The sequence below is a fragment of the Tyto alba genome, unplaced genomic scaffold, assembly GCF_018691265.1.
Source record: "Tyto alba isolate M040663 unplaced genomic scaffold, T.alba_DEE_v4.0 Super-Scaffold_48, whole genome shotgun sequence".
NCBI lineage: Eukaryota > Metazoa > Chordata > Aves > Strigiformes > Tytonidae > Tyto > Tyto alba.
This window is the reverse complement of record NW_024881324.1, coordinates 12,249,316-12,536,431: the sequence shown is the minus strand read 5'-3', so window position 1 is coordinate 12,536,431 and position 287,116 is coordinate 12,249,316. Positions and strand designations below refer to the sequence as shown.

The window sequence follows — 287,116 nt, the reverse complement described above, 5'->3', positions numbered from 1 at the left end:
ACAGTCTTACACTTAAAAACCTGTCAAGTTGAATATGGAAAAAACATTGTGAAAGGACTGTGTGGAAAAGGAGTGTCATGAAAACCATTCACAGACGGTAAAATTATTCTAACAACAGAAGAGCTAACTAAGATGTGTGCTAGAAAGAGCAAATGATGGCCAGTCCCACATGCCTTTTGCAGCATCTCTGAGTGACTGCATTACTGTTCCCATGCGGTTGCTGTGCTTCTTTATCTTCCAGCATCCCTTTTGACACCCACCATGATCAATCCCAGTATTTCCATCTTTGATCCTTCCACACTCTGACTGGTGAAAGGACTCAGTTTTCTCTCGGTACGTGTAGGATCCTGAACATCCATTACTTAGAGCAACACCAGGGCTTCTCTGAACTTGTTTTCTGTGGTGACCGGCTATGGATCCGAGCCACAGCCCAAACATACCGTACTGGAGCTCGTATCACATCTGACCAGACAGCTCTGTTCCTTTCTGAGCCCCGCAAACACCAGATGCCTGAACTGATAAAGTAGGATGACCGCTCCATGTGCTTTCAGCTACTGTCTTTATACTGTCCTTTAGGGTGTTTCAAAGGGCTGGAAAAGTCATACAACACACTGACTGTTTTCCAGCGGAGCTGGGGAGGAGATGGTGCAAGGGAACTTCTGCCCAGCCTCCTTGGGACCTCCCTGCCCTAGGAAATGGTCTTAGTGCCACCAAATAGTTTAAGGGTGATAGTGCAAAGCCACAAATCTTCAGGCCCTTCAATTGCACCATCAACCCAAGCGGTTTTCTTCTCCCATTTGTTCTCTGCACTAGACGGGTCTTGTCTGTTTACAAAAGGTGACCCTGGGGGAGTGTGCGCTGACCTCCCGAGGGGACACCAGTGCCCTCCGTCCTGCCATGCGGCCGTCCATGCCCGGCCTGCTCTGCTGCTGGTCACTAGGGGCCACTCTCAGAGCTGCTAAGAGCAGCCAGCAGCTGTGACTTGTCACTGTCCTCCCCTCCCACCCCTGCCCGCTGCCCTGCTCGCTGGAGCTTAGCTGGGAACTGGAGGGGAGAGCTGGGAGAGAGGCAGAGACAACTGGCAGGGATGAGGAGCAGGGCTGGTACTGGCTGGGAACGGTGGGAGGAGGGAGAGGAGCTGAGGCTGGGAGAGGAAGAAGAAAAACATGCTGCTGCAAGTCCTTCCCCCATGGAGTCTGAAGAGAAGAAAGCTGACTGCTGACAAGGAAGATTAGGAGGCCCTCCCTCGCCTGTGCCAGCCCATCCCTGCAGAATATTGCTGCTTGGGTCCTGCCCTGGGACCCGTGGCGGAGCAAAGTGCTGGACTGGGGCGTGGGAACAGAGGGGCCTCTGCCGTGCTTGAACATAGATGGGGCACAGGCTTTATACACCCAGGTTTCATCTTCCCCCAAATCCCAGCCGGAGGTAGCACCCCTTTGGGCTGTGCATCACCCCCCCAGCTTCCTCGGTGAGGGAGGATCTATAAGGAAGAAAAGGAGCAAAAGAGGAGGAGGCACTGGGAAAGGCAGAGAGCAAGTGAGGCCAAGACGGGCCCTTGCCCCCGGAGAATCCCAGCAGACAATTCTGAGACGCTTTCCTTAATATAGCACCATCTGCCCAGCTATTTTCTCCCCTGGCTCGCTCACAGTGCTCTCCACATTACAATCAGCGTGGCTGGCATACTTGAGCTAGCTGCAGCCGAGCGAGGTCAGGCAGGGAGCAATCGCAGCAGAGGCACAGCGGCGAGGACTTCAGCCCCAGCTCACAAAGGCAGCCAGTTCTCCAGGTCCCTGAACTGTTTTTTGCTGAAGGCCATGCTGCTCCCTCTTCCCTGCTTTGACCTGTACTGACTAGATCAGCCAGCACGTGCTGCCTTGCACCCATTTCAGAGCAGTCTGGTCCCTGGGGAGCCTGGCTGCGTGCAGCCAGGACTGGTATGTCGGGTAGAGGGGGAGGACAGGTACGCTTGGGCACTGGGCTGAGAAACAGTTTGGCAGGTCTCATGGTTTTGTCACAAGTCACATTGTTCGATATTTTTTCATCACACCTCAGAGACAAGAGTTTCATTCTTCTCCACAAACATTACCTTGCAAAAGAAGCCAGTAAGAAGAATACCACGTCTGTGGTTTGCTGTTTATTTATTTCCCTGAGCCTTGCAGTTTTGAAGGTAAAGTCATTTTTCTCTGATTCAGGATGGTGGTAGAAGGAATATTAAAAGACAACACACGTCTGTTCTCAGAGGGTGTGGTTGCCTACATCTTTTTTATCTTTTTGGGATTTTTATCTATGCAGACTTTGTGCTCTCTGATGCAGAACCAGGGTTTCACCTGTTTCTGTGTTTACCCTGCATCTCACAAAGTTTGAGCTGCCATGCAAATAATAATTACAACCATTTATATGGCTGAGCAAAAGCCTTATTTTTCTTTTCCTTAAAATGGGTGTGACACAGGGACAGACTGGGCAAAGTTTGCGAAACATTTTGTACTGTGTGCTGATTGCTCCATCTTTTAGACCAAGTTAGGGCTCCCAAGAAGAGATGGAATTTGCCAGGGAAGTTCCAGCAAGGACCAGTGACTCGCCTGGCACAGCAGAGGCCTGTACTTTCCCTGCAAAGATAGAGTGATGTCCGTCTACATACACTGAAACTAAATCCCATAATAAATTTCCTCTCATATGAAGTAATCCTATAGCACAAATCAAGATTAATTGACATCCTCGTGCCTACCACAGCTGCACAAATGGTCGGTACAGCACAAGTGGGGCCTGTTCGCTAATCGTCAAGTAGCTAAGAGCAGACCTTGGATTACTGTGGTCTATAGTAATATATCACTTTCCATAAAAAGAAAAGAACATTGTGCTCTCTTTCCCAACACTGTTTCACCCCAGCTCATCAGTTGCCCAGAAGCACTCTCCTCTCCCAACACTTGCATGGCAGACGGGCACTTTTTAATCCTGGAGAAGTTCTGCTGTGCTGAACTAAAGCAAAAGGAGCAGGGGGAAACAGCTGGGTGCAAGGGGAAGAGTTTTTTGACAATAAGGGGAAAAAAAAAAAAAAAAAAAAAAAAAAAAGAAGTACTAGGAGAGTTTCCAGGTTAACAGAAGTCTTAAAGGCCATTCTGCCCTTTCTAATGGCTTCAAAGTGCTCAGCTGCAACAGGGACAGGGCAGAGGGAGTGGACTCCTCTCTCCTCAGACAAATTTCATCTCTCATTGAACACTCAAAGGTGCTGCTGAGTTGCTACTCCGTTTCAGTTACAGTAGCCTTTTAAGGCACATATGTTACGTTCCTGTATTGTGAAACCAGTCATTTCGCAAACTGGTTGAAGTTTTTAGTCATTTTACAAAATGACAGGAGATAATAGGTATGCATATGAAATCCTCACCCTCTGGCTATTACTGATTCCCTAACTCAAAGAGAGATGCAAAACTATTCTGATGTTCATTTCTACAACAAGGCAATCTTTTGTAATGACTTCTAAAGCTGGTCAGCAACACCCATCCCTTGACAGAGCTAACTAGTACTTTCACAACTGAGCATTGGAACATCAGCCACTACATTTCAGTCTTGCCTGTAACATCTGCCTTTGTTTGCTGGTGCTCTGGCCCACCACAACTCCATCACCCAACTTGGCCTCCCCCGAATGAACATTGATCAACTGCCTGAATCAATCATAGAAGTTTCTTTCCATTAACCACAGGAAAACTGAAGAAATGGTCACAGAGAAAGAGGGTGCATTTCAAGTGGCCCAAGCACAAGGAACTATATGCCTGGAGAAATACGTCAGTTCCCAGATCCAGGATGGAGACACCACTGTCTCAGCACACGTTCTGCAGGGGAGGATCAGGGTCATACACCGAATGTCAGTCAACAGAGCAACACTGCTAGGAAAAAGGCAAACAACATGCTGGATATATAAACAGGAGAAAAGCCCTCGCGACAAGTGAAGTAATTCTTCCACCCAGGACTAGCCAGGCTGGACTGCTCTCCGGTTTTGAACACAACACTTCAAAACCAACCAACTGGAAAGAGTCCACAAGAGAGGCGTGAGATAGAGTAGAAGTCTAGAAAACATGATCAGTGATGAAGGACCAGAAGAAATGTGTCTGAGAACATCCCAGTCAATACAAAGTTGGTGGAAGCACAGTCACCCACAGAATAATCTATTTTTGATAGCTGCAGTGCACCAGGATGCCCAGGGTGCCAGCATTTAAACAAGTAGTGCAACGACAATGTCAGGATACTTGCAAATGTCTCCAACTTTCTGTCACTTGGTGTAGTGATGGAGAAGAGAAATTAAGCAGTGAGGTAAAACGTCTGCAATTCGTGTTGCAAGGTCAAAGAAAACTCCAGTCATTCCATGAAATTATTTCACAGGGTGACTAACCCCCATATGAAAATACTTTAAAAATTATTCTAACCAGTTGGGCCACGCTGTTGTAATACCTGAGCAGCGTGCAATCTCAGGGTCCAGCAGAGACAACCAAGGGCAGCTCACTGCTTCTACAAAGGGCAGAAGGCTCCAAAAGCTCGCTTACACGATTTGACCACAGAAACCACAAGAGTCTTTGGCTGAATCAAGATCCAAAATGAAATCTTCTGAGTTCAGGCCCACTGCCCTCTCCACGCACTCCCCACCTTTAACGCTGTTCTTGTTCCTGTTCACCCATTAGTACAAGTAGTGCTGTAACTATACATTTCCCAGCACAGCAAACTACCTGAATCCTGTGGGAAGTAACACAACTTATCCCCCCAAAATAGGCCTAAACCTAGTCACTTCTGACCTTGCAGGGAATCTGAGACTCAGAATCCAGGATAGCAACTGAAGTCACCTCCCACCCCAGCCGCTGCAAGGCAGATGCACACCCATACAGTCTGCATCAGATTAGGGAAAGCCTTTCCTCATTGCTGACATGTAGGCAGAAACTGAGCATGAAAATATCAAGAAAAAATATCCCATTATCACAGTCCTCGTTGTACAGGGCAGAAAAGGCCTAGCTGCTTTCTGTTTAAATCCTTGTTTGGCTCGAGGCATGTGTGTACACAACTTTCATTTCCTCTCTTCCATCCCCACGTTCACCCTAGCACACATTTCCCTGGAAGGGGGCTGCCTGGCACTCCTCATGACTGTTTTCTGACTACAACAAGCAGCCTCTCTGATACCAAAAAAGAGATGACTGGATTCAGCCTTTGCCTAGCAGCTCTCCTCCGGTGCCAGCCAGACCCTCTGACCAGAACTGCTTCTACGCAGCTGCCGGCGCTGCCCGGCGGTGCAATGGTACCCAGGCCGGGTGCCTGAGGTGACAGGGATGTGTGTAGCTGCAGCAGTGCAGGGCAGCGAGGGCTGCAAAAACCCCACCAGGAAAATGAGGTGAATGCTTTGGCAGTGAGTTCTCACCCTGGCTGACAGGCGAGCCCGGGCTGGGGAGGATAAAGTTAACTCTGCTCCATCGGCACAGCCGGAGGGGTAGATTGATTGCAGTGCAGACACATCCCAAATTTCTAAGCTTGCTGGTCAGCCTCAGGACTCGGCACTGATGCATCCCCAGAGAAATCTGAAAAAATAACTGATTCCATAAAAGTAGCCTATCAGCGTTAACTTCCAAAAGGCTTTTTCCTCCAGTTTATGCTGACAAATGCAAAGGCTCTCCCCCTGCAGCTATCACAACCGTCTTGCCCCGTCAGGACCCGCGGCTGCCGAGGCGGAGGTGCGGATTTGCGGCACTGGCTTTTGCAGAGTATAATGCTGAGCCTCAGGGATCAAGGGTTATGACATTTTTATGGCCTCTCTTCTCCCCCCCCCCCATACGAATATGAAGCAACCGTAAGGAAAAACATCTGGTTTCACTTTTCTTTTCTCCACCACTGTTCCCATCTGACAAAACCTTAAAAACTTGCCAGTGCTCTAGAGAGCCACGTGTGCCAGCAGCCTGCAAGGAGCCAAGGCTTTTTTGGTGTCATTGCAAGCGAGAGTATGCTGCCCTGGAAGGACCAGCTCCATCATTGCTAGAAGGCAAGACTACCCGGACCTCGTCCCACTGACGGGTGCACTGGCAGCCCTCCTCCATTCCTCAAGCAAGCCGAAGGGTTGCTAAAAGGCTGCCCCTCCATCTTGATCTCATTACAGGCTGCATCTCCAGGGGGGAACACGGGCCACGGCAGTGAGCACCACGAGAGGAGGCAACCCCTGCTACAGGCAGGGAAAGCAGGCTGCGAGGAGAAGTCCTGCCTCACCTCAGAGTCCTCAGAGGGGTTCTTGCAGGGTAGCAAAACAGGCTCGATTTATTTCTGAACAGCGGTGTGCTGCGGAAGGCTTGTGCCCGCCTCTGTGCTCACAGCTAGTCTGCACCAGAAAAGAGAGATGAGCCCAAAAATCCAGGTGGAGGCCCCCAACCCACAGGAGCTTCCCTCACAGCTCCTGGGTCCAGGTGGGACCCACTGCCAGTCAGGAGAAGAAGCGTAAAGGACTACAAACTCCAGGGCCGGCCTGGCAAAGGTGGCCAAGTGCCTCTTTCCACAGCTAGACACCAAGAAACACAGTGTAATCAGTTCCCTCAGGTTGTCTTATTTACCCGAGGAAAGACAAAATTAAACTGTTTCCAGGATTCTGAAAGCATTTCTCCCTTATCTATAGCAGTGGAAGACATCTATGCAACCGGCAGTGTAGCAACTCTGGAGAACCTCTAGAAATAATCTCCAACCCATCTCAGGGTCCCCCATCTTCTAACCCCCAGAGGAAGCCAGGTGGACTGTTCAGACATGCCTCACAGGAGAGGGACAACTGCTGAGTGCTGGCCCCAGGGACAAGCTGTTGAGTACCACCGGGTGCCATGGAGGCCGTAAGATGTGAGGGTGCTTCACAGAGATGAGGTCCCAGGACTGCGTGGCGGTGAAGATCTGATGTTAGGCATTAGAAAAAAATCTTAACGGTGGGGCACCCAAATAATGAAGCTGGCCTCCACGGAAGGTTGCTGAGGGACAGGAACCTGAAGTGCTCATGGAGAAGGATACTGAACATCAAGGCGCACAAAGAAAATTACTGTTCTGTGCTGTGGGCTGCAAGAGAAGACCCAGGGTATTGTTTTCCAGTTTCTTTCTCTCTTTTTGACTGCCCTTCTTGACTATGCCAATAAAAAAACACCACTCCCTCCTCTTATTCTTTTTCTTTGTTTACTTAACTTTTTTTCCTCATAGCAACTGCATAAAGCTGAAGCCATCTGATATTTCCAAGTAACCAAGACCATTATTCACTGAAGGCACTGGCCTGGATCCTAATTGCTGCTGGTCTCATACTCAACACAAGCGTTGCAAACAGCTGTAAATATCTCTGTACAGTACTCCACTCATGTCAAGCCGACCCTAATTCTTACAAGTTCCCTGGGATACAAATAAAAGTTCATCAACACACTGCCAGATAAAATAGGTGTGCTAGGTACGCTTTGGGAGGACAAACAGCATTAAGAGAGGAGACAGGGCAGAAATACAGTTCTACACTCTTTTCCAAGGCATGCAAAGGGGAAGCAGGTGAAAGGAGTTGGTGGTCACCGGTATCTTCAGGCCACGTGATGGGATGAAGAGACCTTAGAGCTGAGTGACACTGGGACAAGGAGAACTTTTTGAATCACATCCCAGTGCCCAGAGAATATTTGAGGAAGAGGCTGGAGCATCACCCTTCCCACATTACCCTTCCATGCCTTTGTTCCAGGCATGCTGCTATTCTGGCATTACCCAATTTCTTCATCCTATTTCCCTCTATTCACACAAAGGGCCTGTGTTTCATACAGATCTTTGTTTAAGGCTAAAGACCATCATAACTGCCAGCTAACAACATTGCATTATGCAGGTGACAAGGTCGGTGTAAAAGCCCTGCTAAGAAGGAGAAGTCTGTGCTTTGCACCTCTCCTTGCCAGAGTCACAGAAAGGAAAAAAAAGGACAGGGCAGCAAAGCACATGACAAAATGCAAAATATGATGCTTTTGTATTTAACCTACTTCACTGCTATAGACAGAGGAATGCAAAGAAAAAAAAAATATAGTGCAAAAACCTGACTATTTCACAACAAAAAAAGATAGTCACTAAAATATCTTTTGGGTTTTTTTTCCTTTCAAAATACAGTCCAAGTCAGAGATGAGGGGGCAGGGATGTCCAATTTCTTACCAGCTCCCCAGAGAGTTAGGCACTTAAAACATTCCCTCATCTTTTATTGCCCTTATTCTTCAAATCCTGCCCATCCCCTGTGTGATTCTACACTGCCCTTCTGCTCTCCTTGCCATCTATCACACTGTATCTCCCTTTTCTGCTTGCTTCCTCCTTTTCCCTGATCCGTTCATGCATTCCAGCTTCCCTCACTCATCCCAAAGTTTGTTGGAACATCAACATTCCTCCGATGCCTTCAGCCCCTCATCCCACGTGGCTGCCTGCGCCTTGCCAAGGGGCTCCTGTCCTGACAGCGGGGCTGCAGGAGCCTAAGCCCACTACTTCCCGCAGCCGAGTCGATTCAGCCCCACAGAAGAGCAGAAACTGGGATTTCAGCCTAGCTGGGGGGAGGCAAAGAAAGCACAGTGTGAAAGTCCACTGCTACCAGGAGATGGAAATCAGTACAGCTGGTACTGTGTGTTCAGCTCTCAGCCAAAGTCCTTTCTCTCAAGGTTGTGCTGACAGACTACAAAAACAACGGCTGAAAGCACAGCATGAAAGCGAGCGATGGGGAGCTTGCCCCAGAAGAAAGAATCTGCGAAGAGGAAGGTTTAATGTGTTTTGTTTAGATGTCAAGCCCTTGGCAGGGACTTGTCAGGAGGGAGAATGAAAGGTGTTAATCCAATGCACACCTGATGCTTATTGATGCACATGTGTATTTCTCCCTGCCTTTCCAGATAAGTGCTCTCTTTAAGACTCAGTCCTTAATGAGGGACATTTCAGAAGGACACCCCAGATGCCCCCCACCTGCTCCAGGACAGGAGATATGCTGCAGATGAAGATATGTGGCAAGCAAATTTTTACCAGGAACAAATATTTGCTATCGTTCTGGATGGCTGCTATGCCACACTACATTCTTCCTGGCACACTAGAGTAGATAAATATTCTCAGAAAAGTAAGTAGATTTCCGCCATCGCAAACGGCTGACAAACACTTCAGGCCACTGAACCCTGGGTCTTCATTTCTTCTTGTCAAATTGGAGGCCCTACCCCAGGTAGGGCTATGCACACAGCTGGCTTCTCATGTGTGCTGGTAGGACGAAAGAGCTAGAGAGATAAATAATAGTTGTTAGAAAGCTACGGACACCCAGCAGGGTGAAACCTGTGTTAAGAGCTGCAGACACATGCCCCATGCTAACAAGCCACCTCTTCAGATCTCTCAAGATTTCCACTGCCATTTCATTTAACCTCTTGCTCAAGTGCCACGTCTACCAGGAAAACGAATTCCCTCTGTTCCCCCATGCCAAGTTTCACTCCAGCATGTCAAAACCACTGCCCTACACTGCAGCATTCCTTTCCAAGTGAACTATTCCCCCCCTCCCTCCCACGGGTCCCGCTGATGGCAGCCCGAGGTTGTATAACTGCGCGCTCCCTCCTTGATAATAGAGAGAACCAGGATTTCCTGGTATGCCAGAAATGGGTTTGCCGCTCCTGCCTGTGTGAAAGGGGTGGGACAGGAGGCAAAGCAGCCATCGGGTGTTACAGCTCTGGGTCGTGTCTCTGCACCTTGACATCCCGCCAGGCTATAATAAGAGAGACCTGCAGGGAGCAACATATGTCAAAGTTGGTAATTTTCCTTCCTGCCTCCACTCCTCAAAACCGCCTCAACTGGATCAACGCCCACCCAGTTCCTTCTTTGGATAGCCAATGAAGCATGCACACCGCAGGAGCAGCTGCCAGCTCCGCTGGAAAATGTACAGATCGAAAGATCACCTGTGAGCGCGCACCCTTGGCGTGAGCTGTTCTGCACGTCTGCAGCTTGACAATGCTGCCGCGGCTTTGGGAGGCAGCAGCAGCCGACCGCAGCGCCGGCCGGCCACTCGCAATCCACAGCTGGAGGCGCCTCTGAAAACACACTCCCTGCAGCAGGGAGACCTTGCAGAAGCCTCCCAAACCTTCCCTCATTTTTAAGCTGAACCATGCTAACAACGCCTCCTCACCCCTTATCCCCCACACACAATTTCCAGCTTCACAGGACAGCCATGGTGTCAGTCCACATGTGGAAAGGGCATCCCTGGGCTATTTGTGGCTGGATCTGAGCCAGATGCGGGAAAGCTCCCTCGCACTGCCTTCCTTCAGGCTTCCTTAGCATGCACCGTGCTCACACCGAGACCGCAGGTGGCTTTGGGTGGTACCCACTCGTGCCCCCCTGCCACGCTAGGCGTTCGGCTGGGGTGCAGCCCTGGCGCTGGGGAGCTGGGCTTGGAGAACTAACTAGTGCCATTTACTGTGGGGCCCCTAAATCTGGCCTCCCAAGCAGAATTACCCAAAATTGCACAAAAGAGCCCCAGTCTCTTGAGGTTTGCAGGAGTTTCAATAACTCGTAAAGCATCCAGGTTGATAACAGCTTCCGTGGACATAATTCAGACAACACATCGTTTGAGGTTGTCCCATCCCTCATCAGAACGAAGCTGGTTTAAGATTTCTGGTGAAGAAAACCAATAAACTCATCTGACCAGCAATCTTTTTGCTCCCAGAGCTGCCAAAGCAGATCTGCTTTGCCTGTCCTCCTTCCTCCTGCTTCCCTTCCCCCCAGCTACTCACAGACGCATGTGGCCCAGTTCACACTTTCTAAGCCTCTCCTGAATAAGGGATTTGTAGGCCGTTTATTTCTGTGACGTTAATTCCAGGGAAAAAGGGAGCATCGGTGTCGTTATCACCTTACCGGTTTCACCAGGTTTTCTTCACCGAGGACAGGCAGGCTCATAGCACTGCTTGGTGCTGGGACGCTCAGAGCCAGTGGTGGAGAATCCATCAGCTCCTTCGACAGGGGCAGGAAAGACCACGTACTTCGTGCCAACAAATTCAGCTGATGTATTTTTGAATGCCATATTGAGGCATGCACGGTGTGAACGGAGAAGCGCAAACCCACTGAGATCTAGAAGGTGCCCTGAGCTGTGTGCCGCTTTATGACTCTGCCTGCCTCTCAGTTGTCTCTGCGAGTGATTCAGAAAACCCTGTTTAATCAGACTCTGCTCCTGCCATCTGTTAAGTGAGACACTATAGGGACAGGGTATTGTAACATATTGCATAACAGAATTGCCTTTGATTTAGCGCACTTTGTGTATTATGTCCTGTTGCCATCATTCACAGCGATCAGAGTGAAGCCTTAAGGTTCCTTTTCTCTCTGGGCCGTAATGACTCACTGTGGTGGATGAGCGAGCCACACCAACCCTCTGCATGCCCCCCAGCTCTGAGTCACAGGCTGGGATTATAGGGACATGTTTAGGATGATAGACAAGCACTCTTCCAGAAACCTCCTTCTCTCCCGCCTCTGCCAGTATCTTTGCTAACAGAGGTTGTGTACGCTCATGGATGAGGCAAGAAGGATAGAAATTCAGGGAACCCCCAGACAGCCCATGACAGCACAGCCAGGTGTCTGATCAAAGGCACCCATCGATCAGCTTGGACAGTGACACCCAGGCACATAAAGATGGGGTGGCACAAGCCCGCCCATCCTCGTGCCAGCAAGTGTCTTAATAGTAAAACAAAAGTGTGTTTTGGCAGTTGGCGCGGGCGGGTGCTTCGCAGGATGACTGACCCCTCTGGACGGGCCCTCCTGAGGGCGCGGAGCATGGCCGTCGTTTTGCAGACCTTTGAGATGACGTTCTTGAAGCCGTCACATGTCTGTTGCGGTGGGACGGCAGCCTCAATTCTTGAAGACATCGCTGGCACCCCGCAGCCAGCGAGGCAGATCTCAGCGTGGCAGCTCGGGGCCGGGGCCCTTCTGGCTGCCCCACGTCAGGGCTGGCTGCAGGTGTGGGGAGACAGAGCGGGCTCCAGGCGTGCCGTGGGCGAGGGCAGGGCAGCACGCACCCCCGGGTGCTGGCGTGGGGACAGCGGGGAAGGCGAGGCCTCCTTAGCGAGACGGGGTTGATGACTGCGTTAGTCTGAAGGGCCGGTGGTGCTGGAAACCAGAGGTGGCAGGAGCAGAGCTGATTCCCTCCTCCTGGCAGGGTGGTCTGCCTCACTTCTGGCAAAATCCCTGGCTAAGCAGTACCTGCCATTTTGGCAGAACATCTGCAGTGGCCCTAGGGGATGCATACCCTGCTCTGCCGGGGAAACACCTTCCCCGGTGCTTCAGTGTGTCGCCCACTGCTGCTGAACTACCTGACTGGGTTTTACAGGGATGGATACAGTCACACACAAGCATTAGTGTTTGGAAAGTGACTCAGAGAGTCAGCTACAGACTTCAGTGAAATGCATTTTTTTTTTTTAAAAAAAAAAAAAAAAAAAAGGAAGAAGAAAATGGAAGAGGAAGGGCTGACATCAAAGTGAGCAACAGAGAGCCCAGAAGCTGATGGATTTCACACTTGGTTGATTGCTTCAATTAATTACACAGAGGGAGCTGTGAGAGTGTGTGTACCAAAGCGCTCCCCCCGCACAGCTGGAAGCTCAACAGTTAGCGAGGCCACGGGAATCAGATGTTGCGGAGGATCCAGTTGCACCATACATTTCCACATCTTGCTCAAGCTCCCCAGGTGAGTGTCTGGGTTTGGCTTCTGCGGCACCACACTGTGCACCCGAATTCGTCAGGGCCGGGCGTGTTCGTGCCTGCTACCAGGCTGCTGCATTTGCCTCCCCGCAGGGGAAGCGGGGAGGAAGCAGAGAAATTGTTGGGTTTGCATTTCACAACTGCCTGCATAATCCAGGTTGCTGCACACATCCCGTGGCCCGGCCTCTTGGGCGCAGTGTGATGGGAAGCGGGGAGGGAGTGTTTACACAGCTCGCTGGCTGCTCTGCAGTCACTATAGCAACCCCCCAGGGTCAGTTTATAGTAGGAAAGGAAGTTCACTTTTGGGGAGTTCAGCTTTCCTAACGCCAGCATCAAGCATGGCTGAAAAACAAAAGGCCAGACGGTGGGAGGAAACACATTTAAAGGAGCTTCCTCTGTGCAAAACCACCCAAGCTTTCTCAGTCACCAGGAGATGCTGCATTCCTTTCCCCTCAGTCAAAGGCACACCGCCGTCCTGCTGATGCCTGTGCCAGAGGGGTATCTCCCCTCTGCTGCAGATGCCGGTGTGTGTTTGAGAGCAGGGCAGCTGTAGACCAGTGCGATATGGAGCCATGTTTCCAGAACCACCAAGGTGCTGGCACCCCCGAGCTGAGACCCACAGGACCAGAGCGTACTCACTGCACGCTTCAGCTTGTGCAAAGGCTGCTTGCAGACCTTTGCAACATCTCCCCCGGTAGGAAGATATAACAGGTACTGCTCATTCTGGTCTGGAGGTAAACCAGCAGATGTCCAGGCATTCAAACTTGAGTGCCCTATGTGGAGACACATGGGTTTTTTGAATTTAGCGTGGTGAGACTTAGTCTGCATCGGTACTGCCAGTGATACCCTGATTAGATCTGAAATAAATGATATATGTCTCTGAGGTGGTGCCTAGGGAAATACCCTCTTTCCAAACACTGCCATCTTCCCCAGACAGCTCTCCTTGACCTGTATGATTCCTTGCGCTGTTGTATCTCACCACCAAAATGGCCTGAATATTGCCAAAGAGCTGAAGGAGCTTCTGTCAGCCGTTGTTATAACAGTGGGATAGTGTCAGAGTGCAGTCACCCTGGGGAATTGAGTTTTCTCAGGGAAAGAGGTAATAAACACAGCATCTCCTTAGCCACAAGGGAAAACAGCCTGTGGCCTGAAATCATTCTCTCCCCAGCAGTTCCCATCGCTGGGTCTGAAGCAGCAGAAGAGAAAGGGCTGGTTGGGGCACTGGGGGCTACTTTAAAAGAAGGTCCACCCTCAGCGGAACAAGTCCAACACTAGATGGGAGAACAGGCTGAGCTTCCCAGCTGAGCTCACCGCTGTGCATCCTGCTGCAGGGTTTCAGAGCAGGGCTTCAGTTTACCTACCTACTCTGCGTGCCACACCTGTGTGGTGGATGTAAGGTTATAAAGGGACCCCTGCACTCAGCAGCTGCTGGAGAAAGGGCCCTGAGGAGTCCTGTGCTTGGTCAAGGACATGGGGGGACATGTGGTGGGTACTTCTGTGCCTGGCCTTGGCCATGGTGGGGGACATACAGAGAAGGGGTCCTGGTGAAACCCAAGGAGGTGTATTGACAGCAGTGCCAGGACTGCACATCTCAAGGCCTCTTTTCCCCTCTAAAATGGCAAGTTACATCAGCTAAGGATCTTTCCAATAAAGCTGCTGCTTCTGCCCACGAAGATCTGTCCACCAGCGCTTGGTTGCTGGCTGGCTGGGAGCTAAACTGGGTAATGGCATGCTGTGCTGGACCCTGCTGTGCAGAACTAGCACTGGTGTTTCCCAAAGGACCGAGTTCAGCAAAGAGGCAGCAAGCCATTGCCCACGGGAAGGGAGAGAGATAAAGAGAGGATGTGGGGAGAAGAGACTATGAAGATCTGTGTGTAGGAAGATTGGGAATTGCAATACATTATGCCAGAGAAAAACAGGCAGAAAGACAGAGCGTTGTGGAGGAGCACAGACTCCAAGGAGGCGAGTGGGGAGAGTGACACCATGAGGCACTGTGCAGGAGAAAGAAAGACCACAGGGATGGGAAGGAGTGAGCCATAGCTGAGGCATCCAAAAACAAAATGATAAAAAGAGAGGAAAGGTTATGAAAGTGAGTGCGGGTGCTGCAGAGGAGGAATGGCAATGAAGGCTGCAAAGATGAGAAAGGTGGCTTTGTGAGGTGAAGGAATTCATCTGGCCATACAAAGATGTCAGATCCACTCAAGAAACAGATGTATTGAAGGTGCAATTCATCTCATCCCAAAGTGGATGTCAGATACATCGTACGTCTACTTCTCTGAAAAGGAGACCTACGGTAATGATGCCAGAAGACATCCACACCATGCAGGCCAAATTTAATTGAATTAATCCTTTATGCCTAATAATCCTCTGCTCTTGGGTGGCAAGCAGAAGGGCAGAGCTTTGGGATGAGGGCTCTGTGTGTGTGTGTGTGTATGTGTTTGAGGATGATCTCCTAGGAGATTTTCCCCAGGCCTGGGTGTTGCCCAAGGAAACATGAGTAGGTTTCAGTGATGCTTCACTCCTGAACTCGTCAGCAAGAAGGACTCTCCCAAGGAAACTCCACAGGTGGGTCTCACTTCTGCTGCCAACGCCCATCCCGCAGGCTTTGAGCAGGGGATGCATGTAGGGCCAGCAAACAAACACCGTGTCTGAGAGCCTTCAGGACAAACCGTAACAGCTGGTGGCACAGCCTGTGGGCTGGTGTGGACCCTAACCCTGCCAGTGGCCACGGCATGGCAAGGATGATTAGGCACTGCCCCTGTGCAGCCATGGCAAGTGGGCTTCGGCATCTCTCAAACAGGCTGAAGTTCAGGGGTTCAGGACCTGGCTTGGAGAGCCCTTCTGCCACTGCCTTCTCCCTCCTGCTCTGCATGTGGATGAGTCAAAGCAGCTCCTGGTGTCCTCAGCGTCACCTGAGTCCCACACAGCCTGCTGCTAGCCCTGGTTACAGGGCAGACCTGCCTGATCTCCTTATGGTGATTAACAGCGGCCCTTCAGATGGTTTAATGTCACGAGGAGTCTTTCCACGGGCTCGGCTCCCATCCTAGAGCAGCAAGATGTACTCCCCGCTCCTTTTCCCATGTCGGTGAGCAAAGGGGTCTGATCCCTCTGCCCTGGGCTCCATCCCCAGCTCCCTGCATCCACCTCGCTGTACAGCCCACACGCAGTGCATGGGGGTGCTGTGATATCAGCTGAACTGGGCCACCCAGTATGGAAAGAGCAGGAGGACACCCAGGTGACCCAGGCACCAGCAATGCTCAAAACCTCGTCATGGCTCTTTGGAAATATTACTGGGGGAAGACAGACAGGGAAGAGGAGGAAGTGTTCTCAACATTCCTTTATTAATACAGTATGAAGAAAAATACCCCAAAATAATGCAGTCAAGTTTGGCAGCAGTTGTGAGGCACTTGCCACAGAAGCAGAGGTCTGTGTGGAGCCCCGAGCCAGGCAGAAATTTAATCCAGCTTCCCAGGTGTTGCATAAAGGTGTAAAAATGTGAGCTTTGGTACTGGCTCACCATCTGCTTCAAGGTACATGTAACAACACAGTAAATACTGTTTGCATGTATTTGAAGATTTAATGGTCAGATAAGTGGTAAGGATGGTATAAAAAAGGCCTGCTTAGAAACAAGTAACATTAAAAACGTGTATCTTCATCTTTGTTGCTACCACTACTTTGTATGGAAACAATGCTTACATTAGTTAGACTATAAGTGGTCATCACAGAGGGTAAAAATAATTAGGGAGGAAATAATAGGAAGGATGTTATTTAACATTATAAATGTTTCTGTATTCTCACCTGTGCTTGGGTGTTGCCACTGCACCCACCTCAAAGGATCTTTATTGAAATAGAAAGAAGAGACTAGAGAGAGAGATAACAAAAATGTTATTGAAAGAGATGGAAAAGACAGGTGGAAAAATCTCTCACCCAATAGGCTCCTCTGGCTTGTTAGAAAAGGTTCCCCCTCAAGCCTAGAGGAATCCAAAGCAGCCAGTTGTACAGAAAAGGCTAGAAAAATATTTCTGTTTGCCCACTCACCTCATTTCTGCCCCAGGGACAACCTCACCATCTTAAACTGATTTTATTACCCCAAGACCTCCTGTCACCAGCTTAGGGCTCAGCACAGAGCCTGGCACGCAGGCCAGCCATAGCTTTGCCAGTTAGGTTTGAGAAAAGATATGAGACCTCAGGTTTCATAATACAATGCTAGTCACTGAATGATGGTTGGGAAGAAGGTCCCTCTCCAGGCAGCTTAGCCCTTAATTGTCTCATGTGAAGCATTTTACCTTGGCCCGAAAGCCCTGGGTGCTCAGCACTGCTACCTTGATCCAGCGCAGCACTTCTGCCCTCCCAAAAGCATCCTGTGGGAACAAAAACGCCACTTTGCTTTGCCCATGCCACTGTGGCACTTCACCCTGCGCTGAAGACAAAAGCCTGGGCGTTTCATTTCTGCTTTCTGTGAGATGCTGCTATGGGGCGGGGGGGGGGGAGTGGAAGCCAACTTTCCACAAACCTCTCAGGGCACCCAGTCTGAGCCAGCTTTCGGAAAGGGGGTCAGGCATCAGGAACGTACCTGAATGAGCAGTCAGACCTTCTGAAAGGCTGGGAGGCCGGCCAACAGCACACCAGTGGGAGCTGGCATAGGATGAATCTTTGTGCAAGTGCAGCATCCTCAGCTTGTTCAGCTTAGTGTAAAAGGCAGAGCCTCAAAATGAGTCATGTTTGAGACTCCAAGTGGGAGACAGGGAGAGTTATGTTTTAACATCTTTGATGCGGGAGCCCAGACAATGCTTCCCTGTGATGATGAGGACCAGTATTTTGTCTTCTGCTTAACACACTGTCAAGAGGAATGGAGTCATGAACCATCACAGAGGTTTATCTGTATTGCAGCGTCACCTACACTAATAACTGTAATAATTCCTCCTCAGTTAAGTCTTCTTTGGAAAAAAAGCCCTGCATACAGAAAGGTATTCTTATGCAATATGTGTGATAGATCCTATGCTTTCAGAATGCACTTCTCTGCATCTAGCCAAATCCTCAGGGAGAGGATTTTTTGTTCATCTTTTATACCACTCCAGGGGCTTTAACTGGTGCCTGGCTTATCCTGCCCCCTTGAAACAGCCACATTTCCACCGAGGCAGATGGCAGTCAGGCCCATCCCATGCATGTCCCTTACAGCCAAAGCACTCCAGAGGAGAGTGGATGCTTTAACTTTTGATTCTTTTTGCAGCTTTCTTATAACTGCTTCCCCTTACACTTGGCTTAGCCTGGCTCCCAAATACCTAGGATCACTTCCTTTTCTGTTTGGGGACAGTTCCACTTTCTCACTCTCATCTGCTGGCATGCTGTGGGTGTATTTTAGGTTTCCAGCTCTCTACAGAGAAGAGGTTTAAAGAGAATAAGATGTCCCTGTGGAAACTGCACCACTTTTCAAACACGAGAGAACGTCAGTATTCATACAAAGCAGGGAAACCCTTGCTGAAAAACAAAAAAACACTACATTTTTGTTCCTTTTTCTTGAAGGTGTCCCTTTAATAGCACTCAACAGCTGTTAAATGGGATAATCGCCTGTTATCCTCATGTCACTAATTCAAATGCTAATGGCTCTCAGGCTTGAGAGGTTATTCAGCCATCCAGCACCCCAGGTATGCTTTGGATGAGGAGGATGCTGAAGCAATTAATCTCCCTTCTGTGATTCTAGAAACATTGGAAAGAAATGCTTCCAGATGAACTTGGAGAGGAGATGATGTCCAAGACAGAAAGGAAAACCGGGCAGGGAGGAGGACAGCAGGAAGGATTTGCATGTTTTGATGCCTCAGAGGGGCTCCATCCCCAGTCTGAGAGACCCTGACTCTGCCAGCCGGTTCGGCCAGGGCCCAGTTTGATCCCAAATAACTACTACTTGTACAGTGGCAGTGCTCAGCGAGCCCAAAAAAGGGGCACTGCCCTAGCTAAACCACTATCCCAGCAGTGCAATACTTGCTATCTACACAGAACCAGAGGCACCTCTTCCTGAGGTCCAGGTCACTACCACAAGGTCACTAGCAGCAGAGGAGCAATTCTGCTTCTGGCCAGGTGACACCAGCCTCAGTGACCCTCCAGCTGTGCAATGCAAAGTGCCAAGCTGTTGGTACCTTGCAGGGCAAACCCTCTGGTGCTCCTTGCCTGGGGCAGCCACCACTTCTCTGGGCAACCTGTGCCAGCACCTCACCACCCTCACAGGGAAGAATTTCTTCCTTATATCTAACCTAAAACTTCTCTCTTTCAGTTTAAAGCAATTACCCTTCATCCTATCCCTACAGTCTCTGATAAAGAGTCCTTCCTCACCTTTCCTGTCGCCCCCTTTAAGCACTGGAAGGCTGCTATAAGGTCTCCCCGGAGCCTTCACTTCTCCAGGCTGAACACCCTCAACTCTCTCAGCCTGGCCTCACAGGGGAGGTGCTCCAGCCCCCCCGATCATCTTTGTGGCCTCCTCCAGATCCACCTGATCATGTCCATGTCCTTCTTATGCTGGGGGCCCCAGAGCTGGACCCAGGACTCCAGGTGGGGTGTCACAAGAGTGGAGCAGAGGGGCAGAATCCCCTCCCTCGATCTGCTGGCCACACTGCTCTTGATGCAGCCCAGGACACGGCTGGGTTTCTGGGATGCAAGTGCACATTGCTGAGTCGTGGTCAGTTTTCTACCCACTAATACCCCCAAGTCTTTCTCTGCAGGGCTGCTCTCCATACACTCATCACTTAGCCTGTATTTGTGCTTGGAGTTGCCTCAACCCATGTGCAGGACCTTGCACTTGGCCTTGTTGACCTTCATGATGTTTACACAGGCCCACCTCTCCAGACTGCCCGGGTCCCTCTGGATGGCATCCCTGCCCTCCAGCATGTTGACTGCACCACACAGCTCGGTGTCATCGGCTAACTTGCTGAGGGTGTGCTCAATCACCCTGTCCATGTCATCCACAAAGATGTTAAACAGCACAACACCAATCAAACAGTCCCAATACCAACTCCCGAGGATGCCAATCGTCTCTGCTCTCCACTTGGACACTGAGCCACTGACTGCAACTCTTTGACCATCCAGCCAATTGCTTATCGACCAAGTGGTCCATCCATGAAATCCATGTCTCTCCAATTTGGAGACAAAGATGTCATGTGGGACAGTGTCAAATGCTTTGCACAAACCCAGGTAGATGATGTCAGTTTTAAGCCTAAAACTCTTTCATTATGAAACTGCTGATAATACAGGACCCACGAGGAGGTAGGCCATCGGTGTCTGTCCTTCACCTGCACAGAAAGAGATGACAGCATTATGGGTGATGCTGAAGGCACTGGCACTGGTGGATGTGTCTCACCCATCCCTCTTGTTCTCCAAGGAACATATCCAGCTGTCAGACATTGGTGTCATCTGTCTAAAGAGTGGCAAGTACGAGGAGAAAAGGGAAATTAGAAGTCTGTATAATACTCTGGAGGGGAAGCCACAGAAGGTGAGGAGGGTAAATGGCTGCAAAAAAGAATAGCTCTTCCACAGCTCTCAGCCATGATCACCTGAAACGCTTGTGACCACATTGTCCAAAGGGGTCAATAATCAATGAACACCCAGTTTCGTCTTTTGAAAAACCTATTTTGACATCAAAACAATGGTGCATTTCTAAACCTGGTCTTAAGCCTATGGAGGCCACTATTATTTAAGGAAATTTACTGGCCAAAGCACCTTCTCAGACTCAGCATTCACCCCTAGCTTTCTTTTTAACTTTGAAATGATCCTATATTCAACTCTGCTGGCCTGGTATCTCCAGTCCCCTCAGTATTTCATTCCTAATTCTACTTTCTCAACATCTTCTCCTCTGAAGAGCTACTTATAAGCAAGAAAAGTTGTTCTCGTCGCACATTCAAATAAAAAAAAAAAAAATTATATCTGTTGCCATGGCAGGGCGTGGATTACAAGCAACCACTTTAGTCGCACTAAGTTTCAAATGGTAAGTGAGTTAACAACTCTTTTGTTTCCTCGTGGGAAATAAAGAACCAATCCAGTCAGCTCAATCAGGAGTGCTGGGATGTGTTTGCTCCCGTGGGCTTACGGGTGACCACCAGGCAGCCGTGGCTGGTCCCGTCCATGGGCTGCAGGGCTGACCCAGTTTCTCCTCAGAGCTGTCATGGCAACCTCCGCTTTGCATGGTGAAACCTCCGATTTCTGGCTACGGCAAAAGAACACAAAACCAGTGGCAGTGTGAGCAGGAGGGCAGCTCAGCCTTTCGCCCTGGGTCCTGTTCCTGAACAAAACCCGCGTCCGTGCAGTAGCACTGGAGTTGGACACAGGAGGGAGAGCAAGCTGTTACTTATTCTTTTCCATTCTGTTGCTGCTGTATTCTTCAGAAGGAAGCACGTTCAGCTTGGCTTGATAAAGAAATGAGGTGCATGTAGTCATTTCAGGTGTGTGCAGCGTGGGGCAGAGTCTGCCCTTCTTCCCTCCCAGTCACCACTGAACTTGAGGCCGTTTCCCACACAGACCAAACTCGGCAGAGAGTGAGTACCCTCAGATCTGTGAAATCCACAGGAAGAAGAACCAACAGGGAAGAGCAATAATGCCTCCACGCAGGGGAAGGTGGCAGTGGGAGCTCAGCCCATATTTGACATTGGAGAGATTGCCCAAAAGCAGCACCAGCTGAGGGGTGCCCACCAAGGCTGCTCCCAGGACCTCTGGCTCAAAAGCGGTTGTGCATTTACCCGTCCCCAGCCTCTTGTTAGCTGGAGAGCTGGCTGCCCACAGCGGCAAAGAAACATCAGCATTAAAAACCGTGTCAGCCTGAACAGAAGAGAAAAATATTCCACACCGTGGGGCAGACACCCAAAAATCACTCCTGTGTCATGGGGAGGAGGGGAAAGGAATAATAAAAAAATAAAATGGCTGAGAGGTGTGATTCATAAAGGGAAATGAGCTGTAAGATAGAGTACCTGGCTAAGCTGAGGTGGATACAAGAAAAGCAGGTGACATCCAGCAAGTACCAGAAGAGCCCAGGCAGTGGAGACGGAAAAGCGTCAGCCTGCTGAGAGACCGCGAGAAGCACAGAAAGAGCATGTGAAGTAGGAGTGCTGGGATGACATTCAAAGAGGGGAAAATTTAGGCCGAGCGGCAGGGAAAGCTTCCTGACATTGAGAAGCACGCACTGGAGCCATCCCGCGGGAGAAGCCCTGGAAGCCTCATCACTTGGCATGCAAGGACCGAGCTGGAGGAAAGCTGCAAGTCCTGGAAAGGCCTTATCCAAAGCTCACTGAAAGTCAACAGTGAGGCTTGCACTGATTACAGGAGGCTTGGCACAGAGGCGAACTCCATAGCCAGCAACAAGCCTGCAGGGAAGAGGGGAAGTCCCAGTAGGTGACTGGGTGGTGGCGGGTCCCCAGCACAACCATCCCCCTCCCCACGGCAGCTGGGAAACAAATGGGTGGGCACAGTGGGGAAATAGATTGGGAAATAAAGAATCCCTTCTCCTTTAAGGCAACGTTATCTGTCAGCAAGGAGCTGCTTCTCTCTGGCCAAGGCACAGGCAGAGTCAGGGCTCAGGCTTCTGTTAGTCTGGGCCCCTGGGAAGGCCAGCTGCCAAAAAGAAGGGCAATTTTGCTTTAGTCAGGGGGTAGGGCATGGGTATGTGGAGAAGGAAGTGAGAGAGTGAGGGAGCATGCACAGGAGAGTGAGGGAGAGAGAGGAGACATATGCATCATGTCTCTGGATGTGCAGCAAGAAGCCGAGCAGGACGGGGCTCGGGACTGGGGGGAGGAGGTGATGGCTGCAGGCAGAAGCCAAGGCAGAGGCAGAGGAACTCCAGGGATGATGCCGTTTTCCTCCTATCAAGAAGGAGCTGTGTCTGAAGAAACCCATGTTAAAAACAGACAGGGGATGCTGACTCCATCCTCAGAGCTCACAGAGTGACCAGCCCTCCCAGTCACAAGAGGCAGGATTGCCCCCACGGGGAGGCAAACAGAGTAATTTCCCTTGCAGGGAGCCTCTCTGTCGTGGCACATGGAGAGCTACAGCCTGCAGCCCCAGAGCTGCGGGCCGAGCTCGCAGGTGGCCCGCTGTGAGCTGAGCATCATCCCACCGATTCCAGTGGCCTTACTGGGAGCTGGTGTCACAACGTCGCCTCCACAGCATGAAACTGAACTTCAGCCTCTGATCCCATGTGGGTTCCTTCTATCCCCAACGAAAGCATCTGCACCAAGGGTCTCCACGCATTCACGCAAGAGCTAGCCAGGCGTGGGCAGTTAAAGCAATAACTGGGCTGTGCACACAGCAGCCCTGGAAGTGCTCGCTGCATGTGCCATCCACCTCCCATCCCCGCTTTTACTGCTATATTCCTTTATTCGGACACGCCGCCTTCTCCATTTAAACAGAGAACCTGGCAGGGCAGGAAATGACAGCCTATGCTCTTTCCGAGCCAACAGAAGAGGAGCTAATGTGGAAAGCCTAATTTAAGAGTAAAGTACAGTATAAAGAGGTTACACTTATTTCCAGCTCAGGCATTACAAACCCATGGAATTCAGAGTAAAAATTATGCTTAAAGTAAATTAAAATTTGTTAAAAGTGTGGCAATGTGAAACCAAGGCATGCAACTAGCCTTAATTCTTCCCTGCAGTGACACATAACCATATGACTGTGATTAAAATGTTTTAGTACTTGTGCTCCTAGACTAGATTACCTTGATAAAGACAATATTTTTTCATATTCCCTTGTGTTGCCCCTCCCCCAACAACCCTGTGCCCCGGATATTGCCAGCAGCACAGATTTTACTGCCTACCAGGAGAAAAAGATACATATCACAGGTCCTTCACATCTGTGATGGAAGCCCGAGGCTAAGCATTGTCTTGGAAATACCCTCCCTCTTACCATCAGATCCACAGCCACCCCCACCCAAGGCTGTGGAGAGCTCTATTAAGCTTGCACCGAGTGAGCATTTACTCCTGCTGAAGAGAAGGGCTTTCCTCACACCTTTTATACCACTGTAATCTGCATTCATGTATTTATTTTACAAGCCCATCAAAACCTTGGGTCTAAAGTGTGTAGAAAATAAGAGAGTCAAAGAAAAATCATCTGGATAAACAATTATATGACTTGGGAGCTAATCGAGTCCAGATCTGTTCCACATTCACATTTACATGCAAAATTGTACTTATTGAGCTACAAAAAGTCAGTCTAGCATCACGAGTCAGCTCTGTCCTCAGCTACATATTGCAAACTCTGTGGAATGAATTGGGGCTCCCAGGGTGTAACAGAGAGCAAGTTATGGCCCCAAATACTTGAAGACCATTTGGCCTAGATGCCCATGAAACTGGCTGCTCTGCACTTCAGTCCAGCCTGAAATGACTCTTCAGAAGTTGTATTTACTTAAGAGCGTGGGTGGCCTGAATTGTCACGATGTGTTTAAATATTTGGCACTAAATCACAGCTGTCCACTTATTTGCACTTTTGCTGCCGGGCAGCAGGAACACCCCTGGAATTAGTCAGCATCAGAGGCATTAATGAGCTAACAGATATATTATAGTTTACAGTTTAGACTTCTTTTGTTCACATAAATTCACACCTCATCTCCGTTTCTTTCCCAGAACAGCATATCTTTGCAAACATGTTGACTTTCTAAGCTTTATTTTATTTGGCCTTTATTAGTGAGCTTGCAAAGTTTTCTGTTATGCGGAAAAGCACCTTGCCCCTAGCAGGCTTTCTGAGCATTACACACAATCCTGAAGAGACTCGTTGTGCAAGGGGAAACGGTCCAGCCTCAGAGAAGTTCCTCTTCACAAGCCAAAAGCCATCCTCCGCATGTGAAGATCCCAAGTAAATATGGAACTAATAACAACTGCAAGCTAAGACCTTTGCATACGGAAAATATTTATAAAGTCCGTGTTACAAATCACATCGACTGGAGGAAAATACTTGCACCTTTGCTGTGCAGAAAGCAGGCAATCTGTTGCACAAAAGGAAAGAAAATCTTGTTCTCTGGGTTAACACTCCTATGTCTCATTCATCCCATTTCTCCACCACCAGTAACCTTCCATAAATCACAGGCATAGCATAGGTCATGATTTAATAACTTGCCAACAAACTGTATCCAGCATGGGAGTACCACATTGTCGGTATCAGTTCTTTGTGATTTGCATGCCTAATGGATGCTAATTTCAAATCATAATAATTTTTTATTAAACAAAACACTAGAGATTTTACCAAGGTAATGCTCTAGCACGGAATCAATGGGAGCAAGTTTTTTTGTGTGCGTGAATAAAACAGTTTTTCATCAAAAAAAAAAATGCTTCTTTGCTGACACTGGAGCTTCTTGTGGGAATACATCACTTTTGTAATTAAATTTTCATCTGGAAGATTTTTCAGGTCAAAAATGGAATTTCTGGTCAAAATCATAGCAGGGAGGAACACACAGGAAGCCGGGCTCTGAACCGAGCACAGCCGAGCCTCTTGCATCCCGAGCACTTGGCTTAACGACGAAGCCAACAGCTCGCCTGCCATATGGCCACTCCTTGCCTGATCTCGCTTGCTTTTGGCCGTACTCCTCCAGTGCCATTTCCCGGTTCTCCCTCTCCCAGGAGCAGAAGGTGCAAAGCCACTGGCTGAAATCATCTGCCCGCTTTGCAGCTGTATTTGCCCCGAGCCGGGGCGGGACAGGGGGGGGTTCCCTTCAGCCAGAGGAGCAAACCCCACCACCAGCAGCCACTCTCACCTGCACAACAGGATTGAGGAGAGGATGTCTGGCCCTATCTGCCTCCCCCTCATTGCGCTGGAACGCGCCGTATCAGCAGAAAGCACCTTTGGTCAGGGCGTAAATGCATCCCCCACCCCGGGCGGCTGCACGGCTTTATCTGCAGCGGTGCAAGGAACAGGGAGAGCCAAGCTGCTGGCAAGCCCTCCTGCCCTCGCAGCCTGATTCACCAGAGCAGCCCAGCTGCTTTTTGCCACCATCATGCCGACACACCAGAGCTGCAAACCTGGTTTAACCGGCCGCTTCGTGACAGCCTCGTGTCCACAGAGTGGTACAGGGTGGCTGGAAGGGGCCAGTGAGCCCTTCCCTGAGCCTCCGGGCATCGCCTGCCTCGGCCAGGCTGCTGGGAAGAGGCATGTCACCAGCCACAGCGCACAGCCTCATCCTCCATTCACCTAAAGGAGGGTAAGTCGGAAGAGGTTCAGCTCAGTCACAGCAGCCAAATGTGTCTGAGACACTGTTAGGAGGGATCAAAGTCACATGTGCGTGTGCGTGGTTTCACAACACCTCCCTCTCCCCACCACCAGCCACACCAGTTTCCTCAAAGAAAAGCAGAACAGTAGAGCACAGACCCAAAGCTACGCCGTGATGTATTAAAGCCTTGTTTTTCCCACTGCTTAAAGAACTGACCCAGCCCCCTCAAATGTTCCCAGCATATTTGAATTGTGAGTCAGAGACCACAATGGAGATACTTGCCTAGCTTGACAGAGTTTAAGTATCTCCTGCCAAATAGTAATCACAGATTTTTGCTCTGTCACTCATGAGTCCTGTTTCCGCTGCCCTAACCGTGCAAAACACGCTGCCTCATTGAGGAAGAGAGGATAACTTCTCAGGTGCTTACCTGCAGCATCTCCAATTCCTCATGGTCCCTTTTGTACAGAGCACTGCTAACAAACAGGATGGAAACTTGCAGGTATTGAAAGCTCATGTCTCTCTACCCACAGTGGAAGCAGTGAAGATAGAGGATGGAAAGAATAGCAGCAATACTGAAAAGTGAGGCCAGGAAAAACTTCAGCTTTGCAGGCAGGGTCTCACATTTAAAAGAAATAATAATTCAAGACCAAGATTTCCATAGATTGGAATAGCACCTCATTTAGCAAAACATCCTAAGGCTTAGGAGTTAATCTGTAATGGATCATCATACCTTCCATCAGGCCACCACTGCCACCACTGCAGTACACTTTGGCCAGGAGTAGGAAGCACCAACCATGTCATTCTCCACAGCTAAAGCCACTGCTTGTCACAAGTTAGCATCCAAAGTGGCAAAACAAGTTTTCCCTGCTCTTTCTTCTGCAGCAGCAACAGGGCTGCAGCAGAGCTGAGCTCCAGTTCCTCTTCCCCATCATCTGAACAATTCACACAGCCCCGCTTGGGGCAAAAAGGTAGAATACACTTTTGACTATTAACTTACTATAGGTCACACTCATTTCCCATTTTTAGATTTCCCCACACAATCATGAGTGCTAGAAATGTTTTTTATTAATTAGCTTCCCCCCCCTTCTTCCGTCTAAAGCCAAGATTCCCATGCAATCTCAGCACTCTGGCAGAGAGGCACGAGGGCTTCAAGGAAATCCCCGAGTATCACAGTGCAAGGCTTGATCTGCAGCGAGGAGAGCTGGCAGTGCCGCGGTGCACCCCGGCACTCCAGCTGTTGCTCCAGCGGTGGAGCCGTGTCAGGAGGAGTCTGAGGACCAGCAGCTGAGAAAAAACTCGGACACAGCCAAACCCTCCAACGTTACATGAAGCTGAAGTCATGTGTGTGCATATGTGTTTATGTGTGTGAGCTTGCTTTATTTTTCTTTTTTTTTTTTTCCCACCACAACTAGACTAATATTTCTTCAGAGGATTTGTGCTCGTACTTGTCCCAAGAAATCCTTCCAATTATCTTCTCCATCGTCCGGGCTGCAGTGCAGCGAGCAGCCTGCTGCTCTCCATCCCTGCTGTCTGGGGTTTGGGACATCTGGGCTGCAAGGCCGGTGGGATGGGGGTTTTCAGGCTCCGAGGTGCACGAGAAGGAGAGAGATCATTCTGTGCGCTGCTAATCTCGCTCTGCAGGAGCACTGGCTTGTGGCTCTTTAGCACCTGCCATGGGGAGTTGAGGGGTGGGACATGGGGTCAGCAAGAAAAAAAACTTCAACTAAGATTTATTCCCTTCCTTATTAGTTAATGCTTGCCCCAAAAAAACGGTGCAAAGGCAGGGGCATGAATAGGTCTGAGTGGACTTCACATAACAAATGCAAACATCACATTTCAACATCTCTCTGCTTTTAGGAAGGGGAAGTCTTTGACTGAAGCTGCGTCCAAAGCCCTAGACAGCGACCCAGGAGCAGGAGGGTGTTCTTCCCAGCTCTGCCCCAGGCTTGAAATTTCAGGGCTGTGGTGTCTTGCTGACAAACCTGAGCCATGCTAAACTGAAGATAAAATATCAGTGATCCTTTTAAACTTCCCATCCCCCGCTACCAAGCATGCATTGCTCCAAGCTGTGCACATGTACTGACCTCTCCCAGCTCGGTCCTGGCGACAGGGTGATACACAGCCCAGACCTGCACTCCCTGAATGCCCCATGGGCTTTCATCTAGCACGGAGCTAGGCACTGGAGGTGCGTAAGAGGGAGCAAGAAAGAAAAATAAGCTGTTGCAATGTTCCACAAATACAGATTCTAATATAGATCTTCGGATCCTAAAACAATATGGATCCTAAGACCATGCAAATCGATCAGTGAGGGGTTGCAATGCCTTTACTAGGCTTCAGCTGGAAAGAGTAAAGCCAGTAGTAAATATCAGGGCGGCAGGAACAGAGTTACAGTCCCAGCTGATGGATCAAAACCTGAACTGAACACTGAACTCATCCACAAAGGTGATCGCTCCAGGACTGCTGCACTGGCAAAGCCATGGGGGGTGGGAGAAGGGTGTTTGTTCTCCCACCCACTGCCAGTTGGTAGGTGACCAGGTTACATCACATGTCAAAGCTTGTTAATCTGACATCATCTGTGAGCAATAAAACGCATCCATTAAAAACCACCTACACCAGCTAGAGCTATTGATGGGAGACAGACCAAAACAGCAGGCAAACGGGGCTACCGCAAAGCTGGAGTGAGAGGCCTCAAAGCTCCTTGCCTCACACAGTTCAGATGATGCCAAGCTAACCAAGTCTGGACGGAGAGCTGCTCCTGCAAGGAGGTCTTCTTCAACCGGCTGCATGAGACCACTCATCTGAACTGAAAGAAAAACCCTGTTGTATAGCCACGGTAGGAGGTTGGACCAACTAGTGCATGGGGAATGCAGTGCATTTTTAGAGCACACTAGTCTGGACAACAAGCTTTGGAAAGTGTTTCTGGAGACTGAGCCAACCTCACAGTGCTGACCCCAAAAATATTTAACACATGTCCTTCTTAAAAAAGGCATTTTAAAGAGATCTGGATTGCAATCTAAATGCAAGCAGCTTCTTCCAGCTCTCCATCCTTAGAGGCAACGCAGAGTAGATCAAGCAATTCAAGGGGCATAAACCAGCCCTGGTAGAGCCTCAGCCCAATGCCTGGGCTTGCTTCTTAAGCCAAAAAGAAAGAAGGTGGCTGCAAAACCATTGCATCTTCACCTGGAAAGTTTCTAATGCTGTTTGTCGGAGTGGTGGGTGCCACCAGGAGCACACCAGAGTCCTCTCCCTGATAGCGTGCCGCCACCGAGCCACCGGCTGGGCTGTGAGATTGTCAGCTGTTTCTTAGCAGCCCGGGCTACTCGCATTACAAAATCTGGAAGAGAGATGGAAGCTGAAACCAGAGAAGCTGCAAACAAGGTCTAGCAGCCTCCTGCAACAGAGCAGGACAGGCTGCCCACCGGGAGTACCTCTAGCATTTGGGAGAGGACAGATTTGCAGTGCTGAGCACTCAGAAAACCTACATGAGCCCAGGCATTTGCATGATGCACAACGAACCACTGGCTCTGGACACATGCACCGGCCCCTCGCATCTGGCATTCAGGCAGGAGGACTTCAGGGGCCTAAAACAGGGGATGCACCTCTCTCCTGCCCCTGCTAATCCACAGCAGTCACAAGGGAGACAACAGCAAATGCCCCCCCACCTGCACCTCCCTGCTGGCACCTCCATCCCCAGCAATCTGCCAGGCTGCTACGCCCTTACGAAGGGGCTTGGCAGAGCAGCCTCCCCAGCCAAAGTAAGGTTCGTATCAGGGACTAAAGATCAAACCGCGTCTATCTCTGAACACACCTTTGTTAGTTTTGGCTGCACCCTTTCAGGTATCACCTGCCTCCCCAGGCAAACACGTTCCTATCCCGAGCACCACAAGCCTCCTGCGCTCCTCCGAGGACGGCTTTTGCCCGGCAGGTATCTGCACACCCATCACATCCACGACAGAGGCGAGCAGCCAAGGAGGGAGAGCCCCGGGACTGAGGCGGCTGCGGCCAGCCTGTCGCAGGGAGCGGAGGAAGGAGCTGGAAGCAGATTCACGGTCAGGCTGCTGTTTGGCTTTGCTGGAAACGAGAGTGGAAAGCTGGCACCAACATCCAGCCGCCCCAACAAACATTGCGTTCGTATGCAGAGCTATGGAGCAAATGATCTGTCAGTTGTTCATCTGGAGAACAGGTTTCACTAGCCTGGATTAAATGATTACGTTGCCGCAGCATGTGCTTCTTGCTGCTTTTGGAGATAAAGGAAGTAAGGCGAAAGCATCAGACAGAGAGGCCAGACCCTGCAACCCAGCTCCAAGCACCTTTACGTTTGGAGAAGGTTCAGATCAGCACAAAGTACGGGGGGACGTGGCGCAAGTGTGTTTAAAAGGCAGCATTGTGGTGCTGATGTGCTGAAATCGCTAATGCAAGAAAACACCTCGTTCGAGTACAGGAGGTGTATACTTCGCCTCACGTTACTGCCTCCAGATGTGCACCAGACTGGCTGTATTTCTGAGCCTTCTGCTCCTCGTTCCCACAAAGCTGAAGGCAGAGTGAGTGCACTTGGAGGTCTAACAGCACATGTGCAGCAGCGACAGGCTCCACCAAAGCCTGCGTCCTGCCTTCACAAAACCCCCGTTGAGTGACTCCCTTAGGATGTAATTGCAGTCGACTTCATTCCAGGCTGTGAGCATATGTCTGGCTACGGACATTAGTGCGAGCACACAAGGAAAAAAAAAAAGAAACATAAAGGAGAAAGTGCAAAACAACACTCTTGTAATTCAAGCCCAGTTAGGATAACGGGTGTTTTCCTCTATAGGAAAAGGTTACTGCGCTACCTTTGGCAGTCTGGTCAGCTTCCCGGCATTAGGCTTTTGCAAGGCAGAAAAGAAGGCTGACACCAGCTTAGCAAACTCAAAAACACAACATTGCACCAAACCCATGGCTCCCAGCAGCACCCCCCTGAAGCCCTCCAGAGCCCACGCAGGCAAAAAGCAGATGCCCAAAGAGCCGACACAGCAACTTTAAGACTCTCCCAGACCTCAGGGGCCCCAAACCTTTGCACCAGGGAGCCTAGTGCATCTTTCTCCACCCTGTGGCCTTCAGCAGGTCACCAGAGCTCACCCCATGGCCCCATCTCTCAGGTGAGGATGCATCCACAGCGGGGGCTGAGAAGGGCACAAGGATACAGCCACAGCACACCGTGGGCCATGGGAGCCGGAGCCACCACCCTCTGCCCCCGCTGTGTTTCACAAGACAAACGGTAGCAGCAGAGCTATCATTTCTGTATTTGCTTTTTCTATTTATTTATTTTTTTTTTTTTATCCTCCAGAATGAGCAAACCCATGCACTGGTCCATAGCACACGCTCAGGAACTGTACAAACATGGCTCTTGGGGAAGCTTCCTACAAATAGCCCGCAGCAAGCACCCGGCACTCAAGCAATTGCAGGCTGGCAGATCTCTAAGCCATCCAAAGTAAGGTCTTATCAATGGGAAGTGTCAGGCAGGCCTAAGCAACTCTGAGCTGCCATCCCCACATCAAGCGGCTGTGAAAACACGTAGGATTTGTCCAGCTGGGATGGCTCCCAGTCAGGCATTTACGTTTGTGATTCGTGGACGAGTCTTTGAAAATACATCCCAGTGCACGTACGGATGTACTCCAAGATACACTTACATCCACAAGCACATGACCCAGGAGGTGGGTTCGAGCTAAAGTGACTCAGCCTCCCAGTTACAGGAACAAAATTAGCAACCACTCATAAACGTCTTATGTCTTAGATGGGGCTAGATGGCACTGTAAGTTAGTTAATGTGCAAGCCCTTTGCCTCAGGAGATTTCACTTTGGCATTGTGATCAGTGGAAAACCAGGAAAGCTGGTGCTCCCTAGGGTATATTTTCCAGAGCTGGGCTAGTAATTCACACTGACAGCCTGATTCAACACATTTTCTAGGTACCTAGTTAGGAGCTGTGTCCAATAATTTAGTCATTCTCTGGAATTTACTTATTTGATTTTTTTGAGCAAATAATTCTTGGCTTGCAAGCATTTAAACATATGTTTTTCCCCAATACTTGGCCTACATTTTCCCTGCTTTAATTTATCCCATTTCTCCTCATTAACCCCTGCCCCCCACCCCCGTTGTTCCCATGCTGGATCCCTCTACCTCTCCCAGGAGAACAGTGATGAAATGACATTCGCCTCCCAGTCCTCCTGGCACATCACCCCTTCTCTTCAGGATCAGCTTGGCGAGGCAGAGAGCCCTCTGGCCCCAAGCCCCTGAATCGCTTAAGGATGCACAGCTGAAACCCAGCGAGACAAAGGGGCAGAGGGAGGCGAGGACCAGGCTGGCAGCGCAGGCGCCTGGCTGCGTTCAGGTCAGAGCATTCAGGTCCTGCAACCTCAGGCCTCTGCCTGAGCTGGGTAGGAGTCGAATGCGTAAGGATCTGCCCTAATCTCACACCCAGACTTTCCAGAGCCTCTGCACTCAAGCGAGCACGCGGCGGCTAATGGCACCATGCCACCGCAAAGGAACAGCATCCACATGTCTGGGGGGAAAAAGGGGGAACGTGCCGTCCTGGTGCAGCACATCTGCCTCCAGGGCTGGGAAGAAGATGGCCACCTCTTTAACAGAGGCCATATCCATCGCATCCAACACTCAGATGAGTATCTCTGTCTCATCATTTAACAAAGGGAGCAGCCTGCTGAAAAAAAAAAAAAAAAAACCAAACCCAAAACTTTTCCCAGCCGAGAATCCCATCAGCTTCCTGACAGCCTCGGTCATTCGTGCCTGTGAATCTGCCTCCCCGTTCCTCAAGTAACAGATTAGTCACGTACATTTGCAATGGCAGCGATTCTGCCAAATAGCTGAGAAGCAGGACAGGAGGAAGAGAACGGCAGCATGACAAGAACAGGCAGAGGAGGGGAGAGGAGAAACAAAATGTTTCTTCCTCTTCTCCCCTGTCCCTTCGTTTTTCAACAGCGTTTGCATGCACAAGCTGCAGAACAGCTGCATCATGTGCTGGAGGTGAAATCCAGTCGTTATCTAGCTGAGAGACTTGGACAACTCTGTCTCTCCTCTTTCACCCCCAGGCTGGCAGGAGCATCACCCAGCAGCCAAAACACCGACAGCTCCTCTGAGGTTGGGACCAAAAGCCTTTCTAAATACGGATGATATTTGGCAACTGGGAAAAACTCTCGCTTGAGCTGCCATCTTCTGAGTGACTGACAAATGCCAGACCCTGGCAGGGCTGACAAAGGCTCAAGGCTGCGAAGCATCCCACTTTAGGGACGAGTTGCTCGGAGAGGAAAACAAACTGATAGAAGGTCCCCAAAAATCCAGCTCCTGATTAATACGTGGCTTACTGCAGTTACTTCCTTCTTCCAATAACATGCATGAAAAATCACTGTCGTCCTTAGAGCGGCAGCGCAGGGAGGCTGTAAGCAGGTCAGACTGCTCCTCTGTGCTGTACACGCTTGTGTCAAACTGTCCCTGTCCTGACACACTTCCAGCTACATATGCCCCGGTAGGTAACAAAGAGGGAGATTCAAAGCAAAAGCACCTGAGTGATCCAGTAACAGGATAAAAAAAAGCAAGCTGTTTCGGGTCATCTGATGTGTGCACACATTCCCAGACGCTCAGTCTGTCCCCTGTAGCTCAGGGAAATGCTAAATGAGCAGCATGGCCTGGAGAAACTCTAAAGAGGGGGAAAGCAGAGGAGTGCCTGGAGGAAAGCAGATGAGCAGGTTTTCAAGACAAGCATTGCTACTGCAAGAAGAGATAGGGATGCATGTAGGCGGTCCCTGTCCTGGTAATAAATAACAGCTACAAAACTCTTATTAACCTCTGTAAAACATGTTGGTTCTGCCAGTACATCCATCATGAAGCTATCTGTCATGTGTTAGCATTGCAGTACTCACTTCAGCTCTCCCAGAGAAATACAGAAGACACAGGAGGCTGGTCACAGCATCCTGTATGCCAGCAGAGGGGAATCACAATCTCAAAGGATGCATCCTTGTTATCACAAAAATGATCCTCCCCTCCTGTATCCTCCACCTTAGGGGGCAGCACTGAAAAAGCATCACTTCCCAGACAGGACACCTCACTGTAACACGCAATACCAAAGGAAACCTTGGAAGTCTCCTAGCTTTCCTTCCTAGGAACAAGGCACCCGGTGTGATGCCTTCACCTACAGTCCAGCGCAGGCCTGGCCCCATCCACCAGTGGGGATGGGAAGGGCCAGGCCCCTTCTCTCGCCATCCCACTTCCCAAAGGGGCATTCAGGGCACAAGTGGCCTGATGCTGGCGAGAGAAGTCCTGTCCCATGTGCTGCCAGGCTTCCCTGCAGCCCCATCTAAACGCTATCCCATTTCAGAAACAGCATGGGGTGGAGAGGCAAGCACATAAACCAGAGCTCTGATATCTGGCACTACACCAGGGCATAGATTAGACTAGTCAATCATTTTAATCGCTATCCAACAGTAATAATCTATTTATGCAATTTATTCTAAAACACACAGAGCGCTCTGGTCTGTTTATAATGCTAATTGGGGCGGTCCTGAACCAAACAGCTACCCAGGGTAGCAAGGCTGTGCATTTGGGGGTTTTTTTTGGTTGGCAGTTTTTTAGAACTGCACTAGAATACTGTTTTGCTTAGGTTTTTGCTTTGGCAGATATATATTTTTGTCTGTTTACATAGTTGGCAGACCAAAAAAACTGCAGAGCAGTAACCTACACTACACATACTTACCATGCAACACAGGGCTATTCTTCCAGGGCACCCATGTCTTGTTCCTGTCCTGTGTAGTTATTTTTGTACTCCTGAAAGGAGTTGGATGTTCAGGAAGGATGCCATTTTTAGAATTACTGGACCTAAGCAGCTGGAGGTACATAAATGAGCAGTACACTGAGACCCAAGGGGAGCTGATGGCTTTACTAGGTCATCAGCTAACCCACACAGCCAGGAGCGCAGGGTGTCAGTGAAAGAGATAAGCTGGCTCCGAGACAGACCCCAGCGTGCTTCCACAGGAGTTTCGTGCTCCACAGAAGCACTTTGTTCTCCTTCAAGGAAAATGAGACATCGGAGAGAGTTCCTCTCCCCTCCATCTGCATCGTTAAGGCCTCTATTATTGCACACACTGGGAAGGATGTGTTGGGTACGCAGAAGCTATTACCTGCCACGTGCTAAGCAAAACCACAGGGAAAAAGATGGCACAGCCTCTGCTCCAGCTGTGTCCATCACACACGTCAATGAACAATAAAAACGGAGCACTGAAAAATAAAACCCACTGCTTCAAAAATCCCCCAGGAGAGTATCTTCAATGCTACCATTTTTTCTTTTCTGCTTCTTTCTGATCCTTTTTTTTACTGTTGAAGTTGACATCTTTTCCTCTTGCTGAACCAGCATTTCCTGACAGCAAACCATTGTCAGAAATTTTCCATCCAGCTCTCGAGTGGATTTCAACACTCAGTGCTTGTGTATGCTTATGAGAAGAGGTTAATGTCAATCTCAGAAAATTATCTGCAGGATGTGCAAAAGGGTACCCCCAGCGAGGAGCAGTGCCTTCATTTTGAGAAGTTCAGCACCAGCTGGTTTCTTTGCCTCAAAACTGGAGTCAGCTCTTCTCTGCTGGCTTACATCTGTAATGGCGATCCTCCTTCACGTGTTTACTGCCCAACTGACCTGTCACTTGGAAAAAATCCTTCCATGGGGAACACTGCTTTTCATGACACAGCACATCCCCTTTCAAATGCCCTGGAGACATTTTGATTGTTTTAAAACCAAACATCCCAGAGAAGAGCATTGCTCTCCCAATAAACAGCAGTACAGACAGGCCTTGGAAGCTAAACAAGCGAGGCAGGAGCTTGTGGGAGGAGATGATAATAAATGCAATAGCCAGCTTCTTAATCACCACCCCTAGTGCCTGATAACCATTACCTTGTCACAGCTGCCTTGTGCTTAGTGGTGACAAGACAGCTCTCCGTGTTTGAAGGACTTTACCCAGCTAAAAGTCTCCAAGGATGAACATGCACTGAAGTGCAAGCACACCCAAGTAACTTTAAGATGTTGGAAAAGAAAAGTCTTCTGTGCTATCAGAGAGCCATCAGGCACGAGGCGGCCCCGGAACAGCAGCCCCAAGTCTGCAGCAGTTGTACTTCAGCAACCCCAACAGCCAAGGCTTTTTTGAAAATGGGAAGGGACACAGTAAAAACCAGCCTGACCCCATTCAGAATTTCTGCCTGCAGGGCACTCAAGCCAGAGCTGCCTTAATATGTTTTTAAAGGCAGGCAAATGACAAGCAAGGCATCCTTCCCTTCAAAGCCCAGCACTCCTCCACTGAGACATCTATAACTGCTATCATCAGCTTAAGGGGCAGTAAGTTCACCAGCAAGTGAAGCTGGTTTATGGGGAGGGGGACAGGGAGGGGAAGAGTTAACCCAAATTCATCAGCCCACCCACTGTCATTGGTCAGCAGCTCTGAGCACACTCACGGGGGAGGGGGGGGGGGGGGGGGGGGGGGGGGAAACAGGGACACCCGGCATTGTAGCAGCACGTCTAAGAGAGGATGCCTTTTCTAAAGGACAGAGCTGATTCATCGCCCTGCTTAAGTATCACGGGCAGTTTCAGCTGCAGAGGCCTGACCTGTTTGGCAGCAGCCGACCAGCATCAGCTGCCTCCTGGAAAAGGGAAAGAAAAAATAAAAAGCTTTGAAATGACGGAGTGAGCAGAGGAATGGGGGCGGGGAGGGGGGGGTGGTGGGGCGGAAAGGAGGCGGGGGTGGGAAAGAAGTGGGCTTGCAGTCTTTGGTTGGGTAACAGGCTAATTCCCCCCCGCTCCCTGCCCGCAACTCCATCTAATTACCCTGTTTCCTTTGAGCTGATTGGAAAGTGGCCTTGTGTCTGGAAAAGGCCGTAAGCATCTTACATGCATCTGTTCCACCTAATCCCTAATAACTAGCGCCTGTGTGTTGGGGGAGAGGAGGAGGTGGGGGAGGACGAGCGGGGAAGGGCCGGGAAGGGTTTCCCATGTGCATTGCCATGTGGCGGTGAGCAGGGCTGCCCTGCCGCCGGGGCTGGGGGCTTTCGGGGAACTAACGCTGTTCCTCTTCTGCCCATTTCACAATCTGGAGGCCCTTTCCTCCTTCCCCTTGCAAGAAGGAAAAATTTGATTTAAAAAAAAAAAAAAAAAAAAAGAGAGACAGGGGTGGGAAGGAGGACGTGTTCTGCTGAGCCTCACTGCAGTTCGGATGTGTTTAAACCACTCGTTTTCCCCTTGCCCTAATCCTGCATTATCCTTTAGGAATGACGTTCAATTCCTGAAGGGGGGTGGGAAGTGCTCTCCAGGGCCCTGCATGGTTTGCCCAGGAATTTGGATTGCACTTTTTATGTGCAGCTCCGGGAAGGGGCAGAGGGACAATTATGCAGCCGTTTAGTAGCAAGGCAGGCACATTTTCAGCAAGCTCTTCCTAGCAGGAGCTAATTCTGTGCAAGGAGAGCGTGGGGATAAACAGCTCCGTTTGCCAGTAAAAGGATTGTCACATCTGGAATTTACACAAGTTACGAGGAGCTAGGAGCCACTATTTTGTTTCGCTCGCACCGGGTCGTAAAACATGTTAGCACTTTAAAAGCGTTGCGAGGCAGACGCACGCAGGACGACATCTCCCACAACCCCGCCGTGCCCTCGCCCTCCCTGGCCATCGGCAGGGGACACCGGGCTCGGCCCCGGGGTCTTGCTCAACACCCTCAACTTTGCTCCGGGCCCTGGGAAGGGAGGCTTTTGGCCTTCAGCACAAGGGGCTGGTGGTACCACGTCACATCTCCACGTGACAGTCCCGGGGGGGATCCTGGCCAGGAGAAGGACCTGCTGTGCCCCCCTGCACACGTCGCAGGGGCCACCAGCCTCCCCCCCAAGGCTCAACCCACACGGAGGAGCACTCAGCTGCCAATCGCTTTAAAATGATTTTGAAAAAGTTGGCTGCGCCTCCGTGGGTATTTATTTCCAAGCACTTTCTGCGCTTATCCAGCCAGTTTTCCGCTGTTTTGCTTTGGGATTTTTGCAGTTGCAAGCCGTGAGTGCTCCTCCTGCAAGAGCCTCCTCGCTTATCCCTCAGCATGCTAACGATGCCAGAGGAGGTAATGAGTCCCATGGGCTTAGCTGCACCTGGTTCCCATAGAAAGCCCTCATCCTCATCCCAGCAAAGACGCTGGGAATCATCCCGTGGAAGAGTGGTGGGATACAGGCGCCCAGAGGCTGGACCCATCCCATCCAGCAACAGTGGAAATAAAAACTTAAGGGGAAGAAAACTGAAGTCAGTGGCATTAGTTATTGCTAATGGCTAATAGCATTAGCTGAGATTTGGTGATTTTGGTGGCTAGCAGATTGAGGGAGGGGATTCTTCCCCTCTACTCCACTCTTGTGAGATCCCACCTGGAGTCCTGTGTCCATCTCTGGGGCCCCCAGCATAAGAATGACATGGACCTGCTCGAGCAGGTCCTAAAGAAGCCACAAAGATGACCAGGAGGCTGGATCACCCCCCCTGTGAGGCCAGGCTGAGGGAGTTGGGGGGGTTCAGCCTGGAGAAGAGAAGGCTCCGGGGAGACCTTAGAGCGGCCTCCCAGGGCTTAAAGGGGGGGACAGGAAAGGTGGGGAGGGAGTCTATCAGGGAGTGTAGTCACAGGACAAGGAGTAACAGTTTTAAACTGAAAGAGGGTAAATTTAGATTACATATAAGGAAGAAATTCTTCCCTGTGAGGGTGGTGAGACACTGGCCCTGGTTGCCCAGAGCAGCTGTGGCTGCCCCCTCCCTGGAAGGGTTCAAGGCCAGGTTGGACGGGGCTGGGAGCACCCTGGGCTGGGGGAAGGTGTCCCTGTGCATGGCAGGGGGGTTGGGACTAAATGATCTTTAAGGTGTCTTTCAACTCAAACCATTCTATGTTTCTATGAGTTTCACTTTTGGTGCTTCACACCTGCACAGCCCTTAAGGATGAGCAAGGCAAAACCCAACAGCCCATCTTTTCCAATTTGTTTTTTCTCTTATTTTGTGTCACCAAGCAGCAGTTAACCAAGAAACCTGCTGCCCACTGACTTTCACAAAGGACCGAGCCAGCCTGGGTGGGAAAACAAGTAGGAGCACAAAAGTCCTCTCTCGGCCCTCCGTGCCAGTTGCGAAACACTGTGCAGAGGTAAAGGCCTGCAGGTTACCGTGTGGAAACCCGGCCGTGATTTACACCTCCTCCTCATCCTCCCACCAATGGACGAAGGGCTGCCTCAGGGAGGCTCACCTCACCCTGCGGAGGATGGGCAGCAGCACTGCTCGCTTTGCTGTCCGCCGGCAGGGCAAAAACCCAACTTTTGTGAGTCATCCACCTAGCCCATCCGGCAGCAGATCCACTACCCGGGGTCCCACCAGCTCTCGCACGTGCCTGTCAGGGAGCAAAACTCAGGCCAGGGACTGGTCCCCTGCAAAGGGATGCACAGCATTGGCCCCGCGAGGGCGATGTGAGATGGGGACAGTTGGCCGCCTTCTGCTTCTTCAGCTCTCGTGACTGGCTGGAAAAGCGAAGTGAAAGAGCACGACGGGAAGCTGCAAGTCGCACTTCGCTTGTAACACACTGTCCACACAGCTTACAGGCTTTCCTTTTTTTTTTTTTTTTTTTTTTTTTTTTTTATCGTAAAATGCACCAGTTGAATTTCAGTTTTCCTAGCTTGATGCAGGAGGTGTTTCACATCACTGACTAAAATTCAAAGCCCATTGAGATAACTTGGTGCAACTTTCCCGTGAGCACAGGCTCCTGCCAATATAAAATTAACAACTGGGAAAAAAAAAAAAAAAAAAAAAGAAAAAAATTGTCTTCAAAACCTCCAATTTAAGTAACAGATAAGTGGCATAACCACTCAAAGTATTGTGCCCAGAACCACTGGCAGTTTTCTGTTAATTCAGCCTGAAGTGCTGTGAAAGCAGAGGCCACCTTCCTCCCAAGCTACAAAGATGGCTTCGGTGAAGAGTGCTCAAGGCTCCTGAATATCAGGCCGCGCACCCGAGGCCCTGCATAACCCTCTCAGAGCTGCTTGTACCCTTTCTTTTCCCCCGTTCTTAAAAGAGGGAAAATAAACCCCGACACCTGAGCCCCTGAGCTGCAGAAGCATGCCTGAAACAGGCAGGCCATTGAAAATGCACTGGTTTTGCCCACCTCTGCCTGCTTTGGTTTGTCAGTGCCTGGGAGCCACTTTGTGCCCACGGGGCTCCCGAGACTGACCGTGTTCTGGCTGTGACCACGGGTGTCCCAGCAGCATGGACCTGCCTGAATGTGCAAGGGTTGGCATGAAATAGAAACAGTGGCAAGCAGACAGTGTTTTAGGACAAGAAAACATCCAGCTGATCAAACTTATGGCCAGAGGTGGTGCTTACAATTACAACCACCGTCTCACTCCCTCCTCCTCAATATCCCACCAGCTCCAGGGAGGAAGAGACCTAGGTTTGCCCAGCTGGTCAAAACTTAGCTAGCATTTACTTGCAGAGATGAGAGGAGACCATGGAGCTATGGCCACCTACGCTTCCCACAGTTAGTGCCTGTAGCAAGAGCAAGTGACCATAGTTCAGGAGCCATGTTTCCTGGTCCCATGCTCTACACAGAGATCTGCAATTAGCCCCCCTATATCTTGCATTCTTTGAGATCTCTTTCAAACCCTTTATAAGGGTGTTTAAAAAAAACGAAGTTTTTGCATGACAAATTCCACACACTGGATACACAGACATGTGGTGGTTTTAAGAACTGCTAAAGGAAGAAATTCACAGTATCCTGATTCATGCTCTGCATATGGCACAATGCTCCCAGCCTAGACGTACAAAATAAAACAGTAGTTATACTGTATGGTAGTGCTTAGTATGAAGAGGACCTCTATTTTCTACGCTGCTTTCACTGAGGTCCTATCTTTCCAGGACAAAACGTTCACAAAGTTTCAGTTTGGGATACTGAGCAGATATATTCTGACACCCTTCTCTGAGGAAAGTCTGCAGCTTTCAAAAGACGGGCCATGGATGCAGCATCAGCACGGTCACAGCCCACTAAAGGACATTTGTAATCACCCATCCCAAGTGAGCTGATTAATCCTTGATAGCAATAGCTTATTTTATTTGTCTGAACTCTGTTAAGGCAGGACTGAATCCCCTTAACTCCTCTAACTCTAGGAACTGGATTTTTAGATCACTTCATGTTTGGTTTTTTTTTTTTTTCCTTTCAGCTTTGCATTCTTTTTGCACTAAGTCACGCACCGCAGACCATACCTTGGGAAAACCCATATCTGCAGGTCCATATCCTGGCCATGGAGAAAAGCTGATCTAACTTGGAAGATGGCCCTACTTTGAAGGTGTCCCTCCAACTGAAATGTGTCTGAGATGAAAGCATTATACTACTTGAACGGGGAGAAGCAGAGCCAAAGTTGCATGAAGCCAGGCTGAGCCAGAGAACAGCTGGGGCACGAGGCTCCCCTGGGAGCCCGGAGATGCCCTGATGGGGTGGCATTGCCTGGCCGGAGATGCAGTCTTCTCGGGGGACTGCCAATACTCACCAATGGGTTAAAAAAAATAATGCCACACCAACAGGCTTCAGGATTGAGTGACCACTTCTGAAAATCTCAGCTGAAAGAGCTCGCCCAGGGCTAGGCAGCAAGTGAACTGGCAGAAGCACAAATGGTGCCTCAATTCTCTCCATTCCCAGATCTCTTCTTTAGCCACAGGCTCTGTGGTGAAAACTTAACTGCTACAACTTTATATAACAATTATGTCACCATCAGATTTCAGAAAGCACCTGCAAAATCCAGTTAACTCACCACACACACACACAAAAAAAAAAGGTACTTCTTTGGATGAAAAGATAAAACATGTCATTAGTTTCAAGGGTGAAGCCTTTATGGTTTATATTTAAAGATAATCCCCTGTTTATACTATTAACCTAACTTTAATGCAGATCCTTGAGAACTTTACCTAATATTCAGTAACGGGAAAATGTAAATGAGAAATTTCCAAAGCAGATAACAAACTGCTTTTACAAACAGCAGAAGGTATTTCACCCACACCACAAACGTTATAGGCGATCCAACTGAGTGGCTGAGCAGACACAAAGCGTACACATTGCCATTTCCACACGAACTGGTGTAAATCAAGAAGAATTCAACTGGTCATTAAGTGTAACAGAGATCTAGGTTTTAGCTCTGGCTATAGCTTATTCAAGTGTGGCTTTATATTTAAACGTTTTTACAGTATCTTTCACACTGGGGCCTTGAGGCTCACAGGCAGCCAGTGATGCGATTAGATAAATGACCAATTTAAGGGCTATTTGACTTTTCATGCTTATTTCTTAGTGCCTTGCTTTTGTGGGTTTAAAGCATCATCTTTTGACTAATTAAATACACATGAATATTCTGTTGCCTGCACAATGAATATATAATTAGACTCAGGAGAAAGATTATGTGCTCTCTAGCTGATACTAACACTTCAGCATAAAGGTACCCCAGACACCGCTAAATGTAACCTATGAGCTTCTGCTAATAGCATGCTGCCTCTGATCTCCAGGGGATTATCTTACTCTGGAGCTCTTATAGGAGCTGTATATTGAAAGGGGCCTGAAACAGATACCCTGTAATTTATGTCCCTGCTTAGTACCTCAGTGAGGAAAGGCAGCTTTTGCTCCAAATTGTAATGGTTTCTTTCCTTCTCTTTTTTTTGGGGTCTGAAGTTAACGCATGTGATCTTCAGAGAGCAGGAGGCTGTAAGGAACCTCTGTGTGGTTTCAGGGAAGAATGCGTATTTTGTTGCCCAAGCTCCATCCTTTTATTTTTTCATGTCCAGGACCACTTTTTCCCCTTAGAAATAGAGAAACCTCTTAAATAAATTATGTTGGGCAGGGCCCTTTCTCTCCGCTCCAAAATTAAAGAAGTATGTCTGCTGCTTTCTCCTCACCAAGCACAAACTTTGTAAGCAGTGCTACCTCTCAGTGCTATTATTTGCTATACCTCATAAATACCGGAGTCCTTTTCCTTTCCTCTACTTGGCACTTTTCCCACCACTTTTAGGTTTCAGGGTTTTGTTTTTGTTGTTGTTTTTTAACAGAGGTTACTCTCCCAGCCACCACATGATAATGATTTTTTTTTTTTTTCCCTCTGTGGTTAGACCAGCTCAGACAACTAGATAAATATTGTAAGGAACTGACCCTTAAATATCAGGTTTGCCTGATACTTTTTCATGGAGGTCTTTATTTCTTTAAATTGTAGGTGGTCTCCTTAAGACAGCAAGGAGACAAGCCTGATGTAGCAAAATGGGGGAAAAAGAAGCAGCAGAAAATCCCCTCAGGATGTTTCCTGTGGTAAAACAGAGTAAGGAATATTTCAGGAACAGCAAGAAATATTTCAGGGCAGCTCCAGACAAATTCAAATCCAAATCTTCTGTGAGGCTCAGTGAACTCTGCAAATTGCGCGTTTCCTCCAAAACCTCAAACCAGGCAACTTGAACCTGATTTTGGAGTGAGTAATGGGGACGCTGGCATTTCTGTACCCCTTGGCAGCTGTAAAGAAGTCTGTTTTTTCAGAAAAAGGTTTGCTTAAAAAAAGAAAGTGGGCTAGCTACTGAAAATCAGCCTCTATCAACTAGTGTCAACCAAAGATTTAGACAAAGAAGAGGAAAAGCTCCCTTACTAGAAGTATGGTCTCTGTGTAAGCTATCTGCAATTTTCCTCTCATCCTAAAAAGGAAATGATACCTGGGCAGGCCAACAGAGCTGCAGCCTCAGTGTCGGCAATACCTGTGACATTGCCAGCATTACTCCCAAGTTAACACAGCAAATCATGGGGTAACGTTGCAGTTCAGTCACTTTTCCATAGGGCCTAACTCCTTATATAAGTTCCTTTAGCAGGAGACTGTCTTACATTTTTTTGTTGTTGCTTACATTGTCAGACGTGTCCTCTGCTGCCATTGAGAACTGTACCAGAAAAGATGTAGGACCTATGTCAGTGTACTTCATCTCTGGATTTCATCACACATAACATGTTTCACCACAACTGTTTTACTTTACCCCTTGCTCAATACAAAGAGGTACCTGAACTTCAGAGTTTCACATCCATGTGTAAACTTCAAGGTTGATATACCTGAACATCAAGAATGAAGTGCAGATCTCCTTTAGAGCCCCAAAAGCAGGCAACTTGGAAAGTTTGGGGATGGAGTGGGTATTGACTAGAGAACGCTGTGCATTGGTCCCAGCTTATGTTGATCAGCTCAAAGTAAAGCTGCTCTAGTCCCAGGGCCATGGTCAGGTCAGCTCCAGTGCTACCCCTCTGCAGCACACCCCCAGCCATGATGATGTTGCTCCGTGCCACTCACCACACTCTGCTTGCAAGGCTTTGATGGTTGCAGGTACCTGACATTAGCAGGCATCTGCTGGGACCCTTAATTCACTTTTCTCAAAGTCCTTTCCTTTTGGGAAGGAAAACCCAAAGTATCTGCCTACTCACATGGCAACATACCGCATACCTCAACCAGAGCTGCTGAGGCAGATTGCTAAACTTAATTACCAGTTCCAAGGGCCGAGACTGTGAATGACAGGTCAATTCATGCAGTGAGCTAGCAAAGATTGCTGATAAATGCTGTCTAATTGAAAGGATGATAAAACACCTATTAGTCACTGAGGAGCTTGAAGAATGAGTTTGTCCTGGGGTTTTTTTACACTATGAATATCAAGAAGTGCTAATCTCATCAGCACTGTGCTGTCATTTCCTACCAGCCTAGTCACTCAGAAGGTTCAGGAAGGATCATGACATTGCAGGGGGATGATCAGTCACTGCTCCCTCACTCCTATTAAGGAGATGAATAGAAATAAGCATTAGCAGCATGGATGAAGTCTATTGTATTCTGGAGAACATCGGACATTTTTGTGAGTTAGGAAAACAACAAAGAACAAAAATAACCTCTTGCACACAGCTCACTTGGAAAACTGGCTGTATTAACAACATGACGTATCCTTTGCACAGCACCTTTTAGCCTGAAGTACACGGTGGAGGTTAGTGGGCATTTGGAGTCCAGGTATTTAACGCCCATCTCCAGCAATACCAATGATCAGCCATATACAGGCAATTTGAAACTCAAAGGCTGATTTTGCCCTAGAAAAAACACTACATAGGCACGTGTACCTGTTTTTCACTAAGGCGTTAGGACAGTCACTCTGGCAGTAGCACACGGCAGTGTCCTACAGGACAAGAATACAGGATGAGATATAGGCTGAGAAATGCTCTTAAATTGTCACAGTGGGAAAAGCCACCAGAGCTGCCCTGCAAAATCCCTGTGCATAGATGTGACCCAAAAGTTACCTTCTGCAGCATTAAGTGACACAACATTTGCTGCTGGGAAGGCATGAAAACAGACAACACCCATCAGCAGGAACCTCTTCTGCCTTGTTTCCATAATGTGTGACCCTGCATGAATTTTTTTCAACACTCTGTTTCTCTTTCCCTTCCTGCTCTTTCGCTGGTCTTTTTAGACCATGAGATGGTCAGAGTGAGACTGCCTCTCACAGTATATTTGCCCTGTGCCTAATACAATGGGTTACAACCCTCACTTAAGCCTCTAGGTACTGCTGTCATATAAATAATAATTCACGACACTTACACACACCGCACTGCTGAAATGTAGCTACACTAGAGTTAAGATTGGGACGTGGCCAAGTGACACAAGCCACAGAGCATGTATGAAATGAAGTTTTGCCAAAGACAGAAGGTCAAGCCATTTTTACACCCTTAAGTATCCTTATGTGTTAGGATGTGTCTTACTTTCCCCTTTCTCCCCCACCAACATCCACACAGAGTTCTCACTACATGGTATTTAATATCTACATGTGAAGCACAAGGTTTTCCAGGAGGTTGCAGCACTCTTGAAACTGTGCTTTACATGTTTAACTAGTGACAGATTTATGGTCTCTACAACGAAAATTGTGTAAATCCTTTACACAAAGAAGTGCATTTCCCATAGAAACGAGTATGCCCAGCTGCCATATCTGACTAGAAACTGGCATGAGGGGAGAGAGAAAATAGTTGTACTAACCAGTGTGCGAAAGTAGTCCAACGATGGCATCATTCAAATAGCATAGAAGCCTGTAAAACTGTAAGACTCTGTTGTTTTAATTTCAGATCCCCAAACTCTTGAAAGTCCAGACCAGTCCTGGTCATCTTGTTCTTGTTGTACTCAGCATGGTTTGCTTCAATCCAAAAGCCTCAGGCTACGGACAGATACCCTTCTCCATAGTCAGATGTACAGGTAGATATTTTGACCAAAGTGCACGAGGCAAATCAGATCAGCAGCTCTGCCAGTAAACCTTAGAGATGTAACTTGCAGAGAAGGGAGAGTGATAAGCAACTGTGGGCAAAAACTTCTTCCAACAGCTGGGTCCAGAAGATATATTAACTAGTAGTGTAGTGCCTACAATATTACACTAACATTTAAAACAGTTTAATTTAGTGTCTGGCCACAAATGAAGGTCATCTCATGCCACTCACTTTACAGCACATGTCTCAGACCTGCTCTTCATACACTCTCCACACGTTATAATTATGCATCAAATATATGTGGGTGCTACCTGTTTGTTTTTTTTTTTAATTTATGTGGTCTCTAAGAGTACTATCCCTGCTGTGCAGATAGCTATGCTGGTATAAAACTGCTTTTTACTGACAAAGTGTATTATCTTTCTAACCTGGGGATAAGTCACGCCATTCTACATCCATATAACTACACCCCCATTCTCACTGAAAGATTTTCTTCTAGGTATTTGGAAAAGTACACCTGCTGAAGCAATCCAGTCCACAGTTGTGGAGGTTGCATAAAACTTCAATATACATCCCAATAAAGGCTCCCTATACATTTTCACACATACTCTGGAATAAAGGACAGAAGCTTTTCTCCCTCCCTCTACATTCTCATCATCAGTGAACATCCTTCAGATCAAAGACTGTTGTCTGATCCCAGGAAAAGGCTAACAGTGACCGCAGTGCTTAGGCAGTTGCTCCAACAGCTATTCGTAGGGCTGCACTGCAAATCAGATAATCAGATCAGGCAACTGATCTTTTTTTTTTTTTAATAAAAATATCTTCAGTTTTTCAGATTTGTTTTCTTTTTTTCTTAAAACACTTTCTTGAGCCAGCTGCAGCTGCAGCCTCCACCTCATCAAGCTGCAGCCTGAATTAGCATCCATTCAAATGAAAAAGACAGATATCCCAAGTTTTATGTTTCATGCTTATTGCAAAGCTGAGCAGATGTGAAGCATGTTTACAAATGCAGAGACATTTTGGGAGTTGCCCCATTTGATGTCTGGACTTGTTTTGTACACACTCCTTATATTGCTGCAAGTTCTTGGAGGAGGATCCTTCCATGGTGACTTTACTAAATGAAATAAAATGAAGCCTCCTTCTGTTTAAGCCAAAGGGAACTTGGCTTAAAGCTTTTTTTTTTTGCAGTTGCAAGATAGCTCTTTAGCTTATATCTTACTGTGTCATCAGTAATTAAGCATGTACAGGAAATTAATCTCAACAGGGATGTAAGATTCAAAACCTGCCAGTAAGCATTAGATAACAGTTCTTTTTAAACACAAGGCCTTCAAAACGATGGTTATTAGTGAAATATAGTGTCTGAGTCAAACTCTTAGATAACCTAACAATAATTAATTTTGTTCCAAAGAATAAGCCTGAAGTGTTTCGGTGACCATAAGAATACAGACCACTAAGATAAAGCCTGGCTGGAGTTCCTCTAGGTTGAGAAGTATGAATAGGCAGCACGACAATTGCTAGGAGGGAAGCCAATGTAAAAAAAAAAACAAACCAAAACAAAAAAACAACAACAAAAAAACAAACAACACCTCCTAACAGAAATTTAGGCCTGGAAAATGCATATCAGCCTATAAGGAACTTTGTTCTTGTTAGCCTGGAGATTCAGGATGTCCTTAACAGGTGCAAACCACAAGGACCACTTTCTACGCATTTGTTTCCTCCAGTGGTTGTTTCCATCAAAAAGTTTTCTCTGATAGTTACCATAGCTAAGATTTCCCACCTAAGCAGACAGGAAAACATGGTAAAGCATAGGTATTTTGTGTTCATATATGTATTTCCATATCTCTAGACTCACAAATGGATACAAGCACAGAAACCCAGAGAAGGTCAAATGTTGAGCTGAAGGAAGGCAGTGTCACTCCTCTGATTACATGTCTGCACACGTAACATCAGGTTCAAACACTGACTGAGGTGAGGTAAATTGGAAATGCTGTTTCAGTCAGTAGAGTTAGGCCATTTGATGCTGATCCAAAATATCTGCTTTAAGTATGTGGGCAGGGCATGCCCTCTTAAATCTGAGCAGATCCACTGCATCAGAGGTAGTTTGCAAAGAATCAAATCTACCTTTTTCTCCTTCCACCTGCAGCCTATTAATCCATAAAATCTGGAAAACAATGCAAACCCATTGCAGTTTATTATTAGATTTCAAAAAGTCCTGCAGACTGTTGGAGTTACTTGCAGGAGTTATGTTAGCAAAGTCGTTCTAGCAACACAATTCTTGAGATGCAGTCAGCAAACCAAGACTAAAAAAACAAAGAACCCACAAATCAAGCCCACAAGGACACACAGCTTGTTTCATTGCTTCTGACAGCAAGGTAGTTTAAGCCCTGCTTTAATTTGGGCATGTGTCCTTAGCGATTTTGTAACTGGAAAGGACCTACTAGATATTCTGAATTGGGGTACTGCCAGTAGCTATTGCTTTCAAGACCTTTACACACTGAGATGGGAAGAATGCGTCCATGAAATAAATACTGGACTGTGTGTGTTTGTGCATATGTGTGTCAGCTTCAGAAGCAAAAAGGCCTGAATGAGTTAGATCTGTAAACTTAGCTCCCTTTGGGAAAACTCCTCCTCCAGAAACCTTCTACTTTTTCGGAAAATACACATTCTTGTTATTCCAGCTCTCCTCATCTTATATACTTTGTAATTCCAAGATGCAGTGAGATCAGTGTTTACACTGGCATAAAGGATTCCTGCAATTATGGCATGAATGAGGAATAAAATATCAACACTGCCCCACAGATACACAAACCGATCTATAGGAAGGCTTAACATGCTGCTTAACATTCATGAATAACAGTGCACAGGTATCCGGATATATCTTCATCCTTGCTCATAATAGTTTTCACTTAATGACTTTATTTAGTCAGAATTGTTCTATAACGTAGAAAGAGGCACGCGAAGATGCTCTGAAATTGAACGGACATCACAACACTCTGACTTTCTGTTTCCATATCCTGTGGTTTCACTTCCACCTCCAAGTTGGAAAGAGAGAGGACTGAAGCGGAAGATAAACCAGCAGCCGCTCTGCAGAGTCACGCCGATGGGGAGAGAAAGACGTGGGTGGGATGGAGAGCGGCTCAGGGGATGCAGAGCTGGCCCTGAGCATTTCCTGCTGCACCCCTCGACTCTGTGCCACTTCCAGACTTTCACTTCAGCAGTGGTCCACGGACTCTTCCATCAGCCCAGGAACCGCCTGCCTGTATGATTTTAGAGCTACCTGCTCACTCCACGGCTAGGAAAGGAGGCAGCCAGCTGGCTGGAGAGATGGGCACGTCCCTCTTGCCCTCCCGTGGGGTGGGACGTGCCCTCCCACCCACTTGCAGAGCTCTCTGGACCAGGAGCATGAGAAGGGACGAGGTCCTGCCCTGTGTCCAGCCATGGCAGCTGAGCTCAGCTGGGAGGTGCCTGCAGCCAGCTCCGGGGTTCGGCCCCTCCACATCCAGCAACGGGGATTTCTCAGATGAATGCTGCTGCCCTGGAGCTCGCTCCCCTTGGCAGCCGCTCAGACCTTGAGTCTAATGACCTTCAGGGCACCGTACAAGCCTCATTCATTTTGTCTAACATTCGATTAACTGTTTCTGGGTTTCTTCTATAATTTACCCTGAGATTGAGGCTTCCATGGCAAACAGGAATGAGAAATAAGCTTAAATTTTTCTGCAAAACACATCATGGCAACAGAATAAATACAGTTACTTCATGCAATCTAAAACAAAAAACAAAACTGAGGTGTATAAAAGAAAGCAACCTTAAAATTGATAAACCTAAAAACACTGTCAGGGGTCTGCAAAGAGTTGACTGCCTCTACTTGTCTCCTTGGCAAAGAAAAGGCTTCAGACACAGAGTGGAGATATACCAAAGGGACAAATGAAAATGCACAATTACTTTTTGGGGTTCTCTTGCAAAAACACCTGTTATGCTAAGGATGCAATAAAAGTTTTTCTATTTCTTTTCTCTCTGAGAAATTGCTGGAGCTGCTGCAGAGATATTTTGCAATTGTGAGTACAAAAGGAGGTGGTTTATCTGGCAGTCAAGCTGTGGTTCCCATGATGAAAGACTCTGAGGGCTCTGGCGCTGGCGTGCACATACCAGCTACTCCCTCGTGTGATCTTCTGTGCTGCAGCTCACACATTCTCCCTTTTTTTCCATGTCAGGACTTTGTCCTAATGTTTCTGAATGCCTTGCCTGTGGATTCAGATCCTCTCTCATCACAATGAAAAGACTGCATCAGGGAAAGACAGCGTAGGTAAAGGCTCATGTCCTAGTTCCTAGGACAAAGGTGAGGGGAGAGATTTAAGGGATTTAAGGGATTTTAAAGTGTTCTCTGTAATTTGACAGTTATTAATCATGTTCCAGCTCTCTAAGTGCCTCCAGGTCCTTCATAACTTTGTATGTACCTGCAGAACTCCAAGGGTTTCTATGGAGCTACATAAGGTGAAAAGAAAAGAAAAAATACCGAATGCTTCCCAATGTACTTCAAAATTAATTGGGTAGATTATGTTGTTGATGTTTGTTGAGCTTTTTCAATAATCCTGACAATTTACATGAACCACAGCAGGGCAGAGCTGGCTTTCAGAGCCAGCAGGATTGGAGCACGTTGTATTTTCTCAAAGATAAGAGAGAGAATCATTTCATGCTTTACCTGGATTTGCAGTAACTCGGGAGGTATGTGAATCATGATGACAAATGTTGCAATGCACAGCGGATTCCTAATTCAAAGTCTTCTCTTTATGAAGTTTTCCTATCTCTAAGAGAGCATGCTGTAGCTCTTGGGTAGATCCCAGATGGTGGAAACCCGCTTCAGCACAAACCCCACTGAGACTTTTGTGGCTGAGATGAGCCCTCTCTTCCCAGGCAGGCAGTGCAAACACAGCTCAGACATGCTCATGCTCCATGGGTCAGACCTGGTGAGATCTGCAAAAAGACACAAGTACTACACTTTTTGTGCCTCAGCCATAGAAAAGGACAACCTGTTGCATGGATAACTCATATTAACCCAGTTGTTAACAGTGCATCCATTGGGCTTTCAGCTCTTCAGATTTGAAGTTTGATCCCTGGTAAGGCAAGATAGCATTCAGCACATGTAGAGGCTCACCATTTTGGGGGAAACAAGCAAAACCCTGCACCTTCAAAATCTAGATCTGGATCCATATTCTGTAGCTCTTGCCCAGCCCTGCTTTTCATTAGTAGATTTTGAAAATACCATTACAAGAAGAAGGGAAAACCAAAAGTTTCCTATTCTGCATGATGAAGGTCCCATTTGGGAAATCATCCACCTCGCTATCCCTGCAAACAAGATGCCAGGCATAAGCATTTCACCCAGCTGAAAGCAAATACAGATCCCTCTACTAAACCTGCAGTTCCAAACATAAAAAGGCTTAAACAAAGTAGAGAGGCTAACAACGAGCTTCAGCAGCATGAGTAGGCACACTGCTGGGGAGCACAGGGGAGCAAAGGTAGAAATCATTTAGCAAGAGTACGTGGTGGGAATTAGAGTGACTCACAGGAGTAGCAGCTTTCATTAGTTCCAACCACGGAAAATCGCCCTTGGTCCCCACACCACAGTGTGGCTGCACGTACCGGAGGTGTCTCGGGTTCCAAGCGGCAGAGGTGGCTCAGGGGTGCGCTGGCAAGGGCATTGGGGCCTGTGCGTTGCTGTGAAAGATGACTTTGATCTTATTCCATCAGAGAGGGAAGAGATCACAGAGCATGTCAGCACCCAGAGGTATTGCCCACCACCTGGGAATCCCCCGAACATGGGAGAGGGCTTCCTTTGCCAGAAAGCTCAGCCAGCTGTTTTCCCAAAGGGCTCTTTGGGGCTACAAGTATCTACGCATAACCAGGAGCATCTTTTAACCTGCTCTGCTTTTTATTAAGGACTTAGTAAGCACTTTCTTAATTCATTTAATGACATCTTTCCTTCATTTCCCAAACCTGGTCATGCTGAAATCAGACTGACCTTAGTAAATACCAAAAAAAAGAGTATCACTCTTTTCATGGAAAAGCTTGGCATTATTTCCCAGTAACAACTGCAGAATCCTTATGGAAGAAGCCAATTAAGCAATAAAGCACAATAAAGTACAGCCTATTACGCTAACATAATAATTCACACCTACAGTACTGCTACTAGAATCACACCTGCAGTGTTACATAAATCCAAAATCCAGGAACTATTAAAACAAGCTAGCCAGTTTATTATTACAATATAATTTGTGCCTGGGGATACACTGCAGAAATTATAAAATATTGATATGTATTTTTATTTGAGTGCGAACAAAAATATGAATCTTAAAAGGGAAATGATCAAGTGGTTTAAGAGTAAAATCAGATGGAGCTTGATTCATTCAAAACCAAGGCAAAATGCTGACAAGTAGCCAGTGGGGTGGGGGTCTGCAGAAGAAGGGGACAGGAGTGGATGAGGTGACACCATGTTATCTTGCACCTGCTCGGTGGCCTGCTCTCACAGGGCAGGTACTGAGCCGACCTTAGCTGGAGGACCTCATTGAAGCCAACAGAGCTATTATGTACGTAGCACTGGCTGCTGGGCTGGAAGTAATTTGATGGAAAAAAATTAAGTGCTTAGTCAGAGTATCTAGCATGCATTCCCTTTGAAACATCCCCCAGTGATAACTATCATAATTACACTTCCTTGCTCACAGTGGTCACAGAGGAATTAGGCTGCCATCACCCATTCTTGCTCTGTGAAGAGTTTCAGCAGAGTTGAAGGCATGGGACATGGCACTGCTCAGCTGTGTCAGCAGCAGGTTGCCCCATCCTAAAGCACTCCCAAACAAGAACTAAAAACGACAGGTCCAGAGACAGTGAAGACTTGCTCTCTTATGATACTCCCCAGGTCATTCAGAAAACAAAAATATCTGCTATTTTCTTATGCTTACAGCATGAATGGGGCTGGACATTCCCATTTCACTTGGTTATGACCCTAACTGAACCAGTTGCAGGATATAAATGGGGGAATTGAGTGGTGCCCTGGTACTTGGGGTCCACCTTTTCCAGTCAAAATTTTGGTAAGCCAGAGAGCAGATGTAGCCTGCTCCTGCTCTAACACCTGGTGGGTACTGGGAGGCCTGGGGGAGTTGCATGCCAGCGTTCATTGTTAGGGCACCTGTAACACAGTGCCTGAAGCCATCCCCGGTATTGCAGGCAAAATAAAGGCATTGCCCATGTACACGCAATGTCTAAGAAACCATACTCAGTACTGCTAGCTCCTTTGGCAGGCTGGGACCCCGACTAACAAGCCCCTCAGCTTCTCTGCCTCCTCATCGACCTGATGGGCTGAGGCCGGCCGCCTCAGCTCGGTTGTCGCATCCCCCTCCTGCCTCCTCTTTCCCTTCTTCAGTCTGCCTAAAGAGCTGCCACAAAAATAACCTTCCCCTCCCGCTGCTCTGACCTTGTCCCCTGGAGGCGATGGCACACCAGGTCCGCCGCATAAAGGCCGCAGCCGCCTCCCCTGGTAACACTTTAACTCCGAGCAGCTAGGCGGGCCGGCGAGAGGTCGAGGTGGTCCCTGCATCGCCTCCGCTGACCACGTCCCTTTCTCCAGCGCGGCTCATGGAGGTCCCTCATACATTCAGGCTTTTCACGCTGTTGGAAACCCGCCAGCGTCCCTCCTGGCCTGCACCCTGGATTCCCCCCGCCGAGTACCTTGGGGACAAGCGATGGGGCAGGCCCGCCAGCGCGGCAGAGGCCTGCGGGGGCACTCGGCCTCGGGCCATGTCCCTGCGCCCTGGGATCTCCAGACTCTGCCAGACGATCTCCAGGAGTCCACCTGCTAAAGTGTCCGGGGGCCCAGGCGCTCCGTGAGGAGCTGAACACAGAACCTGGTGGAAACCCCATAAATTACAGACCACAGAGTTGCTCGGGATTACCACTAATTAGTTAAACAAACCTCACCTGCTGTGATTTCTATGGAGACTCAGTGGCCCCAGCCTCCACCGCTTCAGCAAAGGTGCTGAGAAGCTATGAGGGGCACTTGGCTCAAAACCGGGTTGTCTTGCAACGTTTTTCTGAAGTACTGTTTGCTTTCGCCTGTGGATTTCTGTGTTCAAAACAAAAAACAAACCAAAACACAACACAACAAACAAGTAGATAATTTCTAGTAACAAACAAATGGCTTTAGGGATCAAGTAGAGGGAAGGGGGTGAGGAAAAAAAGCAGTGGGCACTGAGGGACTTAAGAAATGCCTGGAGCATGCCCAGAGCTTCTCCTAAAGTGAAACGGTGTGAAAATGGGTCAGATCTTTTGCTTTTAAATTTGTATTCTACCTGTTTAAGGGGCTCCTTGAAAAGTTTTAACAGCCAAAAGTGTGTTTCACAGCTCTGAACACTGAAGGGAAGTAAAAGTAATCTCGTCTTTCTGTGCTTTTTTTGTGAAATGACATCCCTTTGCAAAGGCACAGTCTTGTGCTCGATTCAGTACCCAAGCTGTACTATTAAATTACCACACATACATACAATTAATTCTAAAACATAGAAATATGGGGGGGGCACTCTATTTTTTTAAAAGAAGTCATTTCTAAAGATGTGGCAAGGGGGAAAAGAGAAAAAAAAAAAAAAGCTGAAAGACACATTTTATATTAGGACCAGATGTGGAAAGGGGGAAAATATTAGGTTTGTGCCAACCAGCATCGCGGAGAATTTTTTATGTTTCAACTTCGGAGCTGAATCTGCAGCACGCCGCGCCACATGCTGATATCCGTCAGTCTAATGACTACGGCGTATTAGCAGCATAACACTCCTGCCAGCAGAGAGAAGGGAGTTGGTAAACTAAAAGCAACCTCTTCTCTCCATCTATTATGGTATAACCTTTTGGACAGTTAGTGAAAACCGGTTCAAACTCTGCTGTCGTCCAAACTTCAGATCCACTGAAAAGCTTGCCTTGGCCCCAGGCCAAAGTCCAGTGTTTTATTACCAGTCTCTTGTCTTTCTGTCCCTTGCTTTCCATTATCCACTTATTTTCTTAGCTTTTTAGAAAAAAAAATAATAATAAAGCATCCTTATAGTACAACAACTGTCTTAACAAATTCTGGTACATGTCATGGACCTCGTTAATTGATTCCACATCCAAAACACAAGACTTTGGGCTATTTTTGTTGTTCAAAGCTGTACATTGGCCAACATCCTCTGCATATAATTAACCCCCTATTTCCATGGAATCTCTGCATTAACTTATTACAGACTCAGCTGGTAATGAACTCCTGGGAGAAGTCCACATACAAACACTGGCCATTGGCTTCACTGCCCACGTGGATTAAACAAAAATTAATCTCATCTATTTGGTTATTCATTTGGTGTCTTTAAATTGGAGGCGTTTTTCTGCTTCGTTTGATGCACACAAAGACAGAGGGATCTGGCTACTGAACTTTATCCAGAAACATCCATGTGTGGAGCAGATTAATGGGAACTTTTCATACCCATAATAGCTTTACAGCAGTGAAGTAGAACACGCAGTTCTCCCTGGGTGACTATAATGCTCTGGGAGACAGGGAAAACAAATGTGGCTAGAAGATAGTAATGTTTTGCTCATCAAGTACTGCATAGTTTAGACATCATTAGTGGCATGTTTAGAACCAAACCTGGGAGGAAACTCAGCTACCAGGGGTGGGTTTTTTTAATGCATTGTGTGTGTGTGTGTGTGTGTGTAGCATTGAAGCTTTTGGACACTGAAATAAAAAGAAGGATGTGGCAGACAGAGATGTCCCAAAGCAGCTGCTGGTATCAAGTGGCCATATGTAAAATGGTAAAAGAGAAATGACAGGCTGGCTAGTAAGGAAAACAAGCATCAGCAGGGCTTACTGATCCCTGCTCTACCTGCTTCCCACTGGAAAAGGGGATTTCTAAATAAAGAGACCAGAACAGCTATTTTTATGCCACATATAACTTAATTGGTAGTGAACACCTGGCTGGAATCCAAGAGAGCAAGGTCCTTCTCCAGGCTTTGCACTGACCACAGATCAGTCACAGTCACCTTACTGATGCATGCCTCAGTTTCCCCATGGCTTAAGCCAGTGTAAGAATAACAGTGTCCCCTGGAACATTCTCTGAATGCTACTAGGGGAGAAGACTAAGTGGATAACTATAAACAAACCCACTTCTCCCTTGCCTCTTCACAATGATGCCTGCCTCATCAAATTCCTCGTCAGAAAGAGGGTGGCTCTTGGGTTTTGGGGTTACAGTTTTCAGCAGCACTTTTCTTTATACCATGCGGGCATCTCTCTGGTCGGTTAGGCTCACATGGAGGTGTCCTGAAGAGGTGTCACAGGGCCTCATGGTCTCTTCCCCTTGACACAGAAGCTGCTTCTTGGCATGAACTTACTTCATCAGGTTAAAAACATCAAGGTCAATCCAGCTGTGCTACAGAGCTTTCTCAACTAGACCCTTCCAAATTCATGGTCTAACTTCAGTGGATAGTACTAGTCCAATTTCTTGCACAAGGTCCCCCAGCATAGCAGACTCTGCTTTCCCATAAACACCCCTCCCTGCCTCTTATGTTATTTTGGTCCTATTTAGAAAAAAACCCAATACTTGGAAAGTTATTTATGCAAATATTCTGTTGGGAGTGGGGGCCCGTGTCATGTGAAAGCCCACAACCCTGCCTAAGTCACCTCCTCGTACAATACGCCTGTTGTTGCAGGACCTTCTGGAAGAGGAGCAGACCTGGCCGCATGCCTCAAGGCCCTTGGCAATTCCCCTGGCCCAGACAAGTGTTCCTCTTCTTTCAAGTCAGGGATAGAGCCCCTCAGAGATCAGGACCTCTAGTCCATGTCGGAGGTGGTCTGAGCAGCCCAGAGGACCATCTGCAGCAGCACACAGGGGAGCTGCCACCCAGGATCAGTTGCCTTTTGCTGCAACACCATTTTCAGCCTGAGCTTTTCAGGCTCACATGTTACTCGTTCAGGTGATTAAAGGTTGGGGCAGCAATTTCCTGCCTACCAGTGCCCCAGCCAGCTGGATTAAACCTCACTGGCATCTGCCTACGTGCATCAAAGCCTTGGCCATGCAGAGATGGCCTTTGACAAGCAAGGGCAGATGGGCCCGGAGGAAGGAGAGTGTGGTGGCCCAGCTCCATCTTGGAGGCATTTCTCCCCTCCTACCCCTCGCCTTTCTGGCCAGCATCTCCCCTTGGGGCAGCAGCCAGTTGTTTCTTCCCCCATCCCCAGCAGCTGCTGTCTCCCTGACACCTCTACATCCCACTGGCATGGTGAGTTACATCAGTGGGAAAGCAGCTGGGGTTCACTGGTGTACAGCGAGAAGTAAAAATGGTCAACATGCCACCTCTGCAAACGGCCCAGCCCCCTACAATGCAGGGAGCACATGTAAGCAAAGTCCTTCAGGGAGGAGGGGGCTACCTGCCCCACAACTCCAGCCTTGCTGGAAGGAAGTGCCAGGAGCTGTATACCCCCTCTATAACACCTGTTTCAGATGTATCTGAACATAAAGTGTTAAAAAAAGGGGTTTAGAGAGAGTGTTCACATTCATGGGATTAAGTGCTCTTCACCTGAAAACCACCAGCTGACCCCTGGGTCACGCTGCCATGAGTATCACGGTGATGCCTCCAGGGTGGTGTGTCCTGGGGTGTCACTTTCAGTCGTCTCCTGAAGGCTAAAAGATGAGTGACAGAACCGTGGCCGGGCATCCCATGCATTCTGCAAGGTTTTCAAGCTGGGCAGAGAACGGGCAGGCTTTGTTCATCCAACGGAGGTCTCCATATACTTCTGACAGCCTGCCACAACCCACTGGCCAGCATGTCCCGCCAAACAAGCAGAAGAGCAAAAAGCAAAGGGTGTCTAGGAAATGGAAATCAGACTTGAGGGCACAGCACAAAAGCCAGCAGGGACGTGACTGAGACCCACTTCTTCAAGGCAGCTTTACAAGTTCTTTCGCCACTAATATTTAACCAGGAGACCAGTTAATCTAGTCAGCTATGTCAGCAAGCATCTCTGTTCCAGCCACGCCGCTCTGGCCCTCTGTGCAGTTGCTGCAGGGACACCAGCACTGCTCAGGCGTGCCCCGGCCAGCTGGGAACGCGCGGGCTCAGGTACTGAGACCCTGCAAATGGGCAGCAAGGCCCAGGGGTGGACTAACCGCTGGATGGCTGACTAAAGTTCTCCAAGAGAGCTGCCCCGCTCGCCTTTTTCCAGGTGGAGGGTGTCTCTGACTGGGTAACAGAAAGTAGAGCACACCTACGGCCAACCTAGGGCACAGCGAGAAGAGGAAGCAAAGCAGAAGTGGCACTTATGTTTACTGCATCAAAGCCAACATTGGAAGAACATTGCTGTCATTGACTGTAAATAGTGCAAGATGGTTTCCACGGGCAAACAAATCAGTTGGACGTGTCCAGGCCTGTTTTCATTGCCAGCTTGGAGACAAAGTTGTTGGGATTCTTGCGGTGCTGAATGACCTGTCTCATTACAAGCACACATTCTCACACATGGGTTTTTGCACCAAAATGCAATAAACAGTGTGTAAGAATTGTGACTTTCAGAACAGGATTGCATCTAATCTATCAGTCCTACCTTCTTTCACAGTTCCCATGAAAACAACAGTGTGATTGCCCTTTATTCAATATTTACTAATGCTTCTAAAATACGGGGAAGAATTTCGCTGATCATCCATTTCCTTACGCTTCACAAAGGAACTGAAAACCCCTTAAAAATTACAAGACACGCAACAACTAATGGAGGTCCATAAGCAGCACCAGTTAAATAACCAGCCAGCAGATTACAGCATAAAGACCTTTTAAAAGGGAACTTGATAGCAGACCATTGCCAAGGATGCGATGTATGAAGATTGCAGAGGAATCTCTGAGGAAGAATTTCACTGCTACCAAAGTCAGCGAGACCCTAGGGGAGAGATTTAAGGAATTAACTTCTCATTCAGCCTGAAGTCTTCTCAAGGCAACTTGGATATCTACACTGATATCCAAAGCCTCCAGATCAAGCACCCAAAATTCAGACCACCCACAGCTCTCACACGCTCTCCAGCCCCCTCAGCAGAGTCAAGGGGAGCCCAGTGGATCTGGAGTTTCCCATTTCTCTGCTTCTCATATTTCCTGACCCTGTAGAAACCACCCTCAGCAGAGGACAGAGCTGCCTGCATTAGCACACACCTCCAAATCAGACATCCCATGATCCTTATCCATTTTTATCTTTGCTCTCTCTCTGGTGCTCTGGATGAAAGATATCAATCCATCTATAATCACACACACACAAAAAAAATTTCTGTAAAAAGTCCTGATAAGCTGCTAGGACCCAGTAATTTCTATAAATCATATTTACTGTTTAAATTCAAGGAAGAAAAAAAAAATATTGATCCACAGTAAATGCAGACAATGCTGCATCAGGCATGACTAGAACTTCCTGATTTATCAGAGTAGTGTCAACTAGGGTTTTAAAACCCAACCCCTGCATGTCAAAAATGTAAAATATACAGCAGAATCAGGTTTCCAAAGGTTCATCCACACAGTTGCAAGCCTTATGCAGGCATGAAGAATTTCTACCAGCTCAACAAATAACATGATTTTTAAAGTAAGTTATTCAAGCCAGCTCTGTGTACATATATTTCATTTTCAGTTTATTTTGGTTTAGCTTAAAATTTACATCAATTATTCTGGTTTCAGAGTTGTCCACCCAGGGCTTTGTGACAATTTTAAACCTTGCTTTCAGTCATCAAAAGCAACTTTCAAGCCGAGCAGAAGAGAGGACAAGCTTTAATTCACACCTTTGTTTATTTGAGAATTCCTGTGTGCAGCTATTCTTATTTTAGAATAAATGCACTCATGCAGGGACTCAAGTAACAAGAGAGTTAGAGCCCATATAATTATTTCCAAACATTTTGTGTGTATGCCAGCTTTGTATCACAGCACCCACTCTGTATGCCAGTTCTGATGTAATGACATAACTCACTGTAATAGATTATTTGGGGATTAAAAACAAAACAAGCAGGTATTATAAGGAAAAAATATTGCCACATGAGGGCATGCTTCATCTCTTTCAAAAGCTTGCCTTTTCGTCTCATATTTAAGGCAAGTTACATTCTAAGACTTAGTTTTAGAAGAAGGAAAACTCAGGTTTTAATTATGATTTTCTAGGTTTCTTACATACCAATAAAGTGCAAAATTATCACAAACTCTGAAAAGCAATATTCTTTGCTCCCATCGATGGACATAATATTTCCTGTGCTGACAGCAGCATATGCTTTGGTCTTAGGGCAGAGAAGATGAGCTATCTGGAATCGCAATGCATAATACTTGGGTTTTGTACTGTTTGGTACAAAATAGCCACAGGACACAAAAATCAAACACAAAGGTAAGAAAGGTATAAATTTAACCTTTTGCCCAATAGGAATAGTTTCATGGTCAACCAGCCACACCAAGGCAAAGGGTGGCATCTCTTACGGTACTCTTGCAAAAGAAGGGCAGGGCTGTGGGGTTCTCCAGGGTTCCCCAGCTCTAGTGCACCGTTGGATTCATCTCTCCCCAGAAACGACTGTCCATGTATCCACGCACTCCCCTGCATCCTTGGATCACAACACTGCTTCCAAATCTGCCTTATACCTTTGTGGGGATTCCTCAAATCACATGGTAACCCCAACAAAGTCCAAGTGTCCCCCCACAAAGTCTACCTTTTAGGCAAAACTGCCAGTGTAAGGCTTTCAGAGCCTAACAGGTCATGTGTAGTAACAGCCCAGAAATTAATTAGGTCTGCAGAAGGTACTGATGGGCAGCAAGAGTTTAATCTCTCCACCTAGAGAGCTGCACCAGAGCAGGAAGGATCCTCAAGGCCACAAACTTTCTCTAGTTCTCAAAGGAGGATTTTGGACCCGCAGTGGAGCACAGTGACTAACTAGGAAGCAACAGCATCCAAGCCTTTGAGTCACTAGAAGTAATTTTTCTTATAGTGAGTCAGAGTATCTGCACATCCTTGCTTCCTGGAAACTTGAGTAAACACGCAATATCCCACTTGAGTATCATGTCTGTATCATGGAAATGATTGTCCAAAATGTTCAGTTTCTCCCAACTCTAGCCAATATCTACAGATGCTCAACATGCTACAGGACCTGGCCTCGGGGTGCTTTGTTAAAATCAAACAGTAGGGTGTTTTCCCAAATTCCAGAGGAGCAGGGTCACGTACCAAGGTTCAGACACCTGCCACTCAGCTGACCTGGGCTCATCAGTCTCTGCCAGAGGAGCACTGGCTCCCGGAGCCTTCCTCCTTGGCTGGTCCAGGAAACCAGGAGGCTGCAGGTGCTGTAGCCCTGACAGCACCCGGCTGCACAATTCTGTACGTCTGGGCTTGTGCTGACTAAGACGTTTGCGCTGATGACGAGAGCCAGCTCACGGGGGAATCTTTCTTCAGCTTCTCCCTTTATCCCAGAGATGTAAAGCCACTACGTGCATCTCTCACCACCGCACCCATGCTCCAAGATGACTTCATCTGGCCACGGAAAAGACAAACAAAACACAAATGCTCCAATGCTTGTGGAAACAGGTGCAGTAAAAGCCATAGGTGGAGGGGTAAATAAGTTGAGACAGGCTTTTAATCCAATGACCCGGACAATATTGAAATCCCACATATTTTTGTTGTTGTAAACATGTTTTGATTATAAAATTGAAAGATGCCAGACTTGATGTTCTCACTGTAAAATATCACAGGAAAATGCACTGTGGTATTAGATGGGATGTATCACCGGTATTCTGTGCTAACTGCGACTAAAATTTTGCTCTTTCTTCTGTGATTTTACCAGGAGTAGTTTTGAATTTATGCCTCAGTGCATAAGTAACTGAATATTTATAATCACGCATGGGGCCAGATACATTGTGCCCCTGGATGAGCAGGCCCAAAGAAACAAGAACCCTGAATACCCAGTTTAGGGAGAGACCAAGTTTCTCCCCAGCTCCCTTGCCAGGACATAAACTGCTTTTTTGTGCGTGGCCTGGCTTCCCCGCCGGTTTTTGCACTGCAGCCTGAACCCATCCATCCCCTCCAGGCCACCACGGCCCCTGCAGCTCCCACCCAGGCAGCCGCCGGTCACCGCTGCCCCTTCCCCCAGGTCCTCGCCCAGCCGCCGGGACCTGGAAGGGTCACGCTGCAGTTTGCTAACGGCAGCTGGATCCCTCTGTGCCCACCAGAAATAAAAGCAAGGGCAGGGAGATGACCAGTCAGTCATCTGCTGAGTGCTGGGGGAGAGGAGATGTCCCCGCTCGCCTGCCCAGCCCACATGGCGACAATGTTATCTGCACCTCCAAGCATCCCAGGCTCGCCTGGCACCGGGAGATAAAGGAATCATATTGTATCTTTAAAGAAGGATGGGGGTGCAGGAGAGGCAGCCTGTAGCCCCATCTCGGCGCTGGCAGGAAAAGGCCAGTGCACAGGAACAAGTGGCTGCAAGAGTGAGGGGTGGGGTGTGGAATTAAATAAGGAAGGGGTGTGGAATTCAATAAGGAAGAGCTGGGCAAAGTAAAATGAAAAAGAATAAAGTGAAAATAAATATATATAAAAAATAGAATAGGATGAAGTAGAATAAAATAAATACATTTTAAACACAAAACAAAATGTGGTGGGGAGGGAGGAAGGAGAAGTAGCGCTTTCTCACTGGCTCCTCCACAGCACAGCCCTGTGCCAGCTCATGGAAGGACACGGGTGGGTCTCACAGGGCTTTATCCCTTCGGGCCACACCACCCCACAGCCAGCCCCCACCGCTGTGGCAGGAGTGAAGGGGGCTCCCAGGTGCCATCTCACCCTGATTCACGCTGCCCTTTCAGAGGCGGCTCTGGCTGGGAGTCAAGAGGAACCTGACGCCCCGGTCAAAGGCTGGAGCAGGCCACAGCAAGCTTCCCGGCAGAGCCGGTGCCACGGGTGCTCCCAGGAAAACACAGGAGCTTGTTTCAGTGGCAGAGGAGGGGAAAGCACTTCCTTTTTCAGTTCACACCCTCCCGGATTAGGCAGGACAAGGATACCCAACATCAGCTACCAGGCCAGATGGCCTGGGCAGGTCCCTGGAGGGGTCTGCCATCCATCATGAAATCCCCGGGGAACACAACAGGGCACAGGAGTTGTCCTCTTTCCTGGGCTTAAAATGTCCAAGGCATTGGCTGGCTCACCCAAAAGGCACTGGTAGAGCACATGCAACAGGGCCAGGCTGCAAAATCTACAAACCCTTGTTTTCAGCTGGGTTTAGGTGGTACTTCTGACAAGCACTCTAGCCTGAGGGCCAGTACGTGCACTTGGAGATCTCTCTGCTGAAACTTGCTGTTATTTCACATCCCTGCAAGTATGGCCTCTCTGGGAGGACTCCTCCATGGCTGGGGGGGAAAGGAAATGACAACATCCCAAAAGCTTAAAAGGCAAAACCTCAGCAGGATTCAGGTACTGAAGTTCCTTTGGTATCAGTGAAAATCCCATCCAAATCCTCGGGCCCGGCACATGCAGGTTATACAAGCTCACCCGCCCAGACACAGGCACCGCTGTCACTAGGTCTTTTCCCCCCTTCACAACAATAAGTCTATTTATAAAGCACCAGTTTCCTATTCCAGCTCCACCACTGGTGCTCGCAGCATCGAGGAGCGAGCCCCTGCAGCTGCAAGGCTGCCCCTCGCTGCTCACCCCTGCTTCCCATCAGGACAAAGAGCCTTGCCCGTCCCAAAGCAGCCCCACCGACCGCCCACAGCCTCGGTGGCATCGGCCGCTCCCACGAAGCAGCCAGGCTCCACGTGGGCACAGCCGAGGTGCAAGCAGGTGTTTCGCTTGCCTGATGGCTGGTAACCTGCGGCAGAGAGGCAGTGAGCAGCGGGGTTGAGAAAGCTGCTGCTGCTTGCCAAGGCTACATGGTCACCAAAAAAAAAAAAAAAAAAAAAAAAATCAAAACACCAAAACAAACCCAAACAAACAAAAAAAATAAACCACAAGGCTTTCCATGGAGTAGGAGCTGAGCACGAGATCCCACTTCAGCCCAGAGACAACTGCGCCTGCTTCTCTCTCTACAGAGGAGAATTCCTCTTTGACCAGGGAAAAAAAACAGGGAACAGGCAGAAGGAAAAGAGCACATGGCAGCAATCATGGGAGAGTGGCAAACAGCCATCCTAACTGGTGGTCACAAAGCTGTCCAGCAGCTGCAGAGACAGAAGAGGGGGGAAATGAGCCAGAGGGAGATGAAGCAGAGGAGGAGGGGAGGAAGCTTTAAAGATGAGCAGATTGAGGGCAGCCACTCAAATGAGTCAAACCTCACTGAGACGTGGCCATGACTCCCTATTTAGCAGGAGGCATCCACGAATGAATAAAAAGGAATAAAACCTGGACAACTAGGAAGTCGAAGTCAATCGGATTCATACATATTTAACAGGGACATTCAGCTGAATAGAGGCCTGCCTGTAGCACGCAGGAAACAAGTCACACTGCCTGGGAGGCTCACACAGAAAGCCTCACTCCCGGCCAGCATGGGACAGAAAGGCAAAGGATTGCTCACTGTGCTCAGGGGAAAAAGCAACCCCGATGTGAACAGAGAAAAAGATGAAGGAGTGGGCAAGATGCAAGGGAAAGGGTATTTGCCATGCTGGTGAGGTGCCGAGGAAAGGGCAGGCTCTCTGGACCCTGACCCAGGGAGGGCAGGAGAGACTACTCTCCATTTTGCAGCTGAAACCCCACTCCTGGCACATGCTGCAGGGGACAAGCAGGGCTGCTGCCTGTGGAGCCAGAGCAGCTGAGCTGCGGCCCAGGAGACAGCATGTCTGCCCAGGTTGGGATAGCCCCAGGAAGAGGCTTTAGCTCTCATTTTCTGGTCCAGAGCTCTTGCTCTCAGTGCAGTAACACGGCTTGAACAAGAAGCCCCAGAAAGCTGGAGGAACGTGTGCCAGGATCGTGACTGATGTCAGGAGGACAAGGGATGGAGGGATCACATCTCCTTTAGTCTCTCTAGCAATGGTCTGCATCCAGGTATGGACCTGGGTTACACATCTATTGCCACACATCCCAGTGGGCCTCTTCAAACCCAGATTAGTGGGAATTCAAGCCTAAAAGAACCACCAACATTGTTGCTTCTGCTCCACCTCTGCCTGCAACATCAATTCCTGTATCAGAGTTGCCCCATGGGCAGCGCTCAGCATCCCCTTGGCACTTGAGGTGAACCCTATTAGTACAGAAATGGGAAACCCACATTAGGTACTACTGGCTTGGGAAGCATCATCACAGGATTCCCCCTGCCTACTGTCCTCCATCAGCATCCCTATGAAACACAAAAGCAATTCCTACCAAGACAAGTTTCCTCTCTGTCCAGGACTGCCTGTCATAGGAGTTCTGCAACCCAGGCTATGTCCTTGCTGACACCTGCTCAACCCCAGAGCCCTCCAGGGGTTTGCATAAGTACAACTGGATGAACTTTCCGACGAGGCGGATGAACACAGGCACTCTCATCCCACAGGAATTGCTGCGGCCCTGTTGACACAGAGGCTGCTAGATGGTGTTTCCAGAGCAGATTTCCCTCCCCCTTAGGTGTGGAGGCTCTCCCTTGGAGCAGAAGCAATGGCTTCAGTCCACCCTGTCACCTGTGGCAAACAAGCATCAGCCAGACAAGAAGAGGCTCTTATCTGGCAGATGGGAAGCAGGAGGCAGCTGAAGAAAAAAAGGGGAGCTCACCTACAGCACATGACAGTAGTACGTGATATGTTCCAGAGATATGTGAAAATGACGGTTATGAACGAGACAGGAGGGGAAAGAAAAAAAAAAAAAAAAAGTCTTTTGGCCCGTGACCAGGGGGAAAGGTTCATTTCTGTCTTCAGACTTAATGGTTCAGCCTAAGGAGAAATGCAAACAGCGTTGGGTCCTCCCTTCCCAGAGAAAGAGCGAGCAGGGTCAAAGGCAGCACTACCTTTCGTCTCCCCGTGCATGCCATCTGCCCCAGCCCGACCCGAGGCAGGAGGGTGTCCTGAACTGCCATTGTAGCCGGGTTTAAAGAGAACAGCAGTGGTCTGGTGATTGCTGCATCATGTAGGGAATCAGACGTACTTTAGCCTCAGGCACCACGGTAAGCTCAGTAGGAACCAGTTTTCACGCATCAGATATATTACATGGATGCCACACATCCCATTTGGCAACTCCCACAAGTATCGCAAGCTTCTGGACAAAGGGACTCCAAACTCTCTGGATCTGGCACAGCACTCGCTGGGCTTCAATTTAGACTTACATTCTTGGCCGGCAGCCCTGAGCTCTGGGAAGGAAGCATCCTTATCCCCCCTCTCCTCCCTCCTTCTCCCTCCTGCCCCGAGAAAGAAGGCATATTGGATCGCTCGTCTCCACGGGTGAGGGAGTGCTGCTCTTCTGGAATAACATCCTTTGCACAGGGAGTTCTGCTGGTCCTGCTCTTCTCTATCCACCAGGAAAAAGTCTCTGCTGGAATCAAGACATCACAAAATTCAGCTGATTTTGCCAAGATTTCCCTGAAGAAGAAAAATCAGGAAAACAAAGCATTCCAGCAGTGTTGAAACACTTTTCAGCATGCTTGAAATGCAACATAGCTGCTTTTTTTTAAATTTCAAAACTACTTTCATTTTAATTTTGTGTCTGTTTGTACCGAATTAGGTAAGCTGCAAAACTCAAAATCAAAGTTTCCAATTGATCCAAACAAACAAACAGTCAGGAGTAAAAAAACAGAATATTTTTTAAATTGCCAAAACAGATTCTGAAAAGTAAAAATCCTCTTCAAAAACAAACCTAAATCTCGATGTTCACTCTCTGTATAAATGTTAAACATTATTTGAATACAATTCTCAATCTGTGAAATCTCTTGGTGTAGATAAGCCTTTAGTACTAGGTAGGATGGGAAAAGTGCTGTATTGTATAAAAAGCTGTTAACAAAGTGTTATAACTCCAGTGAGGGGTTCTACCAATACAGCATCTAAAATTTCAAATACAGATGTATGTTTTTTATCACCAATAAAAGTATACATCCAGAGGAGAAGCTATCTGTACATTAGGATTTACAGATTTAGGAATCATATAATCCTAATCAACATTTCCCAGCATCAGACCACATGACTTTTCAAAACAGGGAAACAACTTCAGCATCCTATTAACTCTGTCCTCATATGCACATACACAGTTCCATCGGTCTTACAGGTATAAATTAAGGCAGGATTTGGTCCATGACATCCATAGCACAAAAGAACAATTGCAAATCCTTAAAGGAGAGGAGGGAAAAAATAGACAATAGACCTAAAACAATTAGTGAGATTAGAGACAAAAGAAAAATAATAATGTTGACAAAAGCAATGCTATATGCTAACTTGACCCGAAATAAAGCCTTAGATACCAGCCAGTAAGTACTCTGTCAAAATCACTGAACTGAACACTAAAATAAAGCAACTTTGGATGGGGTAGCAGCTTTAAACCTACAGAAAGCCGCTTTACATACCAACCGCAGGCAGCGAGTAAAGAACACTGTGTTTAAGCAGAAATTGCAGGAAGTGTGTGGGTGGCAAGATCCATCCTCCACATTAGAGTTTAGTGGAAGACACTGTGACCATTCCTGTGGTCCAGAGAAATCTCCGTGCCATGGCAAGATACACTGCCAAGGCGCACCCTGCTTTCCAAGGTGCACCCTGCTTTCCAAGGGCTCAGGACAAGCCTCCTGGAATCGCCAGGGACTGAAATGGAATTAAAAGAGCCAGAAATGAAAGGTGAGATCTTGGACCAAACACAAGTGATCTTGGATGCTGTACAAAAGTCACAGAGATCAGATGTCGCCCAGTGATTAGGGGAAGATGGGATAATATCAAAGAGAAGGTAGGCCAGCTATGTTAACAGGAAGAAAACTCCTTCGATTATAGCCCAGACCTATGAGTCAGAAGCTCTAGTTTATACTCTTGGCAAAGCTAAAAACTTCCTGTGACATCTTAAGCAAACCAGTTTGCTCCTCGATACAACAGGATAATAATTTACACAGTCTGGAGTTTTAAATTAACTGAAGTTGGTAGACTGCTTGAAGCTCCCAAGGTGAAAAGTGCTCATACCTTAAAACACAGCGACAAAACTCTCCTTCTGTCCGTCTGCTGAGCACAGTGGGAACGTTCCCAGTAGGATACCACACACAGCCAGCTCCCGCTGATGTAAAACACGCTGTAGCGCTTGCTACTTCGTGCTACTGACAATAAGGTCCCAGCATACTGTTTTCTCCTTTGCTTCCTATCCCTTATAACCATCTATATGCCACCACATTCTCCATGAACGGAAACCATTCATCTCCTTATACTAGGTATAGCCAAGTAAACAGGAAAAAGCAGAAGATTTGCTAGCAGGTGCTAGGAGAAAGGAGGAGGTGATGGTGATCAGCAGCTTTGGCAGCTACGTAAATGGTAGTGGGAACAGCAATTTCGTTAACCACTTCCCTGTAAAGAAACCCAGAATGGTGGGGATTCATATTTAGAGAAGGCTTTCCGTCATGCTGTTGGCTCTTATCTTGGCCCAGCATTGCATATGCTATTCATCACAGGCCATGACAGAAATTGTATCAGCATCAGCAGCAACCGGAGTAGCAGAATATTCTGTGTGGAAACAAAAAAAAACAACCAAAAAACCCCACTGGTGTTTACCATGAATAACATCAGTTGTTCTACAGTTTCCACCTTCCATTTGGGGTTATTTGGCTCCAAGCTGATGAAAGTGCTTTCAGAATATCAGCTGGAATGAGGACAGCATCCAGATGTATTTGACAGGAGTGAAAACCTATGTAAGCCCTACGTTTCTCATCTAAAAGTCACCACCCCCAAAATAGCTTGTGATCTAGTTATTTTTATTTAGAGAAGAGCCTGTGCCTTGAGTTTGGAGCCGAGTCCAAATTCCACTAGAGTTTCAGACTGTTGTTAAGGTAGGATGCTCCATTCTGGCCCAGTTCAAAAACAGGATGACCAGTAAGTTAGGGATCTCCTTTAGAGCCAGACTCAGACATCAGGGTGGCCCATTTTTACAGGTTTGTGTCATACAATAAATCGGCAGCTTTACACAAAAGGGCAGGTCTGTTTTGTGAGGAAGGGAGAATTTAAAAATTCGTGTTTCCATGTTTCAGAAAGGCTGTGAGCTGCTTCTGGAATGCTGGGAAGAGTCCTGCGTCTCACCAGTCCTCAGAGGGGACCATCTGATAATGGAGAGTGTGTTTCACTACCTGAAAATCATAGCAGTGGGTACTATCAGCTCTTCCTGTTAAAGCACAGCCAGCACACAGACACATTCACCACTAGGCTACACACTGTATTATGGCTTGCTCCATTTTGTCTGAGCGTGCATCAAGGATTCTTCAACAGTTCTTTATTCTTGGATTTGGAAACCTTGTAGGAAGTCCAGGATCTCTTAAAAACCACCTACACATTTTCTTCCTGCTTCCTCCCATTTCTGAATGATGCCTTAAGCACAGGAGCTTTCTTCTTTGCCCTGACTGGACATTCTTAAAGATTTTATTATAACTTGCTAGTTCAGTTTTAACCACAGTGGTACTAACATAATAATTAACACCAATTTCTTGTAAATGCTCTGTTAGTAAATTTGGAAAATAATGATCTCTTAGTTACCTGGGCTTCTACCACATTATGTACCTATCCTAGAGCTCTTGTTTACATAGAAGACTAACACAGCTCCAAACACTCCATTTTAGATGCTCATATAACAACAAGAACTTCACACATATTTTACACACATGCTTGGCAGAAAATATTCAAGCAGATATTCCAGAAAACAGGAGCAGCATAGTCTGTTTCAGTAGATGTATCCGGTCCCACACACATGCCTTACCCATCTTCAGACCTGTAGGAGGCAATGCAGAAACCATCTGAGGCTGTGAACATATTCTGTGGGAAAAGCTGCAGCCTTACCTTCTCTCCTCTCCCTCCTTTCTAAAACTCAGGGTAAGGTCATCCTAGTAAACAGCTCTCTCTTAAAGGTAAAGCAATGTCAGCTGGGTTAACTAACACCACCTTTGTCAGCACTTAAAACTATCTGAGAGACTTCACCTGACAGATTAGGAAGACCTTGGACCACCTTTTCTAATTGCAGAGCAAGGGGTACAGGCACCATCAGCAGAGGATTTGTAGCAAGCATCTGGAACGGCTGTAAGATCTCTAACCAGCTCAGCTGTTTGAAAATAAATGTCTGTCCGCAGCCTCATGGAACTGAGCTGGGACATCTTCAGACATCCTTTACATAAATCTCTTGTACACTCAAGAGATTTATGATAAACACTTGCTCTTTCCTTAACCTCCAAAACCTTTTCCACCTGCTGAATAACACAAGATTCCTTCCCCTCACCCAGCCTGTTCAATATCTATATAAAGCCTCTACAGAAGATTCAGTGGCACCATGGACTGACTTGTCAGCAGTACACATATGACACCCATCTCTACATCATCTTCACCTCCCATGCAAATAACACCATTACCCAGCTCTTCAAGGGCTTGGCTGAGATCAGCAAATGAATGAAAAGAAGTTGGCAGAAGCTGAATCGTTGCAAGAGGCTGGGCTGACGATGGTATAGGAAAGTATTTTACATTTACATAATGTCATCCATTCTCCATCACTGGCATTAAGACTAATTGAAGATTTAATGTTCATCTGAACTCATTCATTCTGGAAAGCCCAGTAACTGTTGCTGCAAAAAAGTCAATCCTTCAGCACTATTTCCGATCAGATGACTTGCTAAACTGAATTTGGCCCTTATGCTTGATCTCTACAACCTAGCGGGTTTAGAAATGACACCCATACAAGAATGCTTCAGTCCATTTACTCAGCAGCACAAGACCACCAAACATGCTTGGACTCTGTTCTTTGCTCTGCTGACCACTCAGTCTCAGCTTAAATTCAAGGCTTTGCTCTTATTTTCAAAGCCTTCATGACCTTAGCAAAAATTGGCTTAAGGACATCCACACTTCCAACATTATGTTGAAATCTGACAGTTATATTGCTCTGTAACAAAATAAATACCCAATTTGAAGGGTGTGTGCGCCAGGGACAGAGATTCCCTACTGCAGAGGACACAACTACGGTCTCTTCATCACCTGGGGGAGACAACCATAAATCTCAGAAGTGCAGAACAAAAGAGAAACTCCAGTTTTCCAACCCAGCCTTCCTGTCTCTATTCTAACTGTACCAAAACGACCAGTACGAACAAGCAGGCCATGACTGACAGGCAGGATGAAGTCTGATTTCCAAGGGCACACTCCAGTGGGGGTTCTCTGGTGCCTGATAAAGCTTCTAACACAAGTAGTCATGTACTCACCTGCCTCTCTCTTTCAACCTTATAGGAACTTCACTTACAGATGTACTGATGAACAGGCTTACATTTTCAGGGAGGTAGGGCACATGAACTCACACAGACAGACAGACACACACACAGCATGAATTCAGAGGCATTGTTTTACTAGGAAACAGCTATTGGCAAAAGTACCCTTTGTAAAAAAAATAGGAGAGGAAAAGAGAGAAATGTTGAAGATGCCTTGTGTTCATTTTCATGAGCTCATTAGAGTAATTGGAGGCAGATACATAAAGGCATCCAGGAAGATCTGGGGAGTCACTGCTTTCCAACACACCAGTGACAGTCAGAGACTCAGAACCTGTAGAGAATCACACAAATACCTTCAAATGACAAATGAGTCACTAAAGATAACCAGATTTGAAATAAATTTATTTCCTCCTAAAACAAACACAAAATCTGCTTTTCAATTATGTGAGATGCAGAACAAGTCAAAAAGTGTGGACGATACCATTGAAATACAACTGAATCTATGTCCATAACTCACTGCTTACACAGGGAGGGGGCCTTGTTTTAAGGTGGCGTTTCCATGTTACTTTTGAATTTCTTGACCACTGCTCCGTCACAATATATCTAACTATGTTTAAATTGCCTGCCAAGGAAAGTAAAACAGAGGTGCCCCCATAGGGGAACCAACGTGTATGTATACAATATTCAGAATAAATGCTCTGACAATGCATCTAGCATTGCATGAATGCCCCAGCTGGTTTTGCCTGGAAGGAAAAACATGTATGTATGAGCAGGGATACTAAAGAGTTCAGAGACACTAAAACAGGTTTATAATACTCCATCTTGTTTTCTTCAGCACAAAAATAAGCCCTGAAGAATACATGTCAGATATTTATTTCTGACAACTGGCAATAACTTTGTGAATTCCAAATGCCAGTCAGACAACTTTTCAAGTGGTTAAAAACTGCGTGAAGGTTGAAAAGCTTGGAAGTCTTGCCAAAGTTGATAAAACTTTGCTGATTTTGTTAAACTTAAGTTTCCATGAAATTGTCACCAGAACAACTGTTCAAGCTGACATCTGTCTAAATTTGTACAGACCTTTGGGCTAATCTGACAAGAAATAAGTGACAAAGCAAACCATCAGAAGAGAAACTTGAAATCACCAGAGGCCCACTCGAAGCCTATGCCATGATGGGGTTCTATCTCATCAGGCTCTTCCAGTGGTTAATTCCAGCAGCAACATTTGGATTGGCACACCATGCCAGTGAGTCAGCATTTTTAAGTTACAACTGAGAAAATAGGGGGGGTAGGGGAGGGGGAGAAACACTGGTTTAATTATTTGGTAAGGCAGCCAGCATCATCATAGAAGTGCCCAAATTTTAGTGCAAACCAACCTCCTCTCTATTCTCTCCCAAGGCTCTTATCTTCTTTTCTTAAACTGGTAACTCAGAAGACAGCCAGTGTGCTGCTTCTTTCTGCCTAATATCCCCTGTCCTGCTTGCACATGTGCTTATCCAGTAACAGGCATCAATAGTGAAATGGGATTACGTTCCACTGGTTTAGAGCATGAGCACAGCCCTGGGTGGGGCTGCTGGAGGATCAGTTTTTAATAAGGTGTCCAATTTATAATCTAGCAGGGCGAGGAGCAACTGGCTCTCAGAATGAATAGCTCTTCTGTGTTACCATCTCCTGAGGCTGGTTGCCTGGCCAGCCCGCCTCATCCCTTTCTCTCTCTCTCTCTCTCTCTCACAGATGTTACCCTTTTCACTAAATTTTTTGCTGTTTCCCAGACTGGAAATATAAAGAGGAAGGAAAACAAGAAGTATCCACCCGTATCTGGTCAGGCACTGCAAACTGTGACAAAATGAACAAACTATCTGCTAGCTTAATAGGAAATAAACCCTGGTATTTACTTATTCCAAGAAGGTTTCATTTCAACCATTTCAACCTAGGATCCTGCTCCCAGGGACCGTCTCTGTGCCAAGAGATGTCTTTATAAGGAATGTTCTGTGCAACAACCCCAGACCTGTGGGACAGCAGGCACTACAGGCAGCATGCAGCCGCCGGGGCAAGGAAGATCAGTCACACACCGTGGAGGAGAGGGGATAAGCAAAGGGATGTGATGCTCTCTCTGGTTTTGTCTTAAAACCTCTTATGTTAAATGATGTCCGGTGACTCTTCCGAGAAGCGCTAAATGAATGTACTGATCCTTCTGAACAGCCAGGTTGGCTCCCTGGGATGTTGTTTCTCACACAGACACACACACACACACCCCGGAGGTGCCACAACCGCCTCCTATCCGCCGCGTCGACGTTTCTCCCCCGGCAAGAGCAATCCGGCCGCCAACCGCTTTCCTCACGGGGAGCCGAGGCTGCGCCCCAGCCGTCCCTCCCTCCGGCCCCGCAAACCCCCGCCGGGGGCAGCTGAAGCGAAGGGCGAGGCAGGGGCCTGGCGGGGCGGGGAGGAGAGCGGCGCAGGCCGCGGCGCGCGGCGCACGGCGCAGCTCCCTCTGGTGGCGCCCGGCCGCCCTGAGGGCCCGCGGGCCGCGCCCCGCCTCACGGCGGCACCTGCCGCCCCGGTGGAAGGGAGAGGGACTCCTCGGGATCCCCCCCGAGCAGCGCTTTCAGGCAGCGGCGTGACTTTGCCGTGCCGGTCGGGAGCGGTCGGGCCCGCCGGTGCACCGGCACCCGTCCGCACAGCGGAAAGAGCCGCGGGAGGGCTCGGCGGGGCGGCAGCGCAAAGGCCGGCAGCGCAGCTGTGCGGCTCGCTCTCGCTTCTCCGAAGCGGTTCTCTGGCCAAAGAGTCTCCCCATCCCACCTCCAGCAGATATATTTACTAGATTTCCTCGCCGTGGGGATGATCTAATCCGGCCTCTCGCAAAGCATCAATCTGTGGCACGCTGCATTCAGGAATGACTGCTCCTCGGTACCTACAGTCCTCCTTTCTTTCTGTCTCTGTGCTGGCACTGCATTGTGTAGAGTGACTCGTTTGCAGCACTTTTTAAAAAAAAATACAACTCCACCTGAAAACTTTCCATCATTCTGTGCTAGCCGCCCCCCCTTGCCAAAGCGAAGTGAAAGGTGATCTACAACCAGCCACTTGATCAATCTTTGTCAGGGTCGGGGGCATCTGGCTCCCGTGGGATTTTTTATGGCAGGAGTCTGTTTCTAGGACCGTTGGCTCTTCCGCAGCAGGATGCTGTTTTCAGGCTCTGATTGAAGCTGAACTCTGAAAGACCACAGAGAAAGAAGAAGCAGGGAACGTGCACTCGACTTCCTGGAAAAGACACCCGAGCTGTTCTTATGGCCTCCTGCAACCGCAGTCCGTCCTCCCCGGGCTCTACGGCTCATCCCAGCGACTGCCAGCACTCTGGGCTCAGAGGGCACAGGCAGCTGGCCCGGGGAGCCTGCTTGGTTTGAGCAGTGAAGTGCACAGTGTTTTCAATTAATAGTCTGCTCAGCAGCCACACCATGGGCTGTGAGAAGTGCTAAGTGTCATTATCAGTCTCTTGGTTCAAAATGTTTGGGAGGGCCACTGTTCTGTCGCCATCCTCACAGGGTGTTTGCATCTGGGATGGAGAACACAAAAGGACAAACTGGGCCGGAGTACCCCTTATGCCATTGAAAAAACAAAACAAGATGTCAACAACTTCTGTGGGCCTAATTATTTCTTCTCAAGCAGATTGTTAGCTTATGCGAATCAGGGTAGCTCTACTGAGTAAACCAAAGAGTGGAAAAGAGGTGGCGGACAGCCTTGAGATCAGAAAGGCACAATATGAATCTTTATCCCCATCTCTTGCTGGCCACTGAGTAACATAAATTTATTGCCACCACCCCCTGCCACCAAGAGATAGTGGCACTAAAAGAGATGAAGAGGCACAGGGTGGCAAATAGTAAGACTGCGTTTCTGCAAACACCACCATGCAAAGCCACCTGAAGGATCAGGCCTTGACTCCTTCCCTGCAATACCTGCTCTTGTGCTGCTGCTCAGCTCTGTCGTGAAACTGAACCACACAAAACTAAGCTGATTAAAAAACAGAAACAGTTATCTTCTGAGCCAGATTGCTTCCCTGCGCTGGTCCACCTTACAGCCGCATGCACTCCGGACTAGATACAAGGGAATAAGGTATAAAGAAAGTACTTTTGAACTGCTTTTTTCAGCATCAGTGCCAGCTTGAAGGGTTCATCAGACTGCAGCTTGGTGAAATGCGGGGAAATCCCACAGAGAGCAAAAGAGAAGGAAGCTGTACTTTAATTTCAGCGAAACACTGAACACAGACAAAGAGCAGCCAGTGAGTGAGTGATGCAAACGCACCTAGTCAGATTTCTCCACTGGACCTTCAAGAGAAAAAGAGGTAAAACATCAAGCACAAAGGGCAGCCTGAGTTCTCCAAACACAAAATCAGGACAAGCCAAATCCTGTCCAATTGCACAACATTAAAGAGTGATTCTGTGCTCTCTTACCTTGTGCTAAGGGAACAGCAATGTTCTGACCTGCAGTGATTTATGTGTAGCAAATTGACGCTCATAAACAAGTGAGAGGAACCAAAATCCCATGCCCTAATCCTTCCAAGCAAAACCAAATTTTTTATGGGCAGCAAACTTGCTGCTGAAGGAGGTAATGTTTATCCTTATTTGAATCTAATAAAAACACCAAAACAAGAGAAACAATGCTCAAAGAGTTCTTCTCTGTCACACTTGCAAATAATGCTAAAAAAAAAAAAAAATTGCTTCACATGCTTTACAAACATTAATTAATTTAGCCTGATGTCTCCCCATCTGGACAGGTGTTATCATCTCCCCTGAACATATGAGCAAGCTGAGTGAGACAGAGCTGGTCCTGTTTTTCCTAAGTAGCATCTAATTTTCAGTGCATTTATGTGTACAGGCAGCTTCTGTTAATTTTGGCTAGAGATGTAAGTGATTAATATATGTGCAAGGCAGATTCTGGGTATCTCAAGCTACAGGGCTAAAATTAAAGCCCATGCTTGAAAATGCAAACCTAAAGGACTTGCCCATGGCTGGGCAAGACAGAAAATCTGTTGCAGGATCAGGAAAATAAGCCAAGTCTTCAGATTCCTTGGGGCTTGTCTCCACAAGAAACGTAGGGAAGCAACGTAAAATTGCAGCACGCCAGAAACATTCTCCCCAGGTGGACCCTTCGGTGTTTGCTGCTTTGAAAGAGCAAACTTTAACCCCTCCATAAATTCATCCCTTCCCCACAAACACAGAGAGACCCACTTGTCACTGCTGAATACTGTAGCTTGTTGCCACTTTCTAAACTGAAAGGTGATGGTGACAAGAGAAGGATGTGGTGACTCAGGAGACAGCAATAAGAAAGCCAAGGGTAAAGTTTCACTTTAGTTTCAGCAGAGAACTTCCCCATGAAGATGCTCTTGGTTTGCAATCAGTGATGAAGTAGCTTACCTGCATTTCAAAGAGGGGTGAGCCACCTCCCACTTAGCATACACAAAGATTATGTCTACCTGTTTTAAGCAGACAGAGATGATCTGAATAGCTGCCCCCATTAGCTGGAGCACAGTGCCAGCCCAAAGGAGATGCTGTGTGGTTTCACGCTAGAAATAAGCAGCAGGTCCCTCTGCAATAAACTCTCTAGAGATAATCTAACAACATCCACCCAGCGGGCTGGGCTACAGATGTACATCCTCTCAAGCTAAGGTGCTGGTGGAGAAGTCTATCCTCCCAGTCTGTGGTTACCACAGGTTACTTCAGATCCTCTTTGCTGAACTGTGCTTGAAAGCTTCTCACATTTGTCCAGCCTGAATGAGGTAGGTTAGCAGAAGCTTACTATTTCAGCTTTACAAGCCACCACCCAATGCAAGACGGGGGAAGTGATCATCCCACAGCCTACTACTCCCTGGATCTGAAGCAGCAGGAGACTCCAGCAGCAGAGAAGAGCTGGAGATGGTAACTTCTGCTACAGTCTATGTGAGCATCTACGGCCTAAGTGCTGGGTGACAGTGTCCAAGGAGTTCATGCTCTGGCTTGTTGCATGCCAGCTTTCACATGGAGATGAGCCTGGTACTAATGCATTAGGCTTGGCTAATGGTGGGGGCATAGGCATAGCTTTGCCATTATTTGAATTCTCAAATTGATATGATGTAACTTAACTGGCAAAAAATCAGCGTGGGCTAGGTCTGCCAAAACCGGTGGGTCCAAAGGGAGACATCGTGCTGCAGTGGGTGCCCTGCAGGGAGGATGGCAGCTGAGTGACCACCCAGTAGGTGCATACGCTGCGGAGGCAGGCGTAAGGTCGCTTGATGGTCCTGGCAGACTTGAGAAGAGTAGGAACACCGGAACAGACGTAACACTGGTTTTGCCACTTTACGTTACGGACATACAGCCATTCAGACTGAAGCAGAGCCCCTTGGTGTAGCTCCCCCTCATCTCTCACACACCCACAGAGACACTTACACCTGCTGTCCCATGACACCAAATCAAGTGTTTGTGTAGCTGAGCTCTAAAGATTTTTTTAAGGACCTTTGGGTTAAAAAAAAAAAAAAAAAAACACCATACATCCTCCCTGAAAAGCACTTCTTCTCTTTTAAGTGGATCATTTCACAGAACTGGCTTAAAGGGCAGCTAGACAAACAGCTCAATCAGCACAGCCGATGGAGCAGTAACCTGGGGCAGCAGAGAAGGAGCCGACCGGAGCAGCCGCCTCACTCTGCTGCAAGCTAGATCAGGATGCCTGACTGTGGCCCAGCTCTACCAAAACTTTCCAAAGGGTGTTTTGGTTTGGATTGGTTTGTTTTATTGTTTTGGGTTTTTTTCTTAGGTTTCCTAAGGAAATTAGGTTTGCTCTGTCCCTCAGTTTTCCTATAATCCCTTTCAAATCTGCTGTCCAACCTCAGTCATATCTGAAAATCTCTCAAACATAGCATGTCCCTCCTCTAAATCAGCCAGTGCCTGGGTAGAAGCACGAACTTGTGTCCTCTGCTAGGAGAAGGCAAGAAAAACTCAGCTGCCAGGCAACGCTGCTGGTTAGCCAACACACAACTCTGGCCCACGGGTTCCAGAGGGACAGGGAGGGAGCTGAGGTGACAAACCTGATGCTCATCAGAGGAGGACAGGCTTTATCACTTTGCTTGCTCATGCACAGCCTGCTTTAATCCAGATTTTGAAACTTATGGCATGTAGACTTCAGTGTGTACTTGTGTTTTAAAATACAGTATCCTGTCAGAAGTTCCTTCTGTAAGTCAGTAAGACGTAGTTAATACTTTTAACTCCATTTGGTGATTTCTGTATCAGTCTATTGTAAGATTAATTGTTTTAACAACACAAGAATTACAGTGTAAAAAGGGTGATGTTTACTTCTGTGCAGGGGCACAAGGTACCATTTGCGCAATATGATGCCTGATACTGTGTTTATATTGCTAAAATGCATTTTCTGGGGGAAGCCCAGCATAGAGATGAATTCCATCTAACAGGAGAGGAAAGAAATAACTTGTCAGCTGGATAGGTTATTCACCGATCTATAAATCAGAGCGAATAACAATGCATACTGTATTTCCGCCTGTTCCCACACACTCCTTCTTGTCATCGCAAGAGGTCTTTAGTACCCTGAAATATAGCTTGACAATAAAAATTAATTGAAAGTACGCTAGAATCATTAACTTTTGGAGCTTCACAGTTTGCCCATCCTTAAATAACACTGGTTATAAAATCCTGTTTGTGCTACAATTCCTTGGCTCTCCGCCATGTAGCATGTACAGAAATCAGCAATATGTGCAGCAGGGACTTAGCTGGCTATAATATGAGCGCACATAATGGACTTTCTTCTTTAGCTCAGCAGCAAAACACTGACTCAGATCTAGAGACCGGTTATAGTCCCAGCGGCGTTTATTCCGTGTAATTAGCAGTATCAAGTGTGTTGTCTTTTGGGTAGCCTGATTGTTTCCATATGCACGAGTACCTTCTGCAAACGTAGACAGGGCAAGAGGCAGACAGCATTCAAAGCGTGCGCAGCACTACAGGAAGCACACATGTTTTAAATACATTATCTCTACAATTAAGAAGACTTTATAAATTGGTCGTATAAATCTTCAAGAACGGGGCCAGCAGAGATAGAAGAAGACCTTCTTTCCAAGCACGAACTTTGCCAGGGTAACTGCTTGCACCCAGGTCCCCGAGATGGGGCAGGCCTCTCCCTGCTTGCTGATGAGAGAGCGGCATGAATCAGTAGTCGCTCACGCGGAGCCTTGCTCCAAAGCCGGCGCACGTTGCTCCAGGCGGGAGAAGGCTGTTGATGCTGTGTTGGGGCCCGGAGGAAGATCGGGCTGGCGTTCGAGGTGGGGCGTGCCTGGGAATGCCGCACAACATTCATCTTAGGGGCAGGTACTTGCTGAAATTCCGATTCAGCGAGAGAAGTGGCTGAGGCAGAGCGAGGCCTTGCCTTCGCTGCGTAAAGAGGTGTGGTTTTTTTACGTCGGGGTGATGTTTCTGACCTGTCCTAAGGTTAAAAAGAAGTGAAGCCGAGCAACTTCAGCCTCACTGCAAGGAAAACCAGGCAACGGCAACCCCAAAGGGGGGTGTGCTGCTGGCCTCACCTACTTTACCACATCAGCAGCAGTTACGGCAAGGTTTTAAATAAAAAGTTAAAAAAAAAAATCCTTGAGAGCAGGAAAGACAGGCCCTAATGTCTGTCTTGAAATAAAGGGTCTAAAAGGGGGCTTCTTTGAGGTTATTTGCCTCTTGTTCTCCCTCTCTCTTCCACGCCCCGCAGTGTTGCCACATCTGACGGGCTCTCTCACCTCCTAACCCCCAGGTCTCTGCCCCACGGCCGGCAGAGTGGCGGGAGGCGGCGGGGAAGCGGGGAGAGTCAGGGAGAGCCGTTCCCACTGCGGTCTGGCTCCTCCTGCTCCGCACCGTCCTCGGGATCCTCCACGCACCTTCTCGTTACAGCAGGGCCCCTCCGCACCTCGCCCTTGGCGGCGGCGCGCCTTGAGGCGCACCTTGCCATTTGGGAAAGGCTCTCCCAGGATATTCCCTCGCACGCCTGTTTTTATGGCAGCAGTTGGTGCCGGAATAAAGGCCATCTTAAGTAACTGTCTCAGGCTGCTTGCTGGCTCCTGCCCTCCCCACTCTCCCAGTGGCCCAGGACAGCCTGGGACAGCCTCCCCCCACCGCACTCCTCTGAGCTTTTTGAAACCTCCTACAACTGCATCTGCTTTATCACTTTGCTAATGCTATTTCAGTACCTGTTCTGCAGCAAACCACTCTTTATCCATAACGTGAACTTGCCAAAGGAGAGTGCTGGACCAGGGTACTACAACCATCATTTTTACTACGGCAGATACGGTAAATACTCCACCTAAATATTTGCCTTGCAATACAGAAAATACACCTGTGCAAAGCACCTTTAAACTTGAGCAGCTGCAGCTAGGCTCACTGTACCAACATGCATCATACAATTTCACCTCCCTTTTTCTGCTACCTCTAGGAACTAGCACCAAAAGCTCCCCAAACAAGCTGTTTAATTAATAAATGTTCACTATAAAGAACTGCAAAGCAATATTTTATGCAATAAACCCAGACAATACATTCTTCTCTAAGCTCTTCTTAGAAATATCTTGAATTTACTGATTTGGATAGGATTTTTGCAAGCCCAGAAAGAAATAAAAATCCTTTCTAGTAAAAGGCATATGCTGCTCATCGACAACCGTTCGTTAAACAGCCTAGCAGTTTGTTTCAGTTGTGTCTTCTGATGTTAGGAATCGGAATGCTACTCTTTTAATATTAAGCTATCAAACAGTATTGCAAATAGTCACTGATCTTTAATTTCTTGAAAAGCTTTGAAGAGGTGAAAAATGTATTTGCAGCACAGCTACTGCTGCCTATTCGGAGGTGTGTTTTATCTCAACCACAAGATTTGGTTATCTCAGTGAAAAATAATGCAGGCAAAATTAGTAGTTTTTACATCTATCGTTGTTGTTGTTCTGCATTTATTATTTTCTTGGTTGTTTCTCCTGTTTGTTTTCTAATTTTTCTTTGCTCATTTCCACTTAAACATCTGTCAATGACAAGCACGCTTCATTGCATGCAGTCTCTGTCATGGTCACAACAGATGCAGGGAAGCCCTAAAAAACATTACCAGGGAGTGAAATAACCTGTGTGTGATTTTGTGTCCTTACAAACACCACTGCAGGTGTGTAACTCTTCCTTAGTGCATAGCTAGCTAGAGCCATCCACTCACTGTTGTGCAGAAATACCTCAGGAAGGTTTAAAGATGCTTGAGCTACTGCTACCAGCTTAGTACTAGCAACACAGAGGACAGCGCATGCTAATTTAAAGCTTACGTGAATAATAAATACATTTTAGGGCCCTTTTTTGTGTAAAACACTAGGTTAAATGAGAAATATGAACATTTAGTTCATATTTAATAATTAAAGATACAGATGCACTACATAGTACCTAGAACTCTGCTACATGAACATTTATATACATCAAGAGAGTATCTGGAAAGCCACCTTTTCTGTGGTGATGGAAATAATATACTGCTTATATGCCGTGTTATTTTGAGTCATTATTAATCTGTTACTCAACTAGTTTTGTAAATGTGGTACAGCACTAAAGGGTGACATTGAAGATTCAGGCCCCCAACTCCACAGACGTAAGCAAGTGTGTAACATGTGCTGAAGTGCTTACAGGAGCGGAGCAGAAATATGTATCAAGCCCAAACTTGAAAACAGGTGGTTTAAAGTTATACAAGCACAAAGAACAGTGAACAATTTTTTAAGCAGCCGCTTTTTGCATTCAGAAATTAAACAGCTATTTTTATTCCTGTTTCTACCACCCAAAAAAAAGCCCCCAGCCGGCTGAGAAAGCAACATATGACATCTAAATCGTAATCTTAAAACTTAGAATTTAGGCTCCTTCCCACCAGGGCGGGAAGCTACTTTTTTTCCACTTTTTTCACCTTTTTTCTTTTTCCTGCCCCCCGCGTTCCTAGGCCTGTGGCTGTCTGACACTGCGGGACAGGAGCACTCCCTCAGCACAAACCAGGGCACCCCCGCAGGGTGGGCTCCAAAGCACGGCTGGAGAGCAGCCTGCTCATGGTCATAGCTGGTATTTTGCAATAACAGAACTGGAAAAAAAAAAAAAAATATATATATATTAAAAAAAAAAAAAAAAAAAAAAAAAAGTCTTGTCCGCATCCCCCCCTGCCCCCGTGGCCTGGCGAGGCCTGCCCGTGGCACAAGGCCGGGGGTATGTGGGCAGCCCCGGTGGAGAGGCGAGGTGGGGCTGGGCCGCGGGGGTTCGGTGCCTGCCCCCGGCACGGCACGGGGTGAAATCCCTCTCAGCTGCCGCAGGGGAAGGGAGCGGCCCTCGCAGGGTAACAGATGGGTGCTGTGAGCAGCCGCCGGGATGCAAAACCAGTCAGGAGCTCCCTCCTCTTACTCACCTACCTGCCCGCCACGGCGGGAAGAGGTTTTGCAATATCTGAGGAAAAGGGACAAGCCCCGGGGGGAGCGTGAGATTGGGAGGGGAATGGCGGGGGTACATCAAGGGTGTGGGCGAGGAGGGGAGCGTGACAGTCCGAGACGCGTGCACCCAGGCTGATCCGGAGGCAAGGGCACGGTGGAAGGGGTGCTGGGAGAGGAGGCTAAACGCTCGCCCAGGCGTGGCTGGCCGGCTGGGTAGCAGAGGGAAGGGGGACAGCCTCCCACTGCATTTGGTGCGGGTGCATGCTTCGATGCGGGTGCGCGAAAGGGCAGGACAAAAGACAGGAGCACCATCGCTGCGCAGGCAGGGTGGCAAGATGGAAGGCGTCCCTTCCAGGAGATGTGTGGTTCCGCCTCCTGTTCCCTGCACGCTGCTGGGGAAACCTGCGCGTCTGCTGCCTGCCAGGAGACAGCACACGGCTCGGTAGCCGCGGGTGTGTGAGGCTTGCTAAATGGAGGATCCGGCTGCCCTGCTGGCTGCTGCTGTGCTCGGGGAGGGAGGAGGAGATGGAGGAGGAGGAGGGAGGGATGTGAAAGTGGGTCAGGAATGTAACTAGACTCTGCCCCCCTTGTTGCAGGCACAGGCGGCGCTGCCTTAGCGATGGAAAGCAGGCATTTCCCTGTTGATGTCCCCCAGTCGTACGGGCTGACGGTTACCAGGGGATCCTGAAGGATGTGTTTCCCTGTGACCCTCTGAGAAGAAAAACTTAGTTGCCGCAGTAACCAAGTTTGGCTTGGATGCAATGATGCAGTAAATATCATAGGTGAGCCTTGCTAATGGAGGAGGAGGAGGAAGCTGAAACTGTATAGGCTGGATAACTCTTGCAGTCAGGTCAGGAAACATTTAAAAAACGTCCCAACAAACTGTATTAGTTAAGTACACGACTTTTACATTTCCTGATGCAGTAAAACTCTCAGAATTTATCCCCTATGTATTGTAAACTACTAAGAAAACAGAGATAGAAATAAACTGCCTTACTTATGTAGCATGAGGTACAGAGCTCACCCACAACTCTGCAGTATCCCCGTGCAGCCCTTTTGCAGGCAAGTAATTTTTGTTTGATGGCCTGAATTTTTGAAAATTGAGGGGTGTGAAGGAAGGAGAATGCTGACTCAAAACTTTATGTTTGCATCCATCTTCTTTTCAGTATTGTTACCTTAGATTAACAATTTTCAGTATTGTTACTTAGATTAAAAGAGAGAACTCCTGCTCCTACAGGAAATTCACAAACTAAATACTTTCAGAGTGGTAAACAAACTAAAAGAATAAGCAACAAATATTCAACTTGAGGCCCCGTCATGCATCATTTCACCCTATTCCCTCCAGTTTTTATAATCTGATTTCCATCTTCCTCTTACAGAGAAATACACCTTTATTCACAGGGGTGGGGAGTTGCTTTTCCGAGTTAGAATGAAGAACTAAAAAAACCCACAGGAGACAGATACCATGATACATCCATTTCTTCTTTAGTTTTCTTCCAGAGTCATGTTTTTTCTAAAGCATTGGTATTCTGAAAAAAAAATGGGTTGCTGTACATGGGACCGATTCTGCTCCCAGCCTGAGTTTGGACAGAGGAGGGCTGAGCTGTCAGGCTCACAGGTGAATCAGGAGTGAGGGGACACACCGAGTGTGTCAGATAAGTATGCATCCAGTTGATGGGTGAGGGTATGCCTGTACATTTCATTAAGGGAACAAAAGTCACTGGAGCAAACTGTGCAGTTATTCCTCTTACTCCTTGGAATTATTTGTCAAGGAGGTATTGCTATGAATAAACATCCCTTTAGCTTCTTTCGTCTCTGAAAGCTACTCAGTGTTTAAAAGCATCCGTGCCCTTTAATTCAAGGACATTCACGGATACACAATGAATGTTACTGTTTCTACTTTTTATGTGAGATAATTTGTCAGGTTGATTTCCCAAATCATTGGCTACTAAAAGCTGTATTTGATTATAAAAGTTACATGGACATAAGCAAATTGTGATGAACTTTAATCTATTGTACCATTACTCCTGTTTTAAGAAAAAGAGTAGAAACCAATAATGGTTTAAGTCCTGTGGGCCACAAAGCTTTTCTTAAAAAGAACTCGGCAGATGTCCTGGGTGATACCTCGTAGATGAGTGTAGCTCATTGCCTCCAGTCATGGAAAATATTTAGATAGTCTTTATCCACAGTTTTAAGATCAATAACTGCTTAGGTATGTCATGATTATTTTTTTGTGGAACAACATGACTTGGTTTTGTCGACTCTCCTGGCAATGCAGAACAGTCAGTGGCCAGTCTTTCATGCCGTCTGCTTGCACGGGCCCCTGCCGCTGTGCAATCTTGCAGATCTGGGCAGGGGGATGCCACAAGTCTCTCTCATTATCAGGTGAAAATGCTAGGTGAGAAAACTTCCTCTTCTGGGACTGTCACAGAAAGTCTTGATGGTCCCACCTACTACCAGCAAATTTCCATGTGTGTTGAGGCAACCCGGTGAGCTGGGAACACTAAACGTTACAGAGAAGAAGCACTTGTGTTAGCAACCACTCCTTCAGTTACTGGCAGGGGGGGTCTGATTTCGTTGTTAGGCTGGGCCTGTTTTATGCCACTCTGGACAAGCAAAGGGCATGTTAAGCCTTATGGAAACAGTCACCAGAAAATTCTGTGCTTGGTGTATGAACATGGTGTTTCCTACCTATTCCCCCCACCCCCTTATGCAGGGATGATGCGAGATAGGAGGTGTGGCCAGAAAGTTGCTGCTTTCTAGTTATTCTTGGCTCTGGCAAAGGCCTCTCTATTCAAGGGTAAATGGCAGGGACCTTGATGCCGCTCTAAATCTGTCTTAGAGGTCCCCAGAAGGACCAGATAACATGACAAGGCACGAAGCACAGCTTAGGTATAACAGAGAATTAAACCTACAACCTGTTGTTGCTTTGAACAGGAGTTGATCGTGGCATCCCAGACTAAGACTAGTCATTTTGTGCCAAGCTTTGGGCAAGGGCCTAGTCTGCAGTGAGAGGCTGGTTACTGCAAAAGTATGGAAAAGGAACCATGGAAAAGTTCCACGTCTGATACCTAAGTCCATCTGCAAAAGTATTTTTGCTTTATTTTTGCTTTAACTTGTACAGTGGAAAATTAGGAGGGAAAAAACCAAACCAAAACAAACAAACCCCAAAATTGTTTAAATAGGGCTTTTTCTAGCTGCGGTCAGCTGAGCCCCCTGTTTATTAGAGAGAAAAAAGGTGTATAAAAATTTACCAAATCATGTTAGGAGTCTAGTGTGCCTGGTTTAGTAAAATACATCTTTCCTGAGTAATTTTAGCATGTTTTGGCTTTTAAAAACATAATTTCCAACATAGATAATATTAATTTAGAAGAAGTTATTAGCTCATCTTGTTTCCACCTTGCAGGGGAACTATTTTGCATCCTACTAAAGTGGCTGACTGACTTCAGGGAGAGGATAGATTGGGCCCTGTTAAGATAGATTTAAAGATTTAGCCACATACTAGTTTGGAGATTTATTTCCTTAGTTAATATCTTGTTCTTACCAGGATGAATTGCAAAAGCTTCTCTGTAAACAGGACAAACAATAGCAGCAAAGGTATGATGCCATACCATGCTGAATAGGGACCTCAAAGTCCATTACCATTCTAATGATGGCATTGTTAAGCAAAGTAGTCTCAAGATTAAATCGTTTACTCCATTGAGAAAAAAACATGATATTTATTGTTTTACCTTTAGCAACCAAAATACAGTAGTGTCTGGCTTTCTTTTGAAACTCTCAAAAGTAGTTTCAAAGCTGTTTGCAGCTGGAGACTGTCAGCCACTCACTGCACTTACAAAACAGGTTTAAAAGCAGACACGGTTAACAGGATGTGACATAGACTCTCTTCAGCCCAGTATGTGACACATCTCTGTACTTTTCTAATAACTTTGAAAGAGGCTGCTTAAGCTTAGAATGCAACAGGTCTCCTTAAAGTTTTAACTCCGCAAGAAAGCCTTAGGAAAGGTATATTCTGCATGTATCTTATTGAGAATTATTTCAGTGAACTTTTGCTTATCAGTACTGAAAAGATGTGTTAAAACCAGTCTGACAACTTTTTTTTTTGTAACGCCATGTGCTGGAGGGCCTTGAGAAAACAGTTTTGAAACAATATCAGAGCCAAACTACTGAAATGCTTTGAACAAGAAGAATGTTCATTAAACACATTTCCCTGTTTTTTGTAGTGTCCCAAACAACAAAAGTCAGGTATTTCATGATTTATAGCCCCTTTTCCTGTGAGATGCTTCAGAAGGTGCTTGAAAGATTTGCATCTTGCAAGTAAGAACATGGTGGACATAAAATGCTTAACCTACCCTATTTTGTCAAAATTTTAGCTATGAATTTACTGGATCTTATTTGAAAACATGCATATAAAAGTCTTAATTACCCACCCAGCTAGCTCCCCTTATCTTAATTCACTGTAATTCAGCCAACACCCACGGCAGAGGCTATGCGGTGACTGGACCATGGGAGATGTAGGCTTTTTTTGTACTTCATTGGAAACAGTCACAGTGATATAATCCTGCTTTCTCTGAGTTCCCATTAAGTAGAACTCCTTGGAGTGAAATTAGGTTTCATTGCCCAAGGCTGTACTCTTCTCTCCTGCAAATGGGCTGTGCTTCAGGTCACAGGGCTGTGCATGGGTCCTCCCACCCAAGCCGAGGGCACAGCCAGAGTGCCTGACAGATCAGCTCCCCTGCAGCCACCTGGCAGTGCCTGCTCTGCACTGGAGGTCTGAGGTGGAAAGACATGGATAAGGACTTTGCAAAACACACCAGCTTCCTATTTCTTCCCCCTTTCCAGCTGCACATTGCTCAGTACTTCTCAGCACCCCTTGTTTTGATGTGTAGCAAAGCGTTTCGGGTCAAAACGGGTTATTCAGCACCTCTGAAAAACAGTCTCATTGTATACAGCTTGCTCTGAAAAATGAGAACTAAGTGGCACAAAAATGTAAAATGGGATTGAGAAGAAATCATAGGTGACATTTTTCAGGATATGCTTCCTAACAGAAACGGTGATGCAAACAAATAGTAGCATCATGTTAGAGCAAGGGGAACTGGGTTTGAAGCATACCAGCTCCAACTAAAAAGAAATTTTGCTAAAGGGGAAGGGCCTTCCAGTACAGCTGGTTGGCAGCATAGGAATTAAGAAAAATCATGATAATGAGAGAAAAGTGCATGTTGTGTTACAAAAATGTAGGGCCCAACACTAGAAGTGTGCGTGAGTCACTGGGGATGCCACCCAGCAGGGAATGGTAAAGGAAGAATCTTCTTTACATGTGGGGCTGTTTTGAAGATCTGCTGCTGATGGTGCTTCCTCCTAGGCATTCCCAGGAGCTGTGTCTGTGTCTGCTTTGGTAAGTAGAGAATAGATGGTGGATCCTGGTATTGGCAGGACCATTTACACATCCGTCTTGGTATTTTCTTTGAAGTCTTGGGTAATAGCAAACAAGAGTCTCTGTAGAGATGATTTTTGCAACACAGGAAACACCTGTACACCCTCCTCAAATTATTTCTCTGCGTGACAAACACACACCAGCTCTGCTGTGTCACAAGGCCATTTCACCCTAAAAGTTAGGGTCAGGAGCGACCTCACAGAAAAGCATTGGACAAGGCAAGATCCTTCCCCTACACCTTCCCTTCTCTCGCCTCCTACTCTATGTTCTGACTCTGCTTTTTCCCACTGTATTCTTCAACCCACAGCTTGCCTTCCTAAAAGCATCAATCCATCATACCCTATATTTATTTTTGTGTCTGTTCCCGAGTTGTCAAGGCCCGGCAGATTCTTTTTGATTACCAGTGTGCTTAGAGCAGAGGTCCAGCTACAGGCTGGTTTGCATTCAAAAGCTGTAAAAGTAGTATCAGTCGGTGATGTGATCTCTGCAAGTTCTAAAAGTTTTTCTTTAAACATGGTTATACAGCTGACACCTCTCTTCCTCGTTTAATGAGAGCCTATTCTGTTTCACACACTGAAGTGCACACTGTTGATATAAGCAGGCCTGGAGCTAGGAGAGGGGGTTCCTTTTCCTGGCCTTTCCACGTCTTATTAGTTTCCTGCTCACTGCCTCAGTTCCTTCAGCGGTGCAACGGGGCTCACAAAACTCTCCTTTTTATTATAAAGTGATTTAAGATTCTTGGTGAAGAACATGACATGAAATTAGACAGCAATAGCTGTTGCAGAAGTATTAAATACTACCGTCACTGCGTGGGGAGTTCTCCAACATCGTCTTAGTGTGCACAAAGCAGCAAAACATTTTTCAAGGTTAGCATCTTCTACTCTTCAGCCTGGCTAGGGTAGAATAGCATCTTAGATAAGAAAATGTTTCTGCAGTATGATATCATTACTGTGGTCCTCTTAAAATATTGTCAGGATCCTGGCAGAAGTTATTTGCATTAAGGGGAAAAAAAAAAATAATTTCTCTTTTAACCAGTTATTAACCTTGAGATAGTCTGTACTTACAAAGAGGTAGTAAATGCTGTATACACAGTCTCTCTTCCTTCATTCTCTTAAATCAGGATGGTTTCTAATCGTTTAAGTGGTGTTATTTTATTACTGTTACTGTATATCTCTTAATATTTTACAGAAAACTGATAGTAGGTGAATTACAGAGTTTTGGAATTCCTTATAGTTGGGTGTATCAGCATTTCTGTAACTTCACCTTATCCCAGAGCAGGCATCAGAAACTAGTCTTAGAGCATGTAGCAGACACTGGATAATTCAGAAAGAGGTTTATAGGCATTTAGATCTGTCAGTTACACTGCCCTGTTTTCTTGCTGATGAATACAACCAGCCTGACATTGAGTTTGTTTTATGAAAAACTCAGAGTAACTTGGAATGAAAATCCTTCTAATTTAAAAACAAAATAATAATCAGTTGCACTGAATCATGTACACAACTTTGATATCAGAGGTACCATTCCTTTATCTGCTATCTCAATTGACTAATGGATAGCGTTAATTTTGCTTTTAAAGTAATTGAAACAGCCATGCAGATTTAAGGTTCTAGAGAGGGGAGGAAAGTAATTGTATTGCATCTTCACCCTTCTCCTACTCATCCTCTAAAATAAGAAATTCTCCACCAAAGCAACAGACTATATCAACTGCACAATAGTTGTATACGACGTACATTTTCTTAATCTGCAGCTGAGCCTTTTCATCCTTAAACCATTTTGTGCCCAAGTTCTGCAACAGCCTTGCACTGGGGCAGACACCCGTTTTCCAAAGAATGCCCCAGAAAGCACTGTGTGGGTGATATTATAATTCTGTATATTCCTACAATGGAGCAGTGTGTCTGCGTAATAGGATCAGGAATTTTGCTTTGGAGACTTAATGTGAATGCCAAATGATAAATAAAATGCTGAAATGAAAAATAGGCCCTGAAGAATGGAAAGCATTGTAATAAGACAACATTTATCTTTCTAACTGTGGGCCCTCTGAAGTCTGCAGAAAGGGTTTATGGATGAGACATGACCAGCAGAGAAGAGAGCATGCAGGATCATCGCTAAGAGCAGATCACCAGAATTCTGTAGAGTCACAAAACACACAGCTATTTAATGTTCAAGTTAATAATTCATAGAACCTTGTGACATTCAGAAGCATTTGGCAAACATCTTCTAATATTACTGGATTGTTTAAAGATGTTTGCAGGTCAAATTTACAAGTGGATGTCTGTTATCTGGCATTTTTTATACACAATATTTTTACAGCTCTTTTTGCTGTTATCTGCACACTGACTCCTTCCCACTGTACCGGGAAACCGTATTCCATTCATAGATAGCTGACTCCATCTTCTCATTTTTCATGCATAAAGGTTATAGCAGAATATCTCTTTAGGAGATAATTTTGTTATCCTGTTTCCAAATCCTTATTACGGGTGCCTGATAATCAAAGAAAACCTTACTAATCATATACATTTTCAAATTATCTATATAAATAGTTGTTAACTTATGTCACTCTTCCTTAAAGTTCAAACTATTTCTTCATTATATTATTTGTATTTCTGAAAGCCTTTTCTTTTGTATTCATAGCAACCTTCCTATCTCTGTTTAATCATGGTGGTCTCCACCACTTTTCCCAACTGTTTAGAATTCATTGGGAAAAATTTAACTTGTTTTCTTAGTAATAGTTTTTCAAGTGTTTCAACATGCTGCAAGCATATTTTACAAACTCTAGAGGATTCTGAATTAGTATTTCTTACTAAATTTCACTTTTAAACTAACTTCCTGGTGTGATTCAGAGAACATATTATTGGTAAGTAGATTTGCTCTGGAATTTTTCCATACATTTCTGAAATGCAATTTTACATCCCAAATTTTTCACTTCAATGTTTGAGCGCCAATTAAGCTCTTCTTGGGAGGGTTTATTGAGTCAGAGGTGACTCATTCGATATCCCAGTAGTTTGGGCAGTTACCTGAAATGCAGAAAAGTGTTTCCATTCATTTTCATTCCATTTTCATCAGAGATCACACAACTAGTTATATGCATTGTGCTATTAATTTTTAAAATGGAATGACTGTAGTTCAGCATCTAATTCTTACTCACGTGCTTAAGTTTCAGGGTTGCTCAGCAGCCATAGAAGCAATGAACGTGCTCAACATCTCTGAAAATCAGGCTATGCAGGTACCTAGAAAATACGGAGTCAAATATCTAGCTATAGGCATCTTAACTGGAAAAAAAATAACCTGCCTTTTTTTTTTTTTTAAATTTATTGAATATGTATGAAGTATTGGTTCCTAGCAGAAGCAAAGCATATGATGTAATGGATCGCTTGCTCATTCAGATGTGGTAAATCTGATATGTACATTTATGATGTCTGGCAAATGTCATGATTTTTCTATTTAAAAACTAACATGTAATTACTAATTCTGTAGTCTGATTTTCAACATATTTGTTTCATTTCCTAAATTCTAAAAAAAGGTAGTGTTATGTTCTGTAGAATTTGGGGAGAAATAGCTGGCAGTGTGAATTGTGACATGATGTATTTTACCGATCCTGAAAGCTTAGTTTAGGCCCTCCTAATTACATGAAGGTCCCTCTTCTCACATAGCCCTGGGATAATTGGATGGTATGGCAGTCCAAAGCCTTTGGGATGCTAAAATAATCATGCATTAACCCTATAAACATACTTTTGCTTTGATGTTAACATTGCCACTAGCTGCTGGCTGAATAATTACAGTTCCCTTGTGATCAACTCTCATATGATAAGAGTGATAGCAATGATAAAGAGGATGAAAAAAGTTGCAAGACACTTAATATGTGTTTTTAGTTCATATGAAGAAAGGACATAAATTTTTAGAAATTGATGTGGAGCACGCCATGTAAAGTTTTTGGTCCCCATTTCATTACTGCAGACAAACGGGGCTTGCACTTGGTGGTGGGGAGCAGCCACAGGAACTGGTTGTGGCTCTCTGGCTGAGATAAGTTTATGCTGTTCCCTTTGGCAAATCATTGTCTTTTAAATTCCTCAACGCTTTGTTCAAAGTACAGCTGTGTTTCAATAAGAACTTATTTCTGTATAATTCCAGTTCAGTGGTTTTTATTACATATGCTGCTAACATTTTCACACGAGTACTCCAGCTGTACAGCAGCTCTCTGCAGTCAGCACTAGCCTAAAATCATGCCAGGAACTGTCTCTATTAGTTTCTGTGTTACCAAACTTTTGTATACTGAACTGTTATACACCACTCTCATCTTACTTTCTCTTCACTCCACTGTTGCCCCAACTCTCCAAAACTTTCCATTTTTATGGTCAGCCCCAATTTGCTGCCACAAGATTTTGCTGTAGTTCCTATTTACATGCAATATTATCCAAGAACCAGGTTTTACAAGAGTTGTTGGTTTCCAGATATGAAATCTGGGTGCACTCCTTCTTTTCCGGTGTGGTTGGGTAAAGTGGCATTCATCCTAGGATAGGACTACTGATATTAGCTCTACGGAATCACTGCATGCAAGTAGGCACAGGGAACATTTCCTCTCTTTTGGTATGTCAGTAACCTGTAGTCTAGACCAGAAGCATCATCTGCGGATCCATCTTTAAGATTATCCTAAGAAAAGTGTGCAGACTGTGGTGAATTGTGTCCATCGGCTGGCAGATCGGGGGTTTAACAGCCAACACAAAAACATCAGGTAGAATTTTTAGTGATTAAGTCTGTGCCCAGAGAATGACAAACTAGATCTTCTGAGGTAAATCATCTCTACTTACAGCAGAAACCACAGCTCAGAATTTCATGTAGCTTAGGAGACTATTTGCTACGCTGTTCTTTATTGCACATAACTATAGCCATGGCAAAGCTCCTACAAATTCCAGGTAAAAATGAACAGGAATCAAAAGCAAGCTTACTCTTCAGTTAGAGAGGCCTTTCATGCAACTTTCCACTCTTATTTAGCATTTGTGTATGTGTGTGTAGAGGGATAAGTAATCGTAGAGGACATTGGTGTCCTTTAACAGATGGTATTTTTACATGTGGACCACTCCTTGGAAGGCTCTAAGGTAAATTCATCACAGTCATTTTTATGTGTATTTTAAATCAGGTTTCCCATCCAGATCTCCAGCGTTAGAAAGCTAGTGCTCCAATCCACTGTGCTACTGAGCACCTTAGCAGTGTTCTCCTTAGCCCTTCTCTTGGATTGCCTTCTGTATAATTCTTATTCCAGTGACATTAGGCTCTACCCGTAGGCCTTTTCTTGTTTTTTTGGTTACTTTGCATTTGACCACTTTTAAAATAATTTTACTGAACTATTCAGACTGCTCATTTGCACTCTAAGAATTACCTTCAGCCACTTCTGAGAGGGAAAGGACATAGAGTAAAACTGCTTAATGAAACAAACTCAGAAGGTATATGTGAAATGAGTATGTAAGATTGTTCAGAAAATTATTAGAGAAAACCTTGTTTGCAGTTGCCACTTAATCAAAATTCCTACCTGAGAAGATGATTCCACCTGTGAGTTTAGGGAGCCACAGCAGTCTATTATAAGTTTACAAGAGGTTGCAGGAAACATTTTGCATGACTCTTAGGATTTCAGGATGTTTTCATAGATATCAATCCCAAACGATTTAATCCTTTGCTGTAAACACATGGGCCACTGAATGCAAGCAGAAACTTTGGAGTATAAATGTTTTCTGCCCTTTCTAGTTACTTGGAGTTCTTTTATGGAAGAGCCTGATATCTGTGCCTTGTTCTTAGACAACATTAGTTTCAAGAGTCGAGATTTCCAGTCACTGAATCATTTCAAGTAACAGCTCTCTTAGCTCATTTTAATAATGGTGGTTTGGGTTTTTTTTTCCTTTTCAAGTTTCATTTTAGATAGAGCACAGTCCCATCAGACCACCAAAGTAATTGAAAAGAAAAACGAAAAGAAGTTTAGAAGCACATCTACCCTATCTACCAAATCTCTCCTCTCTAGATGCTCATTAAGAGAGTTTTCACCTTCTTTGTATTGTACACGGGGAAACAAGATTATGGAACATGTTACCTATTATACAAGTTGAAGACAGGAATGTAGAAAAATGTATTGAGAATACTTTCAACAATCCTTTATTTAAAAATTAAAAAAAGTGAATGTTGAATAATAAACGAGGGTAAAAGTGTCAATATTAGGGATTAAATTCTACATTTTCCTAATGTTCAGACACTTTGCAAGTCTTGAGTTTTCTTTTTGTAGAAGCAAGTATTTCCTTATATGAAAGCTCCAGAAATGATCTAAAACATGTCCCTATTTTATGCCCCTCTGGTCCACAAAGCTATCTTCTTCTGCCAGGAGTATCCTCCTGCTGGCAGTTTTTGCTGTTGTTGTGGAAGTCATTTTATGATGTCAGTAGAAGAATTCCTTTTACCTGTCTTAATCGTGTCTCCGTTATGGACAATCATCTAATACAACAGAGCCGTTCTGACAAGCCAAGAGCTCTACTGGTGTAGTTACACCCCTGTACACTGCAGCAGAGGTGTATCTACCCCCAGTACAATTTACATCAGCAAAACTCTGCTTTTGCCAGCATGGCATAGCTTATCAGTGTCTGAATGACACAAGCTGCACTGGTGAAAGTATAGTTCTGACTCCATTACCGTCAACATTCGCTGCTTTTGGTAGCACAGCTTGGTTTTAACGTCAGTTGCAGATCATATCCCTTTGTACATCTGACTAGTGTAAGTAGGCCTGCACAACTTTATGGCATAGACCTGTCCCGAGCCAATTTTGCCTCTGGTTTAAGGAGGCACAAAGCACAATGTAACTGGGTACAAAAGCACAAGTGGCTCTTTTCATGCTCATTTACCTGAGCCCTACCATTGTCTTCTGCTTTCCCCCTTTTCTTTGTCTACTGCATCCACTGGACATTTTTTCCTGGTAGTTCGTTTCCTTCTGAATCTCTTCTCTTCCCCAAATCCTGTCACTGCAGCTTCCCCCAGGTTACATTAATCTCTGCCCTTGAAAGTTGTCCTGCTTTTTCCTTCCCTGCAGTGTAACGGCTCCCTTGCATACTTTCTTCATGATTGCTGCCTCACTTCCTATTTCTTCACTTCTCTGCTGCTTGCTGGCCCTCTCCACCTATTTTCTGGGGCGTTGTGGGTGCATCTCAAAGCACTGTCTGCTTTATTTTCCCTGGGCTGGTTGGGGTTTCCTTCTTCCCCACCCCCTTTTCTACTTGCACTCTTTGAGCTATAATTAGCTGTGGCATGAAGTTAAGAAAATAAAAATGTAGGCTGGAAAAATCAAGAGAGATAGCCTAACAGCAAAATCTGCAAGAGTGCAGACGAAGCTCCCGACAGAAGCTGTTGAATCCTCCATAACTGAGGATATTTAAAACCGAACCAAGACAGTACTGAAAAGTATATTGCACAGAGCGATACTGTGGCAGCCTCAGGGAATGAATAGCAGGTATTTTCCATCTCTAGCCTATAATACCAAAGGATAGTAAGTAATGCTTCAGCTGGATATTGCTGCCTTCCTTTTGCTGCTGCTGTCTCGGCTGGTGCTACAGCAGCCCTGTGAACAACTGAACATGAAGAAGCCGCTGTTAGTGTGAGCATTTATTTTGTTTGTGAGAGGTTTCAAAATCAGCTCTCTCCAGCAAATGGGACATGGGGAAACGCACAGCTGGCTTACTACTTGCCTTCAGGAGGGAAAATAATCACATTTAAACTAACAATCAATTAGGTGTGAGAGGCTGGGTGGTCAATAAGAATGAAACATGTCACGCTCAGTACCAAATCACAAGCTGGGCATTAAACACTAACTTCTTTTTGCACACCTGTGTTTTTTGCATTACCTGGCAACAAAAGCTTCTGGGTGTCAATGCAGAGTTTTAAAAGAAGTGTAAGCATTGCAGTAGGTGGTTTTGCTCATGGTTGTTCTTTTTCCCACTCCATCTCTACACAGACACGTTTGCGCATGGACTATACCAACCTCTTTCTGAGGCTGTACATTAGCGATCACCAAACTGTTTGAGAATGTAAATGTCAAACATCTGCTTGCTAGTTTTTTCATGCTACGTTTTTAAACAGTCTGAGGAATAAGTAGGCTGTGCTGTTCCAAAATTTGCTAAGTCATTAAGTATGCAGAGGGGACCTGACTTAGTTTTATCCATTTAAAACGTATTATTTTTTAAAATACTCCTCTTTTAAGAATTTTGGTTACTAGAATTGTAATAACACTCTTCCGTGCCCCTGTTGGTTGTTTTGGTTACAAGACTGAAAGACATGCCAGTTGCTTACATACCACTTTAGCCATTCAATTACCACTGTATATAGGATATCTAATGGTATGCCCTATATAGGATATAGAGAGAGGATCCTATATACAATGGTATATTCTATATACCTAAAAGAATAGGTTTCAGTTGTTGAGCTACCCCAGAAAGGATTTAGAAGCACTGGTCATTGCTGAAATAGTTTAGGGGAATAGTTTATGTTACTTTTTACACCCTGAAAATCAGGGCTGGGGAAGGGACTAGTTCATCAAGCTGGTCCAGTCCCAGCAGCAGGGCTGCTCTGCATTGCATCCATCTGCTGGAGACTCCCACAGTGAAAGGAGAGAAGGAGATGGGGCCAACAATTATTGCAGCCAGAGACTTCAAGCAGTCCTGCAATATGCCCTATGGGCTGTGATCTGTGGCAGAAAAGTGGTGTGGGTTTCAGAAATTTCTTCGTACTTCCAGATGAGTCCTTAGACAAGAGGTAGTCTTAGCTGGCTTGGTGAGTCAGCTCAAGGTCTGTTTTGCACTGTTGAAATGGCTCAGAGCAAACAGGAGCAAATACTTAGCACTTGATCTTTTATTTTTGCTGTGTGTTATCACTAAAATACCGTCTACTGAGAGCAGGTCATAAAGCAGAGTGGATGGCTTGGTACCTGAGGATCTACACCGGGAATCTGGGGGAAAGACAGGTTTTATTTCCAGCTTTGCACTGCTAGCCTGTTGAGATGTGAGGGAAATTGCTTAAGCACGCTGCGTTACCTCAGCTTTTCTTTCACTCACTGAAGGCTAATGTTAGGGTAAGTTTGGACTGAAGTTTCAGCCTTGACTTTCTGATCATCCAAAGCTGCCCTTGGAGATAGTGGGTGGGGTTGCTGCGGGAGCAAGTTCCACCGCTCCGCTCCCTCGCTCCCCAGATGCCCGATTTCCAGAGGCCAAGGTAGCTGAGCACGATGGTGCATCACATGTACCCACATTGGGAAAACGGGAATGCTGTATGATGCCGTGTCATCCAACAAGCACTCTGAGAGAGTCTGCGGCTGGCCTTACGCGATGTGCTTTTCTGTGTGGCTTTCCACGGCACAGATTCATTAAGTTTAGTTTTCCAACCATTTTTTAGGAAATACATTTAATTGAACTTTCCCTCTTTTATTTGGTATAACTACTCTGCCTGTATGGTGGTCACACTTGTCAGCTCTGTGTTTGTTTTTAAGGAGTTTTTGATCCAAGAAATCTGTATCTCAGTTGAAGAAAAAAAAAAAAAAAAACAAAAACAACAGGAGCAAATCAAAACTCCAACCTATGAGAAAACCCAGCAGTGGCATGTTTATTCATTTAAAGAAATACCTGGTTGAAATGTAAAGGAAATTCGAGCATTTCTTCTGGTCTTAGGTTTTATAAAGACGTATTTCTCAAAGCCCTGAGGGCAGTATTCTCTGATCCTCTAAGCAGGCTTTTCCCTGCTTTAGTATGTCAGCCGAGTTCTGCTTCTTGGCACGAGCGAGGACGTCGGGAAAAGGATGGCGGCGGGAGGACTGGCTGCTGCCCGGGTGTAAGCTGGGGCAGTGGCTGGAGCCTCCAGAGCCTCCAACATCCTCTGTGGCCGGACAGCCACACGCCAGGGCGAGGGAGCGGGCAGCCGAGAACATTGATAATATCTAATAAGACGGGGAGGGGGGAGAAGATTTTCTAGCTACCCTGTACCTCCTCTTTGAATGCCAATGTTAGCTTTAGTCTCTGTGCTTTAAGACACTGTTGCATCCTCAAGTTGTGGCCTTCATATAAGCTACGCATCCTGTTTTTCTTCTCTCCTTAATACCTTTAATCAGCATCTCTGATATTTGAATTGTGGGTGGGGGCAGAGTTGTCCTTTTCTTGGGACCGCAGCAGGTGGCTTTTATGTTGCCAACATGGGTATGTCACCCAGCGGTTTTAATGAAATTGTTGATACACAAAATACCTTCACAAAACTATTGTTTTTATTTATTACTATTGCTCATTGCATTTAAGATCACTGTGGAGGACCACAGAGTTGTCTGTGATGGTTATACAGAAGTTAGAGGAAGTCTTCTTGCTCCTTAGCATGTTTACCATCACGGTTGGGTACTGATGTCACGATATCCAGAAAGTATACAAACCATGTGCAGTCTTAGGAAAAAAAAGATTTAATACTTCAACTGTCACATACAGAGTGATCAGAGGAGATGGGATAAAACAGGGCAGTGTAGACAGTAGAAAATGTAGGGTGAAAAGGATAGCTGTATCATGTAAGCAATGTAGTAACATTTTTGGAGAGACATTAATAAAAGTGGTTTTTATTATACAAAAATGATCTTGACTTTCTCTTTCACTGGAATAAAAGAAAATGAAACCATTTGCTCAAAATTTCATATTCAGTCTTAGACTGCAGTGGGTTTTGACTTCTCTGATGTGTTAGAAAAGTTGGAATGATGGTAAGTTTGAAAATGGAGTTATTTTAATTCCTCTTGCCCTGCGATAGCCCAGAATTAGAATTCATTCCTAAGCTGTTAAAGACACATCACTTTTTACTATTTCATAAACCCTGGTAGTTATTTTTTTATTAGTTATTGAGTAATATTTTTGCCCTTTTTTTTTTTTAAAATTTACAGCATTAACATAGTATGTGCTGGTTTACCCTTCATTACATCTTTCTGAAAGAATAGAGATGTTTAAAACTTAAAAGCATAAATGCAATTAAATAAAATTACCTACATATTTTACCCAAGCACTAAAATCCTGATTTTTTTTTTTTTTCCAATGCGAGCTTTACAATACCTGTATTATTTGCATTTCCACGTTTCTAGGGCAGATTTCGGATGCCGAACTGAACGGCGCTTGTTTTCCTATTCTATCTGCTTGCTAAAGTTCCCGCACGGAAGGCTGCTTAAGCACCTCTGAGGTTAGAAAATACAGCGAGGGTGGATGGGAATCTTCACGCAGAGGTGGGCCAAAATGCCTCCAAGACTATTCTAGAGATACTAGCCACAGGTCAGTGAGACATGCGTTGCTGGCCTCTAAAGATGATTATCCATACAGGAATCTGCACCAGTTTCAATTACAGCAATTTATGTAAATGTCTGTGCAAACAAGGCCTCGGGTTGTAAACTCGTAGGCCTAATCTCCACAGAGTTTATGTGCCACGCAGGCTTCAATCACAGCAGGCTTCCAGTGTGAATAACGTGTTTTAGGGGCTGAGCTTCAGATGGACAACTGCTCAGTTTTTTGTTTAATCGGATGCCTGACCGCAAGAGATACTGAAATAAAGACGTAAGCTGGCTATAAAGCTATTGAATTTACCAGCAGTCCTGCCACTGCGGGTTGGCAGGTATAATAGGGACAGAGATGAAAAGGTTAAAGACACTTTACAATGAATTTATTTTTAATGACTTCCCTTGATTGTTTTTTTTTGGTAAAATAAGAACCTTGTAACAGAACAATCAGAATGTGCTTTCTAATGTTTGCTGCTAATATTGCGCGGTAAATATTACATAGCTGTTCTGTCAGTCAGCAACTCTGCTTTAACAGAGCTTAATGGTATTGAAATGTATACACAAAGCTCACGTGTAATACTGCACAAAATTCAGCTGACAAAAATTCAGGCTGCAGAAGCCACCACGACAAATGCATGTTAAGTTAAAGCTGCAGTTTCGTGTCCTGAATACACACATGAGCCTTTTGGTTTGGCAATTTTGGCATTTCCACGTTCCAGGTCACCAGACCTGCAGGTGTTTTACCTGGAGTCTGGAAGGGAAGAGGGTTATTCCTGACGTGAAGCACAGTTCATATCTTTGAGACAGGTCCCATGTATTCCTGACGTGTATGCCTTTATCCAGTATTTGAAAATAACAGTGTAAAGGAAGTTACTAATGACACCTCACAGCCAAAAGACTGTTTGTGAAAAGTTAGTGGAGGGCTTACTGCCGCATACCTGGAATTTAGCCTTCCTTTCCATGTGAATCCCTTTTCAGGCAGGAGATAGGATACCAGGTAAGCTGGTACAAGCCTTTTGCCTACAGGCCAGAACTTGATTTCTTTAAAAAAAAGCCTGTGACTTCAGGCCCCATCTCACCAAGAACAGCTTTAAAAGGCCTAGTTTTAGTAGCTTTAGAAAGAGTGTAAATAACCATTTCCTTAAAGTGTAAACAGGTTCCTCCTATACTCATTATGGCACTCCTCCCAAGCAGTTTTGCCTTTTTTTTTTTTTTTTTTTTTTTCCCCCATCGAGCTTTCAGGATGGAGGATTTCCAGATATTTTATGTACTGTTATTATTCGTCACACAACCCGAAGCCAGTACTAGCTTTAAAGTGAAATCCCGGAGACTCCGAACACCTCTCCATCACTTGTTGAGTCTTCTACAACTTTGAACTCCCACCGCCGTGGGAAGCGACAGGAAGGACCCTCCGTGCAGTGCCGCACGCAGCACTTTGTAACTGCCTCCAGTTGCAAACGGCCGAATCTCGCTCTTCGATTAGACGCGGTGCTCGGACCTCCTGCTCCTGCGAGCCTTGTTAAATAAACCTCACGCCCTTCAGGTGCTGGCTGTCGGCTGGCTGGATGAGTGACCCCGGGGGGAGCCACCCCACAGCACCCGAGTTTTCTGAGGAAACCACCAACCGCCACCAGCAGCTGCCTTTGGGCACCGCGGATTCCCTGCCTGCAGCCGCTGTACCTGGGGAGGCGCCGGCCTGGGCGGCGGCGGAGGAGGAGGAGGAGGAGGAGGAGGAGGATGCACAGACATTTCCACAGCCAGCGGAAAGCCCCGGTGAATCCCTACCGCCGGCTGGATGCGCTCCAGCCCCGAGCGCTCGCCGCGACGCGGGGGGGGGGGGGGGGGTGGGCAGGGGGGACGGGACACCGGGACCCCCCCCCCCCCCCCCATTCCCATCACACCCCCCCCCTCCCCCAAAACACCCCCCCACACACACCCGGGAGCGCGGCCGGGCCCGCCTGGAGATCCCCGGGCGCCGCGTGGCACCTGGCCCCCCCCCCCCCCTCCGCGGCTCGGGGCATCCCGGTGCGCGGCGGCCCGGGAGGAGGAGGAGGAGGAGGAGGAGGAGGAGGAGGAGGAAGGCGGGAGGAGGTGGTGGTGGTGGTGGGGGGGAAAGTCGTGCAGGCTGCTCCCCTGCGAGCCGCCCCTCCACCGCAGCCGAGCCGGAGATGCTGTTTGCAACAGGCGGCCGCGGTAGCGCGTCCCCGGGCGCGGAGCCGGCGCCACACGTGATGCGTCTCCTTATCAGGGTGCGCGGGGGCGGGCAGGGGGCGGGGGCGCCCGCGGAGCGCGGCGGGGTCCCTAACCGTGCCCATCTCTCCCCCCCTCCAGGGAGGCGCGGAGGACGGGAAGTTAGCGCGGAGTTGATGAACTTTGCACATCCACGGAAACGCCATTTTGATTCCTTTTGCCGGAACAAGTTTGCGGCTCCCTCCCGGCCGCGCTACACCCACTCCCCCCTCCACCCCCCCAAAAACACCACCCCCGGGCGCGCCCCCGCGCCCCCCCCGGCGGCCCATCCTCCCGGCATGTCGCGGCGCAAGCAGCCCAGCCCCAGCAAAGTCCGGCGTAAGTACCGCGGGGCTGCGCGGCCGCCGCGCTCCCTCACAAAGGGTAGGAGCGTGCCTTAACTCCGCAGGGATCTCTCTCTTTTTTTTTTCTCTTTTTTTTTTTTTTTTTTTTTTTAATTCTTTTTCTTTATGGGTGGGGGGAGAAAGAAAGAGAAGGGAAAATAAACTTCTGGGAGGGGGCAGGCGCGGGGGGTGAGGACGTTGCAGCGTGTCGGCTGGTCGTGCGACTTCTTTAAAAAATGAAATGCTTGTTGGGGGGGGAAAAGTTTCCTTTTTTTTTTTAAAAAAAAAAAGAGGAGGAAAAAAAGTTTGGCTGGCAGCGGTGGAGATGATGATGAGTTCGTGCAGCCTCCCTCTTCCCTTCCCCCGCTCCTCCCTCTCCTCCCTCCGCGGCTCCTGTTTTTTTTTTTTTTTTTTTTTTTTTTTCCCTTCCCTGTTGCAGACTTTCTACCAACCAGCGGCACCAGCCGCGGCGTTTTGCCTTCAGGACCTGATGCTCATCCATATTAAACCGTCTGAGCTCAGGAATCCGGCCAGATCATCCCCCCCCTCCTGCTGCAAAGTTTATTTTTAACCAGCCACCGCCACAATTTGGATGGGGCTGCGAGGAAGCAACATCTTCTAGCCCGGCTCGCCCCAAGTCTCCCGAGCCGGCAGCCGCTTGCCTTTTAACTTTTCCTTCGGGCTGGTACTGGTGGCGGGGGGTCCCGCGGCGGCCCCTGCCCGCTTTTCCCGGCCGGGGGGGCCGCGCCGGAGCTGGGAAGTTGGGATGAAGGCGCCCCTTCTCCGCAGGTAGAGCCGGCTTGCGCCGCGCATCTCTCCGCTGACTTTCCGCCCCCCCCCCGGCGGGGCCGCCCGGCCGTGCCTGGACACCCCGGTACCTCTCCCCTCTGCTTTCTCCCCCTCTGCTTTATTTTATTTTATTTTATTTTTCCCCCCTTTCCTCCTCTTTCTTCCCCCCCCCCCCCCCCCCCCCCCCTTCCCCTCCTTTCTCTTCGGTAGGGACGTGCGTGTCCTTTCCCCTCCCGGCCTGCGCGGCGGGGGGGAGCCAGGCCCGGAGCGATGGGGACACACACACACACACACACACACACACACACACGCTGCCCCCCCCCCCGTGGGTTCCCCCCCACCACCCCGTCCCGCTGTCTTTGTGCGGTGCCAGGGACACATCCCTGCGCGGCGGGGCCAGCGGCGGGCAGGGACACCCGGGCGGCGTCACCACTACAGGAAGGAGCCGGGCAGCATCCGAGCCGGGGGGGGGGGGGGGGGAGGGTCCGATCCGTCCCGTAGCCGCCCTCACCCCCTCGTCATGGCGGTGTAGGGGGGCGGCGATGGCGATACCCCCCCACACACACACACTTCTCCCTGTTGCGGCGGTGTTTCGGGTGAAAACAAAGTTTGGGGCGGTGCGGCTGCTTCCCCCCCCCCCCCCCCCCCCCCCGACATCCCCCCCCCCCCCGGGAACCAGCCGCCACCCGTCGTCTCTCAGGCGACCGCGCTCCCCATCGCCGTTGCTACGGGCCGGGACCCCCCCCCCCCGCCGCCTCCCCCCGGGGGCTCCGCGGTGAGGATGCGAGGCAGATCCTCCCGTCCAGTTAATAATGCACGGCCCTTGTGGGGCGACGGGGGAGGGTGTGGGGGGGGGCTTCTCTTTGCCCCCCCCCCCAAACATCGGCGGGGGTTGCGGGCCGGGCCGGGCCGGGCGCGGCTGTTGTTGGGCAGAGCCGGGCCGCGGGCAGCGCGGCGAGCCGAGATGCTGCAACTTTTTTTTCTTTTTCTTTTTTTTTTTTTTTTTCAGCAGAGGAGGGAGGGCGGTGGATTGAACTTTGTCATGTCGCAGATAAGTTTCCTCTGGCTTCTTCTCCCTGCACTTCTCCCCCGCCTCCCCTCTGCACGCACGCTTGCCTTTTTTTTTTTTTTTTTTTTTTTTTTCCTTCTTCTTCCCCCCCCTGCTTCTTTTTTTTTTTTTTTTTTTTAATTCTTTTCCTCGTTTCACCTCTCGGCTGCAATATCTTTGCCTGCTCGGCATCCTCGCCGGGTTACGCAGGAGGAGGAGAGCGCTTCTCCTGGCTCAGCACATTTCCCCGCCCGCCCCGCTCCGCTGCGCACCCCACGGGGGCCCGGGCGCCTCCGTGCCCAGCCACCCTCCCACGGCCACGCCGGGGTGCCTGGCCCGGAGCTGATGCTCTGGTCCTGCTCAGCATCCTGCCTGGGAGCCGCTGAACTGGTATCTGGAGGGAAGTCAAGGGGAGAGGGGGGAGAACCAACCGTCCAGTTTTAGTCCCTACTCCCTCTTTCACCTGTCTTCTGTTGGAGATAAGATCAAGCGTGGTTATGTGTTTGAGAAAGTAGTTAAAGGTCTAGTTCAGTGTGATTTGGGGGCATGGGTCTAGGAGAGACATTAAATGCAGTTGATGTTTCCTACCATTCCAACATCCAGCCCCATGCCTTGGTAGAAAAATGTGCTTATTAACAACAGGAGCAGTTGCTAAATAATGCCGTCTTGTCACCCCTGCAGTGCACAGCAGACAGCTGTGATGATGGCTGAAGTTTTTCGTTGAGGTCTGTCGTTTTGACACAAGCACCGAGTTTTGTTACCGCAGTTCCTGTTTTCCACAGGGTCAGCGTGCGTGAAAGGGATGCAGTGACTCAGGGTCAGACCAGCCATATTTGTTTTACGTTTTAATTTTCCCTTTGAAGACTTAAGGGTATATAGTCTTTTCTTGGTGTGCCTGCATAATGCCGATTAGCCTTAACGGGAGTTGGGTACATCCAGGGAAGAATAGGCCCTTTTGTTTGTTAGAAACCCAGAAACAGCATGAATCCATCATCCAATCAATCAGAGTACCAGGGCTCTCCCTCACCTGCCGGCGGGGACACATCCAGCCTCCTCTCTTGCTGCGGGGCAGTTGGGCTCGGCCCAGCGCGGCCTCTTCTGCTCCCTCACCTTCCTCCTCCCAGCAGCCCTATTTGGAACTGAATTGTATCGTGTAATTGGAAAAAACACCATCCTTTAAGCACAGTCGTGTAAACTTTTCTTCTGTTCTAATTTCACAGGCAGCTTCTAGTTGTCAAACTGTTGTTTGTCCATCGGTAGTGACTATGTAGCCACTCTTGCACATTTCTTTTCATGACTGACGGCCCTAAAGAATATATATGTATATATTTTTGGCTTGGTATTAAGACAAAATATGACAGGGCGTTTGCTGAATTTTTTCTGAGGTTTTTGTTTGGTGACTGGTGTTTTTTCTTTCACTCAGACCTGGGTGTTTGAAGCTTTATTTGCTTGCAGATTTTAGTGTAGTGAAACATCTTATTCTGACTCAGCTCACCCAGGTTGTGTGCCCAGTCTTAACAATATCCAGTGACCCTCTGACCAAATGGCTTTTCTTTTTGATTCTGAGGGTCAGGAGATTCTTGAAGTTTCAAAATTGGGAAGGCTGAATGTCTTAATTATCTGTTAGTAGTATCTATAATCTCCCTTGGTACCAAAGGCAAGTGCAATGTTTCCCAAGGCACACAAACATTGACTTCTGTAGTGCTTTTCTCAATCCTTAAGGATTTTATCACTTTGCCTACATTGAAGTCACGCTGCAGTCTTAACAGTAGTTTGACTTGAGCCTGTGAAAGTTTCTTCTTAAGCAGAAATAGTTTGGATTGCTCTCAGCTGGATTTCTCATGTAAATGAAAACTGTTCACGTACTTACATTGTATAGATTAAAAACATATAGATAAATCCCTTTGGTTATGTTCATTATCCCTTGTAAAAGTAGGTGGTGCTTAGAAGGTCATAGGATAAGTGTTGCTAAGCAGCTAAACAGAAGGATGCTAAAATTAACCTGAGTGTTTTTGTAAGGGATTCACTTTTTAAGTTGCAATAATTTTTTTTTATTGACTTAAAATAAATTTTTTGATAGTAAAACATCTGAAAAAAATACTTAGGGTGCATGAATAAAGCTTTCCAGGGGACTGTGTCAAGTGTTGAGATTATCTACATACGAGTGTAATTCCACCCTTCCCCCATATGCCTAAATTTTACCAGCATTGGGCCCTCGATTTCTGCCCTTTGCAAATGTCCTTCCAGAGTTATCTGTTGCTCCAAGAGCATCCGATGTATGTTGGATAGCAGCCTGTAGGGACAGTCTTGGGAAAAAAGAAACTGCAGAAGTTCCCCAGGAACAGGCAGAAAACAAGTAAATCCTGTTAGTCTGAAATCTATGCATGTGCAGAAAAACCCCCTTTTAACTTTTTGATGAATGATGCCTAAGTTTGGAAATCTGTGTTATAGGTGTACACTCTTAAAACATGTGAAATCATGTTTTCTTCTTTTAGCACAGTAAAGGCTGTTTTAAAATGAGTGTATAATGGACCATGTTACTGGACCAGTTTGTGAAGGCTGCCTCGATGATGTGGTAGCTTCTTTCTTGGGAGGTCACTGTCTGTAGGAGAGGATGGTGGTGCGGCTTTCGGTTCTCCTGGAGGTAGTGAGAATGCCTGTTGTTCTGCGTCGTTTTCTTCTACCTCCCTTCTGAATTCAAGCAAGACGGTTGGTCATGGGATTACAGCTTTAAAATACGCTTTTCCAAGAGCGTTCTGCAGCTTGGAAAGGGGCCACGAACTGCTTCATGTTCTTTGGAGTACAGCTTTGTTGTGGATGGAGTGCTCAGGTATCCTGCAGCTTTGCTGGGAAGCATCTCAAGGAGCAGATGTAAACTTTGGTGTTGAGAAGGAATTGCTCTCTGAGACCATGCAACAGCTTGTTTCTTATTTTTGGGTGGGAGATCTGACTTGCCAAGTTGTTGTTTATCAGTTAAAGCAGATTTTCTTTGAGGAGGCATATGAGGAATCCTTCCTCGTGTGTGTTTTTGCTTTTTTTGGGGGGGGGTGTTTCTGGTTGGTGGTGGTTGTTGTTGTTTGGTTTGTTGTTCTTTTTTTTTTTTTTTTTTTTTTTAATATCCTACATAAACCAGCAACTATGGGACCTGTGTCCCCCTTCCCCCCTGTTTAGAAGCATCTTTATAGGCAGTGATTTCAAAGGCAGAACTTGGGTATCTTTGGAAATGCCACTCTCTTGTGATACACTGAGAAGTTAGCCTATTTGTGTGGAGCCAGGAAGGGCTTGAAACTTGGAGAGCTTTGCCAGGCCAGGTTTGGTTATCAGCGTTTGATTACAAATGAAAATAGGTGAGGTTGGCTGAGGTGGGAAGTGCTGGCTCTGTTCTGGGGTACTTCTGAACAGGAATTTCAGGAGCACGGACTCTTTGTTCTTCTTTGGAGCAAGAAATCTGATGATGGCTTATCTTTGATGTCTGCCAGTCATGATGTTTTTCCCACCTGAAGGTGTTTCCTTCGCCCCACCCTACCGCTCTGTTTTGAATAGCAACATTTGACGGCCAGTGACTTAGAGGAGTGCAGGCTTCCAAGGCAGCAGTACCAGAGCATCTCACCCCCCTTTCCTCAGCATTTTCCTCAGAGCAGGGTGACAAAACTTACTTAGAGCTTGGGCTAATGCTTTATTATGAAACATTAAAAGTAGAGATAATTGCCAGCTGGGGCATATGCCGTGGACTCCCGTTGGATGGCTTGTTCTTGTTGTGCTGGAAAAGGGTCAGAACAAGGAGAAGGGCCTGGACAAAAGGGAGAAGAGTCAGTGGGATACTTGGCTTGTGGCTGTGCTGGTGTTAAACCTGTTAGAGCAGCCTCCTGCAATCAGAAAGGAATTGTCCTGATGTAACTGAGCAGCGCCTGGACCTGTGTTTCCTTTAGAAACAACACAGGCCCTCTGGTGTATCCTGCCTTTTTTTTTTTTTTTATAGTGGCATTTCAGCTTTCAGGTTGGCCAGCCTAGCAATCAATAAAGGTGGTTGCCTCTGAATAGGTGCTTTACACAAAAGAAGTAGTTGATGGGTGGAGACTGTTTATTCAGAGTGATTCAACTCAAAGGCTAAGAGAATCTGAATACTTTAAAGACATAGAGAAGGGCAGCTGTTTTAACAACAGGATTCACCTGCAGAGTCCCAGCCATCCACAGAGGTGCTGCAGCTAGGGGAAAGAAAAGCTATCAAAATCCCCCAGGGGTGTTGTTAGGCTCCTGAAATAAAATAGGTATTCCAAGGGCCATTAGAGAGGGAGGCCTTGATTACCTCCCCTGTCTCCTTTGCTGATCAGTACTCATAGCCATGCCACAGAAGCACGTGGAAGCAACTTGTATTCCACTGTTTTCCTGTACCTAACCTCCCTGAGCAAAAATGTTTTGTGTTTAATCTTATTTAGTTACTTACTTCATCTCGGGATTTTGAGAGATCCTTTTCCTTTTTGAAGGAGACGTCCCCTCATCCTGGTGTCTGAAGTTTCTTTGAAGATCCATTTGCACAAGGGACATTATTTGTGTAGAGCTCTCAAAAAGTATGGGAGAGCTGCTTGCACATAATGGCCAAGTGACTTGTCACTGTAATTTCTGTCAGCTTTGAAAAATTGAATTTTGACTTTTAAGTCACTCTGGGTAAAAAAAAAATATGTTAAGCATCTTGAACATTTTCTATTCTGATGTGCCTGAGTGACTTGCTAATTTGGTTCTCAAAGAGAAATATGTTTTGTTGTTAATAATGGAATTGCCAGTCTCTGATACATGTAAGACTTCTCCACTTGTCATCTCCTGGTGGATATTTTAACAGGTGTTAGCATGTGCTTTCTTGAAACAGCACAAACGTACTCATAGGTGTTTTAGGAATGGGTGGCCTCTGTCATCTGTCCTTTGAAAACAGAGGATGATCGGTTGTTAACAAACCTTTTTTGAGTTAATTTAAGTATGTGCTTCCTCTGTGAGGATGAGAGAAGCAAAATGTTCACGTGGAAGTGTAGCTGGCCTCTGCTTTTATCGTGTGTGATTAGCTGGCTTTAACTCGAGCCCTTGTTAGTCCCGTTTCGTACAGCAGGTGATGTCAGTGTTCAGGTGTATTGGTACCTGGGAGTGCTTTCCTCAGAGCACTTGCATCACAACAATAAATTCCATTCCCATGTTCAGGCCAAACTCCTTCGCACTGCTAGTGTTATGGCTTGGACAAGGGAGAACTGCTTTGGATTTTGCAGTACTTCCTTGTATTTCCTTTAGGGAGCAACATCACTTTTAATTTGGACCACTCACAGCTTTGGGTAGGGCAACGAGCTTAGTTTAAGTTCCTCTTTTTGTTACACAAAATGCATTTACTTCATTGAATTAAGTTCATTATGTCTCATTTCTCGTAGTGTTTTGAGAACATGAGAAGCAGCCAGGACAGGAATACCTGTGGGCTGTTCTTCATCCGTGTGTGCATTTTTTTCTGATGTTGATGCAGTTGCCTGTGTATGGGGGACAGCGGGTGCCCATGGTGTGTTGTGTGTGTGCTTGCCTGCTTCGTCCCCTCCTTCTTCACAAGAACATTAAGGTGTCCCGAATTGGTGTTCCCCTGGATAACTTGCAGCACAACTCACCTATTTTTCTGTCTGTGCATCCTGATGCCTTTGGATGGAAGGAAGGAGGGCTGCAGGAGGAGGCTTGTTTTCTAAGTGAGGCACTGAGGTCCAGGAAGCAGTAGCACGTGCCATAGCAGCTGGCTGTGGAAGAGATGTAGCCGGGTTACTAAGGGCTTCCATTTGTGATGTTTGACTGTATTTTCCAGGGGAAGAAGTATGAGTGCAATGACAAGTGCTTCTCTACAGAGATGTTACTTATTTAGTTGATTTGGAGGATATATTTCTTTCGGTCTGTTTTTCTGACAGCTGCAGGTATCATTTGTTCTTCCTTCTTATCAGGTGGCCTCGCCAGGTGTCGCTTAGTACATCTTACTACATTTCCAAGTAAGGTTCAAAACTGTGGTCCTTGGCAGCTTCTGGAAGACATCTTGGAGCAACTTCCAGCCTTTACAGCAGATAGGTGGCTTTTCTGCTTGGTAAGAAAGATCTCCTAGCAGTCTTAGAACTGTGAGAAGCCTGACTGTCCATCTTGTAAAAGGGTAAAGAGAGCTGTATGACAGTGCCCCTGTTTCCCCGGTGTAAACTCGTTTGTTGTTGGAAACTGTGCTTTTCTTTAAATAGTGAAGAATTTATTTCATATCAGTGCTGCTTACACTATGTGGGAGAAATCTCCATCCTCTGTCTCCGTTCCCCCTTTTTTGGGAAATGGCAGCGTCTTTTTGCTGAGTGTGAAGTGGCCACCACGTTCAACCTAACAAGAGGGTGAATTTCTAGGGGTGAGTGAAGTGATCCGTACCTCAGAGTCGGATGCTGGTTACCTTGGGAGGAAGCCATGCAGATTATAAATGCTGCAGAAAGGAACTGGTGGATTTTGTAAACTCTGCAGCCTCGCTAACTGCAGTTCAAGCAGTTTCCAATCTCTACTAGCAAAGCTTTTGGAACTTGTAAGCTCTTTAAATCTAGTGACTAAGAATTTTCCATGGTTCCCTTTTCCCTCGAGAAAGAAAAAAAAGATATAAATAAATGGTAAGGTTACTCATTTTAAATGCTCAAAAGTCAGCACACAAAAAAATTAAGGTGTTCACAGAACAGTTAAGTGGGCCAAGCTGAATACAGATCGTGCCACATTATGGTTGCTATTATGTGTTTAATAAATCAATAGGTGTGTAAATAGTATGTAGAAGTGGAAAACGTGGCTTCATTCGAATCAACAGCAAAATTCTTTCAGGCTTCACTGGACTAAGATTTTATGTGGGGTATATACAGCTGAAAGCTCTTGAGCATTCATAGTGTGAAAGATGCCAGGAAACTTTAAAAAACTGAAACACTAACAGTGTCTTTGTATTTTTCTGGTGCTTGAAATTCCTACAGGTGTAGTTACAAAGTCAATGCATCTGTTTTAGGAGCTTGTTTGATAAACAGCAAACTGAAATTGTGATATAATAGCCTATTCTGACTAAATTCTCTTTCGTCCTGGTTTTGGGCATCGCTGAAACCGTGTGGCCATTGCTGCATCCCTTTTCTAAATCCTAGAGGCTGTGCTGTAGCTTTCTTGAGTATATTTGCTCTGGTGAGTGGGAGGCAGACTTGTCCTTCCCAGGCCTGTCCTTCCCTGCAGGAAAAGGGGAATGTAGAGAATTCTCCCCGAGGATGGATCTGGGACAGAGATGGCCCCTGCATGTTTGGGGCCAGAGTTTTTATTTACACCATTGCGTAACTCTTAATCTCCATAGAAAAAGATGTGGGTTAGTAGATTTGCAACGCCACAGACTTGTATGTAGCGTGGTCTGCCTGATAGCCGACATGTGTTGGTATTGCACAGTAGATGTACTGATGCCTACCTGGGGTCGTCCTGGAGTATTGGGTGACCCTGTGCAGAAGGATCTGCTGTTGCCTGACTTTCGACCTCGTACATTGGCAGCCTCTCTAGTGCCTGCACTGCCTGAATCGTCTGAGTTGCCGCAAATGTTTCCGTTTGTGTGCTCACTGTCTGTTCAAAATGATTGCTAAAAAGTATTTGGGCCAAAAATAATTTACACTGGACAAGAAGATGCCAGCAGCATATGCAGATTGCACGCAGTAGTTACTGTCCCAGCTAGTGACTCAAACAGGGCTGCACAACCCAGTAGCACAGATGTGGATTAGGAAAGTCCAGACTGCTGATTTAAGAATTTCCACTATTTCTGGTAATGGATGTTTATAAGAGCTGCCTAGTCTGAAGACCCAAGAAATGAGCTGGTGGTGGTCTTTGTTTAATTCCAAGTATACAGATGCCAAGTGTTATGCTTTGATTTCCTACGCTGTAAACTCTTCGGGGCAGGGATCAGCATTCAATTACCGAGTTTTGAAAAGCCACCTAACACATTGTGGAACTGACCTGCTCGGCACTACCTCAGTATAAATGTTTAATTATAACTATCTCCTTACCCAATAGTGGAGCTTTTCCAGATATCAAGGTTGAGGCATGCTGGGAGCCTGCACTGCTGCTACTGATGTGTCTGTATATAAGCAGCTTTGGTTGCAAGGCAGAATTTGGGCAGCTCTCGTAAATGCCTAGTTTGCACATGAAGGACAATGATTCTTTTTTTTTCTTTTTTTGTTTTTTTTTCCTAGGCAGTATAAATGCAAGTATATACATGTGTTCAGGGGTCTGCGTCTGGTTGTTTGGTTTAGGAGCAAACACACTCCTAGCTTTAATACATGTTTTAAAGCATCATGGTCGGACCGTGTCCTTCTCTCTGCCTTTTGCTTTAGGTCTGTGTGTAAAAATGACAAATGTCAAGGTTCTGAAATTGAGAAATTAGAAGAAGAAGTTGGGAGTAGAAGGATGTCAGCCCTGAAATACGTCACCTTCCCAAGATTGAAATGGAATGCAATTCTGTCTCTTGCCACTCATGGAGTAATCTAATTCTCTTGCCTTGAGTGACTTGCGTTGTAGCTTTAAACTGAATTCTTAAATCATCCCAACAGTGATGTATGTATCATTTGTTATGTTTATGCAACATGAAAGCATATGGAGTAATGGAAACATCTAGAAATTAGACCTCCAGAGAAGACTCCCATTTTAATCAGGTTACTTACTTGGATTAAACCAACCCAAATTTAAAACATGTGGGCTCATGTACTAAACTAGTTGCATTTTCAGCACTCCAGGGGTCCGTCTGGGAGTTTATCGGTGCATTGTCGTAGTCTCTTCTCGGCAGCTTTGCAGGAGCAGTTTGGTATTACTAAGGTTGGAATAAGCTGATGTCAGATTTTTGTCCGCAGTGCATAGCAAGTAGAGGTCAAACACTTGTACAGCCGGTGATACTATGACTTGTTAAGAATGTACGCAGCAGGTCGCTTTTCAAAACATCTTTTGAAAAGCAGCCTGTGAGAGCAGTGCCATGTAGAAGAGGCATGCATCTTCCTCTGGCATCAGCAAATGGATGCATCCTATCACATTGGGCTGCTGAGCATGTTTAGTCATGTTACTGTAATAAGCTCTGGGAACAGGAATGGGTTCTGCCCTGTTGCTCTTCGGGAAGATTTGAATGAATTTGGCTGGTTTGTTCCAGGGAAACTTGTGTATCTGCTGCTTTTGTGCTCAGTACAGAGAAGGAAGGAGTCAAGTTTGTTTCTTGGCTGAAGGAGGATTTCTTTGCAGTTTGGGATTGCTAACATTACTGTACTTAAATTCTCGTCTTAGAAGAGGTAAAAATCCTAAGTGACTCCCGGAATTATCAGTGTTTCTGGTGCTGATAGTATGCAGACCTGCTTGGTTTTGAGACTCCTTTTTGCCCAGGTAAATGGAGTATTAGGGACCCTTCTCTTGCTTTCAGCTGTAGCCTTCAGGCATCCCTATTTCTCTTGCCCTGGTGAATCATCCTACGGCATAGGCAGATGTAAATTTTAAACATGCTGTGGTGGGGGTTTACTGTCTTTATCCTTTTCTTTTTGTCTTAACGCAGCTTGGCCTGACGGCTCTCAAGATATTTTTTAAATTTGCTGGGGGGGGGTGTGGTGTGTGTATGTCGGAGGCAAGTCTAGATCACGCCAAGCACTGATCCTGCAGACACTTTAAGCACAGATATAATTCTACTTAAGTAGGTTGTTCCATTTAAGTCAAAATACTGGCATGGGCGAAGTAAGGGGAAGTGTTTCAGGACTGGGGCCTGCGTTTAACTTTCAGAAAAAGTATTCCTGACACAAGCCAGAATCTTTAACCCGTGTGAGCTGCAGCTTGAAGCTCGTCTCACTGACTTCAGTTTCTGACCTACTTGAGAAGGCATCGCTCAGCCCGAGGAAGTGTCGCACGTCTTACGGCCTGAGAAGAGTTGGCTTTGAAGAGAGACAGCGAGAAACGTGGCCGTGAACCCAAATTCCTTCAATCCACGGTGTCTGCAAGAGTTAAACGAAAGCACTCCAGCAGCTCATGTGCTCTCTGTGTGTGCATACTTTCCTAATCTTGACATGGGGTCTGAGCTGCAGGCTCCCAGGGCGTACGTGAAGTTGGCTGGGCTGTCACCTTTTCGCTCCCCGGGTCTGGCTGCGGCTCAGCACGGGGACGCTCCCTGCTGCTGGGAGTACTGGCTGGGGATAGCCAGCTGCCCAAAACCTTCCCCCCGTGGGGCTGGCTGGGCCAAAAGTTGCCCTGGCACGCCTCGCCTGCCCTCGCACTGCTTCCTGCCCTGGCGGGGAGCGGGAGAGGGAAGAAAAAGTGCTGCGGTGTGGCCCCTTTTCCTGTGCCTGGAAGATGCCTTGCACCCGCCTCGCGCGCTCGGGTGGGTTGGGGTGAGATTGCTGCTGCTCTGCTATCATCATTTGGCTGGAGAACAGCTGCTGCCGAGGATGGGTCTGCTTTAAAACAGGGGAACAGCTGTGTGGAGCGGGGCCCACCGGCCTGTCTCGTCTCCGATGCTGGCAGGCTGTCCCTGCACATGGGGAGAGAGAGGACACAGCACGCGTTTTTTTCTTGGTGACAAAGTCCTAAGGGCAACTTGGGCCTTGGCTGGCTGGGAAGAAAAACTACAGTTCCTTCAACCCACAGCACCCCATCAAAAATTGCTGAGCATTTCTGACCAGAGGCTGGAAATGAAAGCTGCCTTTTTTTTTTTTTTTTTTTTTTTTTCCTTTTCTTTTTTCCCCTTCACTTAGGTTTCCTTGGAAAGGCTGCCAGTGGCCACCTCGCCCCACCCTGCAGACGTGTGGGTGGGAGTGGGGGTAGCCGGCAGGAGGGAACATCACCAAAAAGGCAGAGCGCCTTGGCTCTTGGCCACGCACAGGAGCAAGAACAGCTGCCTGGATGGCCCCCGGAGCCTCACTGATGTCAGCAGAACCAGTGCTCCTTAAAACGCGGCACCGTGTGTGGGGGGTGAGGGGGAGCAGGGCTGGGAGCAGGTTTAGGGGGGTAGGCAGTACATAGAACAACCTCCATGATTATTTCCCCCCTCCCCTTCAAAACAGACCTCTGCTTTCTGTAGGAATGGGAAGTTTTGGGGTGAGTGAGAGTTACAAGAAATTAGTAAAAGTAGAACAAGTTACTGAAAGCAAGGAGCAGAAAGAATACACGTTGTAAAATTTGTGCGTGGCTACGATGTGTCTGCTTGTTTGTTTTGTTGTTTTTTTGTTTTTTTTTTTCCTTTTAAGAGAAGTGCGGCTAGGAACAGTTCGGCACTGTTGGATAAATCAGTCAGTGCGGTTCCCTTCTCTCTCCCCTATGTTGTCTCTGAGAACCTGTCACACTGTGACAGATCATACTGTCAAACATCGTACTGTGTTTGAGAAGTATCTGGCTTGCCTTGGGATGCCGTATGAAATACAGCAGGATGTGGCATCCTGCAGGGAGCGTGTCGTGTGTGCTTGCTCGAGCAGAGGAAGGGAATGCACATCAGAACGCAGTTGTTCACAGCTCCCTTCCACTCCCCTGTGCTGTTTCAGAGGGATGGCACTCTGCGTACCCCACGAGCTTTACCGAAGCTGTCTTTCCTCACAGCTTGGTACCAAAGGTCCCCGATGGTGGGGGTCTCTGCGTGGTTAAGGGCGGTGGGGCTATCAGTCTGACCTCCGTCACATGGGATGCACAGTGCAAAATTACCTCTGTGATAGGTACTGGACTGAATGAATGCGAGTTCCTCTCGGGCCTGAGATGACTTCTTCCAATTTAATAGCTAATACAGTAGTTTGTGAAAGTCGCAAGAGAATCTGACGTGTAGCTGGAAGTGCTGAGGGAAGAGGATACCAGCTTTTCCAGAACTGTGCAGCTCAATCACAGAACGAGGTTGGACTGGACATGAAACTGGATTCCAGGGTGACGTGGTGATTGCAGCCTCTGCCGGCTTTGCTGCTTCCCACAGCTGGGGAGTTGATTTTCCCAGTAGGCCTGTGCCAGCATAGTCCTGCTGCTAGTCTTGTGGTGTTACCCCAACACAGAAGTTGTGTTTGAATTGCTTGCAAGTGGTATGCAGTGCACAAATCTAGGCGACAGGGGTAAGCCAGCCTATCAGGGCTCCTTGCAAAGCTGAATTTGCAAAATGCTGTCTCCATCAAGGCCAATGTAATAATAAGTTGCAGAGATTCTGTCTTGAAAAACAAACAGCGTAACACAGGCGTTTGGGGAGGAGGGTGTTGTGCTCTTTTATAAGGCTGTTGCTTTTTGTTTAGTTAACTTTACGAGTCAGATTACAATTTTCTATATTATTCCAGAATTCTTGTAGTAATTAGCAAAAACACACAGGGTCACAGCAGTTGTATGGGACCGAGTAGGCATCTATTCACATTCTTTTCAATTGGGACAGTGGCATGAAGAATTTACTTACTGAAGGTCACAGAGGGAGACAGTAACGGAGGCAGAAAAAGAACCCAAATGCTCTAAATCCAGGCCTGTGTCTTCCCCATTAGATCATGCTTCCTGTCTAGGCAGATGAACCCACATAAAAACCTTGATTCACAAACAGATGACATTCAAGTACTACCAGCATTGTAAAATACAGCTAGGGCTAATATATTTGCTCTGACTTTCATCTTGAGTGCCTGGTGGAACACCTGTAAGTATTTACATTTTAACATGAGCTTTTGTGCTTGTGAAAGCAGACAGTTTGACAGCAATGACCTCTCACACAAAAGCCTGAATAAGTGATGAACTTCCAACAAATCCATGACCTGAACTCTGCTGGATGCATATTGAAGGCGACAAGTTAATATGGCCTGTGGCAGTACCAACAAGAGGCCTGGCTCTGTGCTGGACTGTTCTGCTGGAGGTGGTCTGCAGCCGAGCCTCCAGCCACCGTCCCTGCCCAAAGGCCTGGAAGTAAACGTGCCTGTACTCACTGCCTAGGTGAGGGCCTCAGGCAAATGTTTGCTGCAGACAGGACTTCAGGTTTTTTTGGAGGTTTCTAGTCCTGCTGCTCTGTTCTGACCCTGGGTGAAGGGCTTGGCTTCGTGTTGCAGAGAAGGCAGAGGGGCGGTTGTGTCTTTTCCCTTCCAAGTGGTGCACTTCAGAGTTCGCTGGGCTTAAATTGAATTGAGTGGTAGTTAAAACTTCAATTATAGGCAGCTCTGGAGTTGGACGTGTCTCTGCTGCAAGCGTGGTAACTGCTGGCTGTCAGACAGGGAAGGCAGCCGTGGCTCAGTAACCTCTGAAATCACCGTGACCTGAATCACGCTGAACCTGTGGCTCTGGCGACGTTTCCTCAGGACTGCCCTGTCCTGGAATGAGCAGTTCCTGGTACCTGCTTCACCCAGTGAAACTTGGGTTCAGATCAGGTAATGCCTCTTCAAGCTGACAGAAATGCCTCTGGATCTGCAGCAGAAGGTTTTTTAGTCCTGTGGAGTAAGTCATGCTGCATTTTTTGCCTGCAAAACTGAAAACTAGAGGGAGTCCTACTTATGTCTAATACCAAGTCAGACCAAAAGCCCATCTAGCCCAGGATGCTGGTTGATATGGATTTATCAAAGCAGAGTATGGTGAAAGGGCACCTGTTAATGATGCTCTCCTAGTGTAGTCTACCAGCAATGTGCAGCTTCTGGAATCTCATGAGCCAAAGAGTTCTTTTTTTTTTTTTTTTTTTTTTTTTTTTTATTAAGCTTGTCCAGTGGCTTTGTGAACCTGTACTGACACTTGGCATGTTCTGGTAGTGAGTTTGGCAGTTTAACCACATGCTCTGTTGGAGGGGAGGTGAAAAACCAACTTTCTAAACCTGCCATTTGATGCTTCCATTTGATACCATTTAGGACATGTACTATGGGAAATCACAAGTAATCATTCACTACCGACCTCCGTGCCTTTCAGGATTGTGTGGACCTCTGCTGCACCGCCTCTGTGGCCTTCCTTCTAGGTTGAATTCCTGATCTGAGTATTGGTTATTATGCAGAAGTTGTTCTATGCTTTTGATTACGTTGTTCACTGACACTTGTTAAAGCTTCAGTTTGCCTTGTTAACATCTATCGCAGGCACATGCGAAAAGTAGTTTATTTGCCCACATATTTATTGCTGTAAGACATATCCTTGGACAGGCTTAAAGATTTCCAGGTGCTGCCAGGATTCTCCTCTTCATCAGCTTTTTTGGGAAACTCTCAACGTTGGCAGGTTACAGGCAGAAGATGCTGACTGGTGAGGGTGTTTGCAGGTCTGGCTCATGATCGCTTGAGTACTGCTTGTTTAAATGGTGCTTTGCTCTCTGCCTTCCTTCCCAAATATACTACTGGTTTCTAAGAGCAGTGTCTCTATATCCCTCCACTTAGTATTTTTCCCCCCCTACAGATGGCAGCCTGAAGCATGCCCTCGGTATCTAAAACCTTAGTGAATGCAATTCACCCAGAGACAAGGGACATTTGCCCTTGCCAGCTCGGGGGATATTTCTTTGAGTTCTACTCAAACCAAGTGGTACTAGCCTGTTCTCCAGTGCTAGCCTGCTTGTTTGGGATGATGACTAGGATTCACCCATCTGTTTGGTTTTGGCAGGTTTCGGAGGAATTGTTTTGAGCTCTGTGAAGTAAAATGTTTATTGATGTAACTCTGCTATGTTCCCATCCCTTTTTTTTTGGTAGTTTGCCAGCCCACTTGTCCACCTGTATGACTCCTCCATGTTGGTGGGCTTGGAGGTTTTAATTTTTGCAACCAAAATAATTTTGCTTCAGTACTAACCATACTACTAGTATTTACTTATGTTAGATCGGTCCCAGGGTGCTTTACAAATTGGTGCCTACAATGCTACTGAAATGCAGCCACTTCTGAAGTGGAGAGTGAGAAAGGAGAGGTTTAGATCAGGTCATGCTAACCCCTTTCTTTCTCTGTGTAAAGTGCTGTGCATTCTTCAGTACTGACATAGCCTAAAAAGGAACCTTGGCTTTTAAAGCCCTACCTTAACCTGCCTACCAAATGATGCATGCTGCTTGATTTGTGTTTAGCTGATGAAAAACTTTATTCCAGTTTGCCAGAACTGGGAACTTAGTTGCATGGGTGATACTGGCGATTCCAAACCCTTTGGTAAAGAAAGCCTTTCACAATGAGAACTCAGTTTTATCTAGGTTACTTACTCCCTTTATTAAGCCTCTCAGCATTGATGAAATGTAGTGGTCTTAGGAGAAACGAGTCCTGTTCATCGTGTTGTACTGATTTATCATGATAATCTTTCAATGTCTCTGTGGATAAAACCATTCTAATAAACTGTTCAGCACTTAGTGCTGGGCTCTGTGGGCTCTCTGAATTATTAGTGTTTGGAAGTAGCGAGCATATCTGTTCGGAGAAAGGAGGCAGGGGCTGTCCTTTTGAACTATAAAGTTGTGGTTGTAGTTCTGATTGTTGATTTCAGAGCTTGTCTTGTATTGCTCTGCTGCTACTCTATTCATTTAGTATCCTACATTTAAATTTAGTATCCTAAAGGCCACGTGAGGACCAAGGAATGGAACCCTAACGTGGCATATGCTTTGCAGGTGTCTCTCTGCTCTTGGGTGTTAGATTAGGAAAACCTAAAAGCTAAAATAATTGTGTAAGTGTAAGCAGGAGGGCATGTTCATGTTGCTTTAATTAGAAATATTTTCTTAACTGCCTTTTTTCGTAGGGTACCTATCCTAAATATTAAAGACCTTAAATATCTTAAAGTTATGCCCTAAAGTGCAAGGCCAAGAGGCTGATAAGGACTTTTTGTATTTGTCCTTCTGTCTTCAGAAAGTTCAGTTTGGGCTGGATCAGTTCTCTAATCTGACTTGCTATGCAGCTGATTTAGTTGTGCTGGCACAAGGAGTCAGTGGAGAAGACATAGCAGAGGAGGACAGGACTTCTGATTGCAGTGCGGATAGAGCACATTTTAAAAGCCCATGCAACTGCCATTAAAAAGACTGGTGCTCAAACCATCAAAACCATCGTGTCTGTAGTGAAGCAGGGACCAGGAGGAAAAGTGGAAGAACCAAGTGGAATGCCTCTTTGCCAGTTTATCTTTGCAGGGGCCTCAAATCAACCTTGGATGAAACAGGAGGCATTGCTCGCTAGGGTGGATCCTTGAATCCATGCAGCAGTGCTGTTGGGTTGATGAATTCCTGCACACAGAGCCTAATCCAAGCTCCGCTCCATGGGTGGGGGGTCACTAGCAATGTCTGTCGTATCTGTCCTTGTATATAGGAGCAGCATCTGCTCTGTTGTGGGCCTTAGGATCTTTGTTGGCTTGGAGTTGTGATGTTGAAAAACCAGCACAACCCTTTGGGTTTTTTTTGGAAAAGGCTTCATTTTTAACTTGTATATTCTCATCTGCGTTCTGGCTTCCAGCTTTATTGAAGGGAAGAGTGAACGTTCACTCCATGGCTATTACCACTTCATGAGTATCTTCTCTGTACCTTGGTGCCAGTAACTGTAAGAGTGGCAAGCTTATGTTAGTGGAGTCACTTTCCCCTGCCCTCAGCTTTTGCTTTTCCCACTTGCCCCTGTCTTTCAGGTAGATTGTGGCATTTGCCTTCAAGGGTTGTATTTAACACCACTTGTATTTAGCGCTTTTCCCCACCACCACTTCAAGGCAAGTATTCTTCCAGGTATGTGACTACAAACAATGCAAAGGGGAAAATCTCAATGGAGATCTGTTTGTTATCTCTTTGAAGCTGCCTTTTTCGTAAGAGTCTTTTGATATTTAGGTATTTCCTCCCAGCTTTCCCCTTTCTGCTGTGTCTTTGCCTGGATAACTAAAAAAATTAATAACGATGTTGAATTAGTGACTTCAGAGTGGTTTCCTTGGCAACCTAAATGTGCATTTGACATCATAGGATGAAGCAGCAGCAAAATACAGCTTAAGGAGGAGGTTTTGGTTTTGTTTTTCATAATTTGTTTACCCCCTCACTTCTAGCAGTTCATTCCTGTTGTACTGTGAGTCACCTCATCTTCACAGATGCTGATACAAAGGTGTGTAGGGTTTCTCTGTAAGACTTACCTCTAGAATGATATGGGTAGCCAGTCCTCTTTCATCTGTCATGCCTCACCAACTTTTGGTCAGTAAAGAGGAAGTAAGCTGTGGGCTTTCCCTGGCATGGGAATGAGCAGCTGAAGGAAGGGGAAGAGCTTCTGGAGAAGTGTTGATCCTCAGTGCAAACAGCACAAAACTACACGCTGTTTGTGTCAAGAGGCTTCAGAGTTTCAGCTGTGAAGATAGTCTTGTCTTCCCACCTTACCACACATTCTCTGCCATCTTGATGCAAATCTCTTTATTGCATTAGCTGTGCAAAAATTCTGTTGCTTCAGTAAATCCGGTCTCCTTTAGCTGTTCTTTCTGCTCCCAATTTAATTTATGTTTTAAGAGAGTATCTTTCTTAATTACACTTGATATTGTGTAAGGAGATCATGTTTCATCATGTCAGATTGTGGTCCAGGTTTTGTTCTGGCTGAACTGGTACAAATCTGGTGCAATTTTGCCAGTGTCGCTGCCGCCACTTTTGTGGAAGAGGTCAGTTTGTGTAGCCAGGAGCAGGGTATCAATCAGTGCACAGAGATAAGAGCTTGAAGAAAATAATAGTGAAGACTGATGTATGTTTTATTTGAATGCCCAGACTTCTGTTATAAGATACGGAACTAAACATATGCTAAAGGCCAAGTAAGTACAATAACTGCAGCAGCACATTTCCAAGAAAATTCTCTTGTTGCAAAGGAACGTGGACTGTGAAAGGGGCTCTATGGCATCTGCACACTTAATACAGGCTCTATCAGTAGTTATCATCAGTTACAATAGTCCATTTGTTTTTAGATTTCTGAAGTTATTTTTTATAACTGTTTGGGGGAGTAGCATGTAAAACAGGGCAGCATACAGAAATCTAAAACTCCAGCCAAAAGACACCTCCTTTTTGTGTCTACGTGTTGCAGCTGTCTATCTCTTGGCAGCAGGCAGCCTGTACAGAATGTGGGGTTTTAGTGCTGAAGCATGGAAAAGTGAATTAAGGAGTTCTGAACTTAAAACATTCTTCTTTTCTAGGAAATTTCAGTCCTCGCCATTCCTTATTTATTTGGAGACTATTTGTAGAGTTGTTTGTTTATTTTCAGGTACTCCTTATAGTCGTAAGAAACTGAGACAGGTCGCTAACTCTTCAATTTTCTCAGTTATTCTGCAGTTTAGTAATCAAATGAATTGGAGTCAGCTGCACCAATACCCAGCTGGGAGGAAATACAAAAAAGAGCATGCGTGCATTTTCTTTTTTTTTTTTTTTTTAATGGAGAGGAGAGGAGGAAAGGGGAGATGTCAGTTTTTCACTGTGAAATAAACTTTTGCATAAGCCAAATAAGTGTTTTGTTTTAGGGATGTGAGCACAGGACATGTTTCTGTGTAAACTGTGGATAGCATCGTAACACTTAGGACATACTTACACCTTTTAATCTCCCCCTGTTACACCTGGAAAGGCAAAGGATTTTGTGAAATGAGGCAGTGTAGCAGCTACCCTCCAACAACTCGACACTATGAGTATTTGCATTTTGGAATAAGGAGATGCACGCTTTTGTACTGTGTGAGCAAATTGACAAGGGAAAGGTGTAATAACACACTGTGAGGCTTTGCATTAAAACCTATTTTTTAAAAAATACGTTGTATGTTCAGTTACGCCAGTGTTGTCAGAATAGAGGGTGGGAACTGCATCCTTGGTGCTCTGAGAAATGGGATTTGGGTGATGACCTCTGTCTTCCTGGCAGACTAAATCCTTGCCTTTTACCCAGGCTTTTCATTATTCCAGCTTGGTATGGGATATGTTTTTCCCTTCAGCTGAGACATCTGTACTGCTGCAGCCACTGCATCCGCACTGGGCAGCCCGAGAAAGCCAGCACGGGCAGTTTTGTGCGCTGGTAGCACTGCTGCCTTGCTGGCCAGGGCTGGGCTTCTCTGACTGAAAAGGGTATGGTTAAAGTTGTCCAGCTATTCTGTGCGTGGATGAAGCCTGAATTTTACTCCATAAAAAAGGCTAAACATTTCTGAAACACATGTAAGTTTTCCTGTGCAAAGGCCGCGTGGTGCTTCAGCAGGTTTTTTTTTTTTTTTGGTTTTGTTTTTTCTTCTTATTTTGTAACTTTTTTGGGGGGCTTTTAAACCCTTGCTCTTCGGGAGGCTGGTATAAAAAGGAGTGGAAATCATCCCGGGGAGAGGAAAAGGACAAGCTAACCTTGGCACCTGGGGCCTGGCTATTATGTTGTGCTTCCTCTGCGGGGCGGCGCGGGGCGCGGGGCCGCTGGAGTGATGTTCTCACAGCAAATGGAGGAAGTTGCTGTAGCAGAAGCAGTGCTTCTGGATCTCCTCTCGCCGGGGGGGGATGGGGCAGGGTGGTGAAAGAGGGTTACACAAAGCGCCGAGGTGGAAGGGGGGAAGAAAAAAATTAAAAAAAAAACAAACAAAAAAAAAACAAAACAAAAAAAAACAAAAAAACCCAAACAACAAAACAACCCAAAAAACAGCCCTGGTGCCTCAGCTACATGCAAAGCTCTATAAAATTATGGAAAACGGAGCGCTTCGGGGAGGCCAGGCGGGGTTGGGTAGCAGAGATTGTTTCCCCCGTGGCTGCTGGTGTTGGGGAAGGTACCAGGGGAAGGAGCCGGGGAAGGATGGAGGGGGGCGGCCGCTCCTCTCCCGGGTTGCTGACTAAACAGTTATGTCAGCTGGCAGTCGGCGCGGCATGGGGATTTGTGATAGAGCTCCTGGAGGGTGGGGGTGGCTGCGCGGGGGGAAGGGAGGGGAAGGGCTGGCCCTGCCGCAGCCACTGCTGCTCCAGCCTCTCCGTCGCGCTCGTGGGCCCGCTGCGCTGTGGCGTGACCCCGGCAGGTTTTTTTTTTTTTGTTTTTTTGGCGGTGATGCCTGAGCGAAGCCGCCCTCCTTGTTTGTTTAAACGTCCTTGGCAGTGCCTCGAAGGGCAACCCCAGCCCGCTGGAGGGCTGACCCACGCGGGAGAGCCTTCCCGCCCGACTGGTACCCACGCTTTCCTCGCCCCGCCGAGTCGGGGCCCTCCGGAGCGCTCGCCTCTGCCAAAATAGTGGGAGGCCTGTTGCGCTCCCATCCGCCCGGCGGATGCTCGGGGAGCGGGGGGGGGGCAGCCCCACGGGGGGGGGGCAGCCCCACGGGGCCAGAGCGGCGTCTTTGCCCCACGGCCGGGGCTGGCGGGGCCGGTGCGAAGTGCAGAGGCGGCGGCGAGGCTTGGCCTGCTGCTTTGCCACAGGTAGAGACTTCCCCGTCTGAGCGCTGCCTGGCGCTGTTAGAAAGTAGACAGTGAATTCTGGCTGCTGTTCAAGTTTAATGTTTCCTTTCTTGGCCTTGAAGGCAGATGGAGCCCAGGGTAGCCCTTACACAAAGCAGGAGGTATTTATAATGATTCTTTCAGGTCGGTAATGTTCAAATCCTATTTTTCTGTTCTTCTTGTTTTGTTTTTCATAAATCGTGTGCTGTAAAGTTGGAACAGCCTTGGAACAGCTGCGGCTTTTCACCCATGTGCTTCCCTCCCTTCCACCCCCCATTAGGAGCAAGTGAAGGATGGGTTGCCTGTGAATCACCTCTGTACCTATTTCACTTCTCCTGTCCCAGCAGTGAAAGACAGAGAAGGACCCTGTCCTGACAGGCAAAAAGGGTGTGTGTCTCAGTTGTTTGAGGTCAACTGAGTTAGCTGAACACAATTAAAAAAAAAACAAAACCAAAAAACAACAAAACAACTCTCTTGATGCTCCTTGAGGTACAGCCTACTGTGTCCGAAGCCATGCTTGTGGCTGTGTGAGACCAGTTAATGTGTTAACCTGTGACTTAATGAACATTAGGATAGATTTTTAGTAATGTTAACCTGACTCAACTGAGTTACCATGCCTGTAGTCGTGAGTGAACCTGTCTGGCCCACACGGATGAGCTTGCTGGAGGCTTTAGTTAGCAGGACAGCACCAGTCAGTGTTTCTAATAGTCTAATTAAGATGATTTGCTTTTTTGAGGGTTGTTTTTTTTTTTTTTTTTTTCCAAAGCCAAGCGTGCTATGAAAGGTGAGTGAAGGCTGTAGAAAAATGTTTATATTGTGATGTGGAAATCTACAGATCTCGCCCAGGAGTTGCTTTGTTGTACCTCTGTGCAGCTCTCATCACCTCAGTGCAGTTCTCAGCTGGGTGTGTTGTGCCTGGCACTCCTTCACAGCACACCTGGATGCTCTTTTATACACGAGTCAAATGGTGGTGTGATTTCATAGGGCCTTGCAATCCTTTCCCAAACGGCCTTACACATGAGCTGGGGATGTGGACTTCTGTCAGTTTGTTCTCAACGATGCAGGTGTCTGCTAGCCAGTGTGGGAGGGTTATAAAGCACTAAAGTATCTGGGTGACGCCTCGGTCTCATTCTGCTTTAAACACTCCACTTGTGACCAGCCACAAGAGTGAGTGCTTTGCGAGAAGGTGTTAAAATTGGTAAAACCTGAATCCTTACACATCCAGCTTTTTTTCCTGGTTGTTTGTAGGTAAAAGGGGTGGTGGGTTTTTTTCTGAGCAGGGGAAAAGGTCTCCAGGAGATAGGGAGCCACTCAGAAGTTACTGTTAAGCCAGATATACATCATCTGTTTTTTAAAGCAGTCAGATTGTCTGCGGCTCTATGAAAATGGAACTGTTTTGAAAGGAGAGGGGTATGTAACTGCTTGAGTGCTTAGACATAGGGTCTGAAATGCTGAATAACCGCAATTCTCGCTAACTTCACAAGGAACGCTTCTGGAAATGGCTCTTCATGCTTTGGGTACAAAGCACTACAAGTGCGGGTAAACAGTTCTTTAAAATATTTTGGCACACTGAGAAAACTTCAGAGAGTGCTACTTGGAAGCTGAACACTTGACTTTTCGTGGATAAGATCAGTTTAAATAGGTGCGTTTTTCTTCCTTCTGTGTGCATGAGGGAGGGGAACAGGAGGGCAAGTAAAAAAATCAGAGGAAAGGAAGGACCTCACTGCTGACTGGGAGACTTGTTTGACCTTCTGAGCCCCATGCACTTGCCTGTGGTTTCCAGCCAAAGGCTCTCACTTTGAGAGTGCCTTGCTGCTCATGCTGAACTATTTTTTGACGCACTGAATGAATGCGATATGTTAACACTCCTGTAAGTCCCAGAATTGCTTGGCTGCCCCTTGCCCTGCCTGCCTCACGCTGACTGAAAAGGTACCATTGTTTGTTCTGCAAACAGTGGGTGATGGTTGTTTCCAAGGTGACTATGGCACTGTTTCTGCCCTCTAGTACAAAAAAAAAAAAAATTGGCTTTAAACACCTGAGAGCATCCCACTGTCACCAGAGACGGTGGGAGGGAGGAAAGAGCTGTTTGTTAGAGCTCTCTGGGCTGGATATTAGAATACAGATGGAGAAAATGCCAGTAAGCTGAGAAGGGGCGATGCATACATTTGATTTACGCTACAAAACATTCTTTCTAAACAGTGCACAGGTACAGCTATTGAATCAGGTCGTTATTTCTACGGATGTGTTTCTGATGAGAAGAAATCGTGGTGAATTTAAGGTCTTTTAATCATACTGATCAACTGTTAGTTGTAGTTTGAGTTTACAGTAGTAATATCCTGCTTTTTCACTTAATTAAGAGGATGTTTTGAAGACTGCTCAAGCAAGGGTGTATGGACTTCCTACAAGGAAAGCTAGAAGGGAACACTCAGCAGTTCTGCTAGACTTGAAGGTTTCCAGATTGTTCTAGAAAACGTTGCTTTTGTGTTTTCTTGGAAGGCCTGTGGTACTCAGAACAGGGACTTATTTTGAAGTGTCTAGGTGGATGGATTGGAAGCATTTTTTCAGTCCTCTCCCAGTGCTGCCTGCCCATCGACTGATACAGCTGTTTAGTATGGGGGGAGGTGAATTTAAAAAGGAAAACAGACCCAACGCTTTTTTTAATTGGTTGTGGATGCTGCTAGCAGAACTTTGCCTCCCCCCGCATCAGGTTTAGTACAGTTCATGCGCAGGTTTCAGTAAACATTAACCACTTTTATCAGGGCTCGCAGCATGCTGAATGGTTAGCAAAGAGCATGTACTGAGAGAGACAGAGAAAATGAACAAGTCCAAGGTCAAAAGGATGGTAGGCTTTTCTTTATTAAAATAAGGGGTGGAGAAGGTTGACAACGCTTTGGGAAAAGTAGGCCTGTGTGAAAAACGTGGTTCTTGTCCTGAGGCCTTCATCCAGGTGAGAGTACGCAGGCGTACTGCAAGGAGGATGTGTGTTTTCAGTCTTTCTTCTGCTCCAGTGAGATGACCTGAACCCATCGGCCCTCCTCGCGCCCTTGCTGACTGGCAGCATGAACTCCTCATGACTCAGATCAATCCAGGGCAGAGTATGAGCTTTGCTATCGCTTGTCGCATCTTTTTACGGGCCCGCTCTGCCCGGCATCCACAAAGCCCCCACTGACTTCAGCCGTGCGCAGCCAAGGGCAGGCGGCAGCAGATCACAATCCCCCCCCTCCTTGCCTGCATGAAGCGATGAGACAAAGCCATCCTGGTTAGGAAGGGTGGTTAAGGAACAGTGGTTTAGCAGTTTGCCTCATCTTTCTTTCTCTTGGGCGACTTGGATGTTTCTTTATTGCTTTTAAGGGGTGCGGTACTGGTAATTTTTCTGTGAAGTGGATTGCTGTAGTGATTAAAAAATAGTTGATCACCTTAGCAATGAAAATCAGGTAATTTGCAGGTAAATTAATGAAATGATTTTAAGTTGGGGTGTGGAAAAAATTTTTTTGAAAAGAGCATGTGACCTGCCCTAATGAAATTTGTTGAAGCATCTGATGCCAGAGTTCAAATTGTAAGTTATTTTTAATTGTGCAAATCAGCATATCCTGTCCCTCCTAGCTCCATTCAAACAATACTTTGCAAAAGAAAGCAGCAGCAGCGTTCACCTGCATGTTTCCTAGAAAACAGCATCATCGAAAGGTTGTACCTCATTGGAAAAACACAGATTTACTTAAATGATACATCAAACACAGAAGAAATCCAAACCGTCTGTGGCTGATCTGACAGTAGTTTGAGAAACACCCTCCGCTGCGTGCCCCTCAAATAAGAAACGTGTGCGCACAGTTAAAAATCTCATCTTTGTGGTGACACAGATGATTCAGTGCAGGAAACGAAAGGAATCTCATTCAGCAGTTAAGCATTTGTGGGGCGGGGGTGTGAGGAGGTCATGGTGTTCAGCACACCCGGTTAGAAACCTTCAGGCTCCTTTCCCTACTGCATTTGATACCGATTTAAATCAGGGCTGATACTGGAAGCATCAGCGGGAGAGGCAAATCCCATCCTGTTTGTTCCACCTGGATCAACTGGGAGATGAGAGACGAGAAGGGACTTAGTTGTTGGTTTTAAATTTTAACTGCAGACATTAGCCATCCAACTCAAACCCACCCCTTGTCGTGGGAGGTGCGAGGGCTCAGCTCTCGCATCCCTCTGGAGCTGAGCTGCGGGGTGGCCAGGCCAGTGGGTGGAGGAGGGCCACCATCAAAGCTGCAGTGGTGGCCCATGTTTTTCCTCCTGCTGTGGCTGCACGGTCCTGGGCTGGCGGAGGGAGAGGAGTTTTAGATGCAGGCTTGCAATTACAGCTTCTTGGAAGATACAGTAGTTCGTCTAAATATAAAATACGGACTGTGGGTTTGGTCTTAAATATTTGTGGGATTTTACCAGACCACTACAAACAAACAAACAGCAGTGAAAAGTGACACATTTCAAGCAGGATTTATTTTTTATTTTTTATTTTTCTTTTGCAAGGTGATGTGGAGACTTGTATTCTGTGACTTGGCGTTCAAAGGAAAGACATTTCTCAGAGAACTACTTTGTTTATCTCTTATTCACAAACTTCCCAGAGAGCTTTATTTTAAAGATTTTCAGGAGGCTGGGATGTCATTTTCTTTTCAACTCTGTTGATGTTCTCCCACGGCTTCCCAGGTGTTTTCACCTCCTCCAAATTTAAACCAAAAACCAACAAACAAAACTTCCTTTCCTAATAAGTCAGTTATGTGTTGTATTAGAAGCCTTCATAAAGTCTATGGAGGGAAACAAAATCATGTGTGCTACTTGAATTCTGAAATACATTCATTTAGTACTGAGGGCAAGTTTAATGGGAGCGTGTACAAAACATTACGTGTATGTGTAAACTTTTGCCTTGCCTGGAAGCTGACCAAGGAATAAAGTCAGAAAGACAATTTTTAGATTGCTTTGATGCCTCTGCAAAAGCACTTGCAGTTTTTTATTTGGTGTATGTCTCCAACTGATAGCCGGCACTAATGAAGTGGCTTTTCATACAGTTTTATTGAAATTATTTATGCAAATACAGTGCAAACTTTATTGCAAGAGCAATCATTTACAGTGCACAGCTGGTAAACAAAAACATTACCATTCATTCTCCAGCGCCTCAGTAGCTTCTGCTCAGCTCTCTCCGCTGGGGCCAGCTGTGTGTGCTCCCAACATTTATTCCTCAACTCCAGCAGACCCACAGGTTTTGTCTGCTCATAGCACCAACGTGCAGGAAGGGCTCGCTCGCTCGCTCTCTCTCTCTCAGAAGAAGAAGAACCATGCCTCCTGTTTTATCTTTTTTTCTTTTTTTTTTTTTTTTTTATAACCTCTGTGGAAAAATACTTGTACTGTCAGTCTGTGAGACCAGAGTCCTGTTCCTCTCTGAAATGGTTTCATAAAAGGGTCTCAGAGGACCATTAGGAGCACCAGAGGCAGGAAGAATTACATGTGTCCCCTTTTTAGGTACCCTTGCAAAGGCTTCAGTGCAAGAGCACTCTGTTAAACCTGTAACACACAAAGTCTTGGTAATACGGTGGAGGGAGTCGTTCTGTCAACCATTACGCAAAATTTCTGTCCTTTCTCCTCCATCTGGGCTCCCCATTGCTGGGGAAGACAGCCTCATTACTCCCAAGCTATCGTGGTCAGGTTTGGCTTGGTTGAAAAGTTTTGTTGGGCAAGATGTGAGAGACCTCTGTGCCGTGTGCGCACCGGGAGAAAACAGTGTGGATGCCCCACAACAGCCTTCAGGCAGCCAGGAACAGTTGGGGAGGCTGATTTGTTATTTTCTATCAGTGTGCAGGTGGGCCTTAATTAATTTCTCCTCTTACGGAAATTTTCACTGTCTCTCCCACTGAACTTCGGTTCCAGTGTGTGATTTGGGGTTTTTTTCGTTTGATTACTGAGCTCAGTAGAACAGAGCGGGTGACAGGTATTCATTAATGAGCCATGCTACTTAGCTGCTGTTTAGGAGCACTTTTGCGTCGGCTTGGTGGGTGTCTCGTGTATTTTAGGGTCTATCAGGATTTGGCTCCACCGATGCAGATGCCGGGCGTGTTTGGGGGCGAGCAGTGGTGCCTGGAATTTCAGCTTCAAGCAGCCAGAGCTCCCGAGGCTCCCAAGGGCAGGCTGTACGGCACGCTGCCATCCTGAAGCAGGACCTGGGCATCCGTAGTCCCATCTGGGGCTCCGCGGCGCGAGGTGCTGATCGGATGAACCATCCAGATGGGCCACACGTGAGCTGATGGCCACGAGCTGAGCATCCCCGTTGTGAAGTGGTAGGGGGCCTGGAGCGGTGGCCCAGCGCACACCAAAGTCACTGCTCTGCCTGGCTTAAAAGCCTGGATTGTTTCAGTCTTGCAGCTCTCGTGTAGGGTCTTACATTCAGAGCACTAATGACTTCCTCGTCAGGACCCAGACTCTTTAAATTTTTATTAAAGGGATTGTCTGTGCTGACATTTAGCTAGCACCAGATGTTGGCTTTTAGTTACCAGTGTGGAGGTGGCATAGCTAATAAAGGCAAGGGTAAGAAACTTGTGAGAAACTGCCTGTCAGATGCGGCTTTGTGTACTGCAGCCTGTGTGATGTTTGTCACTTCTTCATGGCCCAGCGTTCTACAAGAAAGCTTTTTTTCTTTCCTTCTTCTTCTTTTTCTTCTATACTCTTGACTGGCCAAGTGTTTTCCAAGCACATGTCTTTCTCAGGTGGCCTTGCTCTTTTGTTAGAGGCTAGCTAATACAGGGAGAGTGCAAAGGTAACTCAGTTGCAGATTGGGGTGGGTGGGGGTGTGAGTGTGTGCGTGTGTTTCCTTATATTTTGGTATTTCTTCTGTACATAACTTTCCTGAAGATCATACTTCTCCCCCTCAACCTCTTTTGGCCATACCCTCCCTCAGAAAATGTCAGCAACCGATTGTTTCCTTTGCAGAGCTGCGAGCCCCTAGACAGAGGCTTTTCCAGTTTTATGAATGCACCATTTGTTGCTGAGGGCACAACTGTTCGATATAACTGGCTGCATCCCACTCTGCTTGGGACCAGCATGCACTACAGCCAGGCTATGCATAAACCAGATTTTTGTATTAAATGGCACCATTTTGTCCACAGCAGCAGTCTGTCTGTCTTTTGTGTGTGTGCGTGTGAGACTTGCAGTTTTCAGATGCAAAATATATAAAGAACAGCAGTTTTGCAAAAATACATGTTACTCAGTGAGCATACCGTGTTATTTTAAGGTTTCTTTTTCTTAGGGAGTTCCTGATGAGTGATATTTCTTCGTTATTTTGTGTAGGTGGGCTGAGGCAAAAGCACATTTTAAAATATTTTATAAAATGGATGCACAGTATAACGTTACAAATGTAGTTGTTTTATTGGGGACATAGTCAGTTATAACTTAACCGAAAATACATGTAGCACTTTGAAAGTGTACTTGCTCTTTTATGTTTTATTGTATGTCATCAACCCACTGTATCCCTCCTCCCCCCCATTTTCTTGTCAAGTGCCACAGGGCTGGAGACTGTATAGATGTAACCATTTAAAGGTGCGCTGTGCTTCACATTTTTAACTATGTCTAGGAAGTGTCATCTGATGTCAAACCTGGAGCTCTTTCTCACCGCCTGCCCAGTTTGCCCCCCCTTCTAAGGTCAGCGCAATTCACAGGTTTTTGGCCAAAAAGGTGCGTGGGGCTCCGAACTGCAGTGCTGGGTCAGGACATGTTGGGGGAGGCCGGAGGGGCTGTGTGGGCACCGAGCACATCTCCCATCCTAGTTTGAGGTGCAGCCTTTAATATTTCCCGGTGCAGGTTTCTACAGGGCGGACACAGCTGCAACGCTCAGTTTACACATAAAAAATAATGCAACACCGGCCTTCTGGCGGACTGGGAGGTGCGTGAGGAGGGGGCGGAGGCGCGGTTGGGGGTTAGTGGGTACCGTGCTGTTTGCACGCCGCTTTTCTGTCATTTCCCCCCTCGGCCCTGAAAAGCAGCTTTTGGAAAGCGCCATCCCCATTCTCAGTTACGTGAGCGCAGGCTGTAAAACAGGGAGGTTGCATGAGGCTCTGGTCCCAGCAGCTGAATCACAGTTTAGGCTTTTAGTCCACGATGCCTATCTCATTTGTCTCAATGCCAGGAGTTTCTCCTCGGAAGCACAGTGGGCTCTTTTCCCCACGTCTCCTCTCTCCTCCCTCCTGAGTCCCCCCCCAGCAAATAAGAGCACCTCCAAAGCAACCCCACCCGCTTAGAAACTGCCCACTCGTGCTTCGGTAAAAATACTTCCCATGCTCCATCATCATTAGGTTTCAGAGATGGGGAAAACTGGAACCACATCTGGTTTTCCCTCTTTAGAGAAGGCAGTACTGAGTGGAGATGAGGATTCCCCACCTCAGCCTCCTTTGGGTACCCGAACGAGTCTGAGCATCAAGCAGGCTTGCCTGAAACGTAATAATCCATCCACCAAAAAGAAATAATTATAAAAAAAAAAAAGTACAACTTTGCAGACTTTGTGTGGAGGTTTCCACCCCCACCGCCTCACCATGTTCCTTTATATATTCACTGCCCACATAACGTTACCCACGGGATGCGGGTGGGAGCGGGAAGCTTGTTCTCTTTCATGTGACTGCAGCACAGTTAATAATTGTACCAGATTTCAGGCGCTCGCGTGACCAAAGGGATCAATCAGATTTGTAACCAGACAGAAGTTTTTCAGGCACATCTTTGTGCCTCAGCATCCTAGCAGATTCAGAGAAGGAGCCAGATCTGCTTTCTGTGACTGCTCATTTGTGCTCGTGAGCTGGCTAGCATATAGCGTGCAGAGACAAAGGCCACCCTGGCCTGAAAAGCCCCCAGAGAAAAGCAGTGTAGTACATACATCTGTAAAGCAGTGTTCAAGTTACAGACTGCATGCATCTCATACATTCTCTCTTGCTCCCATCTTTCCCCCACACACCTTGCTGCCTTAAAAAAGGGATGGCAGAATAGTTTGATAAAAGGCATCAAGTGCTAAACTGTTGATACGATTAAAAAAAAAAAAAAAAAAAAAAAAGTCTTCACTCAGCCATATGTTTCCAACACTTTAATCTTTTAGGAACTGCATACTTGCTGTGGGAGTGGAAGGGGATGTTGCAGGCTTACTTTCAGTGTACTTAGAAATCTTTCCCACAGCATGAAAACTCCCCAGAAAACATGTGAAACAACAGCCTGGAAACCAGGAAGTTTCTGATGCCTAGCACTCATTGCTCTGAGGGATTTGCTGTGCTCTGGAGGTCATGTAATAATCTTTCTTCTTTGTTGGCTTCTCTAAGTTTATTTTACATATGATAGAGGGCTATGTGTGTGTTGCTGAGCTTTTAGGGGTCCTCGTTTCTGTAGCATGTTTTCCCCGCCTGGTTCTTTTGCTACCACATTCCCATGATTAATACGTCTGCTGCTTAAAATGGCTACTGAAACACCACCAAGTTCTTGCCACTGTATACCAGCTGGTTAACCCCTGTCAGAAAACACCCAGCACAGCTCTGAGTTGATGCTTTTGTTGCTTAGCAGGTATATTTCTAATCTTGGGGCTATCCATTAACCCTGTGAAGACGGTACACAATGAAGACATAAATCTGCTGTGGTGATGATGGTACGTCCTGATGCTGTTGATCACTGCTGCTGCCCCCGCACCACGCTCTGGTTAGGTTTGCGTGGCATGCAATCTTCTGGGTGTGTGGTTTTGAAGGTGTTTTTTTGCTTTGTTTTCCCACCCCCATACCACTTTGTGTAGTTTGAGGGTTTTTTTGAGGAGCTGCAGAGGTTGCTGATGTAGAAAAGCAGCGGCGAATGTGGGAAGTCAGGCACTTGAGGGCTGGTGGTCCCCTAGTGAGTTGATAAAGAAGGTCCGGTTGCCTGCAGAAAAGAAGTTGTGCATCCATTTTCAGTTGGTGATGGACTCGGGTTTTGTTTTCTGGGTCTCATTTCCGTGTGCCTATGTTTGTGCTGGAGCGTGACGGGGTGTGAAAGAAGTCAGAGGAGAGAAGGGGCTGCAGCTCTGGTCTGGTTGCAAAAAAAAAAAAGGAAAAACAAACCCAACCACCTCGACCAAAAGGAGAGTTAACCGGGACATACCACAAAACAGGTTAGGCAGGACGCTGAAGCCAGATACGAGCCTTCTCCTGTGCTTTAAGGCATCTTCAGTGCACCCTCCTCCCTCTACCCTTTCAGGATTTCCCCTCCCCAGCTCCCCATTATGAAATTGTCCTGTGCCGACCGGGTTTGAGCACGGCGCAGGCGGATGGCCGCAGCGCTTGCTCGCCTGCTGCCAGCTGTTTCTTAAGAAATAGAGGGTGCACTTGTCCGTGCCCGTCATCCCCTCGCAGAGGCAGCGCTCCGTGCGCGTCCTGCCCTCCGCCGGGGTTGCCTTGCGAACAGTCCCAGCCAAAAAGTAAAGTAGCGGGGGAGGAAGAGCAGCGAGGAGACAGGGAATGCTGGCGGGTGGAGCTCGGAGGGCTGATCCTCCACATAGTTAATCATTACTTGCAGCATAACCTGTTCCTCTTTTCTAGAGGTTTCACTGGCACCCGCAGCAAGAAGCATATGAGGAATATGTGACAAACTGCTTTCTGAGCAAGAGGGTTTGCCTTGCAGCAGCAAGCCCGGCGTCTAATACAAGACATCATTTCTTCTGTAACATGTTTATGCCTAATCGTTCAGTAAACATACCATATATAGTCCGGTTCGTGCTCGCTATAACACCCTGCTGCAAGGCGACTTTGCTAGTACTGCACAGATTCCTTAGCTCCTGGTAACCGGCTGGCAAATAGGATGTTGCCATATGTAACATAAATATTCCACACAACTGGGTTTTTTTATACCTCTGCTCATGGTGCATAAAGCACGTGTTTCTGATCATGACAGTCTCAAGTCTGGCACTTCGAAAAACGAAGAAGATTATACAAAACAAGGTGCCGTATCAAAGGATGGACCGGGTCTCACATGTGGACTGTTGTTGCAGAATAAAGGTCCCACGCTTTCCGTAAGCATCAGACGAAGCTTGTATTTATGAACCAGTGTTCCAGGGACTTTTTTTTTCTTTCTTTTTTCTCCTCTCTCCACTTTAAATGCCTGTTGCCTCCTAGGTGATGGGTCCCAAGCTAAAGCTATGATTCACTGAGAACTTTCTCTTTTCATTCTGGCACCTTTCGTAGAATTTCTCCCTTTCCTCTTCCTCTGTGACCTCTTTTTGTTTGCCCTGTGCTAGCAGGGTACAGAGCATGGCAGAGGACATGAAGAGCAGCACTGTGGCTGGATTCACAGCTTTCTTAATCAGCTGTTACATATGGTTTGCCTTCAGCTTTTTTTTTTTTTTTTAACTTTATGAAATTACTTCACTAACATTCTGACTCTTTCTATGCTAGCAGAAGCAGTTCAGGAAAAGGAGATGAAGCCTGCCTACCTAGACTGGGGTGGGGTAATTTTGTCTTTTTGTGCTTTCTCCTTCTTGTCCTGTTCCTTGACGTATGAGGAGACAGCACAGTGGTGTGGACCCCAGATAACCTTGCACAGAGCTTTCTGGCTGTCTGCTTGGTGATGGCTGTTAGTGCCTGAGTCCAGCAGTTTAGTGACTGGCGATGTCTCCTGTACCACTGAGATGGTTGCTTGATCAGAGAGGGTGCCGGTTAGATGCGGATCCATCCAGGTGGATTTTCCTCTAGTGAATTCCTCCTTATTTAGGTAACACTCCCAAAAGGGGAGACTTTGCAAGGGGGGAGTGTCTGGGTGTTACATAAATCGACAGGACATGCATTTCTCAGACTTGTCTCTCACTGGCCTCATCAGAGTGAATTGTGTCTGACTGCTTGGCAGTTAATTGGACCATCTTTCCCATTTCCTAAGCTGATAAGCCCCTCACTGTCTGCCTCAATCAGGCTTCTTTGTTTGAGAAGTTACTAATGCTGCAGAAGAACTGAATAACTACTTTCCTATGTACTGTAACCGAGTGAGCAGCTCCAATCGATAAGCCTATGAAGATTCATCATATTTATTCAGCAGAATGCTTTCATGAGGCTTTACTTGTGCTGTAACACCAGTAGCAGTTGACAGGCACAGAAAAGTAGGTATAGCTGGTGTATTTAGCATATACCTTGTCCCTTTTGGAAATAATTGCATTTGTGTTTAAGTTACTCTTTGAACAGCTTTATTCTGGCACATCCTAGTAGCTGTGTGGAGTACCATGGGTGTCTGTAGTTGTCTGTCTATCAAGATCAGGTCTCAGAAATGGCTCCCTTTTACCACGAAGTCTTCAGACTAGGACTGTCTTTCTTCATGCGTCGGGACAGTGCCTAGCTTAAAGTGGGTGTTGCCAGAAGGTGAGTAATAAATGATGATTAATCATCTCTGAGCTGTGGATGAGTTTGTATAAAAAAGCACTTGGCTAAAGGCTGTGCTTCAACAAGCTCATCAAAATTAACCACGCAGGAGACAGTAGTGTAGCATCCCAAAGGCCTGATTTTTCTGTCTCTTGGCTGGTTTTGTTTTGACTTCTGTGGATTTACTGCACCTGATTGGTGGAGAAACATGGGTCCCTTTGTCTCCAATGTTAAATGTTATCAGCACTACGGATTGCAAATGGGCTGAGTGATACAGAATTGTATGCACTAGAAGTAAACACCCTTTTGTTAGATTGCTCAGTAATGTTTTTAATGCAAAGGTGTGGTTATGAACCTTGCAGGTATGCATCCTTGTGCTTGTACCACTGAGTCTATGATATGAATGCATAGGAAAGAGGCAAAGATACCAGTTCCTGTGTTAATTATATTTTGAAGTTAAAAAGCAGTTTTATTCTACAGGAGACCAATTGTCCTTTGCTGTCAAAACTAAATAAATAGAAGTAGAAAACTTAAAGCCATAGTGATTTTTAAAATAGTTTCCATTCTGAGTTTACATATTGATTTGAGCAACGCATTGCATTTGTTTGATCATACAGTTATTTCTAAAACCTTTTGAAAAGTAGGATTTGTCACAGAAAACTTCCTTCTCCCCCCATCCTTCAACTATTCCTGGCAGCTTTCAGGGCCCTAAGCACACAAAGAGAGTATTGGAGGATTTGTGTCTTGTACAAAAATTGGAAGGACTAGGCTTTTTTCTTCTTAAAAAGCTTTCCAAAACGGGGTTTGCCTTGACTTAGACATAGAGGATATAAAGTATGCAAAGAAAACAGATGACCATTGCACTGTGAGCCTACATTTGTAGATACACTCTGACCTCAGGAAGTGACCACCAATTTATTTTTCATTGTACCTTTGAGTTGGTGTTGGTGAGCCCCAGGATGTCTGTGGCATCACTGGAGGACAAGGATAGGATGCCGACACGGTTGAGTTCAAGTGGCCGTTAGTGGTGCTCAGCCGTTATTTGTTCGTTACATCCCAGAGACGTAGGAACTCAGGTGAGCTGAGCGTGGGGCCCGGTCAGTAGGGTGAGATCTGGTGGAGAGGCTAAGGGAAGCAACCATCAGCGGTGGCCTGATCGACGTCCCTTCCTCCCAAGGACTTGTCAGCAGTCATCAGACCCCAGACAGCTAGCCGATGACCTCTTGTACTGTGACTTATTTTATTTTTATTGTCTGACATTCAAGGTGATGGGCAGAGAATTTGCATTTGGATCTTAAAAGTTTCTGGAAGAGTGTTTTGTGCTCTGCATCTTGTCTGAAACTTCCCCAGGTTGGTTCAAGACCAGCTAGCAGCCACTGATTCAAAGGTCTTGCCACCTACCATGGGTTCAGTGAGCTTTAGTCTTTCTGAGTAGAGGTGATGAGGAAAGAGGGGGAGGAGGCATCTGTGCCTTAAAAAAAGAGTTGGAAAGGAAACACTGGAAATCAAGCGACTATTCGCCATGAAGTTCTTGGAAAGAAAGATGCTGCGTGTGGAGCAGTTGATGTGGATCACACTCTGCACTTATGTGGCTTATGGGAGAGCAGCTCGGTAGGCTGCAGTGGAGTCGCAGCAGCTGTGAGCGGAGAGAAAGCAGGAGGCAGCCTGGCTTCCCTAAAAGAGCGGGGGGAACATCAGGGATGGAGAAGGTTAGGAAGCGTTTAGCCTCAACTTGAAAACAAATTAACTGCTGGACCTGTAGTGATCTGTGTGTTCATCTATGTATAGGACCTTAAGCACAGAAAGGTTTGGGGTGAGTCTGGAAAGGGTCCATGTTTAAGGAATGTAGTTCTTCTGGCTTCTGAGATAGCTTTTTGTGTAGACAGCATGGAAAACGATTACAAAAACAAGTATTGCAAGACACTTAATGAGATGGGAAACTGGCAGTGCTAATGCTGTGGCTCTTGGACTCAAGTGATTGTGAGAGAATTGCAGGTTTTTTCTGCTTTCTTTTTCCCAGCAAACATTTAGTGGAGTTTATCCTACAAGCTTAAAGTAAGCAACCCCAAAAATGCTTTGAAAATCTCTCTTGACACTTGGAATGAGGGGCTGTGACAGCACCTGGACTCAAGGGCAAAAAGATACTTTTAATGTTTTCTGGCAACTCCACCAGTGTAGTCTGAGACTTCATCTGCTGAGATGTCAAACGATCTGCTTTCACCGTTTTGGAGTGGAGGTGACTGGGACTGACCAGACCAGTTTTTAGGGAGCTTAGTCAGCTTCCTAATTTCCAGGTATACTGAACGAGTCATCAGGGACAGGAATGGAGAGAGAATGTCAGTAAGTTCCTCTGTGTGAAAGAAGCTGGGCTGCCACGTTTTTCAATTGGAGATCGACAGGCAGCTTTCTTACTCGCCCTGTCATCTCTTGTGTGCGGCTCTACCAAGCTTTAGCCATTTGTGCTGAAACGCTGTGTGTGAGGTGTTTAGCTTCAGGACACATTTGTTTTGGTTGAAAGAAAAATAAGTCATTTAAAAAAACCTCTTCAGACATTTCTAAGAATGCAGATAAGGGAAAAAGTAACTTCAGGTTTTGAATTCTTTTTCATGTCCTCTCTCTTCTTGTTGGAAGGAAGAAAAAAACACAACAAACCTGGAATCCTTAAAAACAGGGGGGAAAGTCTGACCTGTTTGTCTAGTCCTCAGAGCTTGCTAGTGCAGGGGCACTGAGATTTGGGAAGGGTGAAGTGGGTGGGAGATTGCAGTTATAGCTATTGATTGAATAAGCTAGCTATTGATTATCAAAGCTGATAATCATTGGCAATGGTGCTTCCTCCAGTGCGTTCTGTGCTTAATGCCTATTGTAATACATATGGTAAAAAGGGCTGTGCATGACCCTGTGAAGGGCAAGCATCTCGTGTCCCTCTTACTCCACACCAGAGTAAATCATATCAGCTCTGTGAATACTGAAGTTGGCAACATAGTCCCACATTTTGAGTTAGCAATTTAGTGCCCCTGTGTACCTATACATTTGTCAAAATAACCACATAGGTAACGTGTGACCATTTCTCTTGCAGTGTGATGTATAGGTATAGAATCTCTGGTTAAGGGGCTTGTGGTGTAAGATGGAAACATTCTCGTGAATGTGCTTTACGTTGTAGGTACTTCTGTTCCATATGGAGTAAGGGTAGCTTGAAAGTTGTCTGACAAGATTTGCACACCTTGCCAAACACCGCTGGTCTCCTAAATAAAAACAGAGGCCCAGAAGTTGTTAAATATATACGTGTGTGATGGAAACAAACTTCCTGATGCAGGGGTCACGTAGCCCGCCCTTGCAGACCACAGCTTGAACTGGGACCTTTGCAGCTTCTGTTGAAGCTAATGGGTCTCTTCCATAGAATGGGCCTATCAGTATCAATTCATTAGCAGACTGAGGCCTCCGTTTGTAACGAGTCCTTAAGTGTAATTTGCAATAGCCTGCTGACTGTATTTTACTAAGCTGCTGTGGGTGCAAGAGGGAACCAGATTGAGGCTGGAGTAGTATCTACCTTCACTTCCAATCAGAAGTATCTAGAACAAAAAGGAATGTGCCACACCTAGGATCTCTGGAGTTGGCTTTTCTGGGAACTCTGGCCACAGAGAATGAAATACCCCCAATGCTATGTATGCAGGGTGAAGGCGGCTGCAATCTTTAAAAATATGCATATGAAAACGGAACTGGAAGTTACTGCAAAGCTGCATTTGAAGGTATCATAGCAAGGAAATTTTTAGAAACCAGACCTGAAAGGTTTTACGACAGTGAGTACCTCAGGATACTCCTTTGACATTTCTCATTTACTTTGCAGAAGTGTTAAAATAACCCCTGGTTTCCGTAGTTATGGCTAGCAATTAATAAATTAGTTTAGGACTTTGTTTTGATTATATACAGTGTGAACGTATAATATGTATTGTGCATTTTAAAACTGCTTTTTTGCCTTATTATGGAAGGGGAGACTGTGGAAAGAGTATTTTAAGTTCTTTGGCAAGACACTTGATTGAAGTAATTTATTCATCTTAAGCACTGCAGAGAAATATTGAATAGCTCTATCCTCCTCCGTTTAATAAACTCCTCAAAATGAAAGAAAAATTCCTTTTTTTTTTTGTTTTTCAAAAGCAAAAAACCCTGAATTTTAAAATGGATTAAACAGTTTAGCGATTCGTATTCCATTTCTTGCAACCTTCCACCTCCCCCCTAAGCCCAACCACTCTTCCCCTCTGCTCTTGCCCACAGAATTACCACGCAACTAATTTTAGTGGTGGGTTTACACATTTGTTTTGAAAAAGCTGCAGTCTTCATCTCTGGTAATCCACCAGGTGGAAGCAGATGTGTAAAATATCTGTACATGTATTTGTAAATCTGAGCTTGAGCAGAGGGGTTTCTAAGAGGGCAGTGTGTGTGCAAAGGCAAGGGAACCCTCAGCAATGCAATACCATCAGTAAAGCAAAAACTTGCAGTTAACCACTGGCTGGATTCGTTGGTGGTTTTTGTTCGTGTGGTGGGCCGGGTGACGTTGTATTAGCCAATTCTTCTGATGGATGGTTAGAGATCAGTTGCCTGGCTGTTCTGAATTTCAATAAGGTGAAGGCTATCGGGGAGGGGATGGGGAGAATGAGGTAGGAAATGGTTTCTTAGAGATGGGTGCTCTTCCTGTGCTAACAGAAGTTTTGGTCTATTAGCCTCGAGTGTGCTTTTCTGACCTACGAGCTTGTTCATAGCTGGCTGATGTCTTCTGCCCTTCTGTCTGCCTTCCTGTTAACCACCTGGCATCCCTGTACCTCTCTGCTCTTGCAAAAAATGACATCTTTGAAGTTTGAGGGATATCCCTTTTGTACTCAGCCCTCCCAACGGTTTTGCTTTGAGTACATCTTTGTCTGGAAATATGCTAAAAGTGCTAACATTTTTATTTTGTTTGTTTGAGGGATGGATGGGAGGGCAGCGGGAATCCACGGGATGTCAAGCAGGAAGCTTGAGGTAGTTCCAGGTGACCTCCTGAAAGCATCCCTCGGGCCTGCGAATGCTCGTGGTCTCCTGAAGGCAGTCAGTGGGAAAGGGGCTGCACTATCCAGATTTACACTGGCTGCTATGTGTCGCGTAACAGAAACACTGTGGCTGTGTGCTGCTCTGGGGTTTTGTTCAGTCCTTCTACAGTTTCTGTTGTGTCTCCCTTGGCCTGTTGCACTAAAATTCATGTCACTGCCTGACAAACTGTGCTCTTAATAACAAGCTTTACGTATAGGGCAAAGCCTGGACAGTAAGGCATGGTGAATATGTATTGGCTTAACAGATTTCCTTACTGACTAGTACTCTTAGAGTTTTGCTGAATTCTGATCATGTTACAGAAACAATCAAGTTGCCTAAAAGTGTTCCTTTCCAGCCATACCAGTGAAGATATTTGCATTTTAAGTCCAGAGTTGCAAAACTTAGTCCTCTACTTGGTGCATGTTAGGACAGAAATAAAATGGAGGAAGAGCTGAAAGAAACCGTTTGCATCACTTGAGGCCCAGTGGGAGCTAAGGGTCAGGATCGCTCTAGAATTAATCAGTTCACTAGAGAGTATGATAATACAAGGAAATTACGGTATTGCAATAAGGTTTTGTTTTGTTTTTTTCCTTAGTAGTAGCAGAAGCTTTAAAAATAAAAGAGAGCAAGAGGCTGGGAGCAGAAGTGATCTGAAGGGGAAATGACCAAGTCCAGCTTAGAGAGTCAGAGAATGGTGATTCAGGAGTGCTGCTTTGCTGCATCTTTGTGTGAAACCCTTTCTGTCTCATGGAGAGGGGAGAGAGGGTTCACAGCCCTGTGAAATCTGACTTCTTAATGCTGTTTTGAATAAAGCTAAATAGTTGTGGGCCTTCTGCTTTTCTTGCGGATTGAGGATTTTAAACAGGGAATGCAAGGTCTATGGAAAAGCAACTGTAATCTCAGATCTGAAAGCGGTGTGTGGCATTTCTTGTAGTTTTTAACAAGCCAAAATGTCGCAGAAATCTGCTCAGGCAAACTTTTGGTCTTGCTGTGCCCCAGTGCAATAATTATAATGCAGAAACAGCTGATGGGTCACGTCTCCAGCCTTGCACAGTGTTATGACTTGCTACCTACATTCCATGTTTAGCTTTGAGCGATCAGATGGTGCAAGCAACGTGAGCTAGCAGCGACTGAGGACATACAGCCAGGCAACATGTCCTTTCCCTCTGCAGCTTTGGTTTCTTTTCTCCACTTTTGTCCCATCCTGTCCCCTTAAGGGGGGATGCATTTTACAATAAATGCCGCGCTCTGGAGGGGGTCAGCTGCCCGTCTGGGAGCATGTGTGCCATTCCCACTATGCTGTATATTAAGTCCAAGGGCCCAAGGTTTGTAAATATTGTTTCTAAAGTACCTGAGGACTCCAGGTGAGCTGCTTGCCCTACTTACCAGGGACTGGAGAGCTGTGGTTGGTACATGTGGTGGCACATGGTGGCAGACTGTTTCATCATTGTTACTGTTGTGACTTAATGAAGCATGAATTGTTTTGAAGGGGGGAGGTAAATTTTGTCTTTGTGCATTGGGAAAGGGTCATTTACAAATGATTACAAGCAAACAAAAAAGTTGGAAATGATGCTACTTTAGCCCTGTAAAGTCTGAGGGAGGCAGGAAGAGAAGGGGACTTGTGTTTGTTTTGTGCTTAGCACAGTGCAAAAGGTACACCCAGTCCTTGATCTAGGAAAAATTGGATAGGTAAGCAGAAAATTACTAACTCGTTGCCTGGGACTGCTTTTGCTCTCTTGCCTCCCTCTTCCAGGGATGCTGTGGGAGAGATGCAGTGCAGACACTGTAAATTGTGGTAGCTTGTTTTATTGTGAATTTATTTTCACTGGGTTTAATTGAAGAACTGAACTTCAGGTGGACTTTTGAATGATAGGAGTGTTACTTATGGCAGAGGGTTTGCAAGTGAGCTCTGAGTTGAAGAGAAGCTAACAAGGAGGAGCAGGAGGAAGGAGTCTGGAGATGGAGCTGGCTGTGGGTTCATTCCACTACATCTTTTCATCTTTCCCTGGTACTGCAGCACTGCAGGAGTAGAGTTACCAACAACATTCTTGCTCAGGTCTCTCATCCCTTACTCAAATAGAGGGTGTAATTTGACGATGTCTCAGCTCCCCTGTGTGAAGGCTGTTGATGAAACTATATGTGTGTGTGTTTTTAAGTGGAAAAAAAAAAAAAAAAAAACAAACCCAAACCAAAACCCACCAACAAAAACCAAACACAAATCCCAAACCAGATCAGTTCTGTGATCCTGGATCATGGTGTGGTTGTTCAAACACTAGGACTGGCATGAGGCTGGAGGGAGAACGTGTGGCCAGAGCTGTGGGGTGAAGTGAGGACTGGCAGTCTGTCCTTCTGAATGACAGCTGTGGCTTACATCAGGTTAAATCAGTCTGTACACTGCAGGCTGAGGCGAAGCAGAATGGATTAAAAACAGGTTTTCAATTCTAGCCTTGAGTTTCCTCACAACTGCAATTCCACGTCAGCTTGTGGGGTTACATGTATTTCTGCATCTCAGCTGCTGTGGAATATGAGAGACATCTTTTTACGGGACAGTTCTCGCAGCCGGTATTCACTGAAGTTTTCCTTATTCGAACTGCTGCATCCACAACTTTCACAAATAGATTGTGAATCTGGATTTTTATCTCCTTCTCCATCCGTATGAGCTGTTACCGGCTGCAAACAGGTTAACAGTGAGGCCTGCTGGGCTGCTTAATGGGTGGCCGCCTGGCGCTGCCTTTGGGGTGATGCAGATCATTTCTATTGGCCAAGGTTATCTCCCTCCTGACCTTGTAGCCAGAACTCAGCCTCTTGGTGGCACGGTAATTGTGGAAAAGGAGGGCTTCTGAACGGATTTGTAGAGGCTGGAATAGCTTTTTGTTTTTCTGGTTTTGTAAAAGCTGTGTTTTATTTTTATCGCTGCTCTGAACAGGGAAAGAAAGTACCTTGGTGTTAAGTCTGCAAATTCAGAGAAGGTCACGTTTGAAGATTCTTTCCTTTTAAAATCCACAAGGGAGATTGCCCAAATTTGGCATGGCAAGAGGCTGCTTTACCACAACGTGGCTTAAAAGCCCGCTTTTGCTACTGTACTTTCTTGATTGTTTGCTCACTGAGCATTGATAGCTTGCTGTACGTGATACATGGCATCTGATTTCTTCCTAGCTGTAACCTTTCATACTTGAATGTTTTTCCCTTGGTTGCAATTGGTTTGGTTTACTAAACTAAATATGATTGCGTGCTTTTGGGATGAAGGACTTCTGTTAGCTGTGTAACGGAATGAGGCGTGGGGATTAATGGGGGGAATGGGGAGAGGAGTTGGATGGGTTTTCTTTTTTTTCTAGAGGCATCAGGCTCCTCCTGTAGTGAGGGAGAGCATAGTACATCGAACCTAAAGACCTTTAAAGTACATGCTGAAATGGATGCTGGGAAGATACAGTACAGTGCTTGGGCACAACTCCAAGGCTCCCAAGGCAAGTAATATTTAAACAAGCTGAACAGCCCCTTTAGGCAAGCAGCAGGAAATCCAGCACTGAGCTTTGTGTTGTTGCATGGTCAGCAGAAGATAAAAGCTGGGGCTATGCAGCTGGGGGTTCCCTCCTATCACTGGATGGCAAACTGTTAAGAAAAGATAAAAGGACAGAAAAGAACAGGGGGTCGTCTTACTGAAAAGCATTCCTTCGTATTTTAAGCCATCGAAGGACTTTGAAATACATTGGGCCTGATGTAAGTCAGGAGCAGCACCGTCGGCAGCTCTGGTCTGTGTTGGAGCTTTTACATCAGTTGGCAGGTGAAAGGTGAATTCGTTTCTCTGCTTCACCAGAGATAAATGTTTAACATGGGTAGGACTGTGATACGCATAGGTGCCTCACTGCGAGCCCCACAGCCGGCAGGAGCTTCCCAGGACTTTTTTTAGGAGCAGGGTGTGTAATGGTGGGGCTGCTGCTGGACTGGGGGTTTCATTCTGAAATGCAACCGGCATTCAGCTGTATATAGCCTTTTCAGGGCCCGCTTTCTGCAGCTGATCCTCGGTTAGGGACTATTTTAACAATGAGGAAGAGAATTTAAATGAATGAGATTGCTAGTTCAAGTCATCTAATCATTATTTACTGTATTCCTCCCCTTTGTCCCTCCTCCTTTTTTCCTGCATCACAGCACTGGTGTCTTGGGAAAGAAAATGCTTCAGAGCATTTGTTACCAATTTAGCAGCAAGTACGTGCTCAAATTTGGGATTTCTGAGATCTGTGTGTGCCATATGTAGGCAAAATGGAATATTTGTTAGTTCCAGTAGAAGGGAACAAACACAAATTTGCTGTTCTTCAGACAGTGTTTCTTTAATCTAGTGAGACTTACATTTGTGCAGCCTTTTTGTTTTGGTAAGACAGTTAACCGTCCTCCCTAGGGTGCCTAATTGCTTATCATGAACTAATCAGTCCCCTGGGTATATGAAGGGATGAAACACTGCCAAGATAGAGCCTGTGACTTCCCCCCAAAGGTGTGATAACGCTCCCAATTACCCCACCCTTTGGGGAGCTTGCTTACAGCTATTTTAAAGACCTTGTTACTTCAGAAATTATCCATGTTTAGGGATTTTAGGAGGTTTTAAAGGAGTATATTTGCTAAGGAACCGTCGACCTTGTGAGCTTTTGTATTTTTTATGTCAAATCTGTATTGAATAAGGTTTCAAGTTAGGTGTGAAACACGCTGAGTGTGTTGCTGCTGCCACTTCTGCTTATTATTAAATTGCCTACCTCCACGGCCTCCGTGGCATGCCAGACCCTAACAGATGAGGAAAGGGCCAGTTTCTGCCTTCAGCTGTCAGTAAGTAGGGATGGTGAAATCCTCTAGGTTCAGAAACCCAGCTTGAAGTTTAGATGAAGGAAAATTTGGTGGTGACGCTCTTCTAATTTTTGGTACAATGATAGTTGCACGTTACCATGTGTGAAATGAGTGGGTAGATTAAGAAAAGTTTTTCACCTTAGAGTGAAACATTTATTTAGCTAATAGGTTTGCTTACTTTCTCCTTTTAGTTTCTTGTTTTAACTAATTCAGATGCACGCTTGTCTGCTCTACAGGTGAGATGGCTACCGAGTTCTTGAATTCATCTCTTGTATCCCTTTATATCAAACGATTAAGCTCCAGAAGGCATATAAAACTTACTACAAAACAGTAATGTCTGAACTGGAAGTGGAAAATGGCTCCTGCTATTTAGTATCTGAGTGAAAGTACGAGTTCTAATGTTAAGGTTTTCTTTGTCCTTTACTTTTGCTCTGAGTGAACATCGTTTTTATATGACACTTGAAGGATAGGATCTGTCAGTTGGGTAGAAACACCATTTGCTCCTTTGAAGAGTTGTAACTCAATCGAAGAACAATATAATTTTTTTTTTCTTTTGTGGCTCTTTTAAAACACTTTAGATCTTGTTCACCTCTGGCCATACAGTAGTTTCTAAGTGACCTCAGCAAGTTTAATGTAAATATATATATATTACCATAGTATGTACTGGCTGAAAACTGTAAAGCAAGGTGATTTCATTTTTAGGATTAAAAGAAAGTGACTGTGTGGGTGTGTATGTATATATTACTGAGAAAATATTCACGTGGAAACATCACTCCTCAAAAGGAGTATGAATTTCAGTATCATAGGTCTGATTATGATACTTCAGTGTTGCTTCACTATGTGTGCATGTATGAAAGTGATCAGTCAAGGTTCCACTGGCAAACTTGCTGTCCTGCTTCAGAAGTTGGGGTGAGTGTGAGTGGGTACACACAGACCACTTGGTCTATTTTTTTGTTGTTATTATTAATTTTTCTTTATGGTGAACACTTGCAACTTCAATTTTACCCAGAATTGGGTTGGACCTATGCATAATTCATACTATTCATACTAGTTTGTTTCAGGCTAAAATTTTAGTATATGTCAATAGGAGTCAGCAGAAGGAAATGAGTTTCCCTTTTCATACGTGAGTTGTGGGAAGAATTGTCTGTATCATCTGTTTGATGGCAGTGTGTGAAGCACTGGTGGTGGAATTGTTTTTTTGGAAGAGGAGGGTGGTTTTGGACTAGCAGCAGACGTTCTTGGCTGGAGGAGTAGCAACTTGAAACTTCTTCACTTACTGAAGAAACCTGTTCACAATTTTGTCTGTTTTTTTGTTTGGTTTTTTTTTTTTTTTTTCTTTCCCCCAGCGTTCCTGAAATAAACTTCCTGCAATTCTTTGCAGTGTGCAGGTGTCCAGACTCCCCTTTACTCATGGTCGCCTGTGCAGCCCGTCAGGCGACTGAAGGCTGTACCTAAAATTCTGCTGGCAGTGCAGCACACTGCAATGGTCTTGATATAGTTGCAGTGGATACCTCATACAGCTACCAGGCTGTAGCATCCCTTCCTAGCCTGAACAACTGAGTATTGCGTTCCAGGAGGCTACATGTGTGGAGAACTGCCTGGAATAGAAAAAGGAAAGCTGCAGAGATTGTAAGCTGCTGCTTGATCCATGTGGCTGTTGTGCCGAGGAGCATCAAAACTTTGCTGGATGGATCCGACAGCTCGTTGCAGAGTAGAGGGTCAGTGTCACTGGTTATTTGCAGTTATTAACCTTAGTGGGTTTTATTTTTTTCTGGTTGCTTTGTTTTTTTATTTTTCTCTGCATGCGTAAGAGCATTGTGGCCCCACAACCAGAATGCTCATGTTCAGGAAACTTAAGGCTGTTCCCACTGAAGGGCTTTGAAGATCAGCAGGCATTTCCTCCAGGGTTTACAGCATTGTTGGAGGAGCCAGTCGCTGCAGAAGTCTCCAGGCCTGTCCACCCGACTTTGGTTATTCCTTACCTTGCCAGCACGTGGACTGTGCTGTTTGCAGACTGTCTAAGCTCCATGATGACCTCCGTGGGTTCCTCATGAGCTTTTACAAGGCCGGGCCTGTGTACTTTGTAAAATCCTTCAGAAATGCTTGCTAGCCTTTTAAAGTCCCAAAGCAAAGGCTATGAGGAACTTGGAAGGTCAGCAGCTGGATATGGTTGTTCACGAAGGGGAATTTGTGTGTGTGTATGTGCAGTTTGTGTTTGAAAATACATCTTTTTTCAAGTCAGCTAGATACATGTTGTTTCTGAGAAGGCTTCTTGTACTCATCTGATAAAGCTGAGGGACTTCTGAATTCCGTAAGAAATTGTTGAACTGGATCCCTGTGCCATCTTTTCTGCATGTGTGTTACAGTCTATGAAAATTAACAGATGCTGTTTCATTTTGTCAGTGTGCAGGAAGCACCTCCCACAGGTTAGTTTCACTGTGTGTACTTCAAAATAGAAAGAAAACTCCTACTGAAGAATACCAATGGCAAGTAGTACTGCTGTAGAAAATTTTCCTACTGGCTTTCCTTTGAGGATCTCAACTTGGAGAGGCTTGCCAGCACCATCTACTGCTGTAATTAATTTACCTAACTAAACCAAGAAAGAAACTTTGTATCTCAGAATTTAATGCTGTTCAAACAACCCTGAAGGCTACCTGCCCAGCTGGTGTAAGCCAGTGGGTGAGCTCACAAGACTGTGGCAGCTTGTTCATCAGTGATGGGAGAGAGGTTTTTTTTCAAAGTTGCGTTTTCCCTTCACCTGGAGGAAGCAATAAACCTCAGTTTGAGTGATTTGTGGTACTCTGGCATCTATGGCAAATACCTATCTAGAATAACCCCAGGTAAAATTAAACAACTAGCTTGTATATTTTAATTCTGGTTCAAAATAACAGGAGACTGGCAACCAGTGGTCATCTATGCTTAATATCACATGTGGATGATGTAGATGGTGTATATCTGTTCCAGGTCCTTAGCAGACTGTAGGACGTTGACTTGGGACCTGTTTGTGCCACGTAGGGTGCAGGGCAGGGGTTGGCTTTGGCTTGCGGATCTGCGGAGGGTCTGCCTGGTGTGGAGATACAAGCTAGGAAGGAGTGCTAGGGGTTATCTTGCTCATGAAAAAGCTGTATAGCCACTTGGGATATTGCAGTTGGAGGCTGACATTACAAATACCTCCTAGGGTGGATGAGAGATTGAGGGTTGTACAGCACGCTTCTGCATCCCTTTGCTCCAGCACATCTCTCTCTCCTCCCTGTGGCATGTGGTTTCCCCTCTTAAAATCTCAAGCTAAAACTCTCTAATTAAAAAAATCTATTTCAGGGGGGTATGTGTGTTCCTGAACATTTTAAATTGTCTTGATTATAGATTTTTTTTGTTGTTGTTTGGAGAGTGTGATAGGGGAATAGTCTCTGTGCTGACCAGAAACAGAAGACAGGAAGATAATGATGTTAACAAGGTGGGGGAGAAAAGGAGGTGTTTGTTTAGAAAAAGCCTAGTCACTAAAGCCTGTGGAGCAGAGGAACCCTGCTGATAACACAGATGAAATAGTCTGCCTCTTTCCGAACTTTAGAGGAGTGGAGCTTTGTAATAAATGGCTGCCATGTGGCAGCTGTCTCCCAGCTTCGTGAGCCTGGCAGTAGTTAATCCTGTCAGCAAGTCATGCTCCCTGGAAAAGAGCAGTGAGGAAAGCTGCAAAGTCTTGAATCATTCTCTCTGCAAAATATTTGCATGTTGAATCTCTGCTTAAAACAAGTTTGGTAGTTTGGTGGAGGTTCTCATCTTTAAGTAGCATTAAAGAGCAGCTGTGTTGGCTTTTAAATAAAACATTAGAAATGTGCTGAGATGTTGCGATTCTCTTCCCTCTTTAAAAAAGAAAAAAGCCATTTTAGTTTTGAAAGGTATATGTTCCACAGTATAAAACGTGCTGTCTAAAGAAGGGACGCTGTGTTGCTATCCCTGTGTGTTAAGAAATTACAGGTTGAGGATCTGAGATCATGATTATCCTTAAAAGCTTGAGGCTTTAAAATTAATCTGTTCACTTCAATTTGATTGTTGTATTTTACTGAACATGTAGTGTTTCTGTCCTTTCTCCAAAATGTGGAAAACTAGAACTTTGACTTTAAAAAAAAGTTTGAGATTTTTCTGCAGTAATGTAACACCATTGGATTTTTACAGGGCTCATGTTAAAATCATGATGGCTGACAATGCTACCACCAGGAAATTAGTTTTATTCCCTGTAATTTCTATTCTTTCTTTTCTCATGTCATGCATGATTTTACTGCATTATCTTGTGAGGCATAATGTGCCTCATACCTGGCATGGTACTCCGAGCAGACAGTGTGCTGGCACCTCCCGCAAAGGCAGTGCGGTTGGGCTGCAAAGGATGCGTTGGGGGCTCTGCGGTAAGTGAACCGTTGCTCTACCCCTCGGGCTTGCCTGTGCAAGGAGATTTCCTAGCATGAGGATGCAGTTACAGTGGTGAAAGGCCATGCGGGACATAGCTACTCTGAAAGGAAAGAGTCTTTTCCTGCTTTAGCTTACCCTAAGACCAGAACGGTTTTTGTAAAATTGCCTGTGCGTTCAGGCCCTCTGTGAAGCTCTCTTTAAACCCATCCTGGAGAAAGAGGATCGCAACCAGCGTGCCGCACAAGAAGCAGAGCACTAGCACAGGAGATTTTCTGTATCTTCCTTGGAGTGATTCATCCTGCCTCTCTAATCCCTGCTGAACCCGTCCTGCTGCGCGCGCACAGCTCTGGCTACGTGTGAAGAGCAGGCGTGAGGAGGTGAAACATTTGCTCGTTCCTCCCTCCAGAGATTTTCTTTAAACCTTCACCTCGAGTCCTGGGTCTGAAGCTGCCCTTGGCTGAGCTGCTGGCCATCAGTGTGAGGGACGGGGATGGGGATGGGGATGGGGACAGGGGCAGGGACAGGCCCTCCCTCCCTCCTTCCCTCCCTGACAGCTGCAGGCTCCAATTGCCAGCGAGCAGCCCGGCCGCATGGTTTTGTGGCTTTTCTTCCTCTCGTTACTTCTGTTCCTTCTTGTTTCCGTGATGCTGTGCAGAGGAACAACCGGATGGATTGTCTCCTCTCGGGGTGGCTGCCTGGGCATCTGCACGGCCAGTTGGTATGGCACAGGAGCCCCCTGTTTTTAGAGTGACACCAGGGGCTATTGATGGCAGGCTGGGGCTGTGCTGCTGCTGCACAGATGCTCGCTTTTGGCCCACCTTAAAAGGACAAGATATCCCGTGGTTTAGACTGGCCATATATTGTTGGGGATGTCAGCATCTCCGTCACAGCTACCCGGCCAAGCCCAGCGTCCCGCTTCACCCTCCCCGCGTCCCTGCAGCCTCTCCTCAGTCAGAGCTGAGGGGTGCTGTAATTTGGACTGGTTGGAGGGGAGGTTGCTTTTCTTCTCCGTTACTCAGAAATGTTTTCCATCTGGCTCTCCCAAGTGCAATCCGTCTAGCTCACCCCTCAGGCTCTTGGACAAATATCTCATTCTTTCAGCACAGCGCTTGCTTAGCCATGTAGGTGATGGGACATCAACCTATAGCTTCCCCCCCAGGCACCACCCCCTCCCCCCCAGCCCTCAGGGTTTTACGTTAATTAGGTTTGGCAGAGCAAAGCAAAAATGAAAAAAAAAAAAAAAAAAGAAAACAGCAACCAAACCCACAGGGCTATATTTTAGATTGTTTCCTCATTTTGCATCGCTCGTCCCCTCTCGCTTGTCTGAGGCGGCGGCAGCAGCAGCAGCAGGCGAGGTTTTGTGCCGTGGGGTCGCTGGGGCTCCCCCGGGCCGGCACCCCTCCCCTTCCTTGGCCTGTTTGGCAGGGAGGCACATGTGACAGGGGTGCCCGCTGGTCCTCGCTTCGGCTTCCCCCTGCCCCTCCGCTCCCTCGCTTTGTCCTCGGCTCCTTCAGGGCCATGTCGGCAGCAGCGGTTTTGGCAGGCGATGTGTCGCTCCTCGCCTGACCCGTTCTCGCCTTTGGGAGACACCTTCCTCCCGCCTGCCGAGGGAAGAGAGCCTTCGGGGCCCGCTCCCTCCCGTCCCTGCCTCTGCTCCGGGCCCCCGCCCTCTCCCACACCGTGTCCCAAGGCCGATCGGAGCGGGGGAGAGACCCTGGGCCGTGTCCCAGGGAGAAGCCACCCCGCTGGGGCTGGTGCCAGCCCCGGGGGTGGGAGGGGGGGGGGGACACACGAAGGGACTTTCTCGGGTCGCCACTTCATCTGAGGCAAATAAACTGGAGTCAAAGCCAAGAAACACATCGACTTCCTGGAACTCTGCGAGCCGTCGGCACAGCTGTCCCCGCTCCCCGAACACATGCAAAGCAGAGCTTATAAGGACAGACAGTATTGCTTTTGTGTCCCTCCTCAGCCAGCGGGGAGGGCGCAGGGGAGGGGATGTGCTGGGTAAGGCCCAGGGCCCGTCTTGTCCCGTGTTCTCACACATCGCTGTGGTTCCTGGTGACTGGGGGGAGACGGGCCCCCTCCCCACCAGCCTCCTGACAGCTACGTGGGCAGGCAGGGATGAGGATGGAGGGGTGTTTGCAGTTGTCTGCACGGGAAAGAGTGGAGGGATGTCTGCTTACAGCCGCTTGTTTTACTCGGCCGTTGCCCTCCCTGACTTTATTTTTTCATGTGTCTCAGAGTGGTGCTTGTGGCCCCAGATTTGTTAAGCTGTCTTCAAATCTCAGTATCCTTTTTTGCTTGAACAAGCTCTTGAAGCTGACTGCGATTCAGTGACAGAGGCTTCCTGGAGGGCCAGGTGCTCACCCACAAGCTGATATGAACAGTGAAGATGAGGAACAGCTTGTCGATACTTCTTTGGTCAGGGGGGAGGAGGGCTAAAGCGTTAGAAAAATCTCAGAATTCATCAGCAGCTGTTGAGCCTAAATGTGGCCGCAGGTTATTGCAGCTCTTGCGAAGCTGTGCGTGTTGTGTGGCACTGCCATCCCTGAGAATGGCGGTGCTGGTCGGGAACTCAGTGCAGGTGTGGATCGAACCCTCTGAGGTGCCTGCCGAGAGGGCTGGCGGAGGCCTGGGCTTTCCCGGTGGGAGCCTGGGGGGGCCGTCAGGTTTTGGTTTCGTTCTTGGTGCTCGAGCAGTGTGTGCCTCGATTCTCCTTTGTAGCCTAGCAAGGCCACAGGCTCCTGCGTGAGGGCTGTTCCCACAGCACACAGTGCTTGCAAATGTGAGTACCCTGTCCAAGTCGGTACATTGAGCCAAAAAGATAGGTACGAATGCATTTTATATTAAGGCTGCCTGGTGTCTCCGTGCATTGCTGTACACCAGTTGGACCATAAGGTAAATTTCATCCAGGAAACCCCTGCTTTGCCACTATAGCATCTCACTGTTATATTAGTATAAGCTTCCTTGTTTTCAGTGTATTGCATCAATAATATGTAATACCAAAGTATCATGGTGGTTCAGAGATGTTGCTTGCTTAAGGCACTAGGTTCAGACTCTGCTATGCTTTATGGAGAGATGCTTTTGGTCACCCAAGCCAAAGTTCTGAGGACCATTAGTGGTCCATAAGTCATCATAAGGTGATTGTAAAAATCTACATAAAAACTAAGTGCACATGCCTATCCTGTCATGCACGCAAGGAAATAGAACAGGAGTAAATAAATTTGAATTTAAAATTTAGCCTAATCGTTAGATGTTGTAGCAACAGTATACAAAATAATCTGGAAATACAGGAGTCATCTTGTTCGTGTTTGGTGCTTCTTCCCCTGCCCTGCCCCCAAACCAGAACGTGGTCCCTAGCTCAGTTTGAAGGCATGGCCATGAGCATGTGCTTCACTTGTTCATTCTGTGTCTGGGTGTATCTGTCTGTGTACATGTTAGGTGAGAAAAGACATATGGATGTTGTGAATTTGTGGGGTTATTTTAGGAAGCAAAGTATTGTACATGTGCTAGCACAGGTAAAACAATTGTAACGCTAATAGCTCAGAGAGTTCATAGTAAGAGGAGCAGTCTGCTTTTGGTGCTCAGAGAGTACCTTTCAAGAGATGTTGCCCCTTTTGGTCGTTGTCTTTTAGTGTTTGTTTGGTTTGGTTTGGTTTGGTTTGGTTTGGTTTTGCGTAGGGGAAAACATCAGTTACAGGTACAAGTTCAAAACTTTTGGGGTAACATTCTTAGTTTTTACTGAATGGTAAGTGAAAGAACAACCACCAGATACTCCCATGCCACTGTCTGTGTTTTTATGCTTGTCTTCCTTTCCCCATAGGCTGCTCTGTATTGGTGCTCCAGCAGTGGTGACAGTGAGGTGATGTGGCCAGTGTAGTTCTCTACCACTGCGGTGCCAAGTCAGCACTAACACTTCAGTATCAAGGCCAGAGTTGGTATTAAAAAGGTCAGTCGGGAAAACTTTTTTCGTTTGGTTTTCCTTTGCCTTGAGGCAGTGCTTTGAATAGTGTTAACTTTTTTTTCTTCCCACACGACGCCTTTTCACCCTCTTTCGTTCCTACCAGCTTTGATGCAAAATCATGTTCAAAATGTAGCACGGGTGATTGTGCACATCTCTCAGGGTGGAAGTGACTGTTTGTGCTTGGGAATGTTGACATGTGCTTAGGGAGTAAAATGTGCTTCTCTGTGTAGAAGCTTAGTAGGAGACCAGTGCATCAGAAATGTTTTGGAGCGCAGCGTAGCAGTTCTTAGGTATTATAATCTCAAGGGTAAACGGTAAACTTTTGTTTATTCAAATGCGATATCCCTCTTTGAAGTTCTGTTCTTGTCTAAATTTGTATACTAGAAGCTCTGGCCTACATTTAAATGATCCTTGAGGTTTTTTCTACCACTTATATAAAAAAAAAAAAAAAAAAAACAAAACCAAAAAAACCCAACAGTGGGAAAGCCTTGAATAAGCTAATAGCGTTACTAAGATGGAAATGATGAAGAAGGCTCAGGATTCCTGTTTGGGCCTCACGGGAAAAAGTGGTTTGAAATGCATGTGTGTGGGGGTGCACATTCCTAAAACCGTCATTTGTTTCCCCTGTTTCTCCTCCCCCCTTATGTTGTGTACTACGGCACGTTTAATGAAACCAATAAAAGTATTTGGCTGAGAGTGTTAATCTTTCCCTGGCCCAATTAGTGCATGGCTTCTACTTTAACGTTAATGTGGATTTTTTTCGGAAGGCAGAACAATGAGCAGCTTTGTGCTACACACCAGGTTTCCCCCTCCTTGCCTGTATTGTGTGTTTCTTCCTATCTATTCCAAAGGGAGAGCTCATGTGCAAAGACAGTGGAGCAATCTGGAGCAGAGACTTGTACCAGCTCCCAGGGGCCAGGACGTGCTGCTCCGTGCTTGTGTAGCTGCCTCTCGATGGCAAGTCAAATGACCGTGACTCTGAAGACTCATCATTTCTTCTCCTTTCTTCTTCCTTCCCCTGTTGCCCGTGTTCTCCTTTTTGCTTCATCCGTGATGCTCTTTACCAGAAGGAGAAGCAGCTGTAACTGTTGAGGGTGGTCTTAAGAAAATTAAAAGCAAATAAATACACATAAGGGAAGGGGGGAAGTAACTGTTGATGGGCTCAGCTTTAACATGCAGTGGAGTCACACTTTATCCCAGAGGAGGAAATAGGTCTAGCAAGTGTCTTCCTGTACAGACTGGATGGGAAGCAACAAGGCTTTTTTCTTTTTTTTTTTTTTTTTTTAGCTCCCTGCTTTCTTTCTCAGTGACTCTCTCACTAGCTGGTTATGTGGGGCATCAGGGGTGGGCCTCTGTCAGAAGCGGGAGCTGAAAGCCCCTCAGGTTTCTGTGTGGGATCGAAGTTGCCCCAGATTGATGGTTTCAGCAACATCATCAAGTGGAGGGGACATGTTCCTGCGGAAGAGCCAGGTCTCTTGGTGTGGCCATGCAAAGAGGCCTGCTGTGTTTTTTTATTTGGTGTTGTGTCCCACCCGCCATGCGTCCGCGCTCTCACTCTGTTGCTTGCTCTCTGCTTTTCCTCCTTTTCACAGAGGAAGACTGTGACACTGGGGAGATTTCTTCCAAGTAGAAGATGACTTGAATGCTTGTGACCACTTCCCTGTTTCCTAGAGGCTTTGGTCCGATGTTGAATGCAACCTGAGGCTGCACTGTTTGCCAGCCTATTTCCTGTTTGTTCTCTTTCCTGGAGGTCTTTGTTTTCTTTTGGGGAGAGGGAGGAAGAAGGCTCCATCAGCCTGACCTCCAAGCAGGGGTGTTTGGTGTGAGCTGAGAAGGCCTGCAGCCCTGAAGGGAGCCTGTCATTGGGCATCCATGCTGGTCACTGCCGGTCTGATTCCCTGAGTGTCATAGGTGCTGTGGAAAAAAAAGCCACTTCCCTATCCTCTGTGATGCATTTATTTAAAGAAAGAAGAAAAAAAAAAAAAAAAAAAAAAAAAGCTGCAAGAGAAATCTCTCAGTATGTTCCTGCCTAAAGGCGCTCTGCCACGGGTTTTCCCACAGGAAGGAGTGATTTGGCCCAGTATTCTTATTGTTTCTATATCCTATTGCAAATAGAAAGTAAGGTTTCTGAAATCAGTGTATGCAGCTCATGCAGTTGTCTTTGTTTCAGTGGTGCATTTTTGCTTTATGCAAGAGGGTGGAAAATAAATACGTAAATAAAAGCATGCAAAAATAATACCTATTCTTGCAGATATTAAGTTGCATTTTTTCAACTTCTTCCAAAATAGGAAATTTTTAATATACGGAAGACGGTTTTAAGAACAAGATCTGTGACTATACATCTTTGTTTGCATTAGCAGGAAGATACTTAAATTCAGAAATAAAGTAGCTGTCGGTTCATGGAAATTGTGAAAAGCTGCAATAGCATAATACGTAGTTTTCCTCCTGAAAGAGTAGAGAGCAAGCTGGCAGGTGTTTCAAAACCAGGAGGTACGCTTATTAATGTGTGGGTATATAACTGCCTCTTTTCTTTGTGATGTACATTTCACATTCTTATTGTTGCTAAAAGCAACACCCGGGAATTCTGACTCTTGTTCTCTGAGAAGCTCCTCAGAAATCTTAGTTACCCTGGCCAACACAGGAGTCTTCACAGTTACACAATAGTTTGACTTTTTCCAGGATGAATCAGTGGTGACAATGTCATAGGTATTGACTGAAAGAGGAATTAATAGGTCTACTTTGGAAGGGGGAGTTGTTTTGTTTGGTTGAGGTTTTTTAAGGACTAAGCACTTATTTGCATTGTTTTAACAGAAATCTGTCCCAGTAATTTAAACCGGTCCTTATTTTTGGTGCTGTTAAGCAGATACAGCAAGCAACTTAGAAGATTTAGGCCGGTCTCAAAAATAACTCTTGTGCTTATTCTAGTCAGAATTAAGTCAGCTACCACATAAGTGATGAAAAAAAGATTGAAAGAAAATAAACCCCAAACCTACTGTGTTGCTTTTGAATGAGATGGACCTTTTTTAAAAATAAACAAAATAACAACAAAGTTTACAACAGTTAAGGACAAAGACAGACAAACAAATATATAGAGCCCATAATTACTGGAGAAAATACAGAATGATGGGTGCTTAGCTTCACCTTGGGTCAAGAAATCCCTGTGTTGCAGGGACCACTACTGTTTTCTTAGCAGAAAGGTACAAAAATTACTAGGGAGGAGTTACCTTGAACTGTTCAGGATAGCATACAAATACCCTTTTGTCTGTTTTTGAAGATGCAGATTGAAAACAGTGTTTGTTAAGAAGTTGATATTATCCAGAGCCTTAGACACTGGGCTTAGGTGGGTCCTAGGTTTTGTTGAGACTGTGCTGGCTTGCTGTGTCAAATCATCTGTGTGCTGTTCCTAAGAGGGTCAGCAGTTAAACGTAGGAAGCTTGATTCTGTTGCTTTGTCTGGCATTGCGTGAAATGAGGAACTGCTTGACACAGGCTGGGCCCTTTCTCTTTGCCTTTTCTTGTGTGCTCTAAAATGCCGGTAGTTGGGATAATGTAGTAATTTCTTGTTTGCAAAAGCTGTTCAAATAGCATTTGAAGATGTGTTATGTGACTGATTTGCATGTCACCATTGAGAATGTATTTTTTTAAAAGGAAGAAACCCTGTTGAGGTAACTGCAGTTTAAGGTTGATGGTCCCTGCTTTCTGAAAAAAGGAAAACCTGTAATAAGCTTGCTGGATGTGTTTTGGAAATCTGAGATGATGAAATGTCCACAGTATGTTAATTTCCATAATGAAATAACTATTTTTCTTGTAAGGTTATAAAGGTGTATTTTTCCATTAAAAACGTATCAGTAATTTACCGTCTTACAGATAATCTTTTTCAGAGGCTATCACCGTGGCTGCCGTGGGCAGACAACTCCTCCCTTTCTCATGTGTTGATCATTCCCCATCACATCTAAAAATTATGTTTAACTGCCCTGTCGTTCTCCAGCCAGAACAGGCATCCTTCCTGAAACCCCAATGATAGCATGATAAGGTTGTGGTTTCAGAAAGGGGTGTGAAGAAATTCTGTCGGCACATATGATGGTTGCTTATGTCTTCAGCTCATCTGGAAGCCTTGGGCAGTGGGTATGAGGAATGTGCCAAGTGGTCCCAGAAACCTCATTTCACCACTGCTGGAAGGAAGAGAAAGGTCACCATGAATTCATGTATTGAAGTAAATGTTAATCCTCCAAGAAGAGAGGAGGGGAGGAGTGTGTGTATGAAATTTAATTACTTAAACTCTCAAGCTGCAGAATAGTCTTCCAACTTCTTAAACAAATGTCATGACCGTCAGTGATAGGCTAGCTTGCACTCTTCTTCTCTCCCTCCTCTTATATTTTACTGGCTGAACACTGGGGACTAAGCTAGTAAGGGTTTCCTCTCTTCGTTTGCCCAGGTTTCGCCACTGGCAGAGGTGGCAGCACCTCCCAGTGCCCAGCCACTTGTGGGAGTGGGCATTCGGCTGCGCTGGCGCTTGTTTACGTGCTTCTGTCATCAGACCTATGTACCAGTCCGGGGAGCCATCAAACTAAAGGGCTGTAGTCTTATTTTGCTGAAATGGCTTCCAGGAAAACTCACTCCCTTTCTCTTCTTCCTTTCTCCCTCACGTAGTGCTAGAGGGTGCTGCTGAAGAAGAGGCTGAAGAGCCAGACGCTACTATACATACTACACTAGGCGAGGAGACCAGCGACCAAGGAGAGAGCCACCTTCAATCAGGGGATAAAAATGAAGGTAACTGGTTTGACTAGCTCTGTGTAACTCTGTAAATTAGGGCATTGATTAAGGCTTGTAGAGACATTTCTTACTCATCCATACCCCTTATCTGTCTGAAGAGTGTAAGATACATTGAGCAGAAGCACTGGTGCATACTTTTCTTTCTCCATCTTTAAACTTTATCTGTCTGAAAAGTATAAAATAGGGTGAACAGAAGCATGGGCACATAAGGATTTGACTACCACTGCAGGCTTCCAAACTAAGATTTTCTTGGCTCCCAGTAACTTGGCACCACACTACTTAGCCTCAAAAAAACACCTGTTGATAATGCTCAAACTTATCTTCCAAAGGCAGTATTATGCGGAGATCAAATGTTCACAGACAAATGTGTTCCTCCTTGTTCACCCTCACATCCTCTTGTGTTACAGTGACTTTCTCAGAACACACATCAAGATTCTGTGCTCTCTGCCAGAGGTGACAGAGCAATAGACTTGTAGGGTGTTCTGTTTGGGAGACTTCTGTTGTGGGAAAGGAGTGCTTAGTTTGAAAGAATTTTCCTTTTCAAACTCATAAAGAAGTAGAAGGCCTTACCTGTGTGTTTGACATGGTATGTTGAGAAACCAGAGATGAGATTTTAAGTGTGTTTGGAATTTGGTGTATGAGGAGCATCCCTGCTGCATACAAAATGTGATGGAGCAGTTTGAATCTGAACATGTTTAGCTGTGGCATTAGTTGTGGATGTAACACATATGCTCCATGGGCTAATATGGCTTGGTAGACCAAAAACAAACAAAAAAAAAACCTACACAGATGCCAGCTGTGACAGTAAAGAGGTGTTTGGGGTTTTATTTTGGTTGGATTTTTGCTAATTTAGCTTGTTCCATATACAGATTTGGCTTAAGCTATGCTGGAAAGAGAACCCATTACCCTACACTGTGTTACTAATGCGTTAATTGTGCAGTTTGGCTCAAAACACGTGCTTGCTTGAATGGTTGTGCTTGCCAGAGCGTGCATTCATCAGTACTGCACTGCTAGTTGATGGTGATCACAAGATACCATGAATAATACCATTTTACAGCTAGAGAGTTTAAAGTAAATCATTCTATAAGCCCCATACTGAATGAAGGTTGAAAATGAAGATAACATGACTGTCCTATTAGAAGAAATGTACAACCTTGTCCTGTGCATCCCAATATGAGAAACTTTTCCTGTTACAAGAACTCCAGTTGTTACGGGCTGTTGCCTGTGTGCCATGATGGTCCAGCATAGTGCGATGAGAGTTACAGGCAGCTGAAAATAGTGTGGTGTGTTCTGCCTTTTTTTTTTTTTTTTTTTTTTTTCAGATGGCCTAGCAACTCCTATGTGTGTTTTTGTTTTTAATCCCAGAGAAGCAGCTGGAAAGCTTAAACAGCTACCAGGTATCACCAAGTTCACCAAACAGTTTGGACGGAGCAGACTTGTCCTCCATTGACGCCATGATGTCAGCAGTGATGAATGTGGGGAAGATTGCTGAAAATGGCGGGAACTCTCAAAATGTCAAATCCCCCTCAAAGTCTCCTGCACCAAATCGGATTGGCAGGAGGAACCAGGTATGAAGACCCAAATGCAGGGAGGGGCAAAGGGGAGACAAGCAGCTGCATGGGAAGTTACAAGAGATAATGATGTTTCTTTGATTGTTTTGCCTTTTTTCCCCTCAGTGGGTATTTCTTGCCTCCACCAATGCTGCTCTGTATATTTTCTGCTGGCTCTCCAGACCATAAGTTAACAAAACTGGGAATCAAAGGGGTCTGCTTGCTTTGATTCACATGTAAAACATTTGAGCATGAGCTCAGATGTCATGCAGTGGTGAGCTGGTCTAGCAGATTCCACTAGCAGTGGCAAAGCCACCTAAGAATTGCTACTTTTTTCCTGCTGCATCCTTTCTCCAGGCTCTTGCATTCACCTAATCTGTTGGGGGTCCAGTCCATTTCATGAAACTAGGAGAAAAGAAATAGCCCAGAGAGGAGAAGAGCGATGTGGCAGGGGGGCTTGGTTTGGCCATCGTGTGAGACCCCTCATGAAGTGTGTGGTTGTTCCTAAGAAAGATCCAAGTGATTTAAGGTTAAAGGTGGTGCTAGAACGAAACACTGATTAGGACACTCAGTTCACAAATGTGTAGTATAAGGTGCACTTACTTCATTGTTAATAAAACTGTGAAGAGCTATTGCAGAATGCTTTGTACAGGTCTTGCAGAGCAAATATATGTAGCTTTTATCACTTTATTTCCATTTAGTTGTTGGTGGCACCAGTTGATAGCAGTATTGATCTAAACAAGTGAAAGGAGAGAGCTTTTTAAGTATAAGCTGTGACTGTTTATATCCACGTTTTTTTCCTGTTGGGCCAGGGCCTCCCCATGAAGGTGCTGCACAACATCAAGACATAACCCAAATCCCTGTGTCCATTTGACTTTAGAGCTTGCGGTGAAGCACTGAGACTTTTTAAGTGAATCAAGATGTAACAGGGACCAGAAAGATTGAGAGGCATGACTCATGTGATGTACCTATAGTAGTTTATTAATAGCTTGCCAAGTAGATGCCCAGTTTACAGACTTATGATTTGTCTTGGATTTTTTTGCTTGAAATGAATTAAAAGCCATTAACTGTAAATTAACATTCTTAAATGAAGAGTCTGGGCAGTACATGGGCAACTGTGTTTGTGGGTTTGTATTGTCCAGCACCTGGCTTTAAGGTTTATTTGCAGTGTTCCCACATAGGGGCTGCCCTGGTTCCTTGATTTCATCGTGTGAAGTGAGGTGCTGGAGTTCAGACTAGTCTCAGTGGCAGTGCAATTACACAGCTGTCCACCAGTACACCATGTGGTTTGGCTTCAGGGAAGTTTATTAGCATTAGTGACCTTTATTCCACCTGATATTTCAATGGGCATCGAATCAAAGGAAGCTCAAGAGTAAATGTGACAGGATTAAGAGGGATTCCTACAGCATAAAAATAAACAAATATACTTAAAACATAGTAAATAGCCTGTTTGTTTTTAGGCTGAAAGATCGTTATCGCCAGAGGGGCAAATGGCTACATTACTGAGAAAATAGAAGTGAGATGCGAAATATTAAGTGGGTATCAATCTGGTTAGCAGTCTCTAATACCACAAATTTCCACTTTTGGCATAGCAGAATGAAAACAGTGAATTGTTTCAGTGTGTAGCAGTGCACAGATCTCAGATTCTGGTCAGAATGTGCCCCCTATTATAATTTCAAGGATAATAACATTTAGCTAGTTTTCTGGGTCTGACTGCTGTTTCCCATGAGTTGGCAGTGAAACATTTTGCCCTGAACCTTTGTCCCAAAGTCTATGGTTCTCTTCATAATGCTGACTTTATCTTGGCTCTAGTCTACCCATAGTCTAATAAACATGTTCTGACATCAAGCAGCATCCATTTTAGCTTCTCATTAGCTTTCCTTTTGAAGAAAATAAAAAAGTGTAACAAAGGTGTTTCTGTGAGCTGAAGAAAAACAAATAGATTTAATGCACAACTCCAAAAGCATTTGCCATCAGCTGAGTACAAAACAGTTGTTCCAGGTTGACTTACTAAGAGTAGAGTAGCTAGGAAATTCACTGCTAATTTTATCTTTCAGTTCAGGAAATGTGTTTTCACCAGCCTGGTTCTGGTGGAGTAGCTGAGTGCTGTGTGTTAAATTTGTGAGTGGGGGTGCTTTTACAGTAGGGATGCTAATGTTTTTTAGTCTGGATTGGGTCAGTCAACAGCATTCTTCTTGTAGCTACCCTGGATTTGCTTGAACTGTGTTACGGTATGTGGCATGTACCCTGTGTGACCACTGGAGAAAGTTTGGGTTTTAGTTAATAATAAACCCCGGATTCAATACTAATCAGCTCTGGCTGAGCTATAGTGTGTTTCTGATCTTTGCTTCAAGGTGAACCAGTAATTACTCTATCTTCTGTTAATTTGCTGATTTGAAGAGCAAGCAGTCTGGAAAGCAGGCTTTGAAACAATCAAGTGCATCATGTAGAACTGCAGCACTCATTTAAAGGGGGGGTTGGGGGAGGGAGGGGGCAAAAAAAAAAAGTAGTAGGTTGATAATTTCACAGAAATACCCTGGGGATTAAACACCATCTAAACTGTCAGCACAGCTGTAGGGATTTTCCTCACAGCACAGCGTGTTTGTTCTCTGTCGTGAGCCAACTTTAACAGGGTTGCAGTATAATTGGAGCTGAACATTACTCCACAGACAGGTTGCATATAGTAAAATTAAAGTTGTGTAAGTGGGATGGAATGAGCATGTGCGAATTACATGTTCATATATAAAAATGGAGGGGGACACTGGGATAATGCATTTTAATTTTCTTGGGGTGTTCAGACTTCATAATGGCAGCCTTTCTTGCTTACTTTCTAATGTTTTGCAAGTAATAGTATGTCAGGCCTTGGCCTGTGTGCATGGCCTACAGTGATTACATTTAGGATGGAGAGCCCTGAGATACAGTTAGAAAAAGATCTACAAGAGGAGTGGGAGAACCTAATTGTTGCAGTCCTGATCCTTTTAGAAGTGCAGTTACAAGTTTTGTTTACTTCAGCCTAAATGGGAAAATAACTTTTCATCCATGTCCACAGGTCACTGGAACTAATACAAAATGATCATGGCTCTATTTTTGAAAAAACAGTGTTAGATTTTAACTGGGGACTCTAGAATGGTTCCCCAAATCATGTAGGAGGGGATATTGCTTTACTGAGACTTAAAAAAACCTTTCCCTAACTGTCAGCATCTTCCCTCCTAACATGCTAGGAAATTTGTCCCAGAGACTTGGGTTAGTCATTCTTGGTGTTCTCCACAAGTGCTTGTGCCTGACAGTCTGGAAATGATTGCTTCTGAGTTGATGACTTTTGGGGTGGCGATGGGGGAAAAGATTTGTCTGGAAAGAGGAAATGCACACATATGCTCATACCCGTCAACTTAATCCCAGCTAAAGAGCTACTGAGGGCGGGTTTTCTTTTTTGCTTGTTTTCATGGTTTTACTAATGATACTTAAAATAGCCAGCAGAGAGGTTCATCAGAACATGTCCTTTTGGCATAAATATTACACTTTCCCATCAGTCATGCAGAGATGGATTTTGTACTCTCTTGTCATCTGGAAGTGTAGGTAACAGGCAGTGGATCTACCTAGCTGGGGAAGATTTGCATCACCCCACAGAAAACTGTGGTTTAATTTTCAGCGCCAGACCATCTGCCTTTTAATATACAGGCGTTGGTGCAGAAGCCACTCCTGGTCTTCTTGGTGAGGTGGTGAAAATATCCTTTATGTCATGCAGTAGCCATCCTTGTGGACAATTCAGGCAAACGCCTTTGGTTCCTGTGAGAGTGACATTTTGTCGCTGGCTGGAAGAGTGGCAGCTTTGCTCAGTGCCTCAAGGGCATACTTAAATCAGGCTGAGCTCTTTGGTCAGCATCATTGTTTGTACTCGAGGTTTGACCATGGTTACTCCTGATTCTCACCTGGGTGGAGACTAACCGGGTTCATAATGTGTTCTTTTTGAGTCACGTACACTCCTGCACTGTCACTTCTTTCTTGCTATGATCTCATCAGATCTTACACGCTTCAGAAGGGTTGGGCCTGGCCGGTGTGCCTGGATGGGATGCTTGCAGGAGAAACACAGGATGCTGAGGGAAATGGTGCTGGTGATTCAGTAAACGCCGCTCTTCCTTCTGAGTCAGCCATGGAGCAGAACATACAGCCCCTAGAAAAGGGCACTGAGCTTGTGCCTTGCCATCAGGATGGGGCGGAAAACCTGAAGTCCCGACAACTTGTGCTTATTAAAGATCTTTTGGGAAGATTCGTGGCATTTGCCCACATATTCTGGTGGTGTTCCAGGAATTACTTTCTGCTCACCTAAATTCCTCCTGGCAGTCTGAGCTGGTCGCAATAATTGCTGTCACTTCCTGTCCTAAACTGCGACTCCTGAGTATCTGTGTGCTGTTAAAACAGCTGTTGTACTTCTGTGGTAGTTGAAATGGGCCCCTATTTATAAATTCAGAAGTTTCTGAAACTTCCCTAAGGGATCTATCGGGGTGATAAATGCATACATGCAAGTTATTCTGTTAGCAGTGGCCTTTTGTACTTAGGATGGATTATATTTTTTCCATCCCCAGCAGTAACAGCTTTCAATTTCTTTTCTATCGATATTCCTTCTGATTTTTTTTGTTTTGTTTTGTTCACAGGAAGCAAAAGAAGAGAAGTCTTCCTATACCTGTCCTCTGTGTGAAAAGATTTGCACTACACAGCACCAGCTAACTATGCACATTCGTCAGGTACACAGAGTACTGGCTCTTGATTTCTTACTTTTATTAAGAGTGTCTGGTTTGCCAGTGTGCATTTTGCAGTGGTGGAAGACAATTTCATGTACAAACCAGAAATGCTTCCATTATAAATTTATTCAATTATTTTGCTTTTATTTTAGCCTTCCCCTTGTATTTTCTTAAAAAAAAAAAAAAAACAAACACAAACCCAACCAAGTGGGTAATTTTCTTCCCTTCCTTCCCCAACACTCCCCCCACAGTGGCTCAAACAAGGATGTATGTCCTGTTCTGCATAGCTTTAGGTATCCCAAGGATCCGGAAAACCACGTCCATCATGAGGCATAAGTCCTGTTTTGTTATCCTGTTTGAGTACAGATCTCTTTACTGGTCATGCAAATTAAGAAGCAGGAAGACACAATTTTTAAACCATCGCAGTGTAGAAGAGCCTCTCAGTCCTTCGCAGGGTATAGCAATTTTGGGAGGCAGAATTAAAAATACACTTTTTTAATGGATGATGCAGGTTTTTGGCAGCTACAGGCCTCTTCTTGCTCTACTTGAAATATATGCATACTTTATAAGGAGGTTTGGCCTTTTCTATGTCAGAAGATTCTGCTTTGGATGCTAAAGTTGTGCTAAAGACTTCACCACTGTGAGTCTGCTAGATACGTATTACTTTAGTTTCCCCTCCTGTACTGTAACTGTTATTTAATTTATTTTTTTTTACTTACTCTCCTGGTGGGGCTTTTTTGGTATGTGAAGAAATCTTCAAGTCTCTGAATGCAAGTAAGAAGGAGTTGTACATATAGCACAGTAGCTAATGGCCATACTTTGGCCCTTTAATGCATTCCTATGGCTATAGAAGTCTGCATGTGCACTCAGACACAGTTTACTTCTGTTTTCTTACTACACAGTCATTTTGAAATGAGTATCTTTAAAGAGTATTTGTTTTTAAGTGTCTTTCTTCTGCCGTGAAATTTGTAATTACATCCTCTTGCTGTTTTCCCCCATGCCATTCAACCAACCCCCAAACCACTGCACTGCTTAAAGTATCCCAGGGTACCATTTATCTGACGGGTTGTTGCCGAGTCCCTTTCTGGCCTCTTCTGCTGCACACCCAGCAGAAATGGTGCATGTGGCAGGCATTGCGGGCTGTGTGAAACAGCTACTTGTGCTGGTGCATTATGGAGTTAAAAATGAAGGGTGGGGGTGGAGTTGAGGGGGGGGGGAGGGCTGGGGAGGAGAGGTATATACAGGGCACACATTTATATAAGGTATTGTGCCGAGTGGCTCTTTAAAGCTGCATTTAAGATGTTTATAGTTGTCGCTAATGTTTTACTGGCACTTTAGAAGGGGCATTCAATGAAAAAAAAAAATCATTGCTTTCTCTAGCATAACACTGACACTGGAGGGACAGACCATTCCTGCAGCATCTGTGGAAAGTCTCTGAGCTCAGCGAGCTCCCTTGATCGCCACATGCTGGTGCACTCAGGTGAAAGGCCTTACAAATGTTCAGTATGTGGACAGTCCTTCACCACCAATGGAAACATGCACAGGTGAGTGCTGATCATGACCCAGGAGTTTGAAATGGATTACAGGATAGGGGGCTGTTTTGTTTCCTTGGAAGGGCTTGCAAGCTGACCAAAGACACTTACTTGGGCAGAAAGTGTGGACTATCTGTGATCTACAAGTATGGCATGACACATATACACACTACAGCTACTAGGATAGTTGTGGGAGGAAGTCAGAATTGAGAAAGGTCTTCTAGCTCTTTTCACATATTACCAAGTGTTGTTATAGATATCCAGAAGTATTGCTTTTTTGGTTTTTTTTCGTATTATTATTATTTTGACAAGGGGAATAAATTTTTCTCAGAGGACAACAATATATAGCCAAGCTGTATAGAAGCTTCTAATTTTGTAGCTTCAGAGTTGTGCATGCAAGCAGTTGTATTGGAACATCTGTGGTGATGTTGTATGTTATATAGTTAGGGATCCGAGTGCCATTGTGAAGATGCCTCTTTGGAATAATTGATCTTGTTTTTAAATACATATATCAGTACTTGCTTGTACTGTAGACAACTTACTGCACTATAGATCTGGGAAATTCTCTGTAACCCAAGTTGCCAAATGTATTTCATGTACTTTCCTTTGTAGGGATGTAGCAATATGTACAGTTGTCAACTGTGGAAACAAAATGTTAAATCACATGGATGTTCCTTCCCCTCTCTCATCCCCTGATTCAGTATTCATTTATTTGCATGGGTGGAACACCTCAGAGCCGATTAAGAATTCCTACATAGCTTTAGTCCCCATATCAAAGAGTTTATAACCTACAAAGAAACTGCAAGGCAGGTGGGGAAATGGAATATAGCTTATAAGCAAAATGACAAGAGTGATGGTTACAGACTGGTTCTGTGTGGGAGGGAAGAGATCTTGTTTCCTTGATTATTACCAGTCATTTTCCAAGCAGTATCCTATAGGTGGAATGAAAGGGGTGATTTCGGTGACAGTAGGAAAGGTAAGGTAATGGCATACAAAGGAAGCAATAGCTGCTTGCAGCTTTACCTTTTCTGTATCATATTGTCCAGGTTGAACAGTTATATGAAAATACGAGGAGAAACGGGAGGGAATGGATTTTTGTAATTCCATATTTATTTAACTTATTCTGGATTGGAATTGCCAAGAGTTGGAGAGAGATGTAAAATGAGAAGGGAAAGACACAGAGACGTTCAGAAGAGATACTGGCCTTGGGCATTGAATAGATCACACATCTGACTCATCTGACCAGAGGTGTGGGGAGCCGTGTTTCCCAGACCCGGTCATTACTCTGTCTGCCAGGGGGAAGGCCGGGCAGCTGCTGAGCTGCAGCTGACGCCACTGTCAGCATCCAAGGGTGAATTCCAGTGCTGGGACTCTGGGGTGGTTGGACCCTTATGTGCAGGTCCTCAGCCCAGGCTGTTTGCTGAAGGGCTGCTTGCAGGGTTTGTTTGGCTCTTTGCTCACTAGGCATCTCCTCGTCCTCTCCCAGAAGCCGGAAAGGGAGGCTTCCCCTGAGACTTGACTCCAGGCCTATCAGATGTTGATGTAGTCACCTTTGCTTGTGTGGGTTTCCCCATATAGCAACTCTTACCATGCTTTACTAGCACATTTGCCAGAATTGCCAGGCTCAGTGACTTGCCCAAAAGAAGTAAGGACAGATCAGAACCTTCTGATGAGAAGACAGTTTGATTTTAAATTTTTCTTTTAACAAGATGTTGCTTGAAGTTACCAGGATGGAGTGCTGTATTTACAGACTGCATTAAGAAGGGCCGAAGTTCATGTAAGGAAAATCTTCCTATTAAAAGTTTTTTCCCATCTAATAGGTTCCTGTCTGCTCTGTAAAACACCCTGTGTAGGCCCTCACTGCAGCAGCTCGGTGGGACATTGCAGAAACCTGTTACTGAGCTTAGTGGCACTGCAACAAGTGACCCCAGACCCGTGACAGGCAAGATCCTGAGCACGCTGAAACAGGCTAATATTGCTAAAGGAGGGCTGTGGTTGGCAGGACTGTGCCACTGATTTTTTGCTGTGAATAACCTTTTCTTGATGCTATAACAGACTGTAGTAGTGAATCCTGTTGCTGAAGTGGAAAGCATGAATGTGCAAGTAGGCAGATGAGAATAAATGCAAAGTGAAATGAAGTTTGTTATCTGGTGCTATGACACACTCAGAAGGAAGATGTTCATTTTGCCCACTGGGTACCTCCTTCTGAAACAGGTATTTCTAGTCCAAGATGGTGTGAAGTAAATTCTTTCGTAGGCATCTCAAACTTAGCTGTAGCGTCGGGTCCAATGGCCTGCCAGTGCTGTGGCTGAATGCCTCTCAACATCACATTCAAAGCTACTTCTGCCTTAGGATCCTGGAGCAAGGACCTGCTTGCCAGGTCTTGCCTTGTGTTGCAACTCTGCAGGCCTTGCTTGTGGTGATGCCATGTCTGTTCTGCGCCAGGTGGATGATAATACAAGTCCATCTTTCTCCACTTTTGCGCACAGTTCTCTTATTGTTTGCTATTTTTTGTGCTACAGTATCGAAGTAGTGACAGATATATGCCCAAAACAGCAAAGAATAAGATTTCTAATGTGGCCAGAGTAGCCAGCGTGGTGGTATCCCTGGAGCATTGCACAGAGCGTGGGATCAGTGAGGGAAGTTGTAGGCTTAGCAGAAATTGTGAATGTGCTGCTAAAAAATCAACACAGCTGGTGAAGGTCCTGCAGGAGCCTCCCCAAGCATTTCTGCATTTGCATCAAATAAGCTTGGTGCACAAGAGAGGAGTGAGTGAGAAGTCAGTCTGCAATATCTGAACAGGGGTGGGGAAAATGTATAGGCACATACTGCATACATCCTCTCTTCCCTTTCTCCCCCTCTGCCTTGTTCTGGCTCTTATTTAACTGTCTATACTTCCTTTTTAATCTGAACTTTTAAAAGACCTTTTACGGGAAAAAGTCCAACAAAATGGTTTTGTCAAGGGAAATGTTGTGCCATATCAATGCTTATTATTGTTCCGGCAGAGGGTAAAATTTCTGATCCATTTTTCCACTTTGTAGCAGCCAGATCATTAGACATTCCACTGAGCAGAGGAGGGAAGGAGTTCTGGTTGCTTTTTTGGGGGTTAGAAGATATCAGTGTTGTTACACTCTCAAGTGTCTGTCTTTTCCATAGAAAGTAATTTTTCCTCTTCCTCACTTTATTAAATGAAGGGAGGAAAAGACCCTCCAGAGCTCTCATTTGCTGCTGTTCTGCATGTGGGCAAAACTTTTTTGCAATAGCCAGACTGTTCGTGGAGTGAGAACACTCTTTTCTGCCCATCTCTTCTCTGAGTAAGTCTAGCTTTGTTGAGGTGTTGCGTGTACTCTTTACCTGTTAAATTGATGCTGCCCTTCCTGGCTCCCACAATACATGCAACACTTCATTTGTAAATGAGTCATAGCCTCTCACATGAAGTCCAGTTTCTTTTTGTTGTGCTCCTTGGCTCCTTGTCAACAAGTGAAGTTGAATGGGCACAGCAGACAGGGGTGGAGGGGGAATGTTCTCTTGTGTAGCACCATTCAGAAAAAGAGGTTAAAACCTGCTTCTGTTTCTGACCAGGGTGACTCTTGGCCAGGGTTTTCAACAGGGAATCGTGAGCCTGGGGCATCTCAGAAAACTGTCTTAGAGCTGCCAGACTGCTCAGGAGTGGCCTGAGTCTCCTGTGGGGACGGTTGCTGTTGGAGAGAGCAAAGGTCACTGGAGAGTGCTCAATGTCCAGCAGGAAAAGCCGATTTTCTCATTCTTCCAAATGTGCCATCAAGCTGACTGCCCTGTATCAGTGCTGCTCCTGCTGTTTGGGGAGGGTTGTGGCAATCTGGTACAGTAACTGGGAGATCTGTCAGTGTCTGGTATCAGGATGTGGAGGAGGAGAACTGGCAACAAGGCTGAGTTTTTACGGAGAGTTATTTTTGACCAGTAGTGGAAAGAGCAAGTCTTCTTGTAAATAGCAAGCCTTCTAGCATCAGGGACTGATTTGGAAGTTTAGGGGGTTGTTTTCTTGGGTCTTCTTAGGAATTTGGAGGAAGGAGTTCGATCATAGTAATTTTGAGTTCAAAATTCCTGTAACTGGAATGGCAGTGCAATGAGCAATACAGAAGAAAATCTGCAATTTAGGATGGGCTAATCATCACACTTTGACACTAGAGATAGAGACACTATGGCTTTCTCTTGGTCACAAGTAAATTAAAGTTGAGTGTTCTCAGATGTCCAGGAGGAGCGTAAACTATATGGAAGGAAGGGGTATGTGTGTTACGTAGCTCTGAAAGAGCTGGGGATTTCCAAAGTAGCGTCTCCAATCAATAGATTGCAACTACTGAAGGCTTTCCATCTGTATTGTCACAGTAGCTCCCTAAGGAGTTTATCTGTGAACAGTGCCAGTTCTGAGGAGCCCTTTTGGGTCTAGACTCTGCAACCAAATAGGAGGTTGCAAGCCTCTTACTCTGTTTCTACCACTGCATCTCCCCAAAATGCAGACAGAGGAGTTAGGCTGCTGCTGTGGCTTTTAGTGGTGGTGGTGGTTTGTAAGCTTTAGCAAGGCAACTTGAGGTAGAGAAAAGACTTTGCTTGACTTACTATTCCAGTAGGACGTGCATCAAGCTTCAGGGCGAAGGGTGATTCCTCCTCTTCCTCCCAAAGGGATTCCTTTGAGGCTAGGAGATGTTGCCAACAGCCCCCTTTCCATTTCTGTGACTGAGGATGATCTGTGCCTGTCACTTTAAAATCACATTTTCTTCCCTGCCAAAGACATGCTCTCCATGCAACTTGAAAATGTTAATAGGATATAAATGCCAGGAGGGAGGCGAGAAATGACCTTCCTGCCAGTTTCCAGTGGGTAGCTATTAAAGGCTCTGTGGCAAGTCTGAAAAGGCTAAAGGGATAATATATGTATTTCAGCCACAGCTTCCCTAGTTTGGTAAATGAAGGTGCAGTGTCCATGGCTGATGCACCAGGTTCTCCATATTAGTGTGGTAATGCAAACTAACTGAAGTATTTCATATGAAACCAAAACATCACAGGTATCTATCTTCTTTCTCCCCTTCCCCTCCTTACTCCATACCTAGCAAAATGCTTCATAATGGCTTTTTATTTACATCCTACTTGGGTACTTGTAGGCTGTTTATGCATCATCTCAGGAACAGGTCTCAAAGTTTGGGGAATTTTTTTTTTGGCACATGCGAAACACCACATGCAACAACCACATGCAGAAGTCTTTGAAACTCAAATTGGAAGATCTGGATCGCAGAAGCTATGCTTTGAAGCATGCTTACAAAGGGTCCTATCAAAGAAGGTATTTCTTCTTTTAATTAAGAAGGCACTTTCATTCTCAATCTTATTTTCAGTGCTAGATAATTTTTCCAAACTTCTCTTCTGAATGCACTGTGGAAAGACAAACAGCTGTTTTTGTTATCAGGATATGGTACTATTCTGATGTTCAAATCAAGTCTTCTTTAAACTGTGTGTGTGCATGTGCGTGTGTGTGTTGCTGAATAACTTTTTATTCAGCATGTGCTGGAGGGTAACCTGTGGATTTTGGTGTTTTAGCTGGCCATCTTCACCAGCAAATGAAGAGCGTATGCTTGGTGAGGATTGTAATGTACTGGTTGGAAGATGGGTGTTGGATCCTGATAAAGACATGAGGGTTGAGATGCGTCTGCTTTAATGATTTCCCCGCTCTCTTTAACACGGTTCTGTGTTCCATGGGCAGGCATGCGTACAGACTGCCTGTAACTTGCAAATACCCAGTAGGCAGAATGTCCTCAAGATCTGGCTGAATCCATCCTCTCCCTGCATTCCACCTGTGAAATGCTCCTGTGTTATTTATGGCATTGGCCTGCTTCCAGTAAGTTGTGTGTGCTTTGTAGGGTGCAGTGCAATAACAATGCCTGGCCCCTTAAGTACAAATAGGATCTCTGCAGTGTAGCACGTGCAGTCTGGTATTTGCTTAAGATGGGAGTTTTTGAAGGCAGAACATAGCCAAATGTGATGATGAGCTTTATTTTTTTTTTCCAGAAGAGGAAAGGAACTGCCTTATTAAAACATGGTTTGGTTTCTGGTGGTTTGCAAAGATGGCCTAGTGGAAATTTGGTGTTAAATGTTGGGTAGCTTTGGAAAACAGAAGATACAAGATCTTGAAACTAAAAACAAATAACCAAGGAACTCGCCATGCTGAAAATGATTGACACTTCATGCGTGTGAAAAGGCCCTCTCTTATTGTCTTGCACAATAGAAATGTCTCTTCGGTCATCTCCTAAGGAGCTTTTATTTCAATGTAGTAACTGGTAGGCAGTGCTCTTAAATATGAAGAAGCAGGCTTTATTAGAGGCTTTCAAATCCATTCCTTGTACATGGGGGATGATTTAACTACTGTCAGCATGCTCCTGAAAGATAAGCTTCAGCAAATGCAAGTGCCCTAATTCTTTATCAGGGATAACAAACACAAAGGGCTAATTTCTACTTCTAGTAATTGATGACTGTAGGACACAGGTGAGATGTGAAGGCTGTTTTGGTTTGATTTGCAATGAAAAAATGTTTCTTACATTTTTGCTAATACATTTTGTAAATAAGGATGGACAAACAGGTGGAGGGAAGTTTTTTGGTCTCTTTCCTGTCAGCAGATATATCCAGAGTAAATGTTCAGTATTCTCCTGGGATCCCCATGTTTTGAAGAAGATAGAGAGGAAGGAAGGAATGAAAGAAAGGAAGATAAGAAGGAAAGAAAGAAAAAGTCAGGCTTTTTCAACAACAGTATAGCAGTAAGAGTCTGTTTCTCTGTGTCTTTGATGAGGACTAGAAGACTACAGTATTTTTAATGGTCCCAGGCAGAAACCTTTGTCTGTCTCACTGTTGCTGAGTAGATTGGTCATCTTTTGTAAAGAGTTTATATAAACTTGTATTTAAATCACATGACACATAAATAGGGTGCTCCAAAAACCACCTCCATAGATCTCTTCAGCCATAAGAGACTCTGAAGGAGTTCCTGTGCCACAGTACCTCTGTCAGCTGTCAGAGCTGAAAGGCGATGCCATAATTTCAGACATGTTACATGCTGCTTGTAGCCTTGGACAGTATCCCTCTTCAGTTATCATTAAAGAACAGCAAAGGAAGTTAACACAAAAACACAAATGCTGAGATCTGATTAGAATCAAGCGAAGCAAGGAAGTGCAGAGTTAAGATTTATACGCAGACCTTAATTAGCTCCATTGTTCTTGAGAACCGAAGTGTACACAATGAGGAACATTATACTTGCATCTCCAGAGCTCTTCAGTACCTAAACGTAAGGAAGACTTCAGTGTGCTTTTCAGTCCTAGATTTTGTGTGTGTTGCCTTTAAGCAAGAGCTAAATCTGGTCTTGCGTATAGTAAGGTTGTGGATTTTTATGTTTCGGTTTGCTGCGGGCAAAAAAAAGGGGACATGCTGCTCTCAATAAGTTTAAGTTTCTGGTGCGACTTGTGCCGAGAGGAAGGTGGTCTGATGTAGCAGAGTAATACCACCCTCCTCACGGGCAATAACATAAATCTCCGTATAACAGAGCGTATTGAGCGTAGCTTAGTGCTGCTTTGTTACCCATGTCACAGTTCAAATGAGCACAAGCCACTTGACAGATTAGACTCTAGTCACAGAGCACGTGGCAGCAGAGACCTTGATCTTTCCGCATAAGTACCCTTTCAGGAACATCACCTCCTCTGAAGGTCTAGTATTCTCAGGGATGTTACCTCCCCTTCTCACCTTGAAGAGCTACAAAATAAATACAGGCCTTAACTGAGCAAGCACTAGAAAACCCAGGCGATCTTTGCAGCGAGTTGAGGTGCTTTTAGTCCTTTGCCGTAAGGCTGACATTAACGCAATTCTTGCAGAGATGTTAGTTCTCAAGGTTAACAAGTAACGTGTTGTTTTGTTGGCATTTCGGTTGGTGGTTTGTCTTCCAGCTTGTACTTTGGTTGGGTGATTCTGTGCAGAAAACACTGGTGATGAGAAAGTTGCTGGAAGAATTTGTATGTTAAGGTAATCTTTGCTCAGCCTGTTGTGCGTGCACGTCAGAAATACTTGCATCACTTCTCTAATGAATGTGTGTTCACTCTGTTCCTCCCGTTGTCTGAAAGGGCTCCTGGGCCAGGTACCAACAAGAACGAGGAAAAAGTCTATCTCAAACTGCATTTGTGGTTGCTGTCGTTCCACCTTTAATGTATGTCTTCCAGCTTTACCTTTTCTCCCCCCAGTATCTAACCTGCTCAACCTGTTCTAGTTCAGCATGCTGGAACGAGCAATCTAAAGAACATACCCCCTCTCAGGGTCAGCAGGTTTTTTCCTCTTTCTTTTCTCCCCTCTTAAAAATAGGCTATTCCTTAACAGTAGATTGTCAGCATTTGGGGAAACTTCTCTAACCGTTAAAAAAAAACACACAAAAAATAGTGAGGGGGTAATCTTGGCGTTTGGGCTTAGCCAGGTCTTTTCACTTGTTTTTTTTTGAGCCATGATGCTCACCTACATGATGCAGACAGCTTAGGCAAAGACAAGGTCTATAGAGTAGTAGTGCCATTATACAACTGGTAAATAGCACATAATATGCAAATACTGCTTTCGGTTTCTTGAGGGCATCTGTAGATAATGCTGAGTTCTTCAGGCTGCTCTCTTAGCTGAAGTTTTCTGAACACTCTCAGCGATTTTTTGGTAAATCCTGAGTCAGCTCTCCAGTGCTTCATGTGGAAAGATGTCTTAAAACAGAGGAGGTTTACAACTTCTGTGTGGCTCATTTTTGACATCAAGCCATCTCAATGTGTCGTCTTGCCTGACAGTTTCAAACTGAGGGTAAAGAGAGTAAGGCAATTCATATTGCTCACGGACTGCACTGAAATTAATTTCACTTGAGGGCGAAAGTTCCCAGGCTCCTGTAAAGTAGCACAAGTCATGCGGGGACTTCTGTTTCCAGCTACTATGCTTGACTAAACAGACATGCAACAAGACGTGAAACCTTTTCCTAGTGCTTCTCTGCTTGGCAGGGGAATGCTGTGAGATCACTGCTGGGGAGGAAGGAGGACCACATGTTCAGGAACAGGAGAGGAAATGGGCTGAGCACGTGAAACCTCTTTTGCTAGGGTGCCGTCCTCGGCGCTGGGAAAAGTTTGCACAACTCATGTGTGCGCAGTGATAACCTCTTACTTCCTTGCCCCTCGAGTTACTTGGCAACTGCTGATACCGAGGTGATGCAGAGACCCTGCTTTAACGAAGATGTGCTTCTCTTATCTAGTGCAGCTTCCTTGCTTGCCTGAGTGCGTGTGTGTGTGTGTGTGTGTGTGTGCCAGGGGGGAGGTATTCAGCTCTGTCCGCACAGCGTCCCCAGCATTGCTGTGGCCATCTATTTTTTCCTCCTTGAGCTGTGTGACGCAGCAAGTTGTTCTGTGCTGTGTGCCATCAGGATTGCTCAACAGGGGAGTGTAAGGGAAGCGACTGCATGAGGGCTTTGCCTGGTTCTGGGAAGTAGCTGGGACTTATGTTTGCTTGGTTGGTAATGGAGTGCACTTTTGAGGAGGAGGCAGGACGTACCTGGGACTTCTTCAACCATGTTTGCTCTCAAGGATAAAACTTTTCTCCCTCCTGATATCCTTTCTCTAACTCTCTCTCTTTCTCAGTGTCTGTCTCTCTTTCCCCACCCACTTTTTTTCCTAATGCTAAAATTTAAAACTGCTTTAGTTGTTCTTACCATCCAATAACACTTGTTCTCTTTAAACTTGAAGTTTCCTGAAAAATCAGCAATACAGTCATTGACTAAGGTTATATACTGTGATAGCTAAAGGATGTGCCTGAAAACTACAAATTTCCAAAAAGATGACAGAAAACATCAGTTTTGAATGTCCCAGGCCAGGTTTTTGATACACTTTTAAAAATATTACTCCTGCTTAATTTTGTTGTTGTTAATAAACTTTTGTCTCCAAACTTAAGGAAGTACAGGGGCCTCGGAAGGATCTTAATACTGTCCCTGAAAGAGTTTCTTACAGCTTGGAAGTCTCCTTGCAGTATTTGGCATCGTTAATTTAGCTCTGCTCTGAATTTAATGAAGACTGTGGGCAGGCAGTTTGGTGAAGCGATACTGGGAAGCTCACACTGCATTTCCCTCCTCTTTCACCCTCCTTTATGCAAGGGTTGATGCGAACTGCAACTGAATGCTTTCTTTTGCTGTCCTTTGGGAAGCTTTGATTTGGAGGCACAGTTTGAATCACTTCCCTGTCACAGCATCATCAGGCAAATATTTGTCTTCTTTTTTGCCTTTGAGGTGTTCTGACAACGCTGCTGGTAGGGAACAGGAGTAACTTTGAGCCAAGTTGGGAATGCAGTTGTATCAATCTCAGCCTGTTTGAACTTGCTGATTCTGTGTAGCAAGTAGTTGCTTAAATGTGAATACAGCATAATTATTCAGAAGTGGTACCCCCTCCCCTTTGGATTTGTAGATCAGTATCTTTCCTCTCACTCATGCTTACAACTTGCCTTTATTCACAGGAAAGGAAAATTTTGAAAGATCTCAGGGATAAAAATACAAAATGCTTTGTGTGCATGTGAGCGTATCGTATATCCTTAGGTATCATGTATTGGCAGCTGCATGGCACTGGTTAACTTTGCAGACTGTCCTGGTAGTGCTGAAAAGGGATTTCTAATCTGTCATTTGAACGTAATCACAGGTGGCTTTTGCAGCCTTAGTGCACCCAGCTAGTCTCAGTGGATATAAGTAATAATGCTCATGTCATCCTAATGATGATGTCGGCCGCCGCGCTTTAAGGCTAATTTTGCTTTGCTGGGAGAGCCTCGTTGTGCAGGGAGATAGACAGAGCAGCAGCCTGCGTGGAACTCGGGGGGGATGATGCTTATGGCATGTCTGTGCAGCACCCTGGGGTGCAGCAGTTCCTGGGGGAATGCCGAGGGGGCTGCTACACCCACATGCTGCTGCATGCTGCTATGCAGGGAGGCTGGCCGGGGCCGCGGTAGCCCTGATAGACAGAGCTAATAAGTGCTGAGGCCTCCGCCAGGATAATGAGCCGTGCCGCTGCGCCGGCAGGATCGCAGCGCCTGGGTGCTGCGGGGAGTGCTAGCTGGGGGATCTCCTGCTGTGCCTGGGTGCAGACATGCGGCTGAAATGAGTCAGTGCTTCCCAATCTGGTCCTTCCTGGGACCCGTTCGCCCCACCGTGCCCTTTCACTGCGTGCGTTGCGATGGCCTTCTTACCAGCATGGCCATGGAGCTTTCTCGCTGCTCAGCTTCAATTTGTTTATCCCATGCTAGCGTCCAACGCTGGTTACCACTAGAATATTTGGTGGTACCTGAAATTTGTTTTGAGATTGCTCTGCACTTGTAAGAGGGTGTTTCCCAGATGGTTGGGATTTTGGTATTCGATTGTCTTTTGACTTGCTGTGAAGTGTGCATGGTGTCTTGAAGGCTTTTGGGGTCATTTTGGGGTTTTTTTGAGGATACAAATAGCAAACAAGACAAGAAGAGAAGACAAACAGAAACTCTTCCAAGTACATGTCTGATTTGCAGAATTACCTACATCATTCTGGTTCCTGTGATTACAACTGGCAGGGGCTGAGTGGATTGCTCTCTTAAGTGGCTGATGTTGGTAATTAGCACTGGAAATATGTTGTCAATACAGATTCTCTACATGTTTTAACAAACAAAAAAATGACTAAACTCTTTAACCCAAGGGTATAATGTTACTGCACTTTTGACTTAAGTTCCAGTCATATTCACCAGACTCTTAAGGAGAGGGTTAGAAGCAGTATATTAAGTGATTTCTCCTAAAAATGCTGCTGCTTCGCTTTCTATTTAGGATTTACTTCCCATGCATGTCAAATGGCGGAAGCTTTAAGGAGGATTTCCCTGTGTTTTCCTACATTTCTGGACAATTTGGGCTGAAGTAACATTTGTTAGGCAGAAATTAAACAAAAACAGTGGCAAATATGATGTGACCTGGAAATCTCTCAGAAGAGATGTTAGCAGTGTAGTTTTGAAGTCCATCTTCTCTTACTGCGTGAACTGTTTTTCATTCCATGGGGCCTGAAGACCATCATGGTCCAAATTTCAACCTGTCTTGGTTGCATCCTGCACTTTTGTTGGTTCTAATATGGTGGCATGAAGTTGAAGCCTAGACAAAGCAGACTTTTTTTTTTTTTATTATCATTAATACAGAGATATTTAGTCATGTTCTGAATGACAGACATGCTTTTTCTTTACCATGGATTATTGAAAACATGGGGTTTTTGATTCTTTGGAGATTATTGACTGTTGTTGGTGGTAGAAATATGAGTGAAAGATTTCGGGGAAGAAAGCAGTGGAAGAGCTAAAGCAATTGTATCAACTAAACTGTATTTAGGGCGTCTGACCAGCTCAGTCCTTCCCAGACTAGCTTGGTGAACTCGAGAAACTCTTTACATTGGGGGGAAAAAAAAATAAGGTATATTTTAAATAAGGTGAAGGATGGAAGGCACTGGTTTTTATTCTTAGTCTCTGAACGGTTGAATGTGTGGCTCCCTTGTCTTTAGATAATCGTCAGATATATGAGGATCAGCCCCTTGATTTTGATACCAAACTGATCAGAAATCACGAGGGAGATGAGGAACAGCCATGTGCAATACAGTAGAGTGTAGGGTACATCTAGTGGTAAAGTGGAGAAACTTGGTATAGTATGTGGGATATGAAGCCAGAACTTGAACTTGATACTGTCAGATGATCTCTCTGGACTGATAATGCCCGGATTCGTGGCCTCCCCACTGCGCTTCCACGGGCGTGGAGAGGTGAGGGAGGAGGAGGGTGTTTATACATGCACTGGATCCTGTACTCAAGAATTAATCTTGATTTAGATGCTGGGACTTTCCCAGCCAGGCCTCAGTGAAATTGCTTGCTGCTCCCCCTCTGGACATGCTGCTCCTTCTAATCAGACTTACCTGGCATAAACCTCTCTTGACTGAACGCCAGCAGTGCTGCTGCTGCCATAGTTATAAGGGAGAGGCTTAACCCTGGACCCTGCTCAGAGGCTGCAGATACACCCTTTTGTTCCACATCTTCCTTTTGCCTGGGCCTCCGAGCCAGGCAGGCTCTTTTTCTTAGGGATGTGGAGCACATCAGCAGCCGTGGAAACCCAGGGTGCAGCTACAATGTGATTTTTCTCCCCAGAGTTAAGAGGTGAGAGATTCCCACGCATGCTGAGGGGATGCTTCCTCTCCAAGAGCCAAAGTGGCGCTGATCGGGTTATCTGCATGCAAAGCAGGAGCTCCTGGTTTTGTTCATAATTCAGTGGGACCCGGAGCTGGGAGCAGCTGCGCCTTGCAGTTGCCTCTTTCAGGATGCTTTGACTCCTCGTTCTAGCCTTGAGCCAGCCAGTCAAAACCTGCCCACGTTCTGGTTTTGGCATTGAAGCTGTAGGCTGCCCTGTTTCGAGACCTCCAGAAAGCTTATATGATCAACATGCAAATCCTCTTGGCATTAAGAAAATACAGCAACCCTTTTTGGAGATGCAGTAAAGACTGGGATGTGACCAGCAGGAGCTGCATGTCACTTCATTAGGACACATGCTCCCCCTTTTCCTTCCCCCCTCCCCCCCCTCCATGAGTCAGCTCCCTTAGGCACTGATCCAGCACCATCCACAGGGAGAAAAAGGAGTAAGGCACTTGAGTTCTGCATTTGTTTATTATTGCAAAAGTCTCTTCTTCAATGAAAAGTAGCAAAGTATTCACTTGCTACTGTTCTGGTGGAATAGTCACCCTTCTGAAATCACGCTCTGCTGTGTGGCCTGTGGCTGAAAACTTTTTCTGCCTGTTTGTTTTAAAAAAGGAAAAAAAAAAAAGAAGCTGGGGGAATTCTTGTGCAGTATCATCTTCGTCATCCTGTTCACGTGACCGTTAGAGGGAGAGGAAAGTTGTGGCAGAAGAGGGGAAACAGAAGGTGATTCTCACGGGAAGGATGGAATGAAAGGCAGTCAAGCACTTGAAAAATGTGATTTTGTCAGGAGGACTGACTGGCACACAGTCGTAGCACAGTTGGATCCTCTTGGCTCACCTGTGAAATTCCTTGTGCGAGGGGGAGGGAAGAGATTACAAGGAGCGCTTTTTCACATACAGCTGTGCTGCGGGAAGCATAGTGTGTAGCAAGTTATCTGCATTTTTTGCATAGCAGTTTTTAAACATTACGAGTTTAGTTCAGAGGTGGATTAGACCATGTTTGGAAAAGACTTAATTTCCTCTTTCCATTTCAGAATTATTCTTTGCAGATTCTTCTGGCTCTCTATCTGGTCTCATTTTAAATACAGTTCCACCACTTTCTCTGAGAGGTTAATCAAGGCTAGCTGGCACTTAGTGCAAGGGAGTCCTCCCCAGTATTAAGCTCAAATTTTTATCTTCTTCCTTTCATCCTGTGTATCGTGGTTGCATTTTAGTGTTCCACCCTCAGTACTGTCCAAGTGTATGTGTACTTGCATGCATGCTGTGGAGACTAATAACCACCGTATAAAGTGCAGGTTTCAGGGCTCTGTACCTTTCCAAGCTTGTCTGCTGCTCTTGGGTTGCTCTGTAGGATGTCTCAGAGCCACAATTCATTGATTTAAATTAGAAAAAAAAGCCAAGTTTCATCCGCCATGGCTCTGGCTTTCTTGTGAGCGGCAGTAGTGGTCACTTTAGAGCTGCTGGCACATATTACTGTAACCTGCATCTGTGAGCATTTCTGTGCATGTCCTTATTTTGCCTTTTTTTTTTTTTTTAACACTACATTCTCACTTAAAGTGTTGAGTGTTTATCTTTATTTTTTGGAACTGATGAATGTCCTATCATTTTCCTTTATCATTGTAAAATGCTGAAAGCCAGGCTGACTTATGAGCCTGCCTTTCGTATTCAAAGTATGCCAGTGTTGTCAGGCCAAAATATGTTGTTATAGTCACAATGGGAAAATAACTTGTAAGCACAGCTTTGTTCCTGTTCTCCTTGTATCTTGGCAGGCTAAACAGTGAGGTCGAGCATTTTCAGTGTTACATGTAAGATCTAATCAAGGCAAACTCTTCTAAAGGAGGATAAGGCAACACAAATACTTCCCTCCCCCCCTCCCCCTAATTACAGTTAGGAAACTTTTTAAGTAAAAGAAGCCTTGGTGAAGGGAGTGTTTAACTTTAAAGGAAAGGCTGTGGATGTGACCTGGCATCTGTTGCAGTTCAACCCAAGTTGGGTGATAAACGTTTAAATGTTTTCTTGAGGCAGAATGACATCCATGTGGCAAAGTAAAAGAGAGAAATGAAGATTGTGTCTATCCTTTGTACTGCTCAGCTTTATCTTCCCGCTTATCTTGGGCTGTAGCTCTAGTAATCTTTTTCCTCTCCACCCTTGACTTGATGTAGTGAAACTTGCTTAACCTGCCAAAGGAGCAGACCTGCTGGCTGTAATGTGGACAGGTTGCGACTCTCCTTGAGAACTCTGGAACCTGCTGCTTTGGTTTCAGATTTTTCTTTTTTCCTTAATGATCGCATGCAGAAAGCTATCACAGCAACTGTGTTACTTGACCTACACGGTAAAAGTCAAAGGTGCAGTCAGGGTGTCTTCCTGTTTATAGCTCAACAGCTTGGGCTTCTTCCTTTCAAATATGCAAAACTAAAACATGAAGGGATTACCACATTCCTTGCTGTGGGTACGGATTCTGCTCTCGCTTTTAGGGCATGGCAGAAACGTGCGCGTTGCAGAAAGGAGAACTGCAAGCTGGGGGCAGCCAGTGACTTTGACACCAGATGTAGCAAAGCCTCATCACTGTGGTGCTGCACCCACGTTAGCAAGCCCTGCCTCACTAGCATATGTTACATTGCAAACAGGGCTGGACTGCTTTTGGGACTCGCAGGAGGCAGTGTGTTTGCACGCGTTAGGTCACGCCAGGCAGAGGTGCTGGGTTGGACTGGCACCAGCCTGGTGGTCTCAACAGTTTCTCCTGTTGATACGCTGTGGATGTGCCATCGGACCCCTCTCAGGTAGGAGGAGCTGCATCGAAACAGCCAGAGTTCAACAGGTGGACAAACAGCAAGAGGAAAGAACTTAGCCCTAAGGAAGCAGTTTTGCATAGGTAACTACTACACAGGAGTTCTGCATACTTCTTACTGGCAGAAAGGAGATTTTAAAAGAAAATCTGAACAAAAAGTCCCACGCTTAATGCATAGCAGGTTTTTTTGTTTGTTTGTTTTCTGGGTGAATGTGATTTAGCTTGACTGCTTTTGCTCTAGCTATCTGAAAAGTGACTGGCCAAGTAATACCAGCTATGTGTCAGCCAAGCTGCCAGAAGGTTAAGCACGCAGGCCATGTGTGTGTGTCTGGGGCAGGGGGACAGACAGGCACATGCAAAAGCCTCTGTCTCACTTCCAAGAGCTCATCGAAACTGGAAATCAGTCTTTACCAAAAAGTAAAAAAAAAAAAAAAAAAAAAAAAGACCAACGAACCACCTTCCAAGTTTTGCTTTGCCTGTGGAATTGAATACTGCGTTTTGTTGTTCCCAGATGCTTTTTGAGTTTTATCTGCAACCATTGTGGACAGAAACCCTTTGAACAAATAACTGTTTTCTTCTCCCTCGTTCTTGGGCAAATACAGGCAACTCCTCATGCTGCTGGTTTATCACCTGTAGGAAGCTCTAGTTAGCATGAGAAGTTAGATCAGTGCAACGGGGCGGGGCGGGGGGAAAGACTGAAGGAAATGAGGCAGTACAGTACCTGTAGATGCTGTCACTGCAGATTTTGTGGGACCAGGTAGCACTGGATTCATGCAGATAAATCAGTTAGCTTTGGTGCCTGTGGTGGCAGGGCTACCAGAGGGCCGAGGCAGGAGGGGGGACTGCACCCCGGAGGCTGTGTCAGCCCTCTGACTTCTCCCTGGGTGCCTGAACCTGGAGAGAGCCAAACCCTCAGAGCTTCAACCTTCCTTCTGCTCCCGGTCGGGCGATCGGCAGGGAAAGAGCTCTGACAGACTCAGCAACGTTTCCATGATGCTGTGCCCAACCTGTTGCATCTTGCATCGGTTCTGGTACGTGTGGTGCTTTTGGCTTAAGGCTGTTCCCGCATAACACCCTCAGAAGCCTGTCTATAGTTTGAGATGATAATTTAGATGCCTTTTACTTTTATTTATTTATTTATTAAAGATTCAGAGATTGTGAAATGAAACATTAAAAAAAGTGTTGTGTGAGGAGACGGTCCTCCCAGCAGCTCCAGTGGAGTCTGCCCGTGGGTCAGTTTGGTCCAGCGTGTTATCTTGAAGCATCATGCCCTTGGCATCCAAAACTAAAACGGATTTTATGTCATAACACCCAAGCAGTTATGAGGACATACAAGACTCGTCTAGGTTACCACATTTTCTCATGTTTGAACATGAAAGCGTGCAGTCAAGTTAAATGGCACAGTCCTGAGCCGAGTTGTGGGTGTGACTTCTGAAGGATGTGCCCTAATGCCATTAACATTGTCTCCCTCTTGCTGCTTTGAAGTCAGTTGTATGGACAAAGAGCACCTCTCTCCTGGACTCCCATTGCTAGCTATTAGAAGCAAAAATTTCCATTGCGTGCAGGAGCATAAGTTTGATTTTTTTTCAAAAGCACTATAAATTTGAAGTGAGGCTAAAGGCCCTACATTTTTTTAAAAAAAGAAAATTTACAATTTGAGCTTTGAGTACTCAGAAAAAGAAGCACAGGAGCAGTACCTTTCTTCTAACTGAAGGGAGTTGGATGACACTGTCTTCCTTAGGTTGCAAATACGAAAAGCCAAAAGGCAAGTGGGTCAGGTATACAGATACTCAAGAGATTGCTTCCTGAGCCATTTTGTCCCTCTCCCCTTTCCAGTGCCTTTGTGGCAAGACATAGTTGTTTTCCTGGGGAAGCACGTATGTGAACATGCTTTGGCAATACAGAGTTTTGCAAGCCATACCTGCTGCAGCTTAACACTGTGAGCAGATATATCTCCACATCAGAGTTGCAGTTGAAATTCGATATGGGGGTGCACCAGTGTGTTAAGGATGAGAAGGAAACAAATGTATTTAAAAAGTGTTGCTCTTACATTGGCATATACAGATCCATTTGGGGTACTGTCTGAAACTATAAAAGGAGAGCCAGCTGAAGGTGGGGTGCTTGTTTTGCAGTGAGAGAAGTGGATGCTAAGCTGAAGATTTCTATTTACTAGACTGCCACAAAACTGGGAGGCTGGGCGTGTAGGTTACTGTGCAGTGTTAGGCAGACACAGGGCCTCTTGGATGATGGGGGGCAGGCATGGTGCTCATGGGGCTGGATGGTAGCAGGGCAAGTGCTGTGCTGTGGGTTGGGGCATGAGGGATGATGAGCTGCCAGGCTGCCTGCTGCAGCCCTGCAAGGTCCCAGGCGCTGCAAAGGGCCTGTGCTGGATCGTGCTCCGGCTGTTTTTCAAAAGTTCAGTCCAGTTTGTGAGATCTCTGCTGGTGTCCTTTAAAGGCAAACCTTAGTAGTAGTGTTAGCATTAAAATTTACGTGGGCTTTCCGCCTCGGTTTGTCTGCTGACAGTGTCTTCTTCCCCCTCCTGCGCAGGCACATGAAGATTCATGAGAAGGATCCAAACAGCACAGCGAGCACAACTCCCCCATCGCCGCTGAAGCGCAGGCGATTATCTTCGAAACGGAAGTTTAGTCATGATGCTGAGATGGACAGAGAGGAGAGGACACCTGCAAAAAAGGTTCCTTATGGGGCATGAAGCAAAAGACATTCCTGGCTACCTCCTAAACTGTTGGCTGTTGAGTTCATACAGTCAGCATAGAAATTTTAAAATGTGGTCTTGCTACAGCCTTGTGTATATTTTAAGATGCCATGCTTTCCCTGTGTAGCCAGCACTGTTGTCTGAGATTGAAAATTAATTTCCAATTTCAGAGAATGAAGTAATTCCATTTTTTAATTTCTTTAATTAAATTTAATTTAATTTGTTTAAAATTTTGGGTTCACTTATGGTTTATGATTTATATTAGATAATCGATGTTGGATGTCAAGAGGAGGAACTATTATTTTGCTGGTGCAGCTTTTCGCCTAATTTTTTTTGTCTCCCATTTAACTCAGAATAGTCTTGCAGGATAGTGATTTGAACTTGTAAAAAAACAGTGTTTACTTCAAAAGCAGCAACAGCTTAAGTCTGTTTTTGTCTTGATCTGGAGTAAAAAAGAATAACTGTAGTACATTTCCCTTTCACAGTAGCATAATCCAATCCTGCATTATTGAAGTTGCGAGAGCAACCAGGAAGTATTTATTTGAAGGCTAGACGTTTCCATTAGGGTTTTGTTTATGAAATATTTGAGTGCATTTCAGTCACTTACATAAAATGTATGGTGACTGCCAAATTTAACTCGACCCTTTCCACTTACTGTGTCTAAATGGCAAGCTAGTAGCAGTTCCATTTAGCTCCGTATCCCTTGTTCTGTGCATGCTTTTCTCCCTGTAATCAGAAGAGGGCTATAGAAAACATGCAGAAGTTCATTGCTTTTCTCTGGACCACTTGAGTTAGCAGTTGGCAGTATCTCAGTGGCATAAATAATTTAGGCTGACAGCTCGCCAGGCTTTCTGAAGGGAGAGGAATGCTAGTTCAGTGGTATATAAACATACGGGTTTATTAGTTGTTCAAATCGCAGTTTCTCATTGGAACTGATTGTATCTGTGACTTAGCTGCACACTTTATCTCCTCCTGAGCACATTCTCACACCAGCACAGTCTGTGTCCCGTACCCTCTCTCTCTTGCTGAAATGAGTCATTTCTGGTCACCTGCAGCAAAGTTAGGAACGAAGCCTGCTACTTTGTTTTTGAGAGGAGGACTTCGCATGAATTGCACTTTTGGTTTGTTGCTTAAAATTTGGTCTAGTAAGGTTTTTTTTTCCTCTCTCTGAAGGTTGTCGAGGATGGTCACTCTGGTGAAGGGGATAAGAAGGCTGAGGAGGAAGTTTATCATTGTCCAGTGTGTTTCAAAGATTTTTTTTGCAAGTATGGGCTGGAGTCCCACATGGAGACACATCCAGATAATTCGCTGAGGTAAGAAATAGTCCCAAAAGTGTTTCTCGTTACCAGATGGCCTGAGGAAGCCTGCTGGGGCAGAGCAAGAGCCATTCAGCCCCCTGCACTGTTAACTGCCCCGCTTTGTGATTTTGAACAGGTTTTTAAATGTTTCTGCCTTATATTATGTCACTAGGGTGCTATAGGGCTTAATTTTATTATGTTTTGCAAATACAGGAAATCTTGCCAGTTAATAACTGGGAAGGTTTTTAGAAGAAATTAAAGCACGCCTTCCTCCCCTCCATACCCATCATTGTTGTTACATAAAACTGTAAAATGCCAACATTGCAAATTTTTGACAAATTAAACTAAAGATGCTTAAAACACGAAGCAAAAGTTGATAGAAGTATTCAGGTACCAACCTATGAGATTATTCTGCTTGGGGAGAAGGAGGCAGCTGGATATAAAGGTTTTGTTGTCTGTCGTGGGAGTGAGTGAAGATAGATGAGTTTTTGGTTCCAGACTTTCAATAAAATGTGTTATGCTTTTCAGCCTGTTGAGGTTAGGGAATGGTTTGGATTTTGGCTTAAATCAGCTTTTCTTAACAAGGAAAAATTAGTTATTAATTGTTTGGGAAAGTGCTTGGGTGTTGTGTTTTGGTTCAAGTAATTGCCCCTGGGACTCCTGATACTTTTTTATTTCCTGTTTTTTACCATAGAAAAATGTAGGGCCAGATACATGAAGATGTAAAAGAGATATTCCAAATCTAGTTTAAACGTGTAGAAAAGCTGCTATTTTAGAAAAGGAGATTGTCCATTTGCAGAAGCTTGTCAGTGTTTTAAGCTTATTTTGTGACATTGGACTCTAATGATCTTTTCAGAAGGGTGCAGAATTCAGCATCTTTAAGTGTCAACAGTCTTTCCTTAATACAGTTACTTAATAGAATGGCATGGAGTAGAGCCATCCCATTCTATTAAATGGGATTAATTCTATTAAATTTTCCTTTTTTTTTTAATTAAAAAACCTTGCTAAATATGTGTAAAACCATTTTTAAAGACTTTGTAAGTGCTGTAATTATTGGGTAAAGGAGTTGGAAAGCTCGCTCTTAAATTTGGTCTAGCAAATAGTAGTTAATTAAATGGAGTTTTCTGTTTCTGAAGTAAATGGAGTAAATTTTCATTATAGAGCAAAACTGAAACAGTTGTTTTCTGGTAAGAGCTCTGCAACTCTCACAAAGGGGAGTCTGAGATAATTTTGCCATACACTTTGCGCTTTAGCGAAAGCAGCTGTCCTATTAGGCTTATCCTAGCATTAGCCTCATTTTGAAGCTTCTATGAAGATATGACCTCTTTGCAAAGTTAAATGCCATGGACCTGAGTGGAGTGGTGGATTCTCTTGCTTTGACTGATGGATAAAAGGTAACAGAATTGATACCCATGTAGCTTGGGCAGCTTTGCAGTCTGCTGAGGCAAGGCAGAAGGACACTGGCTGTGCAAACAAGCTGTTCTTCTTCATGCAACTCTTTCTCTAGGATTAGGAGACTTGATTTTGGATAATATTCTCGTGAAATGAATTTTGCTACCCTTGATAGTGTTGAGCAACAAAGACTATGATGTGTCCCTAAATCAAAGCCACGATTGTGAAGGTCTGTGGGCGTGAGTTAAGGGTGGTGCTGGGATGCTTGTCTTTATGGACTTGTCTAGACGATGGTAAGGGGTTTTTTGTCAAATATTTGCTCTAACAATTGAAGACATGTTAGTGGAGATAGAACAGGACAAGGGAGCTGTGGTTCTCCCTGGTCAGCTAACATACTCAAATGCAACTTGTCCTGCCTATCTGGTTTAAAACATCTTTTGTCCTAGTCTAGACAAGTCAAATGACATTGTCTGCTTGGCCCAACCTAATAGAAAATCCTCTGGTAAGCAGAGCAGTCTGGGCTGCTGTTAAGGAGAATCTTTCATCCCAAAGGAAACAGGTTTAAATCCTTGGCAGGCAGGGGCTGTAGTCCCCTGGTTCCCAGGGTTCTGCCAGACTGTAGGATTCATCAAAATACGCTGAATGTGGGGTGCCGTTCTTAGTCCTGAGTTCATGTGACTGAAATGTTTCCTCTTGGTGAGGCTTAGGGATGGTTTTCTGAGAGAAAGAGATGAAGAAAAGAGAATATTTTGCTAGAGTATCAGAGCAGGAGGCACATGTGTATGGGTGTGCTCGTGGTGGGGGAGCAAACTGCAAAATGTTAGAAGGTGTTCATCAAATCCTGGTGTTCCCTTATTGTAGAAGACAAGGAGGAAGCTCTCCTTAAAGTTCAAACAAAAAAGCGTAGCAGCTGTATTACGGGTAAAGGGCAAGGAGCAGAACACCCTCAGTCTCTTTTTATTGCTGATATTGTAAAAGTAGAGTCACTTTATCAGGACTTCTGTAAGGCAGGTATCAGATGTGCATCTCAGAGCCAGATGCTCTGGGTCAGGCAGTGGCTTTGGAGCTACTGCTTTAGGTAGCTCAGCACAGACTGTTTTGTCATGACCAAAAATACGTGATGCTCAACCTGCCTACCCATGCCTTTCTACATAAACCACAGGGCAAACATCCAACTCCTTTTTTGCTCCGCCAGTAGTTAGTATAAAACCGATTGTGGGCACCGGCTGTGGAGTGGTGCAGCAGTGTGCACCGCCTTGAGGTGGTACCAGCCGCCCCTCCGGGATGCATCCCCAGCAGCAGCAAAGTGTCAGGGTGGGCAGGAGCTTCTGCCTGGCTTCCTTGTGGTCCTTTAATCCTGCCATTGTAGTGCTGTTGTGTAAATACAGCCTCTGGCCCTCAGAGCTGTCCGAGTCTGTCTGTCCCAGCCCCCCTCTGCTAAGTAGCAGAAAAGGTGAGGCTGTCTGGCAGCCCCTGGATCAGTATGTGAGTAGCTAATTTACAGGGTGGGCCTTCCTGATACTGTCAAATGAACAACTTTAAATCACAGGGTTAGCTGTTCAAAGTCAGATGAAAAGACACCCCGCATTGTCTTCCCCAGTACTGCTTTTTCATGTAAAGCCCCTGAGCGGGAGCACCTCATTGTTTACTTGCAGCAGAATAAACAATACTTAATCCACTGATTGTGTGAGAGGGGCTCCCGCTTGGGAGAATATCTCTTGATTATGTAAAATCCTAAATCGTGCATCTTTGTCTCCTAATTACGGTAAGAACTGCCCTGCTCTTGGGAGCAATAATAGGGCCCTTTGTGCCGCTGACAATGGGCTGTGGCACTGCATCTCCTTCATGGCATTACCACCCCTAGTCAGTCTCTGGCCCTTTGAAGCCCTGGGACCTGCACCCTAATTAGTGACATGAGCTGGTCCCAGCAAGGTTGTCAGCAGTCCCAGTTAGCAGTGGGAGGTGGCCCAGGGGTGCTTTCTGATCCCCTTCCCCTCTCTACCTGGATTATTTAAAGAAGACGTCTTTTTCCCTCCAGCTGGGGCCTCAGGACAAGGTCTATTTTGGTGAGTTTGTATCTGAGTGTTGATATAATTAGCAGAGTGCTGAAACACTGTGCAGCCAATAGGGAAAATGAGAAACCTCGCGAAGCGGGGTAACTTCTGGAAACTTTTGTGGCGGAGGGGTGCTGTCAAACATGGTAATGTGCTTATAAAGGTCGCCTGACAGACAACTCCGAGCAACGTCAGCAGTGCAAGCAAAGGAGAGGTGAGGATTTCCTGGGGAGAAACCTCTCAAGGCACTATGTGAGGTTTCTCCTCTTTCCTTTGGCAAGTACGATGGAACAGGCTTAAAGTAAAACGTGTGGCTTTTAAAAAAGTACATGTGCTATAAAATTCCTCTGTTGGCTTTCACTGTAACCAGAGCATACCCTGTATATCTCCTCTCCTTCTCCTCCAGGAGGCTTCTTGCAGTACTCTGTACCAACAGCTAAAGGTTTTTCAACTTTTCCTCCTGCACAGCAGTAAGGAGACATTTATGCTTCCTCTCATGCCTGTGTATCCTCCCATGAGGAGAGGAGGGAGGTGGTGATGGCATTGCAGCTACCTCCTTTCCTAGAGACGTGTTTCAACATCAGTTCTCAGCAAGGACAGTTGTGCAATTAGAACATGGTAAAAGCTTGGATCTTAATGAGTGTTGTGAGGATTCTCTATTCACATATGGTTCAGTGTGACATTGCTTTCAGTTATGGGATTTATTTTTGCTATTTTTTTTATAGGAGACAAGAAATAGACATTGAGGAGTGTGAAAGACACTGTCTGCCTCAGCCACTGAGCTGACCTGGTGACCAGAATCAGTAGATGTCTGTTGACATGAATGGATTCAGGGTAGATTAAGTTTTTTGACCTTTTACAGAGCATGTCCAAACAGTGATATAATATATTAAGCTTTGTAACTTGCCAAATCCCAGGCATACTTTCAGAAGGACGGCAAAAGCAGTTCTCTTGCCCCAGGGTAATGTGCTTCTGTAGAACTTCCAAACAAGAAAACCAAAAGCCATTCATAGTCTACCTTGTTCTTCAAAACAGCCTACCCAGGTTTTGCTGAAACTTGTAAAGTCAAATTGGCTAGAGGTTGAACGCCACCGTGGAACGCTGTTGTTTTGAACAGTTAGATCAGTAACAGGAGTAGCAACAGAAGAGCTCAGGGCCTGGAATGGAAAGTGTCAGGACACCCTGAGCCTTGGTGTCTGTTGTCATTTGCCTCCAGTTTTGCCAGGGTAACCGCTGTGAGCTCTTGCTTCTGAATACGCTCCCAGGTGGAAAATGCTGTCATTGTGTCTTGGTGTTACCTAGCTTCACTCAGAGGGAGTGGACAGCTTAAAAGCAGTAGGAATGGTCTCCTGGACTCTGGATAAATTGTTTCACAAGATGCACGTGCAGCTAGCGATTCAGTTGGGCTGGTCACCATGTTTCCCCCTTTGCCAGCACATCCCTGTTCTTCAGTGCATGCAGTCAGGTGGTGGGACACTGCACGGCACTTGGACCTATGTCCCAGTCTTAAATCATCTTAGCCAATGCACATGAGCAGCCCCGTTTAAATAAAGACAGAATGAAGTGGGGTTTGAGTCAAAATTATTCCAGCTACTGAGAATATTGCGTGTTTATTGCCCAGTTACTGTTCTTCAGAGTAGTTCTGCATGTTGGCTTTGGGGAGTTAAAACAGCCAGGAAAATAAATTAATGTGGATTTAAAGTGTACAGAGATGATTCCAATCATTAGCAGCAGTACAAAAGACTAGTACAAGACTAAGTTGTGTATGGAGCAGCAGTGAGTAAAAGTACATTGTACAGGATGAAACAGAAAAAACAAAACAAAACCAAAACAACAACAACAACAACAAAAAAAAACCAACCAAACAAACAAACAAAAAACCCAATCAACCAACCAAAAAAAAAACCAAAACAAACAGAAAAAGCCCCTTAAGTTTCATTCTTGTTTTTGCCAGTGCCTACTTAAGCAACTTCAGGAATTCACTACCTTTTCTCTCCTTATATAGTAGGGGATAATCCTGCTGACTTAATTTTTGTGAAGCACGTTGAGTTCTACACATAGTCAGCCTTTCATGGGAAGAGGGTGTTAGTAACATTGCAAACTTACAGGAATGAATGTGCTTGAAAACCAAATGCTGTTTGCAATTTATATTACTTGTAAGACAAAACTACATGTTCCTGGTGGGGAGAGGAAGTTTTTTCCTAGTAGTTGACACTACTGTTACTGGAAGCAACTTGAAGTACGACTGACTCGTACTCTTCATGGCAGCATTGTGAAATTTCATACTACTTTTCCATCTCTGTCACAACTGTTGGTGTGCACATAGACAAGCCTCATTCCTTGTTAGTGCTTCAAAATATGAAATGTTACGCTCTTTTAATGCAGGTGGATAATTCTGAGGTGGTTGTATCCTACACGATTGTTGAGTACTGAGAGAGAGATGGAGAGCATTCCAGCATAGACATGTTCATGGACCTCCTTGACCTTTGGTTTTGGCACACTATACTTTGGCCCAAATATTTCCCTTCTTAGTCATTGTTTGAGATTGTACCAGGAGGGGTAGTTTAGGTAGGAACTGCTGCTAGGATTACTGAGTACTAACAAGAGTCAATGCCATAGGACTTGTAATAGCCAAGGATGGAGGTGCACTAGGGTCAGTTGCGTGGCATTGCTGATTTGGCTGAGCCTCCTACTCTGCTCTGCTGTGCAAGCTGCTTGCTCAGTGTCTTGCTGATTGGAAGTAGGAACCGAATCCTTATCTCTGTTGGCAGCATTTTCAGTGCAGGAGCAATTCCATGAACCAGCTGGTGATGATAAAATCCAGCTCTGGTAAATGCTATGACCAAAAATATGCTGTGGTACGATGCAACTCTTAATGTTGATAAGGCAGAGGAGAGGGTATGCAAGCAAGCTGGTGAATGCATCCTTTTACTGAGAAAATGGGGAAGTAAAATCAGTGGGTTGAGCATCTGTCTGTATGCTGTTTTGCAAAAGCAGACCAGAACTGCATTTTAAGTGCTTTCTGAAGTTTCTGTTCAGGAAAGAGAGATGGGAAACATCTGAGGAGCAGCGCGAGTCCGATGCTGGCCTAGAAGTGGTCAGCTCACATCAGGGAGCTCATTGTGCGAGGAGACTGGGAATCCAGAGCAGCCGGGTAAAAATATCAGATGGTGAATGGACACAGGGAATGACGCTCTCATGTGAAACTGTGTGGTGTGTCACATGGTATTGAGTATCTTAGCTCGGTTGCAAGAATAGAAAGTGGGTAAAATGCAAAGCTGACTGTAGAGGAAAGCTTCTCGTAAAAGGGAATACAGGAGGGAAAGAGTGCTGAGCCAAAACAGGTTATTAGCATGCCTGCCTGATCCTGATGACTAGGGTTTGTTTATACACAGGCTCTCTCAAAACACTGGCTGCTGCTTATTGTGTTAGCCGTCACGTCTGCATGCTGAGCATAGCTTACCTGTGAATGTAGATAAGGGCAAGGGTGTTTAGTCCAGATTTGGCTGCACCTATTTGTGAGCCCTGTTGTCATCAGTGGATGGTTATAGGACAGACAAGTGCCTGTAGATGTGTTTCTTCTTATGTTACTTGTGAAAAGCAGTGTTGCTTTTTAAATGGTAGACACGTAGATTTTTTTTTTTTAACTCCTTGCCATTAATTTCAAAACTACACAAGTACTTGGCTTCCATATTTGAAAGATGTTTTAGAAGGCAGGAATAGCTTTCCTTTTCTTACCCTGAAAGAATACCTGAAGGTCCACGTGAGTTTGTGTGCACAAATAATGACCTCTATTCTGGATGCTGTGCAACTTCCAATTATAGTAGCTGTAGAGAACTGTACTGCTCATATCTTTTTATTTTTCCCAAGGTATGCTTGCCCTAATTATTAAACCTTTCATTGTTATTTATGTTGATCTTCAGGTCTTGCTCCATGATGCTGTCCAGCCAAGTTCTTGATACTTCTGGTTTTTAAAACTTTTATTAAGCAAAAAGGTCATTAGGAAAAAATTCATGACTTTGTGCAAGTGTCTGCAGGCCATCTCCCATTTTCCCTTTATTTGTTCTTCCTTGCATGTTAATTCTGTTGAAGTAAATGGTAGAGTAAGCTACTGGTCCACTGGGGCAGAGATATTTAAGTCCAGCACTGTTGAAGTGTTTCTGGTACATTTCATTACTGTGTTGGGTAGAAGTGAAATCTTTTTTCCTGATTTTTCTTTGCTTACACACAGAAAAAGTTTAAAAATGGCACAGGCTGGCTTGTGCCTTTTTATTAAACCTTGCAGTGGTTAACTTCCCTTGAGTTACTCTGACTGAGGGAGTCACAATACGCTGGTACTGACACTGGCCCTGCAGCATGCCGACAAGTTTCTGAAGGACAACATCATGCTGGTTTATATCGGATCTACCCTGGCTCCTGCACGATACTTTTCTCGCCGGGACCACAGCACGGCTGCAGGAATGCACACAGCATTGTGCATCCCTCTATTAATAGAAGGGCTGGCAGAGTGGTTTCAGCCTTTGCTGCACCCAAGGGTGGCTTCTTTGGGGGAGAGGATTAAAGGGAGCGACAGGACACCTCGGTAACAAAGTTGGACATCCTGTGGGGAGGTGGGAGGGAGGAAAAGTTAAAAGAAAAATCCTGCCTTTGCTGACGAGGTGAAGCAACGTGCACTGAACTTCTGGTGAGCTGCCTCCGTCCTCCTCTGTGCTGGGAAAGGGGAGGGGAGCCTCTCCCGCCCGTCGCGCCTGGCAGGGAGTTGGATCCCGGCGCTACTGTGCCGCTGGCAGTTTCAGCACTGACCCAGAGCATTGGGCGAGGTGGAAAGGGGAGAGCAGCAGGTCCTTTGGGGTCAGACACGCCGTGATGCTGCGGGGGAAGGAGGCAGGAACGGTCATCGCAGGACAGCGGGAGGACGCACAGGGATCCCCGGGAGGGAGGCAGGAGCGGCGTCTGTGGCACTGCTGCTTTTCCATCACTGGTCTGCAGCAAGCAGGGGAGATTAGTGCAGCTGTTGGATGTTATTTCCCAGTGCCCTGGGTGTGGAGGCCGGGAAGGGTTTTTCATGCAAAGGGAGATGAGTATCTGGACCTGGGTGGGGTTGAACAGGAGCAGAAAACGATTTGCTCTCTCTCATATCCCTCCCTTTGCCTTCCCCCAAAAGAAGTGAGAGAGAAGCAAGGGAATCCTTTCCTGAAGGGGACGAGTATGTCTGTAACCTGCTAGTTTTTCTGTCATAGGTGGTGGAAGCCCCTATGTTTAAACCCATTGTCTCTCCTTGTCAGCCTCCTCTGCAGCACGTTACTGGTGCGGAGGCAGGGAGCCTGCTCCCGTCCCTGGTGCGGACATGAGTCAACAGCAGGGAATCGCCCATCTTTCTCTTCTGTCCAGTTTTATTTTTAGGGCAGCATAGGATTTTCTTTGCTTGTAAGAAGAGCCACATTAATTCTGTAAATAATGTGAGACAGAAAGGTTAATAATAACAACAAGGGTAGAAATTTATATATGGTATGTATTAAGGATTTCAGTGGGAGGAGTTAGATGACTTAATAACATAACTGTATTAATGACTTCTGTCTCAGGATATGCTTCATTCTTGTTTTGTTTTCCTTGCTTCTGTTTGTAGCAGTTGTTAAAGAGCACAGACAGGAAAGGAACAAAATTGTACCAAGCTTTTTATTTTAGATAAGGCCTGGAAATTAACACTGGTTTTGTTTGTTGAGATCCACATCATGGGCAACGTAGTGTTAGTGAGCTGTATGGGTGAAAACTTCAGGTTTTGGTCTACTCTTGTGTGGCTTCAGAAGTGTAAGTAGAAGAATGCTAAATGTCACTTTCCCACTGTCAATCTCAGGTAATGCAGAGCATAGTGTTTCTTTAATTTCTTGGTAACAGAATGATGGATATAAATATTTAGCATTTGCATCTTGACTACTGGCACAGAAAATTTAGAAGGATTGAGTGTTTGACTGCATTACCCTTAACCAAATCAAGGCTGATTAATTTTTGCTTAAATTTTACTCTGCATTTCCTTTCTAAAATGTCTTTCATTTTCTTAAAGAAAAAAGGCTATTTCCATTGCTGACAAATTGGAATTGGCTCAGAAGAGGCTGTAATGCAAGGCAACAGGCATCACTTATGTAAACTTTTCCTGCATAGGTGCTGCTTGTCATAAATGTAGCAAATCCTGGCTTTGCCTTGAAAAAGGTGCACAAAGCATCGACTATTTCTTAAAGCCTGTTAAAATGCCTTTATATCCTAATTAGCATTACAGATTTCAAGAATACTGACTTATTTTAGTAGAAAGCTTTTTAATAGTGTGTTTTTACACAGAGACCTTGTCTACATTTAAAAAAAACCCAAAAAACAACAAAAAAAAAACCCCAAACAATAAAACCCAAACCTAGAAAGGTGCACTGGTGTAGTAATAATTAAACAGACTCACCTGATGTGATATGTGGCCTGAGCACCAAGGTCAGCCTGGTCATTGCACTGTTGTCACACAGTTATATTTCAGTTCTGCTTTGGTGTTCTAGCCATTTTCTCTTCTCACCCACTTGCTTTGTACACATCTGCCAGCGAGCCAGAGCTCTAGTATTACATTCTCATTGTACAGGTACGAATGGCTCCGAAACGTAAAGGCAATTGAGAATGAAGCTCATTTTAACGTGGTCTTAGCTGCTAAAAGCAGTTTTTCCTTTTTACTTATAATTGAATCTCTGTGCTTGGAACTGAACAGCTTTCTTCTCTCTGCTCTGTAATCGTATTTATAGAAGAATGGAAAACTGTGGCCAAGACTAGCAATCACATGATAACACAGCAGCTTTTATTTGCTACATCTGGAAACTTACCTTGTAAGTAGAGTACTTTTATCTCCACTCAGGTGTTGAGCCATTGCTCTGCCTGTTCTGCTAACAACCTCAGAACCTGTTCCCATCTCTGTTCTCTGCGGCCATACCATCGGTGTTTGACTTGGCAGGACACATGAGCAGACTTGTGAAATTGTAAGGAGAGGATTTTTTTTTGCTTCCCCCCCCCCCCCCCCCCTTTTTTTTTTTTTTTAAAGTTCATCATGAGCAAAGTATTACCATATGTTTCAGATGCTTTATTTGATATGCTGGACTTTTCAGACTTTCCACAATTATTTAACTTTTTTTAAAGCAGTTTAAGCAAAATGAAAAAATGTTCATATGACCTAGGATTCCTTGCTCTTGTCCTTCTTAAACTGTGTTTTTAGATTTAAAAATGCTGTAAGCATTGGCACTACCTCAAGATGGAAAATAGTACTGATGACAAAACAGAGGAACTAATGGTTAGGATTCCTTAAAAAAAATAAATGTTTCCAGTTAATGTGTTGTTAAGCATGGCGGCTTACTCCATTTTAAATTAACACAAGTCTTAGTCAATGCAGCATGATGCTTGCCTTAACTAGTTAGGTTTTGAAGCTTAGTACCTGTAAGTTTTTCTTGGAGGTGGTACACATCCTTATCTGCATCTGCACTGCTGACTGAATTCAAAGCTCAAGTCGTGGCATCTGGGAGAAACTCGGACTCCCTTCCGACTTGAGGTGAGGGGGAGGGAGCTCAACAAAAACCCACACGACAAAACCGCTGTGCATACACTGGGGCAAACGGGCCATGTGTTTTAAATAGCTTGAATCCTCCGCGAAGACTGACAAGCCCAAGTGAGGTCTGCAGAGCCCGAGAGCCCTCCCGAGCCGGCGGCGCGGTGGCAGCCCTCAGCACCAGGAACGGCTTTGCGATGACCTCCCTTGTCCTTGGGGAGCCAGCCCCGGCCAGGCTGTGCCACACGTCTCCCAGGGAGGGCTTTTCTCAGGCTGGTTTTATTCCAGCTTTCTGAGCTGCAGCTGCCTTTACAGGTGTGCCTGGACCGGGGAGGAAGGGAGGGCGTCCACTGGAGTCCCGTGCTCCCCTGTGATCTGTAAACTGTGACAGGAGGGGAAGGTGCTGAGCCAGGGTGCGGTGCGTTTATGTGCCCTGAAGTGCCTGCATCTTTTGATGACAGGCATGATGTATCTGGATGTTTCTTTTTTTTTTTTTTCAGCCAGGAGCTTCTGTTTGACTGAATGGAAAAAGAGCTTAATCTTTTTCCCAACTTCTCTTTTTGCTTGCTGCTTCTTCACTCACAGCAGGGCAAATAAGAGAAGACTAAGGAGGAAAGAGAAAAATAGACAGAGGTGTTTAATTCTATGCATTACAAAAGAGAGAAAGTACATATTCCTTTTTCAAGATATATTACTTTTGGGGGAGGGGAGGCGGTTCCCTTTGCATGGCAAACACCATTTTTAAATTGCAAATTTTTACTGTCCTGAGGCATAGTAGTTGCTACAGGTGTACTTTGAAGGACTTTCACACGGGTCTCTGCCCTGAAAGATTTACTCAAGTGCAGCTTTTGATGGGAGCCCTAAATAAACCAGTGCTTAAAATCAGCGTGTCACACAGCTGATGGAGGTGAGGGAGTGTAAGATGGAGGCGGCCGTACCTCCCCGCTGCCTGGGGGGGCTGCCTGCTTGCCCTGGAGCACCGGTTCCTGCTCAGCCCAAATCCTGGCAGTACCGTGGCAGGCACCAGCTCTCCCAGTAGCTCTGTGGTCCCATCAGTGGTAGCTGTGCCTGTCCCGTCACACATGAGGGAGTATGTCTGCTGCGTTGGGTTGCTGCTCCGGGGGAGGCCTGGCACATCGGGGACCCTGGAGCTGCCTCGAGACGCCCCAAGGCGAGGGTCTGTGTCCCTCTGCAGCCCCACAGACCGCGGGCGATGCTCCGGGTGGTGCAGGAGCATCGCTTGCAAACCCGTGTTGTCTGTACGCTGACGTACCAGGAGGAGCGTGCCAGAAGCACTGCTTGGTTTCACACAAGGCGTTTTCATCACCTCTAAAAAAGAATTTTATTTCAGTAGCCTTCCAGTTCTTCAGGTGACTGCTCTAACCCTTTAATGCCCTCCTTCCCCCAGCGGTTTTGGTGGTTGTGTGTTTTTGTTTTTGCTGAAGATGAAAGCTTTGCATCACGGAGTGGGTGCTGCCAAGTGAGCTGGAGGAGAGCTGTAGATCCTGATGCTGGAGGAGCACTACGTGTTGGCATTCCCACCTTCCTGGAGATTGTTGTCATATTTAGCAGACCTCTTTAAGTAAACGTTTGCTTTGTAAATAGCATTGGTTTGGTATTTAATGGAATGCAGGGACTACGCTGGCAATAATTGTAAAGGTAGGATTCAACTGAATTGACAGAGGAGATAAAACAGATTAAACCTCCAGCACATAATATTTATGTCCCAGTGTTCTGGGTACTGTGATAACAAAGGCTGTGTTACATTGACTTCACACTTGCTTCTTTCACCGCTCAGAGACCGAGTTCAGTCGCTTTGTGGGTGACTTGGTTATCTCTTCATTTTCAGGGAATAAAAAAGGTCTGTGGAAGTTTATATAGTGATAAAAAGAACAACAATGGGAGTTTGTTAGGGACAGGACAGGGAGGGAGTGGTTTCAGGATTCTGTCAGAAGTCATTTCTAATTGCAGGATGTTTTTTTAATGAGTAGGCACATGTCCTTTTCCTTGTGTGGAGGGCGAAGACAGTATGAGGAGGACTGGGGCAGGGGGAGACGTGAAAAAGTCCTAGTGCGTCTAATGTTCCCACTGACAAAATCTGCTTCACATTCACTGGTGTTTGCTTCTGTGAAACCCATGCTTTTGTTGCGAGCCGGAGCTGTAACCACAAGGAACCATGTTGAGTGAAACTGTGTGTCACTTGTTGAATGCAGAGTAGATGTGACCTGTCATGCTGCGGAGCTCAAATCCCAGATATTTAAAAGGCAGTAGGCTGCTTTGTTGATGTGTTGGCCGAATGTTGCTGCATAATCCTTACTGCCTGCAGCATAGCTGCATTTCCAATATCTTTGATTGTTTAACTCAAGTCTACTTTATGTGAGAAACTTCTGTTTAGCTGAATTTGAGACTTGAGAACTAAAGAAAAAGAAGAAATCATATCAATAAAGTGTGGGTAGGAAAAGATGTTGCTTCTGCATTTTTCTTTGGGGCACACTGGCTGTGAAGGGGTTATATGAGTGTCGGAAGTCTTGAACCTCTTTCAGGTCTTTCTCCTCTGACCCTACTCCCCTTCAAGGAGCTCTAATTTTTATTTTAAAGCCGTATATTTCTTATACTAGCTTTGAGAAAAATCAGTGAAAGTTTATGGAAAGGCAGTTGCAGAGAAAATTCATACATGGGTATTTGAGTGGTCTGCAGTAGTATGTTTTAAGCCATAGTTTAAAAAGGTGCTGTTTATACATTTGCAGCTGCTTGCTACTTAGGTCCCATTTAGCCTCTCCTTGTCGCTGATTTTTTAAAATGTCTTTTAATAGTACCTTTTAGTAAAAATGAAATGGTGTGAAGTCATTGAAATATTTTATGTCAGACAATGGGAAGGTTTTCGGAAGGCCGTGGTCTCAGCTGCCACTTTGCCATCTGCCCACGTGGGGTGCTCAGTTCTCATGTGCTATATTCTTTAAACTATCAGTAAACTTAATAGCCAGAAACTGGTAGAAAGTGACTGTGATTGAAATGGCCTTTCTGTGGTGATAGGGTTTTGACACGCCGTGGCTTTGTTTTGCATTTAGCAGGTTCTTAGTATCATGGGGCAAGAGGAAGGAGGCTGTCCTAATGCAAGAAAAATGCTAGTTCTTAAGCTTGCAGCAGTCAGTCATTTCTGTTTTACTCCATTCCTTTCCAGGTGTGACATCTGTTGTATTACCTTTCGTACTCATCGGGGCTTACTGCGCCATAATGCAGTTATCCACAAGCAGCTTCCCAGAGATCCCATGGGAAAGCCTTTCATTCAGAACAACCCTTCGATACCAGCAGGCTTCCACGACTTGGGATTCACAGACTTCTCCTGTAGGAAGTTCCCCCGCATTTCTCAGGTACTCTCTGTTCTTCCTAGCTTAAGGTTCCACCTGATACAGTGCATATCTTCTGAATTCATTGAAAGATTTGTCCTTGATGAGGCAGAGTCTAGGTGTAGAATATTTTGTGAAAAGCACATTACCACTGTCTGTGCAGGCTTCAAACACTTTCTGCCTTTTCGTTTTCTTTCTTTCATCTAAATAATATTGTGGTGAGGTTTTTTCAGCATTCCAGTGGATAACTATTGGTATAAAGATCTATGAAAAAATTCTAAAGGAAAACTTTGGTGACATTAGATCCTAGCACCTTTCAGCCTGACCATTAGTTCTCTCCTTCCCAAAGCCATCCCACATTTAAAATCAATATGAAGGACACATGGTAAGGAAGACATTATTTATTTTAATTTACTGCAACAAGGATGTAGTTGTGGTCTGAAAGATTTTATCACAAAAACCTTCAGGAAGTCACCTTACTTACTAGTGACACCTTCAGTGATTTCTTCACAGAACGCTCCCAGGCATCTTTCAACTGTGTTCCTTATGTCTGAAGATTTTGCACCTTTGAGGAGCAGTGGCTGGGGAAAGGCAGGGAGGTAGTCTGTAAATATTTTTCTGAGAGCCATAAAGCTTTCTGTTAAATCGTATTAATCCTCCCTCTGTCAAACCTTGCCTGCCTTAGTTTGAGTCTGGATGAAGCTGCTTATCTGTTTCAAATAAATAAATAAATAAATCAACAGCACAGTCTGGCAGGACCATGCTTATTCAGTGTCTGCACTTTCCTTGTTCTACTGGGATTAAAGCACTGATTTCCAGCTCTTCTGGCTGCAAGGTGGTAGACCTGAAATTTGCTGCTGGTCCAGGGGAGCATGAGCATGTAGGTCATTCTGTAACTCTCGTAGAGTGTTGGTGTAAAAATTATAAAATCAGGAGAAGAGAGAACTTTTAAAACAATTTGGTTTCATTTATTTTGTAATTAATGGCAGACAATTAAAGTTATAAATGTTGGGACTTTCCTTTTGTAATAATTTTGCTTGCACTTTGAGACAAGACCTATGAAATATATGAACAAAGTATGTAGAGTATATAAAGATCTTACCAGCTCCCTACTTAATTTATCACTTGTGCTCTTCTTTGAGGTTGAACCTTTGTAACATGTGAGCTATCCGGGTAGCACTTAAATAACAGCATTTGGATTCATGATTGTTTTCAGGGACAGATATAAAATCCATTTGTGAGCTTAGTATTTTTCTTAGGAGAATAAATGTAATCACACTCTACTAACCAAAAGCCTTTCTGCTTTGGGCTCTGCATTTCATTGATTTGCTTTTGGGGCGTATTGTTTTGGTTGGTTTATGTTGTTCTGCCTTCTTGGATGCCTTTTTTTCCTCTTCTCCTAGCTTCTTTGTAGTAATAAAGCTGAAGGAGGTAGCCTTACTGCCCAGCTTACTGACATTTGCTGTATAGTCTACTGTGGCTCCCGTCTTGTCAGTGAAGTGAGAGAGGTTTCTGAAAGGGAAGTTCAGGATGGAAAATATTTGAGAGTCTTAATAACTCTCTGAAGGAATTTGCCCTGATAGAAGGGAACTTTTGAAGAGTCAGCCCCTAATTCAGATACACCACTTAGGTGACTAAAGGCAGGAGCAGGACTATCTCCACGCCAGGTGGGTGGTGGTTGCTCTAATCTCCTTAACTTCAGCAGTGGAAGAGAGAGTGAACTGGTTTTGTTTTGCAGCAGGATGTGATGCCTTTCCAGTTTGAGACGTCTACTCTAAATATTTTTGCATATCTTGCAGGTCTGGTGCGAAACAAATTTGCGAAGGTGCATCAGTGACTTCCATCGATTTATTTGCGAGACGTGTAACAAGGCATTCCCCATGCTTTCGGCGCTCAAACTGCACACAGAAACTCATGTGATGGATCAGGGAAAAGACAAGCACAAGCCACAGTCCACAACCCCACCTGGCGAGAACCCAGACCAGAAAGCCTTCATGGCATCCTTGGGCCTACAGTACACCAAAGACATCAAGCCTGTCAAGCAGGAGGACAATACACAAGATGAGGTCCAAGAAATGCGGCTCAGAGCACTGAAGAGTAACCTACCTCAGGAACCCAGCAGCACCGGTCTGCTCAGCCTCTCTCCTCTGGAAGCTGCCTCTATGGGAGGGTCGTTTTCAGTCCTTCCCCCTACAAAAGAAAACATAAAGCTTCTCTCACTGCAGCCTTTCCAGAAGGGTTTTATCATCCAGCCTGACAGCAGTATTGTGGTAAAACCCATCTCCAATGAGTCTGCCATTGAGCTGGCAGACATTCAGCAGATCTTGAAGATGGCTTCTTCCGCTCCTCCTCAAATCAGTCTTCCTCCACTTTCTAAGGCACCTTCTGTCCCTGTGCAGTCCATTTTCAAGCATATGCCACCGCTGAAGCCAAAGCCTTTGGTAACGCCCCGAACAGTTGTTGCAACCTCTACACCTCCTCCTCTTATCAGTGCCCAGCAAGCCTCCCCTGGCTGCATCAGCCCAAGCCTCCCACCTCCCCCTCTGAGGTTGATCAAGAACTCTGTGGAGTCCTCCTCCAACTCTCACCTCCCCCAGCCAGGAGCCAAATCGAGTCCTTCCTCGCAGTTGCTCCTCCAACCCAAAGTAGAGCCTTTAACTCAGCACGAGATGAAGACACAACTGGAGCAGGACAGCATCATCGAAGCTCTCCTGCCTCTGAGTATGGAAGCCAAGATCAAGCAAGAGGTCACAGAAGGAGACCTGAAAGCCATCATCGCAGGGGCAGCGAACAAGAAAGCCCCAACCATGAGGAAAGTTTTGTACCCCTGCCGTTTCTGTGACCAGGTGTTTGCCTTCTCTGGTGTCCTGAGAGCTCACATCCGTTCTCACTTGGGTATTTCCCCCTACCAATGCAACATCTGTGACTACATCGCAGCTGACAAGGCAGCGCTGATCCGGCACCTGCGGACACACAGCGGGGAGAGGCCTTACATCTGTAAAATCTGCCACTACCCGTTCACAGTGAAAGCCAATTGTGAGAGGCACCTGCGGAAGAAGCACCTCAAAGTGACCAGGAAGGATATAGAGAAAAACATCGAATATGTCACCAGCAATGCTGCAGAGATGGTGGATGCCTTCTGCTCCCCAGACACCGTGTGCAAGCTGTGTGGCGAGGACCTGAAGCATTACCGGGCCCTCCGCATTCACATGAGGACGCACAGTGGCTGCCAGAAGAAGAAGCCGTTTGAGTGCAAGGAGTGTGGCACAGCCTTTTCGGCCAAGAGAAATTGCATTCACCATATCCTCAAGCAGCACTTGCATGTGCAAGAAAGGGAGATTGAGAATTACATCTTAGCGGTGGACTGCAGCGCCCAGGAAAGCCAGACAGACCCTCCTTTATTGGACGACAGCACTTACATGGACCGCAAGCCCATGACGCCTTTCCTGGAGCCACAGAATGGCTTCTTGCTTGGGACATCGTCTCATGTTCCCATCAAACTTGAACCTGCGGGCAACTTCCCGATGGATTTTGACGAGCCGTTGGATTTCTCTCAGAAGAACAAAAGCCTGAGTGCTGTGCAAGTGAAGCAGGAGAACCTGTTTGGCTCTTCGCCCCTGTCCCTCTACGACTGTTCCATGGAGCCTATCGACCTGTCCATCCCCAAAGCCCTGAAGAAGGATAAAGACGATGTCCCGTGTGAAGCCAGGAATCCAGAGTTGTCTGTTTCTGGGAACAGTGATAAAGCCTATAACTGTCTGCAGTGTCCTTTGGTTTTTGGTGCCAATGGGAACTCAGAGAAAAACAGGGCTGTCAGCCATCCCCAGCCACTGAAAGGTTCATTGCATTTGACTGTCCCAATCATTTCCCCGGCTCTCCTTGGCAATTCTGCCTTGCTGAGACCCTTGCGGCCTAAACCACCACCGCCACCTCTCTTGCCAAAGCCTCCAGTAACTAAAGAGCTGCCACCGCTGGCTTCTATCGCGCAGATCATTTCATCTGTGTCTTCTGCTCCCGCTTTGCTGAAAACGGAGGCTGCAGACGCCAGCCCCAAGGCAGTGAGCAGCTCCACTGGGTGTGACAAATCAGGGAACGCCAAAGCAAAAGTGACAATCGTGACCGCCGTTCAGAGAGACTCCAGCCTGGCCAGTGACGCGACTCAGGCGTGCGATCCAGAGCAGTCTCCCGTTGCCGATGCTGGGCTGACTAAGAAAAGAGGTAGAAAGAAAGGAACGAAAAATAAGCCTAAGCTTAGCAGTGGTGTGGATCTGGAGTCAAGTGGGGAGTTTGCCAGCATAGAGAAGATGCTGGCTACCACAGACACTAATAAATTTAGCCCGTTTCTGCAGTCCACTGACAGTTTCAAGGAAGAAAGCGGCAGAAATGGAACAAGTGAGGATGAGAAGGAAACCGCCAAGGATAAGCTGCTGAGAGGGAAGAGGAACGCTTACTCAGACTGCCTGCAAAATATCCCCTGCCCGCGAGTCTTTCCATGGGCAAATTCCCTGCAGCGGCACATGCTCACTCACACAGGTAAGGGCGCCTTGTGCTCACAGTGGATTGTAGCCGCCGAGGATGTTCCTTGTGGAAGGGCCTCACCATGGAGGAATCTTCCTTTCTTGCCCTCTCTCTGATGCCTGAATGGTGTTGGTTATTTTGCAAATCACTAGCTGTTGCTGTTGTGTAGTGGTGTGGTAAGTTTTTCAGTAATGGAATAAGCCTTTGAGGATGAAGGGAGCAAATTAAACAGCTAAAACCCATTTGACTTCAGTGGCATAACTTAGCGTACCTGGGAAAAGACTCTGGTTTCAGGTGTTCTGTTATTATTGCCTTATCTTGAAGGTGAATGAATGTGTTGAATATTTCATTGTGCCTTACGTGGTTTGTTTGGCTGATTCTAGTGGCCATTTATCTGCATCAGTAATGATGAAAGATCCATAAAAATGAGAGCAAATGTGTATGGAACTGTGGCAGTAAAATAAAATAATACAGTGTTTAGCATGTTTTTTTCTTGTGGTGGCTTTTATTTGACAGATCAAAAAGGAGGATGTGAGAAACATCATCCTGAGCACTGTGTAGTAGCTTGCCTCTAGGAAATGTTTCTTGGTGCTAGAGAACTAAAGGTGGGCTTACGCCCTGAGGTGTGGAGATGTGTATGGGATCTTTACTATTGTGCCACTGTGTGAGTACCCTCAAACCTGCTGTAAACAAAAGGAGGAATTGAGGAGGGAGATTTGTTTTAGGTTTGGTGTTATTTTTCATTCTTCCTATAAAGGAAATGGGTTGACTACTGTGCTGTTTTGAAGTTCACTCCTTTTTCCACTGACACTGTAATAAGGTAATTAGCAGGTTCTTGTCCTGCTAGGAGAGAGAGGGGGGACAAAGTTCTACTTGCTCTTGCTCCTTTGTAAGTCAGTCACACTTGTTGTTATTATTTGCTTCATTATGCATTCTCAACTCCTGGTATAAAGAGTAAAAGCTAGCGATATTTGTAAGAAACATAGGGGAATTGAGTACAGCCTCATAAAAGATACTTTTTTTGAAGGAATTGAGGTTTCCTGGAGCAACTGATTCATGCCTGTGCTAAGGAAGGAAACCTGAAGAGGTAAAAGAGGTTAGCTAAGAGATTTAAAGGGAATCTGAGCTGTGGAGCAGTCCCTATTACAGTTTGCTTTGGGTGACGCGAGGACATAACTTGCAAGGTATCAGTGCAACAATGAGGCTATTGTTTTCTGGCCCACAGAGACCAAATTATTTCATCTTATTAAGCATACAGTTTACTTTCCATGGTGAAGGAGAGCTCTTTATTTGTATCAATTGTTTTCTAACACCCTGCTCTCCAAAAAAAATATATAGTTACTGAAGAATTGTTCATGAGACAGAAAACAATAGAGAGGCTTTTCCCAGGCTAAGGGGTTTGACCTGCTTATTGATGGCAGACTTCCAAGGTAGCAGCACTGGTGCAAACCCTTAATGAAGACAGGAAGGTGCACTCGACCATGAGTTATACTGGTAAAACTTGTCTCCTCTACCACCACCAGACTTGGAAGGAGACACTGTCCTTTCAGAAAGCCTGTGCTGCAATCCCCCACAAGGAAGGCAAGGAACTATGGCTGTAGCCGCGCTGGATCCTCAGTGCAGATGGAAGATTTTTGGTGTTACTATGGCAGTGGCAATAATCAGAATCCAGTCGGTGTGCTCTGGCAATGATAATACTCGGTCCTTATGTAATCATCGTCATCAGAGCAGTGTTGAGGGGGACTTGTTGCTGGAGGACCACCCCACAGCAACCTTTGACTGGCCTTGGGGCATCTCCTTTCAGGTGACACTATCACTCGGTTTCTAAACTGGGAGTTTGCAGCAACTCCTCTGTGGCAGCAGTGTAGATGAGGCTTACTGGAGGGGCTAGGGAAAGGTAAGCTAGGAAGGTAGAGGAGATTTAGGCCAGGGAGGTGGTGCCAAAGCGAGCGCTAGGATGCATTCGGGTGGAGCGAGCCCTGTGTTTTTGTGGTGAGTGTCAGGTGCTGGTGGCATGGGAGGAGTTTGGCAGTGGTGTGATACATACAGCAGTTTGTTGGGTTTGTGTTCTGGGTGGGCGAGTTGGTTTTCCGATGGAGATGTCTACAGTGTCCTAGTGCAACACACCATTTCTGTCCCCACCTATTGCACAGGCAGTGACTTGTTAGATAGCTCTGTTTTTTAAAAGGAGATAAGAAAAAAATTCTATTCACTAATCTTAATGTAAAGAAAAAAGGTGAACTTAATTGTCTCGTCTTGATGGCTGCTCCCAGACCTGGGGAGAGAAGGGGCCAAGAGACTGATGTGAATGGGATAGATGAGCATCGTAATAATTTGCTTCCAAACTGCATGTGTTGGGTATCTGCTCCATAGGGAATCACTTCAGGCAAGCTGGTCCGTGCTCCTAGATTTCTGTAGTACGCTGCTGTAAAAAAAACAAGGCAGTCACTTGAGCTAAAAAGTGTCAACTAGTTCTCCCCTATCTGCTTGCAGAGAAGTTTTTATTGGAGTAATTTATGTAAGTGGTCTAAGCTAATAATGAGTGAACATGGTTGAGAAAAGGTATATAATTTTGAGCATTTATGTAGTATCTATTTATTAACAGGTTTAAACTGTGTTTATACAGACATGAAAAGATTTTTGCAAGTGAGTCTCTCACATTCAATAAAATTTCAACATGGAGGACTCCTTCCATGCAGTGTCAAGATCATATTTATCTTTTGTGAAAGTGCAAAACCACACATGATACCAGTAACTTGCATCCCTTGCGCAACCAAAAGTCTCTCTCGTGAAAGCTTTCACCCTGCTTATTCTTGCCTCAACTCCACTGTATGTTTTTTAGTTCGAAAGCATTTCCCTGAAGAAGCATGCACCTTCCTCACTGTTTTTTATTTTAATGCAAAGCTCACAAGTGGGACACTGGGAATTTGGCATAGCTTGGTTTTATACAGTATTTAACGCATTACCTGTGTTTTGTTTGAACATGCTTGAACACTTGCTTTTAATACTTTCTTTATCTTGACATCTTTATTGTTTAATTTACTCTTCTGTGTTCATCTCAGTTTGCCTTTCTTTTTGTCTCTTCTTTCCTGCTCTTGACTTTTTTCATTCTCAGAGCAGCAAGTAAAATGTACCCTGCAGGTGGTGCAGTTAATTTTGCTCCTTTATGGCACGTGCATCACACTGCCTTCAATTTTAAGTTATAATAATGGTCTTTTCTGGCCAATAGTTTGTTATAGATAACCTAAATCTATTTGCAAGAATCACTTGAGACTATTTTCAGTTTGATACTGCCAGATATTATTTGGCCTGAGATTATTTTTTGTAGAAAGTGAGATTTAATGGCAGAGGAGAGGGGTTTTGTTCTGTTTTGGTGTTACAGCAGAAATGAACTGGACAAGAAGAGATTTATAAGCAAAATAATGTAATAAGTAAATAGGCATTTTTATTTTTTGCTTTTATGACTTGTCAAAGTGAAATTGTAGATATCTTTACATTGCAACATTTGTCCTTACCATGACAATAAGGTCTTTACACTAGGACAACAGTGGCAGGAGATATCTTAATTAAGGAATGATCTTCATGCATGCCGTGATTGTTTAGATGACCCTTTGTATTGAAAAAGACTCTTTTCAAATGACTGGCTTCTATGAAGCATCCAGCCTAGACTAGTCCTGCTGTGCTGCTAACCAAATTTTACAGTCAGTTCTGAGTCAATACGTATTTTAACCCAGACCATGACCGTTCTTATGGAAAAAGTTAATAAAAAAATCAAATCACATTGCACTGAAATTGACTGTTTAGGTTACCCTCCAGTGAGTAAGTATATTTTATCACAAGAGCAGCTGTCTTTAAGGGACAATACAGGAAGCAGAGAATACTGCTTTTCTGAAATATCTTTTTTGTGCCTTTAAAAGTGACATTTTTGAAAAGCAGTCTGGTTTCCATTTGGGAATAGGACTGTAACTTGGGGTGGGAGGATTGGAGTTTGCACAGTAAGCAGGATTTTTGTTTGGGTTTTGAGACCTCCAACTAGGATGTTTATGTAGAAAGAAGAATATCTTATCTGTTGTAAGTATTGGTCTGTATGACAAATATTTGGTTAATACGAAAGTTTTAAAGGCTGAAAATATGAGAAAATTGTGACCTGAGATGCAGGTTGAGTTTCAAGTAATTAATCCCCAGCTAATCCTGTCACTGCATGCTTGAAAAGAAATGTGGAAAGGAATTGGGCTATCATGAAGCAAAAGGATTTCTGCTCAACTTTGAAGTTCTGTTTTGTATTTGCATTGTGGATGAAGCCAAATAAAAGTGCAGAAAGTGGTGGTATTCGTAACCATAAATTTATGGTTGAATTAGCAAGCATCTAAAAAGAAAGAGTGACTTGAAAGCACACAAAAAGCATTGCCTTAATGCTTCTAAAAAGTTGTGTTGATACAGGAAGAAAATTAAGAGAAGGAAGCAGCACCTGAGATGTCTGCAAGATGCAGGGAATCCCTTATATGGGTTGAGATGTTAATTGGAACAGAACCATCTTGTGGAAGATTAAAGTGAGAAACATACCCACAGTGTTGTATCAAAGAGGCTGCTGGCTGGGGGGGCAGGGGGCAAGGGGAGGTGTGACAAGAGCTGATCTCATTTTACTCCTGAAGCGTAAAAGGAGAGCTGATCTCCTTTCCCCCTAGAGGAACTGGTGTGTTACGGTCTAGACAACTGGTCCCTGAGGTGGGTGGGAACTGGCAGACAGGCAGCACCCAGAGGGTGGTGGGAAATAGCTCCTTTTCGAACTGGCAACCTGTCACAAGTGGGGTCCTCCAGGGATTGATATTGGGCCCAACACTGTTTAATATCTTCATAAGTGATCTGGATGATGGGCTCAGGTGTACCCTGATGAAATCTGCTGATGATACCAAACTGAGTAGGGAAGTGGACACTGTGGAAGGGAGAGCCACCGTGCAGGAAGACCTGGATAGGCTGGAAGAGTGGGCTCACAAGAACCTTACAAAGCTCAACAAGGACAAGTGTGAGGTCTTGCACCTGGGAGAACATAATCCAGGAGTGCAGCACAGGCTGAGATCTACTGGCTGGGGAGCAGCTCTGTGAAAAGGGACCTGGTGGGCCTGGTGAAGAAGCTCAATACCAGTGAACAGTGTGCTGCTGCAGCGAAGAAAGCCAAGAGGATGCTGGGTCGCATCAACAAGAGCATCACCAGCAGAGGCAAAGAACTCATTATCCCACTCTACTCAGCGCTTGTCAGGCCACACCTGGAATCCTGTGTTCAGTTTTGGTCCCCGCTGTGCAAAAAAACTGGACAGGCTGGAGAGGGTCCAGAGAAAGACCAGAAAGATGATCAAAGGACGGGGAAGCTGCCACGTGAGGAAAGGCTGAGAGAACTGGCTCTGTTCAGCCTTGAGAAGAGAAGGCTTAGGGGAGACTTTATCACCATGTTTCAGTATTTAAAGGGTGGGTACAAAGAAGATCAAGACTCCCTTTTTACAAGGAGTCACATGGAAAAGACAAGGGTAATGGGCACGAGTTACTCCTGGGGAGATTCTGATTGGATGCTAGAGGAAAATTTTTCACAATGAGAACAATCAGCCGTTGGTATAATCTCCCCAGGGAAACGGTGGATTCCTCGATATAGGACACTTCTCAGATTCAGCTGGGCAGCGTGCTGGATCATCTTGACTAGACCGTGCTTTTGCCAAGAAAGGTTGGACCTGGTATTCTGTGATTTACAAGTAACTCTCCTCACAGTCTCTTTCTTCATCACAAAGATGTCTTGCAGGACTGCTTTTTTTTTATTGCACTGCATGATCCTGGCTTTTCTTTCAACTCTTGCCGTGCTCAGTCCCTTCTCTTGTTCTAGTCATTTAAATGAATTACAGACATGAAAAACTTTCTCCTCTGGGGACATAATTGATTGCTTATTCAACATATGGTGCTTGATTCCACTGAAGCTTTGATGGAAGTTGTGTCAAACTCACATGGGTGATAGACATCTCAGGAGAGAGCCTGCTGTTGAGGAGCTTGCAGTCAGGTTATTGTAGTTGGTCACCAAGCAGTAAAGGGCAAAGAGGAAAAAAAACAAAGAAGTTTCTTACTCTACATTAGAATGACAGATAGTCATACTTTTTTCTTGTGTCAGGCCGAAGCCCTTCCCCTGTCAAAATGTGTCAATGCCTTTTCTACCAAATGTGACAGAATTTGCACAGACCTGAAGTTGCCAGCTGCTACCTGAGGAGAAATGTGCTTATCCCCCACCCTGGATCTCACGGTGGCACAGGCGGTTTTTCCTGGCTGCTCAGAATAGCAAGCCCAAGTTGTGTTTGTTGGGACTGAACGCTGCAGCCAAGCGCAGCGTACGGACGTGAGAAGCACCGTGCCGCGTTAGGGCCGTGGCACATGCAGCCAAGTACTCCCGTCTCCGATGGTAGCGGTAGGATGTGCTATTTAGGGTGAGCACGTGGGCCCGGCCACTTCCTGCGGTCTGTTCCTCTTAATGCTCTGTCAGCATCCACAACTGCTGCATTAGGGTTGTGTGTTAGAGGGCGCATCCCTGCCTGCTCCCTTTACTACCTGTTTATGGACCTGCTGTCTACAAGTCTCTCTTAACTGCTTTCTGAACCCACTGATGCTGTCTGCCTCATCTGGTGACAAGCTCCAGAAGTTCACTACCTGCTGCGTAAGGAACTACTTTTTAATCTGTTTTCAGCTGGTCCCCTACTAATTTCAGAGAGGCCCCCGTTAGTTCCAGTATTGAAGGATTTGAGGAATCGCAGCTCTGTGTGCACCCTCTCAGCTGCCTTCATGATTTGTAAACCTCAATCATAACACCCCCTTCTCTCCTTCAAAATGAGAAGCCTGAGCTTTTCTGGTGTTTCCTCGCAGGGCAGCTGCCCCATCACTTAGATCGGGCTTGCTGTGTGCCATCTGCAAAGTGACTGTTGCCTTCCCGTGGCGCGGAGACCAGAAGTGCACACACCACCCCAAACATGGGCACACCGGTCCTTCATGCAGCAGCGAAGCCTTGATCCTGCTCTCAATACCCTTGCTCGTGCTACCCAGTGTTCCTGGGCCTTAGTTTGGCTGCTGCTGCAGGCCAAGCCAGTGCTCCTGGGGAGCTGTCATCAACGGCTCCGAGACCTCCTGCCTGAATGTACCTGCCACAACCGCATTCGGCATCATACAGGCGTGTTCTGAATTTTTTTTTCCAGAGGTGTTTTACCTTACATTCATCTGCATTGAAGCTCACCTGCCATCGTATTGCCCCCTCTGTTTTGAGAGGTGAGCAGCAGAGGAGGTTGTCAGATCACACAAGGCTTTGTTGTAGGCAGGCGAGTGGCATTTGGTCAGAAAGGACAAGCTGCCGTGAGCGAGCGCAGTCACTCAGGGTTTTTCTCTGCTGACCAAAAGGGATGGGTGCGAGAAGGAAGCTCAGCAGAATGTGGTACGTGTCCCTTGCCTGAAAAGTGTTTGCAGCAGGGGAGCTGTTGCTGCGAGGTGTTCACATCTCCAGGAGAGACAGGGTCACTTTGTGTCACTTTGACTCGGTTTCACGGGAGAGTTGTTGAAGCAGCAAACCGAAAAGCAGCAAGAAGTTGGCTCCGTGCATCAGGGTAGTTAAAATTACAAAGGAGTTGTTACTCTCAACCTCAGAGTAGCTGCTGATCAGGTCTTGCACAAAAGGGTACACAGGATTTTCCTCTTATATTTCCAAGCTCTAGTTTGTTTGGGAAAGTCTGCTCTCTTCCCAGCCTCTCATCCATTCTTCTTCTTTTAATATGGCAGGTTTCCTTGCAGTGATTCAAATGTAGTAATACAGGTCTCAGTGCTAGTCTGGCATTAAAATCTGCCATGCTGGGGACATGTTACAACGTGATTTGATCTTGCCTATCATGAAGAGACTAAGTTGCCTTGTTACCATGTTAACAGGCTGTAACTTCACAGGGCTGTAGCACCGAATGTGGGGTGTCACGTGGGCTCGTCCTCCCTACGCAGACAACAGATGGCTGCAGCGTGAGAGAGGAAGACTCATGTTATAACACGATCCCTTCGCAGAACAAAAGTCTGCAGAAAGGGCTCTGAAAGTGCTCACTTCTGATGCTCTTCGGGGCAGAATGAAACTAAAACGTCCTGCTTGGGTCTGTTGAAAACTTTCTTCATAGTCAGAGGGATGCCAACACGGCTCAGCTGGTCGGTGGGGTGAGGAGGCAAGCGTTTCTGAAGTCGCTCGTAGGACTTGGGTGGAACATCAGTGTTCTTAGCAGCGGTGCTGGGCTGGTCAGAGTGGTTCGACCTGCCACTGCCAGACAGAGCCTTGGGCCACGGTTGGATAACACAAAGCACTTCTTGACCGTACTGGCTCGACCTGTTCCCAGCTGTTCTTCCCCACAGCTGTAGCTGACCCAGCTGCCCAAAAAAATGAAAAGGGCAAGGGGAGGGACCGGCAGTCGTGAGATCAGTTCCCGGATCTGGCTGGCGGTATGGCCCTAAAAGAGCACATTGATGCAGCTGAGGTGTGGAGTTGGCAGCATCTCCTGGGAGGCGCTGGGGATAGATGCTGTTGAAATTGGCTTTGCTGTCAGATGCTTTGTGTCTTCAAATAGCAGCTTTAGACAGCAAGGAAGGAGCCCGGATCCTATACTCTCATAGTTACCGCGTGCGCTTTATAGCAGAGCTCAGTGTTTATAACTGGCTTCGCCAAGCGGTGTTTAATCATGGTCCAAAATCATTCAACAGCTTTGGACTTGTGGTCTCCCTCCATTGTCCAAGAAAAACGGATTTCAAAATCAGTAGAAGTAAATTAACAATTTGAAACTGTGGCTTAGTTCAAAATGGGGTCATTTCGCTTTTCGTGCTGGTTTTAAAAGGTGGATGAGTAGCGTGCTTGGGGCTCACATGCAGAGCCCATGCGAGGGCTGTACTTGGAAGTGAGTAATCATCCAGATTTCACTGTATGCCAGAAGGAAAGGGAATGAAGGGAGACGCTTGGATGGTGTTTGGTCAGCCATAAACGAAGCAAAGCTTTAAATTGAGGTGTAAGGCAGGAAGTGCAATTCAATAGAGTGTCACTGGGAACAAGTTTATAGAGGGTTTCTTTTGGTCTTGTTTTAAACCAAAACAAAAACAGGATGGTGGTTTTGAATAGGATTCAGAGGCGAGGAGACTGTGTGAGTGATGGGGCTTGTGCATGTCCTTGCAGCAGGGAGAGGAAGGGAATGGTCGAATCTCTCCCGGCTCGCAGCAGTCAGACCGGGGCAGACCTGTACCAGCGGGGAGGCGTACAGTGCAATTGTGGAGCAACTTAATCAATCACCCACTTCCATCATGTCAAAGCAGCCCTGCCTATGTCTGCTTAGGGCTTTCTGAATGCTCCTTCCTTGCAACAAAATACAGTTGACGGAGGAGAGATGTGGGATGGGAATGGGGTAAGGGATTATCTCTTACGTAATACTGAAAGAGACTTTGCTAAGGAAAGATCCCTTTCTTCAAGGGGCTTGCTCCTAATGTGAGCAGGTCAAATACAACTGCTCTGTGCTAACTAGGCAAATATTGACAAAGTAAGTATACTCGACAGTGAATTTTCCAATTAGCATTTAGCAGAATTCATCTTTGCTCTAGATATCCGCCACTCTGTGATCCCTCCAGAAATCATGTGAGCCCTGGGTATAGTGGGGGACTTTTTGTTTTTCCAAACTGTTCTAGCTGCTTGTACCTCTGAACTACATTTGTGGGTATTTCCTAGAGGCCAGAGGGCTTGAAACTGCATTTTCAGTGTCAGGCAAAGTTTAACAGCTGCTCCAGAGCCACAGCTCAGGGTAAATTGAGTTGCTTGCTGCTGGGGGTTGGCCTCCGTGCTAAAGTTGTTGTTTGGAAGATACTGAGGAGGTGGTGTGTAACTTGCTGATTGTATTGCCAGCTCTACATCAAACTGCTTTTCTGCTAAACTGTGGAATTCACCATAAGCTGAAAGTCTGGGGTTTCCCACCCCTGACCCTTCAATTCAGATTTCCACTTGGTAGCTGCTGTCAGAGCTAGTCCTGCACATTTTTCTTTGTGTCAGTGGCTTCAGCTTCTCTCTTGAAAGTACTGGGGTATCATACCTTGTGTCAAAAGCAAAAAGTGGGTTTTTTCCTGAATTGGTTTTCTCCCCAGGTGTATTCAGTTCCATTTACTGTAAATAGCCCTTTCCTATCTCAAATATAATTTCAAAAGGCATGCAGTTATGACTGAAGCTCCCTCAGTGGGCTGATTAAACATTTAACTTGTATGTGTGCATGTGATGTAATGAAGGTGGCTAAATTGTAGTGTTTAGAGTATTTACAATAAAAATGGACGAAGATAACCCTGAAAATTTTGCAAGTTGGCTCTGCAGGTTGGAAGGATGTTCTCCAGTTGGTGGGTGGAAGTAGAAGCAGCATTGTGTGACGGGGTCCAAAAAGTTCCAAAGTTACTGGACTGCTACCACCTAGTGGTGGCTGCAGCTGTTGTAAAATATAAGACTAGCTGGGGTTATTTCAGTTAATGTAGGGAAAAGAGTAAATCATCGGCTCATCTGACTGATAATGCCAACTGCTTGTTCAACATCCATTTCCAGTGCTCGCTCTGCTCCAGTTTTGAACATTATTTACGTGATGGTTTTTCTAACACTCCTCTCAGGTTGTCAGGAATGTTTGGCAATAAACACTTGCTTTAGTCACAAAATAGTTTCCATTGCAACACCCTGTTTTATCTAATAACTCCTTGGCATTCAAGGCTTCAGTCTCTATTCCACCTTAGTTCCAGGAAAAAAGAAAGCCATGGGAAAACAGAACCCAACCAGAAACCTTCCCACCTTGATCTGTATCTGCTCTTTTATCTGAAGCTTTTTGGTGTCTCTCTTGGTAATTTGGCTTGTGTATGCAGGAAAGCAGTTTACTCCTCTTTCTCTTTCTTTCTTGCCACCTATAAAAGATTAAGTGGACTCTTCTGACTGGGCTGACTGAAAACTGCAACTTGAATTACAAACAGACTTCGGCAAAACAGTCTTTTCTTTCCACAGTTTGAAGGAAAAATGATTTTGGCTACAACTATATAGTGGTTTCTTTCATGCAAGCGGAAAAGTTTTTGGATTCTCAGATGGAGTCCTTGAGGTTTTGCTTATGAATATATCTCCTGAGAAGTTCATTTTTTCCCAGGAGCTGATGAGGCAGCAGCTGAGCTACCGGTGGTTGCTTCGTGTCGCCTTCCTCCATACGTCCTTACCTCCCTGCTCATCTCTTTCTCCTTTACCTTGCCCGTGTTCTTTGACGCTGGTGTCAGAATTGACATCATCAGATAGTGTCACCTTCTTATTTTCACTTTGGAGGAGTGACACAAACTCAGGTTGTCCATGACAAGGTATAATGTATTCTGCTCCCAGAGCTGCTGAAGAAGTGGCGGTGGGTGGGAGCCTTGGCAAGCAGACCCCTCCACTCTTGTCCTCTTGACTCCGCGAGTGTAAATATCTGTGGGATAACAAATGGACTGGAAGGCATTTTACAACCTTAAGAAGTGAAAGATGGGAAAGGGGTGAAAGAAATGGCAGGCTTTTCCCACGCATCCTGCTTTCCTCACCTCCTGGATGCAAGTGACTGCTCTGCACCGTACATCAGCAAAACTCTGGAAACGGGAATTACCCATCTGAGGAGCTTGGCCTCGTTAGAGGGATGTTTGCTCAGATCTGAAGGCTCAGTCAAAATCTTCCTCCTTGTATATGATACAAGCCTGCTGGAGTTGTATGGCCAGCAAGGTTTCTGTTGCTGCAGATAGGCATGTGAGTGGGGAAAAAACCAGTCGTGTAGGCCAAGCCTAACCTCTGCTGGAGTGGATGGAGCGGCTGCCGCTGTGAGGGTACCCTGGCAGCCGTCCCTTGCACCCTGGACCTGACACGGCTCTCTTCACGACCGTTGTCGTTTCCCACACACCTTCGCAGGTCTCCTGCTGCCGTTCCAGTTTGGCCGCAGCAGAGCAGGGCTGATTCCCACCCCCAAACAGCCGGGATTTGTGCAAAGCAGCTCGCTTTTTCACCAGCTGCGAAACCAACCACGCAGGTTGGGGGTAACCGCAGAGCGGTTCGACTAGTTGGGAGCTGCGGCTTTACGATATGCATGAAGTTTCATAAGGCAGCTGTGGAACTCCTTCTTGACAAGGAAAACAGCAGGTCTGGTTTGTGCAGGTAAGAAGGAAGAGCGCTCACCTGAGCACGTACTGTCAGCATGTTCCCGGCTGCGGCCCTGCCGGCGCTGTGAATGTGTTCATGCAGGGGTGGCAGGCCGGCTTCGGGAGAGAAAGCCCTGCTCCGTGTCCGTCCGTGCTCCCGGGGTCTGAAGCGGTCTTTGCCCTTCGTGAAGGCATGTTGTTTAAACTTCATGTTTGTTTTTCTTGATGCCGACCTCGTCTGTTTGCCTGTGCTAGTAAGGCAGCGTCACTTGCCTGCGGACCATCTATCCCTTGGAGTGTCTCTCTCGTGCACAGGGAAATGTAACTGTGGGCCAGCCACACGTGAAGAGAGTAACAACTGGGAGGGGAGCCTGGGCACAGAGGAGAGGAAGAAAGGAGGTAGAGTTCGGGTACGATTCGCTGAAGGATGAGTATACTGTAAGAAAAATCATATATTTTTGAATGTTCTGGAAGCAGAAGAAGAAAAAGTTAGGGAAAATTGGGGGAAAATTGGAAAAACATACATGATTTGAATAGGATTGAGAGATGAGGAGGCTGTGTAAGTGATCATCATATGTGCTTGGCTCCCTTTTCTCTGGGTTATGGAGCAGTGCTCCCTCAATTACTATGCATTGGCATTTCAGCTTGATTTGTAGAAGTGACCTCTTTTTGTTTATAGTAGCTTTTTTTTTTTTTTTTGCCTTAATATAGCCAAGAGATAATTAATGAGTCAAAAAACAGAATTCAAATGGAGATTCATAGGACACTTGTAGGTAACCTTTGTTTTCGGATGCCCACATCCTCAAATTCACTAACATTATACACAGATTATGGCTGGATTGCGTGTTTTAATGAGCAGATAATTAGATGATCAACGAACATTGTAGAAAGCTTTTGTGTAATCCACTGTATATGTAAAAGGATCTGTTTTGATTAAAAGGTGATATTATTTTTTTTGACAGGTCACTTCTCCCCCTTCCACCTCCCCCAAGAAAAAGCATATCGAGGATTATGCTCTATTAAGTGATTGTTCACAATTACTGTAAATGCTGCTAAGCTTTGACGTTTGTTTAATGGCTGTTTATTATCACTTGGGTGAGGAGATGGGGTCAGTACAAGTCATGTTGCAAGACTACGTTTGAACTACTGAGTGCCTGAGAACTGTCTTCTTATCTTCTGTCATTACTCCTTGCTTATGAAAAAAGCCTGTATTAAGAAATCTAGGCAATTTGGAGACAAGCACATGTTGTACTGTGTCAGGTGGAGAACATAAACTGCTCTACTAGAGTTTCTAAATCCCTGTAGTCACTCAGCATCTCTCGGGCTTGCAGATGAATGCTGAAACGCCTGGTAGGTTGTGTGCTCCCTTGGCTGCACGCTGTCAACAAGAAGGAGGTGGGGTGGAGGACTTAAAACAAGGAAAGTTTCGACTTTCTGAAAGCACAACGTGCAAAATTCACGTCCTGGGACAGTTGCTGGAAAGTGGCACTGGGGCTGCAGTTGCATGCTGTGCATCATCATCAGCTTTGGCCTCCACATCCAGTCTGGCTGATTTCCTATTTACACTTACACTGTTTGGATAGAACTTGGGAGGGGTACAGCTTTGTTCTGCTTAGGCACCTTATCTGTTTTAATTTTTTGGACACATGTTTCATCTTCAACAACATTAACGCTACAAACTGCTAAGGAAGCAGAGGAGGTCATTAAGGTGGACATATTAGGTGGTTCTTGCCTTCTTGTTGGAGTAATTGTTCAACCAGTGAAGGGTGCTGCCTGTTACTGCATCTCGGCTTTATGTTTTGGTTCCAGGTGGTGTGTCAAAGAGCCACATGTGGATGAACTTCTGCATCCTTTGCTTATATGATGCACACCCAGCTGTCTTAACCGACCTCTGCATTATTGTCTGCACTAACCTTTAATCGCATGAGTTGGTTGCATGAGGCCTTTACATTCCCTTTGAAAAGCATTTCCTGCTACTTACAAATCAGTTTGATTAATATATGGATGTATATTACTTCTATCTATGTCCACATTTTTCATACATGACTTTATAGAATAATACATCCACGTGTCTCTGGAACAATGTATTTGTAATAGTAGTGACCTCAACTCTTCTTCGGTGTCTCAACATTTTGTGTTGTCTGGTAAAACTGAACATATCTAAAATTACTTTAAGAAACTGCCAAGACTGTGAGTGTATTTTGGAAAAGAAAGCGTTTTGTTACAGATTTTTAATCATCGTGTTACTTGGGTCCAGGGGTGTTTTGATCTCTTTTCAGCTGTAAGTTACTGGCCTGGGTCACAGGTAAGAGAAACAGATGTTGAGACACTTGATCAAAAGCAATACTCGTGGGTCTGTGTGCAGCCTTGCCGCTGGTAGTTGTGCATTAGTAGCGAGCATCCCACTGGAAGTTTCTCTCTGTTCCCTTGCAGACAGCCAGTCTGATGCGGAGACTCTAGCTACAGGAAACGAAGTCTTGGACCTGACCTCCTGTGAGAAGGAACATCCAGAGGAAATAACAGAGCTACCAGAGAGTGAGTGTAGCCCCAAGGAGGAGCAAAAGGCTGACTCCCCTCCGGCAGAAGAGGATGCCGAAGAAAAAGAGGATGGATATGAAGAGGGCCCTGAGGAAGATTCTGTAAGTAACAAAAGTCTTGACCTCAATTTTGCCAGCAAATTAATGGACTTCAAGCTGGCAGAGAGTGACCAGAGTGCAGGCAGCAGTTCTCAGACTGAAAGGAAACATGCCTGTGACATTTGTGGCAAAACCTTCAAGTTTGCTGGCACTCTTAGCCGTCACAAAAAGGCCCACACTCGTGAGGACAGAAAGGATGAAAGGAGCAGTGAGGATGAAAGCAAAAGCATTCAGGATGATGCAGGAGCTCCCTCGATGCAGGACTCTGGTCTTGAGCAGGAAGAGTCTCCGATGGACTTGAAGGTAGTGGAGTCTCCTGTGGACTGTGAGGCAACAGGAAAGGAGAATGAAGAGAGCGAAAGCATCTCTGAGGGGGAAGGCACAGAGAGAAAGTCCACTGAGAAGAGCAGTGATGACAAAAAACCAAAGACTGATGGGGCTAATAGTACTGCAAAAGCAGACAAAAGAAAGAAAGTCTGTACTGTGTGCAACAAGCGTTTCTGGTCTCTGCAAGATCTGACGCGACATATGCGGTCTCATACAGGTAAGAGGAGGCTCGAGGGCAGAACAGATTACGAGCAGGTCTGCCACCAGACTGAGGCATCTGCTCTGTAGGTGCACGATTGCTGTTAGCACTTGAGGTTGGAGACGCTGCTTTTAGTCCTACAGGTATCTATCTGCAAGGTGTCTTCTCTGCCCCAATTCCCCATGCTGCATACGAAGCCTATCGAGGGAGTGGGAATCGTCACCACTTCAGTTCCCAAACTGTTTTTCCCCGGGGTTGCTTGCAGAGATTAGAGGTGAGGGTAAGTTGTTCTGCCCGCCTTCTGGCTCCCTCCTTGTCATGTGCACGTGGGCCAACCTCTTCCCAGCATTTTGACAAGCAGTAGAAAAACCTGGCAGTGTGCAATAAGACTTCATCTCTGAGTGAAAGTTGAGAGTCTGGTTTTGTCTGATTATCTATGCCTGGTATGGGTGACGTGCTGGTGATCTGCGTGACCTGCTGCTTGAGTGAAAGGCAAAGTTACAGTGAGCACCCTGCTCTTCATTCAGGCTTGGGCAGGGAAGGTGGAACACAAGTAGTAAAACGCCAGTCGGATGGCTTAACTCTGCAGTTAAAATATGTGGCATTGCTTTATGCGATACAGCGTTTGCAGCAGTGCCTTGCAAATGAGATGAAGCCATGAACCAGCTCAAAGGTGAATTAATCATTCATCCTTATTAATGCATCCTTATTAATGATGCATTTTATCTGTCAGCGAGCTGCTCTGAGGTGGGAAAACTGGTGCAGTTTGACATTTTGTTTCTTTTGAAGGTGCTCTCTGATGAAGACAAGATCTTTATGATTAACAAAATATTTGTGCTGTCACTGGCAGTGATGTTTAGTAAACTACACCGAAGACTAGTGCCTTGACCAGACTTTTTACCCTTCTAAATCTTAAATATTGACCTATCGAGTGCAAAATCAACCAGTTTTCTTTTGTCATTGAGCCACAAGTGAAACAGGGAACAGGTCCCATTCTTGTGCCTATTTTCATATTAATTCAGAAGCTTTGGGAAGGTGTAAATACCTAAAGTATTTATAGCTTTACCCCTAAATGATGTGTGCCCATGGAGATTCCCATACCCTACGTTTTAAATGTTTTCATAGCATGCTGAGCTATGTGGACCTTGTTGGTATTTTTTTTTTCCCATTTCTCTTTCTTATTTGACACTGAAGGATGTTTTAACATAGGATAGATGTTTGAATAGGAACCTGGGACAGTGCTTTCTTCAGATTTCATAAATGTAAACACCACATATCCCCACCACTAGATCAGTGCAATTTCGACTGAGGATTTTGCCTCGATACTGTGGGTTGACTTTCCTCCTCCTTCTCTCCTTCCCACTTGTTTAGCTATATTGACAAAATACCGTCAGGTTGTAACATTGCTTATACTGTGGTTTTAATGGGTGGGGGTTTTTAAAGATAAACTGTAAGGTTTTGGAGTTTCTTTACTCAGAAAAGGAACGTTTGGGACACACTGAAGTGTGCAAGAAACCTCTGCCTGCCTACTGAATGGCAGTGGGACTGGAAATGCTTCATTCTCCCAGTGCAGGCTGCTCCCAGCAAGTAGTTGTGGGGTGCTCTAGAGCTGCCTGCCCGAGCACAGGGTGAGCCGCAGCACCGCATCAGCCACAGCCAAGTGCCCGATGGGCACAGGCCGTTGGCCAAAAATGCTCCCAGAGAGCTGTGCCCACCCTTGGTAGCAGATGCCCAAGCAGGGTACCAGAGAGAAATGTTTTTAAGAAGCATCAGGCTTCCCAGGGACAGCAGGACCTACTTGCACATTTCAGCCAGTCACCTCAAGTTTGTAATTGGTTTTCTTTTCATGATCCCAAGCGTTACTGGAAGTGAGAAGTGAGCCCCAAGTGGCTTGTTCTGTATGCTCGCTGGCAGAAGATGGTGTCTTGCTGGAATTGCAGCACCGAAAAATCTTTCATAGGTGCAATAGGAAACAGAGAATGAAGCGCTCAGGGTGGGACTGTCAGTTCTTCAGGGCAGACAGCACCGTGGGGCACTGTGCCTGGTTGGGACTTGGGGGAATTTTGTCTGTGAAGCTGTGGTTGTTTTGTTTCCTGATGAGCTCATGCTCTAGGAAAGTATTCAGGCGGAAAAAGCAGCTGTGAGATCAGAGCAAACTACCTGTTGGTTACAGCAGAGGATGCCTGCAGCTGCTCTGCAGGTTAAGATTGCAAAATAAGAGGAAGAATTTTGTCCTCTGAGTAGCATTTCTGGAATGGGCGTGAAGAGGTTTATCAGGGGCTTTCACATGTCACTCCTGTCCTAAAGCACCAGTGGGCTGAGGAACGCCAGCAGCTCTGTAAATAACATCCCAAGGCGGGCATTTTTCACTTGGTCAGTAAATTTTGATCACCTCTAACAGGCACCTCCTGTGCCCCGCGAATGCCTGACGAGTCTAGGTCCTTTAGCTGCTCTGTGTCCGTTTTGAACCGTGGTGATACTGTCTTCTGCTTCGCAGAAAGAGGAGGTGCCGTTGTGGCCAGGGTAGTTCCTGACAGCTTCTCTTCGACTTTGGTGATTAACTTGCACATTTCATTCATCCTTGCCCATCTGTCAGCACCTGAGAGAGAGGGAGGTGTTTTCTTATGTGCTGTTTGGTTCAGATTTTAAGTGCTGTTGGCCACAGTTAGGTGGGCAGCATCCTCATCCTTCCATCTCATGTCCTGTCTCTCTGCATCTGTCAGGGGCTGACCTGCAGCAGGGAGCCCCCGTCATGGGCTGGTTTCACAAAGGCTTTTGAGCTCCAGAGGACGACTGCAAACTTCTTCCAGAGAGGTTGCTGGCTAAATTAGAAGGAATCTAATGGGCACCTAGGGCTTACGGTCTTCCCCCCTCGGTAGTGCAGGGCCATACCAAGCTTGCAGAAATCTCAAGGCACTTAGTTTTGGTTTTTCATTTGTGCCCCAAGGGATTTATCGGTAGTCCCGCTTTGATGCCATCAGCTAGTTTGCTTATTACAGAGGCAAAAAATGTGACATCTGTGCTTGCTAGAGGTACTGAATTTCCAGGGCGTAAAGCTGCTTGAAACAAGAGGGAGGCACGTTTGTGACCTTACGGCTGACTTCGTATTTTAATTCTCTTCTAGGTGAGAGACCGTACAAGTGTCAAACCTGTGAACGGACCTTCACTCTGAAACACAGCCTGGTTCGTCACCAGCGCATCCACCAGAAAGTCAAAAATGCCCGAAACCATGGGAAGGAGAGCGACAAGGAGGAGACCCACTCGAGGTGTGGAGAAGACAGCGAAAATGAGTCTAGCCACAGCGGCACCAACCCCATCTCAGAAAACGAGTGCGACTCCGCGGGGGGCGTCGGTAGCCATCCGGCCCCGGCGGGGAGCCGAAAAGAGTCCCCGGCCAGCACGGCCAAGGAGTCGCCCTGCAGAGAGGAGAGGCCGAGCGGGCGAGGGGCCGGCGCCTGCCTGGCGGAGCCCGCCAAGGGCGCGCAGAAACAGGCCGCGAGAGACCAGGAGCCTCGGGGTAGCTCCGAGCACGACAGGCCCTCAGGTTTCATTCAAGACTTGCTGGAGATGCACAGCAAAAAGTCTCCCATGAATCACATCCTCGCCTCCGCAGACAGCGCGCCTCAGCTCTTGGGGATCGAGTGACCTGCTGGGAGGTGGGACCCGTCCCAGCACGCGAACTGAAGCCAGCAGGGCAGGGTTGCTGGAGTCTTGTCTGGGAAGAGCGACCTACAGCTGCGGGGAGAGTATGGCAGACTGGACGCGGTGCCATATGCCTTTCAGTATAATAATGCAAGAGACTACAGTATATACTGATTTGAGTGCCTTACTACTTTATTAGATCTTTCGGTATTATAGATTTTTTTCAAAAATGATTTTTTTTTTTTTAATATTTTAATGAATTATTTGGAGAGGACCTTTTTCATTTAAGCATTAATGTTACCTTTTGTATTGGTGTGCGTGAGCTTGTTCTTGTATATCTGTGATAGTCGCTGTGTTTGTTCTCTGAGCTGGAAATGGGGGCAGTGGGGTGGGAGGCCCTTGGATACCACAGCCAATAACTGGAAGAAAATTTATGTGAATTTCATATCAGATAGTCAGAGGAAACGCAGACGAGACGTTGACTTATTGTTTTTTCTCAGTAGATGTTCTTGCATTTGCCACATGGTGGAGCATTAAGCCTGTTCCAGGCCTGAACAACGTGGCAGTTGAAGGTGTTCAAAGTGGTTCAAGCCAAAAGCAGGAATCACGTCGAATTTCAACCTCACACTTGCTTCCACTTTTCAGCATTAGAAATGGTCTCCTAAATCCTAGGGGGTTTGTCTGGCCGTTGTGGACTGAGCGTGTATACAGAGAAGAGTTACATAGCAACGTAACCTATGGAAATTATGCACCCGCTGTTATATATGTTTGATTTGCTTCAGTATATTATTATTATTATTATTTTATTATTATTTTATAAATCCATCAGTTCGCTTGTCTCTGCAGTCAGCAGAAACCAATGGGCAATATTTGCCCACGCAGATGTATACCGCAGCTTGGATCCCCTCTTGAAATGTGTTTGACTTAACGCTTTCACCAGCTCCTCTTCTTATGTTGCAGCTCTTCTACTGTACTTTAAATGAAACCCTTCCTCTGACCGGAGAGTCAAATGGAGGCCGGCGAGGTATCGTCACACCCGGACAGGGGAACATCTCACTCGTGGTGGGGTGCGTGCGTGTTGGGGGGAGAAGCGCGCAAGGACGAGGGGGCTGGGGAAACGCCCCTCAGGGTGCACCAGAAAGGCCCTGCGAGTCCTGGGTTAATCTTGTTGCAACAACATCGGTGACAGCGTGTGTTCCTTAAAGAGCAAAGTTACTCCGTCTTCCAGTTGAAAGCAAGCAAGAGAGAAATGCGAGCCTTACCGTCATCTTGCTACTGTCGTGTTCTAGAGCAAGAAAATACTACTGGTAATAAAACTACAGATATAAGACATGTTAAAAATAAATAAAATAAATTAAAAAAAAAAAAATTCTTCCTGAGATTTTGGGGTTGATGCTTGAAGACTTGAGGTGTGTGTCTAAATTTCATATCAATACTTTAACCCCTTTAATGCTGGCAGCCGGAATTCCTCCGTATGGCTCCTGTTGCCGGCAACAGGTGACACTCCAGCCACCAATATTGAAGGGGTTAACCGAAATGTATCCTACTGTAGCTGTGCATTTTGAGGAGTGCCCAGCGTTTTTTTGTTGTTCTTGTTGTTGTTGTCCTTATTGTTGTTTGTTAATTGTCCTTCAGTCATGACCTCTGGGACAGACAGAGCCATAATAGCATTGCCGGAGCCTCACTGTGCTATTCCACCACTGCAGCCCCCAGCCCAGCCCGCACTGTGACCCTCCCTCCCCCCTCCCTCCCCCTGCAGAATCGCTTTTCCTGCTCTCACCAGACATGGAGAAAGTGGGCCTCGGACCCAGTCTATATTATATAATATATATATATATATCTATATATATCTATATCTATATTAAAAATTCTCCGAAAATTTCTGGAGACTGAAATCTCACTGTCCAGAATTCAAAGGAAGAGAAACGTTCTCGAGTAATATTCTTGCGAATAGAATAAGAAAAAAATGGTTGAGGTATATGTGATTTCTATTTTTTTTGTGTTTGATTTTTTTTTTTGGCTTTGTTTTTTTTTTTTGTTGTTGTTGTTTTTGTTGAAAATAGGGATGTTTGAACCAGTTCAGAAACGAAGCTAACTCCAGAAACAGATAAATCAGTCGCAACCAGTGATTCATTTGAAACTCTACCCAGGTGCATTCTACTTAATTAAAACCAGTTCATGCATCCCTTAAATTGTTATTACTATTATAATTTTAATAATAATTATTATTATTATTTTGGGTATTTTTTGGTTTTTGTCATTTGTTTTTTTTTGTTTTTGTTTTGTTTTGATTTTTTTTTTTGCAACTCTCCACACTAAACTGCGCAATACTGTGGGGGAGAAGCCATTACTAAACTATATGCTGCAGAACAATGTAGCAAGTAATTAATTCCCAGCAGCCTGCCGGGACATCTGCTAGCAATAATCACTATTGATTTAAAGCTTTATTTAGCCTTTATCTATATCCTAGTAGAGTATAAGGTCTTGCCACATTTTATTGACATTTTTATTAGCTGAGTTTGACTGAGAACCGTTGCTGTTGTTGGGGTTTTTTTTTTTTGTTTCCCCTCCTCCCCCAATATTAAACTGTGAAATTTATAATGTGTTTAAACTATGGGTGAATCTTAGGCTTTAGTTTGCATGTTCAGCTAATTTGTCTCTATACGATTTTTTGTTTGAATCTTTTTATTTTTTTTTCCTCTCTCAGGGCTTTTACAAAAAACAAAAAACAAAAAAAAAGGATCTTCTGAAATTCTTTTGCCTGAGTTGCAATGGACTTAACATTGAGATAATTCAATCACTACATTAAGCACTTGACTGTGAAAGCGCAAAAAAAAAATAAACAAAGGAAAAAGAAAAAAAAAAAAAAGAGAACCTTGTTTGAGGCTGTTGTGAAATAACTTTTGGGGGCTATGTGACAGTCTGATTCCATTTTCAGAATGATTCATCATCTTCTCTCTCCTCTCTGTGTGTCTCCTTTCTCTCTTCTCTCTCTCCACGAAGGAAGTTTAATCCTAGTGATTTCATCCCATGCAGGAAACAGTAATAAATGTGTAGAATTCATATTTTTCTAAAGGGAACTTAAACTGCTGCTACGAATTGTGTACAAGACTGGTTTATGCCACATGAACAGAGAATCACACATTTGTTTTGGTACTTTTATTCCTCTTTTTATTCAGTTGTACAGTACTTCCAAATTCAAAATAAAAAGTAAAAGTTGTTCTGTATCAAACCATCTAAGCAATAAAATGTTATATTTAAAAATTATAGGTTACAAAATGGACGTGGCTCTTCTTGTGGGTTTATTGCAACTTGCTTTCAGACTTCTCTGCTAGAGGACGATGTACAGGCCAGAGCTTAGCTGTGCAAGTAGCATCGCTGCTTCTCTTCCTTCAGTTGAACTGAGTTTGAATTGGAGATGATTGCAGCACTTTGAAAATTCATGTTCCTTTTGACCACCATTTTCTGGTAGTCACACCCCTCTGAAATGGTGCTTTTCCCTCGGTGCAGTTCCTTCACGTAGCAACTGAAGACGGCAGCAAAGCGCTTTGCTGCTGATTTTCCTGCACAGGCGTTGGGCTGGGGTTCTCTTTCCTTTTTTTTTTTTTTTTTTTTTTTTAGCTAATTGTAGCCCTGTGATTATGTAAGTGAGCGTCCTTCCAGCACGTTGTGGTGATTAACGGTATATCAGTCATTTTCTGTATAAATTAAGCAGGTTCCTGCCAGCATAGTTTTCTTCTTGCGCAAGTGTGTATGGCTGTGAAATCTTCAGGATGTATTCAAAAGCCACGTGCATGTGTCAAAAAAAAAAAAGAGAAATCCTTTGTTTTAGCTTGTTGGAGCTGCCTTAAGCTTCATTTCATATGCTTTCCTATAAATAAAATGCATTTCACAGGACAGTGAGCCAAAGAATCATCTGAGTTGCGTATCCAGCTCTGGAGGCCAGGGAACTGCAGCGAAGCTGAAGCATCCTCATCTTCCTAAGTCCTGGTGGGATGATGGTTCTTTCTGGTAGAGAAGTGAACCAGATTCAGAGTCAGAGAGACGTACCCGTGAGGGTTAACTGCTGCTGCTTTCCTCCCTCTGGCCTCCTGCGCCTTTGTGACAGAGGTTAAAATTCCCCACAGCACACTCGGGTGAGGTCCTGGTCCCTCACTGCCAAGCAGGGCCAGGTTCAGAGAAAACCAGTCAGCCAGCTCTGCCCCAAACCGAGACAGATCTGACAGAGCCGGGCTCTGTGAACGATCTCGGGGTGAGCTGGAGGGGTGGGAACGAGATTTCTGAGGGAGGAAACCTGCAGGAAATCACTTTCCTCCTTCTCCCACCCCCTGGCCTGAGAAATCTCCCCTCCTCCTGTGAGGCTGATGGTGAAACTCGCATCCAAATGGTGTGGGGACCTGTCATGAAGTGTGAAATCAAACGGGCTGAGTTTATGTGGCTAGGAAGTGATGGTGACTGACTACTTACGAAAGAGATGACTTAGCACTTGGTTCTTGGCCACGGGAGGGTACAGTTGGTGTGCCCAGCCCTTTCCTCCTACCGAAACTTGACTGTGACCGTTCCTGAGCGGGGGATTTCCCTGCTTTTCTTGCTTTTGACAGGGTAATGTCCTGCAGCCGGTGAAACTTTGCTCCTTGCTGGAGCTTCCCTCGCCCTCCTCCTGCCTCCGCTCCTCCCGGCACTAACGCCGGTGGCAGCAGCAGCTAGAGCTGGCCTGAAACATCAGGTTACCGGAGGGATGGGGAGGTGGTGGTTGGGGGGGGGGGGGTATCTCCTCCGACTTGCCGCTTCCTTTCCGCGTTCCCTAAAGCCTTTTCCCCACCTTTTTGAAGGTGAAGCTGCCGGTTAGTCCTTGACGTGGGTGGAGAGAGCAGCACGGCCTGACGCGCTGTGGGTCTCTCACAGCAGCGCCTCGGGCGTGGAGTCCAGGCACTCGCCCAGGGCGTTAAGGTTTGGGGAAGGCCTAAGTCCCCTGCCACCACGGGGATGCCTTGGCAGCGAGGGGCACCAGGAGGGTGTTTTTTTCCCCACGAAACTGTGGGCCGTGGGGACGGGCGGGAGGGCTGGTTTGATAGCATGCTTGGGTGAAAACCAGCTGTCCTTAAGCGGTATGCGGAGCCTAGTTGGAGCTTCTTTTTTCATTTTTACTGCTACTGACATGCAAACTGGTAAAGAGAAGGGAATAAAAATATTTGTTTTCGATTATCCAACTCTCACAGAGTACCCAGCATTTGAGGGATGGGAGGCCTGTATACCTACGCCTAAGTCTTCAAAAAGTGAGTACAATGAGAAATGATGTGCTGTTGATACTCTTAACGTAGTGGTTTGCCCTATTCAACAAACAAAAATAGTCATGATTCAACTAGCAAAGGTGGAAAGGGGCAAAAGTCCACCTGAAACCTTTCCTTGTTTACAAGCCACCGGTTTGGGGTATCACACATGCCTTTAGGTATTTCTGTAGAGTTAGGATGGGATTGAAAATGTCACTTCGGGAAACCCTGAGGTTTAGAACTGTCTGCTAAAGGGAGATGCATGACCCCAGCACGGAGTAACTGGCACTTTCTGTATGTCAAACAGTCTAAGAGGCACCATCTTTTATCATCCACTCTGTTAAGGCAGGAAAAGAGAAGGCTGGAGAAATGCATTAGATTGTTTAATTGGGACATCTCTGACTGGTGGACTGTAAAAATGGGCCACGCTGGCACTTCCTAGAACTTGGGTACCCGAGCGGCCAACCTTGGGGAGGAAAGTGAGTAAAAGCTGTATAATGCACCAGAATCTTCCGGTGACGTGGGTCACTTGAGGTCTCCAGCCTAGGAGCAAAGTACTGAAGTACTTTGCCCTCTCCAGTCCCTCTCCTTGGCAGGAGCTGTAAGCACCCGCACAGGGGAGCAGCTCGGCGCAGCGCACCAAGCAATGAGGAAGGCGCTGGGGTTTTGCTCTCCAATCTGTTTAAATAAGGGAACGGCCACATTTTGCCTTGGGGGATTTCGAAAACCTCCCTCACATCAGACAGGAGCTGAATGTTTCACAGAAACTGGTCCCAGGTCTGGGGAAGGGGGAATAAAATGGGGACGGGGGAGGTGTGTGTGTGTATGTATCTAACCTGCTAGTGGGATGACATTTTAAGAGGGCCTGGGGGGATGATGGGTTGCCTGGCTGCATACGTACTGCGGGCTGGTAGCACCGTGTCCCTGTGGTGACCCCTGGACTTTGGGTCCTGGGCGTGCTCTGGAATTCCTGAGCTCGGGTTTAGCCTCCAGCCCCACACTGGGGCTGCCCTCCCTGCTCCATGTCCTCATGTGCACACGCAGGGAACAGGGGAAACAAATGTCCTGGAGCATATTGTTGTCGCTGTCTGGAAACCAGTGACCGCTGGTACCTGCGTATTTGCTGGCAGATCACAGGGTTTCCACAGTCTTGGAAATTAGTACCGTGCTGGATCAGATTAGAGAAAGTGGAAATATCCCTAAAATGACAGGAGGTTTAGCACAGCTGGGATTCCTGAGCCAGCAGCTCTGCTGAGGGGATATACAGTCGCAGTTTGTTCCTCTGGTTTTGGAGTAAGAACATGAGCAGAAGGGTTTTGTTCATGCAGCCCCCTCCGGAGCCTCGAGCGTGTCCTGCAGATGCACACACTTGCACTCCGCAAGCTTGAAGCTCTTGGCCTTTTTCAACACGGCCACCCTGGTGTCTTTCCTAATCACCTCAGCCGAGGATTGTGTCATTGGGAATGCAGTTTCAGGTGATTTAACTCCTTCTCACCAGTCCTGACAGGACGATCTATACCGAGCAAGCGAAAGGTGTTTCTCTGACAAGTCGAGTGGGTGCCAGATGCTGGTGGTGTGTGCCCTTGGTCCTATGAAAATTTACAGACTTACTCATCCTGAGGAGTGCATGTGTTTGCTTGGGACTTATCAGAGGACTGAGGGGGGAGGCAGAGCACAGGGAGGAGCGCTCTGGGGCAGAATTATTTGGTGTTTTAGGATCTCTCACCAGCTGCACCTCTTCCAGGTGCAAAGGCTGCAAGAACCGCCCTGTGCTGACAAGGCTCATCAGCAGCTTCACCTGGGCACTGAGGCCTCTTCAACACAAGGGGTGGGATGTGAGCAAGGAGAATTGTTGCGTTTTTGCACTGCTGAAAGACACAGCAGCAGGACGTCTGTGTTGTAAAAAGATATTTATGAAACCATTTTTCCAGTGAAATCTAATTTTTTTTTTTTTTTTCAAAGACATTAAGTGGATTAGCACCCGGGAGAAAGGTAGTGTGGAGGTAGAGGGAAGTCGGCCTGCTCGAAGACAGCAGTGAAGACACAGACTGGTGGCAGTTACTGCACAGAATGGGATGCCCAAGAGCTACGGGAACATCAACCTTGCTGTGGCTGGCTGCGTGTGTCACCTCAGGTAAGTGACATGTAACCTGTGTGTGTCACGGTGTTAAGGGGGTGCCTGGCAGAGGAAAAAGTTGAGTAAATTCTCTAAGGAAATTAAAACTTTCAGACTACTCCTAGGTAAGGGGCCAAGATGCCTTCATTTCAGGATGCATCTGAAATCACCCCACAGAGCTGAAACTAAGTAAAGATGGAGTTGAGAAGCACTGGTGAAGCTTTCCAAAAATTCTAGTATTGCCTCCTGCTTTCAGTTCTCAAGTCCCCTCTGAGCCTATTAAAAAAAAAAAAAAAAAACCACATTCAAAGGAAGCAGGAGTTTTTCATATGTTAAATACTAGTAAGTGGGAAGACTTCTCTGGCTCACCAAACCTCTATGCGTAATGCAGTAGAAAACCTTGTAGCAATCCTCTGAGTAGTAGGAACTGAAAATAGCTTTCTCCTTTGCTGTGCTTGTTGTTTACTTCTCCTGTGCCAGATTTGTCTCTGGTTTGGCAGGGGAAACTGCTAGGAGTGTATGAGGAAACTGGATGATGGGCATTTGGAATACGCTGTTGTGAAAGTGTTTGAACTTCTCTAGGGCCTTTCAGCAAAGGGCTGTGAAGCAGTTTACAGACATCAGTCAATAGGAGGCTGTAAATAAGAGAGAAGTTTACTGGAGAAAAGGCTTTTCATCATGAAAGGCCTGATCTATTTTCATAATCTGATACAGGGGTTAATGTGGTAAAGGCCGGCTCTGCTGTGGGCTGACTTTCCATCGGTAATTTTTAGCCTGTAACCATGCAGGGAGCATGGCCATGCTACTCATAAAAATGCGTGAAGGTTGGGATAAAATGTCAGCCAGACGTGTCGGTGGCTCCGTCGTAACGCGTAATCCGAGCAGCTGGGATACGAGGAACGGGAAAATGTGTCTGTTTGCAGCAGGTATGCAAAGAAATGGCCCCACGTGTGTGTGTGTGTGCGCACACAGGAGTAGCAGCCCCTGCCCTCAGACAAGGAGTGGGTGCAGGAATAAGTTCAGCTACATTTGGGTAACTAAAGCAAAACAACTTTTCCTCCCATCTCCTGTTATCTGATTGTACAGAGAATGACCACAGCTTGGATTTGCAACTAGACCCCTTGTCTCAAATGAGCACCATCTGACTTCTAATGAATCTGCACCCAGAAGACAATACTTGTATTTTATTTTAGGGTGATGGCAGTGCTACTTGGGAGGTGTAGGCTTGCCTTGACCAATAAATAGTTCTCCCATGTGTCTGCAACTCAAGCTTCACCATGTGACCCGTGCTTGGGAATGGAGAAGTGACTGGGTAAAACTTGGCTGTAAACAAAAAACGTAACTTTTTTCCTTGCCTTTTTCCACTGTTTCTGCTGAAGTGTGTCCCTACTTGATGCACGGGGCTCCCAGGCAGCAGCTGGGGAGAGGAGGTAGAACACGTGCTATCTCATCCACTGCTGCTGAGTGGGATACAATACTTGTACATTTGCTCACTTTGCCAGTAAATCCCTTTTTGGTGGCAGGATACTTCGCATCATTTCATCTGTTGCCTTCAAGGTGCCCATACGACTAAAGCTTTACAGGCCTCAAGGTTACATATATTAGGTCCATCACGCTCCACAGCTGGAGAAAATCAAAGTATCAATCTGCCTGCGTACACACAGCAATCTGTGAAAAGCCTACACCACAACACAGCACATTTGATTTTTTTGATCTCCTGTCTAGATCGTTATCTGCCAGTATCTTTTGGAGTTGAAACCACAGAGGCCTTTTAGCGCAGCTGCCTGAAACCCAGAATGAGCACTGAGCTGGTTAGAAAGCTTGCTGGGGCTGCGGGCAGGGGAAAGGAAGGGACCTGGAGAATGGAGCGACCCGTGCGCCTCCCTTCTGCACGGGATCCAAAGCCACGTGCTGCTTTTAAGGCACCAGGTTATTACTTTTTGGTGAATGCACCTCTTGTAAACAGTTTTGAAGTTTTTTCTGAACCAAAATATTTTCTTTAGCAGCTGTAAAACACCTGCTTAAAACGAAGGCACCTGATTTGAACAACACTTTTAATTAAAAGTGATAGCAGCTCCTCCCAGGGTTCCTTGTAGCAGCGTTTTACCACACTGCAGCTGTGGGATGTTCTGCTGGTTGTCGACAGACCCTTGGTGGCCTGTACTTGTTACCAGCGCAGTGAATCCATGACATCTCCTTTGGTGCAATTCTACAAATTCAGCATAATAGCAATGATGGGGTGATGGCCCTTGGGGATTGCCACTAAAGGAAAACTGGAGTAACCACGAGGAGGGCTGCACCTAACTAAACGACCAGTAAATGACACCCAGTGAGATGCATTTAAGAGAAGCAGAGGGAGGTGAGTCTCAAGGGGACCTTGAGGGAACATCTTGCCCTGTATGAGCACGGAGTAACACTACTGAGGGAGGTCAGTGATTGTTCTGGCTACACGACTGCAACTGATGCCTCGTACTTCATCCTCGTCCTACCCTTCAGTTGAGGGTGGGTGGTAAGAGGATGCTGCAGTTTCACAACCTGTCAGACTACTAATACACTGGAAAGAAGATTGCCCCTGCACAGCGTGGTTTGTAAGATACAAGCCAAATCCTGTTTCGTTCGGTTTTTTCTTTCTGAAAGGCTGCCTTTCCTGTGGTGCCAAACAGCAAGATGTGCCTCCTGGCTGTCAGCTTCCTCAGAGTAGCAACCAGTTAGGATTCGTTGGGCAAAAATGTCATTTCCAGCTGTGAGAAACACTTCCACTCTCTGTGAATGAACCACTATTACAAACAACCAAGCATTAACCAAATCTTAAATACTGGCTCTAAGGAAAATATAACACACTTCATAATCAAGTTTGTTAGGGTATTTACACTTGTTTCTAATTATAATGTGTTATTTTGGTGACAATGTTTGTCATACTGGCTGTGATAGTCATCAGGTTCTATTTAAATTCTAGCTTTTCCTTTCCAATGGAAACTTGCAATAGGGTATTTTAAGACCTTCCTCCTTTCTGTGCCGACTCCTGCTAAAGAAAACAGCTTGCTCTTCCTTTCTGTCTCTCTTGGAAACTTACTGGTGGACTTGGCAGCTGAGGCTGGGATGGAGCATGCTGTCATGGGAAGGTCCTGTGTGCTGCTTCCGTAGTGCTGTGGAGCCAGGCTTGTGCAAGGAAAGAACACTTCAGGGTTCTGGAGGCACTGGACTGACTCATCTTTCGTGGAAAAAAATACTCTAGCTGAAGGCAGAATGTGGACCTGTTTGTGTCTGAACATGGTTGAGGTGCACATGGAGTTAAAAGCCCCAATTTAATCTGCCGTCAATCGCAGGAAAGCACACGACAAAGCAGCAGTGTGCACACAGCATCACTGCTCTCCCTGCTTCCGCAGCCCCAGGAGCTGCCCCCGTAAGCGCTTACAGCCCTGACTTTTTTGGGGAAGACTAGTAGCTATAGCTTTTCAGAGTTTGAGTTTCATGTTGTCAATTACTTTCTTAAAAGCACAGAAGAATGCAGTGCTTGGACTTACTTCCGTGACCAAGACAGAGCAAAGAATGAGCAAGCAAAGCCAGGCACATTTAGATGCTGCTTTGGAGAAGGGACTAAAGCTCTCTTGTGCTTGTGTGTTAGGAGAAGCAGCTGTCACTGGCCTGGGAGATCCCTCAGCCAGCAGCTTTTGGTAGTGCTGACTATCAGAATTTCTATCTAGTGAACCCAATGCTGTATTTTATCTTCAGGGTAAATGCTTTTAATCACACAGTCCACCGCTGCAGTTTCATCGGAATGAAAACTATACTGTCCAGCTCTGTCCAGGCCATGTAGGGCATGACTGGATCTGTCTTATTAAAATAACCTCCATGTCTATCTTGAAAAATCTTGCATGGCTATGTACATTAACTCCAAGTATCCTCTTCACTATATGAAAGTGCCAGCTCTTAACTTATGATTTCACTGTGTGAATTTAAGTGGCAAAGGGAAAACTCAGTTAAGGCAGGACAAGCTCATCTTTCCATGTAAGCTGAACAGACCAAAAGTGATGAGGAAAGACAGGCTGAGTTTCCCCTCACCAGTTAAGGGATTGGAATGTTGTAATGTTGCAATTTTACTGCATCTTCATTAATATAAATTTATGATCGAGACCACTAATGTGAGGGGACAGAAAGATAGCCTACTGAAATTAAGACTGCAATGACTGGCTTAGAAAGAACAGAGATCAATATTAAGTCTTTAAAATATATCTTGATCTTTTCAGGGAAAGATGAGGCAGACTTCAAATTTAAGAGTTATTTTCATGCTCTGTGAGCTAAAACTGCACCTTAAAAGCAGATGTGTTCAGTTTTCCCTTCTTTATCCACAGATGTAGTTCACAAATACAGGAGTCTCTGCATCCTTTAAGCTGTTTCTGTTGGGCTCTTGTTAGTTTTCTTCCATCCTTTTGTTTGGATGCACTATACCTGTTTCAACTGCTACTTTCAGTGTTACTGCTTGGAATATTATTGTTGATTTGGTCAGACAGCAGCATACACTTTAAAGCTATATGGATTTGGCCTTGTTATAACCCTGTGCTTCAGCAACCTTGAAGCATCTTAACAGATCTTTTTGATGCTGCCTACAGTTTAACAATAGGTTATTCTCTCTGGAAAGGTAGGGAACTACAGCTCAGTTGTAAGAGATCAGGATTCAAAAATTTACTGAACATATTCTCGGGGCCCTCCCTTAGTCTTGTAAGGAATTTTAATCTTTATACTAGTCCACTGTCCAAAACATCACAGAATAGTTCCTCACTATTATTCCCATTCCAAATACACTTGTAGAAAAGCAGTTTAATAGAAACATATTTTCACGCTTTACGTATTTGCTACTAGAGGTTGCTTATCAAGGAAAAGGAGCACCAGCATACAACTCGGGCTTTTTGGTGCCATACTCATGCTTTATTTAAAAAAAAAAAAAAAGCCACACAATGCTAAGAAAAAAAAAAAAATCAAGTTTACTTTACAAAAAACCTGCAGCCATTTTCAAGAGATCTGATCTCACATATAACTGAAAGTCAGCAGGTAAGAAAGTAAATGTTAATTTAACATTTCATTTGCAGTACATCATCTGAGCTTAATCATCCAAAACAATCAGTCACTCAAACTGACTGTTGATTGTACCTACAGAAACAATCATCCATATCGCTTGATTAAAAAAAATCCCTGGGAAAATTTAGAGATAAATGGAAAAATGTTAGAAGAATGGTATTTAGCCTACCTCTAAACTCCTGCAGAAACTGAAAGGATCTTTCTGGCTTTGTTCTCACCTAAGTTAATTGCCATTCCTTGGTGTATTTAAGAAAAGTCTTAGTGTAAAGCTGCTAAATTCTGTTCAGTGAAGGAACTGAATTTGTATAACATGAATCTATGTAGTTACCATCAAGCTACCCTAGTGCTATGTCCTACTATCTCCATGGAAGTATATTGTGCAAGTCAAGTAACTTCGAAACACTCCTGAAAAAGCCCTTGTGTCACTCCTGTGAGGTAGGTACTGTCCTTCCTTTGGAGAATAAAAGAGAACAGACTCTTAACTGCTGCTCAGTACATCAGGCACACTGAAAAACAGGACAACCAGCCTACATCAGTATTTGACTTTCCTGCTGCTTCTCTGAATTCAGAGCTTTCAATGGCCACATTTTGTTTAGCACCATGCATTCCAAGAATAAACAGTGAATGAGGCTTTTGATTACATCCATTCCAAGGGAAGGAAGATGTTCAGTGGAACAGTTTTGAAACAAGCAGAAGCTCTGCCATCACTAGTCTGCTCCATTCATCTCCATGGCCTGCAATTTCATTATTTTTATAAATGAAGAATAAAGACAATACTTCATCCTGTACTCTGACAGCCACTCTTCTTTCTCAGGTTAAATGACACTGGGAAAAAAATGAACTGCTGGCACAAAGACAGCACACAGGAGACTACAAGTATTAAATGCAGTTCAAGTATACCTAAATTAATGCTTTGCTACCACTGTAGACAAACTCTGAAGCAGGTTTTCTCACCTCAAGTACAGACTCATTAAGTCTTCACAATTTTTTGAGTTAGTTAAGGAGCTGTGAGAAAGGAATTAATAGTGGTCCTTCGCACTAAGGCCATAGTTTATTTGCAGTCTAAAACCATTTTAGCAACTCTTACTAATAAGGAACAAAAAAATAGTTCACATCTTTCACAGTCCTTGTTCTTCTCATCACCTCATGTGAGCAGCTGTGTGGCAGTGTAATAAGCTCGCTGAAAACTAGGCTGGTAGGAATGCTAGATTATACAAATGCCTGTGCTGCCACATGGGGAGGTGTGACAGTCAGAATTGCTACTTATTCCATCTTAAAGTTAATGAAACTATACCCTGCTCAGCTGATGATGATGATAATAATGGTATCAGTCACATAGCTGTGACTAAGCTATCTGTCTGCATTTGAGTAGAAAATTTGAGTACCTAAATGAAAGTTTTTAACCAACAGAATAAAGCAATAAATCTGTTCTCCCATTTGAAGAAAATTTAAGTGTAGCAGACTGGCTTATTAACTTGAAATAATGTAAGAGATGCCAAAGTTCAGTTACCACTACACACTAGAATTTTATTGCTAAATTTTGCAAGCTAACAAGGAATTCAAAACTGTTACTTCATTTATCATGAGCAGTAGTGGCCTATTGGCCACTGTTCTTATGAACTGCTTCTGGCTGAGAAAGTTACTATGGACCATCCCCAGGGACTGCCACGTTGTATGATCAGAAAGGCAGCCTTGGCACAACTGGGCTTTCCCATTGCTAGTTCCTATGCAAACTGCAGAACTGCCTCCTCTCTCCTTTCACTTGGATGTTAACCACTGAGTGCAGGGAAGAATGCTGAAACCTTCAAATACTTATTTCTTACTTGCACAGTGCTTCAGCTCTTCAGGTTCTCTTAAGTCCCAGCCAGTGTAAGATTTCCAAAGGCCAAACTTGCTCCAAAACTCAATCACTAAGGGCTAAACTATTTATGTAAACATGTAATACCAGGATATTACAAAGTAGTATCCTCTGTTCTGATCCTTTGTCCTTTTTCCTAGAGTACCACTGTATCTAGAGCAGCTGTCATCATAGCCCCCTCAAAAGCGTACCTTCCCCACTTGGGAAGAATTGTACATTTTAAGATTATCTATTACCAGAAGGTAAAAAAAAAAAAACAAAACAAAACAAAACAAAAAAAACTACAACACAACCTTGATTTCAGGTTTGAGCCATAATCCAAGAGAAGGAATGTGGAAGTTCAGTATACCAGGTGCTGTAATAGCTATAGGGCTTTAGTATACAAAGCATTTACTACATAAACACTTAAGTGAAACAATGCAAGCTTGAATGTAAGCCCCCTAAACCTCCCACAGAACCAGTCAGATTATATCACTGAAGGTAAAGTTGTTCCATACAATCTGAGTGGAGATACCTCTTACAGAGGCAGCATTCAACTGTTTGCTAAGTGATCTGTATGATGATTCAGCAATCTTAACTATTACAAATATTTTGCCTGGGCTAGCTCTATTATCAGGAAGTTGAACAAAGCATCTTTGGGGTTGCTTTTCCTATTCTTATCTTTTTGATAGCAAAATGAGTCAAGAACATTTTCACAGTTCACTCTTGCAAAGTGTAGAGTAAGATAGTGCCAGGACAGGTAGTTTCAAAGCTTAGATGCTTCACACACAGACATGCTTTGCAAGTGTTGCTCAGCATTCCTTGGCTCAGCAGCTCAGTCCCTGCAGAGCGAGTAGAGATCTAAAAGAGCACTTCCACATGTAGGGATCAGGAAGGGGAGGAAAATAAGAAAACAGAGGCCTCAAATCAATGCCTCTTCTTGAACAACAAGCTTCCAGATAACCTTCAGAGACAGGAAGAGATGCAGTTGAGATGCAAACAATTCAAGCCTTGTCCCAAGTGCCTGAATGGCAGCAAGGAGGCACTCTGCATTATCTGCTCTTTTTACTGTCAGTTAAATTCCTGACTGCAGTGGATATGGATCAATACCTGGTAATCACGTAAACTGTGCCTGCCAGAAAAGGAAATCCCATTTTGATTACATATAGTTTTTCTGCTTTAGCACGAACATGTAGTTAGTAACGGATACGCATCTGTGTTACTAGTAGGAAAGGCAAGGTGATAAAAAAAAAACAACTCAGACCAATGTACTGACCACTGGAAAGAAGCTCGAGATATAAAAACTGCAAAGGGTGAATTAAATAGTTTGCCATTTAAAAAGATTATCTGAAGCCAACAGTTTTTCAAATTCAGTTTCAAGTGTGTACAGTATATGCAAAGTCCTTGCCTGCCCCAGGTAAAGCTTTAAGAAAAAGTCCACATTCTGATATATATGACATTCTAGTTTTTGTGAGAGAATCAAGAACTTACTGAAAAATTGTTCTGGCTTATTCAGTAATTTCTTGAGTAAACATTGCAGAGCTACCACTATAATCAGAATACCTAAGATGCTGGCACGACTCAATAACTAACCATTTAACAAGTTGGGTATAAAAAAAAAAAATTTATGTAGTAATACCAATTCAGCACACAAATTCCATGCTTCACAAGTTCTGCTGCTGTGTAAGAGTCTTCCTAACATCTATGCAGATAAGTTCAGATTTTTAAGTCACTGCACGCCCAGATCAAAACAGCAGCAAAATATCTACCACTACGAGCAGCTATACCCAATTGTGCCTTTAGAATGCAAACTGTGCAGAAATCTAAAAGATCAGTGCCTCACCACTGAAATAGGACCACACACACAAACTTTAGTGTGTGCACACCGTAGGGACAGGTTCCAATACAGACATGATACAATCAAGACAGATTAAGTCACTAGACATTCAGATTAAGGGGAGGAGAAAAATCCTTCAAAGAGTGTACAGATGACAAGCCAGCATTACAGAGAACTCTAAAGGCACATTTCAGGTAACATGGTTCTGTTAAGACCAACTGCTTACACACGCAGGCACAAATCTTAATGGCTACCTTCCCCTCCCAACCCCCCAACAGTTAACCAAAAAAAAAAAAAAAAAAAAAGAGAAGTGCATTTTCAGTAATATTAACACCATTCAGTTAATCTGTTCAGTCCAAATGTTTAGCAGTATTTTCCTTATGGTGATATGGATTCTCTGCACTACTCCAATCCAAAAAACCCAAACAGGCAGGATTAGTAAAGGTTCAACTGTTGTACTAGTTAACATTTACTCATCAGAGCCCACTGATCTCTTCTGTGCCCTCTTGTAGGGCAACCTCCTCGGTGAAGCTTTATCTAGATTAAAAAAAAAAAAAAAGAAAAACAAAGATAGTTGCATCAATTGCTACAGCTACTTCAGATTAGATTTTATATGACCATGTATCTGCCCTTCTAGTGCAATTCATCACCACAAAGAAGCCAGTTCAAACAACTTAAGGCTTTTTAACTGTTAGCATCCTAAGTAGAAGGTAACAAAAAAGAATCTTCCCATTCTGTAGCATGCAACTCCAGGCTGAAGGTTGTTCAATTTGCCAGTTACCATAATGCAAAAAAGCCCAAATAAACCCCACAGAAAACAAACCCCACACCATCTCCTGATGGAACTGCATGCTCTGCTGTTTAGAAGTCATGTTCAATAATTACACATTTAGAAAGTTAGTTAATTTTGATCATTACTGGTTTGAGTTTACCTGCCAGAAGAATGTGTGACTGACCCTCCTTTAGACAGCTTTGTCCTGCATGAAATATCTCCACATTCATACAGATTAACAGCCAGAGGTGTTTTGTTTGTGAAAAAACACACCTTTCCAGAAAGCATCCACATTTCACTATGTTACTTTGTAATCAGATACCCCATATGGGGAAGCCACACAGCTTTAGCTGTATGATCACTAGATGCCAGAAACATCATCCTACTTTTAAGACTCTGATGGGCCTATAACTGTCCTTTACAGTGATGGCCCTCACATAGGTAGAATTTCAATCCTTGTAATATTGTAGAAAAGCTGCAATACTTTGTATGAAGTGCTGAACTGATTGCTAAGGGTATCTCTTGACTTAAAAATGCATGTTTTCTTAAACAGAACAGTCTCAAATAATTTCACTGTTTAAAATACAAGGAGCAGCCATCATGCCATTACAAGTCAGTAAGTACAGCATGAGATGTCTTTCAACAATAAACAGTCAAGAACTTCTGAGGATCGTGAAGGCTGTGTATTGCAAAGGATTCTAGTGTAGAGTTCTAACTAAAAGTAACCTGAACCTAAAGAAAACCACAATTAAGAACAACTTAAACATCTGTTTTTGCTAAACTTCAGGTATTAAGATATGAATACCTATTTAGCTTAAGAAAGGGATGGTGGACAGGACCCAAACACTGACAGGATTTGAACCTCTTGAAAGACAGCTTCCTCTTTGGAAAAAAAATTAGCTTTCAGAGCTTCAGTCTTTCTTGCTAGATTGAAGCTTTTCAAATTGCTGTGTATAGATTTTATACTATCATTCTTGTATCTCACAGAAGACAGTGTACAAGAAAGCTTACATCTTCAGAAGTAAAATACCAGCCTTCATTCCTATGTAATGCAAGTACAGTTTAAAAGGGTGAAGGAACCAAAAAATTATGTCACCAACTCCTGGCACAATTTCATTACCACAGATAAGGCTTCTAGCCCTTCTACACTGAATAAAAGCTCAAATATGCTTATCTCATCAAAACATGAGTCTTTTCCAGATAAAGGTAGTTCTTGCAAATGGTTTTCCAAAGCACTTCTCTTGTCTAGGATGCACTTTGTTTTAAGTGAGGCTCTCACCTCACACCAACCAATGCTGCTAGTGATAGGAGATCACCTGGGATAAGGGAGGCACGGGAAGATAAATCTGACTGTTAAAAGTATTATACCCAAGGCTGAGGTTTGTTTCGCACTGAAACAAGATGCACTCAGCCATTGGCCATGATCAGTCCTCCACCCCCCTCATGTTAACATTAGCTTGACACTACACCAAGGTAGCAAAGAAGGCAAGATACACATCTGCCTTTTAGATAAAGGGTTCTGGGAACTGTTAGAAGAGGTAACAGTACTCCTGCAATATTCTACTGAAACTACATTATTACAATATAGCCAGAAATAATATAGATGCACACACATATTTATAATATATGAAAACAAATGTGTATGTATATAAAATGTGTTTGTACGGTTGCATGCATCTGTTCTGTAATCTTTCCTGCTCATGCTACATCACCAAGCACTGCATGCAGGAAGCTGTACTTCTATCCACACCCAATTATCACATGGACAACACATTAAGCACTTCCACTCTTTAGACCAGAGTTTGCCTCACCTCGTCTACTCTGCACTGAAGCCATGGGAAAGCAAAACAGAAGAAACAGCAAGAGAAGTTAGAAATATCCACAAACACACAAATGGTCTAAAGAAATTAAATATTGGGTTTACAGTTGGCATTGCAGATATCAAGTAGAACTTAAAATTTTGGACTTGTGAAAGACATTAATACCAAGTCTTAACATGGCTTTAGCTAATACACACTTCTAATGCTTATTTAAAACTTTGGTCTACAGAAAAACTTCCAAACAACTTACAGAAACTTTGAGATGATAGGTATTTTCTCCTATTTAAACCTCCTTTGTGATTCAGGTTTTGGGTAGAAATTTTATACTGTTGAAAAAAGAATCTACAGAACAAATTATAAAAGTCACTAACACTCATTATTGTATCAACCACTGAAGTTTGTTCTATACAAGAACAGGCTGCTCATGTAATAGTCTAATCATTAAGCACGGTGCTTTAGACTATTTTATTCCCTGCTGTTCTGAGAAACTGGTGTCAGCTACTTATTCAGTTACAACTAATTAAGTAAGTTTGTTATGCTCTAGCTTGTGGAAGGCAGACTACTTACTTATTTGATTTAAAGTTTCCTGGGGAATCCAGCTCATATCAACGTCGTTCTGATTTGATGTTCCCATCTCTACTTTCTGTACTGGTCTTTTCCTCTGAAAATTCAAGAAGTAAAGATTTTTCTTTCCACAAAGTTTTGAGAGCAACAGTATTAGAAATAACTAATAATGCTGTATTCAATGAATTGTAATTATTTCACTAAGACACAAACTTAAGGCTAGTCAATCTATGAAGATGTCTTTGTAGCTTAGCTTTAACTTTCTTTACCATTAACAATTTATTCACCTAAGCTTGGCGTAACCACTTCTAATGCCTTACGACACTTATTCCACGCAAAGATATAAAGACTTCATGCATGACTAGGCAAGTTCATTATACTGGTTAGAAAAAACAGCTGATGATTAATCAAACTTTGCGATGACCGGTCTTGTTATACTTTCTTAGAATAGCATAATATTCTTGTATGTCACCTTGCAAAATAGATTTCAAAGCACAATAATCATTCCATTCTTCTTCCTGAGGACAGCTACTTTTAAAGTATCGTAAGCCAGACTGTACAAAGACATAACCTATGCACTGCATGCCGATGAGACTCAGGCTTTCAACACCTTTAACTTGCCAGACCACTTACATGGACAAACCTTTAGCTGTATAGCATTATAAAGGCTCTAATCAGCATTATGGCAGAGCACTGATAATTAAACAAAGGACTACACAACTGTTTTCCCCAAAGTCTGACTTAGATTAACAGACAGAAATAGAGAGCATGGGGAAAGTCTACCCAGTCAGTATTCAATCAGTAACTGCACACATCCAGTGTCTGGAAGGTATCAAAGCTTCCAATTCAACCCCTTCAGTGTGGTGCCAAAGAGCATTAGGTAAGCAATCTAAATGTCTCCAATTATGAACGTTTTTTAAAAGGTCTCTGGTTTTGCCAGTAATCTCCAAGATCTTGGTTGCAAAAGTGAATCTTCTGAAGTTCTACCTGTACCATTGCATGTCAGAAGCAGCATGTGAGAAGCAATTACTGAATTGCTTTCTTTTCGTATCAGTAAGGTCTTGTATTAACAAGTACATAGTCAAAATACACTACCCACCTTCCTTGATTCTAGTAACTGATGTAGGCCAACAATGACAAGTAGACCCAGTCCAGCAAGGAACATGTACATGAAGATCCTTTAAAAAACAACACACACAGTTTAAGAAACCATTAACTAAAAATTTGAAGTGTATAAGAGACTTTAAAGAGGCATAGAAACAATAACTAGTTTTGGCTACATACCCACTTGATCTTTCCCAAGAAATTTTGTAGGGGGTGAGTGTAGAAAAAAAAAATATCTGAAACTTTAGTGTTAACAAATACTAAATAATTATTTTGACTTTGATTTCAGAAAGTGTAATCCTGAATTTAATTCTGAGCAACAGAACATTTGAAAAATGCTGTATAAACTGGGAAACTTGTAAATACTTACTGAAGTTTAGTAACTGAAAGAACTCTTTTGCAGTATCGAGTTTAAAGACATTGGGTTACAGGTAATATTTATGTTTGTGACAGCTTTAACCACTTCCAAAACCCTTAAAAAAGCCTAAATCTTTTGTACGCTTTTAGTACACTACTGCAAAGCAAGTGCTGCGAGGATACTAATTTATTGGCAACAGAGCTTTGAAAGGCCTTGCTTATCTTGTCCTGTGTTCCACAGTTAGAGTTCTACCTATGCAAACAATTTTAAAAATCTGTGCATTTTGGTTTGTTTTGAATAATTCTACCTGAAATACCTGTTGATATTTAGCAAGAGGTGAACATAAATTATAACTGAAATTAATTTGGGGAGCAGGCAGGAGTTTACAGGTGAAGAATCCATTATAAGTTGAACATCTTAACTCAGATTTATGACAAAGAAAATTATGGAGTTAAACGACAGAAGACACTTAATCGAACATCCTTCTTCTAGGGTAATTATCTATTCACATGATTAACGCAAACTGGTTCTAATAATTTTAATTCTTTTGGGAGCTCCTTTGTCAGAGTATCACACATTTTCACATGATCAATTGTTCTTTCATTGATGCTATGCTACTTGAGAAATATGAATTAATGCAACAGCTATTTCTTGGTTTATCACATGTACTTAGTCTTTAAGACAGGGGAAAAACCCCAATCCTGAAAGATACCCATTACAGATAGCGGTTAGTACAACACAGAATGAGAGTTCCTCTCATATTCAAAATATATCTTTCAGTTTATGTAATGTTGGATTATACTAACATGCTCCAGAAGCAAGTTATTCCAGTCTTCTACAGTAGGACTCAGTGCCCAACACTACGGACCATCTGCATCTTTAATTCTTAGGAAAAAAGCACTGTAACATAACAAAAGCCTAACAGCTTTTAATTGCTACGTAGCTGTATAACATCAGGTCCTAGTCCAGGCTTAAAATCTGAGCCAAAGCTGACGTGTAAACTGCTCATCAACACAGTACCAATCCTGAACATTTCTTGTATTAATACAGATCTTAATTTGGGAAAAAAAAAAAAAGTTAATATTTTCAGTCTAACAACATTGTACAAGTCAAATGCCCACTACAACCATCAGCAAAACACATCAGACCTAACATTTAATGAGGATACAAAAACTATTCTCACTGGCACTATCAACAACTTGTTCTATCATTATACTAACTAAACATGAATCTCCAGCCTCCTTACGTTTCTCCATCCAGCCCATCTTCTTTTTCAATAATTGTAACAGTTTGATTGAAGACAGCATCTTGAAACACATTGCCCTATAACAAAGTTTCCACATAATATTTTAAATTAATTTTTTGAACACATACACAAATGTTTTATCTTTTTCCATGTTCTTGGAAAAACTCTGGAATATATTACATTCTGCATGAGACTTGATTAAGTTTATAATGAGTGCAAGTCTGACTCAACACATAGAAGTGCAAACTTTTTGGTGCAAGTACAAAGAACAGTCTTGACAGTAGCAAAAAAAGTCACATCTAGCCTTCAATGTTACAGGAAATAACATAAGATATTACATATGAAGGCTTCTTATCAGAACAACCAAAACAGAAAGGTACAGAAGCCTGTTAAACTTTGACCTGCACTAAAAGAGAAGAATCCCCTATCTGAATCCCCATTTATGCTTAAGGAAGGATAGTCTTCCCCAAGATTGCAACTATTGGCTATGTATTTGCTCAAACTCAAGTTTGCAGATGGGATTCAGGTTGACAGTTGTTTGATACCAAAGCCCAGCCAAATTTAAGTTGCCGTAAAGAAAGCTTTAGTTTTTTGGTTTTGTTTGGGTGTGTTTTGTGGGTGTGGGTTTTTTTGTTTTTGTTTTTTTTTTTTTTTTATGAGTACAGCCCACTACTACACAGTCCTAAGGCATTCTAGCTTCCATTGCTGACATAACTTCAAGTCTAACATACACAGAACTAACTGTATATGGGGGGCTATTGTAAAACATATAGACAGACATTTACTGTGATTATGTATTTAGTGCTTTGCTTAAAAACCACAAAGGCATTCAACTTTCTGAAGAGGTAGTAACTTGACTAAGCAGTTCCTTCCTGACATTTCCACATCAACTAGAAAGACTAAAATGAACTACAACATCACTTACATTTACATCTTTGTAATTGAGATTGATAACTAGTCCAAAAGGACGACCACCCATAGGCTCAGCAGGGATGAAAGAGTACTCAAACGTGGCTTGTCTCTGTGGTGGAACTACTGTATTCAGAGGGAGAGCTGTGAAGTTCTGAATATAAAACTGGTAGTCTTGAGGATACCGGAAAGAAGCATCGAGAGACTCAACAATGAAATCTTCTGCACCCTTATTGGTGAAGCCCACCAGAAATTTTACGATGTTGTTTGCTGGAAAGTCTAAAACACAAAAAATACTCAACCGTTAGAAACTTCATACACCACACCTAGCCTGTTTCTAGATGGAGAGTATCCAGAACAGATTCTGGCTGTTTAGAACTTCACTATTTTATGCGCACACTGATACAGTCTAAGCAACACTAAAGATGATGGTAGATTAGCACAGGACTCTTACCTTCACCTTTCACAAATAAGATGGTTGTATCAGCACTAGGTGAGGCTTTAGGTTCTCCTGACAAGTCTTCTTCCTCTTTTTCTTCTGTCTAAGACAAGAGACTTTTTTGAAAAATCCTATAGTGAACAGTGAAGCAAAGACCATGCTTGTTGCATGAGAATCCCACGTGTCAACACACACAACAATGCCAAGAACTAGTATCAGTTCCTGCTGTTGCAGGATTAGCACATAGTCGGTTCTCCCTCTAGCTTTGATTAGCATCATTTTCAGCATTTATCCTGCTGCTACTTCTACTTGACACAGTGACTAATCTGAACTACTTGTAGCTGTACTGAAAGGCTTATAATCAGAAAGCAACAGTAAGGTCTCTGGGAGTGGAAGGAAAAGAATACAATCTAAATGTTAAGTGTTCACATTAAACGATTTCTATTTAGAAAACACCTTTCCAAAATTACAGGCAACTATGAGGCAAATAAGAGGTACTTTCACTAGAAGGAGTATTTATATTCTTTTTTAATTAGTTGTTACCTACTCCTGGAAATGGTTAGACTGTTGGACCTAAGTTTGTGGATTCATTTGCTCAAGCTCACCTTTGTGATGATCCACTTTTTAATTTAGCAAATTACAAGCATTAAAGGCTTATTTTCCACATGGGGATCACGGGATTGCCACCTCCCCCACCAAATAAAAACAAGGCTGAACCCATTCTGAACTGTCTGAATTAACTGCCTGTTAGCGAGTTAGATCATTTGAATTCACTGCTTAAACAACCACCTGAAGCAGTGGATAGCCCACATGTACCATGATCTAGGAAAGCCATGAACCAGAGCTGAGCACCTAGCATCATGATTTCAAGATGCTATGCAAAACTGTATCTTCTATTTCAGTGATGAATAAAAGATACTGCCTAAAAACTGTAATGTTTTGTACCCAAGTCATAGACTAGCTATTAAAAGCAAATTACATCCAAAAGGTTATTTATTAATATGCTGTTAGTACCAAATATCTAGCGTACCTTCTACCGCTTTACAAAACTGGTCAACCATAAGCTCACCAATTTACCAACTTCAGTAAAAATCTAATAGAATTAAGTAACAGTTTACCAGGTCTCCATTTTCAATATGGATGTCTTTTCCTCCTAATAATGTCCCAAACTTTCTTATTTTACACCAGAAATTTGAGAAATTTTTGTACCAATGTAAGTACACTAAGCATCCAGCAAGCCCAATACTCTACTGCTACAAGCAGATCACTAACTACTGTCATGGTTTAAACCCAGACAGCATCCAAACAGCACATAGCTGCTTGCTCACCTTCCCCCATGCCAGGGGATGCGGGGGGGAAAAATTGGAGGGGTAAAGGTAAGGAGACTCGTAGATTGAGATTAAAAAATTAATAATTGAAATAATGATAATAAAAGTAATAACAGAATATACAAACAAGTGATGCACAATGCAGTTGCTCACCACTCACTGACCAGTGCCCTGCCCATTCCTGGCTAGCAATCCCAGAGCAGGGGAAAATCCCAGAAGAGAGCAAGCCAGCTCCCCCGCCAAACTTCATCTATATACGGAGATTAACATTACATGATACGGAATATTCCACTGGCCAGTTTGGGTCTGTTGCTCTGGCTCCGCTCCCTACCAGCTTCCTGTGCATCTGCATACTAGCAGGACATGGAAAGTTGAAAAGTCCTTGATTTCTCAGCAATGACTAAAAACATCAGCAAATTATCAATATTCTTCTCATACCAAATCCCATACTGAATCCAAAACACAGCACTACTCTAGATGCTAAGAAGGAAAATTACTCAATCCCAGCTGAAACTAGGACAACAACATAAAGTATTTCACCTTCTCAAGATGAAGCAAGTGACCCTGAACAGCAATATGGCCACTGGTGTAACAGAGATAACCTGCAACAAGTGTCAGGGACCAGGAATGTCATAAGCAAAAACAGGCTGCAAAACAAGGGGTTTGGAATTAATATTGAGCTTCACTGAGATTCTGTTGCCCCTTGAAATCAGATACCAAAGAAGCCAGAATGAAGCAGTCCTACACCCCTGTGTCCTTTTCAGCTTACTGAGATGCAGCTTAAGTTGGGAAGAACTACAAAGGGCTCCTCTGAGAATCTGGTTCCCTCATTTGGTTGGTTTTTTTTTGTTTTGTTTTGTTTTTTTTTTGTTTGTTTGTTTTGGTTTTTTTTTTTTGCAAACTGCAGATTTGGTTGTCAGAAATTGGGCTTTCCCCACGTGGTTTTTCAAATGGTAATTCAAGAAAAGGCAAAACCTTCTGAAACTTCAAACTGAACACAAGTTTAATTGGGGACTTTGAAGCAGCTCTTTGGAAATAGTGATGCTATTAAACTCATTTAAATATGTTTAAAGTATCGAGCTTCAAGCACTATTGGTCTATTTCATACTTATCAAGTAACATTCATGTACAATTACCAAGTCTGTTGGCTCATCTTCTTCAACTTCAGCTTCATCATCTTCATCTTCAACTACAGTATCTTCCACAGCTTCCTCATCTTCTGTAGCATCTTGAGCTGCAACTAATATACCTGACCCTACCAAACCAAAATGCAAATACAAGAAAGCCTTTCAGTGTCTAGTTAATCAATAGAGAACTGACATTGAGTAAGTACTGTTTCTTCTAAGACTAATAAGTTTAATAAATGATTAACACGTCCTTTTCATCTGCTGGTAACAGAACACTACACTTTCACAGGTAGTTAAAAAGTTATTATTTTTATTTTTATTCAAGTTTTAAAATATAAAAAAGTCTTTTTTAGTATGACCTCCTCAATATCCTGTACTACTATATCCATATGTTCAACAGAACAACACTATTCAGAAAATAAACCTGATCTAGAGCATGGCTCCAGAGCAAGGCTTCACAGCATGTGCAGTCAGACAGTTCACTGCTTCTTTGCTTTTACGAAGCCGAGTCTCATACATTCAAACACTGGGCAGATATAATTAATACAAATAGTGGCCACAGGACAAAGTTCTGTCTGTTTGATGTTTAGAGTACATGCAGGCTAGACTAAGAATTTTAAAAACATATACACAAAACTACAAATTAAAAAATTTCCAAAAATGAAATGAACAGACGATCGATTTACACAAACTTGAAAAAGATCTAATTGCCATGAGTACACAATTAAAGTAAATTTTTAAAAACTTGCATGGGGAATAAAAATCATTGAGCAGGACTAGTACATCCAAGGACCTCAGGTTTGTCAGTAAGAGCTAGAAAAATCAAATGTAACACCACCCCACCCCGAGTCTCTTTAGAAGGTATGCTCAAAGCCTTTTGCTCAACCATGTGCAATACTTAACCTAAGGCTAACGACAGTGATTTTATTTGCTGAAGGTTTAAACTTGTAAGTCTACAAATAAAGATTTGGGGTGGGGTGGTGGGGTTGTTTTTTTTTTTTTTTTTTTTTTAATAACTAAAACCTTTGTATCTGAACAGGCTACGGGTAGGTTATAAGTATTCTTCAGAAGCAACTGTGCTAGCACATTCTCTGAGACTTCTACTTTAGTTTTTTCACAGGATGTCAGCAGGGCTGCTGATGTGGCAGTGGCGGGAGAGGAGAGCTGCCCGCCGTGGGACGGAGCTTACACGCAGCGTGTGCTGCAGCCCACGGGATGAGCCGGGCGAGATGGCTGCCTTTCTGCCTTTCCAGAGTTAGTAGCAGGGAGGTAGTTTTCAGATGGTGAGCCAGACAACGCTCCGGAGTAAACCGAGCTTAGCGCTCGGCGCCGCGAAGGGCACTCGGGGGGTTGGAGGGCGAGGAGCCGGGCGGGGGGGGTGGGGGGAGGCCGGCTGGCAGCCGGTACATCTGCTAACGATCCACCAGCGCCGCCCCAGACAGGGACAAACCCGCCGCTAACGATCTCGAGTGGGTTTGGAGCGGGACAGCCGCGCCCACGTGGCTTTGCGAGGCCGATCTCGCGGCTCGGCCCCACACGGGTGCCCCGGGACAGCAGCAGAGCCCCGAGGAAAGCGGCAGGAGCGGCTCCCCCTCCCCACCACACCCGGATCGCCAAGGGGGGAGCCCGCTGAGGGCTCCCCTTCCCCCCTTCTCCCCACACACCCCGGCAGCAACGGCCACCCGCCTCCCCTCCTCTCCTCTCCTCTCCCCTCCCCTCAGCCGCCCGCCCGCCCTCACCTGGGCCGCCGCGGAGCAGCAGGGCGGTGGGGAAGGCGAGCATGGCGAGCAACAGCAGCTGCGACAGGCGCCTCATACTGATGATTGCGATGGCAGCAGCAGCAGCAACTGCAACAACCCCAGTAACGATAACCCCCGCGGCGGGCTGGCCTAAATGGCGGCGGCGGCGGCAGCAGCGGGCTCCATCCCGCCCCGCCCCCGCGCCGCAGCGGACGTGGCTCCGCCGGGGAAGCGGCAGGCGGTCACGTGAGCGCCCGCCCCTTCCTCCCGCCTCCCTCCCCGCGCATGCGCAACCCCCCCCGTGGCATTTGCCCTCAGCGCTGCCGGCACACGGCGCTGCTTTAAAGCACGAGTGGGGCGACAGGAACTTTCCCCATGGGAAACGCTGCGTGTGTTCTGAGGAGGCTGTTGTGGCTGTTACGGGTGGACGGGGTAAGGGCGTCTCTGCCGGCGGCAGTGAGGGGCTGCGGCCTCAGCTTCTCGCGTTTGGGGAAGCCGGTCGTGTTTGTTTTCCTTCACGTACTCTGAGGGAAGAATAAATCCGACGGGTGAGGGTTTGTTTAGTTGTTTTCACAGTAGACTAACGTGCCTCTGGAAGGAGCCAATGATAAAGCGTATTACTGACGCAGAGGTGTTACCAAAATCTCCCAATCCCGCATTGCTTTAGAATAACCGGTTTTGAGTCATCTATTCGATGGTTTAATTGAAAAAATTGCCCAAAGCGCGATAGGCAATGTATATGAAAGCGATGGTGTTACCTTTATCTCACTGGATCTTTTGTTAAACGGAACTTAATGAGTATTAAGATAGAAAGCCTTCCCACATCCTGCAACCAACACAAGCGAACATACCACGGCCGAAAACAGCCCCCAAGCTTTCTCTTTTCTCGTATGCCTAATTTAGCGATTTACATACAGGGTACAATGAAACACGAGTAATGTTAAATTACATTCCATATTTTGTGGTAACTTTGTCATTTGTATGTATGTAGCTTGCTGTGATGGCAATGGTAAATAGTCTCGAGTCTTCCATTTTCCACACTACTTTAATTAATTTGATTCTGAACCTGCAAATTACACCCCAAAAAATTATCAAAAGTTACCTTTCTATCTAACTTTTGTCTTAATCATATTTTAACATGCTGAAAATGTTACTGACTGAAGATGAAGCGTAATTATGAAAACTGAAGAACATCCATTGATACCAATAAAAGTATTTCTAGTCAGATAATATCCACCCCATGGCATAATACCACTTCTTCTGCAAAGGTCTTTAAATTTGTTTAACATAATAATCGTTGGCCAAACATGTTTAACTTAACCTAGTCATGGTTTGATTGGTTTGTGGGTTTTTTGTTTGTTTGTTTGGGTTTTTTTTTTTTTTGGAAAAGCAACCAAATTTTTCACTGGGGGAAAATACAAGAGGAGCCATAGAAGGTGTTCTATTTAGCGCTGTAGGAGTCTTTCTATTTAGCACCATAGGATCTGAAGCATGGTGTCTTCTAAGCAGTGACTATGTACTTTATATGCTGCTTTTCCATCTGAGTTAACTGATCCTGATGTTACTAATTAACCTGTGTGGTGCTCTTACTGAATTTGCATGTGGCGATGGCACAGAAATGTGTTAATTAAAAGTTTGTGTGAAAATAAATGAGATACGTTCACTAGCTTTAGCAAAATGTAAAGGCCAGACTGACTGCAATATTACATCTGTACCTAAAAGCCTGTTAGGCTGCAGCTCTTTTGTGCTAAGTACTCAACCCATATTGAACAATTTATAATCTGAAAGAAAAGACTGAAGCATGCTGCAGAGATTTTTTTTTTTTTTCACAGTCTGCTCTCTGTGTGTATTCACAGACATAACGCAATAAGTGTTGACAATAATTGCCATTGTTACTTTTAGATTTGACATCTCTTATGTTGGATACTAATTCTGAGAAAACTGGAGTTCACCTGGAGTTCACATTGCCCATGGGTATTCAGCATGTGGTCACAGTTATGTACAAGCATTGTGTCCTTGCAGTTAAAAAAGTTTTTCAGTTAGAAATTACAGGTAAAACTATTATTAGGAAAAATGTCTTCAGTTTCATAACATGTATTACAAAAAGAGTGAGCATTCTTAATGTCTGTGGACTATAAGTAAAGTTTACCTCACGTTTTCAGTTTCCATTTTGAACTTTTTAAACAATTCTCCCAGATGTGTGTGTCTTTCTAAGATATCGGCAAAAGGCAAATAGTTATTTGGGTACACATAGAGAAACTTCTTATTTCTGCATTACTACTTGTTTTAGTCATGGCAAAGTGTTTTAAGAATCTGTTGAACTGACTCTCTTCAGCATTTACTCAGTGGCTTCTGTGAGAAATGGATTCAGCAAAGTGCTGTTAGGAGCAGTGGTTTACAGTCCTAACCTGTGGTCTGCTTCCTATTTCAGTTTTGGCTGGTGTGCTAGGTTGTCTCAGGAAAAAGCTGGCTGAAATGTAATGTGACCAGGACAGCCATCTTGGTTGCAATGTAGAGTGAAATTTTGTTGGTAAAATCAGGAGGTTCACTTTCTCACTTGCTCCCTAGTTTTTCCTGAAATTTTGCATGCTAGCAAAATTAATTTTTCTTTTGCTCAGTTGTTTTTCTCTGGACTTTGCTATAACTGCTCATACCTTGCAGTGCCACCACATGCCAAGAACTGCACTACTTCCCCATTCTCTTCAGATTCAGGTCAATACAATAGTTTTGAAGAGTAACCCCCCTAGTCCAGTGCACACTGGAAAGGTAGCTCATTGGTTTTCTTAGTACTTCTCATGGGCTCACAGATACAACCAATTTTTCTGCTTTTCAGAAGGTGTCAACAGATGTAAAATTAGTTGGTGATTTTGTACTCTTCTGTAGTTTGTAGTGCCTGCTGAAATCGGACGAGATAATCCTGTATGTTGAGAGAATTGTATCAAGGATTATCTCTTCATTACTCTTTGTAGTTCAGAGAAGTAATTCTATGGATATGGAATTCTGAGATGTTTTCCCATTAATTTCTATAGTACTTTTCAAAATGACAAACAGTTATATTAATAACCGTGGCAGTTATTAATGGTTCCAATGAGAATCTCTCACTTGGACCTATCAAGCTGTTGTTATTCTCTCTCACCACTCTGGGGGATTCATTTATTTGAAATTGGTGCAGGCAGAAAGTACTCACATTGGAAGCCTCAGCCCTGGGGGTCCTGTTGGCTGCTCCCAGCTGGGTGGTAGTAGAGGAGACAAAACAGTGCTCACAGGAGCTCTTAATGAGATCTGCTAGATTTTTACCTGAATTGTGGGGGTTCTTTGAAGGTCAGTGCTTTCCAAGTTTTTTTCCAGGAAGGAATTTTAGTTACCCTACTGCAGCAAAATTCTCAGACACACAGATTCCTTATTTTATTGGAAAAAAAACAGAGAGGGATACTTCTCTGGAGATCTGCCTGATACAAATACCTGGAGGAATCATGTGTTTCCCAAGCTTGACTAAATAATTAGATATTTTTTGAGAAATGGAAAAAAAAAATCAACTGAAAAATCTAATAATCTAGATAAATTTGTCATTGCTAACCATGAGTGCTTAATCAGATTTATGAATTCCATATGCTCCCTGTGATGACAACAGGAAAGGAACTTTGGAGCTCCCTTTGACCCAGTTCAAGTCCAGTTTAAGACTCATTGTAACATTGTTTGAAGTTTGGGGTGATGGTTTTGCAATATATACGGATTATTTTTAGCCACCAGATTTTTGATCTTGCCTCTGCATGAAGAGCAGAAACAAAGTTGTTGACACCAAAAGATAAAAAGCTATTTTTATTCTACAGTATAAATTAATTCTTGCTACTAAGTCAGTGATAGCCTGGCTGTCTTAGTAGATTTATGTCATTGTGGACATGGAATTTCTAAGTCTAATCTTTCTCACCAAAGAAAAGCGTGATACACTGTAAAATTAGAAAGGTACAAAGTTGGAGAGTCCTGACTTCTGATGAATTCCTCAATTGCATCTAAGTGTTTTAGTTGTGAGACACTAGTAAAAAGAGAACCTTATAGACTATCCTAAGTCTTCAAGGAAATGATAAAAATCTTTTGAGTCACAGTTAAATGGCTTAATTAACTGATAAATTACTGTCTATAAGAAATAAATAGTATGTGCATAATTTTTAAATTCTGTAAGAAAATTTAGCCTGAGAGTCAAAGTGAGTTTGTGGTTTTGGTGGTACTAAAGATTCATCATTCCCATTTAATTATGTTTATCTACTAATCCTTATATATCGGTTGAAACCTAGCTGGAAGTGCCAGAGAGGTCAACTTCAAGATTACAAATTAAATTCACATTTCTGAATGCAAAACAAATTGGTAGGTGTGAGGGTTTGCTTGTATGAGAGCCTAGGAGGCACAGTGGCTTAACATACCAGCATTCCCTTTTAGGTAATTTGGACTTTGTAGAGTGGAAGAATTCAGGAGTGGCAGTGGTGCAGTTCTACATAGCAAACTGTCACGGGTCAGGACTGCTGGCTGTTCTGGAGGGTTTACACAGGCATGGATGTTGGTCACTAGTGGCAAACTCTGAGGTGGGAGGCTGCAGATCACCTTCCCACAGTTCAGCAAGAGATCCCATGTGTCTTTCTTGCATCAGAAGTAAAATGGGACAAATGTCCATTGGTATTTTTTTTTTTTCTGACATTTCAAGTTTCTTTATGCACACTTTACTTTTTTTGATTGTATTACATTACAGTCCTGAAAGCAGGATATCTGCTGCAAAGAAAACGAGTCCAGTTCTGAACCCTATTATGTCTATACAGTTCTTCATCTCCAGAAGGTTTATATAATAAGAAGAATGGGTGTGTTGATGAGGCATAAGCCTTTGAAGCGGACGAGGAAGAGGGAATGAGGACATCTCTCCTAGACAAGTTAGCAGGCTAATGAGATCCTAAGAGCTGCTGGCAGGGTTCAGCCGTCCTGTGGTGCTTCAGTGCAAACATATCCTTCTGCTGTGTTTGTGTAACAAGGTGTAGGGCAACATACACACATTTTAGTGACTGTGTGCACTCCTGCATCCCTCCCAAAGGAGCTCGAGTGGCTGTCTAGCCAGGAGCTAGTAGCAAGTACTCAACTAGAAAGCTAAGGAGGCTTGCACCTCTTGTATTATGTATTTATTTCTAGGATGTAAATGCACCGCAGGGCCCTAATTGCCTTCCAGAGTCCATTGTATACACTCTATATGAACACAGAATAGCAAGGAGCAAGAGGGGTAAGGGACACAGTAATATTTGTTAGCAGTACTCAGTACATGCAGACAACCTCTGATGTTTATCATTGTGAATAATGAACTCATCAGCTTGGCCTTGGAAAGTTTTCATTTCATTAACTGTCCTGTGATTGCTACGTTTTTCATGTGCTTTGTAACTAAACGTTCATGGTAATAAAAGCTTGAGACTTGGCTGTAGTTTATATATACATTGTCTTCCAAAAACTAGCAATTGCACTAGCAACTTTTAAGAACAGCTTGCCAGTGATAAACTCCAAGCTGGAAGTAATGCTTTATACATTCTATGTAGAGCCTCTTTGTTGTATGTGGTTTTAAACATTCTTTTAGCTATAGAATCACAGCTATCAAATGTAACCAGCTGTGCTGATCTTTGTATCATGCCTTTCAGTCTGTACATTGTTATCTTCAACTTGCTTGGGCTTTTCTCTGTTAGATTTGATCTAGTTGGACCGAGAGATAAGCCTATAGAATAAGTTACAAATCAACCGAACCTTTTTATTAGACGTTCTCCCTTCGTGAGAGGTAAGGAACAGCAGCTCCTGGGCTTGCCTGGAGAAGGTAAAACCTGCAAAGTAAAGAAGCTGTAGGTTCAGTTCACATAATTACTCTCTCTTCACTCTCTGAGTGCAAGTATCTCCTAAAGGATTGGCATACACTGATACTGCACACAGACTACTGTACATCCTTAGGCATGCTGCGCTCCTCATTCATTAGAATCGCTGGAAACATTTCTTGACTCCGTTCTTGATCTTCCCAATGAAGTGTATGTTACAGAGTAAATAGTGCAAGTAATTTGACTGGTATTAGCTTATGCTGTAATGGCAACAGTTTGGTTTGTTCTAGAAGTGACTAATAGAAGGATGTAACACCTGGTATCGTAGATGAAGGGTGCTTTTTTTTTCTGAATAATTTCCAAAGTGACCTAGAAATCTGTTGATTAAATCTCAATAGGCATTATAATGATAGAAAACTAATATGATAGTGTGTGTAATAATGGGTATAATTATGTGTTTACTGGACATACTCTTCAAATTATTGCTTATTTGATTTTGATTAAACTTCCTTTACTGGGAGGCACATGTAAAGTGTGAGGGAAACACTGTGAATCAAATGGCTTTCATAATTAGTTCAGTAAAAAGCATTACTAAGATTCCTATGTTCTTGTACCACAGAACCTTTCTTAATCAGCCAGACTCAAGCATTCAGAAAAGACCTACCTTTTTCTTTAAGGTTTTCTTTTCAACAGTAAGGTTCTTCATTTTTTCTTGCAGTTCAATAATAGTTTCATTCTTTGTGATATGTTCAGTGATAGAATGATGATCTGTATCCTAGCGAGTGTAACAGTGGGGGAAAACTAGCAGTGTTTGAACAGACAGAGAACCAGAATTTAGCCCAAGGTTCATCACTGCCTTTCCTCAGAGTTAACTGAAGGGTAATAGTGGTGCCTTGACCAAGACAAGCTATAACACATGTCAAAGAGACATGCTAGGAAGATTCTGAACACGTACGATCAGGTAATTTAGATTGTATTTATTTAATATATTTGCTTTTTGAGTATTAAAATAAAGAATATATTATGAAACCTAACACAGTGTGTGTGAGTTTGAGGCCCGAGCCTCTATTAAGATGTGTTAAGTAATGTTAGTAAGGGAGAAGAATCTAAGAGCAGGCCAGTGTCATATGTCGTATATGGTGAAAGAAAAATTATATTCTAAACCTAAAGTCTGTAGAATAGGAAAATAAAATATAACCAGTAAGAGAATATGTACACATAATTACATATGGAGTAATCAATAAACAAGGCATCCAAGGCTATGGTAGACTTGTCAATGTTAGAGAGAAAAAAGGGGGGGAACTGAAGATTTAATTCCTTGTTAGACATTACACTTTATGCTATGGGAAGTGAACTAAGACAAAAATGGGAAAATGTACTGTTATGAGTATATTCAGATTTAAACACTATGTTCTGAGTCTGAACACAGTTTTCTTTCCCTGCTCAGTGAAGGAGCAAAGCTCTTTGAACAAGGAAAAAAAAAAAAAAAGTTTCTTTTACCTATAAGAATCAAGCTCTTGTTTTATTACCTATCCAGTTTTGCAACTAAACTCAACCATGCTGCGTTTCATTGTTTTTTTTTATTTTGTCATGACTCTATTTTTCACACAATTTATATAAAAATGTAGCATATCAAATCAATAATTGATCTAAGAAATTAAGTGGTAAAATAATGTATCTAACCTTTGTCAGATGCACCAGGAGTGTTATCAAGCATTATGACACAGTGATATGTGGATTGTCAGCTGGAGGAGTGTCGTGGTTTGGGCCTGGTTGGCAACCAACCCCCGCAGCTGGTCACCCTCCCTTCCCCCTCCCCACCTGGGAATGGGGGAGGGAAGTAGAGGGGTGAAGGGAGACTTGCTTGCTGAGATAGAAACAGTTTAATAATGGCAATAAAACTAAAACAATGACGATGATAGGGAAAAAAAAAAAAAGAAATATATAAACAGGCAATGTACAGCGTAATTGCTCACCACCCGCTAACCAATTCCCAGCCCGTTCCTGCCGAGCAACCCCGAGATACCAAGATCCCGCAATTGCAATCCCGGAAGCGAGAGAGCTCCTTCCCAACCACCCCTCCTCTATATAGTGAGCATGACGTTCCATGATATGGAATATTTCACTGGCCAATTAGGGTCTGGTGCTCTGTCTGTTCTCCCTCCCTGCTCCCTGTGCCCTTGCGCACGGGCAGGACATGAGGAGTCGGAGAGTCCTTGAAGTCTCGGTAGCAGCTGAAAACATCAGTGTGCTATCAGCGTTCTTCTCATACCAAACCCAAAGCTAAATCCAAAACACAGCACTCATCTAGTCCCTGAAAAGGAGTACTAACTCTGTTTCAGCCCAAACCAAGACAAAGAGATGGTGACTTTTCAGAGGCTGAGAACTTCCAGAGTCACTGGGACTCCTGGCAGAACCTGTTCCTGCCACTGCCTCACCCAGGTACTGTGGTTCTGTGCCATGGTTGGTGGGACAACTGCCTGTGCTGGGGTCACCCTCAGCTTCTGGCCCATTTTCCCCTGTGGATTGGCCCCATTCCTGCTGTGTGCTCCCTGATGGTTAGCTTGGGCTTTCTTGGGCCCTGAACTGAGTACACTGGGACCTTGCCCTCAGAGTCCCCTGATAGTTCCTGGTAAATCTCCAGATCCTCGCTGAAGACTGCAACCAGGCTACAAAAGCATATCGCGGCCCTACAGGCTTCTGCATCTGAAGTGACCCCTGCCCCTAGGTTCCTGAACTGGTGAGGGTATGGGGGTTTATTAATGGGATGTGGCTAACCTCTGTTGTCTAGCCAGCAGTCATTATCAGCTCAGCAGTAATCTGCTGGCTCTCAGGAGCCTCGTATTCCAGCTGGGTGCCAGTAACAAGGAGAATGCTGCAGAGATTTGTCACAGGACCTGTCCAATTTAATAATTTTATCAATGATTTGGAGGGGGCTTTTAGGGTTTTCAGATGGCGTGACATCGGGTGGTGGTATGGGTGTAGCAGATAAGCTTGAGTGCAGGGCTGCCACCCAGAGGGACCTAGGCAAGCTGCAGGAATGAGGCAACAGGAGCCTTAGGAAATTCAAGAGAGACAGTCCTGCACCAGGAAAGGAGCAGCCCCATCAACAGACAGGCTGGGGATTGACTTGCCAGGGAGAAGCTTCTGCTGAGAAGAACTTGGGTGGGCCCTTGTAGGTGCGAAGCTGCCATGAGCCAGCAGTGTGCCCTGGCAGGAAAAAAGGCCAAGAGCATCCTGGGCTGTATCGAGAGGAGCAGAGCCAGAAGATCAAGGTGAGTGACCATCATTTCTCTAATCAGTGTTACAGTGCATCTAGAACGCTGCGTCCCGGCTTCAACCTTCCCAGCTCAGGGAAGATACAGACAAGACTAGACGATTTTTTAAAGGTCCCTTCCAACACAAACCATTCTGTGATTTTCTGAAAACTTTATCTAGAAGCGTCTGCAAAGCTGAAGAAAGACATAAGGTGTCAAACTTTGGAACATTTAAGTTCTGATCCTTCCATTCCTTTTCCCCTCAAAGAAGCAAAAGGCGATTTTCATAACTTTTTATTCCCTCATTCAATAAATTGCAAAGTGTTTGATCACTACTTGAAATTAGATGATTGCATAATATCTGTATAAGACAAAATGCCACACTGGGACTCAAGTCCAGTAAAGGATTTAAGAGAAGGAGTGCTCTTAACTTTAATGTTCTGGAAGAGAAACACAAGTTTATATACTTTCCTGGTTCTCAAATTCTTGGTCAGAACCCGCAGCTTGAGTCTGTGGAAGTTTGTACTGATAAGGGAAGGGAAACTGTTGTACATGGCAACTAGGAACTCTATTCATTACAGATACTTATGATGCTTACAGTGTTGTATCAGTCTGAATTACACCTTAGCTGTCTGTGATTCTCTGACTTTTTCATATCTCTTTTTTCCATCTGGCAGTTTCAAGCTGCAGGATGCGGTTTTGTTCTTGGTCTTTCACCCTCTGTGCTGCAGTGTTCAGTTCTCTCTTCTGAATTCACAAATCTCTTGTTGCATTGTCTTTATCTCGGCTTGTTTGTTTTCAAATTGTTCTTGCAATTCAAAGCTGAGCAGGCAGCTTGTTATATTTGGATCACAGTTGTTGACTTTCTGCCAACCTGCCATCCTTTTCTCCCTGAAATTTTGTTTGCAAGGATAGGAGCCATTTCTGTGTATTCTCCTTTTCTTCCCTTAGCACATGAAGGGCTGAAGTTACAGCCTTGGCCTCATGTTTCTGCCTTTTTTCTGAGATGCTGCAGTCCCCATATCTTTTTGTCTTTCTTGCATATGGTATGATCCACCTTCAAGCACTGTCCCCTAAACTTGGTCTTCACTTCTGCCTCATGATTTATTTGAAGGAAATGATATGCAGATTTAAGTTCTTCCACATTTCTACATGTTTCAGAAGGGCTTTTTTTTTTTTTTCAGTCTCAGCATCCTCAAGACATTTGATAGCACTAAATAAAGTTTCCTGCATGACTTTCAGCTATCCCCTAGCTTAATTTTTCTCCTTTGTAAATTTGCCTTTTGTTTTACTTTGTCCTTCAGTATCCTTCTTTAACTTGTTTAGTTTTTCCCCCAAATGCTGTTGCTGGACAGTTTTTGGTTTTAACTCTTTAAAATTGGTCTTCAGAGAAATGGTTTCATAATAAGAATCAATAATCTTCATCCTCTTAGTCACATCATCTAGACCTAAATGCCCTTTGTTAAGCAGTAGTTTTCCCCTATCTGACCTTCACCAAAACCATGTTGTCACAGTGAAGATCTGTGATTTGGGTTTATTCTTGCTGAGTCTGCTCTAGCTCCCTCATGACCCCTCTAAAATTTGTAACTGTCTCCTGAAATTATAATTTTTCCAAATGGTAATTGGAATATTTTGTTCCGCACATATCTGAGGATGCTTCATAAGGGCTTGGGCAGGGGCTTCCTGTTCTGTAAGTGGGTAGAATCCCTTTATTGCTTCTGTCTCCTTGCTTATATTCTTCTTTGTGAGCGATATATTGGAATGCTGGAGTAAAAAGTGCTTATCAGCTTTCAACATTTCCTAGGAAGGCAACCACATTCTGACATCAACTAATTAGAAAAATGAGAGGTCACATGGCTTGACAATAATCTCTTCAGAGAAGGCGGAAAGGATAAATTTGAGTAAGCTTCCCCCATCCTGTCACAGTGCTAGTAGGGTTGTGTCATTCTTATATTGCAAAACAAGAGGTCACACCCTCTCTTCAATTTATGCAAACTATTTTTTCACTAACTTCAGTGGGAATTTCCCATCCGTGAAGATAAATCAATGTGGACCAGCATTATGAAATGATGAAGCTGAAGGAGCCCACCCTTCTACAATGCCTACAGTCCTTGCACCTGCATCAAGCTCCAGTGGAGTGAAAAGTCTAGTGTCATTTGTCAGATTTTGGCCTAATTTACAGTAATCTTTGACATTAATGCAAGAATTTAAAAACCCAAGAAATTTACTTTAAACTTGGCCAAACAACTTGATTGTAGAAAATGAAGAAAAATGTTATTTACTGAATTTTGAGAAGGCTAATAAAAAGGAGATCTTACTCACTGGAAGCAGAGGTAGAAGTCAAAAAAATATGCTCGAAATGCTACTGAATTAGTCTGTTGAAAGGAGTGGGATGGTCAGAATATTTTATAGTACCTTATGTAACAGTCCATATGATCTTCTTACTGAACTTCCTAGATACTGTAATAAAACAGGAGTAGAGTTTGATCCAGCATTTAAAAATGTTTAGTTTTAATTTTATTCTTACACTATCTGTAACTGAAAAAATTAGAAAACAGTATATAGGAAACAGCAGCTCACTGATTCTGGTGGAAACTGTCTCTCAGTACTTCCTCCTTTGTTGTACTGTATTACACTGTTCTTTATACATCTTTTCGCTTCTCTGTTTGTATCACACCTGGTATATACACAATGTTCTCATGCAAAGAATCAGATGATATGCTACTGTTGCTCCCTCTCCAGTTTTTTGGAGGGTCTATCTTTTGTCCAGTGGCTCCCTACCAAAAGATTGTAATTTGTAATAATTATAATTAAACACAATTTAATTTAAAAATTAATTAAAATTTAAAATTTTAATAATTTGTAATCTGAATGGGAACTTCAGTAAAAGTACGCTGCCCCCTACATTCAGAACTTAGTTAATTCAAGGTGCAACTCCAGCACCTGCATTTGATACTCTTAACACTTTGATATTATACATCTGGGAGGCCCAGCACTCACATATACAATATTGCAATATACGTGTCACTTAAAGCACTACCACTAGCTTTATCAGAGAAAGGTATTTTTATCATTCAAGCCTCCATTCAAGCAGCATAAAATCTTACCATGACTTCTTGCGGACTGGGAGTTTTGCTAGCCAAGTTCAAATTATCCTCTCCAGAAAACTGGTTCTCAGTACCAAAACCTGGCTATATCTTGAATAGAGAGCCATGGGATTGAGTGAGAAAATAAGACAGGTATTTTGTGGGGGATTCTTTAAAAATGCAATCTAGTAGTGATTCCCCCATTTCTACAAATGGCTTTTCATGAGGAACTATAAGGGGCTTAACTGGTAATTGTTCTGGCAGTGAAACCTTTTCCCTCCTAGATTCCTGGAGTTCTTTTTTAATAGTGTCTCTTCCATCTCTTTTCATCTCACCTGCTCAGCATTCTCCTTTGATGTGATGGTTCTTCTTTGACTATGGATTCTTCCTCTGGCAAAAATGTGTCCACACCTGAAGATTCCTTCTAGTTGGCTATGCAGAAAGGTACACTGCTTCTATTGCAAGTGTCTCTATGACTTAGCGACTCAAGTGTTTTCTGAGACGTATCTTGAAAATTTATGTAGAATCAAAAAAAGAATTTTCTTACAATGTTCTCAAAGAATACTCATGGAAATAACATAGCTGTGGAGGAGAGGTACTTTGCTTGGAACTTAACACATGAATCATTTGCCTCCTCAGCATGTATCATTTTTGATCAGGAGGCACCTAGCCAAAACATGATGCAGCTACATGAATGTTCACAGCAGCGCTCAAGTACTGTATTACCTGATGTCTCTTTCCTATATATGTGTGCCTCTTCCAATGTATGTATAAAGTCGGAATATAACCTGCAATATTGGAGTATCAATTATACTGCATGAGATGTAGGCGATCTTGGCCTCCTGCTGTGCTGCTGTACAGAGTTAAAGTAAAGGGACTGCAAAATGTACAGCAGAATTTCTCTTAATGTCCAAGACAGCATGAACAATTTTTTCTAACAGTCACATGAACTTGCTTGCTATCAGTCTTTGATATAAGTTACTGTAGTTGCAGTGAAGTTGGAGAGCCTGAGCTCAGCTGAACCAGCTGGGGCCGTATCTCAAGAAAAGGCCATCTGCTTTGATGGGTGTGTGTAGCTCCTCACAACTACTTGTGCTCTATGTGTTGTGACAGCTTACTGTGATCGTGGGCAAGAAAGAGGGACTCAGCTGCTAGGGAAGTACTTCACTCTTCATTATGCTCACAGAGTAGAAGGGGAATGTAGCAGCAGCTTACTTCTAAAGCTACATGTAAGTAAACTGAATGCTGACCTTATATTTCTTCTCTGTATGATCACTGTTCAGGACATAGAGTTTTCTATTTTAGATAGCTTTTTATGTGAACCATCTAATTTTAACAGTTTCTTGACCATATGCTTTCTTTTTCCCCTTCCTATGTCTCTCCATGCTCTGTATAATCCCTATTGTTCCTGTCTTTCACTCATGACATGCCAGTAAGGCATAAGCAGCTGTCCTCAAAATCTGGTGAAGTCTGTTGATTTCAACAGGCTTTGCATCAGCTCAAGATCTGTGAGACAGCACTGTCTGTAAACTACAAAGTACTGCCCTGGCTTATTTGGTAGGGGAGGGGTGTGTGATAGAAAAAATGCCATTGTAACTCATCCTAGCACGTGGCAGTTGAAGTCCCTCTCATGTTTGATGTCACCAGCAGGAACATACTGCATGTCAGATTTTCTAAGACAGGCTCAGAAACGCCGATTCCTTCACAAAGCTGGCAGTCTGTGTCTTTTCTTCCCTTTGGGTTCTACATTTCATCTTGCAAATACAAAGGGTTACTGGTCCTCTCAAGTTGCTTTTCCCAGGAAGGAGCAAGACTCACAGAGATTCTGAGTACAGTCTCTGTACCCAGTTTCCCAGCTTCGGTGTCAACCAGAATATATCTCTGTCTTATATAACATGCAGCGTTAAGTGCAGACTTGTGCATCTCTAAGTGTGAGCAAACATTGTGACTCTTAATTTTCAGGAAAGCTAACAATGAAGTCATAGGCAGAGTAAGGGAGGCAATAGTTTTCCAAGGACAGTCTTGTGTGAGGAGGACCACGGAGCTACAGTGGTGCAAGCTGAATACATAGGCTGACAGAGGTCTGTACTCCCAGGAATGCTGACTGGTAAACCTGTCACCTCTTTTCACATGCCCTGTTGTATGGTGGCTGGCACATGGAACCATAATGCTGCTTCTCCACTTCCCTCCTGCTAACCTGCACTGTGCTCAGTAAGCAGTGGAGAACCTGAAGTCCCTATTTTCCTTCAGTGTGAACCTGAAGGTAAATGCTAAAAATAAGTTACCTCTTCAGAGAGATTAAAGGCAAAGGATGGTATCTTCCTACTTTGTGTCCAGGTGAGGTGGAATAACTGTGGGCTATGATTGCCTGACTCCATCCTTCAGATCACTTAATTATATTTGCCTGATGCAGTCTATCTACATAATTATATGAGCTTCCTCTCCTCTCTAATTGCCTTCTAAATGCTAATGCATTTATCTTCATGTCCTATTGTGTGAACACAAGAAACATTTCTATTTTGGAAATGAGAAACTACATCCCTGAGAGTTGCACGGAGGGAGTTACCAAAGGCCATGCTGCAGTTCAGCCTGTGATAGATCTGGACCAAGAATCAAAAGCGAGTCTAGCGCTTTGTAACATAGGAGATCCTCCTTCTGAAGGTACCACTATTACCTAGTGGCCTGTTTTGCTTAACCCTTTTGCAGTTGAATCATTTGTAGAACAGTTTGAGTCCATTTCCAGATGAGTTCTTAAAGCCTGGGAAAAAAACAAAACATGATGCAATCTATGGCTGTAGTGGAAGTTATGTGGAAGCCTGGAGCAAAGAAATCATAAATATGAATGTGGGAATCCTCCGGCAGTGTTTTGTCTCAAACAATTCCCTGTCATTACAATAAATGAGTATTTTTACTTAAGAGCACTGAATAATTTATTAGACAGTGAAATGAATCTGTAGGATAGCACATTCTCTGCAGCTTCACCCCTATGGATTAAGAGTCCTCCAACAGCTGGTTCTAGGAAAAAGACTGGTAAACAGGTGGTCTTAATCCAGTTTCTGGTGCTGGTGGCCGTATGTTGGGAGAAAGAGCACAGAGCAGGTCTGCGCAAAGACAGCTCTTGCCTCCCAAAACTGGTGGCTACTCCAACCAGGTGACAGCAAGGCATGCTGGCAGGGCAGCAACTGGAACTAAGCTTGATGACTGTGTGTCTTGGTGTGTGACAGGGCCACTGGCTCAAGCCGTGCCTGTCCCCAAACCAGAGGCGAGCCCTGCACTGCTTCCGCTGCATTCATTCACAGCTAAATAAAGAATGCCATACGTAGCATCGCGTCCACTTTCAGAGAGGTCACTTGGCACTGAGTTCCTCAGCGTAGGGGCTCCCGTTTTTGCTCAGCATTTGTCTGATGTCCAGCACGATGGGAACTTCCAGGTAATTCATAAGAAATAACAGAGCAGTTTGTTTTCATATGGAATCAACCTTTCCCCTTCCAGTCCTCCCTTGTGACACGGCGGGGAATTGACCTGGGTATCGCAGCGGCTGAGCAGCAGGAGGGCCCTCCAGCAGTGCTCCCTCTCTCCTCTGGCTGAAGCCGGCGGTGTCCAAGCAGAGCAGCACTACCTCCTCGTGCAGTTAGGTCTTGTAGGTTAAAAAGTTCTTTGGGAAGCAGTTGTACTGCTGCTTCGTACTGACACTGTACTCTTTTGTGCCTTATCAGCTGGCACTTTGCTACGGAAAGAGAATATTTGACTCAAGATGCCCACTTTTATATGAAGGAGAAAAGGGGTATTTAGGTTCCAGGTGCTCTAGTGTCAGAAGCTGAAGTGGCAGAACTCAAAGACAGTCTGAAGTAAAGCTGTAGCTTTAGACGTGTCAGAAAGTGGCTCGTTGCTTTCCATATTGAGAGCCTCCCAATGGGCTGACTTTACAGAAGTGTTGCTGATTGAAGTGACATCTATTCCATTCAGTCTTTTTAAAAGGCTTCTCTGTACAAGCATCCCTGTTTTCTGCACAACTGCAGATTTTTGCTAGCCTTTACATAAACCACTTGGATAATGGGGAAACATCTACAAAAAACAAAAAAAAAGACTGCATTTTAAAATTTTACCATTATGTGCCAGATAGCGGAAGTGTAGCGCTCGCTTTTATTTTCTTAATCCTATATTATATTGGTATATAAATAGATCAGCACATCGTTCAGTGTAAGGGGTGTTACAGTGACCTAGGATGCTTCCAGTGAGGCTTGAAAACGTGGAATTCCTCTGGCCTCAAATGGAGCTTTATTAAAATAAAGATTGGAATTTAACAGTTCGGAGTATATTAAATAAAACTCTATTCATATCTATTACAGACGACACTAGTGTTTTAGGGAAAACAACCACGAATCTGTGGCATAAATGGTCACTTCTAGTAAAGAAAGGCGAGTTTGAAGACGCAACATTTTCAGACTGGATTATGCGATATTATACAGACGTACCCCGGGTGAGTATTTATTTATTTACTTATCAGTGGATGCTGTGAGTGCCCCCAGAGGAGAGCTGTGGCTGCCGGGTCCCCCCTCGCGGCGCTTGCCAGAGCTCCGCGGTGTCTGCCCGCTTTGGGCAGGTTACCGACCCTCTCACCCCGCCGCCATTTCCAGCCTCCCCTCACACCCGCCGCCGGTCACGCTGACGTCAGGCGCTCGCAGCCAATCCCCGCGCCGGAACCTGAGAAGCGGGCGGGGCGGAGGCGGGTCCCGCCCACCTCCGTTGTGCGGCGCACGGTGCTTACGGTCCCTCAGCGTGGGGCGGGGGGAACAACCCGGTGCCCCCGGCCGCTTCCCGCCGCCAGCATGGATTACCGGGCGGTGGCGATGCGCCAGGCCGTGCCCGGGCAGTTTGACGATGCGGATTGCTCCGACGGGTAGGCAGCGGCGAGGGGCCGGGGGTGGGCCGCGCCTGTCGGGGCGCCCTGCGCCGGCGTGAGGCGAGGCCGGGCGGGTTCCGCAGGCCGCCCGGCAGCGGTTTTGGGGACACACACGCACACGGGCATGTTGCCCGGGGTAAGGCTGTACGTGTGAGGGAAGGCAGTGGGCGCTCGCTCGGCTGCTCAGGCGTTTGCGGTGTCTGCTTCGCTGCTGAAACGGGCAGACCCACCTGCGGGCTCGGGGTGGTCGAAGCAATCTCATCTTTGTGTTGTTTGATTGTAACTGAAGCCGCGGAAGAGAACGGGGGGTTGATTAGGACAGGAAATAACTTTGATTAACTTTGGAATCAGAACAGGTTTTCTGTTGCACTGGAAGCCCGGCGCTTTTTATATTTAGTGGTGGTTTAAAAAAGAACAATCTTGTGTTATAGGCTCAAGCCTTTTTCTTTCTAGTTTATGATTCATTTAATTAAATGTCAAATGTCATCAGAAAATCTGCTTTGGGACACGCTTGTTCTGGTAGAAACGTGCAATGTACTACAGACAGTAAGACACGAGTAAGTCAGAAGGCTTCATTTCTCCCACAATTCTTTTTAAGGTCTGACTTTTTCCATGTAGGTGCCCTGAGTTACCAGCAGGTTGGCTGCCTGCCCCCGGTGAGATTGTGTGTGATACCTGGTCTGGTGGGAATCTGCTGTGGCAGCGAGCAGAGCGGTTCCCCTCTGGTGAAGGAGCCAGCTGGCCTGATCTGGTGTATTCATCTGACTGGACTCAGAGGCATCCAGATACATGTAACCGCAGAACAAGTTAGGAGGCAGCACTGATGTGGTGAAAAAGATAATTTAAATTTAGTCCATCCTTTAAAGGCAGTGACTTTCTCATATATGCTTGCTTAAAGACAGGCAAAGTGAGAAGCATCACATGGAGGGCTAACCTGGTGAAATCATTTGGTGGGATAAATTTATTGAATTTTTGCTGACTGTAACAATCATTTGCAGTTATGTAAACATGTATATTTTTTTTTTTTAAGTGAATTTACACAAGAAACGGAAACGGCTAAGGAAGGTGAGATCACTGGGAACTGCCGGTCATGTATGTGTGAAGAAGTTAACACTGGGGAAGAAGATGGTGATGATGACAATGATGATGATGAAGAAGAGGAGGAAGATGAAGACTGGGACTGGGATGATGAGGTTGGAAGACTCACGAAGCACCACAGTGCTGCTGGTGGATGCAATCCACAGGTATGTTGAAGGCTATCTTGTGAGCATCAAGGGTACCCAAGAGCAAATGGGGCTGACCTGAAGGCTTTGTTCTTTGTTGATATTATGTTAAGCATAAATGCAAATGGAAATTACTGCTAGAGAATCCCCTTCCCCTCAGTCTGTTCCTCTGCCATGCCACGTGTGGACGTATTTTGCAGCCAGAGTTCCACTTGATTTCCTTGTCTCAAACTCTACTGCTGGATTCTCTTTGTCACTGCAGTCTTCCTTCTGTTCCTTACGTTTCTCAATTTTCATTACACACTCTGATCTTTACTGATGCTGCTTACTTTTTGGTATTTGTCCTTTGTGCTTTTGAGTATCTTTCCCATCTTTTCTATTTAATTTTAAGACCATACCTGCTTGTCACACCCAGGGTGAAACAGATTATGTTTTGGAGTAGTAGTGAAGGAGACGAAAACATAGGAGATGGAGGGAGGCGCTAGAAGTGAATTTACTTAGAATGTATGCTGTTGGCATAGAAACTCTGTCATTGTGCAGAATGAAAAGCATATGTGATATGACAACTAGGATCCTTCTGACCCTCGACTTGGACACTAGAGGTTCAAAACCTCTTTTTTCTTATTGATACCAACATAACAGAATAGTTGAGATAAATTTGAGTGGTGCTGATTATGGCATATCATGTCTGACTCACCATACTTGTCCTGGGTGATTTATTCTTGCCTTTAGTTAGAGGTACATGCTGTCCAGTGTTGGTGAAATCATGTTCAGATATTGATTGTGTTTGGAGAAGACTATCTGTAAGGAAAAATATCATCTTGGAAAGTTTTCTCTTTTCATTACCTTCTAATTTTTTCTCTCATTTTTCTTCTTGTTTATGTCAGCTATTTCCATTCCTTTTAGAGATAGATATTTGTTAATATGAGAGATTTGCAGCTCAATTCCAGGACTAGAAATGCCCCTGAATTTGGGCCATTTTTTTGAGTTTTCACTGATGTGTCACTTGTATTTTCTTTTCTTGAATTAAGTAAAATCTGGTGTTAATCCATATGTGTTTCCTCACCTTTTCTGGTTTTCTTTTTAGAGCTCTAGACGTAGACATTTGAGCTGACTTTTCCAATGATACTGTGTGTATTTCAAAAGGGCTATTTAGTAAAGACAATTTATATCCTTAAAATCCTTTGTTTCAGGCAAATAGACAGACCCCTAGCTGCAATTCAGCAAAAATGTCTACCCCTACAGACAAGGCTTTAAGGAAATTTGAACATAAAATTAATTTAGGTGAGTATAATTGCATTGTCTTCTTTGTCACAGAGCAGTATCTGTTTTAATAATTCTCAGACTAATTCTGCCTACCTTAAGCCAGAACTCACTGGAATGGCAGTTAACCATTGCCAGACAGATTTAAAAAATGCCTTTTGAGTACTTCAGGTTGCCTTTAGTCTCCATTATCCAGCTGTCATACCCCTTTCCCTCCCCCTTTAGAGCCACAGGACTGTTCTTTTTTTTTTTTTTTTTTTTTTTATTCTTCTCCAGACCACATAAAGTTAAGGTAGTTCTTCCCTAACTTCTGTAGGAGCAAGCTGCTGGACTGGAGGGAGGGTATCAGCTCTGTTTTGATGATGTTGGTCATTCTCGAAGCTGCTACCACAGACAATTGCAGTCCCCTGTAGTACTAGGGTGGTACATTATGCAACAGTTGTCTCACAGGAAGAGTTTCTGTGATAAGTGAAGAGGCTGCTGTTCTAGTGGGTATAGTTTGATGTTTACCAGGTGATGGAAATGGCTGCTCAGCTCAGCCTGTTAGGGCTAAATGAGCTGTGATTGGGGCCTTTTGACAGGGTAATAAACTGAGGTTGTGTTTTCCTTTGTAATGAAGTGGTTCTAAAATGAAGGTTCAAAAGAGTGGTGCTGGTATATGTAGCCAAATACAGCAGCTTTTATACATTCAGCAATTAATGAAATGCCATTTTAAATACATCATGGGGAGAGAATCCTGGAGGCTGTTGCTTATTCCATTCAGAAAGATGGTTTTTGATTGTGATGAGAGAAGAGCAGACAAATTTAATGGTGAGATGTAATACCATCCAGAAGTAATGCCTTTTGGGTAACATCTCCAAGTCTGTGGGACTGTCTCACTCATCCGTGTTGTTACCTTACAGTCCTACTTTGAAATGTTGACAGAGTAGAGAGCTAGGTTAACTCTTGTATGTAGCTAAGCTTCTGTGCTTGTTACAGAGCTCCATCTGTGTTTTAGCATTGTGTTGTGGCATATTGACTGACAGCAGAATTGCAGGAGCAATTCCCAACGTAGGAAACTTCTTTGGATTTTGTTTTTTTTTTTCATTACTTCTTATGTGTTTTTCAGATAAGTTAAATTTTGATGACTCTGTTATAAACAGAGTCATGGAAAAGTCTAGACAGAAGGAATCGGACATGTGAGTATTACTTGTGGTTCTATTTTCATTTAAATAATTTGAACCCAGTTCTTATTTCTTAGTGCGATCCTGAGTTTTGAATAAATTTATTAAGAAAACCAAAATATGTAAGTCGTCTGCATGCAGTTTGCCTTTGGTCTTAAACTTTCTGGTTTCTGAATCAGTTGCTTAAATCATTCAAAACTTTTGATACTTTTGTCACTGCTGCTGGTAGCAAATCTGATTGTACTGGTGCAGTAAGATAGAAGTGATGGGTGTATTCCACTAGAAAAGACTATTTTATCTCTGATACTCTTTTTTTAATAAACAGGGGTCCTTAAGCAGTTGGTCTAAAAAGGCTTTGGAAGCCTTTTGAAAGTTACTCCTGAAGTTTTGATGAGGGAAAGGTACTTCTTTTTTAAACTTTAAGCGGGCAGCTTATAGCCCTAAGTTGTTAAGACAGGTACTATTTTCTTCTGAAAGAGCATCATTCAGTGAAGACAAGAAGATAGCTATAAAAGTGAAGGGCACTGATGTTTATAGGTTTGTTTTTTTTTTTTCCCTCCCCTGCCTGCAGGAAAACCCTTTGCTTTTATATGAACTGAGAGCCTTGCTTCTTGAGGCTGTCATCTTATCTTTAATACAGAATGTCATGTTTTACTCTGTCAAAGTACTGAGTCCATATGTGGGGTTATATAATTTTTTTTTCACTTCTGCTAGGTACCGAGTCAAAGACAAGTCAGACAGAGCAACAGTAGAGCAGGTAAGTCCTTAATTCATCAAATTTATCTCTTCACTGGAACAAAGAATGTGGAATTTTGGAATCAATTGTAAAATGGATACTGTAGGAACGGAATTTTGCCTTGGAATTCTGTTTCCTTTGTTATCCTGAAGAGACCTGTTGTTACCTTTTTTTTTTTCTTATATGAAGATTATACTTGCTTCCATAAACATTTTGGAGCTCATTTTTGTGCTTAGCATTGATTTGATCATACATGCAATGCAAAATTCCATCTTAAGTTTTTATTAAATTCCAAAGAACAATAAAAAATGCTGCATTTTCTTTTTTTACTTTTTTTCTTCTTTAGCAAGACTGGCCGTAGGCCACATAGCTGGTCTATTTCAGTTATGATAGCTGTATATTAAGAGAAACCTTATTTTAACACATTTAATGCAACTCTGGGCAGGAAATCATTCTCTTGTGTCTCTTCTAGAGCTAGCTCAACAGCATATGCTTAGCTTAAGAAAAGTAATCACGTTGAAAGAAAAAGTGAAGTATTGTTCTAGAATCATGGCAGAATTTTGAGTGGTTGCTGTTTGGATTGTCATTTGATTCTTAAGAATAGTCTGATGCCGTGGGTCCTTTAATATGGTACTAAGGCTGGACTGTATTACTGGGTTGTGTCCTCCTCAAAGACAGCAGTTGGGTTGACTTTTCTGTATTGAATTTGAGGTGTTGGATCCAAGGACCCGAATGATTCTGTTCAAGATGCTAACTAGAGGTGTCATATCAGAAATCAATGGCTGTATCAGCACAGGGAAAGAAGTAAGTTTTATTACAAATGACATAATAGTCTTTTTCTCTGCAAGTTAGGTGAAAGCTTTACAGTTCTCAGAAGATGTTTGAAATACTTGGGTTTAGTACTACTATTTTTTTTTGTGTTGCTTCCTTGATACGAAGTTATCTTAAGATAAAATTCACTTTATGTTAAAGGAAACAAGTTTCCCTAAGTATGAAAGATTTCTCAGAATACTTAAATGTTATCTTAAATTTGTGGATCTTGCTAATTATATGTTAAACTGAAATTTTGGGAAGGTTACATGTACCCGTAATATTAAACAGTGCCTGAAAAAACATACAAACCCAAGAAAATCTTCATGCAAGACTCTCTTGCAGGCTGATTAGATGAGCTCCACATGTCAGCAGGCATGGGAGTATCTAAATGGTGTAACAAAATTCTACTTCAATGCTACTAAACCTTCATTGCTTTTACAAAACTAGCGTGTTTGTGTGCTGTTATTATCCAGTAACATTACAGATAATTAAAACCAGACCACAAATTTCCAAGCGAATTAATAAATCAGTTTTAGAATGCCTAGTCCCTAGGCTGATCTGGTTTTCTTCCAAGTCCTTGGATGCTGATTAAAGGTGTACTTCCACCCTGTGTAGAGGTGTCGATGTAAGATATTTGGGCCATGCTTTATTGCCTAAATAGCGCACAGGCTCAAATTGACCCTTCACACAAGGGCTTGTTTCAGTCTCTAAGATGTGGGTGAGGCAGCATTTTCTTGTGCATTGTCGGTTTTGTTGTGTATGCGTTGTCACACCCCTACCTGGATTTATGTACTTCTGTAAGCTGCCTCTGGTAGAAAAAGAGCTTGCCTGTACATACAGTCTCACTCAGCTGGGTGCTGCATAGGGGCTGGGGTGAGATCAGGTTGTTTCCAGGTGTCAGAAAGAGAAGAAGAGAGAAGGTTATGTTGGTTTAAAGAGTTTTTTTTCATTTCTTCCCTTTATAATCTGATAGGCTAATGTATATCATGCTAGTACTGCGAGTGGAGAGAACAGAGCAATAAAGATTTACAAAACCTCTATTCTGATGTTTAAAGATCGGGATAAGTATGTGAGTGGTGAATTCAGGTGAGTTTGACTTCTGCGTGGTTTACTGGGGAGGAAGGGTTGTTTGAAAGGTGGTAAAATCACCAGTGCTAATACTGCATTGATTGGCTAAGAGTCTTTGTTGTCATTTATTTCTTTTTTTAAAGATTTCGTCATGGATATTGCAAAGGCAACCCAAGAAAAATGGTGAAAACGTGGGCTGAAAAAGAAATGAGGAATTTAATAAGGTGATTCTTCCAGGTTTTTATTTCAGCACGTAAAGGTAACTGAAACTTTTAAGTTTATAGGAGGTACTCTCCTATTGCTAGACTGTGGCTATCACTACCATTTAGGGTCTCTGGAGTGTTCAGGAAAGTATCTTAAGCTTCCATGTGGGAGAAAAAAGAAAGGGGAGGCAAGAATAAAGTTATTCTTTTGTCTTGCTGCTCATGCTCTAAGCTCTTCAATGTCTGAACTCTGTCTGACATGACTGAAAAGTGAGGATAAGCTAGAAATAGCTGCTGCTGAGTAACGGCACACTGTGTTACAGGTTAATCTAGGATTAACCTGCACTGTGTAAAGATTCTTTGTGTGACACTGGAACACTTAGAGAAGGGTCAGAGCCAGAATGGCTGTGACTTTTTGTATTCATTTCCTAGTTGCTTTTCACAAGTGAGAGTTTGAGGAGAGGAACTCTTACTGTATATTATGTTTAAAGCAACTGAGCTCCTCTTAGCACTAGTGCAATGAAAATAGTAGAGTTTGGTTTTATTTTTCTGTGGCTTTGTTCCTGTTACAGGTTGAATACAGCCCAGATACCTTGCCCAGAGCCAATTATGCTGAGAAGTCATGTGCTTGTCATGGGCTTTATTGGTAAAGGCGATAGGTAAGTGTTCTTAGAAAATACAATATTTTTTTTTTATTAGTACCTTTCCACACAGGTTTATTAAAAACAAACAAACCAACCATCTGAATTTACATGCTGTTACCTTAGGCCTGTAAAATTGACGCATTACTCTTACATGTGCATGTGACTTGTAGAATACCCAGACATTTGCCAGCTGCTACTGCAGACAGTCTGCATGATTCTGAAGCCTCAGTTGTGTGCAAAATGAATTTGTAAAGTGGCTTAACCAGAGGTTAAGGCTGGAAAGGCTTGTTAATCATACATTAAGATAGCTCATTATTTTGTAGTACAAACATTAATGTAGCATGGTCCAAATTAGCTCGTGTTGGAAATGGAGCTCTAGTATCTTTGGCAAGCACACACCAAGCTTTGATGCCCTTCGTGCTGGCTCCGTGCACTTAGCTGCTCTTGCTGACTTGCTTGACAGACTTGGTGAGTGGAAGGATCAGGTACAGCAATTAAAGCATTTGCAGCTGGTATGAAGAAGGAAAAAGTATTCACTTTGTTATTTGTGTTGTAATTTCAAGGCCTGCTCCTCTGCTGAAGAATGCTCAGTTGTCTGACTCCAAAGTCCGGGAGCTGTATCTGCAAATCATCCAGTACATGAGAAGAATGTACCAAGATGCCAGACTTGTTCACGCAGATCTCAGTGAATTTAATATGCTGTATGTTTTTAAACTTTGCTTTGAATTGTGACGTCTAGAATGTATGCATTGGCAACCTCAGTGTGAGAGTACTAACCTACCTTTAAGGGACAGGTGGGGACTTTTTTGTGATTGGGTTTTCTAACTTATTTATGTAATTACATAGCTTTTAACCCAGATCTGAGCTTTCTCGGTTTAAAAGAAACCCAAAAAACCAAAACAGACAAAAAAGCCCCAAACAAACAAAGGAAAAAAAAAAAAAAAAACCACAGAAAAACCCCAAACAAAACTCAACTAGAGAAAAAATTAGTGAGGTATCGCTTTTCTTCCTTTTTCTCCCTCTACCCATAACACTGCTTTTTGTGTTCATGAGAAGACTATTTAAACTTTAATAATACAACCTGTAATATTAAAGTTTAAGGAAATAGTCCTCTCCTGAAGAGGAGTAGTGTAGAGAAGGGAAAGGATTGACCCAAAAATGCCACTCTAGCCCTTATACGCGAGGTGTATGCTAGAGAAGTATGTTAAGATTGTTTGCTGGTTCTTAAGTTTGAAGCACACTTTGTTCCCTGCCCCTCAGTAATCTCCCATACAGCAGCAGTGCAGTTCGTGCAGCGCTCTCTGCTTTTCTGCAGGTACCACAGCGGGGCCGCGTACATCATTGATGTGTCTCAGGCGGTGGAGCATGACCACCCACACGCGCTGGAGTTCCTGCGGAAAGATTGTGCCAACGTTAACGGTGAGCGGGCTGCACTTCAACTCTTGTTCTGATAGCCGACTTATCTAGGCAGGTGAAATGTGCACACCTCTGTCCTTTCAAGTATAACTGACTATAGAAGCTGCCAAACTTCTGTTGAAATACCCCCTCTCCTAGGTTCTCGTGACTTCCTCAGGAAGCAGCGTACTGTGCCGCGTTCAGGAGAGTACGGCCTATGTTGGTAGAAATTACCTGGACAAAATAAGTCACCTGGCTGAATCTCAGGTTTACAATAGATGTGAGATCAGTCCCAGGCTGCAGCAGCACCCACCCTAATCCTAACTTGACTTACTTAAAGGACTGCACAGGCACACTGATATATTTCCTTCTGTGAGTGGAATCCATATCTGGAATTCCTCAGCTGGGAAGAAGTTACCGTGTGTTACGAAGATCCCTGCACTTACTTGTCCAGGTCAGCTGAGAGGATTGAGGCATAGAGTAATGTGTTAGAGATATTATCACTTGTCATAATATATTGATAAACAAGGTACCTTTATGTTATTTTTCTTTTGAAAATTTGGTCTTCATGTGTGTGTATGCATGTTCTATAACAGATACCTCCTGGTAGGCTGTATTTTTCTCTGAGGACAAGAAATCTGTCACTGCATGTTGCTTTTCTCCCCCTTTTCTTTTTAGATTGACTTTTTTTTTATTTTGCAGACACTCTTGAAAGTCTCTGGAAAAAAAACTGTCTGCATTTTGATTCTATGTGTTTGGTGATACCCAGTATGCTAGTATTTTCTTACTTGTTTCTGTTTGTGGATTTCTAATAACTGTCTTCTGGCGCAGATACTTGCACCCTTGCTCTTTTTCATGTCTTGGCTTGCACTCCCTAGATGTTCTAGTGTCTCTAGTGTTGCAGTGGTTTTGGTGTGTTTTGTTTGTTTGTTTCCTGTCACTGCAACTTTCTATGTGTAATCCTGCTACAGAGACAGCCCTACCTGAGAGCGTTGCAAGACTTGGGGTTCTGTGGGGACAGAGAGATGCCTCCGAACTAATTTTTTTTTTTATTCTTTCTATGATTAATTTCTCATGGTGAGAGATCTCCTGAGAGCTTCAGTAGGAAATGCTTACTTAAGCAGTCTTCAGTGTCTTTCAGTGCTGTTTTTCAGTACAGAAGTACAGCCTCTGAATTTGGTTATACTTGACTCAAGAAAGTAATTCTAGTGTAGTATTGAGGAGAATTCTAGTAAGTTAATGTGTCTTCCCCTTTAGGTGGATCATATTTAGGATGTACTGTTTCTCAGTGGGTACTTCTGTTTCTCTTTGGCAAAAGTTTTGAAGTCTCCATTCCTTATTCTTTGCAATGTATTTTTCATCCTAGTCATTGCAAGTAGTATTACACCTGTCTTAAGTTGTTTACTGCTTAGCCTCTACTCCATTAAGTCTGGCTTCTGCTGAAATTGATTTGGCTTTTATATTTATCCAGTTATTCTTCTTTCTGTGTTTGTTGTGTCTGGAAGATGAACAGTTTTATTTTAGATGGCCAAGAGTCATCTGATTACTAAACCCAGTATGATGTGGTACAAGGTGCTGAGACTTTCCCAAGTAGTCAGGGCCATTGGCTGTCACTTCAACATCACAGCTGCGTATGTTATGCATAATTACATATGGTTTTTGTCTCTGCCCTTGTTTCCTGGTAGACTTTTTCCAGAAGCACAATGTTGCAGTGATGACTGTGAGGGAGCTGTTTGAGTTTATTACTGATCCTTCTATCACAAGTGAGAACATTGATGATTATCTGTCGAAGGTAAGACCTCGTGGCCTTGTTGCTTATGTAGGAAGACTTGATAAATAAAATCAGGTCTAGTTCAAGCTCCTTCATCATATTTACTCGATGTCCTGCTATTGAAGGGAGCTGCTACGTAACATTGTTATGCTTGTGCTTCAGAAATGCATATAGGGCTTTCATTTATACCATTATAGGATGACAACACTTTCTCAAAAAGTCTAATCATGAAAATTCAAATGTCTGTTTCAGGTGCTGCTAAAACCAGGATGCTTTATATTAGTTTGTTCTTTTTGACAAGGAGAATCTCTGCAGAACTATACCTATGCTTATATAGAGAATGGAGTTAAGAATGCAGATGTGAGCAGGGTGGGCTGAGGGAGGAAGGGGATGACTCAGGGCACAGTTTTGCTAGCCAAATATAGCGGCTGGCAGAACACGTTGATTGTAGGAGGAGGTAAACTTACTCAGTGCTACTGGCAGCACCCATGTATTTCATCTCTAGCTGCCAGTCCTCTGCTCCCAGTTGGATGTTTTTTTAAAAAAGGGAGGGTGGAAGAAAAAGAAGCTTTTTAAGTTCATGCAAGAGAAGTGGGTGTCACATATGCCATGCACAGAGTGGAGATTTGATGTGTCATTCCTCATCAAGACCACGAGGCAGAGCCAGAGTGTGGTCCAAATACCAGTACAGCATGGGGATTTCCAGATCTTGTGTACTTTCTGTCATACCGGAGATTGAATGAGAAAGAACTGTGCTTCATGGTTTCTCTTTCTTGTGCACTTCTGGCTCACCCAGTGTGCATGAGAAGAGCCACGTTCCAGTGCTGCTCACTGTATCCTCCTTGCACTGTTACATCCTGTAGTCATGCAGGGCCTCTCATGATTTGGTCTGGGAGGAGCAGCAAGCATGTTTTCCCTCTTACTAAAGCAGATCTGCTGTTACAAGTGCGCTTTGCAGAAATGTTGGTTACCATTAGGTGTCACTCGAGGCATTGCCATTGGGAAAGCTGGAGTATTTGTGAGTGACAGTGTAGAGTACAGGGAGAAACACAGATGGGAATGGTTAGTTGGATTAAGTGATGTGATTCTTAAGAGTGGTAACTTTGTATTGTTTTATATTTCTTTAGGCAATGGAAATAGCATCGAAAAGAACAGAGGAGGAAAGATCTAGTCAAGATAAAGTGGATGAGGAAGTAAGTGAGGATTTTTTTTGTTCCTGCTACATAATTAATATTAACCTTGCCTCTTCTAAACAATGAAAAATGCTCCGTTTTATTTGGCAGAATTTACAGTTGATAAGCAAAACATTGTGATGCTGAAATGTCTTGAACTAGTTGAGATGTGAAGTATTAAGGGATGCCATGTGTAAAAGCTGACAGTGATAAATTGTTAGAAGGCAAATACTCCTTTTCCTAAACTAATATGTTTGCTTGTAGCTAGGTCCCTTGATGTATCTTCCAGTTCAGGTGCAGTTAACAAAAAAACTGAATGGAGAGATCTGGTTATGCCAGTGGTTTTGGACCAGCAATACAGAAACAGGATATTTGAATACGTGCAGTGACCGAATTGCCTATCTAGCTCCAGACCCAGTCCAATTCAGTTCTTCCATGTCCTGGTTCCCTCCCTTGCTTTTACATTTAGTGAAGCCGCTTCAAGACCGTTACAGAAAACTACTAATGTTCTGAAAAGGCTTGATGTAAAGATAAAGCCATTTCTATATTAGTCTTATCTATCTGTTCCAGAAGAGCTTAAACCCACCCCCCAAATCTAAAAAATCAGCTCTGTGTTGGGCTGAATTTGTATCAGTGAGACCCTATTTGTACTGGTTCATGTGGTGTTTGTCTTTGGAGTCAATACGACTGGATTTATCAAAGACTCTTCTTTTTCTCTTGGAGCTCTGCAGCTGTTATTGCTTCTGGCTCAAGCTTGCCCAAAGAGGAATTTTGTTACTGTTGTCATTTTTGTTGTCTTTTGTTTTTTTTCCTAAGATAGCCCCAGCATACAACTTATGAACTATAGGTAGGGTCAGATGCTAGTGTTTTGTTGCAAGCCCATCTTTTGCACACCAATTATTCCTTTGCTTATATAAAGGTACTGGCCTGTAAGAGAGATGGTTTAGTAGCATCTAAGTTAAGTTTATTTCTCTTAGGCTTCTCATGCCACTATGGGTAGTTTGTGTCACTTCCTTCACAAAAGAGTAGAGCTGATTAAGGGCAGACTCTGTGGAGGTGGGGGCCTCTGCTCTTTGCACAGCACTCGGGTTTGGCAGTTACGAGCATAAAGCGTACTGAATTTGTGCTGGGATTGAACTGATACCATGAAAAAGAGAAGCAAAATGCTTCTCACTGATCTGGTACTGACTGAAGTTTGTTGGAGGACTGTTTCAGAAAGACTGCGTGGTAAATTGTAAGTACGTTGTCGTTGATACTGCAGTTAGGTTTCACTGTACTACACTGCTGCAGGAATCTTTTCTGAGTTGGACTGTAGGTTGAAGCAGGTATTATTATATAAGTAGATAAGTTCTAGCAGTGCATTTCAGCAGAGTTGCCTCCTGAAGGCATTGTAAACATTACCATAAAAACATTAGAGAAAATTCTTGGAATACAAAACCTTAGGACTCAAATAGGTTAAGATGAAGTTGGAAGGATTGGAGAAGCTTGTCAGTGGCCTGGCGGCAGTCAGCTGAGGAAGGAGCCACCTTAGTCATGGTCTATCAGTAATGTGTAGACTGTGTGTTAGGTCTGCTCCTGCGGAAAAAAAGATAGGCTGGAATTCAGATGGTAGTGGATGACTGCCACGGTCATTTTTAGTTTCTCTGAGCCATGAAATCATTCATGATTATTTTCTTAAGGATGCATAATTAGGAAGGAAGAACATAATGAAACTATACGTAAATTTGTAAGTCTGTGTTTTCTTTCCCTCTGCTAGGTGTTTAAGAAGGCTTACATACCGCGAACTTTGACTGAAGTTAAAAACTACGAGAGAGATGTGGATATAATGATGAAATTGAAAGAGGAGGATATGGCATTGAATGTTCAGCAAGATAATGTGAGTAGACATGCTGGGGCGCTGCAACAAAGAGGGAGGGCATATGAATTCTTCTTGCTGCAAACTGATAGTAACAAACAAAACCAGAAGCCGTGTTACCAAGGTGTGGAGTACTGAATCTAATGTCAAACTTTAAAATCATCCGGTTAGCACTAATACTAACTGTATGGGTTTTTTCCCTGAATTTGGGGTTTTCTTTTGAGGTTATAGTTTTCTCTGGGCACAAAGATTTAAGATTTGTATTTTGATAATGTAATTTTCTTTCTCTCTCCCTGAATGTAGATTCTCTACCAGACTGTTACAGGACTGAAGAAGGATTTGTCTGGTGTTCAGAAGGTGAGAAGGTCTTTTTGAAATCCTTTGTTTTAGCTGTTTTCAGAAAAGCACTTAAGGTGTATAGAGAATGGCTCATCTTGCAGCTGACACCATGAAAGAGCCTCTTGTCTGCAGAGTGACCGTTTATGTCTGGGATGGGCCTGGCATGACAGTGTGGCTGCACACCACATTAATTGCTTCCCTGCACTGTGGCTGATGCTGGCTTGCTTGAGAATGAAGTGATAATCCTTGCTATGGCCATGCGATCTCTGAAGTTAAGGTGGAGAGGAGGGAAGGTGTTTTCCAGTTAGAGAAAATGATTTAAATTGAAGCATGACTACAGGTTTTGATATGTGCAGGGTAGCTTTGCTGTAATTCTTGTGTAAAGAGCAACCCTTCAGTATAAGTCATAAGATATTATGTTTTACTGTATTTGACGTACTTGACAGTGACACTTCTGTAAAGTGCATTGGGTAAGAAGTTGGGTACAGATCAGTCTGTAGCAGTATAATTCAAGGCAGAAAGCCCTATGTCGATTCCCCCTCCTTCCTTTGTAAATGTTATCTAGCAGAGGTGTAGACTGTTTTAAAATGGAAATATAAATATGGATGGGATCAGGCTGTGGCACAGTCTTCAAGTTTGTTTAAGAATAAGTGAGTTTTCCAGTGTAGATATTTGTGTTTGCAATAAAGCCTACATAGAGTACCCCCAAGGTAGATTTGTGTACGATCCAAGTATAATTAAAAATTGGCTTCCACATATGTTAGCAAGTCACTGTTTAACTTCTGGAAATTAGTTTGGGAGTGCCAGTACAGCTGTGTTGTGAGCCCTGACCTGAAAGATTCTGTGTTGTACGTTCTAGATTCCTTATTCTTAGTTTGGGTTAACCTACTTCTCATTCTTTTTCTTGAGACTCGATGATGGCTCTAGTAAAGCAGGTGGCACAGGCTTGCTCTGGGGTTTCTTTGCAGCCGATTCTGTTTTGGTTTATATATATATGTGTGTGTGTGTGTGTTGTCATTAAGTTTCTTTGTTTTGGTTTGGTATAGTTTTCTCTTGATACATTTTGCAGATTCCTGCACTTCTTGAAAAGAAAGCAGACGAGTCAGAAACAGACTCTGATGATGATGGCAGCTCAGAGGACTCCGATTCAGGCTGTAAAGAATCTGTGCATCCCAAAGATAAACCTGCTGAAGTTAGCATGGACAAAAAGGTCAGCTGGCAAGGAATTGTTTATTTTTCCCACCTTTGCCTATGTGACAGGAAAAAATCCAAACTTAGTTCTTAGCGGATCTTGCTGCTTCTTGTCTGAAAGAAGCTATGGACTTTTCCTGTTGTGGGGAATGAGAGCAGAGAAAGTGAATTTTATTAATGGTGTTTATATGTAGAGGAACATATAACGTAGCTCTCTGTAGCCTAGACAAAACTAGAAGTGAGATCTCTGTAGGGAATTCCAAGGCTACACAAAGAGGAATGTAGTGAAGCCTGGCCAGCTCTTAGTGCCTCTGTCTACTCTTCCAGCCTTTGGTGTTCAGGTTTGTGGTCGTGGTCCCTGATTAGCTTCCTTTTGCCCAGGGAACTGAGACCACTTGATCGATAGAACTGGATACTTGGTGACAGTGTTTGTAGCACAGTGGCTTTTGCAGTACCATTAGTACAGACTGACTAGCTTTGCAGTGGGCAAGAGATGTGACACAGTCATAGAAAGGGATAATGGTTTGGTTTGTTTTTTTTTAAGGTTTAATTTTCCAAACTGCAGAACAAGTATGCTCTGTTTTGGTGAGGCTCTTCTGCAGAGTATCACCCATGGATGAGAGCCTTTTGGCAGCCTTTTAGGTGCTGTGCAAAAGAAGGGTGAAACTTGGTAGGCTTAAGGGGTTCAAGGTTTGGGTTTTGCTTGTTAGGCTTTTCTTCCTAGAAAAGGTGAGATAATACATTCCATATCTGTCAGATAGAAATGCAGTGCTCTACTAGACATTGTCTACCAATCTAGAGCTGCTGCCTTTCAGATGTGAAGCAGGGATGTTGTGGTCACTTCTCATCCTTATGGATAGGTTTTCATTTGGACTTGGTTTTGTGTGAGTAAGGTGAGTTTTCTGATAGTTTATGTGTTCAGCTGTAGGTTGAACATCAGATTAGCAACAATTACTTCCACCACCCACCCCATTCTGCTGACTTTGCGTTTTCCAGTTGAGTGTAGTCTTCACTGTCTGGTACAATTTCTAGTGTGTTGCAGTAGCATAGCCCCCTTTCTTGCCAATCCTGATGATGATCAGCTTGCTCTGAGATACCAGCAGTTACTGGATCAGTATTTTTGCATGACTTATAGAAATACATACTATAGTAGCCCTGTGGGTAGCAGAGAACGTAGATCAGGCATCCTGTTGTAATTCTGGGTGTAAATAGCATGAGTTAAAAGTGCCTCTTGTTCCCTTTCTTCTAAGGTTGTGTGAAACTCGGGTTTTAACTGGTTGAATTTTGCCTTGTCAGTACCAGTGTGTGGTTCTTGGCTCCACCCCCAACGTATACTTCCTTTTTCCTTTCCCCTCACCATTCCTATCGATTTCTTTTTGTGTGTGTGTTAATTAATTTGTTAGTGTAACAATTGATTGACCTGCTCAGAATCTCTCATTCCTTCTAGCTTTAAATGAATGGTGTTTGGTCCTTTGTAGGAACGGAAAAAGATGGTTAAAGAAGCCCAAAGAGAGAAGAGAAAAACCAAAATCCCAAAGCATGTGAAGAAACGGAAAGAAAAGACTGCAAAAATGAAGAAGGGCAAATAAAATCAGCTTTGGCTTGGGGAAATGGATGGTTTGTTGTGGGTTATTTAGTCACCATCTTCTTTCTTTTTTAAAAATTAAAAATAATTTATTTATATACATACGGTATTAGCTGTGAGGGTGGTTTTGTTAATAACATGATGTAATTGAACAGAATATATGCCATGGGTTTCTCAATGGGAAGGAATGAGTTTAACACTTCTGCGTGTTAAAATCCTTTACCTGTGCAGGTTTAACCTGTTCTTAAACTCTCATTGATGGGTTCCTGGGGCCTTACTCCCCTGCCTCACGCTGCATACAGGCTAGTTCGATTTGTTCCGGAGCAGTGATTTGATTTGAACAGATTTTTGGAGGAGGGGGAATGGCTATTCAAGGGCCCACGCCTTCTTCACAGTCTGGAAGCAAGTTGAGCTGGATGTCCTGTGCAGGCTGTCACAGTCCCCCGTGGATGACCCTGCAGGCATTGTGCCTTTGCTGCCTCCCTGTGCTTGCATCACCTTCGGTATTTTCTTGCTGAAAGCTGAGTTTAGTGATTTGGGAGGCACATCAGCTCTCTTTTCCAAGTTCCTTGCGGTTTCAGAACTCCCTGTGCTGGCACAGAGAAAGGTTCCGATTCCAGTAAATGTTCTCCCACACTGGGGGTGGAGTTGTTGCCCTGAGGATTTGT

The 287,116-nt window shown here is 44.9% G+C and overlaps 3 protein-coding genes across 9 annotated transcripts; 2 read left to right on the top strand and 1 right to left on the bottom strand.

The window, feature by feature from the left end:
• Positions 1–101,997: 101,997 nt before the first annotated feature.
• RREB1 (ras responsive element binding protein 1) lies at positions 101,998–228,280 on the top strand. Of its 2 annotated transcripts, none has more exons than XM_032991900.2 (11): positions 101,998–102,198; positions 159,581–159,700; positions 161,069–161,271; positions 165,906–165,995; positions 167,373–167,536; positions 186,086–186,230; positions 187,425–187,564; positions 201,741–201,930; positions 203,706–206,439; positions 221,041–221,787; positions 224,894–228,280. In XM_032991900.2, exons 1-11 carry the CDS (start codon positions 102,159–102,161, stop codon positions 225,412–225,414), a joined length of 5,094 nt encoding a protein of 1,697 aa, XP_032847791.2. In that variant the 5' UTR covers positions 101,998–102,158; the 3' UTR covers positions 225,415–228,280. The 2 variants fall into 2 exon arrangements, with proteins under 2 accessions (XP_032847791.2, XP_032847792.2); XM_032991901.2 differs by having other exon boundaries at positions 221,041–221,246; positions 224,894–225,046.
• A 13,034-nt stretch (positions 228,281–241,314) lies between these two features.
• SSR1 (signal sequence receptor subunit 1) lies at positions 241,315–253,191 on the bottom strand. 3 transcript variants are annotated; one of them, XM_042806843.1, is made up of 9 exons: positions 252,954–253,191; positions 251,224–251,342; positions 248,775–248,862; positions 248,337–248,599; positions 247,412–247,488; positions 245,803–245,881; positions 244,707–244,800; positions 244,131–244,145; positions 241,315–242,084 (listed from the first exon to the last, which is right to left on the bottom strand). In XM_042806843.1, exons 1-9 carry the CDS (start codon positions 253,027–253,029, stop codon positions 242,017–242,019), a joined length of 879 nt encoding a protein of 292 aa, XP_042662777.1. In that variant the 5' UTR covers positions 253,030–253,191; the 3' UTR covers positions 241,315–242,016. The 3 variants fall into 3 exon arrangements, with proteins under 3 accessions (XP_042662777.1, XP_032847849.2, XP_042662778.1); XM_032991958.2 differs by lacking the exon at positions 244,131–244,145 and having other exon boundaries at positions 252,954–253,190; XM_042806844.1 differs by lacking the exons at positions 241,315–242,084; positions 244,131–244,145 and adding an exon at positions 244,195–244,481.
• A 67-nt stretch (positions 253,192–253,258) lies between these two features.
• On the top strand, positions 253,259–286,550 carry RIOK1 (RIO kinase 1). Of its 4 annotated transcripts, XM_032991974.2 has the most exons (20): positions 253,259–253,385; positions 265,468–265,568; positions 266,238–266,353; positions 269,474–269,604; positions 271,058–271,271; positions 272,444–272,534; positions 273,622–273,691; positions 274,391–274,433; positions 275,124–275,216; positions 276,199–276,311; positions 276,437–276,517; positions 277,069–277,155; positions 277,704–277,841; positions 278,456–278,559; positions 280,221–280,327; positions 281,434–281,499; positions 283,235–283,354; positions 283,637–283,690; positions 284,742–284,882; positions 286,342–286,550. In XM_032991974.2, the coding sequence occupies exons 5-20, from the start codon at positions 271,122–271,124 to the stop codon at positions 286,450–286,452; spliced, it is 1,569 nt and encodes a 522-aa protein (XP_032847865.2). In that variant the 5' UTR covers positions 253,259–253,385; positions 265,468–265,568; positions 266,238–266,353; positions 269,474–269,604; positions 271,058–271,121; the 3' UTR covers positions 286,453–286,550. The 4 variants fall into 4 exon arrangements, with proteins under 4 accessions (XP_032847865.2, XP_032847866.2, XP_032847867.2 ...); XM_032991975.2 differs by lacking the exon at positions 269,474–269,604; XM_032991976.2 differs by lacking the exons at positions 265,468–265,568; positions 266,238–266,353; positions 269,474–269,604.
• Positions 286,551–287,116: the final 566 nt, after the last annotated feature.

Bases quoted from the DNA above. Each gene is read 5' to 3' on its own strand.
- RIOK1 (XM_032991973.2), top strand. From the start codon at position 269,954: ATGGATTACCGGGCGGTGGCGATGCGCCAGGCCGTGCCCGGGCAGTTT. The intron at 277,842-278,455 runs GTATGTTTTTAA...GCTTTTCTGCAG, and splicing joins CTCAGTGAATTTAATATGCT to GTACCACAGCGGGGCCGCGT. The intron at 278,560-280,220 runs GTGAGCGGGCTG...GTTTCCTGGTAG, and splicing joins AGATTGTGCCAACGTTAACG to ACTTTTTCCAGAAGCACAAT.
- SSR1 (XM_042806843.1), bottom strand. From the start codon at position 253,029: ATGAGGCGCCTGTCGCAGCTGCTGTTGCTCGCCATGCTCGCCTTCCCC. The intron at 251,343-252,953 runs GTGAGGGCGGGC...TTGGTTTGGTAG, and splicing joins GCTGCTCCGCGGCGGCCCAG to GGTCAGGTATATTAGTTGCA. The intron at 244,801-245,802 runs GTGGGTAGTGTA...TTGAATTTTCAG, and splicing joins AGTTACTAGAATCAAGGAAG to AGGAAAAGACCAGTACAGAA.
- RREB1 (XM_032991900.2), top strand. From the start codon at position 102,159: ATGTCGCGGCGCAAGCAGCCCAGCCCCAGCAAAGTCCGGC. The intron at 161,272-165,905 runs GTATGAAGACCC...TTTTGTTCACAG, and splicing joins GGATTGGCAGGAGGAACCAG to GAAGCAAAAGAAGAGAAGTC. The intron at 167,537-186,085 runs GTGAGTGCTGAT...CCTCCTGCGCAG, and splicing joins ACCAATGGAAACATGCACAG to GCACATGAAGATTCATGAGA.